Genomic DNA, 288358 nt, shown 5'->3' on the forward strand with positions numbered 1-288358 from the left:
ACAAAGTAAGAAATGGGACTCCTTCCCCATGCCCCTGCAGTGTGGCCTTCCTGACCCCTTTTCTGGCTTTCAAGCAGGCTAATAAAGAGCACAGACCCCGGACTTGAGACAGTCCAGGCTCACTTCCTCCACCTCACTGTTCACTCTTCACTGCATAGGACTTGGACAACTTATTTGAACCCTGTCACACCACAGTTGTCTCGTTCGTAAAATGTGTACTGAATAATCCATGTGGGAATGATCCAAATAAGCAAAACCCCTGCTGACTCACTGCTCACTCGCAAAGGTCTGCAATGAGTCACACCTTCAGGGAATAAGCAGGAAGAACTCCAAATTCCTGAGGAAGCCCTGGGAAGTCCCACTAGAACAGGAACAGGACCCCTCCCACCAGCTGACAGAGCTCGCCTGCCCCCCCCAGTGTGGGAGCTGCCAGGAGGGGTGCGCTTGTGGTTCCGGATGTGGCTGGCTGCCACCCACTTAGCTCTCTGCCCCAAACCCCAGGGAAACACAAGTCATCTTAAAAATGCATATTGTTGCTTCATGCCAAGAGGATTTAAGTCAGCCTGAGAAACTGAGAGATGGAGAGAGCAATCCTAAATACAGACTTGGTGGAACTACACCCAGGAAGCACTTATGAAGCACATTCTGCTGGATGCACATTCTGCCCTTCTCAACAGAGCACCTAGAACTTTCTATTGACAATTTAGGACCAACTGCTTATGAAGTAGAAATGAGGGGGGAAATAAATAATGGTGGTAAAACAATTATTACAATAAAAAGAAGTAGCTGCCAGAGGTCCGAAGAAAATGGAAGATGGGAAAATGAGTAAAAGAAATCATTTCCAGGAAAAAATACACCTATGACTAATGGTTCTGATAGGCTTTTGTCAACTGTAATCCTGAAATTCAGGAAGCAAATGGCAATCTTGACCATAACACAGGGGCACGAAATCAAATGTATTTTTGGTCCAATCAGACTTGGGGGAAGTCAGTTGGTCGGTGTGGTTTCTCATGTAGGTGCAGCTGTGCCTGCCTGTGGTCTTCCTCACGGAGGAAGTGAGAGGCACAACGAGCTGTGTTCACACTGGACTGAGAAAGGCCTGCTCCTAGAGAAGGCGAAACCACACGCCGCTCACAGACCGTCAGTCCCAGCGCCCACCGCCCCTCCTCAGGGGAGAGCCTGCCTGCTGCTGAGGGAGCCCACCTGAAGCCCACCTGGAGCACCCCTTACTCACAGGTGGCCCTGCTCACGACCTTGTGCCCCAACCCCTGGCCATCATACACTGGGCTGGGAGTCGGCACCTGACCTCAGAACAACCAGTCAGAGGGCTGGCTGGCGACCTGTGAGGTGGCCTGGTACCAAAGCTCTGCCCAGAGAGGGACAATCTCCGCCAGCTGCTTGGATTCTCAGTGAAACTCAGAACTGCTCAGATACCAATTACCCACTAGAACAAATGGTTTCTCAACAAAACCGATATACATATGGCAAAACTTTAAAAAAAAGTTTTAGTATGAAATGTGTAAAAAGGCTCAGACTTAAAACAAATGCTGACATGACATGGTCTGTGAGCAGGATTGCTGTGGAGGCCTTTAGTCTTTTATTGCCTTGTCTCCCTCCCTGTGTCAGTTGCCTATTCCCACACAAGTCACCCCAAAACACAGGGGCTGAAAACAGTGGCGAACATTATTAACTCACACAGTTGCTGTGGGTCAGGAATCTAGGAGTGGCTTAGCTGGGTCAGTTCTGGCTCAGGGTCTCGTGAGGCTGCAATCAAGATGTGAACTAGGGCTCTAGGCAGCTGAAGGCCTCACTGGAGTTGGAGGATGTTATTGATAATTGTGTTCCCCAAAAAGATATGTTGAAGTCTTAACCCCCAGTACCTCAGAATGTGACTTATTTGGAAATAGTGTCCTTGTAGATATGATTAAGATAAGGTCATACTAGAGTAGGGTGGCCCCTTAATCCAATGTGACTAGCGTCCTTGTAAGGAGAGAAGACAGAGACACCCTGGGGGAAGACGGCCATGTGATGACAGAAGCGAAGATCAGAGGGAGGCACCCATGAGCCAAGAAACCCCAAGGATTGCCGGCAAATGCCAGGAGCTAGAAGAGTCAAGGAAGGGTTCTCCCCTGCAGATCTCAGGAGCAGCATGGCCCTGTAACACCCTGATATTGGACTTGGAGCCTCCAGAACTGTGACATAGTAAATTTCTGTGTTTTAAGGCATCCAGTTTGTGGTGCTTTTTAAAGGCAACCCTAGCAAACAACTACCCATCAGTTTGGCTCAGTCACATGGCTGGCAGGTTGGTGCTGGCTGCTGGCAGGAGGCTCAGTTCCTGAACACAGGGTCCTTTCTGAAGGGCTATTTGGCTGTCTGACTTGGCAGCTGGCTTCCCCTGGAGCAAGTGATCCCAGGGAGAGCAAGGAGGAAGCCACAGCATCTATTATGCCCCACCCTCAGAAGTCACACGTTATCATTCCCATACTATCCTGTTGGGTTACCCTGATCAGCCTTGCTCATTGAGGAAGGGGACACAGGACATAGGCCAGGAGGGGAGGATCACTGGGCACCTATCTTGGAGCTAGTTACCACACCCGCTTCTCTTCTCACCTCCCCGAAGTTTATAGGCCTACCCAACCCGCCCCCTGCCTGTGCTGAGCCCCATGCTAACCCCTCACTATGAATCCAGCTCCCTGGTCCAGCCATGGCCAAATTCTCTCAACTCCGCAATGTGCTGAGCGTAATCTGGCCTCAGCACTATTGTCTTTGCTTAGAGGAAATGGCCTCTTTTGAAGGGGAAATGCCCTTCCAAGTCCTCTCCATCGCAAGCACCTTGTGACTCTTCTCGCACCGAAGTGGCATTTCCTGTTCCCAGCTCCAGAGCCCTTCCTCCTCAGGCCATCATACTTACCCAGGTCCTCTCTGCCAGAACATGAGCTGCACCGAGAGGGGCTACCCTATAGTAGTGGCAGCTTTGTGCTGGATGTGGCGCATAAACAGCTCCCTTACCCTTCTCCGTGAGCCTTAAAGAAGGCTCGATACGGCCATACTGCAGAGGAGGAAACGCCACAGAGGTGCTAGTGAAGTGCCCACATGCAGATTAGAGCTGGGGCTGGGATTTGGGTCTTCTTCGCCGTGACTATGGGGACCCCCTCTGGGAACAGAGCCAATATGCTACTAATCTTTGTGTCTACAGCTCCTGGCGCAGCCCCTGTGGCTTATAAAATCTGGGCTCAGCACATGTTGACTGTGAATGAATGAGTGAATGACTGGACAGTCACCAAGTGTGCTTATTTCACTTAGGATGGAACAACGAAACAACATTTTCTTTCCCTTTGGAAAGTTTTCTTATTTTAGTTTTCTAGCACTGAAGTAAAAATCTAACAGCCTAACAGTTAAAAGCATAGCTAGATTCAGGAGCTGAAATGGTCTGTGGACAGTGTCTGTGTCTCTCTCTGCACTTGGCATTTTGTTTATCAGCTTCTTTCCCAGACAGACTCCCCATACAGCGGGAGTCACTGGCCATCACCACCCTATGCGCCATCCGATTCTCTCAGCAACCACAAGTAAAGAGCTTTCCACACAGCTCCTTACGAAGTCCCAGATCTGTGTCCCCCGTTATTGGCCAGAGGGCTATGCTATTCTGATTGGCCTGTTGGCCAGCACTGAGTCATCTCGGGCATGGGTCGGACCTGACACTCATGCATAGGAAGTGGGGAGGGCCGGCTCCCCAAAGGAACACTGGGGCGGGGTAGTGGATGAGATATGGTCAGGAAGAAACAGTAAATGTCCACTAGGGCTGCTTCCGCTGAACATAAATTTCTCTCTGGCCCTAGTTAAGTGCTGTTGCAGTCGGGGTCAGCAGGAAGGAGCCTGCACAGGATAGTGCAATATTTGGGGGCTAGCAATAGCAGGAGCCACTAGCCCCCCAGGCCTGAAGGTGTGAAGGGTTCAAGGGTTACAGAATCAGGGGAGGGGAGCTGTATGGAGAGAGTAGCCTGGCAGGAGCCGCAGCCTTCAGAAGAGAGATCCAGGCAGACTACAGTGATCTGACAGGGAAGACACTAGGCAATAAACACCATGTCTTCTCTCTTACCCTCTCATCACCTGCTGCTGCTTCCCATTGGTTGGGCCCTATAGCAAGGCAGAGGGCAAGAAAGTGTAAGTCGGTGCTGTCTACAGAAGTCAGTGTTAGGGTCATAGGAGAGGGGAGTGTGCAGGGAGGAAATTGCAGCACATTCTGGAAGTTCATGAACCAGTTCATTCGAGAAGAGTTAGGGAGTCAGGAGAGAGAAAGCTCTGTGAGCAACTGGGTTTCTTAATGAGCATAACCATGTTAGCTAGCCTCAACATAGCCCCCAGTGATCCTGATCCTGGCACACTCTTGTGTAGTGCCCTCCCACATTATTCCAGCGTTGTTCTATGTGACCACTGGAACATGGCAGACACAATGGCGTGTTACTTCTGAGATTAGGTTATAAAATATTCCGTGTCTTCTGTCTTGGTTGCCTACTTTCTATCTTGGATCACTTGCTTGGGGGAAAGCCAGCTGCCATGTCCCGTGGAGCCCTATGGAAAGGCTAAAGCAAGAAACTGAAACCTCCTCCTATCAGCCCCATAAGTGAGCCGTGTTGCAAGCGGATCCTCCAGTCCCAGTCCAGCCTTCAGATGACTGCCACCCTAGCTGATGTCTTACCGCAACCTCATGAGAGACCCTGAGCCAGAACAACCCAGCTACACCGCTCTCAAATTCCAAACCCTCAGAAACTGTAAGATGATAAATGTTCGTTGTTTTTTAAGCTTCCAGTTTGGGGGTAATTTATTATATACACAGCAATAGATAACTAAGGCAGTAATCTTCCTGACAGCACCTCAATCCCCTGCCAAAATTCAAATCCGTCTGATGCTGTCTTCCAGCTGTCCTGACTGCCCTGGTACAGGTCTCTCTCCTGCTACACATGATACAAGCGCTACTAGTAGTTACTATTTGTTGGACTACACAAGCTCAGAAATAATCTTTCTTTTCTCATGGTTTTGAGGGGTGAAGTGCACCCAGGCAATATTCTTAAACGGAGGGAGAAAACCACACTGAAGGGTCCACACCAAACAGACCTTGGTTGCTTTGAAATTGGAAGTTCTAGAGGAGGCATTCTGAAAGTGGCCAGGAAATCTCCTGTCTCCAGAATTTACCTAACTCACCCCAGCCTGGCATGATGCAGAGTGGTTCTCAAAGGGTGGTCCCAACCCAACGGCACTAGCAGCACGTGGGAATTTGTTAGGAACACAATTTCTTGGGCTCCATCCCAGGCCTGCTGAATCAGAAACTCTGGGGACAGGACCCAACAATCTGTGTTTATAAGCCTTCCGGTGATCCCGATCAAGTGTGAGACCACCATTTTTCAAAGCATGTGTGCAAGCCTTAGTCATCAGCTCCCCACATCAATTCTCTCAAACAGGCAATTTTACACAAGAGGGCACTGAGGCTTGGATGAGAAGTGCACCCATCCAAGACTAAACAGCACCCTAGCATCACAGCTAGAGCCTGGAATCCCCACCCCAGGACCAAGGCATAGTGAGTTTCTACATCACCAGCTCTCCTCCTAAACTCATGCTTTCAACCCATTATTACCCTTTCTGGGGGACTTTTTGAACGCAAATGCATTGCTTTTGTTTGACCAAAGACAAATCAATGGGAAAATATGATCTATAGTTAAGTAATTACCTTTCATCAGGTTCTGTGTAATTTTGAAATTTCACAAAAGATTTCAAGGGAATGCCAGAATCTTGTTGAACCTATTTATCTGCGGATATTCTGAGTATAATCCCTTTATTCAGTTCTACTGGGAGAAAATTGGAATGGGATGTTTTTAAAATCTTTTAATCTGGTGCTTCAACCTTTTGAATACAATATATAAGATGGTTGCTTGTTTTTATGCTTACTGGACAGGTCTACAGTGAACCTCCCATGCGAGTCAGATGATTGGTTTTATCAATACTTTCAGTGTTTAAATTTTTTTTTTAAGATTTTATTTGACAGAGAGAGAGAGAGCGCATGAGCAGGGGTGGGGGGAGGAGTAAGGGGAGAGAGCGAAGCAGATTCCCCGCTGAGCAAGGAGCCTGATGTGGGGCTCGATCCCAGAATCCTGGGATCATGACCTGAACTGAAGGCAGACGCTTAACTGACTGAGTCACCCAGGCATCCCGTGTTTAAATTTTCTGATATATTGTCACCTGATTTGGCAGAATGAAATTCTTGATATTGTGCCTTTTAACTTCAAGACTTGTTTTGTAGTTTATCTTATGAATCCTGAGTTTATTGCCATAGAGTCCTGATGTGATAACTAAAGATACTACTACACTGAAAGTAAAGACACCACCGTTCTCATTTCCACACTCTAAATATTCCTACAGAACATGGACATGGTCGGCATTGTACATTTTCTCCGAGTACTGGAATGTGACAGTTGAAATCCATACCATTGATGGAGAACTGCAGGGTTCTAGAATGATTACTGAATAATCAAATAAAGATAAAAATTACATCCAGTGTGATTTTAAGATAAGATATATTTGGGGGTTCTAAGTCTTCAAAAATTGTTGATCCATATATGGATATCTAGCAGCTGTCATAACATCGGGTATGAAAATTAAGTGTTAGCTTTACGTAAAACACTGTGCTAGAAATCATAGAGTTTATTGTCACATGAGAAAAGACTATTACCTTTAGAGGGAGCTTGCCATCTAGGACTCATTTAAACTAGGATTTACACACACACCCCAAAACAAACCCATGAAAGATATTGTGGCAATCTATTTTCCAAAAATGGCTGCAACCTTTCCAGTCCCACTTGTCTTCCAAAACTTTGCCAGTCCCCATCAAGAGGTGGGGTCTATGTGCCTTCCCTTGACCCTGGGCAGGAGTTTGTGACTGCCTCCATGACCACAGTGTGGCAGATGTGACACTGCATGACTTCCAAAGCTAGGTCATGAATGACGATATGGCTCTTGTCTGGTTCTCTCTCTTGGGGACTTCACTCTTGGAACCCAACCACTCTGAGGAAAAACAGGCCACATGGGGAGGCTTATGTGAAGAGAAACTGAGGTCCCTAACCCTCAGCCGCAGCTGAGCTCCCAGCTGACAGCAGAACCAGCTTCCCAACCATCTGACAGAGTCCTCAGATCCAACAGCCCTCAGAGAACAGCCCCAGTGAGCGGAGCAGAGGCAAGCCTCCTCCCCCTTGCACTGCCCAAATTGCAGATTCATGAGCAAAATTAAGTGGTTATTTTAAGCCATTACATTTTGAGGTGGTTTGTTACCTATGACAGTCAGAATGATTTAAATCAACCATAGAAGTCTGCCAAACTTCAGGGTGTGCAGGCCCTGCTGGCCGTGGCAGGAGTTTGAGTTTCTATGGGAAGCGGTTGGAGGTTTATTGAGGAGAATGGCATGGTCATTTAAATGATTCCTCTGGCTGCTAATGGGGTTTCCTGAAGCTCTACCCCTCCTGAGTCAGTCACACTTCAGGACCAGCCATGAGGACTCACCAAGGGACTATGATAAATGGCAATTTAAAGGAAAAAGTAATTCTTTGGGATTATTCATTTTGATATTTTCTTTCTTTTTAAAGATTTTATTTATTTATTCGACAGAGATAGAGACAGCCAGCGAGAGAGGGAACACAAACAGGGGGAATGGGAGAGGAAAAAGCAGGCTCACAGCGGAGGAGCCTGATGTGGGGCTTGATCCCAGAACGCCGGGATCACGCCCTGAGCCGAAGGCAGACGCTTAACCGCTGTGCCACCCAGGCGCCCCATCATTTTGATATTTTCTAATATAATCCTGCATCGGTTTTTAGAAGACTACTGGATATGTCAAAATAAAGCGGGGAAAAGAAACCCTACATTTGCAGAAAACAGAAAGGCATTTGTTTTCAGTAACATACACATTTTTGAAGAATGGTTGCAGTCCAAATTTTTCAGCAACCATCAGAAAAACTTTGAATCACAATGTGCCGAGCACTGGGGGGGGGGGCGGTGAATCATACAGGGAATGTGACATGTGCAAGGATAATTACAGAATTGATGGAATATGGAGACAAAAAGATATAATAAGCGCCACTATTTTGGCATTACAAATGAATCTGAAAAGGGTAAAGAATTTCATTGTTTTGCAATTAGTACACCACAGTTGGCTCGTATATTCCACAGGTCCTGATAAAATTCTGTTTTGGACCTTTCCTAGGGACACAGGCAATGTATGTTGAATGTATAAAACGGATGTGTGTCACAAAACAGATTTGTCCTTGCAAGGTAGCACAACAAAAATATAAATAAACCAAGAAATAAAATAATATTTTCTAAGTTCTGGCTTAAGAGTGCAGAGTCAGGCCTCCTAACTTGCAGCATGACCTGGGGTACCTTCGCTCCCCTCTTCAGGTCTAAGGTCCTGTCTGTAAAAGGGGGTTAAACGAGATGATTTCAGCTCAAACACTCTTGGAGACTCTTTTTCTTCTGTTCTTTCTAGTAGTAAATAAGGAAATAAACAGTATCCACATATGACAGGGAAGCTCTTATAGAATACTTTGTAAAACAAAAATGAAGACTTAATTTGTAATATGAATCATCTTTGCCCCAGGCTTCTTCCCAACTCACTCATTCATTTATTGTTTAGATTTTCATAATCAGTGTTATTATTAACTATTACTAAGTAATGGAACTACTCTGAAATGTAATGACTTGAAATTACCATCTTAATTTGCTCATGGCTTTGTCTGTCAGGAATTTGGAAAGGGCTCAGGTACACAGCAGTTCGTCTCTCTAGAGTGGATAGGGCTAGAGACCCCACTTCCAAGACAGTCCCTCCACTCACATGTCTGCCGCATGGATGGGGGGCAGCTGGCAGGCTCTGCTGGGCCTCTCCATGTGGTCGTCCAGCGTGGTGGCCTCAGGATAGTCAGACTCTAACAGGACATGTGTTAGAAGAAACAGGAAGGAGGAGTTGTCAGTTTCTGAAGGCTGGGGTAGCAGCTCTTCTACCAAATACTATTGGTAAAGTTGCTATAGAGCCCATCTGCATTCAAGGGGAAAAATACAGATACCACCCATTGGTGCGAAGAGTGTAAAAGAATCTGTGGCTATTCTAAATCTACCTCAAAAGAGGCTGCTATGTTGATATCATTTTTATTTATTGAGTCTTGTCTGGCATAGTGACTCATTTAATCCTTCCCCTAACTCTATATGATAGAGATCTGTATTATCCGAATATCACAGGTGAGGAAACTGAGACAAAGAGGTTAAAGCACTGGCTCAAGGACACTCAGTTGCGTGAGCTAGTTTTTGAACCCAGGCAGTGTACGCATGGTAAATTAATGAATTAACTAGGCTATTTCTTACCACAACTTGATGTAATTATTAACAGAATGATAAAGCATATTGCAAGTGCTATGCAAGAGTGTGGACTTTCCATATTTCACGTAAACACCCCTTCTCAGGTGTGGATGCAGCCTTTTTGCTGAGTCTAGGGGTCCAGATGGTGCCTATGGGTGAGTGAAGGGTTGCTCAAAGCCACCTTCCGCAGCAATCTTTCTTTCCCCACTGTATTATCTTAGTACCCTTATTGAAATCCATTCGCCACAGATGAATGGGTTTATTTCTAGACTCAATTCTATTCCATTGATCTCTGTATCTGTCTATACTTAAGAAAGTACCACATTGTCCTGATAACTGTAGCTTTGTAGTAAATTTAGAAATTAGGAAGTGGAGGGGCGCCTGGGTGGCTCAGTCGGTTAAGCGTCTGCCTTTGGCTCAGGTCATGATCCCAGAGTCTTTTGCAGTCCCTTATGAATTTTAGGGTCAGCTTGTCAGTGTCTGCCAAAAAGGCAATGGAATTTTCATAGGAATTGCAATTAAAATATTGTTAAAATAGCAATGTTTCCTAAGTTGATCTACCATTTTAACAATATTAAGTCTTTCAATTCATGAACACAGGATGTCTTTCCATTTATTTAGGTGTTCTTTACTTTTTCAATGATGCTTTCTACTTTTCAGTGTGCAAGTTTTATACCTTTTTGTTACATTTATTCCCAAATATTTTTTATTTTTCTGGATGTTATTAATGGAATTGTTTTAATTTCATTTTTGGATAGTTCAAGTGTATAAAAATACAATTGATTTTTGTATCCAGCAACCTTGCTGAACTTATCAGCACTAACACTTTTTAGGTGGATTCCTTAGGATTTTCTACATACGAGATCATGTCATCTACAGTTTAACTTCTTCCTTTTCCATATGGATCTTTTTTTTTTTTTCCCTAATTGTTCTGGCCTGAACGTCTAGCACAATGTTGACTACATGTCATGAGAGTGGACATCCTTAACCTGTTCCTGATCTTAGATGGTAACTTTTCAGTTGTTCATCATTAAATATGATGTTGGCGGTGGGTTTTTCATAGATGCTCTTTATCAGGTTGAAAAAATTTGCCCTATTCTTGTTTTTATCATGAGAAAATGTGGGATTTTTGTTAAATGCCTTTTCTCCATCAATGGAGATACTCTAGTGCCCCCTCCCCTTTATTGTATTGATATTATATTGTGTTTTACATTGATTTAATTTTGAATGTTGAAACTATCTTGCATTCCTTGGATAAATCCCACTTGGTCATGGTGTATAATGATTTTTATGGGTTGATGGATTCTGACAGTATGTTTTTGATGATTTTTACATCAGTATTCATAAGGGATATTAATGGTGTACAATACTTTTTAGATAGTGATACTCAGTTTGAATTGTTAAGAATTTTTATGTCTATAATCAGAAAAGATATTGGTCTGTTGTGTTCTTTTCTTGTTATACTTTTGTTTGGTTTTAGTATTAACCACACAGAGTGAGTCAGGAAGTGTTCCTTCCACTTCTTTAAAAAAAAAATGTTCGTGAAAAAAGGCTGGTAATTTTTTTTTTTTTTTTTAAGATTTTATTGGAGAGTGAGTGAGCATGCAGGAGCAGAGGGAGCAGAGGGAGGGGCAAAGGGAGAGGGAGAAACAGACTCCCACTGAGTAGGGAGTAATCCCAGGACCCTGAGATCAGGGCCGGAGCCAAACACAGATGCTTAACTGAGCCACCCAGGGGTGCCTGGGTGGCGCAGTGGTTAAGCATCTGCCTTCAGCTCAGGTCATGATCCCAGGGTCCTGAGATTGAGCCCCGCATGGGGCTTCCTGGCCAGTGGGGAGCCTGCTTCTCCCTCTTTTGCTCCTCCTGCTTGTGTGTGCTGTCAAATAAACAAAATCTTAAACAAAACAAAACAAAACAAAAAAACCCCCTGAGCCACCCAGGTGCCCCTGGTGGCTGGTAATTCTTTAAATATTACGTAGAATTCATCACTGAAGTCCTTTGGTCCTGGGTTTCTCTTTTTGGAGTATTTTTTCAATATCTTTACTTCTTATAGGTCTACTCAGATTTTCTGTATCATCATTTTTTTTTTTTTACTTGAAAGGGAGAGGAGGGGAGAGAGAGAGAGAGAGAGAGAGAGTGCGTGCACGTGCGCACGCCCCCCCCCCACACGAGCAGGGTGGGGGTGGCGGGGAGGGCAGAGAGGGAGGGAGAGGCAGACTCCCTGCTGAGCAGGGGGCCTAGCCTGATGAAGGGCTCCATCCCAGGATCCCGAGAGACTGGGGACTGAGCCACCCAGGTACCCCAGATTTAGTGTATCTTCTTGAAACAGTTTTGATAGTTTGTCTTTCTAAAAATGTGTCCCTTTCATCTAGATTAGCAAATATGTTGGTATATAATTCATATTATTCTAATTCTTTTTATTTCTATGAAGTCAGTAAAATGTCCCCTCTTCATTCGTGACTTCGGTAACACGAGTGTTCTTGTTTTTTCTTGGTTATTCTCACTACAGATTTATCAATTGTGTCCATCTTTTCAAAGGAACTTTGTTTTGTTGATTTTTCTCTAATGTTTTTTTTTTAATCTCTACTTCTGCTCTAATATTTCTTTTCTTTCTTTTGCTTACTTTGGGTTTAGTCTGCACTCCTTTATTCCAGTTTTTAAATGTCAAAGATTAGGTTACAGATTTGAGATCTTTCTTCCTTTTTACTGTTTACAGCTAGATTTCCCAGTAAGCACTGCTTTTATGGCATCTCATAAGCTTTGGAATGTTGTATTTTTGTTTTCATTTATCTTGAAATATTTTCTAACTTCTTTCTTGACCCATTGGTTATTTAGGAATGCAGCCACCACAGCTCTCTTTTGGTTGCTACTTACATGGTATTTACTTTATCATCTTGTTGCTTTCAACTTGTGTTGTTGAATATAAAGCATGTCTCTTGCAGAAAGCATACAATTGGATCATGTTTTATATTCATTTGGTTAATCTCTATCTTGTAATTACAGAGTTTAATCTAGTTACATTTAATGTAATTACTGATAAGGTAGGATTTACACCTGCCATTTTGCTACTCGTTTCCTGTCTGTCTTCTATGTTTCTCTAGTCCTCCATTCCTGGCTTATTTTGTGTTAGATATTTTCTAGGGTACCATTTTAATTCTCGTCTTTTCTTTTGTATTTTATAGTTATTTTCTCAGTGTTTGTCCTGAGGATTTACAACATCTTAATTTTTAACAATCCAGATTATAAAACAAAATATCAGTACCACACAACTCTTTTCTCCTATGTAGCTCTACTTCCTGTACCTTTGAGCTGTTGTCATAAGTTACATTTTTATGCACTGCGTGCCTATCAACATAGATTTATAATTACAGCTTTATGTAGCTATCTTTTAAATAAGAAATAAGAGTTTACAAAAATACATTTATATATTGTCTTAAATTTACTTTGCTGTTACCTTTACTGTTGCTCTTTATTTCTTCATGTGAATTTGAGTCATTGTCCAATGTTCTCTCATGTCAGTCTGAAGGACTCCCTTTAGAATTTCTTGTAGGGCAGGTCTGCTAGTGACAATTTCTGTTTTTGCTTATCTGATAATGTCTGAATTTGTCCTTCATTTTTGAAGGGTAATTGCCCTGGATATAGAATTCTTGATCAACACTATTTTTCTTTCAGCAGCTTTCATACCTACTACCTACTTTAATACTTAATACTTACTACCTTCTGACCTCCATGGACTCTGATGAGAAACTAGCTATTAATCTTATTGAGGATTCTTTATACGTTTTTTTTTTTTTTTTGCTTTGAAGATACTTGTTTTGTTTTCTGATAGTTTCATGATAATGTATGTGGGGTAGATCTCTTTGAATTTATTCTACTTGCTATTGAGCTCTTTGAATTTGTACATTAACATTTTTCAAACTTGGTAAGTTTTCAGTCATATTTCTTCAAATATTCTTTCTGTCCCCCTTTCTTTTCTTCTTCCAGGACTTCCCTTGTGTGTATGCTGGTCTGTTTAATTGTGTCACACAGGTCTCTGAGACTATGATTCTCCCCCCTTCCCAACCTACACATTCCTTAGAGTGAATAGTCACAATTGACATATTTTCAAGCTCACTGATTCTTTCTTCTGCCTCCTCAAATCTAATACTGAGGCCCTCTACTTCAGCTATTGTATTTTTCCAAATCCAGAATTTCCATTTGCTTTTTAAAATATAATTTTTAAAAATATTTATTTGACAGAGAGAGTGAGAGAGCACAAGCAGGGGGAGCAGGAGGAGGAAAGGGAGAAGCAGGCCCCCCACCAAGCAGGGAGCCTGATATAGGGCTCAATCCCAGGACCCTGGGATCATGACCTGAGCCTAAGGCAGACGCTTAACCACCTGAGCCACCCAGGCGCTTGCCCCTAAAATACAATTTTTTAAAAAAGATTTTATCCATTTATTTATGAGAGAGAGAAAGAGAGAGAGAGAGAGAGTATGTGCACAAGTTGGGGGAGACACGGAGGGGAAGGGAGAGGGAGGGGGAAAGAATCTCAAGCAGACTTGATCCCACAACCCAGGGACCACGACCTGAAATGAAACCAAGAGCCAGTCGCTCAACCAACTGAGCCACCCAGGTGACCCTAAAATCTAATTTCTATATTATTTATTGATATTCTCTATTTGGTGAGGCATTTAAGAAATATTTTCATTTAATTTTTTAGACATGGTTTCCTTTAGCTCCTTGAACATAATTTAAGTTCTCTGTTTAGTAAGCCCAATGTCCTTGAAGAAGGACAATTTCTGACTGCTGTTCCTGTGTATAGGCCATCCATTGTTTTGCATATCATAATCTTTTGTTGAAAATTGGACATTTTAAATACTATAACATAGCAATTCTGGAAATCAGATTTATCTCCCTCCCCAAGATTTGTTGTTATTGCTACTTGTTATAGTTGTTTGGTAACTTTTCTGAAAGAATTCTATGAAGTCTGTATACTTTGTTATATGTGGCCGATGAAATTTTTACTCAGCTTAGCAGCCAGCTAATGATCAGAGAGAGTAAACACGTGTAACAACAACAACAACAACAACAACAACAACAACAACAACGGAATCTCCTAGTTTTCACCAAGGGGCTGTGTGTATGTGTGTTAAGGCATGCCGTCAAACCTGAGCCTGGCAGTTGAAAATTGGCTTTCACTTCTTGTTTGTGCAGAGCCTCAAAATTCACCACAGGTGAGAACAGAGGGTGGCTTCAGGTCTTCCACAGGTGGCCACAGCTCTATGTGTGAACATGGGATTCTAGATTCCTAGAACTATGCCACAGCTTTCCAAAGCTCCTATGGATATTGATTCCCCCACTTTTCCTTTTAAACTCTTTGGTTAGTCTATTGCTTGCCTCAGCTCTTATTAATCACCTAAAGCAAGTACAATATTAAAACTCTTGCCTATAATTGTTTCAACAAACACCTCCCCAGGGAGAATACTTTTCATGCTGGGTCCGCTCTGAGTTAGCCCAACTACAGACAGCCTTGTAAGTGAGGCATTATGGGGAACCATCAGGTAGGCCAAATAATGGCAACTCTTTGGGAATGAGGCTTTGAAAGAGCTCTAGCTTTGCTTTATTCTCTCTTGTGACTACTAGGCTGCACCAGGAATATGGTGTCAAGGGTACTGCAGACCTGGAATGAGGAATGCCTCTAGAGCAAATTGAAACGCCACAAAGGTCACTGTTCTTACTGCGACTCAGAAGTTCTTTTCTCAGCCATTTCACTGACATTAGTTGGTAAAAGCTATTTGACCACTTACTGTGTCTGTTCCTATCAGTCGCCTAACTGCAGGCAATCGATGGCCTTTCCCCCCATGCCCCCAAACATTTATTGCTACCTACAGGTGGATAAAGACAAAGCTCTTCTCCAGAAGCCCCTATCCCTTGAATTCTCTTCATTCACATTTTCTTGGATTTTGGCATTTCTTAAAATGAGTATCAGAACCACAAGCAACTCTTCTCTCATGTGTGCTAGGTCCTGCCACCTTTGTGGTGTATGTCAGAGCTCAAAAGCAGGTTACACAAGAGGCAGGTCATCAAGTAAAAAATGCATTTTGATTATTTCTACTAGATCTCAAACAATGTTACAGCACTGCTGTTATCTTGGGTACGAGAAATGAACCAACTTCCCAATTTTGGGGGGAGGGACTTGGCCAACTATTACGTGAGCTTCGCTCAGGTTTTACAGCTTAGTGCTAACCTGTCCAATCCTGAGCCTTGTACCATCTTCATTTCTAGTGGAAGGTCTAGCAAGTTACATGCCATAGACTGGGGATGGCTGACCCAACAGGCATCTAAGAAACACTTTCAATCGATCCAGATCAAATGACAACCTATCCCTATTCAAATGACAACTGATCCCTAGGTTGACCCATGACATGCTTTTGGGTTAGGTGACCTCAGCAGAATCCTCAGGTTTGCTTTTCTGGATTAGCTCACCCTCTCAATCTATTCTTTCCTGCTTTTATTAGTTTGTTACTTCAACATTCTTCCATGTTTTCAGTAAAATCTGTGTCTCACGTCAGAATTTTTGTGTAATCCCCTAGTGCACAAACAGGCAAAGCAGTCTTTATCCTCAAGGACCTCCCCCAAATACCAAAATCTCAAATAGTTATTCAGTTATTCTCACAAATCTTTCTTTGCAGAGTAATCACCATTATCTTTCTTTTGTCCGTCTCCCCAACTAAAACAAAAGCTTCCTGATGGCAGGGACTTTATACCAGGTTCAGTGCTGTATCCCTGGTGTAGTTTCAGTATTTATACACAGCTTGTCACAGGTATGTACTCACAAAGTGTTTGCTAAAGGACTAAATAGGTCTTAAAAGTGAAAATGCAACTTTTCTTAAAGTTTAGAGATGGGTAAAGAGGAAAAAATATTTTAAGATTAAATTACTGGCTTTTCTAATTACGGAAACATTCTACCTTCAGCCTGTTCTTCAATCCCAATTTAAGAGAGAAGATCAATAAAAATCCTAAGAAGGGCAAGAGGAGTAAAAAAAACCACAAAGAAAATGAGGACACAAAAACGAGGAATGAAGTGGAGAGACGGAGACTTCTGCAAGTGCCGGAGCGGGCGCCTGGCGGGCTCAGATGGTAGAGCACGCGACTCTTGATCTTCAGGTTGTGGGTCTGAGTCCCATGTTGGGTGTAGAGATTACTTAAAAATAAAATCTTAAAAACAAACAAACAAACAAGTGCTGGAGAGGGGGAGATGGAGAAATGATCTGGACAGAGTGGAGTGCTTTACGTACCAGCAGTTTTTTGTTTTAAAAGAAGTCACTAGCCAAGCTTTACTTTCTATCTTCCATTACAGTGGGCTCTGGTTTGGAAGGAATGGTCACAGGAAGACACAAGAGGCGACTGGCGCTACATTCTTGTGGAGTTTTAGGTATGGTAAAGCGTTGATTCTTCACCTTTGGAAAAGAGCAAATCTAACACCTATCTCATCGGTTCTGTACTGTCAAAGAACTTTCCATTCAAGATATATTTCTGCTACCCAGTTTTACATCTTCATCACCTACACCAGAAGGGCTATCACAAGATAGGAATGAACAGGCAAAAAGCAAAGACTACCAAGAATGCCTAGGGACAAACTGAAAACAATGACTGGTTGGCTCATCATTTCAGGGCTACGTGAACTGTGGCAACTGAGCTCAAACTATCCTTCCCCAACAGGCAGAGCCAAAATGGCCCCATTTCATGGAGTTTGGGCTTGGCCATATGATTTGCTCTGGCCAGGGGAGTATTAGCAGATGTGATGCATGCAGATGTATAAACTGTGTTTGTGTGATCAGGCTTGCCTTCTTGTGGTTTTGTCATCAAGGAGAACTTCTGGACAACTTCTGCAGTCTAGTCCAAGTCCAAAGAGGAACACAGATGGAGTAGACCCAAGCTCAAATCGTGGCAAGTAGTCAAGCCCAGCCAGATCTCCAGCTTGAAGCAATCGCCCAGCCAAGCCTGTCAGGCAACCTGCAAAAGCATGAGTGAGAACGATTATTTTAAGTTGAGGTTTGGGGCAGCAGTAGCAACTGAAACCTAAGTACACATCTTTCTCTTAGACTCATCCTAAGGGCAAATCTTGTTATCTCTTCCTTCACTGCTACATGTCTAGAACCTAGCACACTTTCTGGTAATTAGCAGATGTTCAATAAACATCTGTTGTGGTTACATTTACGTTTCTTCTAAAATTAGTGACTTAGGAGAATAAAACTGAAAGGAACTTGCATAGTTTAGTTGTAAAGCATGTGGTTGAACTTCAAAATCACCAGTTTCAACAAGGACCAGAAAGCATGTTAGAGATCATTAGGTGGTTAAGAGCATGGACTACGCAAATGACTGCCTGGATTTAAATCTAGGCTTCACGAATTACTGGCCAGGTGATCCTAGGCAAGTTACTTCACCTTTCTGCCTCATTCCTCATCTGTTAAACGGTACTATTAATAGTACCTACCTCACAGGATAGATTTATTTCAAATACTTACAACCTCACCCAGTACATGATAACACTTACAGGCATTTTAAGTTACTATTACCAGCATAAGATGATTTTGAGCAAGGTTATTAAAGTTCCTCTTTGCTTGCTCCTCCAGTCACCTATTTATGTCTTTTTGTTCTCACTTTTGTTATCTCATCTCTGTACATGTGTATAATTAGCTCTTTTGTACGTTTGCATGGTCTTTTTGTGCTCTGGAGTGCTAATGCTGACACCTATTCCACCCTCTCTCTTCCACCAACCCATTTTATAAACTACTGATTTTGTTCTTTTCACCTAGGATAGCATTTGCCCCTTCTCCACCTGCTCAAAGCATAGTTGTTCCTCAATGTCCAGCCTAAATGTCACCTCTCCCAGGAAGCCTGTTCTGATCTTCTTTTCCAAAGTCATCTTTTGTTCTCTGACCTTCCTTAGCAGTTCATCTCTACCTCAATTACAATTTTATACTTTCTATTTTCAGGTATATGTCTTTCCCTGATGAGACTGTAACTCCTAGAGGACACCACAATTTCTAAGCTTACTTTCTGCCCATTTCCACCCTCAAGTATATGGCAGGCAAGCAATAAATATTTGTTGAATGAATGTATTTGAGAAGCCCACTTAGGTTCATCTAAACTCTAATTAAAACAGCTAACTGAGAATTCATCAAGTTTTTAAAGAAGTAAAAACTAGTTGGAATACTAATTAGACATTAAAAGATAAGTTTTGCATGTAAAAAAGAAAGACACTTGATTTATTGCATTAAAAAACTTTATTTCATTTAAAAGGTCCAATATAAGCCAAATTAAACCCCAAATTGACAGCTACACCTAGAGCTCCTGAACTAAATGGCACTGAGTTGAGTGTCTTGTTAAAGGAAGTCATTTGCTATTACCACCATTTCCTCCAAAGTAGTTCTAGAGCAGAAGCTGGTATTACTATAATACACATCAGATATTTCAGACGTCATCTTTCATGCAGAAGTTAAAAAAGCAAACAGGCTTTTCTGTTGTGTTTGAGTATAAAAACCACTACAGAGCAGGGCCTGAATGCTTTTGACATACAAGGTGTAACTATAAAGGAACTTACTGTGCTGCTGTGTTCATTCACTGAAGTTGTCCATGTGTGTACTCCAACAATACTAGGGCTGCTCAGATACTATTTGGACCAGTAGTTTGGGATTTCCCCTCATTGGGTGCAGACCAAAGGAAGTGGCTGATCAAGCTGGGGACAGACTATCACAAAATGCGATCACAAAGCAATGAAACAGATTTCCTAATGGGCAAGCGATTGAAAGAACCACCTCACAAATATTTTCAGTAAGAGCATCATTTACATAAAGTGATGCAGGATCTAAGTTCTGGCATGTGTGAGGATAAGTTAAAAACAGCTTGTTACTTTATAGCTACACCTTGGATTTCATTAGATGGGTAAATCTAACTGTGTTTAATGAGTCCTTCTGGAAATCACTTCAGCAGATAAGTCAAACAGCCTGTAAAAGAGAAGACATGGCAGAGGGCGTGAGATTCATCCTTCCAACGTTCTCGCGTTCTCTCGGAGGACAGACCCGGGCCCAAGGACAGAAGTTACCGGGAGGGAGGCTTCAACTCCATCTAAGGAAGACCTTTCTAACAGTTAGAGCTGCTCAACAACTGAATGGACTGCTTGGTGAGGTAGAGTCACTGGAAGTGTTCAAGGTGGAAAGATCACCCTTGTAGAAGGGACTCCTGCATTTGTTAAGAGGTTAGACTGGGTGAACCTCAGGTCTCTTTCAATTCTGAGATTCTAGAAAATTCCCTCAGGGAATTCAGAAGAGAATTCCTAAAAGGAAAGAGAAAGCACACATACGTATACTTTTAGAATCCTCTTGCGTTTTTTTTTTTTTTTTCCAAAAGGTACAATAGAAAATGTAGTCCACTGTCTTTAAAATGCAAATTCACCTTCCTACCACTAATAATTAGGAAGGGTCCATTATGACTTCTTTATATTATAAAGAAAAGATGGAGGATTACATTTATAATTTCTGTAAATATTTTAGAAAAAAATGCTTAAAATCTAGTAGTCAATGCCCTAGAAACTTTATAGATTTTTAGGTAATATGCACAGATACAAATACATTATTCATTAAATACAACTCACATCTGTGTTTTATTATACTCTAAAATATACAGGAATCTTGATGTACTGAAAGAGTGCAAGTAAATACAGTATTCAAGCAGTCACTATTTCTATGTACATGCTCATTAATTCTTCAAAAACCCCACAAAATTATCAAATAGATCAAAATACTGTTCTGTGTTTTCACACTTTATATTCAGAAAAACCAGCTGAAATTTACAATGTCATAAAGTTTCCAGTTTCACAATACAAAAAGGTAAAATGAAATTGGGTATCATTTTGTGAAAATTTATGGAACTTCACCCAGATCTGTAAGACCCCCTACATATGTGAAATCATTCTTACTGGGAAAGTGACAGTTACAGTAAAAGCAGAACCATATAAATTGTTATTTAAAAGCCTAAACAACAGCCTTTCTCTGTTATTTGAAAGGCAGTCTTCCAATTTGGCAGACAATTGCTTCTTTCCCCAAGTAGTAGCATGTTTGAATCTGAATAGGACCCAATACAGAAATGCCTTCCAAGAGACCCAATGATGTTTACTTATCAATTACAAGGGACTTTTTTTTCTTTTTGATTATTCACTAAACAGTGAAAACAAAAATCCCCCAATCCATTGTGGAGGCACAAAAGTAACATAAGTGATGAAGGTGTACCATCCAAAGTAGCGAGGTCGAAAACTTCATTCCCCAGGACCACTTAACTGCAATAGGGTGAAAATAATCTACTTTTTGATTTCATGAAATTTTCTTCTTCTAGGAAATCTTTACATTTTCAAACAAAAATAGTTCAATTTTAAACCTAAACTATTCAGACCTGGGCAACGACGGCCCGACCCCAATCTATCTCTGTCTACATCACAAGTATTTTCACCCTGACTGCACTCAGCCAGCTGGTTTTTAATTCTAATATTATAAAAGTTGGAATTTTTAAATGTAAAAGAAAAAATGTAAAAATACATCTGCTTTCTCTCATGGTTTAATACAGTATTTGAAGGCTTTCAGATGTTTTCTTTAAAAAAAAATCAACATTTAAAATCAAATCTCAGCTTCATTTTCAGAAATATTAAAGTTTGGTTTAGATAATGTCTCATTTCACCTATTCTGGTTTCCACAAAATGGCATTCTATTAAAAAACTTTTAAGTTACTTGGTCCTTTGGCAATTTGCTGTGCACATAATGCCTACTGTACCAAACTTTTATTGCCCTTAAATTTAGTTGTAGTTTATTGGTGAAATTTAAATCTAGTGTCCTTATCTCTTCTTTTACAATAGTGTTGCTTGTGTAAGCAGATTAGGGAGCACAGTGTCCCAAATTATTCCTGGCACTGCAAAACCAAATTAAACAATTCCACAAAGTAATTTGACATCAAAGTGTTTTCCTCTGGTCAAGTCTATTTCAAGATTCTAGAAGTTCCTTTTGCAAAACTTGCCTTTGAAATCAACTCTTCTTCCTAATGTCATATTTCTCATATCATTCTTCGATCTTTCCTCTTAGGTTGAATCTGTACGTGAATAAGAAAGTGCCTTTTTCCTGAAAAAGCACAATCTGAAGCGTTAGTGTCAGAACTCCTCTCTCAGACCTCTGGGCTCAGCCTCTTAGTAGGTCTCAGAATCAGAGTCATTGAGCTCGTCCACGTCAGTGTATAAGTACTCCTGTTCCCCGCCAATGTTGTTGAAACTGCAATAGGAGCTAGGTTCATTCCTCATGATGGGCAAGGCTTCAAAGCTGACTGTTTTTGAGGTGTTGGTATAACGGTTAATGGCATTGAAAGTCAGGGCTGATAAAGGGCTACTTGATGAGACAGGCATCATGGTGGCCAAAATGAGAGCTAGGCAATCAGCCACATCCTTATTGGGAGCACAGGCCAAAGCTGGGGTATAGCCTAGAATTAAAGATAAAATTTAAATAATTAAACATCCTGAGATAAGGAAATAAGCCTAATGGCCCTTAGTTTTAGACAATTTAAATTACTTGGCTTATAATAAATTGGTTTAATAGAATGATTCATAAATTTCCAATCAGTAGAAAAGAGTAAAGTCCTAGAAATTTAGGGTGGGAGGAGGCCATATATATATGCTATGTTATAGAAGAGTAAACTGAAGCCCAGAGATGGATGATTTCTCCAAGATCTCAAAACTTATCCATAACCACCTAAATTCACAAAAGATATTGAGCTAGAATTAAAACAAACAAAAACCCTCAGATTGATCAAGCTTCCTTCAGAGTGGTGGAAGAATCTTATGCATTAATTTGTAGTTATATTTAGTGCTTACATGCTGTGAAATCTAAATGTGTACAGATTCACAAATGAGGCACTGAGCAGGTGCTCAAAGATGTGTGTTGAATGAATGGAATGACATTTGGCTGTTGATCAACTTTTCTCCTAGGGACACAGAACACTGAAGAAAAACAGGGATAAAGAAGTAAACTTTAAAAACAGGCTAAGCCAAAACCAATGTTTCCTTTTCAACTCTTCCTTTCTTTAGAAGACTGACTTTACCCTTAAGGTACCACAAAGTACCAGCAAACTGAGTAAGGAAACATTTGGTACCCTGGCTGGTACAAGACCCTGTCTTGAGGATGAAGTGAGAGAGAAGACGGTGAGAGCACACCATATAATGCCAAGTTTAGATTATCCCATACGGACCTCTAGCAGCAAATGTTTTAATTTACAGCTTCATTTTCTGCTGCACATGTGGACAGTTTTCCCTATTACTATACATACAAATGCTTTAATTTTCACACTTATATACGTACAGTTGACCCTTGAACAATGTGGGGGGTGGGGGAAGGCTAGGGGCACAAACCCCTGCATAGTAAAAAATCTGTGTACAACTTTTGACTCCCTGAAACTTAACTATTAATATAAGCCTACTGTCAACTGGAAGCCTTACCAATAACATAAAACAGTTGATTAACATACATTTTGTATGTTATATGTATTATACACTGTTTTCTTACAATAAAGTAAGCTAGAGAAAAGAAAGTAATAAGAAAGAGAAAATACATTTATGGTACTGTAAAAAATCTATGCATTAAATGACCTGCGTAGTTCAAACCTGTGTTGTTCAAGGGTTAATTGTATATATATATTTAAATTTATATATTTTATTATTATTTATATATTAATTTATATATTTTATCTATATATTTATTTATATATTTTATAATTTTTTAAATAGTTAAATGATTTATCAAAAAATAAACATTTATGTAACCACTATCCAGATTAAGAAAGAGAGGGGTGTCTGGGTGGCTCAGTCATTAAACGGCTGCCTTTGGCTCAGGTCATGATCCCAGGGTGCTGGGATCGAGCCCCACATCAGGCTCCCTGCTCAGCAGGAAGCCTGCTTCTCCCTCTCCCACTCCTCCTGCTTGTGTTCCCTCTCTCGCTGTCTCTCTCTCTCTGTCAAATAAATAAATAAAATCTTAGAAAAAAAAAAAAAAAGAAAGAATGTTACCAGCATACCAGGAGCCCCACGTGTCCCTTACTAATCACTACCCCTTTCCTCTTCCACAAAGGTAACCACTATCCTGATGTACCTGGTAATCAAAGAACCAAAGGACAGGATATAGATAGGGGAAGCAAAAAGAACAAAAGGACTGAGTCCTAGAGCCTTCCAATATTGAGAAGTTAGGGAGAAACTTCACAAAAGAAACTGAGAAGGAATAACTAGTAACATAGGGTGAAAACCAAAAAAGTGTTAAGTCCTAAAGGCCAAGTAAACAAAGTTTAACAAAGAAAAAAGTATATACCTGAAACTAATCTAATGTTGCATGTTAATTATGCCTCAATTAATAAAAATTAAACAAACTTCAGTTTCAGAGAATTTGGTTACTATTACAAGGTACTATTAACCCTCACCCAGTTATCAATGGAAGGAACCAGGTATTTGTGAATGAAGGCAGACTGGGTTCATCTACAGAAGGAAGGATACTGCAATCAGATCAAATGACTCTCCCTCTTACCCCGACCTAAAGGGATCTGCATCTATTTATCCACGTAACAGTGTGCAGCGTAAAGGAAAATATGGAGATTATTTGGGGAAATATTGCACGCTTGCTACAGCAGACTGCAACCTTCACATCCCCAGTTACTTCCTTATTCCCATATATTTTAAATTCTGTATTAAAACCCTTATACCTATTAAAAAAAAAGAAAAGGAAAGGAAAGGAAAGGAAAGGAAAGGAAAGGAAAGAAAAGAAAAGAAAAGAAAAGAAAAGAAAAGAAAAGAAAAGAAAACTGTGCCAAATTCTGATAGGTCAGGTACAATGAGAACTAAGAACTAAGAACTGACTCAATATTGTGGAGATCACTGGTGATCTTGAGGACAGTGTAGCAGTGTGGCGGGGGAAAAGGTCTGACTCGGGGAGCCTCAGGAGAGAATGAAAGAGGGGAAACACTGGGCACAGCAGGACAGCCAACACTTGAGTAACTGTGCTGCAAAGGGGAAGAAAGAAATATGGCGGCAGTTGCAGGAATAGTTCGATTAGTGGAAGATTTTTTTTTTATTAAAGATTTTATTTATTTGTTTGAGAGAGAGAGAGAGAGCACGAACAAGGGAGAGGGGCAGAGGGAGAAGCAGACTCCCCAATGAGCAGGGAGCTTCATCCCAGGACGTGGAGATCATGACCTGAGCCGACGGCAGATGCTTAACCGACTGAGCCATCCAGGTGCCCCTTGACAGAAGATTTTTTAAGATGAGGGAAATAATGTTTATATACACGTGGGAATAATCTAGGAAGAGTCCTAGAAAAAGTCCTTATTACAGGACATAGTGAAGAACTGTTAAAGTGACAGTCTCAAGTAGGCTTAAGAGGAGAGGATCTAGTGAGTGGTGGGAAGATTAACGTTAGATAAGAAGCTGGCTCTTAAGGGCCTTGATTAAGTATTTGCTGACAGAACAAATTCTTCAAATGCTAAGTTGAATGAAGGTGGTAACACTAAAACAAAGTTAGTGAAATTCAGAAGTTCGTCTGTTATATAGACTTTGCTTATTTTTGCCCTTATTCCCTTTGCCACAAAGTACTATTCAATATTAATTTCAGCTCTCCTCTTCGACCAATACAAAATATCCACATTTACTTCACTTCAAATATGGATTGAAAGATAAAAGCTTCTAGTAAAATATAGGTTAAGGAAAGAAAATACAGAACTACTTACCATTTTCATCTACTGCAAGCACACTTGCTCCTTTCCCCAAAAGTTCCTGAACCACCATTGTCAGCCCATTTCGGGCAGCAACATGCAGAGGTCTGGGAGGGAAAATATATATGTACACACACATAGGTACATGGCCCTGAGTGTAACACACACACACACACACACACACACACACACACTTTCTCTCAATTCTGGTTGTTGAGGGGCATTTTTGCTAAGTTGTGACGACCCAGAAATAAAAATTGGGGTACCCAGTCCTAATAGCAATATAGATGGGAATGGGGGACAACAAAATCAATGTGCGGAGTGTACTGCCAAAGCCTGCAATGTGCATAAGCATAGCATTGCCCCACCCCCAGCAATCCACCTTTAGTTAGTTTGTTTCCTTCTAAGACTCAATGTTTAAGAAGATTTTACTAACTAGACTGCATTCTTAAGTTGTTTTAAGAAATGAGGTAGGCAAATACATATAATAGAATATACAATAAAACCCATTAATTGCAATAGCACAAATTTCAACAGGCTTTGAAAATAATTTAGAGGTTCTGTGACTAGTTTTTGGACCCTGAACAGATCTGACTGATACCTGAATAGGAACCAGTATTACAAAATTGTGGCTTTTTTGTTTGTTTTTAACCAAGACTCAAAGTAGAACAGCAAATGGAAACTGGGAGAGAAAAATGGGAGACTTTGATCTAAGATCTAACCGGTCACTTGAAAGATAGCTGCTCACATTAAGAGCTTGATCTTTCTGAAATCTCCCTAGTCTACAGACACATGTCAAGCTTTTTACCTCATTTATTGCTGGGGTCAAATAACATTATTCCAGTTGATTTTCATAAAACACACAGAATAGTATTATTTTCCTACATAAGATTATGGGTAATTAGATCAAGAAAAAATACAGTATTTTCAATAATAAAGTTTCAGTACAAAACCTTTTCAAATAATACGCCTTTTAATTGTAATGACTTTAGAAATGAGTTTTGTCAATTATAAAAATTGTTCTCTACTTTTTAACTGCTTCTGAGACTGATTCCAATGATCCCGTGTTAGAAAAATAACCTATTAATCATTTTTATAATTATAGGTCACAAGGTTTACACCAGACATGAAAATACTCACGTTTGCAAGGCTGCATTGGTTGCATTGATGAGGTTTCTATCTGTTATCTTTTCCAGTATTAACAAGGCACTAGTTTCATGACCCTAAAATTACAGCAAATAACTCTTAAAAACTTAGATATCATTAAAGATAAATATATAAACTCAATAAACCTCAACTCTTGTCCATACAATATGTACATCACCACATATATGTCATGAATTTTCCTGGCTAATCAAGCCTTGAATATTTGTCCAGGTGTGTTGGTGGAATAGGGTTAGGGGAGAGGACAGGAATATTTAAGACTGGAAAGATTAAGAAAGATAATAATTACATTTAGGCTTACACTCCAAAACTTACTTGGCCCACTGGAGACTTTCATATATCATGGTGCCTAATAGATCAGCATTTTTTTTTCCCTCAAGAAATCTAACGCCAGTGATCAGTAGAGAGGTTCGATCTCTAGCTCTGTTCATTTTAGTGAAGTAGAAAAACTTAACTAAATTTGGGGAAAATGCCACTGTTGATATAAACAATGAAAACATATCCTTAAAATGTGTACCTACCTTGCTGCAAGCCAAATGGAGGGCGGTGTTTTTACTGTTATCTTGTAAAGTCAGATCTGCACTAGCACTGCTAACCAGCATCTCTGGGAGGAAAAATTGCATCAAGTCTTATATTTATGAATACATATCTTAGATTACTAATAAACTCACTGTAGAGAAATAAAGATACAAAGCAACAATATCCCTCTAGTGAAAGCTTAAGAAAAATACTGTAACCTAAAATGTACACACTATATCATCATTTATCCTGTAAGTCACAGACACAATGGCAACTAACATTTATGCTGTGAGAGCTTACTAAATTTCAAATACTGCGTTGAGTGCTCTGGATTCATACTCTCACAATAACCCTACAAAGTAGGCACTGTTACTTTTCTCAACTTTAAAAATGAAAAATTTGAGGTATAAGGTCACTTAATTGGTAGATCTAGGACTCATATGCAGTCCATCTAACTCCAGAGCCAGGGTCTTAACTGCTATCCTACACTGCCTTGCTATAGTAAGACTGTTCAATCTGCAAGGGCAAATGAAAGCATTGTGGCCCTCCATAAAAATGTGGGTGGAAAGCGGGTTAAAGGTTTTAAATCTCAGGAGTGGGGAGGTAATAGTGGCAAATGTGACAGAGTCAGAAGGCTTGGGATCTAAGTTTTCCTTAAGTCAAACACACATAAGCAATATAGCATTACAAAATTAGAATAACGCAAGCCTTAACCAGTGTCTTTACCAACTGTATTTGTCTGTCCATTTTCTGCGGCCATCATGAGAGGTGTCTTCCCAGAAGAGTCTACAGAATTGACTTGAGCATTATGGCTGAGTAGCAGCTGTAAACACTCTACGTGGTCTGTGAAGGCGGCCGCATGGAGAGGGGTTCTGTAATACAAAGAAATGGGAAGACTTCACTAAATCTGTTTGTCGTATATTCTAGAAAAAATTATTCCTGAATTTATGACAAGCAATTTTCAAGGGTCTACATATTAGGCTATAAAATCATTGCCTGGATACAAATAGGCTTAATGGAGTTTACTGATTTCTGCCAGTATTTCTGATAATATAAAAGGCCCTTAACTAAACTAGTGTAACATAAAATTGCTTAAGAAAATTACGTCATTAAAGATATTTTAGAAGAAATAAATCCTGACCCAATATTGCCACCTATTACAACTGGTGAACTCTCCTCCAGCCTTTATTCATATTTAGAAAACTGTTAACTTTATTAACAATAATCTTTGGGTAACAAACATACCTTTAAAAAAGGGGGTGGGTAAAAAACCATCTTACAGGTTTTAAAGAGGAAGACTGACAAAAATCATAATAAAAAAGCCTCTTATAATGAGAACATGATTAAGATTTTATAACAACTTAGACATCCAAATATAAAAATCAACTTTTAGTTAATAATGGGTTCTCTGTTCATTCTTCCACATTAGTCTAATAATTAAGTTTTTTTTTTTCCTGTTGCAAGTCAAGCTATTTCCTATATAGTTGAATTCCTACCTTCCTTTTGAATCTGTGGAGTTCACGATGCTGGCACCTAAAGTATCAATTAACATTTCAGCAGCACCTTCGTTGTCATTTATCCTGTGTAAGGTAACAAAGTGATCACTCTCACAGCAATGGTGTATTTCTTAAATAGTCAAACCAAATCTCATTCATCTGCCTTTACTTACACAGCACAATGCAAAGGACTGAAAGCATTTCCTTCCATTTTCTGGAAAACTTCCTGTTCTAAAAGAAGTTCTACACATGTCTCATGACCTAAATAAGTAAATGAGAATCAGATTTTAAAATCCAAAAAAGATACTGAAGTGCCCAAATATACCCACAGAAAAAACTTCACGTGGATTAAAAATAACTGAGTTCACTGAATGCATTAAATATCACATTTCTAGGAGTTCACCTCAAGGCCTGAAATTCAGAAGCTTCTTGTAATTTTACAGCAGTTTATTACTGACACAATATTTGTTTTGTGGGGAAAAAAACAAGTCTCATTATTCTTTTTCATGATGACCAGTTAAGAGATATTCAGTCATTTTTTAAAAAGTTATATTTATATAGCATAATTAACTTCAAAATGTAAATATTTTCTGATTTTAGTAATGAGCAAATGATAAAATCTCAAATACTACAGTAGTGTCTAGAGGGAAAAAAATCCATGTTTCTGTTGCCATCACCATCTCCAGTTCCACTTTGTAGACTGTAACCACTATTACCTCAAAAGTTCCAGGAAATTTCTAGGCATATAAAACTGCATACACATAAACATGTGTACTACTTCCTTTTAAAATTTTTATGCAAATTTTTAATTCTGCAGCTTGTTTTTCACTTAATAAATTGTATACATCCTTCCATAATAGCATATATAGAAGTCCTGTTCTTGAATCTTTGGAAAAACTTCACAGCATTAAAGTGTATCATAAATGATTTAATTTCTAATTATGTATTTTGAGGTGATTGCTAGTTTGCTTCTGTTATATTACCAAACATGCTGTAATAAAATATTCCACTACTTTATTTTAAAAATTTTTTTAGATTTTATATATTTTTGTGTGCGCGTGAGTTGGGGAGGGGTGGAGCAAGAGGGAGAGGCAGACTCCCCGCTCTGAGCTCGCTGGGATCAGGACCTCAGCCGAAGGCAGACACTTAACCCACTGAGTCACTCAAGTGTCCTCCGGTACTTTTTTTTTTTTTTTAAACAAGTATTTTTGTGGGATAATTCCTAGAAATGATATTGCTGGGTTGAAGGACAAGTACAGATTACTGATAGACATCAGGCACACAGTTATTTATTTATTTATTTTTAGATTTATTTATTTATTTTTAGATTTTATTTATTTGAGATAGAGCACATGCACGCATGTGAGTGGGGGGAGGAGCAGAGGGACGGGGGAGAGAGAACCTCAAGCAGACTCCAGACTGAATGCAGAGCTAGACATGGGGCCTGATCCCACAGCCCTGAGACCATGACTTGAGCTGAAATCAAGAGTCGCTCAACCAACTGAGCCAGTCAGGTTCCCAGGCCCACAGTTTTTGAAGACAGGGAAAAACCTAAACTTCACATTTTCTTTACTTAATTTTCAAAGCCAGGATTTTAGTTAAAATACCCCAACTGCTATACTAATTGCTCCAACTGAAATGTTGCATCATTTATTTCATTAGTCATTTGGAACCTGCTTTAGAAATAAATTAGATTCTTATACAGGCTCTTTACTTCTATGGCTTAATATTTGGCTAACAAAGTGATACCAGATATATTTTCTTTTAAATTACTCTAACATTCTCAAATAATAGCTCAACTTAATCTTTATCCTATAATTGTTTTTACCAGGAAAAGAAAGTAAGTTTTAGGAAACCTGTAATTGTTCCATCTTATGTTAGTTATTTTCTCTAATCCAGTGGTTCCCAACTGGAGCAATTTTGCCTCTCAGGAGAGATTCAGCATGTCTGGAGACATTTTTGCTCATCACAACTGGGCATGGGGTAAGAGAGTGCTATTCTCATTTAGCAGGTAGAAGCTAGGGAAGCTGCTAAACACCTTCAATTCACATAGCAGTGCCTCACAACAAAGAATGTTTGCCACAATGGCAATAGTGCTAAGGTTGAGAAGGCTTAAGTTAATTCTCTCTCTCCAAACGTCAACTCATTACCAAAAAGTAGCTATGGAAAGTTGTCCAGTATAGATTTGTTTCCTATCTTCCTAGAAGAGCAGTTCTTAAGGCGTGGATCTGGGGAACCTTGGCGTGCTATTGCAAACTAGTCTTCTCTTAAACTAGCCAGTAAAGAAATTTGCCACCCTTCTCACTAAAATTGGTTTTTTTGTTGTTGTTTTGAAAAGAAGTTATTTTTAATAAAAATGTTATCTATATTAACATTTAATGGATTTATTACATAAGCAAATTAATATTCTTAAATTTCTCAGTTCTCATTTCCAATACAGCAAATATTGACAGCTCTAACTCCCAGATCTTGACACTGAAAGATTTGAGAATTACTGAGTAGACTGCATACTGCAAAAAGAGAGTTCTGGGCTACGGATTCCCTCCAGCAAGTTTTCAAGGTGAAAATTTATACTTAGCGTCCTACTTTATGAAAGGATGATACAACTGGTCTCTTCTTGTTTCAGAGGGATGTTCTGAGGACACTTAGAGCTTCATAAAAATTTATCACTTTTTAAAAGAAACAAAGCGATAATGTAAGTACTCTTAAGCTCTGTGATTGAATGACTACATAAACTAAAAATCTGTACTTTAAGATTTAGTATGTATAACCAACTCTTTTCTAAAACTTTGTCATCATTTCATTTTAATTTTGAGAGAAAGGTTGTTTTCTGATTTGTTAGAGTGCTTCCAATTTTGTTTCTAGCCATTACTAGTGGAAGTAAAACCATTTTACATATTCTACTCTCAGAATGCCAAATTATAAAATAGACTTTTGACTATAAATATGGTATTAATTTTAGACTGCTTGTATAGTCTCTTATTGCATATAGCCAACACACATCTAATTCCTTTCAGCTCAATTCAGGATCTGCATAAATTTGCTACAGTCTGGAAATTAGACACATCTGTTATGATCTTTAAATGGCAACCAGGCATGTAGTTCATGCACAATTTTGTCTGTTTTGTCTCTTGTACACAACATGCTTAGAGAATCTAAATTTAGCAGTAACAGAGTAGAACTCACTTTAGGGAAACAGTGTTCTTCATAAAGACCTGATAAGAAACGTTATAATAGATAGCAACTCTCCAAAGGGTAGTTAAAACAGCAGTTTATTTACAACTAAATGATCTGCCTGAGGAAAGCTAGCTTATTGTGTGATTTTTCCAACGGTTAATTTTCACTGATATATTAAAACAGAATTAAGTAATGAAAGTCTGCTTCAGAACAGTTTCATTTCTTGGGGTGCCTGGGTGGCTCAGTCAGCTAAGCATCCGACTCTTGATTTTGGCTCAGGTCATAATATCAGGGTTGTGAGATCAATGGCTCTGTGATGGGCGTGGAGCCTGCTTAAGATTCTCTCTCTCCCTCTGCTCCTCCCTACCCCTCACTAAAAACAAAAACAAAAAAGGAACAAAAAAACCCAGTTTCATTTCTTAAATAAAACTCACATCTGTAGGTGTTTTCCTACAATATTAGATGGTTTTGGTTTTCCTTGTACTTGAAAATGTCAAGTTACATCATAAAAGCAAATCAAATTCCAATAGCAAAATACAGTTATCTTCTTAAATTCAGGACTAATCTTTGGCCATTTCACTATATTCATTAAATACCAATTTTACTGAGTAGAAAAGAAAAAAAAGGAAGTTGAAATCCAAAGGTTTTAATCTTCAAAACTGTTCTGGCTTAGGATCTGAGGTAGTAAAATTGAAACGGACTAAATTAAGCTTGTGAATTAGCAATACATTCAACTATTCAAGTCTGATGGTACCATCAGTACTCAGAGATGACGGATGCCCAAAAATAATCACAGAACAATCCTCAGGAAGAGACCAAAACTTCCTCAACAGCAAAAGATCAGAACTCTCAATTCTGGCACAAGGATTAATATGAAAATCAAAATACTGCATCTAGAAAATACTTATGAAAACATTTAATTAAACTGTAATTTTGCAAGATTCAGGTTTCTCCCCTTTCACCGTAACTCAACATTATTTGTCAAGATGGCTCCAGTAAAAGAACCATGAAGCAGCACATTACAAAAAGGTAGAAACCTCAACTCTCTGGTAAGGCAGTCAGCTGGATTTTAGACTAGATACTATACTTATTTTTTTAAGCAAGTCAATATTTGTATCAAGAGGCAATTTATATTTTCTTAGTATTTTGAGGGAAAGTTATTAGAATTGTGAACTAGTTTTTCAGGTATGCTCTCGTAACTAACAGTAATCTAAACGCGACAATGAAATTCAGAATAAATTAATCCCCCCCATATCCCTGCTAAAGCCCTTAGCCCGAACTTTGACAGAGCTGATGTTTATAATATACATAATGTACCCTAGCATTCTCTAACATGATCAAATCTGTGGCTCTACACAAGGAAAAAATAATTATCTTTCAACATGCCTCATCACTTAAATTACCTTAATTAGTGACATTTCAGAAACCAAACTCCACTTTGAACATTTATACCTTAAACAGAGCTTTATACTTCTGTGAGTGACTGTTAGTGAGCCTACCTATAAAAGGACAGACTGGCCGTGAGCTTCTAGGAAGTCAAAGGTCAGTATGTTCTAATCATGCATGAAAGTTAACCACAAAAGTCTCTAAGTTTCTAGTTCTGTGATCTGCTAAGATTTTATCCGCTTAAAATGTTGAGCATACCTGTTACTGTTGATAGAAGGCTCTATCTTGTAATGTGCTCAGAAAACATACACAGATTTCAGTTTAGAATGTGATACATTTTCATTTTTTGCTACCTTTTTTCCCCTAACACAAGTACACTTAGAAAGTAAAAGAACATCATCAAACTATAAGCATACTATATAAAAGACACGGTAAATATTATAAAAGTATGTTAAAAATGCAAATACCTGTTGAAACAAAGATCTAAGAAAAACTTCAAACTTAATGATAGCTTATCTCAAAAGATCTTTGACAAACTAGTGCCTTGGCTTTACCATGACAAGTGACAGGAGTAAGCTTACAACTAAATAGTAGAGTACTTTTATGCTTCCTAGTGAACTTACAGTTGCCTAATAAATATTCATGAATATCAGAATGTGTTACAGTTTGCTGTCTCTGCTTGGTACATTAACAGGCATTTAATGTAGATTTGTATCTGTATACTCAACCGTTGTAGCAGGCCCAGTGAAGTGCCGTATATCCATGATTGTCTGCTATGGCTGGGTTTGCATCCACAGATGCTGCTGACTGCAAAAGGGCTCCAAGAACACCAATGTGTCCACAGGCAGCTGACAAGTGTATAGGTGTCCGGCCCCTGCTATCTCGAAATAAGCACTTAGCACCATGTTGAAGTAATGCATCTACACATTCTTCATGGCCTGTAACTGCCTGGAAGAAAAAGTATTTGAAGGTAGTTGAATATATTATCTTGGGTACTACATGCCAATGAAAAAAAATTTTAAAGTCTGTAGCCCCCATATTTGTCCATTAAATGTCCATCAAGCACTTATCATTTTTTGAGTAATTCAGTGCTTTTGTTGGAATTGGCTTAAAAATTCATGTAAAGCAGTAACTTTGTCAAAATACAAGTATTAAGAAAAACCAGAATTAAGGAACTTACAAATCACTGAAAACAATGAAGGCAAAAAAGGTGAAAGGTTTCAAAGGTGAAAAAGACAAAAATGTGTAAGAAAATAGTTGTAATAATGAGAAAAAGTAAAACTGACATTAATTCTACTCAAGGTCTTAAGAGTTTTCAAATTTTGTTCCAACGTTGCTTCCTAGATTAAGTTGTGTTTTGAAGCTGTTTAAAAATGAGCGTTCAAAAATTATTTGGTAAAAATTTGATGAAGAAAAATAAACATAGCCTAGTTCAGTTTTAGGCAAAATGAGATCTGAAGAAATTTTTGATTAAAAGCAATGGGAATATTTTTGCTTACCCCTCTATGCAATGCTGTCCTTCCCCATTTATCTTTGGCATCTACATTTGCTCCTTTGTTCAGCAGTGAGTAAACACAGTCTGTGTGCCCGTTGAGAACAGACAGCATCAGAGGAGTCCTGAGCAACAAAAGGGATAGGTTCAGTGTTATCACCTAAGACTCCACTCCACGAAAAACAATTAAACAGTGTGATGGCGTGGTTTTCTAAACATGCCTTTTTGTGATGCAACTTTATACTTAAATGAGAAAACTATACTTGATGTTACTCAGTTAACATACTATGACAGAGTTACTAAAATAGGGGCAAAAGTATGAAGATTAACACATATCTTAGAAATAATTTAAAAATTATTAAAACTTACTGTCCATTTCCATCTTGAATGTCTACTGCATTCTGCGGTTCTGCATTTCCTATTAGTAGCCGCAAGCACTCTGAATGACCATTTGTTGCTGTCAAGTGATATTTTAAAATTTTAGTAATTACAATGGTAAAATAGAAAATTTCCATCTTAGGGAACATTTTTCTAGATATTTAACTGTGAGATAGTGTCACTGAATTTAATAGTCAAAGAAAAGATATAGATATAAGCAAAAGGTTTCTATTGCCTTTATTGGTGAAACAAGATACAAATCCGTCATGGTAAATTACGGCCACAGCCATCCTTCACCATCTGCCCTGCTAACAGAATGCTCATTTTATTTGGCGCTCTAGTGGTGGCAGTGTGATCAAGGGAAGGCACCCTGCCTTCAGCCAAGGGATGAAATCGTGAATAGATCAAGTCCATCACAACTCCGTTCTTTGCCAGTGACTGGTTTCTAGATGAGTGCTGGTCCAGTCTGACCACTGAGATGCTAAGAAGTCTGAGGGCTTCTGGGAAATATTTTTATCCCTGATAATGACAAGTCCTTCTTCTTTTCCTGATTTTTGATGTGAATTCTGTAAAGAAGCAGTAGCCATTCTGTGCCATGACTGTAAAGGCAAGAGAATAGAGAACTCTGACACCATGGCTGAATCAATCGATCCCAGAGCTGACTCTGACTCTACCTCTGAACATTTTATGTGAGAGGGTAAACACTTGTCACTTAAGCCACCTTTTGGTTGGGTATTATGAAAGAATTCCAACTGATACATATAAAATAAAAGAAGAAACAATCTAAAGACTGTATTTATATGTCCAAACACATAAAATGGGCAATGGTATAAAACAGAAGTAGCCTGAACAGTAAACTCTTTTTTTAATTAAGGTTTTATTTATTTATTTGAGAGAAGAGAGAGAGACAGAGATGGTGAGAGAGCATGAGTGAGGAGGAGAGGGAGAAGCAGGCTCCCTGATGAGCAGGGAGCCCCGCAGACCCTGGGATCATGACCTGAGACGAAGGCAGATGCTTAACCAACTGAGTCACCCAGGCACCCGAAAACAGTAAGCTTTTAAGGTAAGTTAAATGCTCTGCAAAATTCAGGTCCTTCCCATACTACGATAAAACCTGAAGTTTAAAGTAATATGTAAGTCACATAATAATGCAAAAAGGAGTATCACTGTTCTTCCTAATTAAAAGAAGACAAATGAATGAAAGCAAGCTAGGTGTCCTAATATTCTACAGTACCTTCTAACAACTATATTAAATTCTAAGTTATTAAGATGGTATAAAATCATTCCGCATCTACATGCTATACTCTGCCAGCAGCTCTCATCATAATCAGTAACAGCTGTCACTGAAGCATCTCACTTGGGGACGCATCAAGGAAATTGTTTGGCCCGCCTCTTCTTTAATGGACTCACTTGCACTCAGTACACAGTAGCTCCTGAGGAGTTTTTGTGTTTTGTAAGTTCAATACCTAAAACATCAAGCATAACATCACTGTAGGAGAAAACTGGCTTCCCTTTGGAAAAAAAATTGCAATGTCCTCTTCATGACTTATGAATAAGGTGCTCCCTAACAACTTCAATTTGAAAGCCATCTTCAGAACCAGGTTTGCACTTATTAAATAGGTAGGCACCAATTAATGACCCGTAGCTTTTTCAGTGGAGAGGATGTATAGACTATCTGACATTGGCTAGCCACTTCTGAGGGACTTGCTAGTGTCTTGGTTCAATATTTATCAATTCAGAGTGCAAACCACTCCATGAAAGCTTTAAATCAGCTCTGCAAATGATCTGTGCTTACAACACAATGTTTCAAGATGCAGAATGGCATATAAACTTCATTTTTTTCAGAGTAATAGAAAAGGATGGCATTTTGACTCCTTAATTCTTACGATATAGCAGTTTATATATACATAATTAGGAATTTTAATCCATTTAAAAATTTTTCTGTTTTTGAGCCATGCTTGAATATCTGATAGTTTCTGAAAGGATGCTTAGGAGCAACAGTGGGTGTTACCTAGAGTCTTCAAAAAAGCAAGTTTCCTAAAGGACTGGAAGTAAAGTCCAAGACCCATGTTAAAATGTGCCTTTAAAAATCAATCTATAAAACCAGACTAACTGAAATGAATCTACTCATATAAAGGAAGTCTACTGGGGGGTGAAAAAAAATACTGGGGGGGGAAAAAAATACTTGGGGAGGACTTCTTCCAGTATACCAGTCTTAGCTATTTAAAATGAATACAAGGGCACCTGGGTCGCTTAGTCGTTAAGTGTCTGCCTTCAGCTCAGGTCATGATCCCAGTGTCCTGGGATGGAGCCCTGTGTCAGGCTCCCTGCTCAGTGGGGAGCCTGCTTTTCCCTCTCCAGCTTCCCCTGCTTGTGTTCCCTCTCTCACTGTCTCTGTCAAATAAATAAATAAAATCTTAAATAAAATAAAATAAAATAAAATAAAATAAAATAAAATAAAATACTGACTTGTAGTAATTCCTGTAGAGAGTTGTGAATCTACATCTGCTAGCAGTACACAGCAGTACCAAGTCATACAACGACATGATTACATAATTTTGCAGTTTTACATATTTGCAACATCACAAAATCACACCATGGAGTAGATCTTGTGTAAGGAGGTGCTCTATAACTCCCGTCTGAATATACGTTTAATGCAGCATTCTGATACAATAAGCCAAAATGTTCACCAACAATCCAAAATAACTTCCTTTAGAAAGAAGTAAAAAATATTGCATTGTTGAAGTACTTCAGAAGTTAGACTACTACATACATCCAATTTCCAAGGTAGATAATGTTTTAAATCAATCATAATCTTGCTGTTGGCTTTTCCTTGAAAGAAGAATCATTCAACCTTTTATTTTTTTCAGATTTTATTTATTTGAGAGAGAGAGAGAGAGAGAGAGCGCACACGTGCAAGAGAGGAGGGAGGAAAAGAGGGAGAGGGACAAGCAGACCACGCAGAGCACAGAGGCTGACATAGGGCTTGATCCTAGGACCCTGAGATCATGACCTGAGCTGAAATCAAGAGTCAGCCGCTTAACCGACTGAGCCATCCAGGCACCCCTCATTCGACTGTTTAAAGTCAACATTAAAATAATTACCAGGAGTATAACATACAAAAAATTGAAAAAGAAGAGTATCAGACGGAAAGTGGTAACTAAAATCATGCATAATATTTGACATACCTGCTGCATGTATAGGTGTTCTCTTCAAAATGTAGTCTTTGACTAAAATTGAGGCTCCCTGATTAATGAGTACATCCACACATTCAACATGGCCCTTAAATGCTGCAAGATCTAAGGGTGTTCTTCCACTACTATTTCTCACATCAAGATCTAACAAAGACTGTACCAACACTTCTAGTGCTTGATGGTGACCATGATAGGCCTAGGAATAAATAAAAATATAAATTAAAAAAGTACATATTTAAACTGACTTCTCAGATACCTTAGAAAACATAAAGGAAGTAATGAACAAACTTGCCTTCACATTATTATTATATTTGAGATAGTCTAAAACTTGCATATTGAGAGTTCATAATCAAATAGTAGGCTACAGTGTTACAGAATGGGTATTCAAAGTTCAAATTTCAGGTTATTTTATCACTAGCGTACAACGGTCTGGTTCCTGGCATTCAATAAATGCGTTCAGTTACACCTTTCATTCTAAGTCTATGATTGCAAAACCTGTGCTATTATCAAAGTTCAGTGCTCCACTTAACTCCCTGATAAAATTTTACTACACTTAAATTATAGAGATAGCCAGCAATTGAAGTTCATTAGTATTTGAGTCTTCTGATTTCTCAAATTGAAATGACTATCCTCACTTCATAACATGCTGTAACTAAAAAATAAACATTTCTTTTAGCACAAAAATACTTAACACTGAGCCCGGCTCGAAGAACTGCCATGTGCCAGGTACTAGCTATACAATAGAGGATGAAAATTTAAAGGTTTGTCAGATTGAAGTCCCCTTCTTTACCATAGTCTGATGAAGAGGCTTTCTACGTAATTCATATCAAAAACCAACATGTCAACTGAACATCTATTACTCTCATTGGACTAGATGCTGAGCAAGACATAAAAGCAATTAACAAGACCCAGTTGTGGCATGCAAGGAATGTTCTCTCTAGTTTACTCACATTACCATTTTGTAGCTAAAGGACTTTCATATGTCATTTCTGATACCATTCAGAACTATAGCTTAGCAGTTTGTTATCACATGTGAACTTTTCACTGGGAATTGAAAAATGTAAAATTCTACCATACTTGAGCTAAATCTGAAAAAAGATATACAGCTAGAAGAAGGCCCCACACTGCAGCAAAGGGCTGTAAAGTTATTTCTTGCAGAAAATGTCAGAAAGTACCAGACGTAAAGTTGCTCTGGGTCTTACTCATCTCTTTGGTATTTCTGACTACCTACAGAGATTCTCAACCACCTCAAAGATTAAAGTAATTTGAGATTAAGGAACTCTACTGTCCTAGGATCATATTTAATCTTGTTCCTCAATACCAGGTCAATGAAATTATGCTACTAGCAGAAAGAACTGTGAGAAAGACACTATATGCAGAAGATAGTATATAACAAGAAGAGACAAAACAAGGATGACAAGAAAACATGACGATTTGCCAGAGGTGTTCCCCTTCTGATGTCCCTGTATACGACGGAGACATAGTACACATACTATGTGCAAAGACAAGAACCAAGACCTCAAGCTAGTGTGTTTTCACAGAATTAAGGTGTCCTGGATTGGGAGAGTTGGAAGGGAAAAAAATTACTTCAAGTTAATTTCTGAACACCTCCTACGAACAGATACAAAATGTGAAAAGCGGTGGTATAATCACAGTTCGCTGAGCCTTATTACTAAATTAAAAATTGTTTCTATGTTTCCATTTCAGCTTAAAAACGCTATTCAGCACAGCCATGTTCATATAAAGCACCACAATACGTAATAGCCATGGAGTAAAAAAACCAGTTAAAAAAAAATCAATGTTTTTGAGATAATATATTAAAAAACTTGGCAAAATGCTTAGTCTGGCACCTAGTAAGTGCTCAGGAAATGGCAGTGCTACTGTAAGAATGACGGTGATGATGCAAGAAGAACTGCCTAGTTGTCTGCTCAGACTTCATTTCTCACCACCAACAGCAAAATAGCTATTTTCTCCATGCTTGCTTTGCCCTTTCCGATGACTTATTTATTCTGCAAGTCTGGGAGAGCAGATAGTATTTCAAAGACCCAAAGGGCAAGGAAGCAGGAAGCTGCAGCATATCTCCTTAGTTACTTAGAAAATGGTAGGGAGTACTAGCAGGAAGAAAGGAGCAGAAAATTCAATGCAGATGCATCGGTATTATAAAATAGGCAAAAAGAATATTATAAAAAAATAATAGCATACGTGAGAAGAAATGATTAAAGAGAATCAGTGAACTTGCAGTGATCCTCATGAACTTAGGTACATACCCTTATAAGCATTTTACTATACATAAAACCAGAACTCTCCCAAATAGCTAGTGACTGTATCTGAGTCTGCTGATTCTCAGTCTTCCTCTCACCCCCTACAACTGTTAAAGTGCTCTGTTCCAAAAACAGACTCTTCTTTCAGCACAAAAAGAACAAGATTGGGCCCTGCTTGAAATTTCCTAAAGTAATTCATTCCCGTATCTGATTTAAAGAACTGTTATACTTCACTTACCTTTTCCTCTTAGTGACTGACATTACAAGGAGTAAATCAGAGTCATCTTAAGCTAGAAGGGAACATTACAAATCATAGAGCCAAATTCTATGGCATGAGCAACTGAAGGACCAGTGAACACACACTTAGTGCTCCAAGATCAAAGAGTTGTAGAAATACAGCAGAAAATACAGTTCTGCTCAGCAAGTTAGAAGCCACTCCATTAGGGCAGTGCCATTTTAAAATTCACATCACAAGTATATTCTCTCCCTTAGAGTAGGCTTTGGGAGAAACCCAAAGACCACTGTTTGTTTGTTTTTTAAACGGAACAAAACATAAGTAGTACATTCAAGAAGTCTCTGAATTTAAAAAGTTGTTGAAGATTTAATTTCATGATCATCATACATGGCCCAAAAGTTATTGGGTACTAGTTTGAGTCAAACAATCAGATGGGAGATATTTTCAGAAAACCAGCCATCAAGTTGACTGTAAAGGCAGTACTCACAGCCAAATGTAAAGGGCTTATTGTTGCTCTATTATCTGAATCACTCAGCATGTCTGTCCCAGAGGTTTCCATTAACTGGAAAGAAAAGTATTTGAAATGTCAGAAATCGTATTTTTAGATATATTATAGCAGTTATTCCTGCCCCCTCCCCCAAGTTTAAATCCATTTTAGAGTAAAAATTGATACTTAAATATGAATTTTAAAATCTCAGACCATTATTATGAAAATTCCACTCAGCAAGCTTATACAACAGATCATCATGAAAGGGTGGTGAGGACCACAGAGTAAGAGTTCTGAGGTAGGGCTATAAACTAGCTTGAGGGAAATGCTATTTACTCACCACCAAGTAAGAACCACCTGCCCCAGCCCCATCCCCTAAATACATGATTTCTGCCACTGTCTTTGTTCTCAGGAGTATGTAAAACAGGCTTCAGCTCTAGTGAGAGCAAATAAATTAATTATAATACTCTGAATAGTAGGGGGAAAATTGATTATTACTTACAACATCTAAAGGAGTTTCACTTGCAATCTGAAATAAAATTCAAAATAAGAATATTTAGCTTAGAAAGTATTCATATATTTTAGAGCTAAGTGTTACAGGTCTCTATTTACACATGGCTTTGTTATACCCGCTCTCCCTTGAAGGGAAGCAAAGTTTAATATAATTTATAAGGTAAATCTAAATAAAGAAACTTTTAACTTGAAGCATCCTGTTACACACTTGTCCTTTGCTTTCTCTTGGGTTTGGCAAAGTGGGGTGAATGGTATGTATATTCAAGAATGAGATCACAGTTGAAACAAAGAGTTCCTTTGCAGAAGTACTATCTCCCCTATCAGGATGGACTGTAAAAAGAATGGGCCTTTCAGAAATCTCTAAATATATGGAAAAAACCCTCCTCTCACCGGGACATTTCTCACACAAGATACGATTACAGTTCTTAGACATTTCTAGAAAACATTTATTTAAAGGAAAAGGAAATGTTATATCAACACGGGTAGTATACGGGAAGGACATAAGCAGCCCTCTCCAGAGATCTAATTTTCTTTCTCTTTTTTTTTTGAAAGGGAAAAGGGAATGGGAGATATCTTACTGAGGGCAAGCATGAATTTAAGAGGTATATGTTGGTTCTAAAAATATTAAAAAGCAATAGAGTTGTTTCTTGATTCATTTATTCTCATTTTCATTATGTTATTAGAATATAAAATCACATTAGTCTTTCCACAGTTCACGAATCTTACCAGCTGAAGACACAGACGGTGACCATAAGCAGCTGAATAATGAACTGCATTGTATCCTTGCTTGTCACGGATCCCTGGATTTGCATCATTTCGTAACAAGTATTCCAGGCACCTATATATAGTAATAACATTCAAAATTCTAAATTCTGCATTTTAACCAACGATAAAGACAGCCTGAAACTAAAAACTGACAATTTTTCTTACAATTTCTTGCAATTCTTCTTTTTCTTGAGTAATGTAAAAATTATAACTATATCTACACTATATAAATTTGTCATTTAAATGACTGACTGTAACTATCATAGGAACACAAGCGAAATGTTCGTAAGAGAATTTCCTTCATTCAAAGTGGTATCTCCAAAGTCGGCCAACAAGCGAGGTACACCTGAGGGCTGCCTGTCTTTTACACAGTCACTAGGTATGGCACCACCTACTCCTATCAAACAATATCTGACAGGATTAAACTTAGTGGTGCTGAGCATCCAATGTTGGCAATATTACTGCTGACGTATCTGGAACACATAGTGAGTGTAGGATCTTATTAGGAAGCGGAAGAAAGGATATACAAACAAAATCTCAGGCTAACAAGGTCAGAATTCAATGATCTTGAATCAGAGAACTAAGAAGGGTGTGAACAGTGTAAAGTCGTATGTAGGTAACAAGAGAAATCTTCCCGTGGTAAATTTACTTCATTCCTGTGCTATCAAAACATTAGGAAAATAATTTTAAAAGGTACTATACAGTTCAAGGTTTGCTGTAATTTTCATACATTTTATAGTTAATGTAGCAAGAGCACTGAATTAGAAATTAAAAGTCTGTCTGTAGAACTAGTCTGATACCAGTGATCCTGAGCAAATCAAATCATTTCGCCTTTCTGGTAAAATGGCCTCTTTATTCATTTGATAGATGGGGTGGGGGTAGAAATCCAACTAAGTATGCTAAATTCCATTCATGCTCAAATTTCAATTTTCAAGTCCATAATTATTTGCTGATAGTTTATCTAATATTGTAGTATGTCTAACTAAATATTAATTCAAATACTAGATGGAAAATTTATAATCAAATACTCCTTGTTAAAAATTCAAGTTTCCTGGGGTGCCTGGGTTGCTCAGTCGTTAAGCGTCTGCCTTTGGCCCAGGGCCTGATCCCAGGGTCCTGGGATCCAGCCCTGCATCGGGCTCCCTGCTCTGCTGGGAGCCTGCTTCTTCCCCTCCCACTCCCCCTGCTTGTGTTCCCTCTCTCACTTTGTCAAATAAATAAATAAAATCTAAAAAAAAAAAAAAAAAGTTTCCTTAAGGAGTATACTTGTTGTGATGAGCACTGGGTGATGTATGGAATCGCTGAATCACTATACTGTATACCTGAAGCTCATATTACACTGTATGTTAACTATACTGGAATTAAAAAAAGAAAAGACTGTAAAAAAAAAAAAATTCAAGTTTCCAAAAGCATACTGAAGCTATATAAAAACAAAAAAGAACTCTAAAGCAATGTAACTTATCTTTCAGTAACTGTATCATATATATATATGATGTATTATACATATACATAACTATATCATTTATATATCTAGATGTTGTCTATCATCTATCTACCTATCTACTTATAAGGGCCATTCTTTTCAATGCAAACATTATTTCTTTAATGCTGAATTGCTTAAAATCCTTTAGACCCCTTAGTTCCTCAATGGTAGCAAATCTCTACCCATTTAAGTGGGATTTTGGTATTTATGTACAGCTAAAATTATTAGTCAAACATGGTAAACTGGGTATTACTATGATTTAAAAAAAAACCCCAACAAATCTGACTCTAAAGTAACAAGAATGGTGTTTTTGGTGTTCATAAACTAGCTCTGAGGGCTAGTAGAAAGTGTTCCAGACAGTATATAAACTGTTTGTGTCCAGTTTTCTTTCCTAGGTGTCCAATTCAGAGGTCAGTGCTCACTGGAATGCATAAAAGACCTACAGGGCTGGAGGACAGTCCCATTGCTTTGTATGCACAAACATTTCACCCAAGGACATATCTTTTTATCTTTAATCAAGTTCTCTAGATGAGAGAGATAAAGCAGAAATAGTTCTCCAACTGAGACCTGAGTACAAGGCAGACTCTACCAGTGGAACAAACTATTTTAAGATAACTTGCTGATACATGAGTACTGAAAAAAAAGATTTATTTAAGGAAAGCAAAACTAGTAGGTAAGTTCATGTTTACTTTCTAAAGTAAGAGACCCATCTCAATGCATTTATAATGACTAGTCCAAGTATACAGCATTAAATGGTTTCAAATAATTTAAGTGTTATACATGCAGTTCTTAACAAATCGTATTATTTATTTTTTTACATTCACATTATTCAGATAACTGGTCTCCTATAACAAAACAAAGACTAAGAGTTGCTTTGAAATGATAAAATTCCTTCTATTGGCCTGCCTTTTAGATTTTGCTAAGCAGTATCAACTTTTATAACTACTTTGTGAGATAAAGCATTATCTTCAACAAATGGAAAAAATTACTGACACTCAGGAAAACCAACTCACCTATTCAAAATCTTTTGGCTAGCATATAGCAAAGCAAGGACTAAACCTTAGGTCTTCTCTTCACCCACTGTTCTCTTCATGCTACCACATACTTCAGCACAGGCGTTAATGAGTTAGAGTGATACTTTAACCTTGGAGCTTATAAAACAGTGAACCACAAAATTACTTGATCTTGAATATCTGGACCTCACATCTAATTTGCAAATAAGGTGGAGGGAAGAGGGTCTATTCTTTTTTTCTGATTGTAAGTTAACACACACTGATTTTATAAAAGCCAGAAAATCAAGATAGGAATATTCTCTTTAATCTCTCTCCTTTCCCCTAAACTAAGCTGTATGCAAAATCTGGAAGAATATTCATGGCTAAACAGCTAAATGATAAACTATACTTATTGTTACATACTGTTTATGTGTTAGACAAATTAAGTATCATTCCAATTAAGCACATAAGTTAAGTCAGAGTACATTTCAAACTATTATTAAATTTCACCTACTCTTCCCCTACCACCCATGAGTCCCATGGCTGGTCAGAATTCTGGGTAAGGACCACTCAGCCCAGGACAGGGAATGTGGTAGTGCTGCCAGAGCCCCCTTTTCCTCTACTCTGTCCCATTATGGTGTATAATAGTGTCTGTTCTTACAAAAAAATAGTAATAATAAAAAAATACAGCTAATCCTAATGAGAAGATTATAGGCACTATTCTAAACAATTCAGATATCCTATACCTCATTTGGCTATAGGTCAGACTATTTTCCCCATTTCACAAACAAAAGGGGCACAGAGATGTAAGGTAACTTGCCCAAAGTCTCAGAACAAGGGGCAGAGCCGTTATCAAACACAAAGTTATATACATAATCGAAATGAGTTATAAAAGGCTGCTGTATATACAGTCATATAAAAAAGTCAAATGTATTTCTCTATATCACAACAAAAGGAAATTTAAAGTCAGGTTTATTTTGGCAATAAAAATATTAAGTACTTAGGAATAAATCAAGGATTATAAAACTTCTAAACAAAAACTGTATGGGGATGCCTGGGTGGCTCACTCGGTTAAGCGTCTGCCTTCCGCTCAGGTTACAATCCCAGGGTCCTGGGATGGAGCCCCGAAATCAGGAAGCCTGCTTCTCCCTCTGCCTGCTATTCCCCCTGCTTGTGTGCGCGCGCTCTCTCTCTCTGACAAATAAAATATTTATTTTTAAATATTTTATTTATTTATTTGTCAGAGACAGCATGCGCACAAGTAGGGAGAGTGGCAGGCAGACAGAAGCAGCATCCCTGCTGAGGAAGGAGCCCGATGCAGAACTCGATCCCAAGACCCTGGGATTGTGACCTGAGCCGAAGGCAGACACTTAGCTGACTGAGCCACCCAAGCATCCCTAAATAAAATCTTTAAAAAAAAATAAATAAAAATAATACTTCTTTAAAAACCAACAAACCCCCCCCCAAAAACCCTGTATAATTCCATTTATATCAAATTCAAAGCAGACAAAAATATACAAAGCTATCAGAAGTCAAAATATGATCCCATTTTTGTGGAAAATGCCTACTATCACCATAAAAGTGGATCTCGGTGAAATATATCCATGTACTCATAAACACATTTATATATACAATTATATGAATTGTATGGAAAAGCATATACCAAGTCTTTAACTTTGATTAGACTATGATGGAGAAATAATCTCCATACACATAGAGAAATAGTCATGTTAACAGTGGTTATCTTAGGAGAATAGGCATGAGAAGGATTTCTTTATTATGTATAATCAGAAAAAACAACGCCAGTCTTCTTCTCTTATACACACACATGGGTATGGGGGCGATCCTTAACCATCTTGCTCAAAGCCAGACCTATTTCTTTTGAACTGGCAAAGAAAATTTTATTTATTAATATTTAACACATTAAACATGTTTCTTGTGGCTATGTATTTGAATCATGAATGTCTATGAAGAATGGAGGCACTGGGACACCAGAGTAACGCAGTTAGTTAAGCATCTGACTCTTGGTTTCGGCTCAGGTCATGATCCATGGTCATGAGATGGAGTTCCACGGTGGGCTCCGTGCTCAGCACAGAGTCTGCTTGAGATTCTCTTTCCCTCTCCCTCTGCCCCTCCCGCTCATGCTCTAAAAAGAATAAATTCATTAAAAAAAAAAAAGAAAAAGAATGCAGGCACTAGAATAATGGGAGTGACTAGAAGAATAAGTAGAATGAGTCAGGAAAGATTTCATGTATTTTTCATACATTTACTCAAAGTGAAGACCGAGAACATAGGCAGAAGAGTTGTAATTACTTATGTCACTCTTGAATAGCAGAAAACCAATGTCAGAGTGTCAAAAATTCCAAAATATAAACAACTTTCCCTGGGGATGCTACATGGGATTAGTAAATGATCATTAAAAAAAAAAACAAACCACAAATGCACATTACTGAATTTGAAGTTATGGGGATTTTGTGTCTTTTCTTAGAAAATATTTCACTTTCTTTGCCAGAAGTATGAATTAATCATGCCAGATTATTTTATTATCCAACTTATATACCTGGTCAGTTTAACTCAGAAAAATAAACCAACATTTTTGGTTTTGTTTTTTTGGGGGGGAGGTGCAGAGGGACAGGAGAGAGAGAATCTTAAGCAGGCTCCATGCCCAGCGTGAAGCCCCACACGGGGCTTGATCTCACAACCCTGAGATCATGACTTGAGCCGAAATCAAGAGTCAGATGCTTAACCAAATGAGCCACCCACATGCCCCAACGTTTTATCAATGTTTTAATGCTACTATTTAAGCTTCCAAAACAATCATTTATTGAAAGGATGCCTCTGGTATCCTAAAATGGTTACTATACCTTATAGCTTCCAGAAAGTTCTCAGGGAACAAATCACTGAGTCAATAAATGATGACATTAGACAGGACTGCTGGGATTCTGATACTTTAAAGAAACAGAGGCTCTAAGAAACAGTGCTAGAGGGGCACCTGGGTGGCTCAGTCGGTTAGGCATCCGACTCCTGTTTTCGGCTCAGGTTATGATCTCATCATGAGATCCAACCCTGTGTTGGACTCTGTGTTCAATCTTCTGCTTGAAGATTCTCTCCCTTTGTCCCTTCCCCTTTAATAAATCTTAAAGAAAAAAAAAACAGTGCTAGATTGTTCTGTACACATAATCGCATTTTTTCCCACAATTCTAAGGAGTACGTTTCTTTCTAATTTTACAGATAAAGATTTTGCTTGGCAATTACCTGCTCAGGCTCAAAGGAGTATAATATAGAAACCCCAAGATTTAAACTGGGTCTTTTGGATCCCAAAGCTCATGTTCTTTCTAGTACATCAGGCTGCTTTGTGTAGATACTGAGAATTACATGTTTAAGTAATAAATATCACTAACCTGTTGCTCAAAACAGTTTATATTAGGTGAGAGAACTAATGATTTTTATCACTTCAGTGCTAATACATTTCTACAAAAAAAGTAGGTTGGTTTAAAACAAAACCACAAATCCCAAAAAGTATGGGTTGAGCATCGTTATTCTCTTGATTTTTGCAAAAGAATTCAGGTTTAATGTAATTATCTAAGGGCAGGAGGACCTTGGATAATCTCTATGTGCATGTGTGTGTGTTTGTGTGTGTGACTTCTCAGTGGAATTTGTGTAGATCTAGTTGAGCGACACCTAATAACTAGTGTGTGGGAATAGTGGTAAAGGATTATTGGTGGTGATATACTCATTTTAGGTTTAATCTATTTTAAGAAAATTTATAAATCAAATCCTGAAGTTATAAAATTTATACATCAGAGGATGATCTACTTACCCAAGTATACCAACATTTTTTTAGTAAGATTTTACTTATTTATTTGACACAGAGAGAGAGAGAGCACAAACAGGGGGAGCTGCACAGGCAGAGGGAGAAGCAGGCTCCCTGCTGAGCAGGGATGCAATGCGGGGCTTGATCCCAGGATCCTGGGATCATGACCTGAGTCGAAGGCAGATGCTTAATCAACTGAGCCACCCAAGCACCCCACCAAAATATTTTCTTATTTACAGAGTCTTTACCACAGATTTTCTTTAAAGAGCTACTATCTATAAAAACATACATCACATAATTTAACTTCTCCCCAAAATCTATCTATACCTAACTACTCTGGGTATGTATGAAATTGTACAAAGTGATATATTCTTGTAAACAAAAAGTAGATTTTACTAGTGCTTTTGAGATTAGAGTTTTAGCTATGAATCCAACATAACAAAGTGCTACTGACAGAAATGGCTTTGACATTAGTTACAGAATTTATAATAAATTAACATTTGTGAATAAGACCCTCAAATTTTGCTTTGTATTTTGAGGGTAAAAAGCAAATATTAAAAACCAAAGAAACAGTTCTATGTTAATTAAAACTTCCTTGAAGTATATTTTATAAAATCCTCCCCTACAAACCACTCTTTGTTTTTCCCTAAGGGTATTTTTGCTCTTAGATGACACACAGACACATGGTGAATACCATAGACTGAAGAGCTCTGTCTCCAATAATTTATTTTCTTCCAAGAAAGCTATATATATTAAGGTACTATAAATGGTTCTGATCAACTTTAGATGAATATTAATTATAAAAATAATTTACACATCTCTTATTCTTTTGTTCGTATTTAGGCATTCTTGGCCAATATTCAGTTATTCCATTATCTCATTTACTTATTTAAGCAATATTCAGAACAACTAAGAGCCAGATTTTGCCAGTTTGGTTACTCCCTTTTTGGATACCAATTTATAAGGATCTCTTACAAATATAAACTCTCTACCTCTGATGGACATTGGTATTCCGATCTCTCCCCATCTTCCGTTGGCATTGTCCACATCTCTTCTCTGTCCCTTTCCCTATGATAAGCTCAAAGACTGCTCCCTCTGAGAAGTCAGAGGGAAAAAACATGGAGGTTACATTAAGATGCACTTTTGGCAGGGAGGACAAGAAGAGGCCTTTATCTTTTTTCTACCAGATCACTCAATAAGGCAGGTTGCTGAGTAGAAATAGGCAGTAAACTATGATTTAGGAATAATTATGAAACCAATTTATTTCCCACACTAGAGACTCAGGAAAAGACAACAAAAAGTATAAAAAGAAAATATAAATTTGCAATAAAAACAGCCATCCACATGAAAAATGCTGGTTTACAGAAATAATCCTTCATTCTCTCCGCATGATACTTACTTGCCATCTGTGTCTGATGTGGCTGCATAGTGCAGGGGTGTGCATCCTCTTTCATCAAGGTCATTCACACTTGCTCCTGATCCCACAAGAGCAAACAGGCACTGGTAATTGCAGTTGGCAGCAGCATAGTGCAGCGGAGATCTTTTGTGCCCAAGTTAATGTAAGAAAAATAAAAGCCAGGGACATACACCAGTAAACAAGAGCACAGCTGACTCTTACTCGACCCAGTTACAAATACTGTATTTATAGTGAGCCTGAGATTGATTTCTACCATATACTAAGTCTTTTGGAGGGCTGGACAGAAAGCTAGCAGGAGAAAGTAAGGTGGCAAAGAACTTCTAAGAATAGGAAATTATGATAGAAACACAGATTATTTCATGGTCCCCACAGAAACGAGTCTAGTCTTTTGAGTGAACTACAGACACCTTCATATTCTGCTCAGAAACTTTTGAAAACTTTCATTTTAACAAAGCTTCCCTTGTACTAATAAAAATGTTTCACAGTACAGAGGTAGAAGCTTCTGTTCATGTCTCAGGAGAGGAATGAAGGATAAGAGAAATATAGAAGCATTAAATAGAATGCCCTATTATTCTATCAACCATACAAGTAAAGCTGCATAGTAATATCAGGTTTCTCAAGCAAAAATTGCATAGTTTTGAAGATTGTTCACTATTCAGAAGACCTAGAGTACTGTTTTTAATTTCTAAAGACTGAATATTTGTAGCCAGTTTCTTCCCAGTTACTGAAATGCAACAGACTGTTACTAAAATTAGGAGTCCCTGTCTTTGAATTGCAACTCTATGATGATTCCATGACTTTTCATTTAAAAGAAAAAAAAAAAAAAGGAGAAGGAAAAAAACCAGAAAAGTGAAGGTAAATTCAGTCTAGAGTCTTCAATTTTTTCTAAAACATTTACCTAGTGAAACAATAGTAAAACATAATTTTACTTTACTGGATAACAGCATGGTATAGTAATAGCATTTTAAGAAATACAATTAACCCTGAATTACTTTCAAGCTTCTAAACTCAGAATATGCTTCAGAAGCTCTCTCTGCTATTTGTAGTAAAAATGCTTCAAGTGCTGCAAATTAACTAATATAAGATGGACTAACGTACAACTATAAAAGCCAATTAACTGTAAAAATATTGCACCACAAAGCCAAACAAAGTGACTTTTGATTTTGCAGGTCATTAGTTCCTTTTATTAGTAGGCTTATGAGAACAGTCTATACCTCAAAGTAATTATGGGGTCAGTTTTTTTCTAATATGCATTTCTGATTTCCTACCATACATAATTCTGTTTACTTCTGCACTGACCCCATCACATGCACTGAACATACATCCACGCATTTCCTTCTGACACACACCCTTTGTTATACACTTTGATGTAATTCTCAAACTCGTGACCCACAATTTTGCTCACATTGCCACCTCTATTTTTTTTTTAAACCAATTCAAACTGCCTTCAATCCTTTCCTCTATGGTTTTAGCACATGCTGGGTCAATTCCCACTCTAAGTAACTTAGTAGATACTGGTGGCTTTAAGTACTGCTACCGTAAATGCTAGTCACAGTGAGAATGAGGATTGGCTAAAAGACTACAGAGGGATTCTGTCACTTCACAGGTGTTTTCCTACCAGTCATACGAAGGGGTGTGTGTAGATGTGTTGTTAATGCGTATATGTATTTGTGGGGATTTGAGGAGGGAAGAACTAAAGTTTCATATATTTGTTACCTATTTCCTTCCTATTTCTAGTGCTCTGTAACCAAATATGGGCAGTAGAGTCTCTGACAATGAAATGACTTGGCGGCACGGAGAACTATACTACTGAGTTCTAGGTCTTGTGAGTTTCTTGAAGGAACACAGGTACCATGGGGTTTTACACTTCCATGGTATAATTATGGGAGGAGGAAGAATGATATCAAGAAATACAGAGGTGCTTATAAAGTAAAGCTGTGGCTGGCAGCCTGGGGCTGTGGCAGGGGCCCAAGTGGAAGAAGACTGTGGATAAAAATGAATATTTAGAAGTCACTGACTTATTTGGGCCTCTCAGTGAAACATGATCACAATGCAAAAGATGCTGAACTGTTAATTTTCAGAAGTCATTTAGAAGGTCATACAAGTCATTAAGTGAATAACATTAATTATGTTCCATAGAGGAATGGCATCACAGCCTACCTCCCAAATTTGTCCTTTTTGTTGAAGTCTGCACCAGTATTCAGCAGAAGGTTTAGGCATTCCAAATTCCTATTCAGGGAAAATACAGTTAGAAGACTTAACTGTCAATAATTTCATAACGACATTGGTAGCACGTTTTCAAATGAAGACAAAGTGAATAAAATGACATAATTTAAATTACTTTATAAGAAATAAAACATTAAAATTCATCGTATCTAGAATTTTAAGAAGTTATGTATTTACATATTGGCATGTGGATAGGAAATAACAAATGAATTATGTTGTCACTATTTAAAAGAAAGTTCACACTTGTAAGAGAGTTCCTGAGAGTCGGTTAAGTGGCTGCCTTAGGCTCAGGTCATGATCTCATGGGTCCTGGGATCTAGCCTGAGTCCTTGGGCTCCCTGCTCAGTGGGGAGTCTGCTTCTCCCTCTGCCTTCCCACACCCCCAGTCCCCCTTAATGCTCACGCTCTATCTCAAATAAATAAAATCTTAAAAAAAAAAAAAAAAAAAAAGAGTTCCTGAGAGTTTTTAGGAACCTTTAAAACAAACTTCAAACAACATGCTTTTAACAGAATGGTTTATTTTTATTTTTATTTTTTTAAAGATTTTATTTATTTATTCGACAGAGAGACAGCCAGCGAGAGAGGGAACACAAGCAGGGGGAGTGGGAGAGGAAGAAGCAGGCTCACAGCGGAGAAGCCTGATGTGGGGCTCGATCCCATAACACCGGAATCACGCCCTGAGCCGAAGGCAGACGCTTAACCGCTGTGCCACCCAGGCGCCCCTTAACAGAATGGTTTAAATTTAAATGGTTTTTAATACTAAATTAAAAGAAAATGGGTTAAAAAAAAATCAAACCTGAAAATGTTCCAATTTGCTTTCCCTTATCTTCTCCTATACTATAAATGCTTAGATGTTTCCTTAGTTAAAATTACAGGGGAGTACAGCACATACACAGGTCTTTCTGTACTTTAATTTTCAAAAACCTGAACATCATTACTACATTACACTAGAAACTGTGACTGCCACATAATCGGATAGTTGTATTGTCTTTTGTCCCTCCCTCTGGAGGTCAGTAATATGGAAGCTGGGTTTCAACTGGAAGGTTCTTTGGTGACCTTGTAAGAACAAGATGACCCAGTCACATGTTCACAATCCATCTCTGCATCTGAGACTGGCCTAGTGGTAGTCTTGGTTCAGTGTACTTCTCCTCCGAAACCACTGGCAATATTTAAAGAATGATTATTGTAATAAAATTCTTGCCAATTTTATTTTTGTTAAGTCACCATGAATTAAATGGCTATTTTAGATTTAGGACCTTATTGATCAGAAACATTAGATTAGCAGCATGCTTCAGAGACCAAAGAGTATTAATTGAAGGTAGTTGTCTATTCAAACCAAGAGCCTAGTTTCCCCTAGTAGTAGTATTTAAAACTTAGTCCAAAATTTTTCAATCTCAAAAATTTTCTTTTTCCTATATATTAGCCCTGAGTAGAGGCAAGACATAAACAAGCATCGACATTTTCCCCCCTAAAATTATTATTAAAAAACCCTAAACACCTTTCAAAGAACATTAGTATTACTCAGAACATCCCTAAAGTTTTGTTGCTCTCATTTGAGGACATATATTCATTTATCCAGAAATAATTTTCTCTCATAGAAAGTAATACTTCCTTTTACAGTTTTGTTCCACCTCCCCCACAATACTTCCCTTTACAGTTTTGTTCTATCTCTCCCACTCATAAATTTATAACATAGGTGGAAGAAGATAGAAAAAGCAATTTCTACTAGTCTGGACTTTCTTCTCCCAAACCACTCCTATTATGGTTTGTTTTCTATTTTAAGGCAGCCTAATAAAGAGAAACGAAGATAAGAGAAAAAACTGACATGACGAGCTACCTTCTTCTTAAAAAAGTAAAAATTTGTTAACATACCCTCCAGCTGCAGCTGCGTGTAGACAGGTCCTGCCAAAATCATCTGGGGTATCTATATCAAATCCTGTAAGCATGAATACATCTTGTATAGTATCATAAATAAGTCACTTCACATTAAAGTACTATGTCAAGAAATGTCAAGTATCACATGCCCCCCAATCTCAAACAAAACTGAATTACAAATAAGCACAAAATTATTGAAAATAGATTTATAATGTACAATAATACCAAAAAAAATTGCCTCCAAAGGACTGAGACTAGTTTTAGGATAAGTGCTGGAGTACTTGTTTAAAAGCCATAGGATGCAATGGAATATTATTCAACAATAAAAAGAAATGAAGTACTGATTCATGTTGTAATATGGATGATCCTTGAGAACATTTGGTTAAGTGAAAGAAAAGACCATATCTTGGGTGATTCCATTTCTATGAACTGTCCAGAACAGGCAAATTTAGAGACAGAAAGTAGAGTAATGGCTGCTTAGAGAGGGGAGGGAGGAAACGAGGAAGGGCTGCTAATGGGAGGATGAGAATGCTCTAAATCCGACTGTAGTGGTGCCTGGGTCGTTCAGTTGGGTTAAGCATCCGACTTTGTCTCAGGTCATGATCTCAGGGTCCTAGCATTGAACCCCGTGTCTGGCTCCCTGCTGAGCAGGGAGTCTGCTTGTCCCTCTGCCCCTCCCTGCCACTTGTGCTCTCTTCCTCTCTCAAATAAAAATCTTAAAAAAAAAAAAAAAAGACACAAAAACTGTTTTCAAAAGAAGCCATACATGCTTTACTACCTGTGGATTATTAACACTGAGGAGAAAGTTCAGACTTCTTTCATAGATAAATGGGTTTGTGAATACTTGTGGACATACATACACTTTTAAAAACTTAAAGCAGAAATAACTTAAAAAAAATCATTAAGAAAAAACTCAGAAGTATCTGTCTCACACAATATGTTAATTTTTACCAAAACTTTCCTATAATTCTTTCAGTAATCAAGAGTATTAATATACAAAGTATGTTCAACTTTCTTAACACTCTAAGAAATAGACTATCATTTAAAATCAATTAAATTATATATACTCAGTAATTCTATGCATTTAATAAGGACCACGGTTTTGTAATATTTACAGAAAGCTATAGATCCTGTTTTGTTTCAAACTGACTATGATTATTATATTATAATGCAGTAATCAGATATGGTATAAATAATTTCACAAACCTGGAAGATAATAAAAGAATGGCTATCAGCTCCTGAGAAACATATAAATGAAGATATTCTGTTTCTAGACATAAGGAGATGATCCAAGAAAACTACCATTCAATGAACAGAAACTACTCTAGAAATATTCCATACCCCATTCCCCAACTAACACACTGAAGGAAATCCTGGAAAATTAAAACCTTTCCCAGATGTGAAGATAAAACTGCATCTTAAAATTAAAAAAGACCCAACATCTTCTAAGAGGGTTTAATGAATGATTCACACTTGGACATATCTACGGTTTTGGAAAAGTAGGATAAAGAGATTGCATTAAAATGTGGAGGGCTTTGGGGAAACAAAAAAAGGAGACTCAGTCTACAACGGTTCCACTTACCAGAAGAAAGAAGTTTCCTGCAGCAATCTGAAAAACCACTTAAGGCTGCCAAATGGAGGGGGAACATTCCATGTATGCCACGCCTGAAGCATAAGTAAGACAGTAACCCTCATTATAATACAAGAATAATACAATCATTTAAATAAATTACAAAGAAACTAAAGTGGAAAGATAATTAGATGAGTCAAAACCTTTAACATTTTGAAGAGCAATTTGGCAAAAGGCTGAAGGTGGGCACAGCTTATTTATTATCCAGCAATTCTCTTCCAGGAGCAGAATTTTTCAATCTTGGCACTATTGTCATGATGGACTTTGTTGGGGGTGGGGGTGGGGGGGCTTCCCTCTGCACACAGGATGTTCAGCAGTGCCCCTGGGCTCTATCCAAACTAGATGCCAGTAACACCCTCCTCCCTAAGTATGACAACCAAAAATGTCTCTGGACATTCGCCTAAGGATGTGAAATCCATTACCCCCCCCTGCCCCGCCCCCGGCCAGTGAGAATCATTAACACAACACAAAATGTTCAAGAATGCTCACTGCAGTAATTTTTTTAAAATTGGAAGCAACTTATGTGTGCAAATAAGTAGAATGAATAAACTATGAAATCTTTATACAATAAATTTTATAAAATGAATGAACTACAGGTATTTGTAGCGATGTGAAAAAAAGTCCAAATTTATATCTACATATAAATCTAAATCAAGAGGTTGCAAAAAAGTGTACAGTAGCATCACATTTACAGAAAGTTTAAAAGGTTTAAAACATGTTAATGAATATATATAATAAATGTAATAAAATGTAATAAAAATATAAAGACACACTTAGGAATGATTAACATCAATTTAAGTAGGGTGTTTACTTCTACAGAGCATGCAAGAGAATCCATCTTTCAAACAAAATCTTTACAGAGAAACTTTAATATATAAAATAGACAAAGTGAGCTGTTTTGACCAAAGCAGGGCACAAAAGATCTACAGACAGTATTACCTGAATGAAAAAGGAAAGCATTCAGTATATAAACTTTTTTGGGTCTTTTATTTACTTTTAGATGAAAAATAAATAGATCACAACAATGAAAAGCTCTGACTAAAACTGCATATTATTCATAATCTAGAATTCACTGCGGTAAAAAAAATAAAATAAAAATATACTATGCTGGCTTACCAAATGAAATCACATTAAATATTTATTCTAGCACATTATCCACACAAATAGGAAAAAGCTCAAGCAATTAGTACCATATTGGGCACAAAATCCATGCTTCTACTTGAAATTTCTAGAAAATTGCAATTCCCTTCCATCTGTGTTTCCCTGTCAGCACAGCTATCAACACTGTGGTAAGTACTTACTTTGCAGTGTCAGCACCACTTGTAATAAGAGTGTTGATTAGCAGCTCATGGCCGTACCTTGCTGCTATGTGCAAAGGGGTGTTTCCATTTTTATCCTCACAGTCGATTACCGCTCCTGCAATAAATAATGTACTATCAGATGCTGGACTATATTAAGATCAAGTCAAATCTATTACATGGAAAGTAACATGAAACACTATTCAAGCATAAACTAATGGATATAGTGATTTAACTAGGTTTCATTCATAGGACATTTATTGGCCACACACTGAGGTCACAGATTTTACACTTAAAAACAATTTCGTGAACTAAGCATAAGCTTTTAACAGATTTTAAAATGATAAAGGGTTCTGGGGTCCAGTAAGTTTGGAAACCACTATATTAAAACAAAACTAAACATATTTCTTTAGAGCAAGATTTCAGAGCCTTAACGCACATACTCTGTCCCCAAGATTGTATGCAATGCTTTAGGAATTATTGGATCACGAAAACTACTACTTTCTCCTTGCAAAACCGTAATAACTATTATCTTGAGGACTACTAACAAACAATTCCTTGGAATATGGCTTCGGAAACACTAAAGAAATGTACCTAAGAGTTTTTATTGAAAGGTTTAGCTTGCCTAGTACTAATTCAAACACAAAAGAGTACAAGTTCCAAAAATAAATCAAAGTCCTAAAAATAGTTCAAAATATCCAAAAGGGGAAAAAAGATAAATGCAACAGAGTTTTGTTAATGTACAATACAAATACATACTGTGGTGGTAAGGCAGTTTTCTATTTAGCAATGCTTAAAAAAAGCCCACACCAACTGCTAAAGAAATCGTATTTATAATTCAGGTGAAACAAAACAAAAATAAATGAAAAACAAATTGTGAAAGATACATAATACATGGCATTTTATACTCTTTATTATTTGATTTTCATAAGATCTGAAATCAAATATTAAAAATACATAGACAGCTACAACAATTCCTTAATACCATTCATTTTGTGGATGTTTTTACTACATTTAAGAAAAAAAACAAACAGAAATACTTTTTACCACTCTGGATAATAGTTTGTGATCTGGAGAATCTACCGTGGAGGGCAGTCATGTGCAGTGGGGTTTTCCCATCCTTGCTCTGAAATAATCAAATAAAAGAGATTTAAAATTATTATTATATCTGTCATATGTAACCCTTAGTTTTATTTTGAATATCCTCTTGCATCTTTATCTTGTAAAACCATTATTCAAGCATTAAATTTAGCTCAAGCCTGTGGAGGTAAAATAGCTGTTCAAAATTAGGAACTTTTTTTTTTTTTTAACGTATGGGTATTATAAAGCACAAGTATACCAAAAAAAAAACCCTCAATGCCTACAGTTTACAAAAAGCTCTTCACGGTAGGTACAGTGTAATCTTGGTATCATTCCTAGTACATAGGCGGGAAAACTGCAGCACAAGGATATTAATGATTCAACCAAGTCAGTAGTGGTACAAGTGGCATGTGTTTCCCACCTTTCAAAAATTTCACATTGCTCCAATTCTTTCATTCTAAGAAATGCTGAATCCCTCCTCAACCAAGGAAAAGTGAATGTTAGAATTAACTTCAGCCACTATAAATCACTTTAAAAACTTCATATATTTGTTTATAATTACTTGTAATAAATATTGTTAGCCTTTTTCTCAAATTACTTAAAATAATCATACTGGCTGGGCATGTGTGTATTTAATGTACAAACTCTGAAATTCTAAAGGACTCTGTCAAAACATACAACGTGACCATTACAAAGGAAAGAATCTGTTTTACAATTCCTAATCCCTTAGCAATATTCAGCATATCTTGTGCATATATACTTAAAATTGAAATGTGACAAGTATCCTGAAGTTTACAGTAAAACTGTATAATGCAAATCTCAAGAAATTCTCTTGTCATTATTATAGTGGAGTGTTAGACAAACTTCATAATTACCTATTGATATATTTGATTCTATAACTTTACATTAATTTTTTTCAAGCAAAAAAACTATCCAATTGGCAATTTATCTCAAAGAATTTTCAAACCTTTGGAAGCAATGAGTACACAGGAGGGAAAACAAACCAAACCAAACCAAACCAAACCAAACCAACCCAAGTGAACAAACAAGGTAGGCTCTGGAGTCAGAATGACCTGAGCTGAGTCCCGGTTTTGCCAGTTAGCACAGCAAGAATTAGGAGAAGCGGTCTATCTTCTTGAGCCTTCATTTCTCAACTGGTCTGCTGTATAGAATATACATACTAATCTTTGTAAAACACCCATATGATATATACCAGTGTCTGTTACAGTCTATTACCGTATTTGGTATTTTTATCTAGGTACCAGTTGTACTTTCGACCAGAAAAAAACAAAACAAAAAGCACAAAAGCACTTTAATAAAGGGATTCCAGTTTGTAATGTTTTTTCAAAATGTTCCCTATTTAACATATCTTGATTTTTTAATGTTAATCTTTTACCTTACCAAAAAAAAGTAAAAATAAAAACTAAACTGTAATATAAATTTGATAAATTTCATAAATTTCATAAAATGATGAAATGTGAAATTATAGCTAACATTTATATACATAGTAAGCACTATGTTTCAACCAGTTTTAAAACACTTCATATATATTAGTCATTTGCTTCTCAAAACCCTAAGACATATGTATTATTGACCCTATGTTATAGGCCAAGGGGTTAAGAAATGTAACCAGGTCTCATAGCTAGTAAGTGAAGTCCTGTAAGTGGCTCTGGATTAACATTTTTGCCTTCTACATACTTACTGATTATAAAAAGTATTCCAAATATACTAAAAAAAAAACCCCAAACCCCAAAAGATTCAGAATACCAACTGAAAAGTCCACTTTAAGACATGTTAGAAGGGGGAAGAGCACATTTATTTCTCTCTGAATTGCAGAGAGAATGGCTAGATATTTAAGTCACCTTAATTAATTTTAGATCAAATTAGGAATTTCAAACAAAAAGTAAAGATCCACCAAAATTCTAAGAGTTGGTTTCACAGGTGACCATACATAGCAACAACAAGTAAGCCACGCACATTACTTTTTATGTTTAAATTTTAAATCAAATCATTTGGGGTATTTTATCTGACCAAAATTTATTCTTAAGAAGAATAAGATAAAGTGGGAAAAGACGTGCATTTAAGTGATACAATCAATGCAGCAGGGCTCATGTTAATAAGCAAGGTTATAAAAACCAGACTTTTTAAACTTCATTCACTTTATGTGGTACTTTGTAAGACAGCCAATTTAAAAACCTATAAATAAATAACTGAGTAATTTCAAGCCTAAATTCACATTCCAATTTCTAGTCATCCACAACTTGATCAGGGACAGAAACACCAAAATGGAGAATGACGTAGAAAAAAACATGAAGCAAGGAGAAAGAGATGACTTGATAAGGAGAACATGACGGTTACAAGTATAATTTTTTTTTATGATATAAGGCAAGTGTCAAAGCCTTATTAGCTCCTTAATCAAGCAACAATTTGATAGCCACTGATCTGATAAATATAGGAAATACAGGTGTCAGGAATGAAGATATATTCTTGAGTGACTATATATTCTTACTGGTTAAAAACAGAGTTATTAATAATTTTTATATAATTTCAGAGCTGGAAGGTACCTTAGAAGTCATTAACAGCATGGGAACTGTGTTCCAAAGGAACTTGGCTGTAAGACAATTGGACAACTGCATGTAAATGGGATGTCATACATTCCCAGGCAAGATTAAGGCAACTTTTTAGGAAATCTATTTCTAAACCAACATCATTGGCTTGTTGCTTCAAATCTACTTAGCCACTGCAGTCAGCTATGTAGGCAATCACATATGAATCAAATGATCTATCATCAAATTATATTAAATATTCATGTCTAAATGGCACTGTATAAAATAAATAAAAGCCTAATTTTTACCCCTTAAAGACAGCACTACAGAAACTAAAACATGTGTCACAGCTAGTGATATAGGTAAGCCACGATACTTAATATTTAACACACAATGATGACTTAATTACAGTCACTTGATCATAAACAGGTCTCATAGAAACTAAAAAAAATTGGTTGTGATCTTTTGAGAAATGTTAAGATCTAATCTTCATTAAAAAATATTACTAGGCCTTTGAGGAAACAAGTAACAAATTTCTTTCTGCACAAGAGTTTAGATATTGTTCTACTCCCTGATTATCCAAACAGCAGGAATTCTTTAAATCAAACTGAGGAGTTCAAATTTGTTATCAATAAATTTTTATTAATTATTTAAACTATTAAAAAATAAACTTTAGTAGGTGATCTGACTGAGAACTGGAAGCTTTAAATGTATTTTCTTAGAAAAGGCATTTAAACATAATCATGTAATAGGAGTTCTTTATGATACATCATGTCCTTTCCTTCCTTGGGTGTGATAACTATAAATTCTTCCTGTCGCTGGAAGAAGGCAATTTAAAGCAATGACCTAATCATAAATGGACTCGCTGCTACTAAAGCTATCAGACAGGGTCAGTGGCATCACTAAAGGTCTCTCTAAAGTTTGGACTCCTTTCTCTACCAATCTGAAGACTGGCTCATGATACCCACAAAAGAAACTGAAATCTTAAGATTTAAAGCTCTGAAAAACACATTTTAAGGTTAAATGTTTTTACTGATCCTAAACAATTCAATTTTATTTGTGGTTTTCTTCTCTTTATAACACAAGATATAGACTGGCAAATAAAGAATGAATTGATGAATTAATACAGAAACAATCAGTGAAAGCATCTTGGAAAAATCAAAATGATGATTATACATTATAAAGTAGTATTCAAAACTGTGGCTGCATGTGCTTTTTCACAGAATTATATAGTGAAAGTACATTTATTTTGGTTCCAGAATTTTCACATATTTCTAAAATTCAAATGCTCATTCCTGAAAGTGAATGTAAGCAAAAAAACAAAAAAACAACTATTCCTTATATGTAACACATTGATAGCAGTCTTTCAATTTTTATAAAATTGAAAAAGGCTTTAAAACAGAAAAGTTGGAAGATTACCATGAACACCCATATACATACCATCTGGATTCTATCACTAGCATTATACCATACACACATCATAATGTATCAATCTTTCTATCCAGCCATCCACCCAATTAGTAGATGTTTTTCAAAAGTTGCAGATATGACTACATACTATCTCTAAACATTAGGGTTCAACATCAGTTTGGTTTGTTACCTCCTAAGGGAAAATTTACACGCAATGAAGTGTCAAATCTTAAATGTACCACTTCATGAGTTTTGACAAATGCTTATTTATATAACACAATGCCTGTCAAAATACAGAATATTACCAACACCCCAGAAAGTTCTCCTACATCCCTCCTTTCATCAATCCCTCCTCACAGAGTCAACTGTTTTTTTGTTTAACTACAGAATCTGGAACTCCATAGAAATGGAATTTCATCTGTTCTAGAACCTTATATAAATGAGAATAATATCTATATTCTTGTGTATGGCTTTTTTTTTTTTTAAAGATTTTATTTATTTGACAGAGTGAGAGAGCACAAGCAGAGGGAGTGGCAGCCAGGGGGAGTGGGAGAAGCAGTTTCCCCGCTGAGCAGGGGCTCGATCCCAGGACCCTGGGATCATGACCGAGCCGAAGGCAGACGCTTAACAACTGAGTCAGGCGCCCCATGTAAGGCTTTTTAAGATTCACCTGTGTTCTTATGTCTATCAGTAATTTGTTCCTTTTTACTGCTGAATGGTATTTGTTACTGATACTGTTTGTTTATTTGTTTGTTTATTATTTATTTATTTATTTTTAATTATTTTTATTTTTTATTTTTTTAAAGATTTTATTTATTTATTTGACAGAGAGAGAGCTAGGGAGAGAGGGAACCTAAGCAGGGGGAGTGCGAGAGGAAGAAGCAGGCTCCCAGCAGAGGAGTCTGATGTGGGGCTCGATCCCAGGACTCCGGGATCACGCCCTGAGCTGAAGGCAGAAGCTTAACGACTGAGCCACCCAGGCGCCCCACTGATACTGTTTTAAACAGCACACTCCTAAACACTACAGTATGGATTCTGATTTTATTTCATACCTTCATATTGACATCGGCCCCATTGCCTACCAGAAGCTCTAAACACAATGCTCCATGTGTTGATGCAGCAGCAAAGTGCAAGGGAGTAAATCCTTTTTCATTCTTTTGATTTACATTAGCACCACAGTCTATAAGTTCATTCACTACAACGTCTTGTCCATTATAGCAGGCTACATGAAGAGGTGTATTCCCATAGGCATTTGGTTCATTCATCTATTGGAAGAAAAAAAAAATCTCAATGTTAAAGTAGTCTTGCTACTTGCTATAAGAATGAGAGTTATTTTAGCGATGTTGTGGTTGCAATCAAGCTATTAAAGTGAGAAACAGGGCTAAAGACACAAATAAGGCTTATAATTCTCAAGTTCTTTTAAAATAGTGAACATTAACAACAGCATTTTGGTGTCAAATAGATTTTGTACATTCAGGGAATATAATTTACACATGCAATGTCTACTTCATGACAAAACTGAATGATTCCAAGACAGAAATTTTAAGAAAATGAAAACAAAATTATGTATTTTTAAAGTCTTCAAAGTAAGGTAGCTATAAGAATTAAGAATCATGACAAATGAACACAAACTGAAAATTCTGAGATGTACTGAATAACATCCTTATTTTCAGCCTTTACATTTGCAGTGACAAAATGAAATAAAGGTCAGGATTTTAAAAAAATGAGTGGCAACTTTTTCTATTTCATTTTTCAAAAAAGTTGGGCTCTAGATATTTTCCAGACTTACATGTTAACATTTTACCAAAACGAATGTGCTCTCCATACTGAGAAATAATTCTTGAGCAAGTTTCTCTTTTAATTCTGTTTCTAATAAATAATACGGGTGAATACTTTAAAGTTTACATGACTTTTGCATAAAGAATGTGACCTTTGCCCAAAGAGATGTCTGGCCCTTGCCCTTGTCTTCTGGGGGGTAATATATGGCATATTTGATAGGAGTGTCCTTGTTTAGGGTGGGAGCTGGCTACACTGGATCTTGGAGTAGGACTGGCCATAGCCAATGGTCTGCAGGTAGAATGTGCCAACGCCACATAAACCAACCATGTGATTTAGGGGTGCAGGCTTTGGAGCCCTCAGTTATCAGTGGACTTGGAGACTGAAATCAACCATGTGGGCAAGTGATCAATCAATCAGTCACACCTCTGGGGAGCCTGGGTGGTTCAGTCAGTTAAGCATCTACCTTCGGCTCAGGTCATGATCCCAGGGTCCTGGGATCGAGCCCCACACTAGGCTCACTGGCTCAGTGGGGAGTCTGCTTCTCCCTCTCCCTCTGCCCCTGCTTGTGTTCTCTCTCTCTCTCTCTTGCTCATTCTCTTTCTCAAATAAAATCTTAAAAAATAAATAAAAATTTAAAAAAATAAATTAAAAATAAATCAATCACACCTATGTAAAGGAGCCCCAATACAAACTTTGAAAACAAAGCTCAGATGAGCTTTCTTGTTTGGCAATACTATGTGCATACTGTCACATGCTGATGCTAGGAGAGTAAGGAGTCCTAACTCCATGGGGAGAGAACAATGAATGCTTTCTGTTTAGAATACTCCTGGACTCTGCCCTATGTGTCTCTTCCTTTGGCTGATCTTATTCGTATCTTTTTTGTATAATAAACCATGAGTATAATAGTTGTCAGTGAGGTGTTTTTTTTTTTTTAAAGTAGGCTCCCTGCCCAGCATGGGGACAATGTGGGGCTTTAACTCACAACCTTTGATCAAGACCTGAGCCAAAATAAAGAGTCGGACACTTAACTGACTGAACCACCTAGCGCCCCTTCAGTGAGTTTTTTGAATCCTTCTAGTGACTTATCAAACCTGAAGGTGGTTTTGGGGAATGCCCCAAACTTGTAGTTGATCAGAAGTAAGGGTAGTCTTGTTTGGAGACTGTACCCTCTAACTCTGCAGTTGCCCCAACTTATCACAACTGTATTTAAAATTTTTTTTTTCCTGAAATCCCTGGTAACAGAAATTGGAGAAAGTGAAAAAATAACACTTAATTTTAGTCAAAGTACCTACATTTCATCACGAAAAGCTAGGAGACATGGAAAAGATTCTCCCTCAGAGTCTCCAGAAACTTTGAGAGATTAACTTTGTTGTTTTAAGTCACTCACTTTATAGTAATTTGATATGGAAGCCCCGGGAAACTAATAAGTGCAATTGGAGGCCACATGTCACTAAACGGCTCTAAGTCTGACCACTTATTCCAAAGAACACTCTGTCACCACAGTTTACAAATGTTACTTTACTGTCAACACAAATTTAAAAAACCGCACCAGAATGGATGCGAAACAGTAGTCAAAAAACAAAGATGCCTCATTTATCTAGATCAGGGGTACTGTAAGGCATTATGCTACTCTGGTGAAACAGAGCTAGAGAACTGCTGAGAAATAAAACTTCTATCTATTTGCACTCTACAAGACCCTCCCCAACTACGTGTTTGGATTTTTACAACATCTCACAATCCCGACATTTTCAGTAACTACTTGTTTGCTTTAGGCAAAGTGGGTCATATAATTCTTAAATTAAGAGTTTATTGACCTCTACAATTCCGCCCTACATTCTTTATTCAATCAGGCTACTACCTACCTTTTTGTTTGTTTTTGCAGCTGATCTACAGCCCTCCCTCTAGCAGAGCCTAATCCTCTCTCCTTCTAATTTACTCTTTTTAATCTGTTTTGAAGAACCACATGAGTCTGTCAGAACTGTACCTAAAATAAGAATAAATATACTAAGAGGGGCATAAAAGCACAAGTGCTTAAAGGATGACTTGTGAAAGTGACAGGTATTCTTAGCTATCTCAATTCAGGAATCAAATATAAAGCAGCAACCCTCCTAACCAAACAAATTTATACAGTAAGGAACACTTACAGTTGATGGGCAAGAAGCCTCTGGTTTTCCTGCCTAGCTCTTGCCAATATCCTGCAACGCGAACTGTTATAGTCATTTAAAGTGAGTATTAGATTGAGCAAATAAGACTAACCGTGACCTAGCAACTTAGGAAAAATAACCCAAGTATGTCTGATCAGCTAAAATGGAGCTACAGGGCTTGGATAGTGATAAAGAAGAAAAACTTGTCTCATTCATTCACACTTGAAATATCCTTTACCTCTTAATATATTTTGACTAAATACATGATCAGATATTAGCGCACTATATATTATGTAGAGGACTACAAGTATGTAATTGAAAGGCAAAAATATTATTATATAAAATTATCTTTAAAATTTGAAATAACTTCTGCCAGCAATGAAATCACAAACACATAAAATGCCTCCTTCATTTATACTGCTCAATCTATATACCTACATCAACTCCAAGATCCAGAAGGTACTTGACTACGCTGATCATTCCACTAGAGGCTGCTGCATGAAGGGGGGTGTAAGACTTCTTATCCTTGCATGTCACTTCAGCTCCATGTGCCACAAGTAATTTCACTACTTCAATGTGACCTAAAAATGTGTTTATGAGGGAGAAAAAACAGATGAGTAAAGGAAAATATAAAATATAATCAGGATATCTTTTAAAAAGAGGTAAAAATGCAAATTACCTAAATAATGCATAAGTCACCAATAAATCAATTTATAACCAGAGAAAGGAGAGAAGAAAAAAATAAGAATTCAGGTAATTTTAATAAATGTTGATAGAGGTAACTAACTGAAAACAATATATTTGATTATTTTATCCAGTGATCTTATAGATAACTCTCTTTTCGTCTAGATCTTATTGTTTTCAAGACTGTTTTAATACATTCTCAAGTTCTGAAATTAGCATTTTATATCTAATGTAACACATCAGTTTACATTTATCTGCCTTTGTGGAATCTTCTACTTGAAAATCTGGGAGTGACTGGGACTTGTTTCTTAAAAATGTTAGGTTTTTAGAACATGTGGTTAAAAACTTCTTTTCCCTTATTATTTCCACCAGATGTCCTTAACCAACTTAGTTTGCTATTCACCTTTATATCAATCAGGATAGGGCTATACGTGCTATGGTTAACAATCAATTCCTAAATTTCAGTGGCTTAACTAGCATTTTATTTCTCATCAACACTATGACAGCTTGGCAAGAGGGGTCTGCTAAGTCACTCAAGGACACAACACAGGCTCATACAGCTGACACTATCTTGAATGTGGCCAGTCACTGTGCCAAAAGGAGGAATAGACTATATAGAACCTCAAATCAGCAATTAAATGCTCTGGTCAGAGGTGATGTTGCTTTCAATTCACTAGTCAGAACTAGTCCCAGGCCCCACTATACCATACAAGGACGCCAGGAAGGGGGACATGTATCCAAAAGGTGGGAGAACCACAATTCTCCTTTTATATCTCCTTGGTCTTTATCAGATTATACACTGCTTTCTCCTTCTTCCATAATGCTTCCCGCCTCTGCGCCTTTGTTCATGGGATTCCTTCATTGCGTGGCACATTTTGCTTGGATGTCTCTTTGCAAGCATTGCTCCTAATCCTTCAAGGTCCACATCAGTTCCCATCTTCCCCAATCAAATCTGTCATCTCTCTTTCTTAGAAGTCTTATAAGCCAAAAGCACCATATACCTATCTGATAAGTACGTAATACCTTCTGATGGTTCTTAAACTTGAATCATTATTTAATTGCCCCAAATTGCTTTTATGTATTAACTTCCCAAATACGTATCTTCAAAAGCAAATATATGCTCTTATGTTCTACTTCCTCGTATATTCCACAGGGCTGAGAAGACTGTTATATACAAAATAGGCACCCAATAAGTATTTGTTACATTAAATAAATTGTTTATGACATCATTTTTTAATATCCCTTATAGGGAATGAGTATATAAAGTTAATAACTATAAAAATGAGGCTCTCAAAATAGGCCCCTCTCCCTTAACAAAATTAAGCCAGTATACAAGATACACAAAGAATCAAGTAGATTTTGTTGTTTATATGTAAATTACCAATTAAAGTGGATACTTTCAGCTATTTTTTCCCCATTTCATTAAGAAATATCTATTATATCTTTAGGAAAAAAACCAAAGGAATATGTATCAAATCATTAGGTGCCAAATCACACATAATTACCATGTAAGAGTATTAACTGATACAAAAGATCACTCACTACACATTACTCTCTGATCTATGGCTCTAGAAAGATAGCTACTTGCATTTATTGTAATGCAGTGAAAATCAGTACCCAGGGGGCTCACACATCAATATAGCTTTTCAACTGGGCAATGCATATTATTCACTAATATGTCAAAAAGAAACAAAGTTCTCTTGATGCTTAAGACTAGAAGACTCATAATACAAACTTAATGGAAAAACAGTTCAAAACCAATACATCATTCTAAGTAAATGACACAGATCACATTAATTGTGCGTATAAACTAGTAGATTCCAGGAAGTATGAATTTTTCCTAATACCAATAAAACTTTATTTAGAAAGGGGCTATGCATAGGCAAATTTACAATCTTAAAACTGACAAATATTTATTCAAGCACATTTCAGAAATATGGATTAATTCCTTTATTGGCCCACTGAAAATGAAAAAGGAGGCTTCTACACACCCAGTTTGGGGGTGACTTATTTAAAAGAAAAAAGGGAAGAAAGCTCTAGAATGAAATAAATGATAATGTTCTACCCAGGTGGACCCTGGCCAGAACAAGTATGTGTCTTCCTTGTTAATTTATAGACTGACGTTACCAAGAGGGCTAGATTTCATTTAATTCATCTAGGTGTAGTTTTAGAAAATGACATCCATTAGACATGCATAGCATACATAATTTTACTTGGAAAATTCCCTACCTTTTTTTTTTTCTTCACGAACATGTAAAAAAAAAAAGTAAAATGAGCTGTGTTCAGAATTTGTAAGTTTTTACAAAAAGGAAAGGAGAAAAAAAAATACCATTTCACATTTATTCAAATTAGGCACTGCTTTAAGAAGAAATAACATGAGTTGCTAAATCAAGATAATTAATATTTATTCAGCACCTTCTATGTCAAAGTCATCATGGTAAGGTGACTGGAGGTAGAACTTGGCTGAATATTGCCAAAAGTACTGAAAGCCACAGAAAAGATGAATGTGTAAAAGCGATCTTAACAGAGGTTCATGGTCAGAGCAAACATGGGGTAGGGAGGAGGAAATGATCAACTCTTCGGGGATAGAGGTGTCGCTGTGAACCACTGACAGATAATTCAGTAACAGCATAAGGACAAATGAGCCTATCAGAAAAGTAAGGGGAGCTTCAATCAGGGGACAGAAGGCCAGGGCAAATAAGGAAGTTTGTGAGAAATGAAGTATAAGACTCCATGTAATTTTAATGTCTCTTGCACTAATATTGACAGATTCTCCGAATATAACCTAGAGGGGACAATGACCTGGACTTCTGGCTTGTCTACTGATCAGTCAACTGCTCCCTACTTTTACATGGTTAGCTCTCTTTAATCCTGAATGCTTAGAATAGTGGAACAGTTTTAGAAGCAATGTGTCAATACTGCTCTTTTTCCATGCTGAAAGAGATAAGGAAAGAATTATAAATCCCTCAATGTTCATACTCAAAAATTAAATAAGGTCCAAGAAACACAGAATATCTTTTTTAATCCACAACTGTCCTGAAAAAGCGACACTTAGTGCATCACGAAAAACAAAGCCATCTGAGGAGGGCTTCTGATAAATACACACCTGGCTCTTCCAGGAGCTCAATTAGAAGCAACCCACAAAATCCTCTGGCCTTCAATTTCATGAAAACAGCTGCGTAGTTAAGTCTTAATTCTTTGGAGGTAAAAGGCCTGATGCATTATGTTTCGAGTTTAAACCCTTTAATATAAGGTGTACAGTTTTAAATCATGCAGATCAGCTGCTCCTGAACTGTCTGGAAGGATAAGGTACACTACAATATTCCGAAAAGTCCCCAAGACTTAAAATATGACAAATGTACTGGCTGTGAGGAGGGGACTTTAGGATGCTACAGGAGACATGCTTCTGGATGTTTACCTCCAAGTAACAGAAGAAAATTGCCCATGATATAATTAGAGGCAAAATACTTTGGTGTGAGAGAAACATCAAAAGCCTAAAATGTTCAGCTTTTGGCTTTCAAAACAGGGACATCTGACAAAGATATTAACTTTAAGGAACCTTTATTTTTTATATTCCTTTACACTCATGCTAAAGGTCAGACTTGCAATTCAATATGGATTCTGCTTTTGTTTTTTTCTACTACAGGCAAAAAATTTTCCTGGACCTTGGGTTATCTACATAACTGGTTTGAGTGCATTTATTTTCTCCCACTAGCATATTTTACAATTTTATATAGTTTTAAAAATTAATAATCTTCCATCAAATTTTCCTTTAATCTTTCATTTTTATGTGAGAAACAAGAAAAAGCAAAACTAAGAGCAGGGAGTACTGAGGATAAGTTATGCCTATAAGGGTGGCTAGTTAGATGTCTTTGTAATCACGTAGTACGAGTGGTAAATCAGGGAACGGCTCCAGTATTACACAGGAGAGGTCAGACCATATGCGATTTTTCTCAAGCCAGAGGAGCCAGAATAGCAGAAGCAGGGGAGAAAAAAAAACTCTGAGGCTCCATGGCTGCAAAGGGAGGAATTGTTCTTTCAGTTTTATTTTGAAAAAACTTAAAAAATGAAGGTCTATATGCACGTCTCCCAGAGGTACAACCCTGGCCTTGTAAGACCTGCAAGGTTCATGGCAGGTTGTACTTCCTCCATATGCTTAGAGATACACTTCTACATGCATGGTCTGAGCACAAGCCAGCATTTCTACTCTGCTCTTTTTGTGCACTTAAAAATATCCTGAGGTAAGCTCAAGATCTGCCTGCTCTCTGGCTGTTCAAGTCACCTCAAGAACCAATTAATGTTTTTGTTAGTGCTCTGGTCACAAAGTCACATGGTTTTGGGTGATCTACCCCAAGACTGTTTTCCCATGAGCTCTGTTAGTTTTAGAGTGCAATTTTGCGAATCCTAAGATTTTTCAAGAACATATATATCATGTTATAGCAGAAAAACCTATACTCTAAGCCTTAGTTTCTTTCTGTGAAATTACTGTTGTAGAAATCAAACACAATGATGCCTATTCAACCCAGCGGTGGCCCAAAATAATAGGATTCCTAAAGCATCTTCAAAACTTCTACCTTAATATTCCCATAAAAACAAGGATGGATATAAGAATGGGCTTTAAGTAAACACCAACTTAAATTATGCTTCCCAGACTTGTGTCTAGGGTGTCCCTCCCTTTAAAGGTAAACAGAATTATTTTCAATCAGCTTTTAGGAGAAGAGGACCCAACACACTCCTATTCTGGCAAACCTCTCCCACTACCAGGCTGGTTCCACTTGGGCAGCAAATTTAGATATGGTGTAACTTCCCACTATCCTAAAAAAACAGATGTTATACCAAAAGCAAGAACTAAAACATACAAATCTTCCTGAATATGTAATGTCAGAAAGTGAAATTTAAAATGTACATACCCATATATGCTGCCCAATGAATAGCTCGTCTATCTTTCTTGTCGAAAGCATTAATATTGGCACCTCTAGACAAGAGCAGTTTGACCATCTGTAATAAAAATAAAGTTTCATCAAGATTCAGAAGTAGAACTATTTATGAATATCCCTTATGCTGACTACTCATCTCAATCTCTCTGGCACTGAATTTCTACAACTTTGGAAAGGAAGGAGCTAGACTAAACCCCGAAGACCCTTCAACATAATTTAATAAATAACAGAACAAAATACGAAAAAAGGATTCACAATGGGTGTTACTGAAGTTGGGTATCAGTATCTTTTAAAGATGCTACTTTGTGTCCTGAGACTTTATGAACAATGAGGTGCAAATCTGGAAGGTCTAAAGGAGGAATATTTAACAACAGGTTTCTTTCTTTTAATAGCCCAAGGTGTTTTTAAAATGTAAAGTGCATTCTTATCCCAGAAATGTCTTAAATTTAATTCAAACACAAATGTACTATCTATGATTAGATCTGAAGGTCACTGCACACAGTCTGCTTACATCATAATGTACCAAGAACAGTATTTCTATTCCATCTAACCATAGTTACAATAGTTTCCCCATGGGAAAGGGCCCTCCATGTTTCAAAAAAGGGACACATCTGTGACCTTAACTGCAATGAAGGCAAGGATTCTTTATGTTGCAAAAAACAGAGGAATAGTGAAAACAACACTGCAGCCACTAGCTCTAAGCCATGGAATCTTGGGAATGTCACCTTACGTCTTTGAGTTTCTGTGCCTGCAACAAAAATGAAGGACTGGACAACATGTCCTCAAAGGTTCTTGTGACTCTGTTTTCTTCTTTCCTAAGCCTTCTATGTTCACATAAACCCCACTCTTTGCCATGACAACATCTAACGTTAGGCAATGCTTACTGTATAAGGTAACTAAATATTAATTTTCTTAAATTTTTTTCTTTTGATGGTCTGTTAACCAAAGAATTTTTTACTAAATGTTGATAATAAACTATAAGAAAATCTTTTCCAAACTCTGCCTTCCTTTGTTACTATCTTTCTGGAGCACTATGAAACTGCTCTTTCTGGATTATTTTTTCCACAACAACAGAACATAACTTTTCACATTGTGTATATAGTTGGCAGTGTTCTCCTTTGTCTCCCCAGGTTGACCATGAAATTCCAGTGCATGGGCTATATCTGATAAGTAAACTTCTTAATCTGAGAAATTTATATCATGAATTTTATCATGAAAAGAAGTCTGAGGATTCGCTAAAGGCAAAATTAGACAAAAACAAACAAGAAAGATTTCCTGGGTTTTTTTTTGCTATTACCATGAACTGAATGGCTAAAAAGGGTAAGTTCATTAATAATCAGGGTGGGGAGTGACAGGATGTAAGGAGAGAGAATCACTGTCTAATTGAACACCTACCTCACTATGTCCACTAAAAGCTGCATGATGTAATGCAGTCCTCCCCGCTCTATCAGACACGTTTACATTACTCAGAAGAGGTACCAAAGCTTCAGCGCACTTTACAGCTTTATTAGCAGCAGCTATGTGTAAAGGGGTTTGCCAATTTTTGTCTCGAGCATTAACATCTGCAGAATGCTTCAAAAGTACCTGCACTGCTTCCTGAAACATATGAAGATAAAAGTTAAAAAAGACAAAGGAGTTAACAGTTTTGTTTTTACTTTTTAAAAAGATTTTATTTGTTTGTCAGAGACAGAGAAAAAGAACACAAGCAAGCAGAGGGAGAAGCAGGCTCCCTGCTGAGCAAAGAGCCTGACGTGGGAATTGATCCCAGGACCCTGGGATCATGACCTGAGCTGAAGGCAGATGCTTAACTGACTGAGCCACCCAAGCACCCCGAGTTAACAGTTTTAGAAACTGTATATATATATTTAGGAACTAATATTTCCTGAGGAAATAAAAAGTCTCGTAGAACCTGCTATAAATAGGTAGGAATTTACCCAAGAAAACAAAATATTTTAAACTAAAGGCAGTACTACTCAGAGCCATTACAAGATGCACCAAGATAAAACATTCCCTTTTTCTGTCCTATTAAAGGCATAACAAGATTAAAATGTGCAAGAACAAATACTGACAAATATTCTTTAAAAACACTCATTACAGGGGCGCCTAGGTGGATCATTCGGTTAAGTGTCTGACTCTTGATTTTGGCTCAGGTCATGATCTCAGGGTTGGGAGATGGAGCCCTGTGTCAGGCTCTGCACTCAGCAGGGAGTCTGCTTAAGGATTCTCTCCCTCTCTCTTTCCCTGTGCCCCTCCACCTACCTATGCTCTCTCTAAAAAAAATAAGAAACAAAAAACATTCATTACTTCTCTTGTTCTTCTAGATAACAAGATACGATTAAACTTTCAATAGTTTTAAGGAATAGATTGTTTTGCAATTAAATATATAAAAATGTAAAGCATACAATCTCCCAAATTAGTATACATTATATTCTACAAATTGAAAAATCACTAGTATCTAGTTTATTAGAGACAGAAAGAGAGAAAGACAAACAGAGAAACAGATGCTGTGATGCTAACTGGTGAGAAAGCTGATGTTAACATGGCAATTTAAAAGCTTAGTTTCCAAAGGGATTTGTTTCCCAGAGCATGAGGAAAATTTCACAACACATCTATAAATTGGACTCATGGCTAGATACTAAGGAATCCAGTATGCTATTTACACTAAGCAATACAGTCAGAACTAAACTTAGCAAAAAATTCTCCTTGCAGTGATAAACCTATCTTTGGCAGATGAATGACGAACTACACGTGAAATGAAAAGCACCAGAATCAAAAACTAAGCCTAGTAATATGGACCCTTGGTTTTCTTCCTTCCTTTCTTTCTTTCTTTCTTTCTTTCTTTCTTTCTTTCTTTCTTTCTTTCTTTCTTTCTTTCTCCTTCCTTCCTTTTTCTTTCTTTTTTTTTTAAAGATTTTTATTTATTTGAGAGAGAGACACACACAGAGAGCATGTGCAAGCTAGCAGGAGGAGGGGTAAAGGGAGAGGGAGAGAGAATCCTCAAGGAGACTCCTTGCTGAGCATGGAGACCAGGTGGCTACATCCCAGGACCCTGAGATCATGACCTGAGCCAAAACAAGCGATGGACTCTTAACCAACTAAGCCACCCAGAAACCCCAGTGACCCTTGGTTTTCTTAAAAACAAACAAACAAACAAACATGAAAAGTGTTCAAAAGCACCAAGCAACTATCAATACGTAAAGTAGCAAGGAAGACTAAACAAAATACTATTATCTGTGATTCACACATAGTTTTTTAAGCCTTTTAAATAAATAGTAATCAGAACTGTTTGAAATATGGGAAACAGCATAAGTATTTAACAAGACTGACAAAAGACTAGAGAGATGCCCAGTAATCTATCAACCTGGAAGTCAGCCAGCAAAGAAAAATATATATGGAGACCTACTCTAGACCCCACATTTCTCTCTAGTTATCCCCAGGAGAAATTTAAAAAGACCCACCCACCCAAGAATGTCCATGGTAGCTTTATTCATAACAGCCAAAAAGCAGAAATGCAAACCGTTGTACATCATACAATGAAATACTCCTCATCACTAAAAAGAATAAACAATTAATGTACACAATATGGAGGATTCTCAAAAATATTAAGTTGAACAAAAAATTTAAGACATAAGAGTACATAGTGTATGATTCCATTTTTATAAAGTTCTGGAATAAGGAAAATTATTCCATGGTGGAAGAAATCAGAATGGTGGATGCCTCTGGGGACAAGGAAGACTGCCTGGAAAGGGACATGAGGTAACTTGTTGGAGTGACAGAAATCTTCCATATCTTGATTGGGAAAAAGTTTACATGGGTGGATACATGTGTCAAAACTCAAGACTACACACAATATCTTTGCATTTACTGTAAATTATACTTCAATTTAAAAAAAGGAGTATGGAGAAAAGGATGCAGAGAGGAAGTGGTACAACACATTTTCAGGATTCTCCATATCAAGAAGGGCATATTGTGACTTGGGGGATAAAACTAACACTACACTTGGAAATGTTAGTTGGTGTGTTGATGAATATACTAGAAAATAATTAAAAACAAAATGAATTATTTATAATTGGATAAATTAGGAACAGCATACTATAGATGCCAGGCTTGCCTTATTCATTCCCGCTCTGGAATTCACAGTGCATACATTAAATCTGAAAAGTCTGGAGAATACTTATGTTCCATTAGCAAGAAGTAGAAAAATCAAAACTATTCTTTTGTTTCACTGAAAAGCAAAAATAAATCCAGTTAATGGTAGGTAAGGGAAGGTAAGATGGTCCTAAGAAAGGCTATCAACACAGTTACTAAGATCCTAAAATCAACAGAGAGCAAAGTTTGGAACCATGGGTTCACTGCTATGGACCAATTGTGTTCTCCCGCCATTCACATGTTGAAGCCTAACCTCCCAGTGTAACTGTATTTGGAGATAGTGTCGTTAGGAGGTAAAGTTAAAGGAGATGGGAGGGAGGCGGAGGCAACCTAATCTGATAAGAAGAGGAAGAGAAAGATACCCTCTTTCTCTTTACCATGTGAAGACACAGTGACAAGTAGCAGTTTGCAAGCCCAGAAGAGAGCCCTCAACAGAAAGGGACTCTGCTAGATCTTGATTCAGGACTTCTAGCCTCCAGACTATGAGAAAATAAATTTCTGTTGTTTAATCCAGCCAGTCTATAATATTTTGTTATGGCAACCCAAACTGACTAATATACCCACCATTTATTACTCAGAACAGTATGTCAGATCACAACAGCAGTTATCTTTGAAAATTCAGAAAAAAAAAATCTACAGACAGGAGTCATTAAATGAAATCAAAGAGACGAATTTCTCTCTCTCTCTTTTTAGAGAGAGCATGCAAGAGTTGTGGGGGGGGGGAGGGAGAAGAGAATCTTAAGCACGCTCCATACCCAATGTGGATCCCGACCCAGGGCTCGATCTCACAACCCTGAGATCATGACCTGAGCTGAAATCAAGAGTCAGATACCTAACAGGCTGAGCCACACAGGTGCCCCTAAATAGGCAAATTTCTGGAAATCACAAATCAATGAGCCTGATGCCATAACCTAACAAAATTCTAGATCATATTATCAGCACATTATAAGCATTCAGAAAATGATATAGGGATTAAGGGTACACTATGGTTTTACTAATGCTAAATAATTACCTCAATCCCAATAGTAACCTCAATCCCAATTTTTCCATTAGACGCTATGCATGTGTAAGAAATACTGCACATGTGCCTTGACTTTGAAAAACAGCTAAGAAAATATCCTACAACACTGATTTTAATAGGATTATGAAATATGGGGTGATAATTTTATCTAAAGAGTATTATTTAATCATAGCTCAGGGTCACTTTACATGAGTCTGCAGAGCTCTGGCTGTCTGTGGCTCTGCCTTTTTAGCAAGAACCATTGATTTGAAGTCAGGCAGCGGAAAAAGAAGGGCTAACACATTTGCAAATAAACTTCAATAGCTAGATGGACTGTTAATATCTCATGTGATCATATAAACTCAGTGTGCTGATAGAACTAAAATGTAATTCCGAGAGTTAAGTTAAAAAAGTAAATGTGTATCTTCCAGAGGATCTAGCAGTGTAATGTGGCTTCTTAAAAAAACAAGCAAAGAAAACCAAAACACACAAACACACAAAGCCCTAACACTCAGAAATCAATTTATTCAGAAGAATACTCTGCATTTACAGAGAGCTGATCTGTACACTCCACTAGAATGGAAGTCACAAATCACTGGTGGAGATGAAACAAGTCAGCCAGCCACCATGAGAAGGTGTGTAGAAGCCATGTCACTGAGGGAGAGTGGAGGAGCTCAGGATATATAACCAGAAGCAGCCTTTCTCAGCCTAGGAACAGTAAAAGAATTAGCCCTGAGGCATCCTCTGTGTGATGGACTAACTTCTCCATTATGCTCTACAATGGTGTTAGCTCCAAAGGCCTCGGAGGACTGAGAAAACAGTCACTCTGATCACCCTGTGTAGGGCTTACTTCTCTCATGATATCTCAAAAACATAAACCAAAGCTGCTTAAAATTTTGTCTTTTCCATACCCCTCCGCGGCTATATTTTCTTACTAAACGAAATTAAGTACAACTCTCTTTTGCTCTCAGGATGCAAGAGAAAAAATTAAAAGAACGTGGGTGAAACTGATAATCTTGACTAGGTTTCCTGCAAAAGAGTAATACTACACAGCCCAGTAATTTTTAGCAGACTTAAGAAACTTCTTAAGATCACTGCTTCCTAACCTACCGCTTGCCCTCAAGTTCAGGCTAAGTACACAGTGTTAAAAAATCAGCTCTCAAGTCTTTGGGAAGAACCTGCCATCTTCCTCTAACATTAATTATTTTCTTTAAGAATTTTTGGCCTGTTTCACAATCTCTATAAATATACAAACTGTTCCTTCTTATGACTTAATTTGACAAAACACCAATTTTAATAATCATATTCCTAAGAGTCATACTAAAAAATGGATAGGTCTAACTTACTAATAGGTTCCAAAGACAGTAATGTTTATCTTCCTTAACTGCCCTTGTTTACAGAAACTCTTTACAAGAGGGCTAACCACAAACTTAATTAACATTCCCATGGAATTTCAGAGTTCAAAGTATTTTGGTTAATGTCTTAGTTTTCATGATAATCCCCAGACCCGCCTAAGATCACACAGCTAGAGTAGCCAGTTTCTCCAGATCCAAGTTCCACATTTCAACAGCTAGCTACAGCACACCAAAGACCCAGATCCAAGGTAAGATGTCTGCTCCAGCACACCACCCACGGTTCCATCCCTCCTCCTTCTAACTAGGAGGCTACAGCTAACACTGCCTCTGTCACATCGCAGGGTTTGAAATCCTTCCCAACCACTCTGCCCCTACTTCTCTTCACTTATCCTGGGTTCAAGACATAGTTCATGATGAAGAATATAACGAAGAATGAAGAGACAAGACTTTGGGCACAATGCTTTTCTAAAATGCACCTAATACATTTTAGAAAGAATAAGAAGAGGGTCATTCCATCTCTGCTACTCAAAAGTTGAGTGGTTTCTGGCAAATCATTAACTACAATTTCTTCATATATCCATCCTACAAGGATGTCATGAGGACTGGAAGATATGAAAAACATAAAAATGAATGTTCTCCAAAAATGTCAATTATCTTGAAGAACAAATCATACACAGGGTTATAAATAAGAAGAAACTGTTCTTCCCCATAAGACACCTAACACTTTTAGGTTGTATATTTAGAACTGGTAAAATGTGAGATCATGTCACGTTTTTGAAGCTAATTTCAGTGTAACTAAACAATATTACAATAAACTGTTACATACTGCTGAGATTATTTCTTGATCATGGTTAGCAGAACCTTTGCGGCATGTCCAGGAGAGAAAAGACTGAGGAGGACTTTATAGGGACAGAAAATAATCTCTCCTGTACGACATATATAAGGAGGGTTTTCTATCTATTCTCTGCACTTCAGACTCTCCAAGAGGACTTAGTCACAAAAGAGAAACAGGAACAGTTAACTTGGTCTGTACAAATTCTAAAGTAAAACAACCAGTCTAGGTATTTTCAGTTGCTTTTTCCTTCTTTTGAAAACACAGAATTTGAATATGGGCTCATAGGCAAGCCTACTTAATGCTTTTATATACAATATATTTACTAAGAGAAATTTCATACCTCACTACAAGATGCAACTGCTCTGTGTAAAGGTGTCAACCATTTGCTGTCTTTGGCATTAACTCTAGCTCCTGCAACAAGAAGAAAAAAATAAATTGAAATATTTTGCATAAAATATTTTAAATAAATCTCCTGAAATATTAGTTATATATAGTCCAAATTGGATAAGTAACAATTGAAAAAGTAGTACTTTAGTTTTTATACTTTCTGCTAATAAATTACCACTAAGTTACAAAACAAAGCTATCCAATAAGGTATTAGCTCTTTTTATTAAAAATAAGAGAAACATTATTTTATATATAGGCTAGAAAAGCACCTTTATACAGAGCATATTAAAGTAAAACTAAGACCCCACTTTAGAATGTGTCTTTAAAAACTCACTTAAATAAATAAGAATATTCCTATGTAAAACACAGACCATTACAAAGTCTTCATTACATTTCTTTACTAATGAATGTATCATGTTATAAGGCAATATTATTATATTTCTCCAATGCAGATTAAAATTGCATTAGTACTATAAAGTTACTGTGTAAAATGAATACAGTGGCTATAGACTTACGGAAAAAAATCGAGAAAGAAAGAAACGAACAAACCCATGTGTCTTTCTGGGTTATACCTGAAGGTTTAAAGAATTCTTTAAAAAACCAACTACATACGGTTATTTAAAAATCATTGAGTCAATGGACAAAAATTATCCTTAACAGAATATAAATATATTTAGTAAGACAAAAAAAGTGTATTATGTAATTTGGGGGGGAGGAATCTATTGCCTACATAAAATCCACTGATTTGGTACCTAAACCCCAAACAGAAGCGGCAACCAAACTGTAGGATCAGTATATATCGAAGTAGAGAGAAACAGCCTTGGCTCTTAAAAGTATAGAGAAACTGGTGACGGGTCCGACCCTATAAGCAACCCTAGATTTATATCCAGAAACACAACTAGCTAGTGAGAAGTGGCTTTAGATATCTAGTCCAACCTCCTCAATTTCTAGATGACGAAACATAGGTACAGAGAATAGCTTAACATCAAAGTCCAGTGTAGTAGAAACAAGGCTAGGATTCAGATGTCCTAATGTTTGCATTCCATATTTTGCGTGTGAGGTTCCAGGGAATAATCAAGTACAGTGACTCTAAGTCATGGCTCTAATAGCTACTAGATATGGGTTTCTAACAAGCTGTGTGATCCCTACAAACAAAAGTTTCTTCGTCTATAGAGCAGATTTTCTAATGCCTTGTTACAAAGGTTAACATAATAAACATACAACACAGATAATGTTAGAAGTAGATTTAAAAGTCCTGAACATGAGACAAAATGAAATGAAATACAGGTGTATAAAATTATCACAAATGTAACAGTTGAAATTCTGAGTAAATGAACTCCTGAGCAGCCACAATGAGGACACTGGAAGTATTAAGAACCAATATGAGAGCTTTTGTGATTGCTCAATTAGGCTTCGGGAGAAAGAAAAGGACTCAGGAGAATAAAGAAAGAGCTAGAGAGAATGGTATATTTATGTAATAAACATGAACAACTATCTGCTAGGCTCTTGGGAGACCAAGATGGTTAAAACATGGACTGCAAGACCACAATAAAGTCATCATTTGTTCTGGTAAGAGGTAAACTGTAGATACTGCAAACATTTGTATAGGTTGAAGATTGGAGTCCTCAGAGATGATAAAGGGACAAGATAGAAGCTAGGCTCTGGCTCTTTCATTCTCCCATTTATCTGCTTGGAACTTTAAAGGTTCTCCATAATCCTTGTACCTTTCTACAATTTTTTTTTTTTTAAAGATTTTATTTATTTATTCGACAGAGATAGAGACAGCCAGCGAGAGAGGGAACACAAGCAGGGGGAGTGGGAGAGGAAGAAGCAGGCTCATAGCGGAGGAGCCTGATGTGGGGCTCGATCCCAGAACGCCGGGATCACGCCCTGAGCCGAAGGCAGACGCTTAACCGCTGTGCCACCCAGGCGCCCCTACAATTTTCTGTTTATGTGCATAGTAGAAGGGCAAATCCTGGCATTAAGGCCTGAAAGGTAGTGACTCACTTAGGAAAGATAGGTACTCTGGACAGACAAAGGTGGAAAAAAATGAGGCCTGATAATGGGTCTTAAGCAAACGGGAAGGGTCATTAAGTCTGATTCCAGGTGTTAACTAACAAGGAAATGGAATGTGGCTGTCACAAAAAATGAGAAGAATCTATGTGCTCATAAAGATCTGAGAAATAAAAAGTGAAAAAAGCAGTGAGAACTGGATGAGTAATATTCTTTAATTTTATGTAGAAAATGGGAGAGGAAGTATAAATATCTGTATTCATATTTCCTTTATATGCATAAGGAAACCCTGAAGGAACACTAAAACAATAAAAATGGTTGCCTATGCATTTGTGTAGGTGGTGAGTACAATGAGAACTGGTGACGGAACTTGGGTAGAACGGCAACTTCACTATATACCACATACGTTTAAATACATATATTTTAAGTTTTCTAAATAAAATTGAAATACCACTTATTAAAGAAAGAAAGAAAGAAAGAAAGAAAGAAAGGAAGAAAGAAAGAAAGAAAGAAAGAAAGAAAGAAAGAAAGAAAGAAAGAAAGAAAAGAAAGAAAAGAAAGAAAGAAAGAAAGAAAGAAAGGAAATGAAAGAAGAACGAAAGAATGAATGAAAGAACGAAAAGAAAAGAAAGAAATGGGGCGCCTGGGTGGCACAGCGGTTAAGCGTCTGCCTTCAGCTCATCGGCTCAGGGCATGATGAGCCTGCTTCTTCCTCTCCCACTCCCCCTGCTTGTGTTCCCTCTCTCGCTGGCTGTCTCTATCTCTGTCGAATAAATAAATAAAATCTTTAAAAAAAAGAAAAGAAAAGAAAAGAAAAGAAAGAAATGTATTTAAGGAGCAATAAAAGGAGGGGCCATAAAAAATTCCAAGAATTTGACTTCAAGTGCAAAGAAAAAAATTGGAAAGTAACTAGGTAGAGAGTAAAGATAGTTTTGTCTTTCTTTTGAACACGGGTTATCAGATACACAGTTAAAGAAAGAAAATCTAATTTTGATGCCCATTTGGCAGCCTAAAGTAAAAGACCCTGCTGGTTTCATTCTCCCATTTTAAGTTATGATAATTAATTAATCAGTCTTTCTTCCTCTTCACTTTTAATAACAAATTTTAATAACAAATTCAAAGTTAATTTGTCAAAAAACATGAGTGACTACAACAAAGAATCCACTGATGGTTTACTGAGGATACAAAATACTACTAGCTGGTACCAATGTCACAGAAGATGTGATTAAAAAAAATTTTTTTTTTGGCTTGTGCTTTTTTAGATTCTAAAGATACTTATCCCCAGGAAGATCAGCATCATAGGATTCTAGACATCTGATCATAATCTTTTCCAGAAGGCACTCATCTTAAATTTTGTTAAATCATGTGTTTCTTTTAACAGCACTAATCAAATGTTTTAATTCCTTGGAAATTAAAGGTCAAGTATACAAGCAATGGCTGAACTATTTCTAAGGACACCAAGAGAACAAATGTTTCCCTTGCCTACATCCATTAATTAGTATACACTTTACATATTAACAAACAAATATGGCATAGCAATGTACATTACATTACAAGAGTGGCAGCTGGCTATAAAATGAAAAATGGAGTAAGAGCAACAAACATGGCAGAACACTTCAGATGTCCAGACTCCCAGACCTCATCTCATGTGAATTCTGAAGGTAACCTTCAGACTTTTGTTCTACACAGACAGCTCCAAAATTAGCTGCGTATTCATAAACACAAGCTACAAAGTCATTCCAGTAATGAAAAAGATTTCCAGAGTAAAGTTTATGAGTCTAAGAGCTGAAAACCAGACACAAAGGCTAACAATGAACATGGAGAAAGGGGGGAAAAATCCTATCAACTTAAAACATAAGGTCTTTGAACAGAGAAAATCAAATGTAACAGCTCTGGTGGAAACATCACATACTCTGTAATGGCAGAATATAATATTTGTAGTTTATAAGAATGACTTTAAGTCACCAAGAAAAGATTAATGTCTTTACTATTTCCTAGTCATTAAAAATGAAGAGAATATAAAATAGCAGTTCCATCCCAGTTGTTGAAGTTAGGTGGCTGGGACACCCTCAGGTAAGAGGAAGCACTGCTGAGAAACTGAAGACAATTAAGATAGCAATTTAAGGATGATATCACTGGTAACTACTGCAAATGAACATTTCCAAAAAACCTCTCAAGTGCTAGGAGCACATCTCATTAAATCCAAGATAGTTATGTCCAATTGTGTATCAAATACTTTCTTTTTTTTTTTTTTTAAAGATTTTATTTATTTATTTGACAGAGATAGAGACAGCCAGCGAGAGAGGGAACACAAGCAGGGGGAGTGGGAGAGGAAGAAGCAGGCTCATAGTGGAGGAGCCTGATATGGGGCTCGATCCCACAATGCTGGGATCACGCCCTGAGCCGAAGGCAGACGCTTAACCGCTGTGCCACCCAGGCGCCCCTATCAAATACTTTCTTTACTAGTCTCCCCTCCCCCTCAAATCCACGTAAAAGGGAAATTCATGAGCTCTCCCTTAAGATGATAAATAAGCAGCCAGCACAAATGCCACATCAAATATCTAAATTTAGATTCATCTTCCAGAGTAGAGATGTGATTAGATTTCTGAAATGTTAAAAGCAAAAAGAAAAAAAGCAAGCAAAAACCAACCATAGAGTAACCCAACAGGTTGTACCCATTTGATACCACCATTAGATGATATAGAAAAATTCAGATAACCAGCTTCCTCTCACCCATCTTTTCATTTAATAATTCATACATATAAAAACGTACTCTGACAGCTTTTGAAAGAAAAAAAATTAAGGTTAGATTTCCAGAATTAGGTCAATGTCTAGCTCATGTGAAGATGAACAAGAAAATAATTTTAAAAAATAAAAAATCGGGGGCACCCAGGTGGCACAGTCAGCTAAGCACCTAACTCTTGGTTTCAGTTCAGGTAATGATCTCAGGGTTGTGAGATCAAGCCCCGTGGTCCAGCTCCATGCTCAGTACAGAGTCTGCTTAAAACACACTCTCTCCCCTCTGCACACTCTGTCTCTAAAATAAATAAATAATCTGATTTACTTACATCAGTCTATTCTGGGCTCTAGACAACAATGCAGCTGAAGAGAAGTCTGGACTTGTGAGGAGACAGCCAGGCATTAGGGGAAGGAGCCCAGGAGCAGGACCTATGATCTAATAATGGCTCTGTAACAGCACGCTGTGTGACCTGGGGCTGTTCCCCAGAGCCTAGACCTTCATGTTATAAATCATAACCTCTGCCTCCTACGCCTCGTGTGTGTACATGGAGGAGTGGGGGCAGAGGGTGAGGGAGGACAGGCCCAAGCTGAAACAACACAGGGAGCCCTGTTTCTGCAAAGTGGGTTCCACGAATCAGGAACTCAAACCAGGAGCATCCCATTTAACTCTAGGTCTCAACTCATCTGTTTTCTCCTTAATCTAATCAATCAACAAGATTTGCCAATTCTTTGAGCTTTGAAACTAAATTATCAGTAAAACAACGCTGTGCTAAGTGACCTGTATGATCCATTTCCTATTATAACATTCTATCCTATTTTGAAATAGGTACCCAGAATAAATTATTTCATACTTATTAAATACCTTGCCCTACTTTAATAGTAAGTAGATAAGGTAGCATCTTTATAATCTATACCAGGGTGTCTTCAATTACAGTTCACAGACTGCCAGCCACCTATTTTGTAAATAAAGTTTTAGTGCAATACAGTTACACCTATTCACTGAAAGGGTTAACTATGTAGCTTTCACATTACAGAGGTAGAATTAAGTAGTTGCCGGATGTCTTTCTCGCCCTTTACATAAAATGTCTGTTGACCTCTGATCTAGGCTAAGTACTTGATAGTAGATACTATTAAAGTTATTTCTATTTCCACAGGTGTTTATAATAATTATGAGTAGTCCCACTAATAATTTTCTAAAACTTCTGCTTGCCAAGAATAGTTCTCTTCTCTACTCCTAAGCCTCAGAGGAGACAGTCCATGCCCAATGAGCTGGGCTAAGAGCTAAATACTTTCATTACTCTTCTCAAACTGGCAATAATGCTTTCCTTTGGCTGCCTACCAAAAGTAATGACAAAAGCTTCAGATTCTGTTTTCAGGTTGGGAGTGGAATAAGCAAAAAACTACATTTCTACTTTTCCACCTGCAATGCAGTGGGGGGAACAGATGCTGCATTGTATCATTAAGAAGGTGATCTTATTTGGAAATAGGGTCTTTACAGAGGTAATTAAGTTAAAATGAAGTAATTAAGGTGGGCCCTAATCCAATATGACTGATATTTGTACAAGCAGAAGAAATGTGGACACAGAGAAGTACAGATGAAAGACATAAAAAGAAGTTGGTCATCTACAAAAAAGGAGAGAGGCCAAGAACAACAGATCCTTCCCTCACGGCCCTCAGGAGTTAATGCTGCAACACCTTGATCTTACACTTCTAACCTCTAGAAATGTAAAAAAAAAAAATAAATTTGTTGTTTAAGTCACTCACCTTGTGGTATTTTGTTTTGGCTGTCGTAGCAAACTAATATACCAGCACTTTAAGTTTTCAAGGGTCACATACTTTAGGTCTAATTCCTAATACATAACATTCATATTTCCTTATTAAGGGCTATTATTTTCTATAACAGACTGATCAAATAAATTTTTGACTAATGCCTTACAGAACACAGTCATTTAACCACTTAACCACATACTGGAAACAGTCTGAGGTACTGCTAAATCTATGGTTTTAAATACAAACATTAAATGAATAGCTCCCATAAAAGTATCTATACTTATGTAGCCAGAAAATTCAGTCCTTAAAACATAAGTCCTTCAATAAAAGTAACTGGCTCCCCAAATTCTGCTTAGGGGGGACACGGACAGGGGGAGGGGAGTGTAGAAGGGAGAAAGAGACTCTAGCAGAGTAACTTTTGGCCAGTTATTGAATCTCTAAATTCCTCAGTTCCCCTATCCATAATAATACCTTCAGAGAGTTAAGAGTGAAAAAAGTAAATTTAGCATAGTATTTGAGATACAGTAAGTACTCACAATTTCATTATTTTACCCCAATCAATAATAATCGTGAAATTAATTACATTAGACTCCAGTGTTACTATAGACTCTATGGAAGGATTCACTTGTTTGATTAGATATGTCTCAAATGATACCTCTCACTCAAAAATCCTGGAGCTGCATCATGCATAAACATATGATTTTCAATGAATTTAGTTCTGGACTGCAGGTTAAAGGGAATGAGTAGTTTTACTCTTAAAAAGAAAAAACTCACCAAAATATAAGAGATTGTGAAGAAATACTATCCTCAATACAACAAGAAAACAGCTGTAACTGCAAACCAAGTTATGAAAATTTCTACCAAATACAGTGAAATTTATACCAAAATGAGGAAGGATACCCAATCAAGTGACGCTTCTTCAGATTCTGGGAAGGCTACTGAGTCCTCTAAAAGAGTGTGTTTGTTTGCAAGTCTTTTGCTCTGCTGTGTCCCAGAATCCCTAACAATCTCTTAGACGATCTAGAGCTGTGTGAGTAAACCATAGAACTCTAACTTTATAACACAGAAGAACAAAGTGGGGCAGTGGTAAAGTAAGAACCAACAGGAATCTACTGTTGTTTTTTTTTTTTTTTTTAAGATTTTTTATTTATTCGACAGAGATAGAGACAGCCAGCGAGAGAGGGAACACAAGCAGGGGGAGTGGGAGAGGAAGAAGCAGGCTCATAGCGGAGGAGCCTGATATGGGGCTCGATCCCATAGCCGGGATCACGCCCTGAGCCGAAGGCAGATGCTTAACTACGCTGTGCCACCCAGGCGCCCTGGAATCTACTGTTTTTGACACAGCTGAAGATGGAGGGAAAGGGCCAAACACCAGCGGATCATTACCTAAGACTGTGATCTAAGTAGCTGCCAAGTGACCCCAATTACATACAGTACACCAAGAACTAAAAGAAACTACTCTCCTAGACTGAGAGAAAACCCATTTAGTTTGAGAACTACTGGAACAGACAAACCTAACTGATGGCTCACTTTTTGCCCCTCCCTACTCTATTCATTAGCAAAAAACTGTTCTGGAGAGAAGCAAATTCTTCAAAGATATGTGAGGATCCAGCACAGGACAAGAGGAAAATACCGGGAGCAGAGTAAACTGAGTAAAATACAGTTAATAAGTATATCTGAATGAAATTATCCCAGGAAAGGAGAGGATGAATTTGCATACTACTCTCTATGCACAAATTCAGAGAGCATAAGCACTAAAGAGAGATCTTAAAAGAGTTCCAAGATAGAGGCAAGACAATGCAAAGAGCTGAGAGCTGGCAGAGATCAGGAAAGAACAAAAGGAAAATAAAACAATTACAGATAAAAGCCTAGAAATAACAAAAAGCAGAATAAACACAATTTAAAACACAGCTAAGAATCTGATCTGCAACCTTGACACCTCCTCTACTTCATTTCCTACTGTTCTTTTCACTTGCCTCCAAACGTGCTACCACCTCATGGTGTTTGTTCTTGGATCTCTCAGTTTCCTCCTAATACCTGCCTGGTGTGCAAGGCTTGCTTCCTCAGATACTTCAGTTATTGGCTCAAATGTCAGATATCACTGAACACTTTCCTGATAATCTAATATAAAACTGCAACTGATCCCCACCCAACATATACTCTTTTAATCTTCCCATAGCAATTATCACCACAGGACAAGCTATGTATATTAACTTGTTACATCTCCCCCACTGAAACATAAACTCCACGAAGGCTGGGACTTCCATCTATTTTATTCATTGCTCTACCCACAGCACCTAGAATAGTGTCTGATACACAGATATGCTCATTAAATATCTGATGAATGAACAAAGGACAGGTATAAGGCAATAACCTAAAACTAAATGGAAGAGACAAAACTACAATCAGAGAAAAGCTCACAGAAAAACATATGGTAGAAAAATTTACTGACAGAAAAACATGGAAATAAAATATTCAAAGGTTTAATGGAAAATATACATAAAATAAAAATCCGAATTTCAGAACTAAAAATGCACACTCACACTATGTCCCAGCAAAGATCATCAATAGATTTAGCCTAAGTTAGTAGTGAATTTTAGGGATAAGAATTGAATCCTACAGACACCTAGGCAGAAAAGAAGTGACCATGGTGGTGAAGGGTGGTAAGGGGGGATGGAAATGGTAAGCAGAAAAGAGCCTGATCCAAGACTTCCACTCAATGTTAGAAGACACTGGAGTAACATCTATAAAGTTGAGAGGAAAGAGCATGAATCAAGAATTTTATAACTAGCCAATCTACCCTTCACTTAAATAAAAAAGGCAACAGTCTCAATAAATAAGAATATGACATTCATGATCTCTTACTGAATATTAAGAAAAAACAAAACCCAACCCTCCAAAAAATTGATGATGATGATATCTATTCAACCAAGAGATAAATTAAAAATAAAAAACTTGGGGCTAGAGAAGCTATGAATAAGGACTGGGGTGTGTGTGTGAAAACAGTGGGAATTCTGATTACAAAACAATATAAAGTCATAATTTTTAAGAATGAAAACACAAGACTGGAACACATGGAGAACATAGTTTCCTAATTTCTCACCACAGGAAGTCAGAAAACAATCAAAACCTGAAACATGAACATGGAAGGGCATGACTCTATAGACCGATGTCAACCTTTTTATCTTCTTCGTTTTTCATTTTAGAGAAATATTGTAGCAACAACTGACCTTGCCATTGATACCTAAAGTAGGTTTTATAATACAAAATTACAGTATTTATTGGGTTTTTATTGAAGCATATCAAGACTTTGGTGTAATGCAAGAGCTGAATGGAGATTATTTCATATTGCTTAATTTTCTTAAGATTACACCAGTTAAGGTTAACCTAATTACTACTGTAAAATGTCACTAATAATTAACATGAAAGGCAGGAGCAATCCACCCTGAATTTTCTACACTATCAGTTTTTGCAGCTAGCACAAACAAACTAGCCTAATTTTGTTTCCTCTCCATGTATTTCATTCTCTTCTCAATCTAGACACTTGATCAGGTAAAAAAACTTAGATTAAATTCTAATTTCTAACTAAACTTATTAAAAATTCATTCAATATGATTGTAACGTTAGTAGTGGAGGCAGAATTTGAAATAAGTGTCTAACCTCCTCAACAACCACAGCATTCACACCAAATTTTTGTATAACCCTTGAAGTACCACTACCCAAACTTAAAGTCTACTTTTGTAAACTTAAAGTACACTGTTTGAAGACTACTGCTCCAAATGATACTTATTCTTTTTCTCACCATTTTATTGAGATATAATTGACATAACATTGTATTAGTTTAAAATGTACAACATAATTTCATACACATACATTATAAAAAATTATAAGTTTAGTTAATATCCATCGCCTCACATAGTTAAAATTTTTCTTGTGTGAAAAGAACTCTGATGATCTACTTTCCTAGTAACTTTCAAATAAACAATATTGTTTACTGTAGGTTGCCTTTTCATTTTGTTGGTTTCCTTTGCTGTACTGAACAAGCCTTTTAGTTCAATGTAGTCCTGCTTATTATTTCTACTTCTGGTGTCAAATGCAAAAAATTACTGTAAAGACTGATATCAAGGAGCTTATCCCCTATGTTTTCTTCTAGGAATTTTATGGTTTCAGGTCTTATATTCAAGTCTTTAATCCATTCTGAGTTTATTTTTGTGTATGGTGTAAGATAGTGATCCAATTTCATTTTTTGCACGTGACTGTTCAGTGTTCCCTATACCAATTATTGAAGAGATTGTCCTTAACCCATTGCACATTTTTGGCTTTGTCACAAATTATCATATATACATATGTTTATTTCTGGGCTCTCTCTTTGTTCCATTGATACATGTGTCTGTTTTTATGCCAATACCATGCTGGTATGGTTACTACAGCTTTGTGATGTGGTTTGAAATCAGAAAATGTGATGTTTCTAGCCTGGTTCTTTTTCAAGATTGCTTGGACTATTTGGGGTCTTTGTGGTTCCATACAAATTTCAGCACTGGTTTTTCTACTTCTGTGAAAATGCCATTGGAATTCTGATAAGGACTGAACTGAATCTGTACATTTAACATTAATTCTTCCAATCCATAAGCATGGAATATCTTCCCATTTACTTTTATATTCTTCAATTTCTTTAATTATGTCTTATTAGTTTTCAATGTACAGATCTTTGACCTGCTTAACTAAATTTGTTCCTCACTTTTACTCTTTTTGATGCAACTGTAAATGGGATTGTTTTAATTTCTCTTTCTGATAGTGCATTATCAATGTATAGAAAAAAATGCAACACATTTATGTATATCGATTCTGTATCCTGAAACTTCACTGAATTTATTTATTAGCTCTAACAGTTTTTTGGTGAAGTTTACAGTTTTCTATATACAACATTATGTCATCTACAAATAGAGACAGTTTCACTTCTTTTCAATTTGGATTGCGTTTAAATTCTTTTTCTTGCCTAATTGCTCTGGCTGGGACTTCCAGGGCTAAGTTGAGTAAAACTGATGAGAATTGTATCTACATCTTGCTCCTGTTTTTAGCGGAAAAGTTTTCAGCTCTTCACCATTGAGTATGAAGATAGCTGTGGGCTTGTCAGGTATGGCTTTATTATACTGAGGTATGTTCCCTCTATATGCACTTTGTTGAATGTTTTTATCATGAATGGATGTTGTATTTTGTCAAACGTTTTTTTCTGCATCTACTGAGATGATCATACAATTTTTATCCTTCATTTTGTTAATTGGTGTATCTCACTGCTTTGCAGATGTTGAACCATTCTTGCATCCCTGCAGTAAATACCATTTGAAAATGGTGTATGGGGGCACCTGGGTGGCTCAGTCATTAAGCGTCTGCCTTCGGCTCAGGGCGTGATCTCAGCGTTATGGGCTCGAGCCCCGCATCAGGCTCCTCCGCTAGGAGCCTGCTTCTTCCTCTCCCACTCCCCCTGCTTGTGTTCCCTCTCTCGCTGGCTGTCTCTATCTCTGTCAAACGAATGAATGAATGAATGAATGAATGAATGAATGAATGAAAAAAGAAAATGGTGTATGACCCTTTTAATGTACTCCTGAATTTGGTTTGCTAATATTGTGTTGAGGATTTCTACATCTATGTTCATCAGGAATACTGGCCTATACTTTTCATTTCTTAAAGTATTGTTGTTTGGTTTTTTTATCAGGGCAATACTTGCCTCATTAAAAAAAGAAGTTTGGAAGTGTTCCTTCCACTTCTTTAAAATCTGGTAGAATTCACCAGTGAAGCCATCTGCCCTGACTTGTCTTTGTTGGGAGGTTTTTGATTACTGACTCTATCCCCTTACTAGTAATTGGTCTGTTCAGATTTCCTATTTCTTCATGATGCAATCTTGATAGGTTGTATGTTTCTACAAATTTATCCATTTTTCCTTGGCTGTCCAATTTGTTGGTATATAACAATTCATTGTCTCTTATGATCCTTTGTATTTCTGTATTATTAGCTGGAAGGTCTCCTGATCTTATTTAACTTGAGTACTCTCCTTTTTTCTTGATAAGTCTAGTTAAAGGTTTTATTTTGTTTATGTTTTTAAAAATGAGCTCTTAGTTTCACTGATTTTTCTTTTGTTTTTAAAATTTCACTTATTTCTATTCTGATCTTTGTTATTTTCTTTCTAGTAACTTTGGGCTTGTTTTTCTTTTTCTTGTTCCTGGAGGTGAAAAGCCAGGTTGAGTTCTTTCTTTCTTCTATTAATGCAGGCATTTACTGCTATGAACTTCTCTATCAGAATTGCTTTTGTCATATCCCATTAAGTTTTAGGTATGTTGTATTTCCATTTTCATTTGTCTCAAGATATTTTTTGCTCTTTTATTTCTTTTTTGACCCATTGGTTGTTCAGTAATGTTTAATCCCCACATATTTGTGAATTTTCAGTTTTACTCTTTTAATTGATTTCCAGTTTCAGATCACTGTGGTTGAAAAGATGCTAAATGGGATTTCGATCTTAATTATGAAAAACTGTTTTGTGGCCTCACATGATCCTGGAGAATCTTTCACGTTTGTTTGAGAAGAACATGTATTTTGCTGCTTTTGGATAGAATGTTCTGTAAACATCTGCTAAATCGACCTGCTCTAATGTGTACTTTAAGCCCAATGTGCTCTTATTTATTTACTATCTGGATGATCTTTCTATTGTTGAAAATTCTTTGAATATAATTAGTTTTTTATTAGCTTGTTATTCTGGAAATCTATTTGTAATACTTAGAATTCAGTAGCTAGCTTATACTTGTTGATTTCTAAGTTATCTACTATATCCTCCATAAAACTATTCTAATCAACTTTCAAAGAGCTAATAGGAATTTTAAATTGATATAACATGAATGAATAATTATTTTAAAAATTGTTAATTTTATACAAATCAGCATGAACCTTCAAATACATAAAATTATAGCAAATGTTATAACCCATCAAACTAAAATTCCTTCTGACTCAGGTTTCAGTCTTCAACTACGTAAAGAGGTACTTTTATAAAAGGTCATGACAGTCATCCTATACGGCATCAACTCTAAAAGTTAAGAACACATTTCTGATTACTCCCTATCTTCTGACTTGTTAGAGCTCTATTCTGTGCAAATTATATGAGCCTTCACTCATTATTTGCTGAGCTACTGGGGACTGTGTTCAGTAAGACACTTATGTACTTCTGTATAGTTGTAAAGTCTTTTTTTTTAAATTCTAGAATTTGTTGAGTAAGAATATTCTGTACAGAGTCTATTTTGTTTCATTGTCTCTCTAGACTGTGGAAATAAACTCTTATCTGTATTTCCTCCATAGTTAAATAACTCCTTCTAGTTTATCATTTCAGAATATGACTGGATTTCACAATGTGGAGGAGAAAAGTTTTAGAAGACTGTATCTAAAAATCACACAAAAAAGGTAATTCCTGACATCAGGAATTTATTTATTTGGCAGGACCAAATAAAGTTGAGGAAAGAAAGAAGGGTTGCTTAAAAAAATAGTAACAGCCAAATTTTGAGTATCTATGATGTACCAGGTACTTTTCTAGGTATCTTAACTACATCATCTCATTTGCTTCAAACCTATAAAATTTATAGTATCCCCACTTTTCAGAAAAGGAAGTTAAGGCTGAGAGATTAAATAACTTCCCAAAAGATCACAGAGGTGCTAAGAGGTGGGACCAAGATTTGTACCTAAATCTGTCTGGCTACTATCTGCAGTGCCTCTCATTGCAACACAGAGCCTGGTTTCTCTATTTACTTTTCATTTGTAAGTTGAAAATGGAGGTTCTGGTTTAAGCAGAAACCTAGCCTTGGGGGCGCCTGGGTGGCACAGCGGTTAAGCGTCTGCCTTCGGCTCAGGGCGTGATCCCGGCGTTCTGGGATCGAGCCCCACATCAGGCTCTTCTGCTGGAGGCCTGTTTCTTCCTCTCCCACTCCCCCTGCTTGTGTTCCCTCTCTCGCTGTCTGTCTCTATCTCTGTTGAATGAATAAATAAAATAAAATCTTTAAAAAAAAAAAAAAAAAGAAACCTAGCCTTGGATTTCATTCCAGCTCATTTTATTCCAGATCCAAGTAAGTTTTTATTTATTTTCCTTTTCTTAGAGCCTAGATGGTAGTCTGAGGAGAAACAAAGTCTAAGCAAGAGCTTGATTTGCATCCATAGAAAACAAATCATTTGTCTTCTTTCCTTTTTCACTTATCCAAACTCCTGCAACCCCACATTTCTACCATATTTCCACATCTCCCATTCTCACTTCAACTAAAGACTTGGGAAACTGAGACCAAAATGTTAAGCCTAAACTTATACTGCTGGGGCCTCTGGGTGGCTCAGTCAGTTAAGCATCTGACTCTTGATTTCAGCTCAGGTCATGATCTCAGGGTTGTGGGATGGAGCCGCCTCCCCATCTCTGCTGGGTGAGGAGCCTGCTTAAGATTCTCTCCCTCTCCCCCTCCCACCTGCCTTGGGAGTTTACATTTTAGTAAGGAGAGAATGATAGGAAATGACTAAGTAAAATTTTAAAAGGGTATCAGATAACAATAAGTACTAAGAAAAAAGATAACACAGGAGAGGGAAAGGATGGTGGCTGTGGTGGCAGTGCTCAGGGACAATTTCACCCCGGGGGTAACATTTAAGCAAGGACATAAAAAAGGTGAGTAAAGGCACAAGTCATGTGGCTACCTGAGAAAAGAGAGCTTGAGGCTAAAGAAGGAGCAGTTCAAATACTCAGAGATGGTAAGCCAGTGGCATTAGAGCAGAATGTGCAAAAGGGAGAGTAGTAGAAATTGAAGTCAAAAGAAATTTGGAACAGGGAAATAACACAGTTTGAGACCAATGTAAAAACTTAATTTTACTCTGAAAACTATAAATTAATTTGTGACTTTATTTTTCCACCCAAAAACAGCTACATGAGCTCATGAAACTGATAAAATGCAATATAATACTAAAAGTAGTTCTCAAAGACAAGTTGAAATAGCATTTATACATGTATGGTGGTTAATTTTATACATTATTTCTCTTTGAATTATTTAAAAGAAATTAAGCAATCTCTCAAATGCTTATTTCAAAGCTGATATCTAATATTATCACATTCATAAGGCTCATGTGACTTATCATACTCAAAAAGACCAGGAAGTCAACCTTCTGTAAGTAGCTAAAAATCCTTGATGCAAACATCCACTTTAAAAGGCAGGGAGTAAGTCAAATGCAGCATCTGAAAAGTTTTTCCTAGGTTAAATATTAAAAATGGGAAAAAGAACCCTCCACGTTAAGTCATACAATCTTTATTACAATGAAATGGAAATAAATGAACAGAATTGTGTTAAAATAAAAATGTAGCAGTAGAGTTCTTATCCAATGTCGAAGACATTAAACTAGCTAGAATGTATTGTTTCTAGCATAGCTATGTCTTAAAGAAAAAAGAAACTGTTTTTTAGACAATGTTTGTAAAGAAAATTCCATATATAAACCTATATCCCATCAATTCATATTATTATAGTAGAAGCCTCAATTAAGAGGAAATATGATTTTTTCTCTTGTACCTCCTCAGTTATTTCTAGTAAATTTAAGCTGGTAACTAGTAAGTTAGCATCCACAGAGGAACATATATCCTCAAGGAAATGCAACTATGATGAAGTTACTCATGAAGAAACTAATATGAGACTATCAGCTGGGGAGGACTGAAGCACTGAGTAATGTATATGCTGTACCCCTGAAACTAATACTTCAATTAAAAAAATACTAGCTGGGTCATTATTTAGCTATATTTAATTCTGTATGATCATGCAATTTGTTATAAAACCCAGATTTTAAAAATTTTAATAAATTTATGAAATGGCAAATTCTATTTAGGTCTTTCTTTCTTTCTTTCTTTCTTTCTTTCTTTCTTTCTTTCTCTTTCTTTTTTTTCTAAGAGAGAAAGAAAGAGAGCATAACAGAGGGAGAAGGAAAGAGAATCTCAAGCAGGTTCCATGCCCAGCATGGAGCCTGACACAAGGCTCAATCTCATGACCCTGAGATCATGACCTAAGCCTAAATCAAGAGTAAGACATTTAACTGACTGAGCTACCCAGATACCCCAATATTTAGGCTACTGAATGAGATCTTCACTCAAAAATTCTCTCAGTGCTCCTACTCCCAAATATTAAATGAATTTCTACAATTGCATTATGTGTATATCTACAATCTGGCAACACAAGCACAATTCAAACATGTGCATCCTTTTCCAATAAATGTAATTTACAATAATTTGGCTACAACAAAAATATTTCTAAGCTCTGTTTGACTGCAGGCAGTCTGATCACAATAGGAGCTATTCCATACGAAACAGTTCTACCATACTTCATATTGCAAAGTCTTAATCAGTTTAGGAGAAATTAAAAGATAAGAGTACAGGCTCCTAAAATGTATTTTACAGGCCCTAAAAGAGTTAGATGAAAGCTATTTAAAGACAGACATCTTGCTGGCATCACTTTCAAAATATATCACAATCATACGATTTCTCACTACCTCCACTACTGCACTTGGTCTGAGCCACCTCGCCTCCCCTAACAGAACTGCAACTGTCTCCTAGTTACTCTACAGTTAATCAGGCCTACTACGAATATTCTATATAATGCCTGAGCCTATATATTGTTCATCTCACCCTATTATCCTGACCTACTTTTTCATTTTTCTATAGCACTTAACATCATCTAACATGCTGTAATATTTACTTGTATTTACAGCCCGTGTTTCCTTATTGGAGTATATACCCCTCAAGGGCAGTCATCTTTGTTTTGCTCTCCGACAAACTCTAAGCACTAGAACAGTACCTGGCACATGGTGTAAGATCAGCTGTAGAATGAACGAGCAAGTTTCAGCTTTGAAACAAATACAAAGAAATAGTCAACAGGTCTGATAAATATTAATTATGACAAAAATATGCATGATGTGCTCTTATTAACCAGAGCTTTACCATACCAGATAAAATAAGCAGTTCAATGATTTCTGCATCTCCAAGATAGGCAGCAGCATGCAGTGGAGTTCTCTTTTCATTGTCCTGTAAGAGGAGGAAAGGTGGAACATAAGTTTTAATATAAAATTAAATTCAGTATACTGTAAATGAAGAAAAACCATTAACTACCAACTTACTAGTTCCATAACCCTAGTCTAAGTCAGCAACCCATTAAAAGAGTATTTCCTTGCTAGGAGAAAAAAGGCCTAAAAAAAATATCTTGGCCTTAAAGGAATGGCTTTATTAAGTACAACAAAAAAATCTAAGGTGACTGAGAAATAGCTTCTTAGGCTGTCTTTGAATATGATGCCTATGCTGCTGATATACATATGCAAATTTCCTTTACTTCATCCTATTTTCCCCCCAATATACTTCCACAGTTTTACACAGTTTGGAATTGTTGTCCTAACTAAATAAAACAAACCTTAACGAAACAAAAGGTTTGCCTATCAAAATGTTTCTACAGGTACCCCAAATTTTTTCTCTGGGGATTTAAAGTTATCCCTTTAAACAATCTTAAGATTTTCTTAAAATTCCTGCCAACTTTGTTTGTGGCTTTAAAATATATTCTTATCTTTGTAAATATAAAAAATACAGTCTTCCATTTTGCACAGTGAAGGAAACCATCAACAAAACAAAAAGGCAATCTACTGAATGGGAAGAGATACTTGCAAATGATACATCCCATAAGGGGTTAATATCCAAAATATATCAAGAATCTTTATGACTCAAGACCAAAAAGGCAAACAATCCAATTAAAAAATGGGCAAAGGACCTGAATAGACATTTTTCCAAAGAAGACTTACAGATAGTCAACAGACACATGAAACTAACTAGCATCACTTATCATCAGGAAATGCAAATTAAAACCATAATGAGATATCACTTTATACCTGTCAGAATGGCTAAAATAAAAAAGACAAGAAATAACAAGAGTTTGCAAGGATGTGGAGAAAAAGGAACCCTTGTGCTCTGTTGGTGGGAATGCAAATTGGTGTAGCCACTGTGCAAAACAGTATGAAGGTTCCTCAAAAAATTAAAAATAGAATTACCATTTGATCCAGTAATTCCACTACTATTTACCCAAAGAAAACAAAAACACTAATTCAAAGGGATACACATGCACCTCTATGTTTATTGTAGCATTGTATACAATAGCTAAGCTATGAAAGCAGCCCAAATGTCCATCCACAGGTAACTGGATAAAGAAGATGTGGTACACATACACAATGGACTATTATTTAGCCATAAAAAAGAACAAAATCTTGCCATTTACAACATGGATGGACCTAAAGGGTACCTAAGTGAAATAAGTCAGTCAGAGAAAGACAAATAACCATATGAATTTATGTGGAATTTATGAAACAAAACAAATAAACAAAGAAAAAAAGAGACAACAACAACAACAAAACCACTCTAAAATAGAGAACAAACTGGTGGTTGCCAGAGGGGAGGTGGGTTGAGGGAATGGGTAAAAGAGATAAAGGGGATTCAGAGTACACTTATCTTGATAAGCACTGAGAAATGTATAAAACTGTTGAATCATTACACTGTACATCTGAAACAAATATAATAATAATGTATTTAATTATACTTCAATTAAAAAAATACACACTCTTCAAATTTTTCTTCAAGAAAAGAAGATACATCTAATGTCAGGCTTCATGTACCTCCCCCCATCAAACACCAATGATCTCCAGTTTGAGAAGCAAGATCTTGAGGTAGAGTCACATTCAGGGAGTTTTAATTCATATTTATATCTCATCTAAAGTTACAGAGTGTTTTTTTTTAAGATTTTATTTATTTATTTGAGAGAGAGAGAGAGAGAGAAATAATGAGAGAGAGACAGCAAAACCCAGAGGAGAGGGAGAAGCAGTCTCTCTGCTGAGCAGGGAGCCCGACATGGGGCTCTATTCCAGGACCCTGGGATCATAACCTGAGCTGACTGAACCACTGTGCCACCCAGGCGCCCCGAGAAATTTCTCATGTTTAAAAATTTATTTGTCGGGGGCTCCTGGGCAGCTCAGTCGTTAAGCGTCTGCCTTCGGCTCAGGACGTGATCCCAGAGTCCTGGGATCGAGCCCCACATCGGGCTCCTCTGCTGGGAGCCTGCTTCTTCCTCTCCCACTCCCCGTGCTTGTGTTCCCTCTCTCACTGGGCTGTGTCTCTCTCTCTGTCAAATAAATAAATAAAATCTTTAAAAAAATAAAATAAAATTAAAATAAATAAATAAATAAATAAATAAATAAATAAATAAATAAATTTGTCAGAGAGTGAGAGAGAGCGCACACAAGCCAAGGGAGAGGTAGGCAGAGGGAGAAGCAGGCTCCCCGTTGAGGAAGGAGCCTGATGTGGGACTTGATCCCAGGACTCTGGGATCATGTTCTGAGCGGAAGGCAGACGCTTAGCTGACTGAGCCACCTAGGCGTCCCTAAATTTCTCATTTAAATAGGTATTGTATTTCGGGGCCTTTTACCATATTAGAATATTATAGCTTTCAAGATTTAAGAAAATGAAGAAGTTCATTTCATGTCTAATAATTTTCTAGTTTGGCAATACCCCAATTACTCTAAGAAAGTATAGTTAGACAAGTGAGAATAAATTAGGGAAAAAAGCTGCTAGTCAAAAAAGGAGTTAAAAAAATATTAGTAGGTAATCCAAAAATGGTCTAATAGTAGCATATAAAGGTATTATAAAGATGTGTGTAACACAATTATCACTGGCTCTTCACTGGCTTCTTTATATAATTTTAATATATTTGTGAGATTGTTTTTGTCCTTACAGTAACAGGTACTTCAGTAAAACGACGTTGGTATAGTAACTGTTAATGTTATTTAGTAAGCTAAGAGGTCTTGTCTCTCTAACCACAATTTCTACAAGACCATGTTTTTTTATTCCAATGCATACCTCAGCAAACAGAATGCTTTGCACAAAAATCACTGAATAGTTGTTGAAAAATCTAACATAGAACCACCAAAATCTCAGGCTTTTATTCAAAGCTGAGTCCTAGTTTAGTCATATTAATAAAAGGATCCTTGGTTTAAGGCTTTTCAGTGTTAATCATTAAGACAGCAAACTTCCCTAGAATGTTTAAATATGATCAGACTTACTCAAATTGAGAAATATATCTATTACAAAGGATAAACCACATACACACAGAGCACACACAAAGTGAGTCATTTATGTGTGAGAGATGTCTGGAATTCTGTGACTCAATGCCTTGAATACTATTCGTGTATTTTATGACTCATGAGCATAGTTTTCCTCTCTACAAACTGAACTGAAGGAAAAAGGGAAAACTTTGGTTAATTTTAAAAGAAATAAATTTACCTATCATATTTTACTTTGCTACGCATAAATACTGAAAATTACACAATAAAATATTTATTTAAGGTCTCTTCAGCAAAATTTATTAATACAAAAAAATTACTATCCCCTTGTATGTACTAATCCTATTTCAAGGAATCATTTGAAGATATTCTAATGTATATGCAAACAAAATAATTAAGTATATTTACTGATTATTGTAGGAAGGAAAATGATGAAAACAACTTCAATGCCCACCAAAGGGGAATGGTTAAAATGAAACACAAGAAGTTCTTAACCAACCTTCATTTAACCAACTCACATGATTAATCAATATTCTCTGTTTCCTGAGTAAAACTAAACGTGACTTTGGCACACCATGTATTTTGACTATTCGGCTACCACTAGTAAATCCTTGCACTTTCGTTCCCACCACTGGGCCTCTATTTATCAAGGTAGAACATGTTTGTTACCACAATAGTATGTGCAAATTGTACCTGCAATCATAACTATGTGATTTATTTAAATATTATTTAAACTGATAAAACAGGAATGAAAAAAGAAAACTGTTTCTATGATCACTAGGTTGAACACCACATGAAGACTCAATAAAGGTAGCTACCAAAAAAAGTGCTACTGAATTGGGTGTGGCTAAGAATTGAATCACTAAGGCAAACAGTAAACAAATGGAGATGTTTGATTCTTCAATGTCTAAATTCTCCCATCACTTAAAGAAACCCAAAATGGGTTACAGATAACGCACTGGGGGTAGGGTCTGTACAAGGAAGATAAACAATGAACAATGGTGTCAACAAAAAAGCCTCGGCTCAATTATGAAACAAATGGCAATACACATTGCTTAAAGATCACTTTTCATGGTTCCCTCTGTCAGACTGATTAACTTACTAACTATCAGTTATGGAAGTTATCAGATGAGAGGACTTCTGGTTGTACATCCATAAAACGACACACTATGTAAGGGTTCTACATCCAATCCCATTATGTGGTTTTTTTCCTCTACGCATCTAGGCAGTGCTCCAATACCAGCTGGTCTTACCATTCAACCCAATTCTGACACTATCAACTAGGAGAGAGCATCAGATCCCACAGGCTCTAAGTCCTATAAAATTCTGCTCCACGCGCCCCCTTCAAATGCCAATAGCAAGTCCAGGTTGCGTACACCTATACCTCTTCTAACCCAACAGCTATTAATCAGAGGTTCCCCTGGCTCCCACCTTGCTACGGTGTTCGCAGGGTTCAGGAAACCAGTCTTCTCACTAGATTACCAGTTTATTACAAGGATATTAGAAGATACGAATCAACAGCCAGATGTCAGAGAAACAGAGTGAGATGCTGAACAAAGAACTTCCATCCTGGTAACATCTGGGGTCCAGCACAGTGGTGTGTTTCTGGTTAACCAACCCAGAAGCTCTCCAAACTCCCTCCTTTGGGGTTTTTACGGAGGTTTCATTATGTAGGCACAACTGATTAAACTGACTGGAGTCCACCGGCAACTGAGCTTAATCTCCAGCTCCTTCATTCCCCAGAGGTGAAGGTACTGGGGGGCGGGGGTGTAAGGGGCCCAAAAGTCCCCACCCTTTAATCACAAGGTTGACTCCACAGGCAACTAGCCCCCATTCTAAGCTTTCTAAAAGTTACCTGATTAACATAAAAAAGACATCTTTCATTGCTCTCTCACAGGAAACTTCAAGGGTTTTTAGAAGCTCAGTTCCAGAAATAGGAATGAAGACCAAATATGTACTTTTTATTATAAATCACAATATCACACCATGCTCCCAATTTAAAATAATAAGCAGACCTCAATAAGACCTTGATAAGCAGCTCCTTATCAATGGAAAAGTCTCTAAAGCACAGTGTTAAATGAAAAAAATGAAGACTCAGAACGACGGTATGATAAAAGTAGTTATACACCCACTTAGTCCTGAATATGCATAAAATATCTTTGGAAGGATACTCAAGACACTAATACAGTGATTATCTCTGGGTGAACTGGCAGACTAGGGTTTAAAGTGTGAGAAAGAGTTATTTTTCACTGATTTGTGGCCTTTGGTATTGTTTGGAATTATTACCATGTACATGTTTCAAAAAGTAAAAGAGAAAAAGAAAAAAAATAACATTTAAACCAACTGAAAAGCTATTTATTAAAAATTCTAAAAATAATTTACCATACCAGACATTTCATAAGTATCAGGTACCCATTTCAAAAAGAAAATGTTTCTTAGATATTAAGTCAGTTTTTAAAGAAACTATTGCATCTCAATGTAGTATTCCTAAAATAATCTCAACTAGAATTATTAAATACACACACCAGACTCGAACAACAAATGTTAACTCATTTGATCATATAGTTTTGATCATCTGATCATAGTTTTTGAACTACACTTTTCTTACAGTTCTTAGGTAAGTACTCAGAAAAGATTTTGTGCATAAGATTAGGAAAACAAAAAATTAACTCCCCGCCCTCACCAAATAAAAACAAACAAAAAATAGCTATAACTTTTATAAGCAATTATCCTGAATGATGATGATATACATTAGATGGGTTAGGAAGATCAGTGATTGCTAACCACTTGGGGTTGGGCCACAGGCACATGCTGGGCTGGTACCTTACAGAAGAGCTACACAAGTGACTGGAACATGAAGGAGCTCTGTATGGTGATGTACATGTCCATGTACGGTTCTGTACCTTAAACATGTTGGTGATTATACCAATCTATACATGTCACAAAATGTCATAAAATTATTCACAAGGACATTACCACTACTACCACATCTGGTCCTCCTCCAAATGAGTGAATGCAAAAAACCTGGTGAAATCCAAAAGAAACTGCCACTTTAATTAGTTGTATTGTGCCTAATATTAGTTTCCTGGTTTTGGTAATGTATGGTATGATGTCACCATTTGAAGAATCTCGTTGATGGAAACAAAGGGTCTCTCTGTACCATTTCTGCAATTCTGGTGTATCTATAATTTCTTCCAAACAAAGTTTTAAAAAAAGTATTCAGAAAAATCCTGAATTATATTTTTATTTATATGCTGTGTTACAGTGAGCTCCAGAAACAGTTTACAGAACATAGGCAAACAAGGTTGGATAACCTAGGAAATGAGGCTGTGAGAAAAAGGGAATCCATGGTGGATCCCAAGCACAGGCCAGGAAAAGGGTTAGATGCAAGGGAGGTAACGTAAGTAAAATCTGGGAACTAAAAACTGCACTTGTATATTCTCAATATTTTGTGTAGAAGCTTTAATGTAAAGCAGATTTCAGGATCAGGTTGGAATAAGAGGAAACTATACAGGGTAGGAAAATAGAAAAGTGAAAAGTTAGAAATGATAAAGTGAAAGAAAGTGAAACAGAACATTTGTACAAGGATGGGGCGCCTGGGTGGCACAGTCATTAAGTGTCTGCCTTCAGCTCAGGGCGTGATCCCAGAGTCCTGGGATCGAGCCCCACATCAGGCTCCTCCACTAGGAGCCTGCTTCTTCCTCTCCTACTCCCCCTGCTTGTGTTCCCTCTCTCGCTGACTGTCTCTGTCAAATAAATAAATAAAATCTTAAAAAAAAAAAAAAAAGAACATTTGTACAAGGAGAAATACTTAGAGACTGTGAGAATTCATCCACTTAATATGGATTCAACCAGAACCTTCATAGCAAGGACTCAATTCTGTAATTCTGCCCTTGTCCGGGTACTGAAAGTGTTCATGTATATTAGCTACAATTTAAGAATAGTAATCCTAGCAATCACAACAATTAACACTTATCTAGTGCTTACTTTATGCTAGGACTGCTCTAGGCACTTAACCGTGCAGAGTTTAAGAACTGAATGTGTTTCCTTATTTAACAGAAAAATCAAGGCACAGAAAGGTTTAAAGGAACTTATTAATCAAGATCATATGGCAGTGGCAGAATCAGTATTCAACCACAGGCAGCTGGGCTCCAAAGTATGTGCTGTTTGTTAATTTACCATATAGCTTCTATTTGTAATGCTTCACTATCCATTTAACACAGTCTGCTTAAAACTAATCATTCTCCTTCAAAACATTCTGTGGCTTGACTTCATTTTTTAATCAATTTTTTATCATAATTTTTTTAAAGATTTTATTTATTTATTTGACAGAGAGACAGCCAGCGAGAGAGGGAACACAAGCAGGGGGAGTGGGAGAAGAAAAAGCAGGCTCCCAGAGGAGAAGGGAGCCTGATGTGGGGCTTGATCCTAGGACCCTGGGATCATGACCTGAGCCAAAGGCAGACACTTAACGACTGAGCCACCCAGGCGCCCTTATCATAATTTTCTTAGTAATTTTTTCCCCTTTCTCTTTTATTTGTACTGCTATCAGACTGACACTCCCATATTTAGTACTTGGATATTATCCTCCAATGTTCAGTTTCCAGTCCACAGAGCTCAGTTGGACTTGACCTAGGTCTTATCAGATCCAAACTTCTCTTACCCCTTCATAAATAAGTTATGATGCCTGGTTGTTCTCAAAACTGCACTCAAGGAAGTTCCATGGTGAACCTCAGCCTTGGGGATATGGTTCTGTAGGGTGCTGGTGGATGTCTGTAGCTGCTTCAAGTAAGAGAACTCTAGCTGACTTTGGTATAGAAGTGATGCTTTGTATATTTATAGCTATTTGGAAAAATCCTTAGATTGTGTTTTTAGTTAATTTTATTTTTAAATTCACTACTACCCACCAACCTTATCCTCTCATCCTCAAAGCATATTAGAAATCCAACTGGTTTACCTGCTAACAGATCAAGCTTGGAAGGCAATTTCACATGCATCAAACCATTAGCTACTCTGCTCAATCACCTTTAGTGGTTGTCATCACCATGAATCATCTCCGTTCTACCCCCAAAACTTGATATTCAAAAGCCACTAACCTGTAGCTGGTTAATCTCTACTAACAGTTAATCTCTACTAACAGAATGAGTAATAGCACATTTTCATCTTTCACCTTCGTTCCTTTGCCCAGAATGACTTTCTCCTGCCCAAATTCCTTCTACTCTTCATGGCCCAGTTCTATCTCCTTCACCAAGTGTTCAGGACCATTGTTGGTACACTCAGATCTCTCTATCCTGACATTATCACACAGCTGGCATTTTGGTAACTGCTCAATTTAAGGTTTATGTCATGGCTTCGTAATTAAGTAATAAATATCTAGAGAAAGCAAACTCTAGTTTTATGCCCATAGAGCATCTGGCTCAAAGCTGTGTATCTCACAGGCACTAGAGAGGTTTAAATAAAATAAAATGTTAATGAAGAAAACCTGCTATGAATCATGATATTCTAATGTGTTGGAAGTTGTAGAAGACTTCTATAATTGATTTTGGGGTCCTAGAACAAAGCACATTCTAGAACTGCCTCTAACAGACGGTTATCTGAATTCCTAGGTACAGACAACCCTCCATAAATGAATTAAAAACCAGTTCTAAGATGTATGCTATGATGTCCAAGAAATACTTTGAAAACCTCTACGTAACCTTAAAGTTTCAGATTATAAGATGAAAAATCATCAGCATTTAGCAAAGTAAGTTGAAGTAAAAAGTGTTTTAACTAAGTACATTAAATAGTCTAGTACTCATATTGTCCTTAATAGATACTATTAAATATATACATTAGAGGGGTGCCTGCGTGGCTCAGTCTGTTAAGCGTCTGCCTTCGGCTCAGGTCATACTCCTGGGGTCCTGGGATCAAGCCCTGTGTGGGGTTCCCTGCTCGGTGGGGATCCTGCTTCTCCCTCTCCCTTTGCCACTCTCCCTGCTTGTGCTGTCTTGCTCGCTCTCTCCCATTCTCTCTCAAATAAATAAATAAATAAAATCTTAAAAAAAAATAAATACATATATTAGGTAGCACTACTGGGTGCAAGTGACAGAAATCTAAATTAAACCAGTCAGGCAAAATATATTTATTAAAAGGAGTGAAATAACTCATGGAATTGAGTACCAAACAACCAAAATTTAGATAAGGAAGGGGATGGCTAGGCCACAAGGACAACTAGAATCAAACACTTGAAACATTCAGGACTATCTTTTATCTCTGTTTTTCCATGTATCAGCTGCTGCTGCTTCTTTTTCTTTTCTTTCTTTCTTTCCTTTCTTTCTTTCTTTTCTTTTTCTTTTTTTTTTTTTTTGTCTTCACCAACAACACTTTTCCTCACAGTAGGAAACAAAGCGATCCATCACAGATCCTGAGATTTACTCTTAGAACTTAGGCAGTCCAAACAGAAGTCTTTTAATTCCAAAACCATAAACTAGTATTCTGATTGACTCAATTTTGGTTAGATCCTCACTTGTGTACCAATCAGGTAAGAATAGGTAAAAGAGTTATATTGTATGTACAAATATTGTATCAACATACTGTATCACAGTAACTACATGGAATGGGGAGAATTTCTCAGAAAATGAGGGCAACCCTACAGATCTTTATTTTGTGGCAGGCACTGCATAAAGTACTTGAAATAGCTGTTTTATTTTGCAAAACTACTGTATAGTGTAACATATTTTTAAAGATAAGGAAACAGCCTCCAAACTCATGCTCTTCATAAAAATGCTCTACTGACAACTTCAATTAAATGTAAGCAATCAGTTCAATCCCTATTTATTCAAAGCTAGACCAGCTGTGTCTTCTCTTGAGAATCTTGAGAGCAACAAAACTGCTGCAAGTAAATTGCTCAGCAATTTGGGCTGGAGGCTGAGTTTCCACACACCTTAAGGAAGCTGAAATCCAGCTTATTACTTCTACACATAGAACAGAATTATCACTAGCCTATCAATGATGCATTTCTCTATTCCCTTTCTATGATGGCACAGAATGAGAAAGGAATGGCTAAGGAATAATTAGGTAATAAAGCATGCTATCTTTCCTTCCATCCCTTTAGAAAAGCTGCAATAGTTAGAGATCCAGGATTGTACATACTTAAATACTAGAGACACTGCATAAGTATGTATGTCTAAACTCCTAAGCTTCTGAAAACATGTAGCAAGAATAATTCTACCAGATAACTCACCAATGAATACATAACTTATAATCAGCTATATTTTAAATAATATAATTAATTCTGCTGGTTAAACTAAAAAACAAAAATATTTCATCTCAAATAAGGTATCTTACACATGGCAAGGATGCTTTATAAAACCTACTCTCTTCTCTATAACAAAAGAAGTCCAGAGCAATACAATGGATGCTCAATAAATATTTGTTGGCTCAAATGTATCAAACTCATGGACAAAATTTGTAAGACAGATAAAAATTAAAGTCAAATAGAAGCACAATTCAAAATGTAAAGTAACTAGAAATGTTTAGCTTTTAAGAATAACAATCACTTTGGGGGGCAGCAGACAAAGATTTTCCATACCCCTCAATCATCTCTGTAAAAGAACACAGTAATGAACATATTCTAAGGAAGCTGAGGAAAGGGGGGTGAGAGACAGGGAAGGGGGAAAGAAAGGCAGGAGAGAAAAGTTATTCTCTTAATACGGTATTAATAAGATTTTTAATGCAGCACTATCTTTCAGGACACAAAATTAATGTTTATAGTTAGTCCTTTAATTGTATTCTTTGTAGCTTTCAAATGCAGAATAACACCATTTAAAAGTGTTTTAAAAAATGAAAGATTTACTTTTACATAGGATGGGGACAAAGCTGGTTGATTTAGCAACTCAAAGACCTCATGTAGGTCTCTCTCAAAAATTCTACCTTTCTACTTTTCCAACCGCAACTATATAACCACAGTGTATAGGCTCATCTCAAGCTAGTTCACCCCAAACAATAGTCAGCAGCAGAAGAGAAGCCATCTCTTCATCTCACTCCTATTTTTTATATTAAAATTCTTTTTTCTCAGTTAAGACAGTTTTAGGTTCACAGAAAAATTGAGGGCAAAGCACAGAGACTTCCAACATAGTCCCTACCTCCACACAAGCATAACCCGCCTTCACCATTATCAACAGCCCCTAACAGAGTGACAGATTTGTTACAAATGGTGAAACTATACTGACACCATCATGATCATCCAAAATCCAAAGTTTACCTTGGGTTTTACTCTTGGTGATGTAAATTCTATGGATTTGGATAAATGTATAATGACGTGTATCCATCATTTTGGTATTAGACTATTTTCACTACCCTAAAAATCCTCTGTGTTTCTTATTCATCTCCACCCCCCACCAACCCTTCATTTTTATACTAGTCTCCATAGTTTGGATTTTTCCATAATGTCATCTAGTTGGAATCATAAAGTATGTAGTTTCTTCTGATTGGCTTCTTTCACTCAGCAATATTCATTTAAGGTTTCTGTGTCTTTTTGTGGCTTGATAGTTCATTTCTTTTTAGTGTTAAATAATATTCCATTGTTTGGGTGTACCACAGTATGTTTACCCATTAACCTACTGAAGGATATCTTGGTTCCTTCCAAGTTTGGGAAATTATGTATAAAGTGGCTATATAAACACCTGTGTGCAGGTTTTTGATGGAGATAAGTTTTCAACGCATTTAGATAAATATGATGGCTGGATTATAAAAGTATGTTTAGTTTTTTTAACAAACTGCCAAACTGTTTTCCAGAGTGGCTGTACCATTGTGCATTCCAACCAGCAATGAATAAGTTCCCTGTTTATCTACATCCTGGATACGGTATTGTCAGTATTCCCAATTTTGGCCGTTCTATTCAGTATGCAGTTGTATCTCCCTCTTGTTTAACTTGCATTTCCACGATGACAGATGATGTGGAACAGCTCTTCACATGCTTATTTATCTCTTTATCTTCTTTAGATAAGTGTCTGTTGAGGACTTTGACTCATTTTAAAAATCAGGCTGATTGTCCTATTTTTTAGTTTTAAGAGCCCTTTATATTAGATGGATCTTTGCAAATATATTCTCCCGTTCTGGGGCTTGTTTTCTCACTCTACTGACCTTGCCTTTCCCAGAAGTTTTTTTAATTTTAATGAAGCCCGGCTTATCAATTCTTTCATTGATTGTGCCTTTGCTGTGTATCTAAAAAGACAGTACCATACACAAGATCATTCTCCAATATTATGTGCCAAGAACTTTACAGTTTTGTATATAACATTTAGGTCTGTGATCCATTTTGAGTTAAATTTGTGAATGGTGAAATATTAATCTATTTAGATTATCATTTAGAATATAAATGTTACATTATATATAATATTATTTAGAATATTAACCTAAAAGGATTAATATTTTTCCATGTGGATGACACCTGTTCTAGTACTTTTGTTTATATAGCTACTCCTGCCTTCTCTGGATAAGTGTTAGCATGGTATATTTTCATCACCCATTTACTTTTACTCTTTAAATTTCTTTTTATTTAAAATGGGTTTCTTGAAAACAACATACAATTGGGTCTTTTTGGTTTTTGATCCACTATGACAATCTCTGCCTTTTAACTGGTATATTTAGTGCATTATTGATACAACTGGGTTAATATCTACTATATTTGTTACGGTTTTCTATTTGTTTCCCTCATTTTTTGTTCCTATTTTTATCCTCCACTTTTTCTGCCTTCTGTGGTTTTAACTGAGCATACAGTATGAATCCATCTTCTCTCTATTCTTAGCATACTGTTATACTTTAAAAACAATTTTTTAATGGTTGCCCTAGAGTTTACAATATGTATTTACAACTAATCTAAATCTATTTTCAAATATCACATACCACTTAATAAGTAGTGTTATCTTTTTAACAAATTAATCCTAATTCCCCTTCCTTTCCTTTGTATCACTGCTTTCATTTATTTCACTAACATATAAGTATAAATAAGCACATATATATAAAAGATATATATACACACATACTATATATACATAAGATATAATATATATATAGCACACATAATGGAATACATTGTTACTTTATTTTTTTTAAGATTTTATTTATTTATTTGACAGAGCGTGCACAGAATCAGGGGGAGCTGCAGAGGGAGAAGCAGGCTCCCCGCTCAGCAGAGAGCCCGATGCGATGCAGGGCTTGATCCCGGGACCCTGGGATCATGACCTGAGCCAAAAGCAGATGATTAACCGACTGAGCCACCCAGGTGCCCCTACACTGTTATTTTAAACACGCTTTATATTAGATCAATTAGAAATAAGAAAACTATTTTCATTTTACTTTGACATATTTCTTCTTCAACGCTCTTCCTTATGTAGATCTGAGTTTCTGGTCTCTATTATTCTCCTTCTATGTAAGAACTTCTTTTAACATTTAACCATGAGGGGTTTTCTCCGATATTTACTGTGAGAACCCAGTCCAGTTCCTGAAGGTAAACTTTATAATATTCTGGTAGCCTGTGACTGGGTCCCTTAGTGTTTTTAACTCTGAGAGTTATCCATACTGAACCTCCAACAATTTGTCAACTAAAGTTCAGTTTATTCCTTCCCTAGCACTGATTCCTGGGCAGTTTATGCTAATGAGTCATTGCTCTTCAAGCCTCAGCTTTCTGTGTGCATCTGTGACTCTCCCAATCTTGGGAGTAGTGGTTTGCCCTTGGGTCCTCTCCCTTATGGACCGAGGAAGAACTGTTAATTTTTCAGTCTGTTCAGCTTTGTACTTGTTAGGACAGAGTGGTGACTTCCAAGTTTCTTACATGTGGAACTGGAAACTAGAAGTCTCCTTTGTGCCTATTTATTTGAGAGAGAGAGGGGGGCAGAGAGAGAGGGAGAGAGACAGAAAGCACAAGTGGGGGGGGGGGGCCAGAGGAAAAAGGAGAAACACACTCCCCGCTGAGCAGGGAGTCTATGTGGCATGTAGGGCTCGATCCCAGGACCTTGAGATCACGACCTGAGCCAAAGGCAAATGCTTAACCGACTGAGCTACCCAGGCACCCCCCACCCCCACCATGTCTATTTTTAATCAGTGAGGAAACTGCCCAGAAGGCATTCATATAACCTCCTTTCACTTCTCATTGGCCAGTCTTGGGTCACTTGCTATGCCTAAATCAGCCACGTGATTATGACACCGCTGGAGGTGGGAAAGGGATCATTTTCCAGTGAGATGGGGAATAAAATGCCCAAATAAAACCAAAGTACTGTGCATTAGAGGAAGTTGGGGAATAAATGGACACTAAGTAGCCAAAGTTTCTGCCACTTTGTGATTTTTATATAGCCTCTGATGTGGTAACAGGGAAATAGCAGAATAAGAAGGACACCCAGAGAAAATATTCAGATCAACGTGTTACTACCCACTGAAATGAAAAAGGTAACAGAAGAAAAAGGAATCATTTAGCTGATTCTAAGCTAAAATCTGCTGAAATATTCTCCCTTCTGCTTAATGTGAAATAACCTAAGCTTATGTGATATAATTCATAAAGCAAATACAATGCTTTGCAGAATTGTCAAAGTAATACATTAAGGACAGAAATAGCCTTAGAGATAAAGTTTAGTCACCTCATTTTACAAATGAGAAAAGTGTCTAGCTTGCCTAACTTACAGATCAAGGTCCCTGAGGACCTCTTCACTTCCTTACAGTTTAAGTAAGTTAACAGCAATAGTGATGTAGCAATCATTCTTCACGTGCATGTGTTTATCTCTAAATATCCAGGCATATGTTAAATTCTGGAAAAGAATATATTTTTAAAAATCATATCAGTAACAAGGGATTCCTCACCCTTCTCTAACTGTAGAAGTATGGTCCCACTCTAGAAAATTTTTCCACAATGTGGCAATCTTAATGCTATTTTTTACAGTTCTCTATTTTGGTTAGTTACAAGTAGGTGATACTTAAAAAGTACAAAGTCTGGGAAGAAGAGTGAGAGATTTTCATTTCTTAGAAAAGAATCACAGAAAACAGGTGAACCTATCATAAGACAAATCATTTGAGCATAAAAATATCACATTCTTGTCTACAAGACTATACAAGTAACTTAAAGATTTATACATTTAAACCAATTATTAACAATTTCAGTTTATGGCTAGTAAACAAGGAAGATACATCTAACAAATAATTTCACTACTCATATGTCCTGATCAAGCTTTTTTTGAAACCAAATCAGTACCTTGGAGTGACAGGATAACCCACTCCATTTATAAACAAGGACCTGAACAAGGCTACCCAAACATGCCCTCACTCAACTTTCAGTATTAATCTGCAGCACAAAGTAACATTTTATACAGTAACAACTTGAGAAAAAGAAATCTACAATGTCAAAAATATATGCACATATATTACCCATAGCCATGATATCTGACTGTTAAATTAAGCATATATCCCAAATAAATAAAGGTGATCTGAATATGCAATACTAGAAAATTACGTATTTTAAAAGCCTTAAACTTTAACTTAGAGTAGAACTGACAAGTATCAGATTATAGAGCTACTATCAAGGGGGAAAAAAATCTTAAACTTGAAATATACCAGTTAAATCACTAGCTTTACTAGAAAGATTTTATTTCAATTCTAAAACTCTATGCACAAACTCCAGTATTGTGGGCATATACCAACAAGGCTATCTGTGCTTGGTAGATACCAGTGAAATCAATGTAAATATATAACACAGAGAAACCTTTTTGGAGGGGGGACAGGGAACAAAATGATCCATCTTGCTAAATTACAAAAGTGTTTTAAAATCAAGTCTGTATGTTGACTTCCTATAATTTTGTATTTTCTTGAAGTGATTTATATAATTTATATATATATATAATTTATATGCTGCTTTTAATTTAGCAGCTGAATTAAAAGCAGGTTTTGTCCCCCTTAGTTATCTATCAAACAGAGTTTTCAACACCTTTAAAAAAATTATCTTTTATCCAGGAGGATCTTCAGTATGAAAATTTGTATTTAATACAATACCAACTGGCACAACATCAAAGGTCTTAATACTTATGTCACTGGAGTCCCAGAAGGAGAAGAGAAAGTGCTGCAGAAAAAAATGTTTTGAGGAAATAATTGCTGGAAATTTCCCAAATTGGTAAAAGACATAATACAGATTCAAGAAGTTTAGTGAACCACAAGTAGGATAAACACAAAGAAAATCATGCCAAGACACATAATCAAATTGTTAAAACACAAAGATAAAAATTGTTTTTCTTAGACTGCTTTAAAGACTAGTTACATATAAAAAAAAAAAAAAAAGATTTGAAAGACAATGAATTTCTAATTAGAAACCACGGAGGCCAGAAGACTAAAAAACAAAAACAAAACCCTTGTCAAACAAGAATTCTGCATCACATTAAAACATCCTTTAGAAATGAAGGCAAGCTAGTAAAATTCTCAGATGAAAGCCTACTAAAGAAAATTCATTTCCAGCAATCTTGGTCTAAAAAGAAATGCCAAAGGAAGTTCTTCAAGCTGAAGGGAAATGATACCAGAGGGAAACATACATCTTTAAGTATGAAGGAAGCACAATTTATTGAAAGCAAAAATTTTTAATGTTTTCTGGGAAAGAGTTCAATGTATTACATATATTACATGGCAACTCTAATATAAAGTGGGGAGAATAGGAGCTTTTGGTTTTTTAAAACTTGAAGTGGTACAGATCCTTTGCCTCTTTGGTTAGGTTTATTCCTAGGTATCCTATGGTTTTGGGTGCAATCGTAAATGGAATCGACTCCTTAATTTCTCTTTCTTCTGTCTCACTGTCAGTGTATAGAAATGCAACTGATTTCTGCGCACTGATTTTTTTATCTTGCCACTTTGCTGAATTTCTGTATTAAGTTCTAGCGATTTGGGGGTCTAGTCTTTTGGGTTTTCCACAGAGCATCATGTCATCTGCAAAGAGTGAGAGCTTGACTACTTCTTTGCTGATTCAGATGCCTTTTCTTTTTGTTGTCTGACTGCTGAGGCTAGGACTTCTAGTACTATGTTGAAGAACAGTGGTAATAGTGGACACCCCTGCCATGTTCCTGACCTTAGGGAAAAAGTTCTTAGTTTTTCCCTACTGAGAAAGATATTCACTGTAGGCTTTTTGTATGTTGCTTTCATCATATTGAAGTACTCCCTCTATCCCTACTCTGAAGAGTTTTAATCAATAAAGGATGCTGTACTTTGTCAAATGCTTTTTCTGCATCTATTGAGAGGATCATATGGTTCTTGTCTTTTCTTGTATTTATGTGGTGTATCACACTGATTGATTTGCGGATGTTGAACCACCCGCGCAGCCCAGAGATATATCCCACTTGGTCGTAGTGAATAAGCCTTTTAATGTACTGTTGGATCCTACTGGCTAGTATTTTTGCATCCATGTTTATCAGGGATATTGGTCTGTAATTCTCCTTTTCAGTGGGATCTTTGTCCGGTTTGGGGATCAAGGTAATGCTGGCCTAACAAAAAGAGTTTGGAAATTTTCCTTCCATTTCTGATTTTTGAATCAGCTTCAGAAGAATGAGTATTAATTCTTCTTTAAATGTTTGGTACTCAGAAAATTATAGAGCAATCACGAAAGAAATTGAGGAAGACACACAAAAAATGGAAAAATGTTCCATGCTCATGGATTGGAAGAACAAATATTGTGAAAATGTCAATGCTACCTAGAGCAATCTACACATTCAATGCAGTCCCTATCATAATACCATCAACTTTTTTTCACAGAGCTGGAACAAATAATCCTAAAATTTGAATGGAACCAGAAAGAGCCCCAAATAGGCAGAGGAATGTTGAAAATGAAAAACAAAACTGGTGGCATCACAATTTCGGACTTCAAGCTCTAAAACAAACCTGTAATCATCAAGATAGTATGGTACTGGCATGAAAACAGACACACAGATCAATGGAACAGAATAGAGAACCCAGAAATGGACCTATAACTAGTCAACTAATCTTCAACAAAGCAGAAAAGACTATCCAATGGAAAAAGACAGTCCCTTCAACAAATGGTGTTGGGAAAATTGGACGGCCATGAGCAGAAGAATGAAAGTGGACCATTTCCTTACACCATACACAAAAATATATTCAAAATGGAAGGAAGACCTAACTGTGAAACAAGAATCCATCACAATCCTAGAGGAGAACAAGGAGGCAACCTCTTCAACCTCAACCACAACAACTTCTTGTTAGACACGCCTCCAAAGGCAAAAAGGAACTACTGGTACTTCATCAACATAAAAAGCTTTTGCACAGTCAAGTAAACAGTCAACAAAACCAAAAAACAACCAACAGAATCGGAGAAGATATTTGCAAATGTCTAGTCAGAGAAAGGGCTAGTATCCAAAATCTATAAAGAACTTTTTTTTTTTAAGATTTTATATATTTATGTAACAGAGAGAGAGAGACAGCCAGTGAGAGAGGGAACACAAGCAGGGGCAGTGGGAGAGGAAGAAGCAGGCTCCCAGTGGAGGAACCTGATGTGGGGCTTGATCCCCAAACACCGGGGATCACGCCCTGAGCCTAAGGCAGACGCTTAACGACTGAGCCACCCAGGCGCCCCTATAAAGAACTTATTAAACTCAACATCCAAAGAACAAATAATCCATTCAAGAAATGGGCAGAAGACATGAACAGACATTTCCCCAGAAGAGACATCCAAATGGACAACAGACATATGAAAAAATGCTCAACATCACCTGGCATCAGGGAAATACAAATCAAAACCACAATGAGATACCACCTCACACTAGTCAGAATGGCTAATATGAACAAGTCAGGAAATGACAGATATTGCGAGGATGTGGAGAAAGGGGAACCCTCCACATTTCCACTGTTGGTGGAAATGCAAGAGGGTGCAGCCACTCTGGAAAACAGTATGGAGGTTCCTCAAAAAGTTGAAAATAGAGCTACCTTATGACCCAGCAATTGTACTATGGGTATTTACCCCAAAGATACAAATGCAGTGATCTGAAGGAGAACCTGCACCCCAATGTTTATAGCAGCAATAGCCACAATAGCCAAACTATGGAAAGAGCCCAGATGTCCATCAACACATAAATGGATAAAGAAGATGTGGTGTGTGTGTACACATATACATACATATCTACACATATATATATACACACACACAGAAACACACAAACAATGGAATATTATGCAACCATCAAAAACCTTGCTATTTGCACTGATGTGGATAGAACTAGAGGGTATTATGCTAAGCGAAATAAGTCAATCAGAGAAAGACAATTATCATATGATCTCACTGATATGTGGAATTCAAGAAACAAAACAGAGGATCATAGGGCAAGAGAGGAAAAAATATAACAAAATGAAACCAGAGAGGGAGAAAACCATAAGAGACTCTTAATCTCAGAAAACAAACTGAGGGTTGTGGGTGCAGGGTGGAGGGATAACTAGGTGATAGATATTAAGGAGGGCACATGATGTAATGAGCACTGGGTATAAGACTGATCACAGACCTGTACCTCTGAAACCCATAATACAGTGTATTTTAATAAAAAATACAAAAAAATGAAATGAAAAAGAAAAACTTGAAGTGGTAAAATATGAGCTCTATGTAGACTGTGTAAAGATATATATATATATCATAATCCCTAGATCAACTATTAAAGAAAATAATAAACAGAGATATGGTCAAAATGCCAACGAAGAACATAAAAATAGCTCTAAATAAATCAAAATAATCCAAAAGAAGGAAAGAAAGAGGGGACAGGAACAAAAATTGGAAGGCACAAATAAAAACAGCAGACCTAAATCCAGCCAAAACAATAAACGCATTTAATGTAAAGATCTAAACTCACCCAATTAAAGATACAGATTGTCATTTTGGATATAAATACCTAATTATACACTATTATAAGAAGTCATTTTAAATGTAATGATACAGATATGCTTAACGTTGACAAGATGTTAAAAGATATATCATATAAGCAGTAATGTAGAGACAGCTAATATGGCTATATCAATAATATCACTTAGAATGCAGAATAAAAAAAATTACCAGAGACAAAGAAGGACATTATATAATGGTAAAAGGGTGAATTTATCTAAAAGACATCACAATCTTAACATATATACAACTAATAATGGAGCTTCAGAGTATATGCAAGCAAAAACTGGTAAAAATGATGGGAAAGATAGCTAATCCACAATTATAGGAAACCTCACATGTCTCTCCCAATAACCAACAGAACCAAGTAAATACATAAAATCAGCAAAGACACAGATGACCTGAACAACACTACCAACTAAACCTAATTGATATTTATAGAACACTCTACCTAACAACAAAATAATATACTTTATTTTCAACTGCACTTGAAACATTCATCAAGATAGACCAAATTCTGAGCCCCAGACCACACCTTAACATATTAAAATACATTGAAAACATACAAGTATGTACTATGGCCATAATAGAATTAAATTAGAAATCAGTAACAGAAAGATGCTTGGAAAATCCCTAAGTATTTGGAAATCAAAGTTGATACTCTAATAGTAGAGAAAAAAGAAAACTAATTCTAAATAACTCATGTAAAGAGGAAGTCTCATGAGACATCAGAAAATATTCTGAATTTTACTGAATGAAAATTAAAATATAGTATGTCAAAATTTTAAGGAAAAAGTTATAAGCAGTATTTAGAGGGTAATTTATCTATTAAATGTTTCTATCACAAAACTTCTCAAATTAGTAATTTAAGCTTTAAGAAACTAGAAAAAGAATAAAGTAACCATACAGCAAGCAGAAAGACTAAAGAACAGAAATCAACAAAGGTGAAAACAGAAAAACTACAGAAAATTAATGAATGGAATTCATTTTCCAAAGCTAGTTCTTTGAAAAGATCAGTAAAATTGATAATCCTCTAACCAGAATAACAAAAGAAAAAAAAAGAACCAGCATCAGGAATGAAAGAGGGGATTATTGGTAAAAACCTCAAAGACATTAAAAAGATTAAGGGAATATTATGAACAACGTTAGACATATAAATTCTACAATTTGGATGAAAAGACCAAGTCCTTCAAAGACGCAAATGTTACTCAAGGGGAGAAAAAAAAAAAAAAAGTAACCCAAGTAGTCCTACATCTATTAAAGAAATTAAACTCATAGGTAAAAACATTCCAAGAAAGAAAATTCCACACCCAGATGGTTTCAATGGTCAATTCTATCAAACATTTAAAAAATAATACCAATCTGCATATCTAGAAAGCAGAAGAGGGACTACATCCCACTTTATGAGGCCAACATGTCATAATTCTAATACGAAAACCAGGCATAGATATTACAAGAACACTATAGACCGTATCCTTCATCAACATAGACATCCTTAACTAAATATCAGCAAATTGAATCCAATAATACACGAAAAGAATAATGTTTCACAACCAAGTAGGGTTTATTCTGAGATCATAACTCTAGAATCAACCAATGTAATTAAACATATTAATGGACTAAATGAAAAACATCATCAGTACATTTAACAAAACAATACCATTTCATTATTGGAAACAAAAAACAGAAAACCTCTCACCAGACTAGGAATAGAAGGTAACTCCTTTAACCTGATCAAGGGTATTTATAAAAGTTACAGACAATATCCTATTTAATGGTGAAGATTTCTAAGATCAGAAATAAAGCAAAGATGTCTACTCTTGTCACTCCTATTCATTCTCAGACTGGTAGTCCTAGTCAGTAAAAAGAAAAAGAAACAAAAGGCATACAGATTGGGAAAGAAAACATAAAGCTGTCTCTACTCATAGATGGCATTATTGTTTACCTAGAAAAATCTATTAAAAAAATCCAAGAATGAGTTTAGAAAAGTTGCTGAATGCAAGGTCAATAAACAAAAAGCAACTGTATTTCCACATCTTAGCAATTAATTGGAAATCTGTACATTTACAATACAAAAGAATGGAAGAGAGAAAGTGAAAAAAACAAAACAGAAAAATGTTTGGATATAAACTTAAAAAAAAGTGCAGGATTTGTATGCCGAAAACTACAAGACACTCATGAAGGACTTAAAGAAAATCTACATAAATAGGAATAACATGTTCATGAACTGGAAAACTCATTATTGCTAAAATGTCAATTTTATCTATACATTCAATGTAATCTGAATCAAAATCCCAGCAGGATTCCTTGTATATATTAAGGATCTAAAATTTACATGGAAAGGCAGAGATATTAGAATAGCCAGAGCAATTCTGAGTGAACAGAACATTGTTGGGGATCTCCCACAGAGCGATTTCAAGAATTACTATAAAGCTGCAGCAATCAAGGCAGTGCGATATAAGAAAAACAGACATACCTAGAATAAAGAATCCAGAAATAAACCCATGTAAATTTGATCAATTCATTTTTAACAAAAGTACAAAGGCAATTAAATGGAGCTATAACCTTTCCAACAATTGGTCCTGGATATCCACATGCCAAAAAATGAATGCCAATCTATACTTAACACGAGTACAAAAATTAACTCAAAAAGGATCTTAGATCTAACTGCCAAATCGAAGATTTTTTAACATCTAGAGGAAAAGATAGGAGAAAATGTGTAGGCTGGGCAAAGAGCTCTTGCATAGGACACCAAAAGCACAATCCACAAAGTTGATAAATTAAATTTCATAAAATGAAAAACTTTCGCTCTGAGGAAAACATATTAAGAAGATGAAAGGACAAGGCATACACTGGAAGAAAACATTGGCAAATCATATACCTGACAGAGAACCTGCATGCATAATATACAAAGAACTCTCAAAACTCAAAAAATAAGAAAACGGCTCAACAAAATATGATAATTACACTGTGTTGGGACAACTTAGTACCCATCTGGGAAAGGAAAAAAACAAAAACCCAAAAACCACTACCTCCCATTATATGCCTAATTTAATTGCAAGTATATCATAAAACTAAATGTAAAGAGCAAAATGATAAAGCTCTCAGAAACAAATATAGGATATTATCTTTATCACTCAGGTTAAGGAAAGACTTCTTAAGATATGAAAAGCTCAAAAGCTTTAACCATGAAGGAAAATACTGAAAAATTTGACTACCTTAAGACCTCATGTTCAATGACACAAGAAAGAGTGAAAAGTCAAGTTGGAACGGGAGAAGACACCTGCAACATACAGAACTCACAAAAAGTTCATATCTGGGATATATAAAGAACCGTAAATTAATAAGAGAGAAAATTCAAAAGAAAAATAGGAAAGAGATTTGATAGGCACTTCATAAAAGAGGCTATGTGAATGTCTAATAAACATATAAAAAGGTACTTGACACCGTCATCAAAAAAACTCAAACTTTACAAATGATGAGATACTACTACATAACAAATGGAATGGCTAAATAAAGTCTGACAAAAACCAAAAACCTAGAATGTGTCTGAAAATGTGGTGCGACAAGAAATCTCATACAGTTCTCATGGAAGTATAAATTGTTTAATAATATGGTATTCTCTATTAAGCTGAACATATGCATAGCCTATCTGCCAGAAATTCTATGCCTTAGGTATATACCCTAGAGAAATGCTCATGTGCAACACAGGCATGTTTATGAATAGCTGCATTGTTCATAATAAGCAAAACCTGGAAACAACCCAACTATCCATCAATAGCAGAATATGGATAAACTGTGGTACACGGACCTGGTGGAATATTATGAATAATATTAGATACATATAACACAGGTAAATTTTGGAAATAAGATAGTGTCATGCAAAAGAACCCAGAACCAAAAGAATACATGTTTTAAGATTTAATTTAAAAACATGCAAAATTAAACTATACTGGTTAGAGAGGAATAATTAGGTGGCAAAATTATAAAAGAAAACTGAGAGAGAGAGACTTTCATAAAAGTCAGATTAATGGCCACATTGCAGGGTGGGAGTAAAAAGTTCTGATCATACGATGGGCACCAAGGGCACTTCTGTGGCAATAGCAATGTTCTATTTCCTGATCTGGGTAGAGGTTACATTTAAATAATTCATAGTAGTCTACATTTGTTTTACTATTTTGAGTGTGTTATACTTCACAATTTTTAAAAAGATTAAAAGAAAGAAAAACACTGCACATGAGTGTTCAATCATTCTTCTAAAGTATCAGTTAAAATACAACTGAACTAAAAGGAAAAGCATATAAAAAAATTGGCAGAAGATACAGGCTCTGACATGGTATTTCAACTTAAGAACAAGAACAGTAGCTTCCTTTGTTGGTTTGGCACATTTTGGTCAAAATGAAAATGAAAGAGTCACCTGAAAATTGAAAAAGGAAGTTACTCACCCCTTGCACCCATGCCCTTCCCCCAACCACCAATTTCAGTCTCCAAAGGGATTAAGAATAAAAATAGAAATTATGTTATCAGAAATTTGTGTAAGGCAATCTTAAACACCCTGAAAAATTAATCTAGTAATCTAGTTTCTATGTAAACAAAAACCAAAATACTCACTGTACACATTCATCTTCCAAACTAATGATAAAAGTTTGACATAAAGCATTCAGTAAATCGTATTTTTTCTCATATACAAAAATAAATGTATTCTGAAATGACTAACTTATTATTTATTATTAACTTATTGAGCTCATACAGGAGAACATGCTTTAAATCACTTTGGTAAGTAATATTCTTTTTTTTTTTAGGCTCGTTTATTTATTTGAGAGAGAGAGAAAGAGCATGAGCGAGCACGAGGCAGGGGGGGAGGGACAAGCAGACTCCCTGCTGGGCTGGAAGCCAGCCATGGGGCTCAATCCCAGGACCCTGGGATCATGACCTGAGCCAAAGGCAGACGCTTAACTGACTGAGCCACCCAAGCACCCAGTAAGTAATATCCAAATCCTTAATTGTCTATAAAAACTACCAAAGAAAACAATGGTACATTAGTTTAAAATATTTATGTAATTGGGCACCTGGGTGGCTCAGTCGGTTAAGAGTCTGTCTTTGGCTCAGGTCATGATCCTAGGGTCCTGGGATCAAGTCCCGCATTGGGCTCCCTGCTCAGCAGGGAGTCTGCTTCTCTCTCTCTCTCTCTCTGCTGTGCTCTCTCTCTCTTGTTCTGTGAAATAAACAAATAAAATCTTTAAAATAAGATAAAATATTTATGTAATTTACATGTTTTAGTCAACAAGTAATTCTAACACTGGAAAAAATGTATCTCAAGGTTTTGTCACTGTAATTTTATGAAAAATATTCATTTACTAATTCATCTATTAATTAAATCACTCGTTTTATACTAGATAATTTATAATTACACAATTCAAATAAGTACATTTTCTTTGTGAATACATGATTTGGGGTGTGATGGGACAAGAAGTTCCTTTTCCCAAATCTAACTGGCTATTACAGGTTAACACATAATTACCAATATATTAGCTATTTAGACTTGTTTATAGTTTATATGTGCCACCATTCTGGCAGCATGAAAAGTGAACCCCACATTATCAAAAACTATACACTTGTCTTATTAGGCAGTTCTTAACAATGAATGGCAGCTCCCAGCATGCCCTCTTTGCCTGTGAAGTTTCCATTTTTTCCTTTGTAAATCTGAAAACATCCAGTGGAATGTCAGTCAGTTGTTTCAATCAATAAAATTATTTTCATTTTTTTATTTTTTTTAAAGATTTTATTTATTTATTCGACAGAGATAGAGACAGCCAGAGAGAGAGGGAACACAAGCAGGGGGAGTGGGAGAGGAAGAAGCAGGCTCATAGCGGAGGAGCCTGATATGGGGCTCGATCCCATAGCCGGGATCACGCCCTGAGCTGAAGGCAGACGCTCAACCGCCGTGCCACCCAGGCGCCCCAATAAAATTATTTTTAATGGCTTTTACAGAGCTATGTATATTTTAATAGGCATATTTGCCTGAGTTAAGGAGACAGTGCTGACAGTCTGGGAAGAACACAGGGGCTAGAATTCTCAGGACAGAGTAAGAGAGAGAGGTTGGTACAGCTAGCAAATCCCACAGATCTGTAGATTATCCCCCTTGTGTACTCAGCTAAGTACAAAACAGCACATGTGTATAAAAATACTGAGTCTGGTGAAAAGAAGCATTCAAAGTAATTAAAGCAATGTTTCTCAACCTTTTTCTCCTTATCACCCTGACCCAAGAGGTTTTTTGAGACTTTTTTTTTTCTTCCCTAACTGCCCCATGACATTTTAATACTACTGTGTGCCTAATCTCTACAGTTTGGCCCTTTGGAGGACCATAAATCTTTGTAATAATGTGATCGATCTCTCTTTTTCTCACACATATATACATACCCACAGCAAAAAAATAAATTTTGCCAAGTTGGGGGTGTTATCACCCCCAGTGAGAATAGATGGATTTTGAAGGAACAGTGCTTGGTTGCATACAGGGAAGGGTCCTGTTCCCATCAACTAGGGTGAAAAACTCGTATTTCCTGGAGCACTGGACAGAGTACTCAAGAAAAGCTTAACTCAGTACAGAATATTTAGCATTTTTTGAAATTAAATAAAGTAACATTTATAGTAGCAACAAAATTTATAAAATATAAATTTGACAAAATATAAAAGATATCCACAGTGAAATTATAAAATTTGCTGAGAGAAATTAAAAATGACCTAAATAGAAGGAGAGCTATAACTTGTTCATGGGTCAGAAGACAAATACACTGTTAATTTTTCCCAAGTTGACCTACAGATCATCACACTCCAATTTTGCCCCTAGAAATTGACAAGCTGATTCTAAAATTTATATGAAAACACAAAGGACCGACCCAAAACAGTTTTGAAAAAGGGAAAAGTTGGTGCTCGAGATTTATTATAAAGCTATAGCATCACAACAGTATGGTACTGGCATTCACAACAGACTTTTAATAAAGATATAAAGACAATTCAGTGAAAAAATAGTCTTTTCAACAAATATTTTAATAACTGAATATAGCCACATATTAAAAAAGTGAACTCTGGTATGTATCATGCATAGTATACAAATATTTTTTAAAAGACTTATTTATTTATTTGAGAGAGATAGAGAGCACACAGAGAGAGAGGGAAAAGCAGACTCCCTGCTGAGCAGTGAGCCCAATGCAGGGCTCGATCCCAGAACCCTGGGATCATGACTTGAGCCAAAGGCATACACTTAACGGACTGAGCCACCCAGGCGCCCCTCCATAATATACAAATATTAACTCAAAACAGATTATAGATCTAAATGTGAAATTTAAAACTATAAAACCTCTGGAAGATACAAGAAAACCTATGCAACGCTGAAGTAGGTATCTTTTTAGATACAACACCAAAACCAAGATCCATAAAAAAAATTAATTGATAAACTGGACATCACAAAATTTAAAACTTCTGCTCTTCAAATAAGCTCTTAAGAGAATGAAAACACAGCCACAGACTGAGTATTTATATCCAGAACACATAAAGAACTCTCAAAACTCAACAGCAAGAAAACAATCCAATTAAGAAAAAAACTAGCAGAAACATTTGAAAAGACATTTCACCACCGAGAATATACAGACTGCCAAGAGGCACATGAAAAGATGTTCAATATCATTAGTCATCACAGAAATGAAAATTAAAACCACAATGAGATACACTGTGGGATGGATACAGTGTATCCATTCTATTAGAATTTTTACGATTAGAAAAGACTGATCATACCAAATATTGGTGACAATGTGGAAAAATAGATTTTCATATCTTGTTGGTGGGAACGTATAATGATACAACCAATTTGGAAACAGTTGGCAAATTCTTTTTTTTTTTTTTAAAGATTTTATTTTTATTTATTTGACAGAGAGAGAGAGACAGCGAGAGAGGGAACACAAGCAGGGGGAGTGGGAGAGGAAGAAGCAGGCTCCCAGCAGAGGAGCCTGATGCGGGGCTCGATCCCAGGACTCTGGGATCACGCCCTGAGCCGAAGGCAGACGCTTAACGACTGAGCCACCCAGGCGACCCTAGTTGGCAATTTCTTAAAAAGTTAAACATATACCTACCATATTGGTCTGCCTTACCACTAGATATTTATCCAAGAGAAAGGAAAGACTATCTTCATATAAAGACTTATACAGAAAGGCTCAGAGTAACTTTATTTGTAATAGATGAAAAGGGAAACAACTCAAATGTCTATCAATAGTTCAGTGGATAAACAAATTGTGTTTATAGATACAATGGAATACTACTCACCAACAGAAAAAAATAAACTGTTAGCACATGCAGCATGGATGAAATTCAAAATAATTATGCTGAGTGAAAAAAAAAGCTAGACAAAAGGAGGATATACTGTACCATTTTATTTATATAAACCTCTAGAAAATACAAATTAACCTATAGTGAGACAAAACAGATCAGAGGTTGGGGCAAATGGAATCGTCTGGGAGTGATGGAAATGTTAGCTACCTTAATTAAGGTGATGGTTTTATAGATATATGCATATGCCAAAACTTATGAAATAGTACCATTTAAATATATGCAATTTATTGTATGTTAATTATACCTCACTAAAAGTTTAATTTAAAAAAGCCTGAGGTGCTAGCTGAGACCTCACAGACCAATTAGTAACTTCAGCTCCATCTGAAGTTTAGGACAGAATTTATGACATTTTGCTATACTATATAACTATCATTGTTTATTTATATGTAATAATAAGTTAAAAAATCATGAGCTTTATTGCTGAGTATACGAGTAAAGACATTTCATCTCTATTAAAAATATCATTGTTTATATATACATGTCCAGTAAAATTACTTCAAAGAACTTAGACTACATTTAGTCTATTTGGAAATACAATAATTTGTTTAATAATTCATAATAAATACACTCTAAAATTTCTGCATGTCCACTGAAGCAGAATTTTTGTTTTCTTGGATCCCAATTTATTTCCAATTGGCAAGATTTAAAATAATCCAAATGCTCTCTAAAAGGGCGACTGGTAAAATGAATTACATTAAAAACAATGCAAAACTATGTGGCTATGAAGAAAAATTAGGAAGCTTTCATTACTAATAAGGACTACTAATATACCACATTCCCAATATACATTCCCCAAATATACTGGGGATGAAAAATAGAAGATGCAAAATGTGTATATGCTAAATAAAAAACAACACATGACTGGAATATAAAAATAAGCCACCATCAGTTTCTAGCTGCAAAAACAGCTGGTTTCATTTAGACAATACCTTCTTTGTTTCAGAACCACCCAAAAGCCATTTAGTCACAATGACATTTAGTAGATATACTCATTTATAGATCTTTGGGGAAAACTGAACATTGGTGAAAAAAATTTAAAAATCTGAGGCTGGAATCTAGAAGCACTGGAAAGAATAGAGGAGAAGCCATTTCTAGGCCTGGAGAAACTATAGGGGAATTCTCTCCTGGGTGGTAATTGAGTTGATTCTTCTCTCTTCTTCACTTCCCCCTTTTTACTCCACATCCCATGGAAGCCAGCTGGAAGCTGGGTGGGTACACTTGAGATGGGGCTGAGAGTTACAGGTTCCAATACTAGTAACTGTGAGTAGCTACAGAAGACCATGTACATACATACAGTGTGTACACGTGTACAGTTTTAGGACAGGGAGTACACAGGACCTCAAGTAACTGAGTGAAGAGGTTTTAAGAGCTTAGGAACATCAATAGCTTGGTATACTGGCAGCCACCAGAAGTGACATGTAACCACATGAAAGACTGTATGAAGATTAGAGCACTTCTTGCTAATTTCCAGAAAAGACTAGAGAACACGGTGAAGGGTGGGGGTGCATGGAATTCAGGCAATCTGTGTAAACTTAGGGTTTACTACTTTGTGTTTACTGCCAACAATATTATTACAATAATAATGAAAACTAATGATCTGCTTGTGTGATAGGTATGTGTATGTATGTGTACATGCCGAGCACTTCATCTGACAAAGTAAAATCAACATCATTTCAATGATCCCACAAAGTATTTGTGAAAGCTTAAAAGATGTTAATAATTTGGAAGGCTACACTGGCAAATCAATCCCCAAATATTTTGAATGACAATGCTAAATTCAGAAGCGAATAAAATATACAAATAGCATTTTCAAAAATATTAAGTTATATGATAAATATAGGCAAGATCTACTTATTGATTAGCTCTTAAATCAACTCTTTTGTGTTTAAAAAGGGTCACTCATAATCTAAGCTTTCCTCTGTTTTAAACACTAAAAACAGCACTAGCTAAGATTGTAATTATCCCTAGTTTGATATTACTTTGAATGACATTTTTATCTAGCCAAAAAATTAGGCACCAGGGAGGCTTATGTATTCATTCATCTGCAATGCCGACATTTAATAGCATTTGGTATCATGAAAATTAGGATCACACTTATATTATAGTTTAAAAGGTAGGAATCCATAGAACATGGCCATAGCTTTTAGGGGGAAAAATCCATATTTGAACCATCACTGCTTTATGGCACTATTTGACAAAAGAAAAAATATTTCTCTTTCCCCAATTTACTTTATTTCCCCAGTTACTATAAAGTCTGCCATGGGTTCAAATTCCTGTTCTGCTGTACTTACTGATCCTGGAGATGTTCAACTTTTCTGAGTTTTAGTTTTGTTAACTATTGGTGGAATGGAAATGCTAACCTACAAACTTAACAAGATTGTTGTATGAACTGAATCACGTAACGTAAGAAGGCTTAGGCATATCACTGCCTCTGAAATAAAATTCCTGAATTAACACCAATTTTTATCACTCTGGATAGAAGAAAACTTCTATGTGTAGAAAATAATTTTCTTACAAAGTCAGACCTTTCCTCTGAAATGTGTTATTAGTATTTCAGACTAAATCATTTGGGTTCCACAACATGGAAAAAAATCCTAGGAAAATTAAGTAATAATAATAATTATTATTATTTTGGCTACATTTATTTATTTATAAAGATTTTTATTTACTTATTTGAAAGAGAGAGAGTGAGTGAGAGAGAGAGCATGAGTAGGAGGAGGAGGAGAAGCAGACTCCCCTGCTGAATAGGGAGCCTTATGTGGGACTTGATCCCAGCACTCTGGGATCATGACCTGAGCTGAAGGCAGTTGCTTAACCGACTGAGCCACTCAGGTGCCCTTGGCTACGTATATTTAGAAATACAAATGAAACCATCTGGGCAAAAGCAGGTCATTAGAAGGTCATTCAGAATTTTTAGAGCATCTTAAATTTGGAGTGGAAAAAGCACTGAAGTCCATTACTGTAACCCCATACATTTTACAAAAGAAAAGTGAATCCCAAAGAACTTAAATGGATTGCAAGTAGTATTTATAGGTAATACGGTAAAAAAAATATGAGTACTTAGGTCTAATAACTTATATTCCAATTGTTCTCTACACTATATATACATACCACTCTGCCTTTATAAATTTTTGACTGTGTTTCACCTTTTTGATTAACAGTGCTTCTTCCATGTCCAAGTGACTTTTATTTTTCCAAAAGTTTGCTATTTCAACTGCTTCTAGGCAATCAAAAATCTTCTGTTAGGTCACCTACCCAAACAACTATTTCCCCTTTATGCCTTCCCATGAAAATGCTGATTTTCTCCATATATGGAATGGCAATATAACCAGTGATGGTAGTAAGCCTCTATTCTTGCCCCCGATAAACAATGATTGACTTCTTTTAAGAGGCCATGTATACATTTGTTTAGTAAAACAATGTTTTGTCATATAAAATGACTCTTGATAGGTAATAAAATATATTTAAGCGTCATGTCAGTGTGACAGTAGTGTTTTTCAAAAATAAATTTAATTGAGAATAACATCTTTTTGAAACTTATGGTGTTTGAAGTTATTTTTATAAATTTTTAGAATGGATATACAAATTCAGCAGTTGAAATAGCAAACTTTTGGAAAAATAAAAGTCACTTGGACATGGAAGAAGCACTGTTAATCAAATATGTACATCCTGAATTAGGTGCATGTATCCAATAAACATCAACTTAAAGCCAATTCACTGAGGAAGGTTTAAAATATATATAATGATAGCGTTTTGTTTGGTAACTACCTGATGTTAGAATGAACCATTTTAGCTGAAGATCAAATTTATTTGGATAATCCAACTTTTAAAAGATAAATACTTTTTATATCTACTTAATATTACCACAGTAGTATTATATGAAAGAATGAAGGAAAAGATGAGAGTCTGAGATGAATTTGTAGGCTTTCATAGAATTACCAATCATTTTAGGTCATCTGTTTTTGTGCTGCTATAGCAACTTCATGAATCATGACCTCCTCACCCCAATAATTCAGAGGACTGAATTATGTATGAAAAATGTATTGTCAATGTGTTTCCAGTATTAATAACACACATTAATGAATCTGATCTTATTACAGTAAATTATATATTTTTAGCCTCAATTTAGTAAATTAAAGAAACTACTGGCCACTAGAGAAACACAGAGGATATTATCCATATACCCAAACTTTATAAAGCTGTGTCTCATGTCAGTCCTCAATGTTAAATCCACCATATCTTTCAGTTTGGAGACTTTTCAAATATGTCCTTCTTTACTGAGAGACTCAAACAGATGAGTCTATGTATAATGCTTACAATGCTTATTTACAGAAAACAAATTTGATCTCATAATTAAATTAGATATATTATAAATTTAATAGAAATGTCTTTTAAAGTTCACAAAAAAAGAACCCTCATCTAAAATGCATATAAGTATTTAACAGTGAAGTGTCATGATGTCTACAACTTACTTTCAAATGGGATTCAGCAAAAGAAAAAGAAAAACCATGTGTGTGTATCTATAATATGTGTAAATATAAGAGGGAAAGCAAATGTGGCAAAATGTTATCAGTGCTGGATCTATGTGGAAGGTATATGGGTATTCAGAGTATTTTCAGCTTTTCTGTGGAAAAATTTCCAAGTAAAAAGCTGGGGAAACAAAGGACCCTCACAGGCTCCTAGTTCTCTTGTGTTATAGTTTTTATCCTGAGTATATGTCCAGTCCCTTTCTTTTGAGGCAACTGCCTCAAGACCCTTCTGCACTCATTTAAAACAACTGTTACAGAACTGTGTTATGTCTTTTTAACAAAATCATAACTCCAGGAAACAATTTTTATAAGTAGATTTAAGGCCAGTATCAGTGAATTAATTGTTTTACCTGAAAGTTAACATCTTCTTTCTTAAATATTAGTGCTCGAACTTCATCAGGATCTCCATTAAATATAGCTTGCACCAGTGATGGCTGAAATACAAGAGAACAACAAATATATTAATTACACTGCATGGATGATTCTAAAGATATTTCCATATAACTTTTAAATCTAAAATTTTTTTCCCCTTTAGCAACAATAATCAATTTGGTTTTTGACATAAACCAAAAGTTTCATGAAGTCAAATCATATGAAAGTACAGGATTCCTCCCTGAATAAAAAAGGCCTATTAAAAAAAATCAATTCAGTACAACCAAAATTAGGTAGATAATAAACACAAACTTTGTGTGAGTAGAAATCTTCTGTTTATATATATGTGTATATATATGGTAAAAACAAAGTCTCTTCCAAAATACAGGTGTGACATCTCAACATCTACATAACTTGTCAAACAAGCCATTCTTAGGCCACACTGAGGCCCAAGAAGGTAGGTCTTTTTGAAAAGTTCTGTTTGGGGCATTAAATAACTTGCATGGGTTAGCATTACACATTATACAGACAGAAATCCAAGAAAGAAAATCTGGCAATTGATGAAAATCACTACTATCCAAACACCAAAAAATATCATACACCTGAAAAACATGAAGAGGTAAACATGTGTGTATCTAAATATAACAATTTCTTAACAACACAGCCTCTCTGATAAGGTATCATATTATACTAGTCAAACAAGAAACCAATTGACAACAACATTAAAAGGTTAAGGATGAAGTCTGATTCTTTTTCATATAAAAGTGCTACATGTAAATACATAAAATTCATTACAGAAAAGGCTGTGCCTCGGTATTGCTAGCAGTAGCTTTCCTAAAACATACTGTTCCTCATTCTTGTTATAGCAGTTTTTAAAACCACAAAATGAAAACAGAAACGTGGTTGCTAGAAGTACAATTCTCAATTTAAAAAAAAAAAGTTTTTAAGAGAGTAAAAGATATGAAGTAAAGTCTGAAATGTTATCTAAACATCTAAAGAAGTAAAAATCAGAAACGTGTGCATTTTATAGCCAAGTAATACTGTAGCATATTTATATACCTATATTGCTTTATTTGGGTTTTTAATGAAACTAGTGGAAACCAACTTATGTTTATTTTTAAAAGATAAATTTTACCCTACTAGTTCAGTAGAAGACAGTAAACATAAACTCTCATATCTTACCAATACACTTCCAGAAGGTGGTGAATGCAGGGATTTATTTTCCTGTGGCAATTTAGAAATGAATGCAGGAGATTCATCTTCTACCTCCTCCAAAACAACAATACACACGCGACTCATTCGCTCTTTTAAAATACTAAATCCCAAGCTATGTGATAAAAGTCACAGTTGGAAGAGCACAAGTAGTTTTTCCTCCTCTTCTGTACAACACTTGGGATCATTCTCTGAACAGCGCAGCTGGTTTTTTAAAGTTAATAAGTACTATCAGAAAAACTGAAGTTTAAAATTATGACTACATAACATAACTTCCTAAAAACAAGAAAATTCTATTATTTCCTGTTGGGTTACTATAATACTTGCAAGAAATTTCACATCAACATCTCAATAACTAAAACGGGAGTCCAGTACAAGCTCATTTAAAAATATTTTTCCCCTACCAAAATAGTCATATTGCTCTGTCTCAAAGAAATTTACTTGCATAAACAGATCATTGTTTAGGGTGACAACACTGCACAATACAAAATGAAATGAGAAACAATTACTGTGACAGAGATGATTACAGCTATACCCACTCTTGCCTGCAAGGTCATATAGTTACCAGTAGCTGACTTGCTTATAATTGAAAATAATAATAAAAAAAATCTCACTATTCTGTTTCAACTTCTAACTTGTCTTCATTTCTTCAGCTTCTGGTTTAATGTAGATACTATCCAGAAAAAAAAATATCTAGAGCTCAGCACAAATTCTTAAAATAAAGCTCAGAGGTTGACAATTCTTTCTGTGTTTGGGAAAGAAAGAAAAAAAAAAAACCACTCTGCATTAATAGCAAAGCTGCAGTACATTTACATGCGATGAGTCAGACCACAAGAGACAATGGGACTCTTGGTACTAGAATACAGCTTGATTAATCCAGATATCCCATATAATAGAAGAAACACAGATAGCTTTATTCCCATCGATAGCATAAGCAAGGCAGAGCGTTCATTCTTTCTCCATCAGGCAGTTGTCTGTGGCTGCTCCAGCAAAAGGGCACAGCACCAGGCAGAAATAGTGTTAGCAGAGGATCCTAATGGAACAGGCAGGCTGCGAAGGAATTAGAAGGCATTTGAGCTCAAATAACTGCTTCAGGCTTTTCATTTAAAAAAAGAGAAAAAAGCCCAGTAGTTTATCATTCCAGTGTTTCCTTTGATCTCCACATGAATACAGCTTCCGTTAAATAGTCTTCATTCACAGGAAAAAACAGCAGACTGTGCATCTTCTTTGAGCCAACTACTTTATTCAATCATCTGCTCTGTGCCAATATAGTTTCCTTCCACTGTAAAAACCGCTACAGTTATCCTTTTCAGTAGATTTCAGATGCTTTCCCGTTCCTCAGATGATCTTGCAAAACGCCACTGATACCTCCAATGAGTAGGTCCTTAAAAAATATCTACCGAACCTCAGGATCGGCCCCACAGAAGCATTCCAACTGAGCAACAGTCTGAATAGCAAAGACTGCAGAACCGCAGGATGAAATGCCTAGTAATGCTCACATGTTACACTTACCAGAGATCTGAGCTACTGCTCGGGATGTAACTTCCTCTAGCAGGAGAAAAAAATAGTGCATTTGGACAGCCTTCACAATTAGAAGGTTCATGCCAGTTCTGTGACTAATCCAGATCAAACTGAAAAATTCTATAACTGAAAAATGAGTGCGCTTTTAACATTTTCCACTAAAAGCCACAAGGAAATCTGGTGTACTGCCTCTGCTGACTAACACTGGTTTTAGCAAGTAAACAATTCCAAACAGCTTAACTGCTTTCGTATGTTACAATATAGCAAATGTTTAACCCTATAATGACAGCTGCAGTTAGCCCATAAAAGAGAGATGAAGGAGAAACATTTTAGAATATAAAAACACAAATCTAACTTTTTATTCTTAGTTTTTACCAAGATCATTTTTTAATAAGCTAGATGTATTTATGTTCAAAACTGCAAAGAAGTTCAAACAATGAAATTTAAGATTTACTAAAAATTTCTAGGTTGTTGAATTTAATCTATCAGGTCATATATTTAAAGAGAAAAAACAAAAATTTCACAATGTAAAAGTCCTAGATTGAAACTTCTATGGATCATCTGAATTTCACGGAAGAAATTAATCCCACCTTCCCATGTGGAAATGGAATAAAGCTTTAAACTCTGTTAAATAGCTTCACAAAACTATTGTTTAAAGTCCTTAGCATTAATTTTCTATATGTCAAAAAGGCACAGGGTAACATAAAGAAAGCAAAGACTCTCCTTCCTCTATAAAGTTAATTTCCCCAAAGCTACAAATTAAGTGTCAAAACAACCAATTTATGGTTCGGTTTCCCCTTCTTTATTTACTGAACAAGTCGGATATTTCCCAACAAAAAATTACAAAGAAAATACAGTGGTTTTCCTTCAATCTTTGTTCTTTCACCTATCAACTAGCATTTTTATTCATAAACTAATAGCTATTTTTGAACATTTATGATACGCTAAATGTTGAACATTCTCATTTAATACAATAACCTTGTTATGTTTCCATATAATTAAGAGGAAAAAAACAGAAACAAAAATTAAGTATTTTATCCAAAGGCATATAAATTAGTAAAGTGCCTAATTCCACACACATTGCTCTTTCAAATATATTCTGCTCCCACTGAGTGTACACCGTTGTACACGTACGCCCCACCCTTCCACTCTGTCTCAAGATCTTTGCAACCTGTAATACTAGACTATAAACACTTTTACAGTCTTAAAAGACTGTAACCTATATACACTTATTCAGTCTTAAAAGACCAGTAACCTATAATGGTTATGAAAAGTTTAGGTAACAAAGGAATACATTATTTATTGTCATAAAATTCCTAAGCAAGTTATTTTTAAATGGGTATTTCAGGGCTAGTGTTATCATGTGTGTTTAAGCCAGTTTACTTATCAAAACATTAAAAAAAATAGCATGATATAGATAATGCCAGAATTTAAGACAAAAACCATTAAATGTCAATCTATTAAAAAAAATACCCTGTAATCCTAACGTAACTGTATATCAAGATACTAAAATATGCTAACAATTCACATGGTTGTATTATAAAACACAAAATGGTTTTAAGCCAAATTAAAGATATGCAAATATTTTGACATACAAAATGATGTTAACTATCTCCACATGGCTAAATCAAAAATATCATCTTGATATGTGAAACGTGAAAATGAAACCACTATGGTAACAGTATCCTATATTCTATCTTCAGGGGTTTCTTTTTCCCCCACCCCAAACAAAATCTTTTTTTATACAGACAATTTTAACTTGTTCCTAAGTATCCAGTGTATAAATTCACCTACTTAAACAGGTACATCCTGTCTCTTGTTCTAGGTCAATTTCCATACTTAGGTCTTTCCTGGCTAGAGCACAAGCTCCTTGAAGGCAGGGACTATGTTTTCGTATACACCATGCGTGCACAAACACTCCCCTTCCACTTTCTTCCACTTAACAATGTCATTGAAAAGAATCCCATTATGTCACAAGACTCTGGAATTGAGTGGCAAAATTATAAAAGACAACAGGGAATTCATATGTATATATGAATAATATATATTAAGAGTATATATAGGGGCTCCTGGGAGGTGCAGACAGTTAAGCTTCTGACTCTTGGTTTCAGCTCAGGTCATGATTTCAGGGTCCTGAGATCAAGCCTCATGACAGTTCACACTCAGCCTGGAGTCTGCTTGAGAGTCTCTCTCCCTCTCCCTCTGCCCCTTCCAATTGTGCGTGCTCTCTCGCTCTCTCTAAAATAAATAAATTTAATTTTTTAAAAAAGAGTGTATATATATACACACACACACACACACACTTTAATCAGAAAACACAAGAGGCATTAAAGTTCAGTAAAATGAGTTTTGTACCTCTAGGAGGTAAGCAACTTAACATGCAGAAGTTGACAGGATATAAAACAATGATATAGGATGACAGCTAAAATTAAGGCCTCAGGAGTCAGCCTACCTGGAATTCAAATTCTGATTCCATTATTGATTAGCTGTGCCCTTGGGAAGGTAAATTCCTTGAGCCTAAATTTCTTTACACTTATAAGAATAATAACCTCCAGAGATTTTTATCTAGAAGAAATACAGTAATAGCACCGTGATTGATTGAGAACGTAGGCTTTGTAGCCAACTGCCTGTGTTCTAATCTAGCTTCCCACTAACAAAAGTAACCGTGACCTTGAGCAAGTTACTTAACCTCTCTGTGTCTCATTTCAACATCTATTAAAGTACATTAATAGAATCTAGTTTGAAATAAAATGAAGACAGTCTTATTATTATGGATATTTAGGGTAACAGAATGATATCCCCATCAGGGCAGGAGTACATAGAGGACTACAGATGATTTCTCTCCCTACTGGTGACGTGATTCAGACTGTTGTCTGGAAATTGCAATTCAGTAGCTAAGTACACAAACTGCACCCCACAACCCCACCCTTTTCAGGCCTCTTAAGAGATTGCTAGAAGTTTGTCATAACACTCCAGTAACCACACTAAGCATTAAGAGGGAGGAACCAGTAAACTTAAGCAAGAAGTAGGGCTGGGGGTTTTACCATTCTTCCACATTCACTGTATTTTACAGTCTAAGGGAAGAGAAAGGGTAAAAATTAATGGCCCATGATATCCTATATAATCAAAAACAGATGAAAAAAAAGAGAATTTTTTTAATTTAAGCTATTTTTTCACTATTTTTTTAATTTATTTTTTTATTATTTAAGCTAACAGCACCATATGGAACCATTTTATACCTTCTACTGAATAAGACCGGCCCCTAATCTCAAGGAATACATATCCTAAAGGAAAAGGAGACAGTCAATAACTATTTAAGAAATTAGAAATGTACAAAGTATGTATGATGAAAAATTATTTACAAAGATCGTGCAAACTTAAGTTCAACAATTTTTTTTTCAGCTGAACAATGGCAAAGGGATGTGATTTTTTTTTTCTTGAGGCACTTACTTTTTAGGCCAAATTAGATTAAATTTTTAATAAGCCAACAAATTCAAGGTCTGACAACTTCATAATGCTTCCATTCTTTATGCTACAATGTATCCTATCAACAGCTTACTCCTACTCTTCACAGAATCACGTAACAACAGTAAAGCTGGTTTAAACCTTTAATGAAAAGATATTTAACGTCCTGAAAGACTTTTTTTTTTTTTTAGGTCCCTAATTTGGTTACACCAGAATTTCTTTTTCTGACACAAATGGTTTTTTCTTTCTGTTTAGAAACTCAATCCAAAGCTCATCTTATTTGTGCTCCTCCATATTGACTTGTGACCTCCACACTGATTATCATAGAAAAGGAATTTTACTCAGGGTGTGTAAAGTGGCTACTCTGTACCATGCTAGTCTCTGAGTATTAAAAAATAAAAAGCTTGTGGGAAAAGATGGTAAGGAAGTGGGTTTAAACCATGTTTCAGAAACATTTCTCATAGTTCAAGAATCTTGAACAATCCTCTTGAGCTAGGCTTCATCTGCCCATATACCTTAGAAAAAGTCCTATGAACAGATTTAAAAGAAAACAGGGCAGGAGAGGGACAGAAAAAAAATTTTTAAATAGCCGTTCTTTAGGTTATTGGTCAGATTTCCCTGTTCTTAGTACAGCCATAGAAAAATGACGTCACATATTTAAAAAATAATGAATTCAAAATACTTCTCACACATGCAAATTAATTCTCTGCATGTACTGTATTTATAAACTAGGCTATTTTTTTAAATGTTTACCCACCCATACTTCCAAAATGGCTGACAGCCACTGTAATCCACCGATCTCAAGTGGTTTGATCCCACTGGTATGTTATAATGGTAATAAATTGTTAACACTTCCATTATTAATATTATCATATACCACATATTGTTAACATATAGTAATATTACCTATTATTACTCTGAAGTGTTCTTTACAAAGACCTATCTATATTCTGCATCCATTCTTCCCATCTTCCATTCAACTAGAACATTTAATTTTTAGGTAAGTTCAGAGCCTCACAGAACAAAGTCCATATTTCTCACTCTCCCTTGTAGCTGGGAGCCACAAGACAAATTTCTGACCAGCATTTTAAGTAGAGGCATTATGTGGTTTCCAGAAAACTTCCTATTCCTACAAGAACAAATGGTATAATATCCACCCTGCTTCCTGGAACATAGGTGACTTGCCATCATCTTAAACCAAACAAAGACCAGAATCTAGAGTGGTGGAAAAGTAGGCTAGAGGGGATCTGGGTCCCTTGAGGACTCTGTGGGGCAGAACTGCCATAAAAGCCCTAGACTGCACACTTCCCAATTCTTGTATTACAAAGAAACAGAAATTCTACCTTGTTTAAGTCAATGTGATTTTGAGTCTCTTTTACTCAGAGCTGAAGCTAACACCAAATGATAACCTTACTCTTCCTTCAGTCATCCATCAGTGATCCACATTTTAGTACAGTATACTTAAATTTTCAATAAATAAAATGGATTATAAACATTAACTGCAACAAACTGCAATAGAAACAATAAGCAGAAAACAGCTCAAAGAACAGATCTGCTATATTACCCTGGGTAAGCAAAGAAAAATCAGTGGAGGGAGAAGGAAACAAATATTTATCACAAATGTTCTCACTGTGGGGTGCCTGGGTGGCTCAGTCGGTTAGGCATCTGACTTTTGATTTCGGCTCAGGTCATGATCTCAGGGTCATGGGATTGGGACCTGCATCAGGCTCTGTGCTCAGCATGGAGTCTGCTTGAGATTCTCTCTCCCTCTGCCCCTACTCCTGCTCTCTCTCAATAAATAAATAAAATTTTAAAAAAATATATTCTCACTGAATCCTCATCACTTCTTGTGGGTACTACTACCCAAGTTATATATGGGAAGTGGAGGCTCAGTTAGTACCATCCAGTCAGTCAATGACTCATCCGTTCATCTTTATTTATTCATCATCTACTATGTGCCAGGCTTTCTGTTATGCCAAGGAAACAAAATTATGAATAAACAGTAATTCCTTACTCCAACGGAGCTTACATACAAATAAATACTATATGATTGCAAACTGTGATAAACTGTAGAAGGAAAAAATTTCTTGGAGGGGAAAAAAACTAGAGGAAGGTCCATGCGGCTACAGCAAACAACCATGAGGAACAGTAACAGATGTAGCTGGGAGAAATAGGTAAACTCAAGACTATGAAGGGCTTTGGAAGCCAAGTTATAAAGTTTGTATTTTCTAAGTGATTTGAAAAGTCATTAGAAATTTTGAAGCAAGACAATCATCTTGATTTGCTTTACAAAGATTATGTGGCTTCAGTGTAGAGAACAAATTTGAGGAGAAGAGCCAAAGGACTAGTTTGAAGACTGTTGCAATAATCCAAAGTAGGTAATTTGAACTAGGATGTTGGGCATGTAAATGCAGAGAATGGGATTTACAGGACATGCTGTAGATGGGCCGTAGGGGTGAGGGAGAAGGTGGTGATCACAAACAACTCCCAGGTTTTTTACATAAGCAACTAGTGCTTACAAGAGTTTAAGCAATCTAGGCCTTCTTCAGTTTACAAATTTATTAAAATGAGTAATATGACTTGTTGTATCATATCCAAGGACCCTTCAGGCTCTACGTCAGTTCCAAATCCTAATCCAAAATCTATATCCTGACATCTACTCCCATGATTTAAAAATGAAATGTTAACAATCCCGAACTTGTCTGAGTATAAAAAAGTTTCTAAAGGGTAAGATTTGGTTCCATCCCACTCAAAATTCAGTACACTGAAGTAATCTAAAAACCTTTTGGCAAGAATACCTCATTTTTAAAACATTCAAAATTGTAATAGCAACTGATTCAACAAATATTTCATATTAATATTTCCACTCCACTATAAACACACCAAGAGATTACAAAATGTCATATATCATCTCCACCTTCATCTTATGCAACCTAATGATTTTTTTTGGATATTACACTGAAAGCACAGGCAACAAAGGCAAACAGAAACACGTGGGACTACATCAAACTAAAAAACTTCTGCACAGCAAAGGAAAATATCAACAAAATGAAAAGACAACCTATGGAATGAGAGAAAATATCTGTAATCTATATATACCCAATAACAGATTAATATCCAAAATATATAAGGTACTCATATGACTCAATTGCAAAAAAACAAAAACAAACAAACAAAAAGACACATCCAAACAACCTGATTTTTTAAAATAGGCAAAGGACCTAAATAAATATTTCTCTAGAAAAGACATACAATTGGCCACAGGTAAATGAAAAGGTGCTCTACTCACTAATCATTAGGGAAATGGAAAGCAAAATCACAATGAGTTTTCACCTCACACTTGATAGGACAACTACTATCAAAAAGACAAGAGATAACATGTTGGCAAAGATGTGGAGAAAAGAGAATGGTTGTACGCTCTTAGCTGAATGTAAACTGGGTACAGCCACCATGGAAAACAGTATGAAGGTCACTCAAAATGTTAAATATAAAACTACGGTAGGATCCTGCAATCTCACTTCTGGGTATATATCCAAAGAAAATGAAATCAGTATCTTAAAAAGCCGTCTATACTCCCAAGTTCCCTGCAACATTAACAAAGACAAGAAATAGAAACAAACTGTTTGTCAACAGATGAATGGATTAAAAAACATATGCTATATGTATATACAATGGAGTATTATTCAGTCATTAAAAAAATGAAGGATCCTGCCATCTCCAACAACATGGATGAACCTGGAGGACATTTATGTTAATAAAATAAGCATCAATAAGCCAGACACAAAAAGACAAATACTGTATTATTCCACTTACATGTGGAATCTAAAAAATTGAACTCATAGAAGCAGAATAGAATGGGGGTTGCCAGAGGCAAGGGGGTAAGGGAAATGGGAAGGCTATGGTCAGAGGGTACAAACTTTCAGTTTTAAGAATAGTAACTTTTGGGGATCTATACACACAGCATGATGGCTACAGTTAACAATACTGAACTATACACTTTAAATCTGCCGAGAGTAGATATTATGTTCTTATCACAAAAGAAAAAAAAAAGGTAACTATGAGGGGTGATGGATGTGTTAATTAACACACTTTTTGCTTGATAGCAGTAATCATTTCACAATGGATATGTACATCAAATCATCACATTGTACACCTTTAATAATACGATTTTTACTTATCAATTATACCTCAGTAGAGCAGAGGATAAAAAGACCTTATGCAGCCTAAATGAGGTACACAAGAAAAACTACCTAGTACAAGGTAAGAAAACAAAAGATAGTAAAAGGCAGTATATACAGAAGACGTAAATAAGAGGTACAAGACAAAACTGCCACTAATTAAGTCACTGGTAAGAGTACAGCATATGAATTTATTAATTGTAACTGGTATATAAAGATATCTTCTAATTGTCCATTCTCTTAAAAACTGATGGCTTTTATAAAGCTATCCATAATCTTCACTGTTGCTACTCTTTGCTCTGATTTATTGAAAGAGTACTTTCTCAAACCAATGGTCAACTAGTTCGAACACCTAATTTCAAAACTTCCTCTTGGTGATCACATTTCTGAGAAAATGGTTGAAACTATTTTATTTATTTATTAGGTTTATTTAACATTAAAACTATTTACAATGCCAGAATAATAAGTTTAGTTACAAAGTGTAGACAAGTGCCATACAACAGAAATGAAAAATGAGCCACAGAAGCAATTTAAAATTTTCTAGCAAACACACTTTAAAATGGTGGAACAAACAGGTAAAATTATAACAACATTTTATGTAATCAAATATATCCCAAATATTATTATTTTAGCTTGTAGTCAATATAGAGTTAACAGATATTTTACGTTCTTTTATTGTCTTCAAATTTTGTTTGTATTTTATACTTAAAGCCTATCTCAATGTGAACATTAAATTTTCATTAGAAATAATGGATCTGTATTTACAGCTGAAGAAATTTACAGTTGAGGATGTAAATATATGTGCTTGTGTTGCTGCAAACATATTTTAAAGTTCCAATAACTAAATCAAGTATTTTTAGAATTTAGATTAAACTAAATCAAGAATTCAGTTCCTCAGTTACATTAGCCAGCCATATATATCTGGTTAATGACAATCATTACACAACACTGGTTTAGACCTATAAAGACTAACTTTTTAAAAGTTTAACTGTTCTACAAAGAAACCTAAAACATGCTGCTACCTACCTTACTGTCTTAAGGAAAAGAATATAGTTTAGAGTTTTATGATGGTTCAGAGTCAGTAATATGAATATGCATTGTTAGACTGTTCCATAGTAAATAAGCCACAAGAGGAGCTAGCAGCCTTGGTTGACTCTTCTTAAATATTTCCGTCATAACCTGAATGGCTCACTAGTTCTTTCTTTTACCTTTTGTTTCTTCCCTGAAACACATACACACCTCTCTAATTTAATCACAATATTAACCCTGGTTTGAGGCAACATTATTTTCATATGAAACAAAGCACATCAACTTTATAGGTGCCATTTTCTTCAGTATTTAGAGGCCTCTTCACATACATTAGGGTTCCACACAGAATTCGTAAGTTGAAGTTAATAAAAGTTGACTAGCTGTCAGCATACTTCATTTCTCTTGGCATCTTCATTTTACTGCTGAAGCAAGTGAAAGTGATTAAATGATTTTTACAGTTTTCAGGTCTAGCATTTTATGACTTTATGTCCCTTTTCTGAGAAAAACAGGTTGACTCATGAAAACAAGGTATCAAAAGTAGAGGTAGTGACCATAGATTAGATTTCTTCAATAAATGTGACCCTGAGAAAAAAATAAATTAGGCAATTTTGACCCAAAAAAGGTTACAGAAGAAAAGGCAATGATCAAGATAAACATGTTAAAGGCTAAAGAACTCGATTTTCACAAAAGAACTAACCAATTGAAAGACACAGAATGATGGATTAAAGAAAACAAAAAAACAAGATCCAACTATATGCTGTCTACAAGAGATGCACTTCAAGATTTTTATTTATTTGTCAGAGAGAGAGAGCGCGAGAGCACAAGCAGGGGGAGTGTCAGGCAGAGGGAGAAGCAGGCTCCCCACTGAGCAAGGAGCCCAATGTAGGACTTGATCCCAGGACCCTGGGATCATGACCTGAGCTGAAGGCAGATGCTTAACTGACTGAGCCACCCACTTCAGATTTAAGGGCACATGTAGGCTGGATGTGAAGGGATGGAAAAAATATTCCCTGCAAATGTTAACGAAAAAAGAGCAGGGCAGCTAAACTTGTATCAGACAAAATAGACCTTAAGTCAATAACTGTCCTGTGAGACAAAGAACATTATATAAGGACAAAAATAGGGAAATGTAACAATTATAAATATACACACACCTAACATTAGAACATCTAAATACATGAAGCAAACACTGACAAACTGAAAGAACAACTTGACAGCAATATAATAATAAAAGTAGCAGACTTCAACAGCCCACTTTTAGTAATGGATAGAACATCCAAACAGGTAATCAACAAGGAAACAGTGGGCTTGAACACTATAGAGCAAATAGACCTAAGAGAAAAATACAGAACATTCCACCCAACAGCAGCAGAATACACACTGTCCTCAAGCACACCTAGAACATTCTCCAGGATAGATGACATCTTAGGTCACAAAACAAATTTTAACAAATTTAAGAGTGAAATCATACCAAATATCTTTTCTGACCAAAACAGAATGAAACTAGTAATCCACAGCAAAAGGAATGGAAAAGTGATAAATACATGGAAATTAAGCAACACACTCTTGAACAACCAATAGATCAAAGAAGGAATAAAAAGGAAAGTTGGAAATATCTCAGTATCTTGAGACAAAAACTAAAAGACAACATACCAAAACTTACGGGATGTAGCAAAGGCAGTACTAAGAGGGAAGTTTATTGTGATAAACACCTACCTTAAAAAAGAAAGTTCTCAAATAACCTAACTTTACACCTCAAGGAGTTAGAAAATGAACAAGATAAGCCCGAAATAAGGAAGAAAATAATATAGATTAAAACAGAACTAAAGAAAAGAGAAGAGAAAAAAAATCAACAAAACTGAGTCAGTTGTTTGAAAATATTAAATTGACAAAACTTTAGCTAGACTAAGATAAACAGAGAACTCAAATGAAGTAAAAAATTAAAGAGGAGACATTATAACTGATGTCATGGGGGGGGTGAGAAGGGGAAAGTGGGGAGGACAGGAAACTAAAGTGAACAAATATAATGCCAAGCAACTAAGCAACCTAGAATAAATGGATAAATTTCTAGAAACATACAACCTACCAAAGACTAAATCATGAATAGAAAAAGACTGAATCTATAATCAAAAATCTCCAACAAAGAAAAGCCCAGGACCAGATGGCTTTACTGGTAAATTCCACCAAACATTTAAAAACTTATTGCCAATCCTTCTCAAACTCTTCCAAAAAAGATTGAAGAGGAAGGAACACTTCTGAACTAATTTTATGGGCCAGCATTACCCTGATAACAAAACCAAACAAAGACACTACAAAAAAAATAAAATTACAGGTTAACACAGAATTCCTGATGAACATCATTACAAAAATTGTCAACAAAATACTAGCAAACCAAATTCAACAGTACATTAAAAATATCATACACAGGGTGCATTGGTGGCTCAGTTGGTTATAAGCATCTGCCTTTGGCTCAAGTCAACATCCCTGGGTCCTGGGATCAAAGCCCACAGCAGGCTCCCTGCTCGCTCATGCTCTCTCTCTCAAATAATAAAATCTTAAGAAATAAATAAATAAGTAAAAGGATCATACATCATGGCAAAATGGGACTTATGCCTGACATGCAACCATGGTTCATCACAAAAAAAATCAATGAACGTAACACATGACATTAACAGAACAAAGGAGGGGGGGAACCACACACAACATGATCATCTCAATAGATACAGCAAAAAACATTTGAAAAAATTCAACACCCTTTCATGATAAAAACTTGCAACAAACTACAAATAGAAGGAAATTATACAGGCCATATATGAAAAGCCCAGTAATGAAAAACTGAAAGCTTTTCCTCTAATATCAGGAATATGACCAAGATGTGCACTCTCACTACTTCTATTTAATGAAGTACTAGATTTCCTAGGCAGATAAGGCAAGAAAAAGAAATAAATGACATACAAATCAGAAAGAAAGAAAAGTAAAAAAATGTGAAGACATGATCTTATTATGTACAAAACCCTTAAGATGCCACAAAAATATCTTAGAACTAATTAATTCAGTAAAGGTGCAGGATACAAAAATCAACCAAATCACTTGCATTTCTATACACCAAGAATAAACTATCTATAAAGGAAATTTAAAAATTAACCTCATTTACAAGAGCATCATAAACAATAAAATACTTAGTAATAAATTTAACTAAGGAGGTAAAAGACTTGTACATTAAAAAATTACAAAACATAAATGAAATAAATTAAAATGACATAAATAAATGGAAACATATCCTGTGTTCATGAATTAGAAGCCTTAGTATTGCCAAAAAGGGGTAACTGTGTGTGATGGACATTAAGGAGGGTACACGATGTAAAGAGCACTGGGTGTTATATAAGACTGATGAATCACTGAACTCTACCTCTGAAACAAATAACACATTATATGTCAATTAATTGAACCTAAATTAAAAAATTTAAAAAATAAAATCTAATGCTAAAAACATCTAAAAAAAAAGTTAAAAAAGGGGAATAACTGGAAAAAAAAAAAGAATTGAGGAAGGAAGATCTCACACATGCAGAAAAAAGGGAGTTCTAGTAAGGAGGTGGAAAATTACCCTGAGTTTTGAATAGAAGATCTCTGTCTTCTGAAACAGGAAGGAAGGGTTGATATGGATAAGTAAGTGAAGAGAAAGTATAAAGTTGAAAAGGAGTAAGTGTTGAGTGTGTAGCAGTTGAAAGTAATGGGTCATGGGGTCTAGGCTGGATATAACAAAAATACAGAAGTGACGGTAGTACAAGAAAGAAATTGTGGGATGCGGTTATTGGAGTATGTGGTTAGAGCCAAGTGGAGAGGACTACTGGTGTGGAAGCTGTGACATTGTGAAGTATGATGTCATCTACAAAGAAATGAAATCATGTAGATGACTGATACAACTCTGGTCCAGATGTTAGAACTGGGGAGTGAGATCTGACAGACAATAGCAACAAACAACAAGAAGAGTCACCTAGCCAGATGGCATGTGCCTCAAAAGAAGGAAGATTTTTTTATTGTTAGGTAGACTAGTAACATTTTAAGAGCTATAGCGGATGATTAGAAGAATGCTGACTCGACTCCTCTCCTCTCCTTCCTTCATACACACACACACACACACACACACACACACACACATACACACACACACACACAGGCATTCCCAAGATATGCTGGCTATGAACAAAGGAACAATACAAGAGACCTCTGGAGAAGCATGTACTTATGAAAACACAGAATTCCAGTTAAGATAGGAGATGGAATGGGCTTCCTGGAAAGAGTATAGTTTCAAGAGTTATATATGAGAACTTAAGGTCTAAATCAACACTTAAATGATTGTTTTTAGACTTGAGTCTTAAAAGAAAAAATTATTTCCTTCAAAAAGTATGCAAGCAAAAAAATTAATAAGCCAAATATAACAATATAGGCAGTTTTCTAGAATACATCCAATATGCCAAACTAAGGGGAGGAAAACATTCTGTTGTCAAGTATGTAGTACTACATTTATGCAATATTTTAAAAAGCTGGATTATTTTCTTCATAATTCTGATTACCTCGAAGTAGTCTGAAATTATTTAGGCTGAACTGAAGGCCGGACTGAAGTAGTTATTTAAGCCGTATTACTTTTAAATATCCTATGTGATCTGTCTCTTATTAGTATAATTTTTGGCTGGGATTTATGTTAATTAGCAGAATCTCTGGCATATGACTTATGTCCTGCTAGGCCCAGGATAAATACATTCTCTGAAATATAATTTATATTATTTATGTAATTAAATATCTCTCAGCAACTGCATCAAAGACAACTTAGGTCCAATATTACAAATTAGAATGTAAAATTTTTAAACAGGCTGAACTTCTGCCTTTCTTTAAAAAAAAATGAGGAGAGGTTGTTCACAATTCATTCTGGTTTCTACAGTGTGGTAACACTGGGATAAATGTAATATCAAGTTACCACACTTGAAAAACTGGGGAAAATTTTCAATTTAAAAATAAGTTGCTATGGTTACCCATGTTTACCTTCATAAGCAGTAATTACATGAGACATCCAAGGGAATCCCACAAAGTGCAGTAAAATCAGTAACTGAAGTGTACCCTAGTTACTTCACACACAAATTGGGACCACATACACCACCTCCCTTTCAAAGTAGCTATCACTTGGGAAATACTAAAGAAAATGATTCACATCTTTCTAAACTATAGAAGGGTGGAGATGAAAATACTGAAACTTGTAACTATTTTAAAGTCCAAGTGATGACTCAGATAACAAGAACATTCTTCATATTCTTCAGTTCCCTTTACTAAAGAGTGCTATCTAAAATTTTATAGAACAGCTTCTATTGTTAAAAAAAGGAAAGGGTGTTTCTAATGTGTATCAGGCATGGAATTTTTTTTTTGCATAAATAGATTTTCATGCCCTTGATAAACTTGTAAAAAGCCATGCTTGTAACTTAATGTTACTTCAGAGTAAAACAATGTCAATTCCTTTAGATGTAGTGAATTTTGAACTTCTTAAATGGAAAGAAGGGGCCCCTGTCAGCATTGATAATTAGCTCATTCTTTAACTGGGTAATTAAATCTGCATCAGTTATTGCAGTGCAGAAATGTTTTTGTCTGTTTTGTTCACAATCAGAACATTTAGTATGTGAGAATACCCATGAAGCTTTTGACCTGATTATGATTCTAATGTGACCTTAAAATGATGAGACTCATCATTACATCTTTTTTTTTTTTTTAATTTTATTTATTTATTTAACACAGATAGAGACAGCCAGCGAGAGAGGGAACACAAGCAGGGGGAGTGGGAGAGGAAGAAGCAGGCTCATAGCGGAGGAGCCTGATGTGGGGCTCGATCCCATAACGCTGGGATCACGCCCTGAGCCGAAGGCAGACGCTTAACCGCTGTGCCACCCAGGCGCCCCTCATCATTACATCTTAATGGGCCTCCCACGAAGCGTCTACTGTTCTGTATAGCAGGCTTTCAAATATGTTTGTTTTTTAACATTAGGGCTATCCTAAACTAAAAGAAAACAGCACATTACATTCAATTGGCTTAAACAATAAAGAGACTTACGATAAACAACAAGAAGTGAAATTAAGGTAGCTCTAAGGACCTGACTGACCCTAGGCTCCAGCGGAGTCTTCTCTGTCAGACTCCGTATGGACCTTATGATAATTCCCTTCATAGTCAAAGATACCTGGCATACATCAAGGCATCATATCAGACACATATTGTTGCCCAGCAGAAAGGGAAGTTTCTTGCTGTGTCTCCCTTTTTAGGTACAAAAGGACTTTCCTAGAAGCTACCTAAGCTAACTTTTCCTGACATGTGACCAGTCTTGGCTCTTATGTTCCTTCTTAAACAAATCACAAAGAGGCAGAGTAGGATTACTACACTACTGAGGACTTGTCCAAGTCATGTAGGAGAGGAGTGAGCATCCAAACAAAACTGGGGGCCTGCAAGGAAGGAAGTGGGTAATGACTGGTGAGTAGACAACCAGAAGTATGCTATATATTACACTGAAAAATTGAATATTGACATTTTATTTCAATAATTTACTTTTTCCACCTTTATTAATGGAGCACGACACACTAGCGCTAGATGATACTGGAGGCTCTAGAGATTTATTTTTGAAAGGGGGAAAAAAAATCAGTCATCAGTACCTTATCTTAAAACAGACTAAAGGCAATCATTTTACAAATGCCTTGGCAAAAGAGTACACTTTAGAATATGAAATAGTAAAATTACACTTTAATTTTGACCAATTAAAATGAAAGTTTAATCTCAAAAATGTTTCCTATTAATCTCACTTTTCTCCTCTAGGAAAAGTATGCTATTTCCTGGACATATGTCAAAGCACATCTGAAGTAATGAGACTAGAACATACTCAAAGCCAGGATGATGGTGGATCTAAAAACCATATCATAAGTGTCAATGAAGGACACCTGAGTGTCTCAGTCTGTTAAGCATCTCCCTTCGGCTCAGGTCATGATCCCGGGTCCTGGGACCAAGTCCCACACCGGGCTCCTTGCTCAGTGAGGAACCTGCTTCTCCCTCTGCCTGCCGCTCCCCCTGCTTGTGCTCTCTTTCTGACAAATAAATAAATCTTAAAACAAACAAACAACAACAAAAAAAAACAAGTGTCAATGAAGCTGCAGGTATTTTGTCTGAAAAGGAGTCAGGGAGAATATGACAGCGTTAGAATATCTGAAGTCATTATAAAGAGATACCAAATTGCATAGGTCTAGAGATAAGAAATAGATCAATGAATAATAACAAGTAGCAAGATAAAATCTGGTTCAATATAAGATGCTACTTTTATCTAGCATTATTTTATGTGAAGATGGAACCGGGCTGGGATGAGCATCCCAGGTAATGTGAATACCTATGGTGATTCTATGCACTTTATGAGTACTCGGTTGTAACAACATGCTTGCAAAGTAGTTTCTACTCCCAATTTCATAGATAAAAATCTGAGCTGGAAAAGTTAAACACTGGAAATCACATGGCTGACAAGTGGAGAAAAATGGACTCTAACCCAGGACCATCTGTTTCCAAAACCTAGCTCTTCCTACAAATCACACATCTAAGAGAAGTTAAATTAGCAATTAAGGAAGCAAATGGGATTTCTGAGTTGGTGAGAACCAAACAACATCTGATTTGAAGTCCCTGATTTCAAAATTAAGATGCCAGAAATGAAACGTATTACTCCCTTCTATTTGTATCAGTACTTCCTAGTTTAAGAATGCTTTCACATCTATTCTCACATTGCTTCCTCACAGCTGTGCTTTGAGGTAAGCAAGCTGGGGAGGCACTATTTCTTGGCAGTCTACCTCAGAGAAAAAGAGAACAACAAGAATGATTTCCTCCAACTTCCTTCTGGTTTACCTTTAAACATATTTGTATCTTCAAGTTTCCTCTCCGATCTTTCATTCATATTCAGTAGTCATTTATTAAACACTTCTTACATGCCAGGTACCATACCTCAGTGACTTTGTAGTCATTGGGAAGGGGCTTATAGTCATAGAAGAAACAGTGAGTTTATTTAAAATTATTTCCACCTTTTTATAAACCTTATCAATCCTGATTCCTTTATCACTTTGATTTATCCTCTATTGCTGTCTCCATCCCTCTGTCTTGACCTACACAGAACTTCTCTGCTTCCTTAACAAGCTACCATTCCATTTTCTACTTGTTTCACCCCGCTGCAATGACTTCCATACTCACACTTCAACTGAAATTGGTCTAAGGTCACCAATGGTAATTTATTGCAAAATCTTCATTTTTCTCAAACTACAATACTGAATACCAATAATCTTTATTAAAATTCTCTTCCATAAAATTTTCACCTATATTTCTAAACCTTTTTTGGCCCCTTCTACATGGCTTTTCTTCCACCACCCATACTTAAATACGGGCTTTTCTTCCAGCCCACTCTTCTGTCTACAACCTCTTCCTGGACAATCTCATCTACATCTATAATATCAGCCATCACATGTGGTAACTTCCAAGTCTTTATTTCCAGTCCTAACCTCCAGATACAACTTCCAAATGCACAATGAGCCACTCTCCCTGCATATTCCAGATTATCTCAGATTCAGCATGTCAAAATTTAACTGACCATCTCTATCTAGTCCACTTCCCCAAAGTGTTCTTTTTCTAAACCTCCCAGGTTGATCAGTAGTAATGGCATCACCATACACACAATAGCCCAGAACACAAGGAATTATCTAGAAGCCTACCCTTGCCTCATCTCCCGCTTCTCATTAGTCACCCACTTGCAAGTATTTTACCTAAAATCCTCCTAAACATACTTTCTTCATAGTGATCTATTTCAGACCCACTTCAGTCCTCACCCAAGTTATTAAAACCACTTTTTAATTGGTCTGTCAATTCTTGATTCTCCTCTCACCAGTTCTATCCATCCTTCTAGTAAACACAGATTCTTTCACAAGAATCCCTTCTTTTCGGGAATTCAGCTGGTCCAAAGATATAGGAGACCCAGGACTGGCCAGAGTACCACCTACTCCTAGTCACACGTCTAATTCAGGGATGAACAAACGATCAAAGCTAGACAGGGTCTTCCTAGGATTTTGCTTTCTTACCAAGGCTATCAGGAAAGTTACTTTCTTTTCTGTAAGATTACAAGTAAGGACAATGTAAGCTATACTGCCTGTAGGAGAGAAAAAAAAAGGGACAAAATTTAAAAAGGGTGGGGAGTGGTGGGGAATCTATTGTCACCAAGTCCTAGATCTAGCTCTGCCTAACCACCCTGCTACTGCCTGGCCAATGTATTTCCTTTTGCATTTAAGTCATTTTGAGTTGGGATTTCTGTCATTGTAACCAAGAGTCTTCATTAATAATGCTCTTTATCACCAGTTACTTTCTAAATCATAGATAAAATGCTATATGTCTGCTTTTATTTAGTCAACTAAGTTTTATTAAAGTACACTATATTAAAGACCACCACTACCTTGCCTTTAAGTTTCACATATATAAATGTACTTGTTGCAATTTAAATGTACCATGCCGTTTCCTGCAGCTGTGCCTCTGAATATGATATTTCCCCTGCCTAGAACGTTCCCTTCCTACTTGCTTATCTACAAAATATATAGTAGGGTTGCATTAAAATAAGGCTAGAAAATCAGAGAGGGGCTAAATCATGAAGGGCCTTGAATGCCACATTAAAGTATATACATTTTAACCTGCAGAATGAGGAAACCACTAAAAAATTTTAAGTCAAAGAGTGACATAATCAGATTTGTATCTTAGAAGCCTCACTGTGGATGCAGTGTAAAAGATGGCCTAAAAATAAGGTGATAGTAAAGACAGAAAACAATAGCAGGCTACTGCATGCAATTGTCCAAGCCAGAGACCACGAGGGATGATAAAATGAGTAAACTGGAACTTTTCTGGGGGAAAAAAGTATGCCAACTGCTGTCAATAGCACTCACTAATAAGTCTTTCAAAGTTTTTAAGCTAGTGTTTCTTACAAGATTGTGGACAGAAGGAAAAGTGAGGCCTATAAAACTGCATATCATGATTTTACTGAAGGATCATTAATAACAATACATTAAAAACAACCTAAGTGCTGAACAATAAAATGATTTAAAATATAGCATATATCATACAATAAAATTGAATGATAAAGGTTTTTAAAAATTTATTTGAGAGAGACAGAGAGAGAGCACAAGTGGGGGAGGAGCAGAGGGAGAACAAGCAGCAGACTCCTGGCCTACCAGGGAGCCAGATGCAGGTCTTGATTCCAGGGCCTCGGGACCATGATACAAGCCAAAGGCAGCCGCTTAAACAACTGAGCCACCCAGCGGCCCCAACTGGATATTTAGAAACAAAATTTTTTAAGAATTTCAAAAAAAATGGGAAAAATAATACTTATAAAAGTATTAAGCAAAACCCTACAATATATAAAATAGGATTCTAATTATGTTAAATAATGATCAGAAGGATTTTTTTTTTATTTATTTATTTTTTTTAGCAACAACAGATTTGTTAACTCAGTGGCAGGATTATGGGTACTTTGTTCTCTCCTTCCAATATGCACATACATACTTTTTTCTGAGTAAGACTACCACTTAGTCATGATTCTTATTTGCTAAACTCAATCACTACTTTAGAGGTAAGAAAAATAAGCTCCATGGAGGTTAAATGACAAAAGTTCACATTCTACTAAGTAATAAAATTTATTTTTTTTAAAGATTTTATTTATCTCAGAGAGAGAGAGAACACAAGCAGGGAGGAGGAGCAGAGTGAGAGGGAGAAGTAGATCCCCTGCTGAACAGGGAGCCAGACAAGGGGCCCCATCCCAGGACCCCAGGACCACAACCCCCGCCGAAGGCAGAGGCCCAACCAAATGAGCCACTTAGGTGCCCCAGTAATAAAATTTAGGACCAAAATTTGAACACTGCCTAGGTGAAGATTCACTATTAAGAAGCAAGCCTATGAAGCCAAAGGCATTTAGCAGCTCCATACCCACAGCTCCAGGAACTAGAACAGCTGGGCACTGAATGCAGAGCAAAGCAACTGAGACTTGAAACTTGCTGGGCTATAACTGCCTCCCAATTCATACCTCAAAAGCTATCAAATAGCTACTGGCGAGCAGAATACAAGAAGGGGTAATTTCAGATGCTTGTTTTTATAACTTTGTTTTCATATAAATACTCCTTTAAAGAACAGAAAAGGAAACAACAGACTGAATTGGAGAAAGAAGGTCTCAGAGAAAGGTTTAAAGACACTGATGTTCTAGAGTTCTGCTTACTTTGCTTTTTAAAACATAAGTGAATGCTTTATTACTTAAGATTATTATTTCCTTGAATTGGGATCTCTAAAGCCTTGTTACAATCCCAATAAACTCAAGCTTTGTTTGCTACAATCCTAAAGAAACTCAAATTGCCAAAGCAGGATAACTATCAAAAAAGTCACTTGGCAACTAACAAAAGAGAATTTGAATATAGTATCGTGAAATAAAAGGCTTCAATAGATGGCTACTAGGGAGAAGAAAGATGATTATCAAAAACAATTTTAAAAGCCTGAGCTATCTGTATATATTTTTTAACATTACAAATCAAGAAACAGGTTTACTTAGATGCCATTCAAATTATAGTATTGTCTAAAAAAATCAAAACATCTAAAACGTTTCTAAGGTGGTAGACCGAAGACTATTAGAAAATACGGTTAGGTATAGCTCTTAACTGTTTCACACACAAAAATTTATCTTTTTAAAAATAATTACAGTATATATTATATCGCAAATAATGGTTATGTTTAACTAGTTCTAATCTGTCTGTGTGACCAACTATATCAAATTTTAATTTCATTGTTCTTTATGAATTTTAAAATGTTCCTTATGTAAGTAAATTTAGACAGTCTGCAGAAACCAATGTAAAAGCACCATCCAGTGGTAAAAGATGAAAATTACAATTTATACAATGATCATACAGCAAAAGTAGTTAAATTTGTGACCCTGAATTACCAGGAAAGAAAAAACAAATAAGCCATATGATACTGATGGTGTCTGCTATTTGTTACCATTTTCCCAATTAAATCTTATCCTTACTATCTTAAGTTTGACATTTTTTTCTTTTTCTGCCTTGCATACCCATTATTCAAATCCTTGACTGAATTAGGAGTATTTCAAGACTCATCCAAAGCTTTTACTGAACCAATGGTTAGAAAATTATTTATTTTTATCTTTAATTTTTTTTTGAAGATTTTATTAATTTTTATTTGAAAGAGAGAGGGAGTGCACGCGCGAGCAAGAGTACATGAAGGTGGTGGAGGGGAGACGGAAAAGCAGACTCCCAGGACCCTGAGATCATGACCTCAGCCAAAGTCAGATGCTTACCGACTGTACCACCCAGGCACCCCTAGAAAATGATTTATAAAGAACAGAAATAATGTTGTATAAGGGGATGAATTTCCAGTGGGATTCCAGTCAGCAAAAGCCATAGGATAACAAAAAAGGAGAGGCATCCTATGTGAGTTGTTTTTTTTAAGTGGTAATTTAGTAGACAATTATGAAAGGTCAGGTAAAGAGTCACAACTGGTTAGTTCACAGAAAATTCAAAATTTCTCCAGAGTATGAATCTTTAATGTCACCAAAATTATTCCATTTGGAAGAACAAACCTAATAAATGTTTTCCCAATAACCTGTTCCCCTCCTACCAGAATACAGATGGATAAAATTTTTAAGCTTTCAGCTTAAATAGCATTCTAGTCATCTTCTCTTCTTTAAAAAACAAAAAAAGTTTAATAAATTGTAACAAAACCCACTAAGGGTGATTTTTTTGTTGTTGTAAAACAACTTTGCATCAAGTCTATTTAATATCAAATGATATTACCATTTAGGATTAAAAATATTTAACAAGAAGTACAGCAAGTTGAAACCTGATGATGGTAAAGAAGCCAATTACTGAGCCAGACGTTTTTCCTTTCTACACAACCTTTCAATATGTTTTAATTTCAAATAAGAAGCCTAGCAAACAACGCCAATGGTATCAAACTAGCTTATATTGTCTTCACAAGTGCCTCCAGTCTAACACCCCTAGATTTTATGAGATTTTTAAACTACTTTCACTAAAAACATAGGAATCACTATGTAATTGAGGTTCCCCAGTGATACTGAATGGCTGATGTTTACAGAGTGCACCACAAACATATTACACATAAGAAAATGAGCTATGAGCAAGGTGACGCATACAACTTAGTAAGACAAGAATGAAAACATCTAGTAATTTACTAGTTTAAAAAAAAACAAAGAGAAAAAACTAACCGCAGTACCATAATATTCAACTGTTTCACATTCTCTTCTCCAAACTACAACACAGAGATCACAGAAATAAATCTTCAATTAGATTTTTAAGCACCTCCACTAAAAATCTATTTGAATTAAATTGTTACAATTAAGTTTTCCAGGAATACAGGGACCACCACACATAAACAAAATGTCTACAACAAAGGATTTTGGCTCTCAGGAAGGATTCGCATATAGTTATGTAGAATGGAGAAAAGCTATGCTTAATTTACGAGGAGGCGTAAATACCAACAAACTAATGAATTACAAGAGCTGCCTATATTATCGCAGAGAGACTACTGGAAAATAACCTACCATAATAGGAATTCCCATACTATTTTCCTCTGGTAGAAGCAGTAGTTGTATTGTTTCAATTTCAATCTCAGGCCTGTAGCAGAAAACAGATATCAAATGCAAGAATATGCTGACCCTAGAAATGAAGAGCTAGGTTACAAAAATAACTAGCACCTTAACAAAGCACTGAATTATTAGGTAATATTCAAAATCTTACTAATTCAGAAGTTTTATCCTTCTGTTAAGAAAGAAAATTACTAATCTGTGTAACAAGGCAGAGTTTTTATAAAGCTGTTCTTTAAACATGAACCAATCAGAAGAGACTCAAAAAGTGAAGTCTGAGTCAAAACTGTCTGCAATAAGACATTTCATTATTCAAACAAAAACAAAAACCCAAAAAACAAAACCAAGAAACTGTTCGAATATAAAGAAACTGTTCGAATATATTCACTATAATATAATCAAATGCTTCCAAGGGGATGTGTCTATAAAGCATAAAATATTCAACTACATAATTTCTGAATATTTAAAACATGTTCATTTCAGAAATGTATAAATTTAAGAAATCACAATATCTCCCAAATATAACACTGATAATTATTTTCTGTAAATGTACTTTTTAAAAAACTGTGATAATACACTATTTTGTAACTTACTTCTCCCCATCCCCCTCACTTAACTAATGTAGACCTTTAACCATCTCCTTAAATATTCCTCTATTACACTTTCAATAACTATGTAACATTAAATTAGAAAGTATCATCTTATTGTATTTAACCAATTTTCCTAAGATTGAAAATCTGGGTTGCTTCTATTTTTTTACACTCTTATATAATAATTTTTCCAGGATAATATCCCAATTATTTTAGTAAAATGGCTTATCTTCAAATAAATAAAATTAGGCCTAAAATATTATGGAGCCATCATTCTCAGGTACCATAACCCAGACAGAATAAATGTCAGAATTAAATTCCCTATATAAAAGTATATTGTCAAATACATTTCTTATTAGGTCTGAGTTATCAGTTTTTAATCATCTTTGTCATAGTGATTTCCACTATGTTCTAATGTCTTTTGATAAGTTAAAGAAGATAGAAACCAGCCTATATACTCTGGTAGAAGAGTTCTAAATGAATTAAAATGTTTTTTTCTTCTCTTGTCAAAACTATGAATTAACCTTGTCAGAACAATAGTAAAGGGGCCTTATGTTTAGTATGTCTTTTACAGTATTAACGTAACAGACATAGTAATATTATTAATTGGCCATTTGGTGGCAGTAAATACAAAGAAAGACACTTCTATCTACAACTAACACAAAGGTAGTTTTCTCTGAGTCATGTATTTTAAACAAGAATTTCAAATGAAAAAACTGGTGCTTTAAAGGTTTTAATGTTGTATTTTAATCTTGTTAACAGTCAAGCCCAAAACAATACCATAATCAAATTCGTGAATAACTGATTAAAAATAGTCTTGTTACTATATATTTACCAATACAATTTAATTGCCTCAAAAACTGCCAACTTCTTGATGCTTCTCAAACATGTGATTACAATAACTTTCCTCTGTACTAAAATCAACATTTCATGAAAAAATTACATTTTCTAACTGTAAGCAAATCCAGCTAGTTTAGCCTCCCCCTACCACAAATACTTATTTAATAATTATTTGTTAATAACTATTTATGTGCTAAGTGCAAGGAATATAACAGTGAACAAGAGAAACAGTTTCTGACTTCATGAAGCTTACACAAAGTCCCTCACAGATTCCTTTTCCCAGACTTGCAATATAGAGTAGTGAAAGACCAGCTTGAGAGCCTAAGTATTACACAAATATATATAATACAAAAATATTAGTTTCCTTCCACATATAATTTACAATAAAAAATTACACAAAAAATTGGAGTAGGAAATGCAAGAATTTTTTTTGTATTATGATTTCCTTAATGTCTTTCTTCTTTTAAAATATCAAGTTATTTCAAAACGAAATCTACAAGACACCAAGTGACTGAAAAAATGTCACATCAAAATGAACAATGTACAGAACGTATTTTCACATAAAATTATCACATATAAAAGCATGTCAAACTTCTTAGTAAGTTACAGTAATCACTGCCAAATGTCTTATAGTCCAAGATACCAAGAAGCATACTTCTTGGTAAGAAGTAAGATTACAAGTAATCTTGGTAAGCTAAGATTACAAGTAGATTCCAACTGAGATTAAATTTGTGCATATATTGACAGACCCACCACAGAATTAAACACATCTGAATGTTGTAAAGACCCTGTCTTCCACAGAGAGAGTATCTCCTTCAATGGCAGTGGTTGTATCCCATTTACATCAGTATTTCCAGGCTCCATGCTTATAAGCACACAACAGTGATGAACAATTTCTCATGCACGAACATTTCTCACATTGATAATTCGACAGAAAAAATTAATACTGGCAATTTCACATAGTCCAACCTAACACCAATTATTCACAACATTAGTTCCTTGAGGGCAGGCACCAGTTCTCATTTCCCCCCAAATGCTCATCTTTTATTAAGAGAGAAAGATAAGTAAAAAGTAAACAGCAAAGCAATGCATTAAGTTCTTTGAGGGAAGTTCATGTGTGGGGGGCACAGACATGGTGCACTAGTCAAGGAATGATATCAGGAAAACTGGAAGCCATCTGGAAAATAAATTCTTAGGATTCCTTTGCTAAGTGATCACTATACTGAAATGTTTGTGTTAAAAGAACTATAAAAGTACTCAGAAACCACTGACTGATTTCTCCCTAAGGCGAAACAAGGCAGGGATGTCTGCTCTCACCAAGTCTGATATTCAATATCATATTGGAAGTCCTAGCCACTGCAATAGGGCTACAAGAAGAAATAAAAGGCATAGAATTTAGAAAGAAAGAAAACTGCCTATGTTAGCACACAACACGATTATCTATGTGGAAAATGCCATGGAATCTCTGAAAACATTTTCATATCTAGTAAGGTTTAGCAAAGTCGTGGAATACAATTATATTTGCACATACTAGCAATGAACTCAAAGAATTTAAAAGCATGGCATTTAGGGGCGCCTGGGCAGCTCAGTCATTAAGAGTCTGCCTTCAGCTTGGGTCGTGATCCCAGGGTCCTGGGATCGAGCCCCGCATCGGGCTCCCTGCTCCACAGGAAGCCTGCTTCTCCCACTCCCACTCCCCCTGCTTGTGTTCCCTCTCTCGCTGTCTCTCTTTGTCAAATAAATAAAAATCTTAAAAAAAAACCAAAACACCATAGCATTTGTAGCAGCACCCCAAAACCTAAGGCATAAATTTAACAAAATATATGCAGAATCTGTATGCTAAAAACTAAAACAATGCTGAAGGAAATCAAAGACCTAAATAAATGAAGAAAGATACCACGTTCATGGATTGAAAGATTCAATACTGTTAAGATGTCAATTTTTCCACGTTAAAACTACAGATTCAATGCAATCCCAAAGAACCTTTGGTATTTATAGAAATTAATAAACTGACTCAAAAATTTATGTGGAAAGGCAAAATTTATATAGAAGACCAAAGCAGTATTTAAAAAGAAGAATAAAGTTGGAGGAGTCATACTCCTAGAAAGCTACAATAATCAAGACAGTGTGATACTGCAAGAGAGACACAGAATCTGATGAAATGGAACAGAAGAGTCCAGAAATAGATGCACACATATATGGTCAAGTGATTTTTGACTAAGGCACAAAAGCAAGTCAACAGAGAAAAAATAATCTTCCCCAAAAAATGGTCTGGAACAACTGGAGAAGCCACTGGCAAGGGAAAAAAAAAACACACCTCCAGCTAATATCGAACACAATAAATGACTGAAAATGGGTCACAGATATAAACATACAATCTGAAACTATAAAATTTCTAGGAAAAAGACACAGGATGAAATCTTTGTGGCTTGGAATAGGCAAAGATGTCTTAAAGACAATATCAAAAGTACAATCCAGCGATATAAATATTGATTTATTAAAATTCATCAAAATAAAGAATTTCTGCTCTTTGAAAAAGATCATTAAAAGAATGAAATTTACAAGCCACAGAATGAGAAAATCCTCACAAATCAGATGTATAACAAAGGATTTATATTCAAAATAAAGAACTCATATAACATAGTAACAGAAAAGCCCAATTTTTAAAATGGGCAAAAGATGTAAACAGTTTGACACTTCACAAAAGACAATACACAGACATTAATCACTAAGAAAATGCAAATTAAAGCACAATGAGATCCTATTACACACCTAGTAGAATGACTTTTAAAAGAAATGACAATACTGAATGCTGGAGAGAATGCAGAGCAATTACAATTCTCATACATTACTGGTGGGAATGCAAAATAGTACAGCCAGTTTGGAAGACGATTTGGCAGCTGCTTATAATCATACATATAGTTAACATAATTCAACAATTCTATTCCTAGGTATGAATCCAGTAAAATAAAAATTTATGCTCAGAAAAAATCTTGTACATGAACATTTATATTGGCTTTATTCATAACCTCCAAAACTTGGAAATAACCCAAACATTCCTCAACTAGAGAATGGATAAATAAGCTGTGGTAAATTCATATACTAGAAAATGATTCAGTAATTAAAAAAAGAAGCAATCAATGACTTAAACACACCTACAACATGGGTAAATCTTACATGCATTATGCTAAGTGAAACGCTGTATGCTCAATGATTCAATTTCTTACGACCCTCTCCAAAAGGCAAAACCTTAAGGACAGAGAAGAGATAAGTGGTTGCCAGGACCCGGGAACCTCAGGAGGGGATGAATACAAAAGGGCACAAATCAATTTTTAGGGATAATGGAAGTGTTTTATATCTGGATTCTGGTAGTCATTAAATGCATTTGTAAGATATCACAAAACTGTACACCAAAAAGGATAAATTTTATTATAGCAAAATTACACTTTTTAAAATTTTATTTGAGAGACAGAGCGCGTGTGAGCTTTAAGATTTTAATTCATTTATTTGAGAGAGTGCACATGCACCTAAAGCAACGAGCTGGGGAGAGTGGCAGAGGACAAGGGACAAGCAAGACTCCCTGCTTGAGCCCAGGACCATGGGATCATGACCTAAGATGAAGGCAGATGCTTAACCGACCGAGCCACCCAGGCACCCTGCTAAATTACACCTTAATAAACACAGAGAAAAAGTATAAAAGTACTAGAAAAAGCCACACAACAGTTTTATTAAAATAATCTAATAGGGAAGACACAAAAATTTAGAAAGCCATACAAAATTCATAAATCTATTTAAAAACATTAAATTTCTACACTGAAAAAGATATAACCACAAAGTAAAACAAATGATAAACATAAGAAAAAGAAATAACCATTCCACTAAAAAATAGGCAAAGAATAGAAACAACCAATTCATAGAAAAGGAAGCAAAAATGTGTAAACATATACAGATGCTCAACTTTGTAAGAGAAATTCGTATTAAAACTACATGTATAAACCACTGTTCATCTCTCAAACTGGCAAAGATCAAGAAGTCTGAAACTATTTGGGTTCTAGACTGAAATAATATATTAATATAATCTCTGTGGGAGAGCAATTTGTCAATATCTAACCAAACTGTGAATGCATATTCTACAGACAGATCCCGGATTATGTATTTCCATATTTTTAAATGAAAAAAGCAGGTTACCTTTAGACTCTTACCTTGGAGTCTATTCAGTGCAGACTGTATATAGAGAAAAATATATATTTGCTTTTATTTGCACATAGAAACAGGAAAGGTACAGAGGAAAACATGGTTATTCATCTGGAGTGGGTTGCACAAGTTTTTACTCATCGGACTCCAAGTGGGAGAAAGATTTCTCAAGTATAGCTCTATTGGTTTTGAGTATTAAATCATGTAAAGGTTGGAAAAGAAAGGGGGAGGAGGAAGACAAATTTACCTTTTAGTTGATATATTTGCACATGAACAAAGCAATATATGTAAAGTGTTAATAAAAACTTTGTCTTGTCTTTGTACTGGATACCTGAGAGCTTCTAAAACCTACCAATTTCCTGAGTGATACAAATGTCTTAGTTATTCACAGTGAGCCCCTAGGACCATATCTGGGTTAATGCTAATGAGGCAACTCATGGTAGTCCCCTAGATTGTTACAGATTGAGGTTGGCCATGCTGGAAAGAACAATCATGTGATAAGAGGGTTGAGGCTGTAAGCCATGTTCTATTAACCTGACCATCTGACCCCTAGGGAGAGGAACAGGGCTAAAGATTGAATTTAATCATATAACCAATGATTCAACCTATCATACCTATAAATTAAATCCTTGATAAAAAGTCTTGACACTGAAGTTCAGTTGAGCATCAACATGCTAGGAGGGTGACATGTCCTGAGGACAAAGAAACTTTTGAGTTTGGGGCCCTCTCAGACCTCATCTTATGTGTCTCCCTTTTACAGGTTCAGATCTCTATAAGAAAACTGTAAAATATGTATAGCACTTTCCTGAATTCTGGATCATATGGTTCTTATCCTTTCTTTTATTTATGTAGTGTATCACACTGATTGATTTATGGATGTTGAACCAAACTTACAGCCCAGGAATAAATCCTACTTGGTCATGGTGAATAATCCTTTTAGTGTACTGCTGGATCCTACTGGCTAGTATTTTGGTGAGAATTTTTACATCCATGTTCATCAGGGATATTGCTCTGTAATCCTCCTTTTTGGTGGGGGTCTTTGTCCAGTTTTGGAATCAAGGAAATGCTGATCTCATAGAGTTTGGAAGTTTTCCTTCCATTTCTATTTTTTGAAACAGCTTCAGAAGAACAGATAATATTTCTTCTTTACATAATTGGTAGAATTCCCCTGGGAAGCCATCTGGCCTTGGGCTCTTGTTTGTTGGGAAATTTTTGATTACTGCTTCAACTTCCTTGCTGGTTATGGGGCTGTTCAGGTTTTCTATTTCTTCCTGGTTCAGTTTTGGTAGTTTACACGTTTCTAGGAGTGCATCTATTTCTTCCAGATTGCCTAATTTGCTGGCATATAGAAGTTCATAATACGTTCTTTTTTTTTTTTTTTTAAGACTTTATTTATTTATTTATTTAACAGAGAGAGAGAGAGAGAGAGAGAGACAGACAGCCAGCGAGAGAGGGAACACAAGCAGGGGTGGGAGAGGGAGAAGCAGGCTCCCAGCGGAGGAGCCTGACGCGGGGCTTGATCCCAGAACTCTGGGATCACGCCCTGAGCCAAAGGCAGACGCTTAACGACTGAGCCACCCAGGCACCCCTCATAATACGTTCTTATAATTTTATTTCTTCAGTGTTGGTTGTGATCTCTCCTCTTTCATTCATGATTTATTTATTTGGGTCCTTTCTCTTTCCTTTGGATAAGTCTGGCCAGGGGTTTATCAATCTTACTCTTTCAAAGAACCAGCTCCTAGTTTTGCTGATCTGTTCTACTGTTCTTTTGGTTTCTTATTTCATTGATTTCTGCTCTAATCTTTATTATTTCTCTACTCCTGCTGGGTTTAGGCTTTATGTGCTGTTTTTTCTCCAGCTCCTTTAGGTGTAGGGTTAGGCTGTGTATTTGAGACCTTTTCTGTTTCTTGAGAAAGGCCTGTACTGCTATATACTTCCCTCTTAGGACCGCTTTTGCTGCAACCCAAAGATTTTGAACAGCTGTGTTTTCATTTTCATTTGTTTCCATGAGTTTTTTTAATTCTTTAATTTCCTGGTTGACCCATTCATTCTTCGGTAGGATGCTCTTTAGCCTCTATTGAGGTCTTTCCAAATTTCCTCTTGTGATTGAGTTCAAGTTTCAAAGCATTGTGGTCTAAAAATATGCAGGGAGGGGCGCCTGGGTGGCACAGCGGTTAAGCGTCTGCCTTTGGCTCAGGGTGTGATCCCGGCGTTATGGGATCGAGCCCCACGTCAGGCTCCTCTGCTGTGAGCCTGCTTCTTCCTCTCCCACTCCCCCTGCTTGTGTTCCCTCTCTCGCTGGCTGTCTCTATCTCTGTCAAATAAATAAATAAATAAATAAATAAATAAATAAATAAATAAAATCTTAAAAAAAAAAAATAAAAATATGCAGGGAATGATCCCAATCTTTTGGTACTGAGACCTGATTTGTGACCCAGGATGTGATCTATTCTGAAGAATGTTCCAGATGCACTAGAGAAAAAAGTGTATTCTGTTGCTTTAGGATGGAATGTTCTGAATATATCTGTGAAGTCCATCTGGTCCAGTGTGTCATTCAAAGCCCTTGTTTCCTTGCTGCTCTTCTGCTTAGATGATCTGTCCATTGCAGTGAGGAGGGTATTAAGTCCCCTACTATTATTATATTATTGTTGATGTGTTTCTTTGATTTTGTTATTAACTGGCTTATATAACTGGCTGCTCCCATGTTAGGAGCATAAATATTTATAATTGCTAGACCTTCTTGTTGGATAGACCCTTTACATTATGATAGAGTGTCCTTCCCTTATCTCTTATTAGTCTTTGGTTTAAAATCTAATTTGTCTGATATAAGGATTGCCACCCCAGCTTTCTTTTGATATCCATTAGCATGATAAATGGTTACCCACCCCCTCACTTTCAATCTGGAGGTGTCTTTGGGTGTAAAATGAGCCTCTTGCAGATAGCATATCAATGGACTTTGCTTTTTTATCCAATCTGATAACCCTGTGTCTTTTGATTGGGGCATTTAGCCCATTTACATTCAGAGTAACTACTGAAAGATATAAATTTAGTCCCATTGTACTGCCTGTAAAGTTACTGTGTATTGTCTCTGTTCCTTCCTGGTCTACATTACTTTTGGGCTCTCTCTTTGCTTAGAAGACCCCTGTCAGTATTTCCCATAGTGTTGATTTGGTTATAAAAATTATTTTAGTTTCTGTTTGTCCTGGAAGCTCTTTATCACTCCTTCTATTCTGAATGACATCCGAGCTGGATAAAGTGTTCTTGACTGCGTATTTTTCTCATTTAGCACCCTGAATATATCATGCCAGTCCTTTCCAGCCTGCCAGGTCTCTGTGGATAGGTCTCCTGCCAATCTAATGTTTCTACCCTTGTAGTAACGTTAGACACCTCTTGTCCCAAGCTTCTTTCAGGATTTTCTCTTTGTCTCTGAGATTTGCAGGTTTCAGTATTATATATGCTGGGGTGTTTCCCCCCCCCTTTTTTTTTTAATTTTGGGGGGGGTTCTTTGGCCTCCTAGATTTCGATGACTGTTTCTTTCCCCAGATTAGTAAAGTTCTCCACTATAATTTACTCCAATATACCTTCCACCCCTCTCTCTCTTAACTCTTCTGGGATCCCAATTATTCTAATATTGTTCTGCTTTATGGTATCACTTATCTCTCGAATTCTCCCCTTGTGATCCAGTAGTTGTTTATCTCTTTTTCTCAGCTTCCTTATTCTCCATCATTTGGTCTTCTATATCACTAATTCTCTCTTCTGCCTCATTTATCCTAGCAGTTAGAGCCCCCAGTTTTGATTGCATCTCATTAATAGCCTTTTTGATTTTGACTTGGTTAGATTTTAGTCCTTTTATTTTTCCACAAAGGGATTCTCTAGTGTCTTCTACGCTTTTTTCATGCCCAGCTAGTATCTTTATAATTGTTATTCTGAACTCTAGTTTCAACATCTTACTTATGTCCATACTAATTAGGTCCCTGGCAGTCAGTACTGCCTATTGTTCTCTTTCTTGAGGTGAGTTTTTCCATCGAGTCATTCTTGCAGAAAGTGGCTGCTTTTCTATTTGTAGAGTTGCAGCTATTCTCTTCTTAGCTATCCTGTTGAGTTCACAGGTGTTCAGAATGATTTGATAGCTATCTAGCTGAATTCCTGGGACCAGACGAAACTAAGGTCTCCTACTTCTCCACCATCTTGGACTCCCAACATGCTTTCATGGTAAAATCACTCAACAAACTAAAAGGGAGCTTCCCTGACATAATAAAGGGTGCTTACAAAAAACCCACAGCTAACATCATAGTTAATGCTGAAAGACTCAAAGCTTTCCTCCTAAGATCAGGAAAAAGACAAGGGACACCCACTTTTGCCACTTACATTTAACAGTGTTCTGGAAGGCAAGAAAAAGTAATAAAAGGCATCCAAATTAAAAAGGAAGAAGTAAAGCTATCTCTTACTTGATATGATCTTATATATAGAAAATCCTAAAGAATCTAAAAAAAAAAAAAAAGGCCTGTCAAAACTGATGAACAAATTCAGCAAAGTTACAGAATATAAGATCAACTCACAAAATCAGTTCTTTCCATACACTAGCAATTAACAATCCAAAATTAAAAAACATAATTCCACTTACAATAGCATCAAAAAGAATAAAATACTTTGGAATAAATTTAACCAAGGAGGTGCATGCAAGATTTATACATAGAAAACTATAAAACAGTGCTGAAAGAATAAAGAAATCTTAAATGGGAATTCTTCCTGTGTTTATGGATTGGAAGACTTAATATTGTTAAGATGGAAATATTCCCCAAAGTGATCTACAGATTCAATGCCATTACCATCAAAATCACAACAGCCTTTTTTGGGGGCAGAAATGGAAACGTTGATCTTAAAATTCATATGGAAATAAAAGGGACCCAAAATAGTGCAAACATTCCTGTTAAACAAGAACACAGAAAACTCACACTTCATAGTTTCTTTTCTTTTTTTTTTTTTTAAGATTTTATTTATTTATTTATTTGACAGAGAGAGAGACAGCCAGCGAGAGAGGGAACACAAGCAGGGGGAGTGGGAGAGGAAGTAGCAAGCTCCCAGTGGAGGAGCCTGATGTGGGACTCGATCCCAGAATGCTGGGATCACGCCCTGAGCCGACGGCAGATGCTTAATGACTGAGCCACCCAGGTGTCCCCACACTTCATAGTTTCAAATCTTATTACAAAGCTACAGTAATCAAAACAGTGTGGTACTAACATAAGGACAGATAGATACATAGGTCAACAGACTATAATTCAGAGTCTGAAAATAAACCCATATATCTGTGGTCAATTAGTTTGGATAAGGGTGCTAAGACTACTCAATGGGAAAGAATAGTTTCTTCAAAACTCAGTGCTAGGACAACTGGATATCTACTTGCAAAAGAATGAAACTGGAACCTCACCTCATGACATTCAAAAAAGATCAAAGACCTAAATGTAAGAGCTAACGCTGTAAAACTGAGAAAAAATTTCATTTTTAAAAAATTTTTATTTATTTAAATTCTAGTTAGTTAACATACAGGGCAATATTCGGGTTTTAAGGGTAGAATTCAGTGATTCATCACTTACATACAACACTCAGTACTCATTACAAATGCCCTCCTGAATAACCATCACCCATCTAGCCCATTTCCCACCCACAACCCACCATCAACCTTCCGTTTGTTCCCTATCATTAAGAGTCTCTTATGGTTTGTTTCCCTCTCTCTCATTTTATTGTATTCTCCCCTCTCCATATGTTCATCTGCTTTCTAAATTCCACATGAGTGAGATCATATAGTATTTGTCTTTCTCCGGCTTATTTCACTCAGCAATAATACACTCTAGCTCCATCCACATCACTTCAAATGGCAAGATTTCATTCTTTTTGATGGCTGAGTAATATTCGTGTGTGTGTGTGTGTGTGTGTGTGTGTGTGTGTGTGTGTGTAAACACTTCTTTATCCATTCATCTCTCTTTATAGTTTGGCTATTGTTGATAATGCTACTATAAACATCAGGGTGCATGTACCCCTTTGAATCTGTTTTTTGTTTGTTTGTTTGTTTTTAATCCTTTGGGTAAATACCTAGGAGTACAATTGCTGGATCATAGGGTAGTTCTATTTTCAATTTTTTAAGAACCTACATACTGTTCTCCAGTGCGGCTGCACCAGTTTGCATTCCCATCAACAGTGCAAGAGAGTTCCTTTCTCTGCATCCTCACCAACACCTGTTGTGTCTTGTATTAATTGTAGCCACTGTGACTCATGGGAACTGGTATCTCACTGTGGTTTTGATTTGCATTTCCCTGCTGATGAGTGATGTTGAGCATCTTTTCATGTATCTGTTAGCCATCTGAATATCTTCTTTGGAAAAGTGTCTTTTCATGTCTTCTCCCCCATTTCTTAACTGGATTGTTTTCTGGGTGTTGAGTTTGATAAGTTCTTTATAGATTTTGGATACTAACCCTTTATCAGATATGTCATTTGCAAATCCGTAGGCTGCCTTTTAGTTTTGTTGACTGTTTCCTTCGCTGTGCAGAAGCTTTTTATCTTGATGAAGTCCCAATAGTTCATTTTTGCCTTTGTTTTCCTTGCCTCCGGTGACATGTCTAGTAAGAGGCTGCTACAGCCAAGGTCAAAGAGGTTGCTGCCTTTGTTCTCCTCTAGGATTCTGATGGTTTCCTATTTCACATTTAGGTCTTTCATCCATTTTGAATTTATTTTTGTGTATGGTATAAGAAAGTGGTCCGGTTTCATTCTTCTGCATGTTGCTGTCCAGCAACCATTTGCTGAGGAGACTGCCTTTTTTCCATTGAGTATTCCTTCCTGCTGCATCAAAGATTAGTTGACCACAGAGCTGTGGGTCGATTTCTGGGCTTTCCATTCTGTTTCATTGATCTATGTGTCTATTTTTGTGCCAGCACCACACTGTCTTGATGACTATAGCTTTGTAATATAACTTGAAATCTGGAATTGTGACACCTCCAGTTTTGCTTTTCTTTTTCAGGATTGCTTTGGATACTTGGGATCTTTTGTGGTTCTACACAAATTTTAGGATTGTTCTAGCTCTGTGACAAATGCTGGTGGTATTTGAATAGCCATTCCATTAAATGTGTAGATTGCTTCTGGCAGTAGAGACATCTTAACCATGTTTGTTCTTCCAATCCATGAGCATGGGATGTTTTTTTTTCATTTCTCTGGGTCCTCTTCAATTTCTTTCATAAGTGTTCTATAGTTTTCAGGGTACAGATCTTTTACCTCTTTGGTTAGGCTTATTCCTTGGTATCTTATGGGTTTTGGTGAAATTGCAAATAGGATTGATTCCCTGATTTTTCTGCTGCTTTGTTACTGGTGTATAGAAATGCAACAGATTTCTGTACATTGATTTTACATCCTGCAACTTTGCTGAATTCATGTTATTAGTTCTAGCAATTTTTTGGTGGAGTCTTTCAGGTCTTCTACAGGGCATCATGTCATCTGCAAACAGTGGAAGTTTTACTTCTTCCTTGCTGATTTGGATGTCGTTTATTTCTTTTTGTTGTCTGATTGCTGAGGCTAAGACTTCCAATACTGTATTAAATAGTAATGGTGAAAATGGACATCACTATCTCGTTCCTGATCATAGGGGAAAGGCTCTGTTTTTCCCCATTGAGGATATTAGCTGTGGGTCTTTCATATATGGACTTTACAATGTTGAGGTACGTTCCATCTATCTCTGGTTTGTTGAGGGTTTTTATCAAGAATGGATGCTGCATTTTGTCAAATATTTTTTCTGCATCTATTGAGAGGATCATATGCTTCTTAGCTTTTCTTTTGTCAATGTGGTGTATCATGTTGATTAATTTGCAAATATTGAACCAGCCCTGCAGCCCAGAAATAAATCCCATTTGATTGTGGTGAATAATTCTTTTAATGTACTGTTGAATTCAATTTGCTACTATCTTGTCGAGAATTTTTTGCATCCATGTTCATCAGGGATATTGGCCTGTAATTCTCCCTTTTAGTGGGGTCTGCCATATAGAAATGACTGTTTCTGGTTTGTCTGGTTTTGGAATCAAGGTAATGTTGGCCTCGTGGGAGTATGGAAGTTTTCCTTCCATTTCTAGCTTTTGGAACAGTTTGAGAAGAATAAGTATTACATCTTCTTTAAATGTCTGGTAAAATTCCCCTGGTAAGCCACCTGGCCCTGGACTTTGGTTTGTTGGGAGATTTTTGATTCAATTTCTTTGCTGGTTATGGGTCTGTTCAAATTTTCTATTTCTTCCTCTGTTTCAGTTTTGGTAGTTTGTATGTTTCTAGGAATCTGCCCATTTCCTCCAGACTGCCCAGTTTATTAGCATATAATTTTTCATAATATTCTCTTAGATTGTATTTCTGTAATGTTTCTTGCTTCATTGATCTGTTCTACTGTTTTGTTTGTTTCTATATCATTTATTTCTGCTTTAGTCTTTATTACTTCCCTTCTGCTGGCTTTAGGCTTTATTTGCTATTCCTTTTCTAGCTCCTTTAGGTCTAAGGTTAGGCTGTGTATTTGAAACTTTTCTTGCATCTTGAGGTAGGCCTGTATTGCAATATACCTCCCTCCTAGGACTGCATCCCAAAGGTTTTGGACTGTCGTGTTTTCATTTTCATTGCTTCCATGTACTTTTTAAATTTCTTCTTTAATTTCCCGGTTAACCCATTCATTCTTTTTGTAGAATGTTCTGTAACCTCCATGTATTTGTAGTCTTTCCAAACTTTTTCTAGTGGTTGACTTCAAGTTTCATAGCATTGTGGTCTGAAAATATGCATGGTATATGATTTCAATCTTTTTGTATTTGTTGAGGGCTGATCTGTGACCCAGTATGTGATCTATTCTGGAGAATATTCCACGCGCACTTAGACAAAATTATAGAGTAAATTTCATCACATTGGATTTGGCAAGGTTTCTTAGATATGACACCAAAAGCATAGGCAACAACCCAAAATTGACAAATTGGACTTTACCAAAATTAAAATTTTTGTGCTTTAAAGAACACTATTTTAAAAAGTAGGAAAATGCCCCCCCAAAATTAAAAACTATTTGCAAATTACGAATCTGATAAGAGTCTAGTATCCAGAATATATATAAAGTATTCATACAACTCAACAGCAAAAAGACTAAATGATGGTTTTAATGAGTCATGTTCATATATGTAAAAGCATCTAGCATAAAACACTGTGCTAAATTCAGAAAGGTCATAAAACTGCATATATTCTCTCTTTAGAATTATGTATTATTCATTCCAACAGTTACTGAGTTGTTACTATGTGCTAGGTGCTGCCAACAAAGAAATAGCACAGCATTGTTCTACAGGATTACAGTTTAGTAAAGGAGACAAACACATACCCAATGTGTTTATGATAGAAGGATACACAATCACAACTGAAAAAAGCCCATGCCTATAAAGGGGCACAGAGAAAATGTTTATAATTAATGAAATATGTCATATAATCACAGAGAAAGCACAACTATCCTAATATAGTAGAGTAAGATGAACTGAGTATGTGCACGTGCATGCATACTGTCAGATTATTACTTCTGCCAGGAAGACGTCACAGTTTTTAAACAAAAAGGAGTTTACCAAATGAAGGTAAAACAATATTTTTAATAGGAGAACAGGATGCAGTTAGCCAGGATACAAAACAATAGAAAGTGACACACTATGGATGGAAATATAAACTGATACACCTCAGCAGGGGGCAGCTGACAAAAGCTAGCAAAATTGTAAACGTACATCCCATTGAAAAAGATCTCCAAAACAAATCAGTTGGGGGGTAAAGTACACAACAATCAAGCCCCCTTGTATGTAAAAGAGGGAGGGAAATAAGAACATATTTGTTTATGCCTCCTTGGCTTGTGTACTGCAAAATCTGCATCATCAATACCCACCCCCTTCCATAGTCTACTCTGCATCATGGGGCAGAAGTCTGGAACTACCCTTCCCAGACTCCCTTTCCCCTAAACGATTCAAGGCTAGCATCTGCCAATGAGGAACACTCATACAAGATTTAATGAACAGAAGGAAGAGCTATTATTGTTTGATGGCAACTGTGGGAAAATGCATGGGCAGACAACAGGCATAGGTCTGAGTAGCTGCTGCATAAGAATCATCCACTTTTTTCCAGACTCAGTATTGTACAATGTCAATTTTCCAAATTAAATCCATAATTTCAATGGAATACTAGTTAAACTCAATAATTTTCATGGGAATGTGAAATTTTAAAAAATGTATATAGAAAATCAAAGAGTAAGGAAAAGTCAATTATGGAAAAAAAATTGAATCTCACACCATATACAAAAATAAAATTCCAGGTGGGTCAGAAAACTAAGTGGGTAAAGAAACTGCAAATTTTAAGAAGAAACTGAATACTTTTAGAACCTTGATGGGTTTCTTACACAGGAAAGGAAAGAACATAAAATACTGTAAGTATGATTATGACACAATTTTAAAGTCCTGAACAAGATCCCGTAAATAAAGTGAAAACACTAGCAATATACCCAGATGTTTATATAGCAAAACCAATAAAATTCATAGTGAACACACACAAAAACATGACTGTGAGGTAAGAAAAAAACAAAATGGGCAATTCATACAAAAAATTCCAATTGGTCAAAACATGTGAAAATGTATGCAATCACACTAGGAACCTGGGAAATACAAATTAAAACAAGGTATTACTTTCACACACATCAAACTGTAAAAACCAAAGTCAAATTGAAACAACTATTAACAAGTCTGAGGGGCACTTGGGTGGCTCAGCTGATTAAGTGTCTGCCATCAGCTCAGGTCATGATCCCAGAGCCTGCTTCTCCCTCTACACCACCCCTTGCACCTCCCACCCCCAGCTCAGGCTCACTCACTCTCTCTCAAATAAATAAAATCTTTAAAAAAAAATTTTTTTTTTAAAGTTTGAGAGTAAAGAGACAATGTAACTGGTATAACCACTTGGGAGAAAATAAAAATCACAGAGTAAAGGTGAACATGTATATATGCTATGACCAAGTTAAGTCTACTTCTCCACATCAACCTCAGAGAAACTTTGATATGTACACAAGGAGACATACCAGAACATCTACTGCAGAACTATTTGTAATAGCTCAAAACTGTAAACTACCCAACAGCAGCATTAAGGAAAGAAACTGTTTATGTGCATGAGGAATATAGTAATTATAACAAATATATCAACACAGATAAATTGTTTAAACAGTGTTGCAAAAGACACATGCCATTTGAAAGTTTAGAAAACATAAAAATGATAGCATATATTATTTATGGATATATAAACATGTGTTAAAAAAAACTTTCAAGACAATTACCCAAGGAATGGGGCTCCAGCTGTACATATAACTATGTGTATATAAAACTGTTTTTAAAGAGACACAAAGGAAATATGGTAAAGTATTAATATCTGTTTGCTCCTGGTGGTGGGAATTTAGATTTCTAATGAATTTTATTTTATCCTGTGTGTCTGAAAATTACATTCAAATTTTAAAATACTGTCTAATTTTAAAATCTAATTAAAAAACTATCAAGATGTGGTGGCCCAAGGGGGCACCTGCACCCCAATGTTTGTAGTAGTGATGTCCACAATGGCCGAGCTGTGGGGGGAGCCCAGATGTCCATCGACAGATGAATGGATAAAGAACATGTGGCATATATATCCAATGGAATATTGTGCAGTCATCAAGGATCTTGCCATTTGCGGTGACATGGATAGAACTAGAGGGTATTACGCTAAGCGAAATAAGTCAATCAGAGAAAGACAACTGTCATGTGAACTCACTGATGTGTGGAATTTGAGAGGCAGGGCAGGGGATCATGGAGGAAGAGGGGAAAGGATGGGACGGGAGGAGGCCAGAGGGGGAGATAAACCATTGGAGACTCTTGATCTTGGGAAACAAACTGAGGGTTGCTGGAGGGGAGGGGGGGTGGGATGGATGGGGTGGCTGGGTGATGAACACTGGGGAGGGTATGTGTGGTGGTGAGCGCTGTGTATTGTGTAGGACTGATGAATCACAGACCTGTACCCTCGAAACAAATAATACATTATAGGTTAATAATAAAAAATAAATAAACTATCAAGAAAGATCATTCTCACAGATCAATGAAACCAGGAGCTGGTTTGCTGAAAAGACCAACAAAATGGATAGACCATTATCAGCCAGACACATCAAAAAAAGGGGGGGGGTAGGGACTCAAACAAAATCAGAAATGAAACAACTGACACCACAGAAACATAAAGGATTATAAAATAATATTATGAAAAATTACATGCCAACAAACTGGACAACCTGTAAGAAACGGATAAATTCCTAGAAATATATAACTTCCCAAAACTGAATCAAAAAGAAATAGAAAATTTGAAAATCATTAGCAAAGAAATTGAATCACTAAGAAAAAACTCACAACAAACAAAAGTCTAAGACCAGATGGCTTCACAGGTGAATTCTACCAAACATTTAAAGAAGACTCAATAATACTTATCCTTCTCAAACTTTTCCAAAAATAGAAGAGGAAGAAAAGCTTCCAAACTCATTCTGTGAGGACAGCACTACTCTGATACCAAAACCAGATAGACACTACAAAAAAAAAGAGAACTACAGGCCAATATCTCTGATGAACACAGATGCAAAAATCCTCAATAAAATATTAGCAAACTGAACCCCACAATACATTAAAAAAACCATTCACCACAATTAAGTAGGATTTATTCCTGGAATGAGAGGGTGGTTCAATATTCTCAAATCAATCAATGTGATATATCACATCAACAAGAGAAAGGATAAAAACCATATGATCATTTCAACAGATGCAGAGAAAGCATTTGACAAAGTAAAACATCCATTTATGACAGAAACTCTCAACAAAGTAGGTTTACAGGAAACATATCTCAACATAATAAAGGCCATACACAGAAAACCTCACAGCTAACATCATCCTCAATGGTGAAAAACTGAGAGCTTTTCTCCTAAGATGAAGAATAAGACAAGGATGGCCATTCTCATCACTTCTATTCAACGTAATACTGGAAGTTCTAACCACAGCAATCAGACAACAAAAAGAAACTGAAAGCATCCAAATTGGTAAGGAAGAAGTAAAACTTTCACTATTTGCAGATGACAGGATACTATATGTAGAAAACCCTAAATTTTACCAAGAAACTACCAGAACTCATCAATGAACTCAGTAAAGCTGCAGGACACAAAATCAATATACAGAAATCCATTGCATTCTATACACTAACGATGAAGTAGCAGAAAGAGAAAGAAAACAAAACCATTTACGTTTGCACCAATAAAATACCTAGGAATATCCTTATCCAGGGAGGTGAAAGACCTATACTCTGAAAACTATAAAACAATGATGAAAGAAAATTAAGGCAACACAAACAAATGGAAAGATAGTTCATGCTCATGGACTGGAAGAACAAATACTGCTAAAATGTCCATACGACCCAAAGCAATCTACAGATTTAATGCAATGTTGGTAAAAATACCAGCAGCATTTTTCATAGAACTAAAACTAATAATCCTAAAATTTGTATGGAACCACAAAAGACCCCAAATAGTCGAAGAAATCTTGAAAAAGAAGAACAAAGCTAGAGGTGTCACAATACCAGACTTCAAGACAGACTACAAACCTGTAGTAATCAAAACAGTATGTATGGTACTGCACAGAAATAGACATAGATCAATGGAACAAAACAGAAAGCCCAGAAATAAACCCATAATTATAATGGTCAATTCATCTTCAACAAAGAAGACAAGAATATGCAATGTGAAAAAGACAGTCTCTTCAACAAATGGTGCTGAGAAAACTGGAAAGCTACATGTAAAGGAATGAAACTGGACCACTTTCTTACCCTATACAAAAAATAAACTCAAATGGATTAAGGGCCTAAATGTGAGACTTGAAACCAAAAATTCCTAGAAGAAAGCACAGGCAGTAATCTCTCTGACATTGGCCATAGCAATATTGTTTTAGATGTCTCCTGAGGCAAGGGAAACAAAAGCAAAAATAAACTACTGGGACTACATCAAAATAAAAAGCTTCTGCATAGCAAAGGAAACAATCAAAAAAACTAAAAAGTCACCTACTGAATGGGAGAAGATATTTGCAAATGACATATCCAATAAAGAGTTAGTGTCCAAAATATATAAAGAACTGATGTAATCCCACACCAGAAAACCCTAAATAATCCAATTAAAATATGAGCAGAAGACTTGAAAGAAAACATACAGATGGCCAACAGACAAATCAAGAGATACTCAACATCACTCATCATCAGGGAAATGGAAACCAAAACCACAATGAGATATCACCTCACACCTCTCAGAATGGCTAAAATCAAAAACACAAGAAACAAGTGCTGGTGAGGATGTAGAGAAAAAGGAACCCTCATTCACTGCTGATGGGAATGCAAACTGGTACAGCCACTGTGGAAAACAGTATGGAGGTTCCTCAAAAAATTAAAAATAGAACTACCCTATGACCTAGTGATTGCACTACTGGGTATTTGACCCAAAAATACAAAAACACTAATTCAAAGGAATACACATGCACCCCTATGTTTACTGCAGTATTATTTACAATAGCCAAACTATGGAAGCAGCCTACGTGTCCACTAATAGACAAATGAACAAAGAAGATGTGATATATATATGCATAATGGAATAATATTCAGCCATAAAAAGATTGAAATGATGCCACTTGCAACAACATGGATGGATGAGAGAGTATAATGCTAAGTGAAATACATTAGTCAGAGAAAGACAAATACCATATGATTTCACTCATGTGGAATGTAAGAAACAAAGAAAAAACTGAACTGAAATGGGGGCAAGACTGGAAAAGGGTATACTGGTCAGAGAACTACTACATCAATCCAAATAAGATACGACAGCAGCATGAACTAAGACCATGAACATGAAAAGAGAGGAATCTATATTATATATACATACGAATTAGGACCAGAGAGTTCTTCACACAGTTATGAAACACTGGTATTCCTATGGGTCATTTTCTTGGATCTCCTATATTGTTGAAATGTTTGTGCATATACACTAAACCAAAGTAAAAGAAAAAAAAAAAACAACAGTCCCCTGATGTGAGCTTGATTTTTAGACTGTCTTATAAATTTAAGTTCAGTTACACCACTTTCTAGGTTAGGAACCTAGAAGGAACTTAGGCTGCCTTTCTATAAAACTATTTAGTAAAAATCAAAGCCTGAGGAGCCTCGACCCAGAAGCTCTGCGCTTCTATTATTAAATCTGATACACAGTATTATTATCATGTCTGTATCACTAACACAACGTACCAAAGACACATTCTCGTCAACCTACACCAAATTTGTCACTTTCACTATTTGTGTATCACACAAAAGCGGACAGCTTATAAACAAAAATTCATCATCTCAGGGCGCCTGGGTGGCTCAGTCAGTTGGGTGTCTGCCTTTGGCTCAGGTCATGGTCCTAGTGCCCCTGGATCAAGCCCCACATTGGGCTCCCTGCTCGGCAGGGAGTCTGCTTCTCCCTCCCACTCGTGCTCTCTCTCGCTTGCTCATACTCTCAAATAAATAAATAAATAAATAAAATCTTTAAAAAAAATAAAGTTCATCATCTCTAATCATCACTTGAAAATAATTCCACAGACACAGGCTTCAATAGTCATTAACACTGGATCCAAACAGAATTACAGGCAAAAACATTGCAAATTCCAAAAAGACACATAAGAACACTTAAGATTATGAGTTAACCCCATTGAATAGCAATGTCCTGATACATATAATTTGACAGTACCTTTCATCAAAACTAAGACTTCAGATGGTTTCATCTAGTGTATGTGTTTATGCCTATGCCTTCACACACATTCATGAGAATGTACAGACAGAAGACAACACAAACAGACCCAACTCTGATTAAGAAAGAGAATGCAGCCCAGAGGTCCATCAGGTCACCACTCCAATTCCAATCACAAAGCACTGCAGCAAGACCCTAGGACCCTGAAGAAACACCATATGAAATGTACTGCTCTCAATTACCAAAAATATGTTAAGCTCTAGCAGTCATTTATATATCTATGGATATATAGCCATTTATGTATGTGTATAGATATAGATATGGTTTTTTGTTTGTTTAAATGGTAAGGTAATGCAAGTTTTAGGACTGAACTCTAGTTTCTTTCAACGCTGTCTACTTATCAGCGTAAACTGCCTAAGAGAGACTTTACTAAAAAAAAAAGAGAGAGAGAGAGAAGGGAGGAAGGAAGAAAACAATGTACTTTCTTTACCTTCTGCTCTACTTAATGCTTACACAGAGCTGCTTTTCGGTTTGTAATGCCAAGGTCATTGCCCTTCAGAAACTCCACACGCGTCTTCCGCTTGGAAAAGGAAAACCAATTTGTTCCTGTTAACTCTGAAGTACAGAAAAATTGTCATCTTTTGAGAATCATTCATTTTTAGATGCAAAGATGTCGGTATTATAACTTTGGCTGTTTGGCTGATACAGCATTTTCTTCAGTGGTGTGATGGAGATATATCTTTCTGGGTATCACTTAGCATAATCCAGTTAGTTATTTATATTGACTATCATCATTTTTGTGTTTCTTCTCTTTTTAGTCCTTTATAGAACCATTTTCCCTCTTTTGTTCCTGCTCCTAACTTTTGCCCTGCCTTAGTCTTTTATAAGATTAAGTCAGAAGCAACTAAATCTTTGACTTACATACATAAATGACTGCACAGCTACTCAGTCTCTAGCAGTTACATGAAACGGTCAAGTTTTGAGTTAAAACAGATCTAGGATTAGTGACTTGGTGAAGTCTAAAAACTAAAATGACTTGGTAAAGTCATTTAATCTCTTTGAGTCTGAATCCCCTTAACTGTAATAGGAATAATATCACTTACCTCAAATTCATATAAAGCACTCACTACACTTTAAGTACTTAATAAGCATAAATCCCTTCCCCATCTTCTTCCTCTTTCTTTCTTCCACCAATCCCCAGAATAGCTGCTGTGTCTCTTGTCTTTAAGAAACAATACAGAAAAGCAGACATTGGGGGCGCCTAGATGGCTCAGTCAGTTAAGCGCCTGCCTTTGGCTCAGGTCATGATTTCAAGGTCCTGGGATCGAGCCCCACATCGGGCTCCCTGCTCAGTGGGGAGTTTGCTTCTGCTTCTCCCTCGGCCTCTTATCCCCCTCCTTCCCCTGCTAATGCTCTCGCTCTCTCTCTCCCTCTCAAATAAATAAAGTCTTTAAAAAAGGAAATAAAAGAAAGGAAAGTAGACTTCGGGAGGTTAAAAAAAAATCTTTCTAGATCGTATTAAGGTACCTCAGGTAGTAGCCAAAAAGGGGGCAGAAAAGGGGTAAGAAGAGGCCAGGGCTCCGAACACTATTCAACTAAGAGAGCTTTGCCTTTGTCATAAGATTTCAGTATACTACAGGCTGCATGTGGTTAAATGGATCCAGTGGCTTTTAACAAATTAATTCTGAAAAATCACCATTGTTGACAATCCCACCTTTCCCCAATACATACATATACACAAAAACTGCACCTTCAAGGGCCTCCAATGTGGCTCTCTTCCTCTATGGTTAATTTCTTCCCTGTCAGAGGGTTTCCCCAGCACATCTGTCAAAAGCAACCAGTACTGCTCAAGGCCCTGCTCAATCCTTTCTGCTCCCGCAAAAAGGGGAATTTTTTAAAGCTACTAGGGGACTATCTCACATAGGAGAAGGATGGAATAACTAAACCATGGCAAGGAAAGGAATGCAGACGGGCATCAGGAATAACTGGAGCCACACACTCACAAAGCCAAGACACCAGCTTGTCAGATAGTAGGCATCACTCTCTCAGTGTGGTCCAGCTTCCTTCAAAGAACACTGACATGCGCAGCTCTCAAGTACTGCATCTTTCTGTATCTATCACCACAGAAGGATGATTCTCTCTCCTGGATTAAGTTAAAAACTCCCAGGGAATTCTGACTGGCCTATGTGAAGGGAGGTAGGGGGTGACCAAGTAGTGGAGAACTCTGGGAAGTCCCATTAGAACCATGTGATGAGATAGAGAAAGATGGAGAGATAGAACCCAAGACACAAACATGGCAGATAATACAAAACAATGTAACTATGCAGTGGGACAGTAGAAAAAGCAATTTTGGGAATCAAAGAGATCTCGGTTAAAATTCTTTTTTGATCAACTAGCCAGCAATAAACCTGGGCAAGTTATAATCTCTGAATTAGTTTCCTCATCTATAAAATGAGATTAAATTAAGATTTAGGAAAAAATTCACAAAGTTCCTAGTATAATTCCAGTATATAATAAGGCATAAAGACAGAAGTGTTTTATTAGCTAATTCATTAAATCTTACTTTTTTCACCAGTAAAGTTACAAATACTTACCTAAATGCTTACACACTCACTGTATTAAAGTGTTTATGAAACTTCTTGGTATGTAACATGTATTCTTCTGTCATTAAGCATCATAGAAATTCAATCTGTGGGAATCAATCTGATGCTTGATTATCTCCAGGAAGAAGTATTCTATGCCATCTTTAAACTAGGAAAATTCTTCTTTACACTGAGCTGAAATCTCTTCCTGTAGTTTTCACCTACTAGTTCTTAGTCTGACATATGATAAAAGTTCATTCCTACTTCTGCATGGCAGACCTCCAAATATTTGAGGCAGCCATGATGCCCCCTATCTCCCTGCCTAGGATAATTTTCCCAGCTGTACATTCCTATTTGCCTTATTCATTTCATATATTCAATTTAAAGTGTATTTCCCTTCTGAACGTGTACCTATAGCCAGAAATGTGGTAATTCAGGTGCAGAATATTCAGAACTGAGGCCTCCTTGTCATTTTCCTTGTACAAACCACTACACTTCTTTTTGTCACATGTGTTGATAAGCCAACATGTACCCACCACATTCCACCCTCCATCAACAATATGTTATTGGAATTAGTTTTTGGATGGAAAGACATGATCTTACATTTTTCCCTATTCAATTTCCCTTTGATTCAGCTGATCACATCAGCCTATCAAGATCAATCCTCTTAGTTCCTTAATCTGTCATCAAAAATCTTCATTCAGTCAATATTGATGTTCAGCGATATTTCTGGGTCTCTTCCTTCCAAGTTATGGCAGAATTACACTTCCCTACGACCCAACACCCAAATTGGATGTAGTCATATAGCTTGCTTTGATCAATTAAATGTGAGTTGAAGTGATGCGACAGAAGGCTTTGAGGGCTGAGCAGTAATTCATAAATTCCCTTTCTCCTACCACAAATACGAGCAAGGTTTCAGAAGTTAAAAACTCCAGCCTGGGTTCCTGAATGAGGACAACACAAAGCAGAGTACCCTGCTGACCTGATAATGGACATGTACTATAAGCAATAAATAAATCTCTTTATTTTTAAGCTACTAAGATTTGGGCATTATTACTACAGTAAAATCTAGCCCATCCCTGCAAATGCACTATCCCTCCCATATCCATGCTATCAGCAAATCTGAGGAGTATGCCTTAAATCTCTTGTAATCCATTTAAGATAGCAGGCTTCATACACAAAAAGAGTTGGGCTCCAATGAGGCTAATTCTTAATGATTAGTGCCTCACCTCTCCTGAAAACAAGTAACTTTTTAAATAATTTATTCAAGAATCTCACTTGAAAGTCACATCAAGCTCTATAATTTTCCTTGTTCCCCTTAGTGAAAAATGGAGTAAACTTTCTTTATGCACGTCTCTCCCTAACTCCACAAGACCTGAAAACATTAAGTCAGAAAATTCAATTTTCAAATTCTTACAATCTAATGATATAATTCACGTAAGTCAAGAACAAATACTTGCTATTTTAAGACATTATTCATTTATTTGAGAGACAGAGCACAAGTGGGGGGAGGGGCAGAGGAAGAGGGAGAGGGAGCAGCAGACTCCCCACTGAGCAAGGGAGCCCAACATGGGGCTCGATCCAAGGACCCCTGGGATCATGACCTGAGCAGAAGGCAGATGCTTAACTGACTGAGCCACCCAGGTGCTCCAATACTTGCTATTTTTAATCATCTCCTTGGATTTCAACTCCCTCATTCTGTCATCTCTCACTATTTTGCTTTAACCCCAAGACTGACCTTTGATGGACATGGCCATTCAGAGGAATCCTTTCCTTCCAATGTAATATTCATGTCTTCCCACACTGGGCTGTTTTCACTATCCTGTGCTATTCACTCACTGCTTAAAATCTATTCAACATTTACCAAGTACCTAATATGTATTATGCAGCTGCTGAGTCTGGGACATGATCTCTGCTCTCAAGGAACTTTCAGTGAAAAATGTCAACCAAACACTAGAGAAGTGGTTAAGAATCACAATACAAGGTGTCTTGAATATCCTACTTAAATAGCATAATATGGTGCCTAGGAACATAAACTTTGAAATCAGACAATCCTGAATTTAGGTCCTGGTCTCAGCTTCCTCATCTAGAAAACTGGAATAATTAATAGCAAAGGACTGTTTAAAGAATTAAATCAGACAGCATATTAATGGACTTAGATGTATTTAATGCTAATATTACCCTGAAGATAATGGCTAGTAAATGAAAAACTGATACACTGATATTAATCATATTTATATTTTAGAAACATGCTCTGGATCCAGTAGCCAGAATAAATTAAAGGATGAGGCTAAAGTCCAGAAAAACAGTTAAAGCTGTTGCAGGAATCAAAGGTTCAGGTGGACAGAATGAGAGAAAACTCACCAAAAGGTTTTAGTCTTAGCACTGATAATAACTGTATAATCTTGTGCAAGCTAACATCATCTCCAGGCCTCAGGTTCTCTCGTCTAAGATTTTACCTACATGATTAAAATTTCCAGTGTACCACTTGTCTTTAATGACTTCACTTTATATATCTATAATGTCACTTAGAGGCATCTGTTACACGAGTATCTTTAACAACAACAAAAACTCCAAAGAATAATTAGATGCTAATTAGTTACCTTTAAAAGCAAGCAGAAAAACACAAAAGGTGTGCACAAGGTCAAGGACTGGAAGAAAACTACACCTGTGATTAGGCTTTCTCAGAAACAGCAAAACAAAACAAAAACAAAAACAAACCCTGTTTTAAATCTACAAACTGAGTTAAATCTTCTTTGCAATGTAGGTGGTCTTTATCACTTTGTAAATAAAAGCCCCACAGTTTTCCATGGACATGTAAAATTTTCAAGATACATTTTCCATAGTAAGTCTTTGGGTAAACAAATTTCTAAATCACCTAATACCATTTCCCATTTAATTTCTCTATCAGTTAAAACTAACAGACAAGAAAAAGAAAAGGCATCATCACAACTGGAAAAGAAGAAGTAAAATTAGATCTGTTCATAGACGACACGACCTTACAGGTAGAAAAACCCAAAGATTACACACACACACACACACACACACACACATACAACACACACACACAATATATATATATATTCAACTATACATATAGTTGTATGTATACAGTTATTAGAACTAATAAATGAATTCAGCAAAGTCTCAGGATACAAAAACAACACACAAAAATTAGTTGTTTTTTTATACACTAACAACAAACAATCCAAAAAGGAAATTAAGAAAACAATTCCATTTACAGCAGCATCAAAGAGAATGAAATACTTGGGAATAAACTTAATCAAGGAGGCAAAAGACCTGTACACTGAAAACTACTTTTAACACTGCTGAAAAAAATTAAAGACAATACAAATAAATATAAAAATATTCTGTGTTCATGGACTGGAATACTTAATATTGTTAAAATGTCCTTACCTGAACAGAGCAATCTACAGATTCAATAAAATGCCTATCAAAATTCCAACACTGTTTTTTATAAATTAAAAAAAAAAACAAAAAAAAAAACACCATCCTAAAGTCTACATGGAATCTCAAGGGATTCCAAAAAGCCAAAATAATCTTGGGGGGGGGGGGGAGAGAAAGAACAAATTTGTAGGTTTCACATTTCCTTATTCCAAAACTTACTACAAAGCCACAATAATCAAAACAGTGTGGAACTGGCCATAAAGACAGCCATACAGACCAAAAGAATAGAACAGAGCCCAGAAATAAACCCTTCCATACCTGTGTGATGAAATGATTTTAACTAGGGTGCCAAGACCATTCAATGGGGTCTTTTCATGGGGCGCCTGGGTAGCTCAGTTGTTAAGCGTCTGCCTATGGCTCAGGGCATGATCCCAGAGTTCTGGGATCGAGCCCCGCGTCAGGCTCCTCCGCTGGGAGCCTGCTTCTTCCTCTCCCACTCCCCCTGCTTGTGTTCCCTCTCTCACTGGCTGTCTCTGTCAAATAAATAAATAAATAATCTTAAAAAAAAGGGAGGGGTCTTTTTAACAAACGGTGTTAGGAAAACTGCATTACCACAAGCAAAGAATGAGGGTGGTTCCTTACCTCACACCATACACAAAAATTAATTCAAAATGGATCAAAGACGTAAACACAAGAGTTAAAATTATTTAAAAAAAACCTCTTAGGAAAAAAACAAAGGAAAAACTTCATGACACTGGATTCTGCAATGAGAAATGTACAGGCAACAAAAGAAAGAATAGATAAACTCAATCAAAATTTAAAACTTTCGTGCATGAAAAGACACCAGCAATGGAGTGATAAAGCAACCTACTGAATGGGAGAACATATTTGCAAATCAAGTATCTAATAAGGAGTTAACATCCAGGGGCGCCTGGGTGGCGCAGTCATTTAAGCACCTGCCTTCAGCTCAGGGCGTCTTCCCAGAGTTCTGGGATCGAGCCCCACATCAGGCTCCTCTGCTAGGAGCCTGCTTCTTCCTCTTCCACTCCCCCTGCTTGTGTTCCCTCTCTCGCTGGCTGTCTCTGTCAAATAAATAAAATAAAAATCTTAAAAAAAAAAAAATAAGGAGTTAACATCCAGAATATATAAAGAACTCCTACAACTCAAAAACAGCAACAAAACAATCCAATTAAAAAAATGGGTAAAGTACTTGAACAAACATTTCTCCAAAGACACACAAATGGCAATAAGCACATGAAAAAATGCTCAGTATCACTAATAATTAGGGAAATGCAAATCAAAACCACAAAATACCACTTCATACACATTAGAATTGCAATTATTTTTTTAAAAATTACAAATGTGGGCAAGGATGCAGAGAAACTGAAACTCCTTTGCATAGCTAGTGAGAATGTTAAATGGTAGGGGCACCTGGGTGGCTCAGTCAGTTAAGCAACTGCCTTCAGCTCAGATCATAATCCAGGAGTCCCAGAATGGAGCCCCACATCAGGCTCCCTGCTCAGAGGAAAGCCTGCTTCTCTCTCTGCCCTTCACCCTGCTCATGCTCGCTCGTGCTCTCTCTCAAAGGAAAAAAAAAAAAAAAAAGTTAAATGGTCCAGCCACTAATGCATAGATAATAGTATGGTGTTTCCTCAAATATTAAACAGAATTTCCATATGATCCAGCAATTACAGTCCTGTGGATATACCCAAAAGAACTGAAATCAGGAACTGAAACATCCTCATACACAAGTTTCAACCAGCATTATTCACAAGAACCAAAAGGATACTTGGGAAGCAACCCAAGTGTCCACAGATGTCTTAACTGATTAACAAAATGTGGCACATACATACACTGAAATGTTGTTCACCCTTAAAAAGTAAAGATATTTCGACACATTCTATAACATGGATAGGCCTTGAAGACACTATACTAAGTAAAATAAGACATAGTATATTAAGTAAAATATTATACTAAGTAAAATAAGTCAATCACAAAAGGATGTGGGATTTTTTGACAAAACACTATTTGTGAGGGCTTAGGGGATGAAGGGAATGAAAAGTTAACATTCAATGTGTATGGAGTTTCATTTTGTGAAGATTAAAAAAAGTTGTGGAGATAGATGGTGATGATGGCTGTACAACAATGTGAGTGTATTTAATGTCAATGGATTGTACAAATGTTTAAAATGATAAATTTCATGTATGTACATTTTAACACAATAAAAATTTTTTGTTTTTATGTAAATGAATAATTTAGATCTTATTATTTTATATATATACATATATATACACACACACACATTTTTAGAAGGCGGGGGAGCGCACGTGCACAGGGGAGGGGCAGAGGGAGAGAGAGAATCCCAAGCAGGCTCCATCCCCCCAGCACAGAGCCTGAGGCGGGGCTTAATCCCAGAACCTTGAGACCATGACCTGAGCCTAAATCAAGAGTTGGATGCCCAACTGACTGAGCCACCCAGGCATCCCAGAATAATATATATTTTTGTTTAATTTTGGAATAATTTTTTAACACCTGAGGTAAGATGGTATTCTGATGGATTCTACTGCACACACACAAGATTTATGAAGGCCTGTGACCCTATATATCTCATGTCTCTGTTTAGACAGAATAGGAAATATAAGTATAAATCACTTGATCTAAAATGAGAACAGTGGAGAGTATAAAAGAAAAAAGTTAACATGGAATTTTAAAAGATAACTGTATCTACTTAAATGTTTCCAAAAAAGTACACTGGTGATTAGGAAAAATCCTTTCTCAAGGCAAGATTTTTTTAAAGATAGAACTTCTTCACATTTAACTAGTGAAAAACATCCAAGTATACAAATATCAACGCTAAGTATTATTTGTACTAGGACTTGCAAAAAAAACAAACTATGGTCTTTTCCTAATATTCTAGTTCTTAATCCCTGCTATGAAGTGACTAGGGGTCATACCCACCATGGACTAAAGCTACATATAAAAAATTATATATACAAAATCAGCTTAACAAAAATATTTATATCTAAGGGGGAAAACCGTTGCCTTTAAGTTTTTAACTTGACCCCTGACAAATTTTCCTCCCTGATTTCTTCTGAATCTTCTACAGCTTTGTACACCACACAGTACTTATTCACTGACTTTGCAGATATTTCAAAGCCTTACCTAAACACAAGCCAAACCTACCCTCTACAAAGGTTTAACCAACAACAGGAATCTAAATCCATGTAATCCTGATTAATGTTGTATAGGTTAAAAAATATCTGTGGAAAGTCTCTTTTCCTCTAACTCACTTTTAGTTAAAGTTCTCCTAAATGTTGCCTGAAATTACATCCCTAGTAACTACCAACAATTCACTCAACCCACAGAGCTTATTTTCTGTGTTTACAAAAACAGAAAACCTATTATTTCTTTAGGGTTGGATAAAGCTATAGTGCATGTCAATAATTAAAATGATCCTATCATAACCCCTTTTTATGGGTATGTAAAGTGTTTGCTAACCCTTGTTTCTCTAAGATTCTCATACAATAATGCTTTTTCTACAATCATTTGCCTAGAAACTTTTAGAAAATAATTTATTTACCATTTCCTGCAATTCTTTTTGTCATTCTTCCAGATATAATTCTCCACTCATCTGAACTAGAAATAATACTTTTTTAGCCATACACAGTCAAAATTTATCCACCATAAATTCTGCTATGTATCTTATACATTAAAAATATACTCAGATCGAAATAAAAAGCCAGAACTTTCCATCGAAGCCCAAGGAATTTAAATCTTCCAGCCTAATCCTATGGTAGCTGAATACTATAAGAGACACAAACTTAGGTTCAACAATATCTGTGGGACAGGGGCGCCTGGGTGGCACAGCAGTTAAGCGTCTGCCTTTAGCTCAGGGCGTGATCCCGGCGTTATGGGATCGAGCCCCACATCAGGCTCCTCCGCTATGAGCCTGCTTCTTCCTCTCCCACTCCCCCTGCTTGTGTTCCCTCTCTTGCTGGCTGTCTCTATCTCTGTCAAATAATAAAATAAAATCTTTAAAAAAAAAAAAAAAACAATATCTGTGAGACAAATCTCAGGAAGCCATGTGTTCAAAAAAATTTTGGTCTCAGGGCCCCTTCACACTTTTAAATTGTTGAGGGCCCCAAAGAGTTTTGTTTGTGATGGTTATTTATGTTGATGTCTACTATACTCAAAATTAAAACTGAGACATTGTTAAAACATTTATTTTAATTCACTTAATATATTACATATCAATATAAATTTATGAAAACAAGTTTCAAAAATTAGTGGGAGGAGTGGCACTGTTTTACATTTTTTCAAATCGCTTTAACGACTAAATACAAAACAGCTGGAGTCTCATAGCTGCTTCTGCATTCAATCTGCTATGATAAATTATCCTGATTCAAGTATATGAAAAAAAAACCTGTACTCGTAACTAGACAGAAAATAGCGTACTTTAAAAGCCTTTTCAGATAATTGCGGATATCTTCCTTTGATACTACATCAAAACTTGTCAAGTGGTATCTCTCAAAGACTAGTTAAAATGTGAAATATAAAACTGTATCAATAAACTTTTCATACTTTTTCACATTGAAATCCATGCACTTGGAATGTATTTTTTACCCATGAGTGTTTTTATAACATCATGAATCAGTCCTTAAGAAAATACTGGTTCATGGAGTTATTCAGGTTTTCCAACCCTTGACACATTTCATTATATATAATATCAAAAGAGTCACACTTATTAATATCATTACCAATATTATAGAAGTCTTTTAAGTACTGTGATACTGCTAAGCTCAAGGTAAACAACACAGATTTCCTCAAAATCTGATTTCTTTCTGGAAAGCTCAAATTTTATCAATAGTAACAAATACTGATAGCTGCTTTCCTCAAAATGACAAGTTTGCTTTGTTCCTTTTCAAGAAAATATTTACCAAATATCCAAGAAGTCTGAAAAACCAAAGTTCATCAGTTGCTCTTTCAAGTAAAAAGTTTTTCATGGAAAAAAATGCCTAGTTCAGCTGGCAACTCCATCCCAAAAGTGCTTTTCCTATGCAGTACATACCCATTTTATCATACAGATGCAAGGGTCAGCATAATAAAATTTATACTTAAAAATATTAAAGGACGTGGGCTTTTTTTTTTTTTGAAACTGTGAGTACATGGCAGTAAAGGATACAGACTACTAGAGAGTCTCGTACCACTGGTGAGATTCCTGAGAAGGTATCAGCAGTTTTACTCATCATCACTTTTGTAAAATTAGTGCAAATGTTAACAAAGTAAAGTGGCATATAATATTTTACTGTTCTTATGAGAACAGTTTTGATATCACAGGCTCCCAGGGGTTCATGAAGCACACTTCGAGAACCACTTTGGGTATAAACTATCAATAACAGAACATCCTAAACTAGCCTCTAAGAATCACTCAGATAGCAGTTTCCAAAGAAAGAAAAAAAAAAAAAAAGCAGGCTCAATGCATACAGTAAAGGCTTAACCTTGCAAAGAAAGGTTTGGTTTTTGCCCAGCTTCTAGAAGGTAACTTCCAAGCCCTTGAAATGTCCTGTTTGGCAAAAGTGTCTTTGTTGATCTGGGAACCTAGGGCCACAACAAATAGTCTAATGCAACAAATAGTCTAATAGCCATGCAGTATTAGCTTGACCTCTTAAGGGTTGGAGACTATGTGACTGACACCCAGTAAAATCCCTGGACTTCAAGGCTCAGATGGAGTGGCAATACTCTTAGTTGGCAATACTCCACGTAGGTTGTCATACACTGTTGCTGGGAGAAATAAGCACTGTCCACATAACTCCACTGAGAGAGAACTGCAAGTTTTTATCTGGAATGCTCCTGGACTCGGCTCTATGGGCCCTTCCCCCATTCCTGGTTTTAATCTATATCCTTTCACTGTAATAAACCATTACCATGAATATAAAATCTTTGTGAGTTCTGAGTCCTAGCAAATACTGAACCTGAGAGTGGTCTTACGGACCTCCCAAACTAAGTTAGTTACAATCAAACTACTACATACATAAAAGCCAATTCCACACCTATAGGTTTCTCTACACAAGACACTGAGTTTTGCCCAGGGCCAAAACCTGGTGTGTATGTGTAGGTGTACGCACGTGCAGGCTCCACAGATCTGTCCAAGTTAACTACCAATGCTTTCTCCAAACAGCCTGTTAAGAGAACAGCTTCTCAACCTCTGCAACACTGACATTTCAGAACAGAGGATTCTTTGTTGGGGGTGGAAATCCTGTTCATTGTAGGACATTTAGCAGTACCCTGGCCTCTATCCAATAGATGCCAGTAGTATCCTTTCCCCCTCCCCAGCTGAAATTATCAAAAATGTCTCCAATCATTGTAAAATACCCCCACCAAGCCACTGAGAATCACTGTTTTAGAGAAAAGTCATCTAGGAAACCAGTCCTTGCCTTCTTTTTTCCATTTTTTAAAAAAGGAATAAATTCCGTTTGGCTCTACCTTCTCGCCTTCCTAAACATTTTGATTATGAAAAGCAATTGTCCATTCTGAGTCTTACCTGCAAACAATATTTGGAAAATAGTACTGAACTAAATTCTTCCTTCTAGGGGACTCAGTCACAGGTTTCCAATTTCAAGAGTGAGGAAAGCCTCTAACAATGATCTTTCAGTAAAGATACATATGTATTTTCTGTACCTTATGCACATTACTGCACATCAGGAAAGGAAGATAGGCCACTGTTTCTCAACTTTGGGAATATACTTCAAAATAACTGGAGATGCTTCTCTTTAAAAATACAGGTACCAGCACCCCATTTCAGATACACCTAATCAGCATTTATTATTCATCCAGCAATTATGTGAATGCCCACCAGATGCAAAGTATTATTACAGGTGATGGGGATACCACATTAAAGAAGATATGATTCTTACTTACCCTCTTTGAGCTCACATTCCAGTAGAGAGAGACAGACCATGAAATGTAAACAAATAAAATTACTTCGGAAAGTGCTATAGGGAAATCAAACAGTATAATGGGACCAATTTCCTGCATTCTCATCAATATTAGTAGAGATATTATCAAAGTATTCAATGTGCTAGGTAAAAATGTTACTTTTGCATGCTAGTATTTATAAAGCTTGTGACATAATTATATGCCTAAACTCCTTGTTATGTGATGGTGCTGGGCAAAACTGTGGCCCTTACTCTTTGGGAAATGTTAAGTTCAAGACTAAATAGACAGGTTTCCTCACAGTTTCAATTCTAACTTCCATTAGCAGAGTGAAAACGCTACGTTAAACTCTTGAAAACTGTAGAGTTGAATGATTTTATGAGGAAAATCATTTAATGAGGAAAAAAAAAAAAAGAGCTCCTGCATTCATAAAACCAACTGCAGGAACTTAGTGAGTGTAGTCCAGGAACAAGGTCATCTCCCACAGAAATTACTCAAAGGTGAAAACATTTGACAAGCTGACAATCACATGGACAGTTTCCTGCGGAATCTGACAAGACCGGAGACTGGGACATATTTTTCTTCTCATTTTATACTTCTGTAAAGAACTGGTAGCAAAAACCTAGAATAAATAAGTTTTCTGCTCTTTAATTTTTCCTAACAAGTATAAAAGAAAACCATAAAATATATGTTGTGTCAGTGTGTGTGTGTGTGTGTGTGTGTGTGTGGTTTCACGGTTAAAAAAAAGTTTGTGAGTACCAAACAAGCAAAAGATCAAACACTTCTCTGTCATATCAAAATGAGTAAAAGGTTAAAGGTACAGCTTATATACACCCAGCCTTTAAGAATAAAAGAGAAAAAAAAAGGTCAGATGCCCCAAGATGTTTATGTTTCAATATACACCCCATTCCATACACACAAATGGTAAGCAATCTGTTCACCCTCTAACAGTGGTTCTCAAACTGCTGTTTCACAAACTTCACAAGCCACTGGCATGGTTTCCACTCTATAAACTATGTATCACTCTGTCACAAACCCATAAATATTTTATGCCCGCAAGGAAGTAGCTACTTGGACATAAACAGCTTTTAATTGCTCAAAAGAATGAAGAAGGCATTGCAGAGAAAAAAGCAGGTTTACCTTCCTTTCAGAGCCTGCAGTTTATCACTGCCATCTCTAAAAAAGCATTCAGAACCCAATCTTTACAAAGTCCATTCCTCAAGGCTCAAATCTGATGAAAGAACCTATACAAAAATCTTCCAATGGTTGCTCCCCACAGTTATAAGGTTCAAATCCCATAGCTTAGAACACAAGATACTCTAGGAACTGGCCCCTACAGAATTTCCCCCAGCCCGATCTCCTGCCAATCCTTCTCAATCCTCGCTCAACTAATACCAATGTGTAAGATCATAAGGCATATGAATTCCCAATTGAAAAGATGGGAGGGGGCTCACTAATCCTAACATGTATTCTTTGAAAGATACAGATGTAAGCCAAATATTAAAGGAAGTTACTCAGGATAAAAAGAAGTGATACCAGACAGTAACTGGAATCCATATGAAAAAAATAACATTCACAAAGATAATTATAGATAAGGGAAAAATGAAAATAAAGAGATAATTTTTTACTCTTCCCTTGATTTGAAAAGGTAATTGCATAAAACAATTATAAAATTGTACTGTCAAGCTTATAACATATAAAGATGTAATATATACAACAATAATAGCACAAAAAGGAAAGAGGGAATGAAGCTACACTGGAGGAAGGAAATGATGACACCAGAAGGTAACTCAAATCCCCAAGAAGAAACAGAGATTGGAAATGGTAAACACGTTGGTTAATACAAAAGACTATAAATAACCTTCTCCTTTCTTCTCTTCTTTATTTTTTAAAAAAGATTTTATTTATTCATTTGACAGAGAGAGAGAGCACAAATAAAGGGAGCAGCACGCAGAGGGAGAAGCATCCTCCCTGCTTAGTAGGGAGCCCGATGTGAGGCTCAATCCCAGGACTCGGGATCATGACCTGAGCCGAAGGCAGACGCTTAACTGACTGAGCCACCCAGGCGCCCCTCTTCTCTTCTTTAAAAGACATACATTATTGGGGTGCCTGGGTGGCTCAGTCAATTAAGCATTGACTCTTAATTTAGGCTAAGGTCATGATTTCAGGGTTGTGAGACCAAGCCCCGAGTCGGCTCTGTGCTAGTCATGGAGCCTGCTTAAGATTCTCTCTCTCCCTCTCCCCTTCTCCTTCTGCCTCTTCCTTCCCAACCCCCCTCCTCATGCGTGCACACTCTCTCTCTTAAAAAAAAAAAAAAGATATACATTGTTTAAAAAAAACAAAAAATAAAAGACATACATCGTTTAAAGCAATAATTAAAACACTGTACTGTTGTTTATTACATAAATGAACATAATATATATATAAATAATAGCACAAAGGAGAGAGAAGAAAACGGAGCTCTACTGGAGTATTATCAGTATCAATCTGAAGTAGACCATGATAAATTCTGATGGATACTGTAATCCCTAGAACAAACACTAAGAAATGTATAATTTTAAAGTCAAAAAATCTAAATGGTAAGAAGAAAATACACAAGGTAATAAAAGAGGAACAGAGGAACAAAAAAGACATGATATATACAAAAACCAAATGGGAGATGTAAACCCAACTATTTCAAAAATAATATCAAATAGAGGATTCTTTAGAGTCCATTAAAGAGACAATATTTGGATAAAAAGGCAATACCCTACTATATGCTATCTGCAAGAGACACTTTAAATTCAAAGGCACAAATAGGTTGAAGGGATGGAAAAAGATATAACACGTAAACAATAACATCAAAGAATTGAAGTAGCTCTATAAATATCTGACAAAATAGACTTTAAGTAAAAAAAAAATTACTCAGGACAAAGAGGGGTATTAAAAGCATCAATTCAAAAGGAAGATATAATGAATATAAACATACTCACCTAACAAAACAACCCAAAATAAGGGAAGCAATAAGTGAAAGAAATGAAAGGAAGAGACAAACATTAATAAGAGACTTCAATACCCCACCCTCAGTAATGGATAGAACAAAGTAAACAGGAAATCAGCAACAATACTGAATTTAAACACTATTAACCAACACTATTAAACAACACTATTAACCAACTTGACTTCACTGACACATGTGGAAGACTCTACCCAGCCACAGCAGAATTCACATTCTTTTCAAGCACGCACAGAATATTCTCTACAATACACCATATGCTAAGGCCATAAAACAAATCTCAAATTAAAAGAACTGAAATGAAAACCAAAGCCACAATGAGATATCCTCTCATACCAGTCAGAATGGCTAGTATCAAAAAGACAAGAGACAGCAAGTGTTGGCAAGGATGTGGAAAAAAGGGAACCCTCGTGCACTACCAGTAGAAATGCAAAATGGTACGGCCACTGTGGAAAAGAGGATGAAAGTTCCTCAAAAAATTAAAATAGAAATACATAGGATTCCATTACTGGTTATTTACCCTCCCAAAATGAAAACACTAATCTGAAAAGAAATATGCACCCCGTGTTTACTGCTGCATTATTTATAATAGCCAAGATATGGAAGTAACCTAAGTGTCCACTGACAGAAGAATGGATAAAGAAGATGTGTTATATATACAAAACGGAATATTACTCAGCTATAAAAAGGAATGAGATCTTGTCATTTGCAACAACATGAATTGGACCTAGAGTATGTTATGCTAAATAAGTCAGACAGAGAAAGACAAATACTATAATTTCACTATATGTGGAATCTCAAACAAACAAAAAACAGAAATAGATTCATGAATACAGAGAACTGGTGGATGCCAAAGGCAAAAGGAATGAAGGGAAGGGCAAAATCGGTGAAGAGAATTAAGAGGTACAAACTTGCAGTTATAAAAGAAGTCACAGAGATGAAAAATACAGTATGGGGAATATAGTCATTAACACTGTATTACGTTGTATGGTGACAGATGGTGACCACACTCAACAGGGTGAGCACTGAGTTACGTATAGAACTGTTAAATCACAATGCTGTATACCTGAAACTAGGAAAACACTATAAGTCAACTATATTTCAATAATAAAATTTTTTTTAAATAAAAGTATATAACATATTTACTCATTATTCTGGTGTGGATTTTAATTCAAATAACAATGTTGAATTTCTTGAGTTAAATTGTTATAAAAAATGCAGGGAAGGGGAGCTTAGTAGGTTAAGCATCTGACTGGCTCAGGTCATGATCACCGGGACCTGGGACCCCATGTCAGGCTCCATGCTCAGTGGGGAGTCCGCTGCTTCTTCTCCCTCTGCCCCACCCCCTGCTTGTGTGCTTGCTCCCTCTGTCTCTGTCTCTGTCTGTGTGTGTCTCTCTCTCTCATATAAATAAAATCTTTTTTTAAAAAAATGAGGGAGGGGCACCTGGGTAGCTCAGTCAGTTAAACGTCTGCCTTTGGCTCAAGTCATGATCCCAGGGTCCTGGGATGGAGCCCTAGATCTGGCTTCCTGCTCAGCGGGGAGTCTGCTTCTCCCTCTCCCTCTGACCCACCCCTGCCCTGCTCTGCCCTCACTGGCTCACGTGAGCTCTCTCCTCAAATGAAAAAAAAAAAATCTTGAAAAAAAAAAGTGGGGAAAAAAGATACGAATACAAAAAATGTTCCTCAATCACAATGAAATTAAATTAGAAAAAAAAAAAAGAAATTGGGAAATCCACAAATGTGTGGGTATCAAAGACACTTCTAAATAACCTATGGGTCAAAGACAAAACCTCAAGAGAACTCAGAATAGTCTAAGCTGAATGAAAACAAAAACAAAACACATCAAAACTTATAGGATAGCTAACATAGTGCTTAAAGGGAAATTTATAGCTGCACACAACAGTATTCTAGACCTTGAGTAAGCTTCCATCTTAATTTAGTAAAAAAGCAAACTAAACCCAAAGTAAGCAGAAGGAAATAAACTGTAATTATTAGAGGGGAGTCAATACCATAGAAAAAAGAAAAATAGAGAAAAATCAAAACTAAAAATTGGTTTTTTGAAAAGACCGACAAAATTGACCTAGATTCACCAGGAAAAAAAGAATGAAGACAAATTACCAAAATCAGGAATGAAAAGGGATACATCATTAGCAACCTCAGAGAAAGTAAAAGTTTTGATAAAAGAATACTATGAACATCTTTATACTAACAACTTAGATAAAATGAACAAATTCCCTAAAAGACACAGATTATCAAAACTCAAAAGAAAATAAAAAATCTGAATAGACCTATAACAAGTGAAGAAACTGAATTAGTAATTTAAAAGCTTACCACAAAGAAAAAGTCCTTGTCTACATAGCTTCACGGCTGAATTCTATCAAATATTTAAAGAAGAAATAATACTAATCCTTCACAAACTCTTCTAAAAAAGAGAGAACACTTCTTAATTCACTTTATGATATCAACGTTACCCTCATACCAAAGAATAAAGACATAAAAACTCTCAACAAAATATTAGCAAGCCAAATCCAGCAATACACAATAGGGATTATATAGTTTGACTATTCTTAAAACATTAAACATAAGCTTACAATATGACCAGTAAATTCATTTCTATAAATCTCCCCAAAAGAAATTAAAACATATGTTTATACAAAGATTTATATATGAATAGTCATCACAACTTTATTCCTAATAGGCAGAAATCAGAAACAATTCAAATTTCTAACAACTGGTGAATGGATAAACAAAATATTGTGGTATAGCCATACAAGGGATTATTAGTCAGCAATAAGAATTAATATACATGCTACAACATGGATGAACCCCAAAATGAAAGATGCCAAACAAAAATGAGCTTATGATTCCGTCTATATAAAATGTCTAAAAAAGCTACATCATGGAGACAGATGATGTCATTTATTGCCTGGGGCTGAAGGTGGAAACAGGAGTAACTGCAAAATGGGTATGAGGTATTGAGATACTGTGATTTTTAATAAGAAATATATATTTGGTGTTCATACCCCTTTTCTGGCACAGAGCTCCTAAAATCTTTGGAATGTCCTATGATGTGAGCCATATGTGTCGTTATGTTAATGAGGTCACTTTTGGAAACTGCCTAAAGACAACCAACCAAGATGATCAGAGGGTTGAAACTTTAAGTCCCACCATGACCCCCACCCCTACCCCTGACTTCTGGGGAGGGGAGAGGGGCTGGAAATTGAGTTCAATCATCAATGATTTAATCAACTATGCCTATGTAATCAAGCCTCCACAAAAACCCAAAAGGATGGGTTTTCAGAGAGCTTCTAGGTTGGTGAACACATGAAGATTTGGGGAAAGTGGCACACCCAAAGAGCATGGAGGCTCCATGTCCCATCCTACATACCTTGCCTTATGCATCTCTTCCATTTGGATGTTCCTTAGTTATATCCTTTTGTACTAAATCAGTAATCTAGTTCATAAAATGTTTAAGTTCTGTGAGCCACTCCAGCAAATTATTTGGGAACTTCTGATTCATAACCAATCAGTCAGAAGCACCCGGACCTGAGACTGGTATCTGTACAGAAAGGGAAAGGGGGGCAGTCTTATAATAGGACGAAGCCCTTAACCTATGAGATCTGATGCTATCGCCAGGTCAACAGTGTCAAAATTGAGTTGAATTGTAGGACACCTGTCAGGTGTAGAAGTGTAATGAGAGTGGTACCAGTGTGACAGTAAGGGAGCAACATATAGGAGGAGAACTGAGGTTTTTCCAAAACAGGTATCTTTTTGGGTGATGGAAATGTTCTAAAACTGGAGTGTGGTGCTGAGTGCAAAACTCTTTAAATGTACAAAAATATCTGAACTGTGCTCTTAAAACAGATGAATTTTATAGTATATAAATTATACCTTAATAAACTGTTGAAGAAAAAAAAGGAGCCACTGGTCTAACCAATTGCCAGCTCCCTGAATCCAGCTTGAAAGGTTGATAACCTATACAGGATCCTTATTGTAGATAATACAATGGAAAATGACTGAATTATAGCTGGAGAGAACTGAATTGGGTAAAAAGGAAGATTTTCTGACAGGGTCGACATAGGAATGTGGAACCAATGAGAACTATACAAACTCAGCACATTTTAGAATTAATGTGGTTCAGAGAGAAGGCTACCTGAAGGGTAGGTCAGACTTCTGTCTTCTGGGATAATAATAAAAGAATACACTTTTTAAAAATATCACATATAGGAGGGCCTGGGTGGCTCAATCAGTTAGGCGGCTGCCTTAGGCTCAGGTCATAATCCTGGGGTCCTAGGATCGAGCCCCGCATCAGGCTCCCTGCTCAGTGGGGAGTCTGCTTCTCCCTCTTCCTCTGCCTGTAGCTCCCCCTGCTTGTATTCTGCCAAATAAATAAATGAAATCTTAAAAAAAAATTACGTATACCTAGCCTTAACATAGGACAATGAAAAGGAAAAATGTTTTCACTATTGTAATAAAAAAAATTTAACTCAAATGACCTTGATTTACTACTTTACACTGAAGTAAGCAATATTTTAAAAGTTATATTATAATATATGGCATACCCAAACAGAAATAAGTCTCGTGAGGGTTGAATCCTGCAGTGGGTGTTGCTTACCTGGTTTTGCCCACTCTGAGTATTAGAATCTTGATTAATAGGTAGTGTCCATCCAGACACAAATATATAACAATGTGTGAGAGCAGGGAGATAAGTGAAAAAATATGAAAAAATAAAAATAAGAAATAATACATCCAAATCTCAGATGAAGGTATGATTAGGATTACAACAGAAAAATGCTCTGAGAAAGAAAAAAGTATATTCATTTCTCTCAGTCAAATAAGAAAAAGATAGAGGGGGAAAAAGCAAAGTATAGGTATAAATGATTTGCAATAAGGAAGGAGATCAATAAGAAAGCTTACATGATGGGTGGGTAGACTTCTCTTTTCTTAGTAAATTAGGAGACACAACTACATGTTAAAATGGAGAAGGTAGAGGGGCGCCTGGGTGGCGCAGTCGTTAAGCGTCTGCCTTCAGCTCAGGGCGTGATCCCGGCATTCTGGGATCGAGCCCCACATCGGACTCCTCTGCTAGGAGCCTGCTTCTTCCACTCCCACTCCCCCTGCCTGTGTTCCCTCTCTTGCTGGCTGTCTCTGTCTGTCAAATAAATAAATAAAATCTTTAAAAAAAAATGGAGAAGGTAGAAATTAAATATTAATGCATATAGAAAGGAATGATAAGGATTAAATAGCCTCGAAGGTGCAACTTAAGTTAGACATCAGAAAACTGGAGTATATTCAACTTGGTTTCATTACTTCCTTCACCAATTTTTCAGTGGTCCCAGAGCTGAAACAAGAGAACAAATATTGGAGAAGTAATCCATAGGTTGACTGTTGAAAGTCAAGGGAATACAGGAGTTTAAATTGTTTGAGTAAGTGATCATTTATTGAGCAACTACTACATACTAGACACTTTATCAACATTCTCAAAATTCAATGAAGATATTCCCATGCCCATTTTATTCAGAAAGTAGACACAACCCAATATAGCAACAAAAGAAATGAAGTTCTGATGCATACCTCAGTATGAATGAAACTCTAAAACCTTGTAAATGAAAGAAACCAGTCACTAAAGATTACGTATTTTATGATTCCATTTATATGAAGTGTCCAGAATAAGCAAATGCATAGAAACAGAAAGATTAGTGGTTGCCTAAGGCTGAGGGAAATGTGGGTCAGGGGAGGGGGACTTTAGAGGAATGGGTGACTGTTGGGTACAGGGCTTCTTTCTGAGGTGACAAAAATGTTAAAAAAAAAATTAGACTGTAGTGATGGGTGCACAACCCTGTGAATTTACTTAAAACAACAACACTACTTTGTATATTTCAAATGGGTATATTTTGTGGTATGTCAGTTATATCTCAAGAAAGATGTTAAAACAACCAACCAATCTCAGGCTCAGATTTAGTTTCTTTGCCCAAGGTCACACAGTAAGACAGTGGTAGAGCTGCCCAGATCTCTCAAGCCAAAGTCGTTTTCAGTAAAATAGTAGCTACCATTTAGCAACTGCTAACTATCTATCTCATTTAATTCAGCAAATCTGTGAGACACTATTATCTCCCTTTTTAAGTGAGAAAACTCACCTAAGTAACTGGCCCAAAGTCACAGAAGTGATAAATTAATGAGCCAGAATGAGAAGTACATACTCTACCATTTCAGACATTCAATTAATTATCATAATTGTTTGCTATATCCATATACGGTGACATTCACTACTATTTACTTAACATTTTCCTTTAAATCATTTGCTTCTCTTGCCTGACAAAGCTGCACAGAGAATGGAGCTATAAGCTGAAAGGGTAGTGTTGGGAGTGAAGACAGGAATAGAAAACATAGAGGCTAAGATGTAAGACTGACATAACAGCACTAAGGGAAGGAACTGCAGGGAAAGTTCCCACTGAGAAACAAGGCTTGCTGAGGAAAGGGTCCAGCCCGAGAAGGATGTGGGAGTGGGAAAATGGACAAGTTGCAAGAGGCAGAAGACTAAGATGAAAGGGAAGAGACTGTGTGTAACATAGGAGCTGAGACTCAAGAGGTTGAGTCAAAAGGACTAAAAAAAGGGGCGCCTGGGTGGCTCAGTCATTAAGTGTCTGCCTTTGGCTCAGGGCGTGATCCTGGCAGTCTGGGATCAAGCCCCACATCAGACTCCTCGGCTGGGAGCCCGCTTCTTCCTCTCCCACTCCCCCTGCTTGTGTTCTCTCTCTTGCTGGCTGTCTCTCTCTCTGTGTCAAATAAATAAGTAAAATCTTTAAAAAAAAAAAAAAAGGACTAAAAAAAAAAGCAGGTGGAGGTGGAAAAGAAGACATGAAAGCTGAAAGATGGGTAGGGATGGGTGATAGCTGAGGGGAAGAGGTAGGATGTTGAAGAGGGCAAAATGAAACCTACAGAATGGTTAAGAGGAAAGGCTGCAATGGAATGAGCTGGGAAACTCCTGAATAGGCCAGGGGAAAGTGAGAATGAAGCAGGATACAGGGCTATACTCAGGAGTCTGGACCGGAAGCAAGGAAGTATCAGTCAACATCTGGTAATCAAAGTAGACAAGTCACCCACAAAAAATCTCAAGAAAAGTTGTCCCATGTTTCAGAAAACACTACCCTAACCAGTACTGCTCAAATCAGGAGGTCAAGGCTTCTCAAGAGGCCAGTTTGTGGCCAAAGTGGACCTAGCAGACTAGGTAAAGTAGGTTTCAACACAGCAAAGCTCAGGTTACCTGTGGGTGAGGAAACGGGAGAACCAGTAATGAAAGAAGCTGTGGTCAGAGAAAAGAAATTACATGTTCAAAACTGAAGCTCCAAGATGCTGAAGAACTATAAGATGAGCAGGTAAAAAGTTTATTTGACTTCATAATATAATCTTACAGTCCGACAGAAGTCTTAGAAGGTAGAGACTGCTAGTAAGGAAAAGAAAATAGAAACAGGTTGATTAGTGGCATTTCAAAAGCAATAATCCCATAGCCAAAACATAAGAGCTTCTAAAACCAGTAATGCACCAAGACATCCAAAGTAATCCATGTGTTACTGACCATCTAAATAGTTAAGCAGTCAGTATATCTAAGCTTAAGTGAAGGTGATATATAGAAATTCAACTTTATGGTAAAGGATAAGCTGAAGGATAATTTGTATTACTAATGAATTCTGTATTTAGAACAATTTACCATAAGTTTCATTAAAACAGAGAAGTTGCTCATTGTTAAATGAGAGGATTAACCATTATTTAACGTATACACAATCTTCCAGAACATCTCTACAGTACATCTATACTGTATTTCATTTACACCTCCTGCTTAGTTTCTAAATTGGGATATACTCCAACCAGGTTCCTTCTCACTGTCTCTACTAAGGTATCAAATGAGAAGGTGTGAAAGGTTATAGTCCTTTGAGTCCCTTGGCCTCATCTACTGAAGTCTCTTGATTCCAGATATCTTTACTATATGAATCATTCAAGCTCTCACAGACATGCTAGTTTCTAACTACCTGTCTATACCTTGGATTAGGCTATTTATTGGATCTACCTGACAAACACTACCCTTGCTATTCTGATCTATTCACCTGGTTTCAACTCCAGTGCTCACTCCTGATGCTGCAGTTTGCTTTTACATCCCTTACAAGTCAGCTGTTTTTAACCCTCAGGTTCAACTCCTTTTCTTCAGGATGTGGCTGTCGCTTGCCTAGCTGTTTTTAGTTCTCCCAGGGACTCTCTTCTCACTCTTGGCATGACCCAGTGTGACACTCTGGAACTACACACTGACTAGCATGTAAGCTTTCAAAAAGTGGAGGAAGCCTCTCACCATTCAGAGAACTAGTCAAAATAGAAGGCTCTTGTTTACCTATTTACACACACACACACACACACACAATCTTTCAAAGTCCTGTTTGAATTATCTGACTTTTTCCTAATTTACACTAATAAGAATACAATACTAACAGTAGGTAGGTTCTTTCGGACTATCACATCTAACCAGAAAGTTCCCTCAAAAGGAAAAAAGAGAACATATAATATTTACCTAAAAAACAAAAACAAAAACAAACAAGAACAACAAAAAACCTTAGTTAACAAAAGGAAAAGTTTAACAATATAATCTGCATCAGGACTAAGATCTGCAGTTCTCCTAAATAAAGCATTCTCTTCTTTCTTGGTGGTAGAGATTAAGAAAAAATATACACTCAAACAAAATACCCACATGTAACACAAATCTACCAAAAATGCACTTGTACTTTTTGCTCCTCTAAAACGATATTTTATATAGGCTATATATATGGCTCTTATCCACCGAGGAGGAGGGAGAACAAGATTACATACAAATGAACACGGGTAAATAAAATCCCATTGAAATAAACTGCAAGGACCCCCCAACTTTACCACTGGGTTCAATCAGCCATTTCTCCCTTGATGCTCTCAAAGCACACATAAGATAATTGCCCTTATTTAATTTCATCTTACCCCATACTAGAAGACAGAGACCATGTTTCACACACGTGTATCCCTAGTATCGAGGACCAGCAGGTAGCAGGCATAAAAATGTTTGTTATATAATAATCAGGATGTTAATTATCATTTCCATGAAAATTTTTAAAAAGAAAACACAGTATTAATGTATAAGGCCTGTACGTTAACAGCTGAAGACTAACTTACCATATAAATGAGTTTCAAAATATAAAATAGTATAAACCAAGGGCAATGGATCCCAAAACTGATTTTGGATAATAAGCAAAGGAGTTATATTGATTAAAGTAATAATGGATGTTATAAAAGATAAATCCCAAAGTGTGACATAATAGTTTATTTTTATTTCATGCTTACATGAAGTCCAAAAATCCATGTTAATGATCAGCTGTGGGCATGAAGAGGCTGGAGATGACCCAGGCTGACAGAAGTTCAGCTCTCTTGGACCCATCATTTCCAAAGCTGCTTTGGCAGACAACACCCAGCCAGCAGGAGAGAGGAGAAGAGAGAAGAGAGGATTGTTCAAGGAAGTTTGTATTTGCCAGGACTGAAGAAACACTCAACACTTCTACTTAATTTCCTATGGCCAGATCTCAATCACATGGCCATCCCCAAATGCAAGAGGGGCTGGAAAATATAAGTTAGTTGCGATCCAAGAAAAAAGTAAACAGGCTTGGTGGAGAGCAAATTACTCTTTACCTTAAGAGGTTTTAAAATACAGATTCTGGGACACTACCCCAGGTGATCCTCATTAAGCATGTCTACTAGGACCCCAAAATTCTGTATTAAAGCTGGCCAACTGATTTCGATGTATGCCCAACTTAGGAATTACTGGCTTAGGAAGCAAAGAAATTGGGGCAAATAGGAAAAACATTTCCATGGAAAGTTTATAACAATGTGCTGGATAAAAAGAAAGCTAAAAGGTGATGAAAAAAATTGAGCCTTTGTGCCTTGGAGAACACAAACAATATAGGTAGAACTTGGGAAATTCTTCCCTCCTCTGGCCTGTGCCAGTAGTCTACCCTGGCTCTCTTCCTAACTTTGGTAGCTTCACAGGCTTCCTTTCCTCCACCCATTCCATATTCTCCATTATATTCTCCTTGGCCATGAACTTTTCTCATTAAACGACCTCATTCACCTCAATTACCACTGAAAACACTTTTCTCTGAACCCAGCCTCTCATTTAACTGCCTCCTGTAACTTTTCCAATTAACTGGCAGCTCCTTAAAATTAAGGTTAAATACAGAGTTTCCATATGACCCAACTAGTCCACTCCTAAGTACCCAAGAGAAATGAATACTTAACGTCTACACAAAAACTTTTACACAAATGTTCGTAGCAGTATTATTCATACTAGCCAAAAAGTGAAAATAATCCAAATAGCCTATCAACTGTTGAATGGATAGATAAAATGTGGTATGATTCAATGTAATACATTATTCGGCAATAAAAATATCGATACATGCTACAGTAAAGATGAGCCTTGCAAACACGCTACATAAAATAGGCAAATATATAGAAATATATATATATAGAAACAAAAAGTACATTAGTACTTGTTTAGGGCTAGGAATGATGGGGGTTTGGAAGAATGACAGTTTAAGGGTAAGAGGTTTCTTTTCAGCACTATAAAATGATCTAAAATTGACTAAGATTACTTGTACAGCTCTGTGAATATACTAAAAATTATTGAACTGTACAACTTAAATTGGTGTGTGAATTATATCACAAAAAAGCTGTTTAAAAAAGAAAAAGCTATCAAACTTTTAAATCCAGAAACTGATAAAAGAGAAAAGGCTGCCTCCCCAGACTAATTTATACTTCCTATTATAAGATACAAAGTTGGGGGGGGGGGCGGAGGTTGGTACCTTAAGTAACAAGAAATAAAGTTAAATGTAGTACTGAACTATAGTAACTCATTCTAGGTTCTGGAACAAGTATAGGTTTCATAAGCAACTGCTTCCTGATTTTCCTTTTTAAGTATTTTAACTGTCCCATGCTGTATGTTTTAACATTATCTGTGGCCTCAAATCCTTAAGAGTAGAAAAGATATACTTTTAAGTTTAAAATAAATAAATTTAAATAAGTAAACCATCACCAATTAAGAATCTGAACTTAAATTTACTAGGCAAAACTGAACTTTCCACTGAAGTTGTGGGAGTAGTAATTCTATTCAGACTTAGTTCTGCATGCCAATCAGTATACACACAGAAGAACGCTTTTTTAAAAAACTCAGTATCACATAAGGAAGGTGGATAAATCACTTAACTAAGAACTAGGACTAGGGAGTAGGAGTAGAAATTAAACTTGAAGTACTTGAGAATTTTAATCATTATGTACAATGTACTATTACACTTTGAAACATTATTGGTTAAAGTAACTGAAGATTTCATTAATGTCTGCTTTGAATGAGGAGTACTGTATAACTCTGTGATTCAGTATCACTGTGTGTGTTTAATGTGAACTGTCCATAGAACACATTCTTCAGAACAAAAAGACTTAACCCCAAACTATTGTCTCCAGGCACAAAACTTTCTCCAGGAGCATCTCACTTCAATCCACATAGAGCGCATTCACGGAATATAAATTTTACATTAGACTGGAAAATAAAAAGGAAAAAATAATATGCTGGAAAACCTAATATAACCTAAATCTAACTACTTGAATTACCAATGTTTAATTGTATTTTCATATTTAATTTACCCTAGTGGGACTATGCAGCAAAAAAATGTCAACTGTCATATAAATATAAGACACTCTTAGTTGCACGCTTAAGTGAGCCATTAATATAGCTATGAGGATCCTTTAAAAATGTACTCATTCCCAAACTTATGCTTAGTACTTAATGTACCTGCACTCAAATGTTTTACATATGTTCTGAATTATAGCAGTAGCCCCCTAACCGGTCTCGGGTGTTCCTGTTTGTCTTCTGTAATTTACTCTTCTAAAACCTATAATGTAGTGGTTATTAAACTTTTGGGTATCATGGACTCCTCAAAGGATCTAATGGAAGGTATGAAGCCTCTTAAGTACATGTATGCACATTACTCCAAAAAGCCCTTCATAGACCCTAGATTAAGAAACCCACCTATGACAACTTCCAAACACCTTCCAATCAAGTCCAAACTTCCTAGCCTCACTGTTAATTTAGCTAATCTATCTCCTATCCTTTCCAACTACACATACCAATGAGGTCTATGTCGCACCACCCCAGCACAGATACACCATTCTCTTTTTCTGGCTTGCCTTCTATTCCTCTCTTGTTGCTTTCCTGCACAACTGTTTGCTTTCAACAAATCCTTCCTGTGAACCTCAAATACCTCCCTTGCCATGAAAGTCTCCCTCTGCCTACAATCAGATCATCTATTCCTTTCTGAATTCTGAAGCATGTTATACGCATCTTTTACGTTGTACATCTTTACTTGTTCTACACTGTATTATACAAGGCATCCAAAAAAAATCAGTTAACACAAGACACACTTATTTTTTAACTATGTTAGATACATTTCCAAATACTATGCTCCATATGTTTTTCTTCAACCTCTATAAATCTTTTCAGTGTATCAGTGTATCAGATACTGTGCATTTATGTATCTTTTGTCTTTTCCTAGCCAATAAGATCTTTAAGGACAGAGACAGTGACTACTGTACCCTTGTATGTCCCACAGTCTCCAACACAAAGCAAGGGAACACTTAATATAGAATACTTGAATATCTGAGCATAAATGTTTTTCAGGCATTTCATATTTTCTGTATTCCTAATTGTAAGATTTTTCAAGGATCATCTATTGTTTTTCTACTGAAAAGTCTAATAATGCTCCACCCTTAATGGATACTTGATCAAGTGAGAGCTTACTAACTATCCAAAATAGTGGTCAAATTATTCTCATCCATTCAATATATACTTATTGATATATGCCAAACCTGTTAAAAACAAAAACAAAAACGAACTTCAACATATCAAGAATCCACTAACCCAGAAGAGAACACAAAGATGACTCCTACACAAAAATAGTAATCCAAAAGTAAAAACTATTATCCTCTACTACTGCAAACAAAGTCTAACTCCAGTTTTAAAACCAACTCAGAAAATAGACATCCCAGATTATACATTTCCACACTACAAGAAGCAATAAAACAGTATAAAAGTGTAAGAACTTTCTTTAGAAGAAACTCTTACACATGATATAAACTTTAAGACCAAATGATTAATGCTACATGAATGGATGAACCTTAACAAGATTACACTAAGTGAAAGAAGTCAGACATAAAAAAGTCACATACTGTAGAATTCCATTTATATGGATATCCAGAATAGGGAAATTCATAGAAACAGAGAGGAGATTGGTGCTCGCCAGGGACTTGGGGTGGGGAAGAAATGGGGAGTGATTGTTAAGTGCTTTTTGAAGGGACAGAAATGTTTCAGATTTACATAGTGGTAATGGTTGCACAACTTTGTGAATATACCAAGAACTACTGAATTGCACCCTTCTCTGGAGGTGTTATTTATTGAATATTTTCTTGTTTTTTAATTGAAGTGTAGTTGACACACGTTACATTGGTTTCAGATATACAACATAGCAGTTCAACTCTACTCATTATGATACCATCACAAGTGTAGCTACCATCTGTCACCATACACTGCTATTACAATACCAGTGACTATATTCCTTATGCTGAAACAAAATCCCTGTAATTTATTCATTCCATAACTGGAAGCTTATATCCCCTCCTTCCCTCATCCCTGTTTGCCCATTCCCCACTCCTCTTCCCTCAGGCAACTACCAGTTACTGATGGGACTGTTTCAGCTTTTTTTGGTTTGGTTTGTTGTTTTTTTTAGATTTCACATGTAAATGATACCATATGGTATTTGTCTTTTGCTGACTTATTTTACTTAGCATAATGCCCTCTAAGGTATATCCATGTTGTAGTAAATGGCAAGATAATCTTCTTTTTCATGGCAGACTAATATTCCTGTGTGTGTGTGTGTGTCACATCTTTATCCGTCTACCGATAGACACTTAGGTTGCTTCCAAATCTTGGCTATTGTAAATAATGGTGCCATAAATACAGGGGTGCAAAAGGGTGCACCCTTTTGAATTAACATTTTCATTTTCTTTGGGTAAACATCCAGTAGAATTATGGATGCTATGGGATTTTTTTTTTCATTTTAATTTTTTGAGGAACCTCTATAATGTTTCCCACAGTTGCTGCACCAATTTGCATTCCCACCAACAGTGCACCAGGGCTCCTTTTTCTCCACATCCTCACCAATACCTGTTTTTCTTTTCCTTTTGAGTCTAACCATTCTGACAGGTGTTAGCTGATATCTCACATGTTTTTGATTTGTATTTCCGTGATGGTAAGTGTTGTTGAGCATCTTTTCATGTGTCTGTTGGCCACCTGTTACGTGTTATTTGGAAAAATGTCCTCTGTCCATTTTTTAATTAGATTAGTACCCCCCCCAGTACTGAGTTGTGTAAGTTCTTCATATATTTTAGATATTAACTCCTTACCAGATATGTCACTTAAAAATATCTTCTCCCACTCAGTAGGCTGCCTTTTTGTTTCGTTGATGGTTTCCTTCACTGTGCAAAAGCTTTCTATTTTGGTGTAATCCCAATTGTTTACTTTTGCTTTTGTTTCCCTTGCTTGCAGAGACATATTTAGAAAAACGCAGCCAATGTCAAAGATACTACTGCCTATGTTTTCTTCTAGTTTTATGGTTTCAGGTCTCACATTTAGGTCTTTCATCTATTGAGTTTATTTTGTGTATTGTGTTAGAAAGTGGTCCAGTTTCACTCTTCTGCATGTAGTTTTCTAGTTTTTCCAGCACCATTTATTGAAGAGATTGTCTTTTCCCCACTGTATATTCTTGCTTCCTTTGTCATACATTAATTGACCAAATACGCATACGTTTATTTCTGGGCTCTCTAGTCTACTCCATTAATCTATATGTCTACTTTTGTGCCAGTATCATACTGTTTTGATTATTACAGCTTTGTAGTATATATTGAAATCTGGGATTGTGATACCTCTAGCTTTGTTCTTCTTTCTCAGGTTTGCTTTGGCTTGAATTGTACACTTTAAAAGATGACTTTTATGCCATATAAATTATATCTCAATTTTCTATATCTTAATTTTTTTAAGTTTATGACCACTTTGACTACTTTATCTGAAAGAAAACTGTTCTTTTAAGATAGGAATCTTGGGACACCGGGTGGCTCAGTTGGATAGGCATCTTGATTTCGGCTCAGGATTGTGAGATGGAGCCCTAGGTCGAGCTCAGCAGGGAGTCTGCTTGAGATTCTTTCCCTCTGTGCCTCCCCCTACTGGCGTGTGAGTTCTCTCTCTCGCTCAAATAAATAAATCTCTTTAAAAAAATACAAATCTCACTTTGTAGTTTGTTTTCTGAAGCTGAGCTAAACTCGTGATTACAAACTGGTCCCCTGCCAACCCCTATGTAAAATTACAGCTTCAAATTTTTATCAATGGTAACTACCAACTTGCCAACATTTATACAGAGATTTCTCATAAGTATCGGGATCTCAAACTTCCTAAAGAAAACTGGAGTTCTAAAAATATTAGGCACACCTGCATGGAAACAACGTCCTGGAGCTAAGCAGCAACTAACATACCTGCTCCTATCTGCCATGATCTCCATCACTCCTTACTGCCTTCTAGATACTAAAGCCAAGTACCAGCTGCCATTTAGCTTTCCAGTTTTGAGTCTGTTACCTTACACATCCTAAGCAAATAATCTTCTCTTTCTTATCACGGTATACTATGAAACACTGCTGATAAATTAAAATATAATTATGCAATTGGTCAAAAGGTACAAATTTCCAGCTATAAATAAGCTTCAGGGATCTAATGTACAGCATGGTAACTATAATTAACAATACTGTATTATACATATACACATTTCAAAGTTGTGAAGAAAGTAGACCTTAAATGTTACACACACATACACACAAAGTAATTGTGTGAGGGGACGGTAGTGTCAACTAACCTTTTTTTTTTTTTTTTTAAGATTTTATTTCTTTATTTTAGAGATTGAGAGAGAGCCTGTGCACAGCTGAGCAGGGGGAGAGGAACAAGAAGAATCTGCGCTGAGCATAGAGTCTGACATGGGGCTCAACCCCACGAGTCTGAGATTATGACCTGACCGAAATCAAGAGTCGGAGACTTAACTGACTAAGCCACCCAGGCACCCCTGGCAGTGTCAACTAATCTTATTGTGGTAATCATTTTGCTTTATATACATGTATCAAATCATCACACTATACGCCTTATACATACATATGTTATATGTCAATAATATCTCAATAAAACTAGAAATAGAATTTTTTAAATTTAAATGTAATCATACACAAGTACATTTTTACTAAATGCAAAGATAAAAATCTGCATGTGATACCTACTGAATAAAATCCTGCAACTGTCAGAGATTCATGCTGTATAAATACTTTAATGTGGGGGGAAAATTGAGGGAAAAGTTCATGTTTCTAGTCCTATAAATAGAAAACAAATTATTTTCACCTCATTTACAATTAAAAATTATTTTCATCTATTAACAAAAAATAGTGCACTAGTCCAACCAAGTCTTTGTCCATGTATCCTCAAATTTACAGGTGACATTTCACATATTATCACTACGCTGAGTATTAACAGACTATATAAAACCAGAGAAGCATCACAATTACTTCATAATTGTAATTCATGAATGCAAAGGTGCAATTAGATTTTATGTCCAACTGAAAACTCAATTCTGTTCTTACCCCCATATTAGGTATTGCCACAGAAAGGGGAAAACCTGTCTTATCCAGATTATTTATTGGATATGAAAACAAATTGCTTTATTTATTCACTGATTTTATGTTTAAACCACCTAGAACCACCTGATGCTTACGTGCACAAAGAACAACTCCTACCCATTAACAGGTTCTACATATTAGGCCGTATTTACAGAGCGAAAAGAAAACAGAACACAAGGTGAATATGGCAATAAGAGAAAAAAGAAGCTTGAACTATCTCCTTTTTTTTTTTTTTTTTGAAGATTTTGTTTATATATTTGACAGAGATAGAGACAGCCAGCGAGAGAGGGAACACAAGCAGGGGGAGTGGGAGAGGAAGAAGCAGGTTCATACAGGAAGAGCCTGATGTGGGGCTCGATCCCATAACGCTAGGATCACGCCCTGAGCCGAAGGCAGACGCTTAACCGCTGTGCCACCCAGGCGCCCCTTGAACTATTTCCTACTCCAAGTGTAAATGAGGATTGAGTTAAAAGCTATGTCAAGTACCTTCCAGCCTCAAAATTCTGTGTATTTATCCACATTTTCTCCTCCTTTCCTCCAAATAAAATAATTTACCTAGCTGAACTGCTTTTCCAGTAGATAGAAAGGTTAACATAGTATTTGTATTCCATTTTTTATCATCGTTTCTAAGCCAATAAAATATCAACGTACAAGATGACTTCTAAAAGCAGCTGTTCCCTTTGAAATAGGCAAACCAAACTCATTTCTCAAAGTCTTCCAGGAGAGAGACCAGATGAATCAATTACTTAGTAGTTTACAGGTAAACTTTGATGTTCGTCCCCCCTGAGCCATGCCACTGAACCTGCCCAGGTATCCTTAAGTTTACAGGTGACATTTTACATATCATCACAACCACTGAGTATTAACAGATATTATATAAAATTGGAGGAGCATCACAACTGCTTTATAATTGCAATTCCTAAATACACAAATGCAAAGGTGCAACTGGATTCTATGTCCAACTGAAGCCACAATCTTGTTTCTGCTTAAACTGGTAAGGCTGAATAAAGAGATAAAGAGATAAAGTGGGATAGTCTCCAAAAAGTTCACCAAATTCCTAATGCACATTATGATCCAAACTGCAAAAAGAACTTTTTCAAAAGTGTAGGACTAGAAACAAAAATCAATCATTACCTCAACTATGACTTATGGAAGCACAGTGTCATTAGACTGATAAAGATCAGAGTATGTAGATCTTGAGTTTTACACCTTTAAGAGTATAATGTGAGTTGACCATACAGGAATTAGCAGGAATTAGTTATGTTTTACCTGTTGTTTTTTAACAGTCCTGCCCCATAGAACTTTCTGATGATAAAAATGTTCTGTATTTGTGCTGTCCAATACCATAGTCAATAACCACATGTGGCTACCAAGCATTTGAAATGTGGCTAGCAAGACTAAGTGAACTTTTTATTTAATTATTAAAATTTAAGTTGCCACAAGTAGGCTAGTGGCTATCATATCGAACAATGCGGTTCTATCATCTGAAATACAATGTATAAACTTCACCTAACAGCAGAGTTTTTCAAAGTATCATTCCTGAGGATGTTAACACAAGCTAAAACCTTCCTGATAACTAATGATACACAAGTTAAGCCAAAGGCCTACACATCAAATAAACATAAAATTCATTTATTAAATGAGAATTGATGATACCAAGATTCAGAATTTAAGGCACAATATTCAATGAGACGATATTAAAAAAGACATCTCAAATTTTTCCCCATTGTTTTTACAAAAGGGGTACTCACTTTAAGAATAGTTTCCCAATATATGCAAGTTACTTCCCCATCAAATCTGCCCATTATCTTCTGTTCAAAACAAAAAACGGCCAAAATAAATTCTCAGCACTATTACGTCTACTGCCACTTGGTAAATTTCACACGTTGATTTCCCTTTCCTTAAAGAAAAGATACAAACGTTTGGAAGCCGTTGCATCGCCTGAAAGCCTTGTAATCCATCTTTCCACGTATTCAGATGTACAAATCATTCTGATACAGTTGCGATTTCGTCCCTAGACACAATTATTTTCAGTCCAAAAGAGTCACTACTCTTTTCGGCACTTCAGGTATTCTTTGACTAGCTCTCCCTAAGTCAAGAAAAGTAACCAAGATGGTGCACAAAATGTCAAAAGAAAACAAGTCTAGGAACTTGCAGGTTGAGCAACTAGTCTCGAAGCAGAATCCACCGCCTTTAACCCCGAGAGAGTGTGCCTCGGACTATGCGGCGAAGCAAACAGGCGAGCAAGGTCGTGACCTAAGGTCACGGCCGCCAGCACCGCTCCCGCCCGGCAGCGGGAAGCCACCTGTTAGGCCCGAGCCTCACCTGGCAGGAGAGAGGAGGCGCACACCCGGCAGTGAGCCGGACGCGGACGCCTAGGCTGCCAGCGCAGGACCCGCCCCTCACGCGGCGGCGACCGGAGACGGCGGCGAGCCCCCCAGCTGCACGTGGGCTTCACCCGGCCGGTGCTTCGCTGACAGGCAGGTCGCCCGCGGTGCCCGGCCCGGCTTCCGCGAGCCAGTCCCCGGGGCGGCACCCCGCCTCCCTCGCACCCACCCCGCCGAGTGGGCGCCCAGGCGGCCCACACCACTGGCCCGCCGCCCTCCCTTCCTTCCTCCCCGATCGGCGCGATCCCGCCCCGCCGCTCCTCACCTACCTGGTCACGGAGTTTGAGGAACGCCATGGCGGTCGCCTCCACCGCAGCCCCGGCCCACCGCTTCCGCCCCCGTAGCTTCGGCCGCTCCCCGGGGCCAGCGGGTCGGCGGCCGGCTGCGCTGAAGAGTCCGCGGGCAGGGGGCGGTGCCGCCTCCCGGGCCGCCTGCCGCCGCTACCGAGAGGTGAGGAGCCCGGTCGGTCCCGCCTCCTCCCCTGACTACTCCCCCGCCCTCTTCTTTCCTTTCTTTCTCTTTCTCTCAGCTGCTTTCACACGCTGCCGCTGCCACAGCCGCCGCAGCCGCCGCCTCCTCACGCCCCCTTCCCGAAATACCCTGGCAGCCCCCGCGGCCGCGCCGTTCCAGCCCGCGGCAGCGGCGGCATCCAAACTCCACTCCACAATATTACCACCACCGCCCGCCGCGATTGGCGGCCGCGCGGGGGAGAGGCCAGAGTAAGCCGAGCGCCCATTGGCCACGCCGCCGCGCTCGTTCGTGCCCCTCCCCACCTCCTGGAGAGGGAGGGGGCGGAGAGAAGGAAGCTGCGAGGGGTGGGCTGCGAGCTACAGCGTGCGGGGCGGGGGAGGCGGGAGCGGAGCGGAGCCGAGCAGGGGGAGGGGTGGCCAGGTACTCCTGGGCGCGCGCCCCGGGCGCGGTGGGCGGAGCCCGGGCTGGAGGTGGGGGGGCATCTGGAAGCGGGGTAACGGCTCTATGTTCGCACGTGGAGGTGGAGTGTGGACTCTCCCCAAAGCTAGAGGAGGATGAAGGAACTGGGTGAGGGGCCGGAAGAGGCGTGAGAGGTGGGCAGCTGGGGGCTGCTGCCTTCCTGGGAGCGGCGAGGGGAGAGGGGCGAACCCGACGCGCACGTGGAGGGAGAGTGAGAATGCGCCCCTGAGGTTGGGGAGGATGAAGGAGCCAAGGAGTAGGGGGGAGAGGCGGTCACCGGGAGGCTGGCTGCCCTCCCGGGGGCTGTAGGCAAGGCCAGAAGGTGGGGGCTGTGGGGGAGCGTGAACTGACGGGGTCTCGCGCGTCGGAGGAGAATGAGCGCTCCTCCCCAGCACACGCCCCCCGGACTTGGTTGGACTAGTCACCCCAGGGTGTGAAAGGTGACGCGTGGGGGCTGCTGCCCTCCCGGGGGCAGCAACCGGGCCGGGGGGCCGGGGGCGGGGGAGGGGAGGGGAGCGATGCTGTACTCTGGGCGGAACGGCGGCGTCTTTGCAGCCAAACAGGTTGTGGACGCCGGAGTCTTTCTCTGCCTGTAGTCCCAATCCAAAGCAAGGCTGCGATTCTCCAAAATCCTCCTGCCCGACTTGCATTTTTTTTCCCCTTTCTTCTTTCACATCAGAAGGGTTTTGCCTCCCACTCGAGAGAAATCAATTTAAAAAATAAAAGATGTGCTGGATTTCCAATAAATAGCATCCTTGGATGGAGAAGAAGAAAAATGATTCCCTCACCCTGCCACACACACCCCCATGCCACCCCACAGTTCTGAAACGGCTTTTCTTTCTAAGGCACACTGTTACCATTCCAGGCTTGTGTGGGAGAAGGCTGTTGTGCGCCTGTGTCTGTCCGCCTGGGCGGCTCCAGCCCCTGGTTAATAAAAGGTACAGACGGTTAGAGCACAAATGTGTGACGTCAGGCTCGGTTTAAAAAAGTCCCCCTTTCTCTACATCAATTGTGTCTCTTGGGACAGACTTTATTTAGAGGATCGATTTGAGTCTAATGGCAGGAGAAAAGGGGACCTATGCCAGGGCTGTCAGTTTATTAAAATACTGTGCTTAAAACAAAAAGCTTATCATTTAGCCTCATAAAAAAATGAAAATATCAGAGTGCAAAATGAAAAACACTGCTGATTAACTAATAGTATGATCCTTCCAATATGCCTTTTCATATCAATCCCTTGATTCCATAGAAACAATTTCTTATCTAAAAATAACAATCCTCATCATAAACTATGTTTTCTACTTGAAATGGAAAGATTCTCATAACAGGTACAGTCATGCTGAGGCTAAAAAGGAAGCTGAAGTATTCTTGCTTTGCATTGTCTTCAGTACCTCTCTCCGCTTTACTTCAACAACTTCAGCAGGTATTTGTCATCTTCCTCTCCTTGTCGATTCAGTGAGGGTGAATGAGTTACGTTGTGAAAGCATCTGAGTTCTCCAAAACAAAGGTGTTGTGATAATATTGCTTGAGTATTTTGTGATTACCAGCCACCTTTATAAATAATTACCCTTGTGCTATATCCAGTACAGAGTTCTATCTTAGTCAAGGGGTGCAGGAATTTACCCTCATTTGTATGTCAACCTGTTAAGCACTGGATGTCTAGCCAGGAATTAATACCCCCCCTCCCACTCTACCCCCAATAATATCTTCTCAAGGTTAAAGTTCTAGAGTTTAAAAGCACAACAGGGACTTGATTCAGAACATGGCAAAGATTAACTTTTGGGGAAACACAAATGAATTGGAGAGAATGATTTTAAATTGTGGGTTTGAGTGCATTTTAATAGGTTTTATGCTTGAGCTAATGAAACTTTTCAGGGATCTTCTGAAAATCCTAATTAACAATAATTAAAGAAAATATTTTAGAATGAACCATCTCTGACAACCTTGCAAATAGTAAGCTTTGAGGGAATGCTTAATACCTAGCTCAGTTCTCACCCTTCTCCATCCTAAACAACATGTAACTTGGGTCTTAATTTCGTGATTTGTAAAAACTAAGCTTAACACTACCTGGCCTACTCATCTCACACAATCAAATAAGATAATGATATGAAAGGCTATGGGAACTCTGCAGGACCATTCAAATATAATGTTATTACAGCTACATTTCCATAGCTGGAGAAGGGATAACAATCATTCTGGAAAGGAAGAATAAAAAATCTATGTAATTGAGCAATAAAATGAAGTAAGATTCATGTTCAAATTCTGATAAAATCTTTCAAAATCTTTATTATAAGGTTATTCCTCTCTATTATCAAATACTCAAATATTAAAGGAATCTATAATATTGAAAAGTCCCGTATCATCAAAGCTAGTGAGACCAGGAACCTGAGTGGTATCTGTCATCTCTCTCCCACCCAACCCCCGCCTCCCTGGCCCCTCCACCTTTTCTAAATGTCATTTTCATTCTTTCTTACTACAGCCAGCAGCTCTACTTACATTTTAAGTACTTCGCTGTCATAAAGAAAATCAAATTTTAAGTCTCAAGGAATGACTAAGCAGTTGGGTTAGACTCATCTGACCATCCGCTGGCCAGCCATTACAACCAAAGAAGCAAGGTCTTAGAACTGATAACAGCTTCCACTCAGAATTCATGTCTAAAATGGTAGGAGGAAAGATGTCATACAGATGTGACCACTGGGGAAATTGCTACGAGCTAGGCAACCACACTAAATTTTACTTAGTATGCTGCTATGTGTTGGGCACTTGTCAGCACCTTAAATGCTTCACCTCATTTAAGTTTTTCAGTAATCTCAGTAATCTCTTTGTGTTGGGAAGCTGGGGTCCAGAGAAGTTGTGTGCCCATAGTTACCTAATTAATGTCAGGGCCTGGATGCATGAGAGCCTTGAAAGCCAGGAGAGTAACTAATGTGGTAGGAAATACACTATTGATCACTTTTGAACCAGGTAATCTTTATAAAAATGATTTTTATGAAGAGACTGAAATACACGGAAAATGCATATAATAAACTGCTAAAACAGTAAAGATAAGTTCGGAATCCTGGAGGATAGAAATAGAAGACCCAACGTACATCTAAAAGAGTTTCTAGAGGAGAGAAAATAGAGTATAAAGGAGAGGCAATATCCAAAGAGATAATGTGTGAGAATTTTTCAGACCTAAAGAAAAACGAGTTATCAAATCAAAGGAAAATGCTGAGGCTCAAGCAGAATAAATTTCTTAAAAACTGAGACCTGTACATAGTAGTGAAATTACAGAATACCAAATGCAGTAAGAAAATGCAAAAGTTATCACTGAGAAAAATCCAATTATCCTAAAAGGAATGACAGTCATTTTGACAGGAAATGAGTCATTTTGACAGGCATGACCTGTCAGCAGATTTATAAGCATCAACACTTGACAGAAGACAATGGAAAATATCTTGAAAGTATTGAAAGTCCATAACAAAGAAACTAGAATTCTATACCTAGCTAAACTATCTTTCAGGAGAAAGAACAAAATAAACATTTTTAAATTAAATACTCACAGGTGTTCATTGAAAGACATACTAAAGAATTTGCTCCAATAAGAAAAAAGCTGAACCCAAAAGGAGTAAGTGAGATGGGAGAAGGAAGGATAAACAAATAAATTAGCAATTATCTCAGCTAATCTAAATCAGTAATATTTTTTGTACATACCAGTATTTTGGAAGTTTAAAACCAGGTGAAATTAAAATATTAGTCCCTAATGGGGCACGTGGGTAACTCAGTCAATTGAGCATCTGACTCTTGATTTTGGCTCAGGTCATGATCTCAGAATGGTGAGATTGAGCTCCACTTTGGGCTCCATGCTGGGCATGAAGCCTGCTTAAGATTCTCTGTCTCCCTGTGCCCCTCCTCTCTTTCTCTCTTTCTCCCTCTCTTAAACATAAAATATTAACCCTTAAAAATATGGTAAATGACGGCAGAAGGGAGTTCTGAATTAAAGACTTGATTTACTCAGAAGGAGTGAAATGTATCTTAAGTTTAGATTTTGACAAGTTATTATATTGGTTAAAATTCCTTGTGGCAAACAACAAACTCCAAACAAGGATTTCTTAAATTGACGTTCAGCTCCAGGGCCATTGGGTATGCTAAACAAATGAACAAACAAACAAGCTTGGGTTAAGGTGCTAGGAAAAGTTGCCCTAAGACATGCAACAGAACTGACATGATAAAGAAACTGCTGCTATTTCCATCAAGCACCAAATGCCGTGAGCTCAGCGTTTCTTTGTCTCTTCCTGCTATCAGCCAATTCTGTGTCATAACAGTGTCAATTCTGTGTTAGAACTTTGATCTTGCAACCACTGCCACCTTTACAGACTGGATGCCTCTATCTTTACCTGCATCAGGAAAATGGAAAATGTGTGCAGAGCTTGTATCCTCCTAATCTTCACATTTCCACAGGTGCTTCTGGTTATCAGAGCCTATGTCATAGGTCTGCATCCTGGTTGCAGTGGAGGCAGGAAATCTGAGTTCTGAATTTTATACCAGGAAGGTGAGATTTATAACCAGGGAATTATCCTAAATATAGAAGGGCTATATACAAGATTATGGCAGCCTTGAAAATGACAGAGTCTGTTACTGATATACATATTAAAATTAGAGAAATAGAATGCCTGACTTCCAAATTGATAGAGGGGAAAAAATGATCTAGAGAAAACTTAGTTACTGGATTAGCAGGCAAAAAAGAAGAAAAAGAAAAGCAAATTAAAAGTATAAATAGGAAACAAGATTCTAGAGAGAAGTCCAAGTGTTATTAGTCACAATAAATATAAATGGTTTATATTATTTAAAAACAATGACACACAAAAAAAACCACATTTAGATTGGGTTTTTAAAAAAGAAACCAGGGTGCCTGGGTGGCACAGCGGTTAAGCGTCTGCCTTCGGCTCAGGGTGTGATCCCGGCATTATGGGATCGAGCCCCACATCAGGCTCCTCCGCTATAAGCCTGCTTCTTCCTCTCCCACTCCCCCTGCTTGTGCTCCCTCTCTCGCTGGCTGTCTCTATCTCTGTCGAATAAATAAAAAAAAATAAATAAAATCTTAAAAAAATAAATAAATAAAAATAAAAAAGAAACCAAACCATGTGCTATTTGCAACTATATGGTTAGAATATATCACCAAAACATTCGGAGAAAGGCAATTTTTTTTTAACTACCAAGAAAATACTAACCAAAAAATCTAATAACATTAATATCCAACATAACAAATTTAAACAAGAAGGATTGATAAAAAGTTGACATGTAGTAATTATGAAAGGAACTATCTACCAGGATGACCTACAGGTGTGATACAATCATGAACCTATGTGCACTTACCAAATAGAGCAAAGTTTGATGGAACTACGTAGAGAAATTGACAAGTGCCTCGTCAAAAACTAGTAAAGTAGATAAAATATTAGAATGCCAAGGAATCAATAAGCTCAATATCATGTGAGATTATGTGTACACACACATGCAACCCATAATCAAGAGTAAAAAATTGATACCTTTCCGCCAAGAAACTTAGTCCAGCCATTTTACAGGTGAGTTTTACCAAGTGTACAGAAGAAAATGCCTTTCCTTTGTTTTGTGTCACAAAGTAGAAAGCTAAAAAACAAGTGTATAACCAAGACTGTTGATGCACCAGGTGCTTCTCAGATACCTTTCAGTCTTCCAAACCAATCCTCTGACATATCCAGTTTTTGACAAGTGTGATTATTTCAGTAGGGCCATCCAGAACCATTTCATTTGGTCAAAAGCTCTTCCAAAGGGATCTCTGCATAACTGCTTCAAATATCTCTCTGTTGGTGATGGCTGCTCTGTGGCTAAAATACATAGGAAATGCATATGATAGACTGCATAAGCTAAAGATATACAATTGTATGCATAATGTGATATAAACTATGTAACAAAAACAAGCAAAAATCTGAATAGAAAAGTTTAAAAGACTGGGAAAAATATGCCACAATATTAAATAAAGTTATGTTTGAATGATAGAAGTATGAGTCGTTTCTTCTATTTTTCTATACTCCACATTTTTTGTTTAGTGAGAAATTGTTTAAGTCATTTCCAAATATATTAGTGCTTCGTGATTCCATTATTTCACTGAAATAAAAAAAGATATGAGACACATCGGGGCATCTGGATGGCTCAGTTAGTTGAGCAACCAACTCTTGGCTTCACCTTAGGTCATGATCTCAGGGTCATGAGATGGAGCCCCAAGTTGGGCTCTGCACTGGGTGTGGAGCCTGCTTAAGATTCTCTCTCTCCCTCTCCCTCTACCCTTCCTTCCCGAACTCATGCATGCTCACAGTCTCTCTAAAAAAAAAAAAAAAAAAAAAAAATTATGAGACATATAGAAAATAACTATCAAACTAGCAAAAGAAATTCTGAGCATATCAATAAGTACATTAAATATGATTGGACTAAACATGCTGCTCAAAAGGCAGATACCATCAGACAGAATAAAACCGCAAGACCTAACTCTGTGTTGCAGGCCTACAAGAGACACACCTGAGTTCAAAGATATGAGTAGGTTGAAAGCAAAGAATGTAAAATGTACAGCATGTAAACAGTAATAATAAGAGGCCTAGAGTGGCTATGTTAATATCAGACAAACTTTAAGACATATTACTGGACACATTTTTGGTAAGTGGTCAACACATCTAGAAGATAGAATAGTTATATATACATCAAAGAACCAACTCCCAAAAACGTATGACACAAAAACTGGCAAAAATGAAAGAAGAACTAGACAATATTAGAAATTTCAATATCCCACTTTCAAGAGTTGATAGAACAACTATAGTAGACTTTAAGAACACTATCAACCAACTTGTCTTAACTAATATTTATAAAACACTCCACCCAAAAACTGTAGAATACACATTTCTTTTGAAGTGCATATGGAACATTCTCCAGGGTAAACCATATACTATAGCCCAAAACAAGTCCCAATAAAATACAGAAGATTGAATATTGAAATTACACAAAGTATGTCCTGTGACCGTAATGGAATTAGCTATAACAGAAAGACCTGAGAAAACACCCAATAGTAGGAAATTAAGCAACACACTTCTAAATAAGTGATGAGTCAAAGAAGAAATCACAATTGAAATTAAGCAAAATTCATGGCATGCATCTAGAGCAGTGCTTACAGGTTCCTGGGTGGCTCAGTCAGTTGCACAACTGACTCCTGGTTTGCACAACAGGAGTTCCACTGGGGTCCTGATCTCATGAGCTGTGGGATCAAGCCCAAGTGGGGCTCCACACTCAGCAAGGAGTCTGCATGAAGATTCTCTCCCTCTGCCCCTCCCCCCACTTGCACACACATAAACGCACTCTATCTCTTAAAAAAATAAAAAAGCAGTGCTTAGAAATGTATAACTTGAGATGCCTATATAAGAAGATTTTGAAAGATCAAAAACCTAAGATTCCACATTAAGAAACTAGAAAGCAAAGAGCAAGATAAACACACAGCAGACAGAAGGAATGAAATAATAAATATTATAGCAGAAAAACAATAGAGAAAACTTTTTTAAAAGTTGATTCTTTGAGAAGATCAATAAAATTGACAAACCTTTAACTAGACTGACCAAGAAAATAAGAGAAAAGACACTAATTACTAAAATCATGAAAGAAAGGATATCACTACCAACTCTACAGAAATTAAAAGGATTATAAGGGAATATTATTAACAGTTGAATGCCAATAAACTAAACAACTTAGATAAAATGGAATGATTTCTAGAAGTACACAACCAAAACTGACTCAAGAAGAAACAATCTATCTGTGTAAACCTTTGACAAGTAAAGATACTGAATTAGTAATTTTTTTTCTTAAGGATTTTTATTTATTTGACACAGAGAGAGAGCAAGAGAGAGAGCATAAGCAGGAGGAGCAGCAGGGGGAGAAGCAGCCTCCCCGCTGAGCAGGGAGTGGGACATGGGACTCTATCTCAGGACCCTGGGATCAGGACCTGAGCCGAAAGCAGATGCTCAACTGACTGAGCCACCCAGGCGTCCTTGAATTAGTAATTTAAAATCTCACTAACAGGGACACCAGGGTGGCTCAGTGGGTTGACTGTCTGCCTTTGGCTCGGGTCGTGATCCCAGGGTCCTGGGCTCAAGTCCCACATGGGGCTCCCTGCTCAGCGGGGAGCCTGCTTTTCTCTCTGCCTCTGCCTGCCGCTCTCCCTGGTTGTGCTCTCTCTCTCTCTGACAAATGAATAAAATCTTAAAAAAAAAGAAGTAATAATAAAATCTCACTAACAAAAGCCAGGCCCAGATGGTGTCCTTGGTGAATTCTATCAAATGTTTAAAGAAGAAATAAGACCAATCCTTCACAAATTCTTTGAGAAAAGAAACATGTCCCAACTTATTTTATGAGGCCAGTACTACCCTGATACCAAAGCCAAGACATCACAAGAAAAGACTGCAGACCAATATCCCATGTGAACAAAGATGCAAAAATCCTTAACAAAATATTACCAAATCGAATTAAGAAACTTAATAAAAAAAGAATAATATATCATTCCCGAGTTGGATTTATTCCAGGAATGCAAAGTTAGTTTAACATCTGAAAATCAATTAGTGTATTACATTAATGGAATAAGGGACAAAACCTACATAATCTTTTCTGTAGAGTAGGAAGAGCCAGCAGAGGATATTGCATGGAATAAGAAAAACCAGAAACCGAGAATATATTTCAAGAAAGAAAGAGTGGTCAACTGGTTGATTGCTGCTAAGTCCAATAAAAGGAGAAATTGGATTTTTTAGGACCATTGGATTAAACCACATGGAGGTTGCTGACAACTTTCAGAAGGGTTTCAGAAAAATGGTATAACTAAAGATTTGATAGGAATGAGTTAGAAGAGAGTGAAAAGTGAAGAGGTGGAGAAACGGAATAAAGACAACTTTTTCAAGGAGTCTTATTTTAAAACGTAGCAGAGAAATGGAGCAGCAGATGAAGAGAAATGAGAAGCCTAAGGGGAGCTGTTTTTGTCTTTTAAGGTGGTAGGTGTTACATCACCTGTATAGGCTGGGGAGTGATACAGTCAAAAGGGAAAAATTGGCAATGAAAAGAGAGAGCAGAAACCTGTAGGAGCAAAGTCCTTGAAAATGCAAGAGGAAATGAGATGCAATTCAGAAGTAGAAAGTGTCAAGAACTCTGAAATGCCTGAGATTTTATCCAACTTGCATGCTAACAAGTTAGCCTGTCATAATTTCATGGATGCTGGCAGAAAACATAAGACTCCTGGGTCAAAGACAAAGGATTTCATTTCTCACAGTAACAGCAGTAGCCAGAGATCAGAGTTTTATTGCATCAATTTCCTGAACTTCAATTCCCGCCGAGCAACGTAGGAGGAAGGCCAGGTAATGCCTGTAACATGGAGTGGGTTGCATTACAAGTAAGGAAATCTGAGTTCAGTGAACCTGAATCTTTTACACTGGGCAGTAAACATGCCTGTCCTTTGCTCCAGAGCAAGGCATTACTTTTATTATACTGGACAGTAAGCATCTCTACTGTTTGCTCCAAAGGAAGACACTATCTCTATCTTCCAAGGCTATTAGTCTGCATCAAAACAAATGTGAAAGACACATGGAGAACTATCTCTCAGCAGAGAGTTTAGCCTTAATAGCGTGGACACATCATTCATTTTAGGGCATGGAGGTTGGGGAAGTGGAGAAGATAAGATTATTAGAAAAGAGCCAGTTGCTCTCTTTTGCTTAATTTTATTTTTTCCCCAGTGTATCAATGGGTGAGAGTATCAGTTAAGACTGAGGACTGGGCATTGAGAGTGTGGGATTTAAATAAACATAAAGTCTAGAAGAATGAGAAAGGATTAACTAAGGAAATGAGGAATTACTGGGCACTGCTGAGGGCCCTCTTCTAATTCATAATCCTAAATTCAAATAGCACAAGTTATGACTGTCTTAACCAGGTTTGTTCCACTGCTTGGGTATAGGGACAAGACAGGTAGAGAGTTGACTTTAAACAGGATTGGAGTTTTTTCAGGCAAGTGATGGAGAAAGAAAGTGGCAATGGAGTTGTGGATGTGCACAAAGGACTGATCACAGTGGTGGACCAGGGATTCTAGGCTGGATGAAGAAGAAAGAGAGTGAGGAGAGGAAGAACTGTGAAACATGGATAGAGCCAAAGGATCAGCGTTCCTGAGGGGGTTGAAGCATGGTTGGAGTCGGGGTATTTCAATAAGTGAACTAGAAGATGAGAGGCAGTAGTCAAACAATGGAATGCTTAAAGATTTAGATTTACAACACCTGAGCATGAGAATGGATAGCTGAGGTGGGGTAGAGACAAATCTCATTAGAGGTGAGGAGTTCAGTAAACTAAGTGGTCAGAGTGTCATATAGTTCATTTATGAGCTTGTTGAAATCACCAAGAATAACTGCAGTCGCATGGAAAGAACGACAGCAAGCCAGGTGCTAAAATTTTCAATGAATGAGGGGAAGCAACTGGAAAGTTACAGATGATTATGACAGGGAGGGGTGGCAGGTGCTATGAACAGACTATTCCTTTTTTAATAGATATTTTTATGTGACCAAGTAAGCACTGTGAGAGAAACAAGTTATCATGATCCTAAAGAATTGTGTAAGCTAACTTGAAGATAATACACCCAGGAAAAGCTAAACAGCAGACATTGCAGTATGGCAAGGCAAAACAAAACAAAAAACACTGGTCTGAGTCAGAAGGTCTGAGTTCTAGTTCCAGCCATGCCAGTAGTTAGTGTGAGCTTAGATAAATCACTTAGTGTGAAGCCTCAGCAGGCTTCAGTTTCCACATCTGGATATGGATTAGATGGTTCCCAAGATACCTGAAGGCCTAACATTCTGTAATTCTATGATAGAGAACAATGCACATTTCACAAGGAAGTTAGGAAGAATAAGCACTATTATCCAGATGTTACAGAAAGAGGAAATGGAGCCATGAATGACTACATAATTTGTCCAGCATCAAGACTATTAAGTCAGGTTCATTGTTGTTGTGTTAGATCTTACAGGGTACAAAGTAGATACCCTAATCTGTGTTTGTTTCCCTTCACTTACACAAAGTTGTGTTTGTCTTTCCATTATCGCTATTTGATTCTGGCTAGGTCATGATTGTATATGTCAAAGAACAAAGAAAGGACTATGAGAAACCATAACTGGAGCACCAACGTCTAACACAGCCCTGAAATAACACATTTTTACAGGAAGCAAGGAGGTATGTTGCCCTCTAGGAAATATATGTCACTCTGGAGTAATTAGGCTGACACGCATTTCCCTGGTGGCAAATGTAATGCATGGGTCCAAAAACCCTTCACATCAGCATAATGTTGGGGTGGGATTGGAAGTCAAGATTTAGAAGGATATAATTGGAATAAAGGGCATATAAACAGTTTTTCCTCTGTAACAAATTCTTCCTTTGTAACTGTAATGTTGCTTCTACAATTTTTAATATATGCAAACACATTCAGTCATGCAGTTAGCAAGTATTCGTAGAGATCCACTATATGGTAAGCACCTACTGTGGATAGCAAGACAGCTAAGGGCCCTGTCCTATCTCCCTTTGCTAAGGTATACTGAACGGAGTGAGGGATGGACATAAATAGGAAGACGAATAAGATATATTTCAGAGTATGATCGATGCTACGGAGAATATAAAACAGGGTAACAATATATCCCTTAGCATGTTCTGCATTCTCTCCCTTTAGAATGTAAGTTTCACAAGTGCTAGTGATTTGTCTGTTATTCATCACTGTGCCCTCTGTGCCTTGATTAGTGAATTTTAACTGTGGGCTCCTTTACATAGGAGAGGTGTCTCTAAGGAGGTGCCATCTGAACCGAGACCTAAAAAATGAAGCGCTTTCAGCCATGCAAAAAGAGGGCAGGGAAACAGCAGTGTAAAGTTCCCAAGAAAGCCACAAGTTCAGCATGTTTAAGAAACATAAAGAAGGCCATTGTGGCTGTAAAGCCGTAAGGGTGGGACAGTGTAACAGAAGGTGAGGCTGAAGCAAGAGTCAGGGCCAGAATAATATAGGGCCTTGTAAGCCAAGGCTAGGAGTTTGAATTTTAATTTAGTTGCTGCGGTAAGCCATTGGAGGGTTTTAATCAGAGATATTATATGACCTTACTTTTACTTTTGAAAGTTTGCTCTGGGATCTGTGTGGGTACTAGACTGAAGGGAGCATGAGAGGAGGCAAGAGATGGGTAAAGACATGAGACGTGATGGTGGCTTGGTGTTGGAGAAGAGGTATAGAGTAGTTGAATTTGAGATCCATTCTGAAGGTAGAACCGCAGGACAAGGTGATGAGTTCGATGTGGAGTGTTAGAAAAAGAGAGAAGGCAAGACAGACTCCAGTGTTTCGGCTTAAGTAACTTGGTCCTGGTGGTGCCACTAACTGATAGGGAAACTGGGGGAGAAGCCGAGTTTTTCCAGGGAAAAATCAAGCATTCCATTTTGGCCATGTGAAGCTTATCAGACTTCCAAATGAGTATGTAGATTAAATGGTTGATACGTGAGTACGGCAAGATGTCAGAGCTGAAGATATCCTTCTGTGAGTCATTGGCATTTAGATACTATGTAAAGCCACGTAGCCGAGTGAGATCACCAAGGGAGAACATGCAGATCCGAGAGCCGAAGACTACGCCTGGAACATCTGTCATAGGACTCCAGTTTTGGCCTTTGAATAATGTGATATTTTATAGAGAACTGCGTTACCTACCAGATCAATCAGTTTTAAAACCCCGTTTTGCCTTCCTCTTAGCAAGTAGTAGGAGGCGGTCTTGGAGGGAAGCCATCTTGACTAGAACCTTTAATCACACAGCAACCCCTGGGACTTGCCAGTATGTCATCAGGTGCACAGAAGAGGGCTCTGGCCCCCGCCATGCCTCCCTCCCATTATGCAGTGTTCCCTGACCTCCCCACACCACAGTGATCCCTCCTTTCCCCAGTTTCCTCTGAACCCCTCCTTTCCTCAGAACGGTCTGTACCTGGGCGGTCAGTCCCGCTGGTATTGTAGCTATTTATGCAGAGCAGTTGCTCTGTGTCCGTTTCCCTCCACTTATACAAAGTCGTGTTTGTCTTTCCATTATCTCTGTTTGGTTCTAGCTAGGTCACGATTACTTATCATCCCCACTTTCAACTACTGTAAACCGTAACTTCTTCAAGGGCAGGATATTCTCATATATATCTTTCCATCCCTTACCCTGTTATGCATTTCCCCATCTAGAAAGTTAGGTACTACAAGAGCTAGGACCTTGTCTGTTAGGTTCAGCACTGCACTCTTTGAGCCTGGAACAGTGTTCTCGAATAAACACAAACAAAATGAATGAATACAGTAGCTATTGACAGATTTATGTTCTAGATAAGTGATCAGACACCTCAAAGCAAGACTTTCTCCCTCTTCCCTGATAGATCTTATCTCTCCTTTGGGTCCCTTGAGCTTTACCATCACCCACACTTCACACTGCAGCATAAAGAGGTGTTTCACTTCTCACCACCTTTTTGGACTCTTTCCACAGATTCTGCTGATGCTGAAGTAGATAAGAATAGGGCATGTGTTTTTGGCTTATATAATGCACATATGCAGTTGGGATCTGTGGTAGATTGCCTGAAAGATGGCCATTAACAATTGCTTTCATCTCTGCATATGCTTGTTGTTCCTCCAGCAGGATATGGGGTTTGTTTCCCTTCCCTTTGAATCTGGTTGGCCATGAGACTTGCTTTGGCCTGTAGATTGCAGAAGTAATATCATACGAATCTGGGCCTACACCTTAAGAGACTTTGCCATTTCCAGTTTTACCATCTTGGGATTTAGACACCATGCTTAAGAAGCTTGGAATTCTGGGACTCTGGATAATGTGAGACATGGAGAGAGAGAAGCCCAGCTAGTGTCCAACAGTCCCAGTCACTACAGCTGAGGCACAAAACATGAATAAAATCACATGGATTCTCCAGCGCCAGCCATGCTGTCCCAGCCAACCAAATGGAGCAGAGATAAACTATCCCTGAGGAGCCCCACCCAAACTGCACAATCATGAGAAATAATAAATGCTGTTGTTTTAAGCCACTACTTGTGGGGGTTATTTGTTATGTAGAAATAGATAACTAAAACAGGATCTGTTTCAGGATCCATTTGATAACCAAACTTCTAGAAACACATTGCATTTAAAAGCAGAGCTTCTGCAATTTCTAGAAAATTACAGGTACAGTTATTCTTTGTGTCACCAGTTTCCCTTCTGGGAGTCTATTCCAAAGATACCCTGGCAACAATACAAAGAGAGGTATTTATTGCGGCACTATTTGTAGCAGCAACAAACTTCAAACAGATCCATTGTCTAGTAGTAGGGGACTGGTCAAATAAGCTATGTAACATCCACTTGGTGGAGTAATATGCAACTATAAAAACAGGAATGAGGGATTCCTACAGAAACTATGGTGGAGTGATCACTGGCATATGACACTGAGTGAAAAAAAAGCAAGGCAGAGAAAAAGTGTGTCAGGTATGCTACTTTTTAACTATTTTTTTAATGAAAGGATAAAATATAAAATTTTCAAAATAAATTATTACCTACAGAGGAGAGAAGGCCTAAAGTAAATGATACAATAGGAATATAATCTGCAAACTGCAGACTGTGGGAAACCTTATAGAGCAACCAACCCAGTTTCTTCAACCAAAAATTTTTTTTAAAAAAACCCAAAAGGGAAAGAATGAGAACCTAGCAATTAAAAAGAGGGACTTAAGTGCATATCAACCAATGGCAATTTACGAACCTATTTGTATTCTGAATACAGCAATACAACTTGACTACAAGTTGTTTGAGTAAACAAACTGAAAAAGTTTATGAGACAATGGGAAAATTGGAACACTGGTTAAATAATTGGTGCTGTTAAGGATTTATTATTTAAATGTGGTAATGATGGTGTTGCTATGTTCTTCAAATAATCTTCGTATGTTAGAGACGCACACTGAAACTTTTCATGTATGAACTGATATGATTCTGGGAGTCGCTTCAAAGGAACTACATGTATTGTTGAAGTGGGTAAAGTTATGGATTAAACAAGATTGGCCAAAACTTGATCGTTATTGAATCTAGACGATTGGTTCATGAGGGTTCATTGTATTGTCCTCTTTACCTTTATAAATATTTGAAATTTTCCAAAATAAAAAGTTAAGAAAGTAAGAAGAAAGAAAGAAAGAAAAGAAAGAAAGAAAGAAAGAAAGAAAGAAAGAAAGAAAGAAAGAAAGGAAGGAAAAGAAAGAAAGTCCTCTGAGACCCAATGTTCAAGGGCACTGAATACATTTTCTTTAAAATAACACACCTTAGGTCCATCACTCCAGGTAACAGCGTCTATGTCAAGTGTTGGTTGTGTCTGTAAAACCATGGTAGGTATTTAGAACTGTGTGTGATTGACACCATGTAAGTGATATTAAAGTCATAATGAGTTCTCAGGAGGTCCAAGTGTTTCTGTTGTTCTAGTTTGAGTTTTTAACAGTTCCTTGTGTCATTGTTATCTCTAGTACTTCGGAGGAAAGTTTTAACTAACATGTGACTAGTTCTCTTCTTGTTTTCCAAACATGTATCCTTCAGTCACTCAGTCATTCAATACTCTTTGGCCGAGAGAGTTTTATGAGAGTTCCTGGTGTTAGGGAGAGCGTGCTGCTAGTCAAAAGAAGTCTCCAGCCCTGCTGCTCATGACTGTCAGCAAGCATGCCCAGATGCTGACCACACCAGGAAACAATAGAGGGCTGTAACAGAGGTCTGTGAAAGGCAGAGGCCGGGTGCTTTGCCTCCAGCGGGAGACTGGGGGAGAAATCTCGAAACTAGAGGTGTTAGGGCATGCTAAGATGCTGCTTCAGGGAAACAGTAACAACAGAATTGGAGTTGACTTATTATGTCTTATAACCTGATGCTTTGCACTTTGCAAAATTCTTTCACTTTCAAATACCCAAAGCTGCTCAGCTCCTTCCTCCACTGACATGAAAGATACAGATGAATGGTTCTCAAAGTGTGGCTCCTGGACCAGCTGCATTGCCATCCCCTGGGGAACTTTTAGCAATGCAAATGCTCCAGCCCCACCTCAGACCTACTGAATCTGAAACTCGAGCTGGGCCAGTAATTTAACAAACCCTCCTGGTGATGCTGAGGCTAACTCAAGTACGGGAGCCGCTGGTTTAGAGAAAAGTAGTAAGGGTTCCAGAAACGCCGCTTAAAGAAGGAAAAGGAGCCTGCTCTTTTCTCCAAGTTAAAAAAATATATGTATGATTACAGGAGAAATTTTGAAAGAATCCAAGGTAGAAAAATTGTTTAGCTTGGCTGCGGGCCTGACACTGGTGGCTGTGGAGAGACCAGCGCTCCACAAAGACAACCAACCACCAGGTTGGGCAGCTGCTGTCTACCACCCAGCAGTAAGTAGGAGCTAGAGCGGTCTAAGGCTCAGGGGCACCAGGCCTCCAGTCTCCTCTAAGATACCAATCCTTGGCCAGAGATGTCACAATACCTAAATATAAAAACTACCCTCCGAAAGTGAGGGCGTGCAGCACAAAGTATATGGGTCATAAAACTGGTAGAATTTTTGTAAAAATTGTGTTAGTTTCTCTCCACCTTTTTCATGTAGCTATTAGAAAATCAAAATAAACTATGGAGTTCACACTGATGGCTTGCATTATATTTCTATCAGTCAGTACTGGGTCTATAAGGTGTATATAAAATGGAGGATAGATATGTGACCATTTTTTCTCCAGCTCTGAGCAGGAGAGTGGGTGTCCAGAACCACACGCTGTCATTTCTTATTTATGTGTCATTTGTGTTTATACTGTGGGGATAGCTTAGTGATACGAGCCATACAAATCATGTAGCAAACATCTTTTATACCCCTGTTCACAAAGCAGTTTTTCGATTCTAGAAAATAGACTTTCTTATTGGGAGAGCATGTATTCATTGTCAAAAACTAGAACATACAATAATATACACCAGTAATAGCCACTCCCACTTTCCCCATCTTGACTGTTTCAGACCTAGTCAATTAACCAGGACATTTTTTTCCTACTGATTCCAGACACAGCATCAATGTCCTTATCGACAGAATGCTATAAAGGAGCTACGTAGCTACTAAGAATTGCAGCCATGGTGCAAAACTAGTCTGCGTAACTCCAAAGGTCAAGTTCCTTCATTATACCGTTCAAGTTCCCATTTAATAACAGGCGCACATTCATGATTGTCTTTCTAAATCTAGTCAATAAACGGTCTTTCTGATTTATACATCAGTTTCTTATGAATTTGGTTGGCACAAGTCCCTCCCTGAGGTATCAAATACATTTTCATATGCTGGCAAACTTGAATATCTGACCTCACTAAGAGGCAGCCCCTAGATTAGAAATAGCCTGTACAGAGCACGTGCCCTCAACCCTCTTCTCCCTTAACCGTGATAGACATTGCTAATCAATTGCAATACTCTTTTCTGTGAGCCTAGACCCAGTCTCAAAGTCCCTTTTAACACAGTGATCCAGGCAGGTACTGCCACTTGACCCATAGCACTCTAATGATTGCTAGCCTGCATGGATAATGACTTCACAAAACGAATTTCCTTGGTGTCCAGCTGGCTCTCCTCGGGTAAAAACTGGACTTTAACCCTTCTTTTCTTTTTCCCAGAAGAGTAGATAGATTCTAACCAAAACAATTCCTTGTGGTGCGCAAGGGGGCCCTGGGAAAGAACAACAGCATTTTAGGAAGTCAACACTCAATAGGATGGGAGAATTCATAGGACATATTTTTGTTTGCTTGTTTTTTGCTTTTCCAGAGGCAAACTCCCAAGGTTTATAGACAGTTCTCTTCAAGTTCTACTACTATCACTGATTTAGATCTCACCAGGAAGTTTCCGTATGGAATTCACAACAGTAACAGTAATAATAGTTCCTAGATCACAATTATTTGGGTTGCAAATAACATATATTTCTATAGTGAGCACTTTGATACTGCAGCTGTTCAAGAAACAGGTATGCAGCTAGAAGGCAAGTTTATCATTAATGAGGGACGTGACAAAAAGGAGGGTGTCTCAGAGGAAGTGACAGTGGCAACATTTTCATATTAAAGGAACTCTGAAGGGTATTTCACCATAAGAAATGGGTAAAATGTTAGATGCAGATCCAAAGTTAGAACAGATATGACAATTTGCCAAAGCAGAGAAAAGACGCTCTGAAGGTAAGCACTGTTCAAACTACTCTTGATAGAATTTTTCAAAGAAATAAAACATTTAATAAATGTTTCTAATGTTTTAAGTAACACTCTATTAAATAAATGTAACTTACTATTTTTTAAATATCCCTATACGTTTGTAAATGAAAGTAAGTTTTTAATATTTTGGAAAAAAATATTTTATGGAGCAGTTGTAATTTTTCCTGTTAATTATTAAGATTGCTTTGTACAGTTTCAGCTTGCCTGGTCATTTTCATGCTCCTGCACTACCATGCAAAGTGAGGACTGCCTGTCTACGGGTAAAACAAGAAGAAATTCAAAATGATAGGATTGTACTCATGCCTTGGTAACGTAAGTCTATTTTAAAGTATCATTGGAGTTTGGGGAAAAAATAAAAGGTACAATAATATTGTAGACACATCTGCCAATGCAAATCAATAATTCACATAGGTATTTCAAAGGTGTGTGATGCATTTGAGACAGAGATCACCTGGGTACTCATTTGCCTGGTGTGGAGGAAGACTTTAAGACGAAAAGGATGGAGAACAGGTGTGAATCACCATATAATGTCTCATCCTCAGAAAACATGGCAGCTGCTGTCAAACTGTCTTAACATTTGCTTCCTTAAAGAAGTCTGCACCAATTAGAAGGCCATTGGCTGCAGGTGCATCAGGACTTCAGCTCCTCTTGCTGGGCCTTTCTCTTGGCTCTCCTTTTACTTGCATATTGGCTCTATTTCAGGCTGGCAGCAAATGGTGACAGCTGTACCAGGCATCACGTCCAAATGCCAAGCTGTCCAGAGGCAAATAAGGGCTGTCTCTCCTACAGTCTACTTCTCAGGAGGAAACAAAAGCCCTCCAGCCTGTTGGCCACAGCTGGACCCCTGGCCACAGTCAGGGTTCAGGATGGAAAACTAAAGCCGCTCTATGTATTCTGGATCGAAGGGGTTTAACATAGAATTGGGGGCATACACATCTCCTGGGAGAGCCAGGGGAGCAGACTTCAGAAACTCTATCCTTAAAGATCAGAGGAGCTGACCCTGAACAACCTTAACCTCAAACACCTAAGTGTGTAACTCCTCGAATTTGTGCCAGGAAGCTCCAGCGACTCTCTCATCTGCCCACCTATACAGCTACGACCATCTCTAGAGGAATAACACCAGCCTCTTTGCAAATCCTGACCTGAATTCCTCTTGTGTGCAATGGCCTGAAACAGGACGGAGATGGTGATTCTGGACAGCATGGATCCTAGACTTAAAAGGGAATTGTGGTCCACGCTGGCAGCAGACAGTCCAGCATACCCGCCCTTAAAGTAGCTCCAGCAAAGGGGACTGGGCCACTGGGATTGGTTGAGGCCCATTAGGCTTTTCCTTTGATCCTGGGGGTAAGGTAAAGTCACTCTCAACATGTCACTTGGGGGAGGATTGAAACCCAGCCGCCTCCCTCTCAAATCAGTGCTCGACTAGCAAGGAAAGTAAGGAAAAACTGTTGGTTAGACAACCAGCAGTGCCTGCTCCATGCTGTGTCGCAACATAATCATAATTTTCTTTGCAAAGAAATATATTTGTTACCAAAGTAGCTCGCTGTATATTTTAAAGAAGTATGCTATATAACATTCACCATACATACCTATTATTACCCACAAGGTACAATCTTCTGCAAGCAGTTCAAATTCCAGACTAAATTGTAAAATTATAGTCAGCTGATTGATAATGTATAGTGTTACTGCATTCAGTAAAAAGTTAAAGCTCCTTTTAGAAAATCCTCCATTAGCTCTCTCCTTCAGATAACTGGCCAGATTTATTTGTCTGTGGCCTCTTTATATGCCTTACCGGCAGCACCCTGAGCACATCCTAGATTTAATGAACGTATTTGCATGGTTCAAATTTACAAGATCGGCCATCCCCCCCCTTTCCTCCTGCCCTCCCTCCTAATTCCCATTTGGCTGTTGCTTTACATCCTAGTTAAAGCCATTCCAGTTTCCTCAGAGACTGTGGGACCCATTTTCCCCTGGGAAAAGGGAAGCTGATGGCTGTGAATCCATTTGGGGGCCCGAGGAAAGAATGCAAATGTCAAGGATGCTAATTTCTGGTCTTCTCACCAGGGTGGTTTACAGTAAATCCTTTCTATAAGAAAGCCCTAAAGATGAGCTTTTGTGGGGTGTGGTGGGGGGGAGGGAGGTATCAGGAAAGTTATGTTTGTGCAGGCGCCAGGGAGTGGCTTCTGTTCTAGAAGGGCCCCACAGCTCAGCGTTTCCTCCCACATGCCTCCTCGAATATGCAAGCTGCATATGTATTTATAACTCTGCAGTAAAAAAGTGAACTTTATTAGCAGAGATAACTGTCATAATTCAAGCAACTGCACTCTGCAGGGCAACCAGAGACTATAGGCACCAGGATTATATATGTTCAGACAAATCATGTGCAAGTGCAGGGGAACTATGAGTCACTGGGCATAAACCAGGAAGGAGGAAGGGCTAGAATTGACTGTCCCTGTAGGGGACTTGGGGGGTCCAGAGAACATGTCCAAAAAGCTTCTTCTAGGGAATTGTTATATCCGGGGGTTTAGTGACTCTATCATGCATTTTAGCATCTACCCATTCTAGCAGCAGCCCTCAATAAATATTTGTTGACTGAGCGAGTGAATGAAATGTTGACCCTGGCAATGTGCTCCTGAATTGTTCTATGTGTGTGTAAATCTTCTCCCCTTCCCAGTCAAACATTTATTCTAAACCAGTGGAGCCACAGCTGTGCAATTGAAGAGCTGCCTCCACGATCACTATTAGCCAAGCGAGGCTCTAAGCCAGTGGTTCTCAGGCTCGGCTGCACGTTAGAATCACTTGGGGGATGCTTGAAAAGTCCAGCGCTCAGGCCTAACGTCAGATCAGTTAAAATCAGAATCTCTGGAGCTGAGGCCTGGGCATCAGAACTCTGAGCCCGAGCACCCCTGCTCGAAAGGCAGCATAGAAACAGCTCTGGCTTAGGAATCAGGAGACCGAGAAGCTGCCCCTCAACATAAAAAGGGGCCAGTGCCACTGTCACTGGGGCCCAAAGTGCAGATAGGGAAGAAATAATATTCTGATGCAACTTAGGAATTTGTTTTTATACTCATGTGGAATTTGAGGAGGGGAGGGTGCGTCACATGTCTTGGGAATACATAACACTTCAAACAAAATGATGCCACGCTGGGAAGTGAGATGGGAAGCTATTGGATGGTTCCTCCCCGCCCCGGTTAGTGACCCTTCTCCAGCCTTCACATAAGCTCTGGAGCTGTCTGCATGCCGCCCAGGGGTCCCAGAGTCCTCTCTGGCCAGCTCATCCGGGTCTTCGGAGAGGTTGAGGAGAGGTGGGTAACTGCTGTTTGGGTTCGTAAACTCGTTGGGGGAGGGGCGGCTGAGCTGGCACCCGGGGTAGAGGAGCTGTGACTCAGGGGAAATTCTAAGTTGCTACAAGCTGTGGAAGTGTGTGTCAGTGGGAGGTGAGAAAGGCAAACAGAGGGCTGAAAACCGTGCCAGGAACCTGCCTAGTGGATAATCAAAACTTGACTATAAATAACTAATGAAACGATGATCGCGTTGGGGAAGTTATTTTGTAAGGCAGCAGACAGGCAAGATGAGCGCGGCCCTTGAGCAGATCCTCGAGCTGTTCAGAAGGCCGAGTGAAAATGAAGACCGCCTGTCTGGTGGTGCCTCTACGTAAACAATGTTTTCAGATAACTGAATGCTACCCTCACGGACGTCAAAAAGCCCCCCAACATCTTAATTGTGTGAGGGAAGTTTTTCTAAAATGGATTATATTCTCCCCAGAGATGGTGAACAGAGTGTGTAGTCATATATTGGCTTTCGGTGGCCCAGGAAGCAGAGCCCAGATTTCCTTCTAAATAGTTATTTATTTATTTATTTATTTATTTATTTATTTATTTATTTATCTATTTACTTATTTGAGAGAGAGAGAGAGCGTGCATGCGCAGGGGGAGGAGCAGAGGGAGAGAGAGAGGGAGAGGGAGAATCCTCAAGCAGACTCCCCACTGAGCACAGAGCCTGACCCCAGGACTCGATCCCAGGACCCAGAGATCATGACCTGAGCTGAAATCAAGAGTCCGAAGCTTCACAGACTGAGCCCCCCAGGCGCCCCCCAGAGTTCCTTCTGAACCACCCTTCTCATGCGCCCTCAGTCTGGGCTGCAGGAGTAGAGCATGAGACCAAGGCTTAAGGCCATCAGAGTGTCTTGTTTCTCCTGGCTACAGGTCAGGGCTCTAGTGCATGGGCTTTGTGACAACTATTCCCTTTGCTTTGAGCCCTTCTGGCTCTCAGGCCCTCAGCTATGTTTTGAATAGATCCAATTACTGCAAGTCTGGCCCCTATATAAGTAGAGAATATGGCAATGAATGTATTATTATTTCTTTTAGTATTCTTAGAATTCACTTTGGTTTTTGAATATTTTCAAAAGATTTGTAAAACTGTTACTATCCCATGACCTGAAAATACACTATGGAAAAAGAGCTCAGGAAAGTCATTTAAAATAATCCACACCTAGTTTCGGTCTCATTTCTCGAAATATTTTGGGCACAGCCCTGTCCTGCCTTCGTACCCTAAGCATGGCGATACTGACGTATCCAGAGTGGCACAGTTACAGTAGAATGAAACCGTATACCATTTATCCCTCAATCAGCTTTCATGAGACTCACGTCATTACAGACCTTTAAGAGGAAAACTGTGTATTGTGGAAAATTTTATATAAAACCCCGTGTACCTGACTCAGTTGTGAAACTCCCCCAGGCCTAATGGTTTAGAATCGTGGGTGAATTTAGGCTCACGAATGGATCAAGTTCCTGTACTTGGTTCATTGCTGAGCTAGTGAAGGGAGGTGGGATGCTGTCAGAAGCCACCACATCAAGATGTGACAAGGCGAGAGGAAACAGCCAAATCACTCCCAGCTGTAGAGACATTAAGTGTGGGGAAGACAGCCCTGGAAGCCTCACTAGGCCCTGTTCTGAGGGCCTCATTATTACTACCCAGAATGACAACTGAGGTTCACACTTTGTGCTATTAAGAAAAGTCTACAATTATGGCCACACGGCTTTTTTCCAAGGCAGGGAAGTGTGCAGTACACCTCAGGAAGCTTTACATCAAAGACTGGTTGGTATGGACATTTCAAATGGCAAATTTGAATTATCTGAGAAAATTTTATGCAGATTCCTCAATTAAAAGGAATAGGATGGAAACATTTAAAAGATAGAGGAGAGCAAGCTTTCCGTTCCAGTTGTGTTATTAACTGGCTATGTGGTCTGGGAGCTCAGTTTCCTTATTTTTAAACTACACTGCCTAATATGACAGCCACTTGCTATTTATAGCTATTTAAATTTAAATAAAAAATAAATAAAATGGAAAACTGAGTTCCTCAGACACATTTCAAATATTCAACAGCGCGCAGTGTGGTGAGTGGCTATCGCATCTGAGAGCACGGAAATAGAACGTGTCCATTATCAACAAACGTTCTGTTAGTCCACCCTGAGCTAGACCCTAAGAAGAAAATATGTTTCATTTAGATGCCACTGCCTGTTGATTGATAATAGTAAAGGAATGCATCTCTGAGCTTCTGCTCAGGATGTGAGCCATCGCTGCCCTCTCTGAGAGCGGCTCCCCATTCCACAAGAGCGGGCACCAGGTGGCCATTTTGAGTGCTGTCATTTCCCTTTAGATTAGGGCTTATGGGACCAGGGGGGTTCACCTGACCCCAGCACAGTCAGAGTTTCTCCCTCGGGAATTTGATGCCGAGATTCAGACACAGTCACTATCAGAGGCTGTACCTGGAATAAGTAAACATGGGTGCTGGGAGTGGCCACATGGCCTCAAGCAGATTGGAGATGCAAAGAAAGCCAGACTGCAGAGAGCAAAAGTGAAACAAGCAGGCAGAAACACGCAGAGGTAAGGGACAGAGTTCTGCTGGCTTTCTGGTTCCTGGTTCCTGAGGCCTAGCTGCATTCTTTTCCTTGACTATTTTATGACAGCCTTGTACGCTTCTGTGAATTTCCTCCTTATTTGCTCAAGGTGGCTCGAGTTGGTTTCTATTACTTGTAACTAAAGAGCCTTATCTAAAGCAGTAGTAGTTTCCGAGAACAGAGAACTCTGAAGCTCTATTCAGACTTGGCAGAAGAATGTAGTGATGGATTGATGATGTCTGCCACAGGCACCAGCCGGGTAAGTTGAGGCATACATGCTAAATGTTTGCCATTCCTGATTAGTCAGTCTCTGAAATGATCTTCAGTTCTCAAATTCCTTTGTTTCTCTGGGGATTCTTAGTTTTGTTTTTTTTTTCTGATAATGCTTGATGAATAACATGTTTTTGTTTCATTCCCTGACGTTTACTATTAACTGTTTTCATTGGTGAAATAAAGTATCATGACATTTTAAGACCTTAGATAATAAATTGGAACTATGAAGCATCAAAGTCTTGAAGTTTTACATAAAATGTGAACTCTAAATTCAGCAAGCTTTCAGCAAATTGTGACTTTTAGTAATGCTGGCCAAATTCCCTAAAGCTGGTGTCCTTTAGACATTCTTTGGAAATTACTACAAGGCTAAACTGAAAATCTAAATAATGTCAAATTTATCAAGGTAGTCAAGTACAGTTCACCTAAAATAGCTTCTTCTTAACTGAAGAAATTTAACCAAGATTTGCTTATTTAATAATTATAATGTACTTTGTTTGATCCAGTGAGCTATAGTTTTTCCCCATGTGACAGTTCTGATCAAATATATGAAAACTGAGGCAGGAAATGAACTGAAAAAAGACTGTTAGGTGTGGGACCACAGGCAACAGCTGTAAGAATACAGAGATAGGGCTATGTAACTAGCCAGGGAGAACTCGAAACTGAAACAGTGGTCCAGAGACACCAGTTGAAAATGTGTTTTCAAAATGCACACAGATATGAGAGGTCAAAAAGCAAGGGAATAGAGCAATATCACTTAGGGTCTGCACAGGAAAGACCTTGTTTGCTTGCTTAAGACCAGGTTGGTATGAATGGAAGAATTAGAAATGTAGCAATGCTTTCTCCTACACAGCAAGGCTTTACCAAGATGCCTCCAATTAAACATCCTCCCTCCATAACCATTGTCATGGATAGATCCTAGTATGGTTCCATTTTTATGCCCTGTTATAATCTCCTCCCTTTGAGTGCGGGTGGGACTAGGAACTCACCCTAGAATATGGCAAGCGTGTCACTCTTATGATTATATTATTATATGTCACTCTCACGATTATGTTATTATGTACATATATAGCTCTGTCTTGCTAGCACACATTGGAGAGACTCCAATAGGCCTCGGAGGAGTAAGATGCCATGCCACAAGAGGGCCTAGGAAAAGGCCCACGTGGCAAGAAATTTTGAGTGGCCCATATTTGCTGACAGGAGCCCCCACTGACAGTAAGAATACAGGCCCTAGTGCTACAACTACAAGGAGATTAATTCTGCCAGTGGCCTGAAGGAGCCTGGAAGCAGATCTTTCCCCAGTCGAGCCTCTGATGAGACCACAGCCTTTGCCAACACCTGGATGGCAGCCTTATGAGACTCTGAGCTTAGCTGTGCCTGGACTTCTGACCTATAGAGACTGTGAGAAAAAAAAATGTATATTATTTTAAGCTTCTGAGTTTTTGGTAATTTGTTATGTAGTGATAAAAAACTAATACACTTATTTTGACCATGGTCTATCACAGTAGTTCTCAAGGCTTTCTTTTAGCTGCAGAGACCTACAGTTAAGCAGAAGCACACTTGGAAGCCCAAGACATAAAACAAATAAAAGTGGAATTGCTTCATTTTTAGCAGGGTAGAGGGTATGGAGCCCTTACCAGCTGGGCTCTCCTGGCTTGATGGTGACCCAAGAGGAAACTCTGTAGAGAACATTCTGAAAACCAGAAGGTAAATTGAAGAGAGAGCATAAGGTTGCTGATCCAGCTACATTCTTCAGGCTGCCAGGAAGAGATGTATGCAGGTGACCTTCCATGATGGAATACAGTGGACATTGTTGATGCACTCCCCAGAATCCTCACATTTCTTTACTGTTTCTGGTCACTCCTTCCCTGGCTTCAGTGTACATTGCCTTCAATAGTCTATACCTGTAACTCTTTTTCCTAGAACTCTCTTTGGGCAACTAGAGCTGCCTAGTATCACAAGCAGGACATACCCAGGAGTTTAGGTCCCCTGCTGAGGAGGCCTTACACAAAGGACTGATTGGTAGGGGGCTATGAAAACCAGCCTCCCTCACCTTGAGTTGGGGCAACCTCTGAAGTATAACTTATACTCCAGAATTTGCCATCTGGATTAGGCTGAAGGTAGCCTCTGGAGGACTGCTGAAATCACACATGCTGAGCTTTCCCTGCATCCCTATCCTGTCCTCCAGTTCCTACCAGCTTCTCCTGGGAGCACTTTCTTAATAATTGCTTTGCACATTAATCCTCATTTCAATGTCTGTTTCTGGGGAACCCCACTTGAGACGTGGGAGTTTCCTGAGAGGCTATATGAGCAACTGAGATATCTTAACATCTCTGGGGCTCGGCATTTATAAGTCCCTGGTTGGTTACGTTCCAATCTGGGCTCCAGAACCCTGTCCGGTCCTCACATTAATTCTTATTACATGTGTACTTGGTGCGTATTCTTCTTATGTATGTCATTTAACATTTTTAGTAGCCATATTTTGAAAATTAAGTTTAATAACATTTTATTTAACAAAGTAAATATTATTTTAACATGTAACCAGCATTAAAAATACTAATAATATTTTTTATGTTGTCTTTTAATACTAGATCTTTGGAACCCGGTATACATTTTTTATGCATACAGCACCTCTCAATTTGGATGCTAGATTTTCATTGGAATTCTAGATTTCAAAAAATTTACAACTTGAGAAAATGTAGATTTACATACCCAAGTTGTTACAAACATGCTTAATAGTTTTCTAATAATTGAAGTAAGTATCAATTTTTTAAATTAAAATTAAGTGACATTAACTATTCAGTTTTTCATTTGCATGAGTTATATTTCAAGTGTTCAGCAGTCTCGTGTAGCTAGGGGCTGCTGTTTTGGACAATACAGCCCTAGGCCCTCATCCCTCTACCTTAGACTTGGCTCTGGGGCCTCCGTGGGCTGATGGGAGTGGGGAGGAGATGCCAGTGTAAGTCATGTTGGACTGGTGTCGAGATGGTGTTTGGTGACCACTCAGGATCCTGAACACAGAAACCTTGTCCTGCCACTCACCCACGGAGCACTGTTTTAGGTCTGTTTTCCAAGAAGCAGAGCCTGAAAAAGAGTTTTGGGTGTACGCAGTTTATTGAGGAATGCCCTGGAAAGAAACTTGTAAGAGAGTGAGGGAAGCATGATAGCAAAGGAATGAGCCAATCAGGGATGTGGTCTCAGGTAAATTCCTGCCTTGGCCTGTGCTGTGGGGACTCTGCAATGTAAACCGCATTACAGAGTTATCCCACCTTGATGCAGGGGGACAGGGCTTTATACCCCTGTATCCATCAGTCACTGGTTGCTTGGGGTGAGAGTGAGGATGACACCTCCCCAAATTTTCTAGGTGAGATGGCTCATCCAATAGCAATTGTCCAAAGAAGGTCACAGGTAGAAGCTTCCGGCCCTCACACTTGCAGAAGCCAGGAGATGGGTGTACTGGCTGGTGAGGGAGATTGAGACAGGACTCCGATAACCCATAGCCACTTAAATACAGAGGGCCAGGCTAGGACCAGACACTATTACCTTCTGGTCTGAAGCCCCAGTGTGGAATCGTAGTGAGGTGTGTGTCTGCCTCCTGGGTGTGCGCAGGGAGGTGTGCTGTTCCGAGGAGAGGAGTGGTCCATTCTGGATGGTTGGGGAAGTGGGGGACTCTTCTAGCGGGTTCTCCTGGGGTGATTTACTCACTTCAGTGCATCTGATCCAGTGTACTTTAGTCATTGTTCCTACCTGGCTTAATGATCAGTGAATTTGGATAATATATTGTGCTAGAAATTCCTTTTCAGGAGGTACTTTTAAGCTGTTAGTCTCAAAATGAAACGAAATCCACTTCTCAGAAGTTTTCTTAACCTTTTTTTTTTGTAAGTAGTTTTTTTGTAAGTAGTTTTTTTTTTTATCTAAGACCTTCTCATGGGCCTTATTATTAAATTTACTTCTCCATCTCATTACGGATAATGGTGTGAAGACTTATTGGAACATTTCTTAGGGGCCCTCGTTAGTTTTTTAATTGTGATAATATATTGTGGGGCCACAAGGGCTTCCTTGGATAGAGAATTGAGGTCTAGAATCCAAGCAAGTCAGGCATGCTCATCCGCCCTTTTTTCCTGGGTCAACGTTAAATCTCATCTAGACTTCTGCGTCACACGTTTTGGATGGCAAAGAAAAGTGAAAAAAAGGAAAAGCAAAGAGACTGGATCCCCCAAAGGAGATATAAACCCAAACGCGGTGGCCCAGTATGAAGACTTGTTCTTCATTCATTCCCCTAAGGAACATTTAGTTAGTGCCTCTGCTGGGCCAGGTGTCGTGTGAGGTTGTGAAGGCAAATTCCAAGGAGCAGTTCCAAGGCCATTTTGAGTAATGGCAACATGACTAAAATAAGTGCTGCTGTGGGGTTTTTGGTATCCAAATGTAGGGACAGGCCAAGAGAGGTGGGGCTTGGGGAGGGCAAGGATGAGTCTAGAACAGTCTAGGTCAGCAGGGAGTGCCGAGAACTATAGCAACGGGCCCCAGCGAGTCTGCCAGGGACTCCAAGGAAAGAGTTGAGGTCAGTCTGGGGCACTGGCCCAGCGGCAGAGTCTGAGTAAGCAAGTTAAGGTCAGCTTTCAGAAGCCCAGGCCAAGGAGAAGGGCTCAGGCTGACGGAGCTGGGCACACAGGCATGACAGTGCCAGGTGCCAGGTACAGATGATAATGTAGTTAGCACCTAGGACTTGCCAGGCACATTGAATACATTTCCTCCTCACAACAACCTTGCAAGGTAAGTATGAGGTTCAGAAAGACTAAAACAGTGCTTCTCAAACTTCAATGAGCCTATGAATCATCTGAGGAACGTGTTAAAATGCAGATTCTGATTCAACAGGTCTGGGGTGGGGCCCAACGTTGAACATTTCTTTTTTCTTTTTTTTTTTAATTTTATTTATACAGGGAGAGAGAGAGCGCGCGCACAAGCAGGGAGAGCAGCAGGCAGAGGGAGAGGGAGAGGCAGGCTCTCCGCCAAGCAGAAAGCCTGACGGTCCCAGGACGCTGAGATCATGATCTGAGCCGAGGGCAGATGCTTAACGGACTGAGCCATCCAGGCGCCCCTCAAGATTGAACATTTCTAACAAGTTCCAGGTAATGCTGATACTGTTGGTCCACACGCCATACTTTGAGTATCGAGATGTTAAAACCCTTACCACAAAGTCAATGCTTTTATTATTATGAAGGGAAAGGCAGACGATGAAAGGCAGGGAAACGAAAGTGGTCTAGTTCGAGAGTCTAATTTTCCATAAACACGGTCATGGCCCTGGCCCGTGGCTGTCTGCCTCCTGGGTGTGCGCAGGGAGGTGTGCTGTCCCGAGGAGAGGAGTGGTCCATTCTGGACGGTTGGGGAAGTGGGGGACTCTTCTAGGGGTTCTCCTGGGGTGATTTACTCACTTCAGTGCATCTGATCCAGTGTACTTTAGTCATTGTTCCTACCTGGCTTAATGATCAGTGAATTTGGATAATATATTGTGCTAGAAATTCCTTTTCAGGAGGTACTTTTAAGCTGTTAGTCTCAAAATGAAACGAAATCCACTTCTCAGAAGTTTTCTTAACCTTTTTTTTTTTTGTAAGTAGTTTTTTTGTACGTAGTTTTTTTTTTTTTTTTTTTTTTTTTGTTTTTTTTTTTTTTATCTAAGACCTTCTCATGGGCCTTATTATTAAATTTACTTCTCCAGGGGCGCCTGGGTGGCACAGCGGTTAAGCGCCTGCCTTCGGCTCAGGGCGTGATCCCGGCGTTATGGGATCGAGCCCCACATCAGGCTCCTCCGCTGTGAGCCTGCTTCTTCCTCTCCCACTCCCCCCGCTTGTGTTCCCTCTCTCGCTGGCTGTCTCTATCTCTGTTAAATAAATAAATAAAATCTTTAAAAAAAAAAATTTACTTCTCCATCTCATTACGGATAATGGTGTGAAGACTTATTGGAAGATTTCTTAGGGGCCCTCGTTAGTTTTTTAATTGTGATAATAATCATTATATATATATATATATATATTTAAAAGACCTTGCATTCATAAGATGCTTTATAGTTTCTAGAATGCTTTCATTGACATTTTCTTCATTTTGATCTCCTTACACCTCAGGAGGTCTGTGTTACTAATTCCAGTTTATAGAGGAGAAAACAGAGGCACAGAAAGGTGAAGTGAACTGCTCAGGGTCACGTAGCTACATAAATGGTGGAGATAATAATATTTTTTGAGGCTTTTCTGGTGTCAGGCACTGTGCTAAGAGTTTTATATGTAGTAGGTCATTTAGTCCTTGCCCCAAACCCATTATTATCCCCATTTTACAGATGAGAACATGGAGGCCCAGAGGGCTTATCTATTTATTCAAGGTCACATGGCTAACAAGGGGGTAGAGCCAAGGTCTGAACTGAGGCAGAGGAACATCTAACTTCGACACTAGAAAGGGCATGTTGCAATGTTTGCAAAAACAAAAGCAAAGCATGTAAAGCTCCGTTCTAGAGTCATGGTGCCCTGGCTGGCCACAGAGAAGACCATAAAGGGCTTGGGTTATCATTCTCATATGGAAGAAAGGGCTTTGCCCCACTACCCAAATGGGTGGATGGTAAATAAGTCCTCTTAAAATCACCTGCTGGGGAATGCCTGGGTGGCTCAGTCGGTTAAGCATCTGCCGTCAGCTCAGGTCATGATCCCAGGGTGCTGCAATCGAGTACTACATCGGGCTCCCTGCTCAGCGGGGAGCCTGCTTCTCCCTCTCACTCTGCCTATCGCTCCCCCTGCTTGTGCTCTCTCTCTCTCTCTGTCAAATAAATAAATAAAATCTTTAAAAAAAAAAATCACCTGCTGGGCCCAGCCAGCACTATGTCTGAGGGTATCTGACATTTACCCTTTGGTGCAGGGCCAGCTCCCCAAACACTCCCACCCCAGTCTGCCCTTTCTTGTTCTTCTGACTCACCCTTGCTCAGCCCATGTGCACACTTGGGTGCCTGAATCAAAGTTCCAGCATGAAATCAACTTCACCCGGATGGTACAACTGAAAAGATTTTAAGGAGGGAACTGCTTATAGAGGTGTGATTCAGGTCAAGGGAACAAACAGGGTGTCGAGGCAAACCTAGAGACTAGCTGGAAGCTGTTGCCACCCTTTTAGGCTTGCAAGGGGCAAGGGAAAAGGGTCTTGCCAGAGGTTGTGTGGCCGGAGCTATTGAGGAGGTGTGGCTGTGGAAGGGCACAGCCAAGGCCACACAAGGCCACGGATAGGGTGCAAAGCTGAATCTTCTCTCCTCCCACTTTCCAGTCTCCTGAGAGTGCCTCTCATTACCGAGCCCAATCAGAAGCCAGCTGGAGAGGGAGCCCGGCTGATACAGTCCCCTGGGATCAGCTTCCCTGAGTAAGCAGGACAGAGGAAGGTGGAGAAGGGACTCAGGAGTGTGGGGGCAGTCAGAGAATAGCTAGCACATGACCACGTCGGTTCTTTCCTTCATACCCTGAACACTAGGCAGACTCCTCCCTCCTCTCTGCTTCAGTTCCACGTGCTGGGCTGCACTTTCCCATCATGCATCATCCACTCCCTTGACTCTGGGTTTTCTGACCCAAAGTTCTTTTCCCAAGAGGCTTCCCTGCTATGAGGAAAATGGAAGACTGGCTGGGAGGGTCCTGTCGTGCTTGAGAGTGAATTTACTGGATGTGTAAGCTGGTTTTCAGGAATTTGAATTGCTCCGGTGTGAAACTGAGCATATGCCATGTCTGGCTGACAGAGAACAAGAAGTTACAGACTGAGAGAGGCAGTCGTGGGCCAGATATTGCATCATGACACCTGTGGCATCATGGCGCCCTAACGAACAATGGTCTGTGAGGGCCACACCTTTGACATCTGAATGTTAAAGAAGGCTCTGAGTTCACGTAAAGCCTCTGACCTTGTGAGAACAGACCCTGGAGCCAGATTGCTTGGATCCAAATCTAAATGCCACCACTCACCGGCTGGGTGACCTCGGACAAGTTACTTCATTTCTCTGACCCCCGTTTTTCTCCTCTATAAAATAGGAATGATAAAAATACCTACCTGATAGGGTTGTTGTGAAGACTGACTGAGTTAATCCACAAAGTGGATTATAGAACCCCATATACAATAATCCTCTTATAAAAACAAAATTAAACAACTCTGCAGGGCTAGTGTCCAACCAAATAAGGGTTTTTAATAAAAAATTGGTGAAAATGTGTAAACACAGCAAGAAGCACAGGTAGTGAGAATTCAAACAAATGACAGGAAATATAATGAGGTTGAGGGGAGTGTATTCATCTACATGAATTTTCCATTTTAGTCTCACCATGGATTGAGCCACTGTGGTGAAACTCGATATCACTAACTCGGTGAATATTAGTACGCAGCCTATTCTAGACTTCCCAGGGAGAACTCTCATAAGTTAATGCCTCACCCAATCCCGTCTAAAGCTTTTTCAAAAGCTAATTCAAGTCACTTGGTGTTTGACCAAATTTTTGAGAAAATGTTTTAAAAAGCCAGTTTAAGAAGATTTCCTAAAATCTTATTTTCTCTATTGGCAAAAGCAAGAAACAATATTCCCACATAACAAGATTGTTCTGAAGAGTGGAGGCAAAGTGTCTGTCACATAGTATTTATTAAATATTAGCTCTCTTTATTGACTTTTATCACTTTAGCTTTGAAAAATTTGATAGGGTTAAACAAGAAAATATACTCTGTATCTTGACTTCTTTGAGGAATTGAATTCCATTTTTGGATAATTAAACTATAAGCCTATTAATAAGCATGGATTTCATTTATATAAACTAGTATTATAAATGGAGGTATACAGTACCAATATGAAATCGTCTTATCAAAAGTACAGAATATTGGGGTGCCTGGATGGCTGTCAGTTGTCTGCCTTCAGCTCAAGTCATGATCCCTGGGTCCTGGGATTAAGTCCCACGTCAGGCTCATGGCTTGGTAGGGAGTCTGCTTCTCCCTCTCCGTCTCTCCCTCTGCTCATGCTCTCCCCCCCCCCAAAAGAGATACAGAAAATACAGAGGACATAAGAACATGTTAAATGACACCATGGGGATGCAATCAACCAAATCCAGACTGCAGGTATTTTAAACTGAATTACGTTCCTCTTACCCCTCAAACTCATATATTGAAGTTCTAACCCCAAATGTGCCTATATTGGGGGATAAGGCATATAAGGAGGTAATTAAGGTGAAATGAGATCATAAGGGTGGGGCCCTAATCCAATAACACGGAATCCTTATAAGAAAAGAAAGAGACGGGGGCGCCTGGGTGGCACAGCGGTTAAGCGCCTGCCTTCGGCTCAGGGCGTGATCCCGGCGTTATGGGATCGAGCCCCACATCAGGCTCCTCTGCTATGAGCCTGCTTCTTCCTCTCCCACTCCCCCTGCTTGTGTTCCCTCTCTCGCTGGCTGTCTCTATCTCTGTCAAATAAATAAATAAAATCTTTAAAAAAAAAGAAAAAGAAAAGAAAGAGACATCAGAGATCCCTCTCTTTCTCCAAGTACACACAAGGAGAGCGAAAAACCATATGAGGAGACAGAGAAAAGGTGGCTGCCTACAGGTCAGGAAAAGATGCCCCACCAGAAACCAACCCTGCCAACACCTTAATCTTGGACTGGTAGCCTCCAGAATTGTCAGAAAATAAATTTCTGTTGCTTAAGCCACTTAGTGCAGGCTGTTTTGTTATGGCAGCCAAGAAGACGAATACAATAGGAAACTCTGGAGGACACCCACCCCAGTTTCTTCAACAAATAAATTGCAGTAAAAGAAAGAGAGAGAGAGGCAGACAGACAGAGAAACAGAGAGACAGAGGTAGAAGGGGACTGTAAAGATTAAAGAGACTTAAAAGACACATCCACCAAGCATATGTGTGGGCCTTATTTGGATCCTGTTTTAAACAAACTGGAAAGAAGAAAAAGAGAGAGAGACACAGAGAGATAACCACCCAATTTATGACATTTATGAGACAATTGGAAATTTGAACACTGACTGGATATTTCATGATGTTAGGTAATTTTTAGGTGTGACCAGCTTATTGCGGTTATGTTTTTTTCTTTAAAAAAAAGACTATTCAGATACATACCGAACTATTTACAGATGAAATGATGTGCTATCTAGAATCTGCTTCAAATTAATATGGAGGGTAGTGGGAGATAGAATAAATGCAACAGAATTGGCTATCTGTTGCTCTTTGTTGAAGCTGGTGATGGAATTTGCATGGGTACATTTAACTATTTTCTTTATTTTTGTGTGTGTTTGAAATTGTCTATAATAAAAAGTTAAAAGTTAATACTGGGGCACCTGGGTGGCTCAGTCATTAAGCGTCTGCCTTTGGCTCAGGGCATGATCCCAGAGTCTTGGGATTGAGCCCCACATCAGGCTCCTCCGCTGGGAGCCTGCTTCTTCCTCTCCTACTCCCCCTGCTTGTGTTCCCTCTCTCGCTGGCTGTCTCTCTCTCTGTCAAATAAATAAATAAAATCTTTTTTTTAAAAAAGTTAATACTGGTTTTATAAAAGCTAGAAAATTCTTTTTCTTCTAGACTCGGTAGTATCTAGAAATACAATCTATTTATAGTGTTTGACAGTCATAGGACTTTACGAGCAAGGGAAATCTTGGCAAGAAGGTTCTGGTGGATATGTGAAAGCTTCCTGCATTCTACATACAGGTGCAAGAATAGTTCTTGGATTAAGAACCGTAAATGTCTATCAAGCACCTACTATGAGTAAGGCACACTCCTGGGTGCTACCAGCAAGATGGGATCTAGTCCCTGACCTCTTGTAGCTTACATCTGGGGCTGATTGACTAAGAGCAAGTAGGTCAATTGGGTAGACTTTTAAAATGTTTTTGGAACTAAGATAAGCGCTATCACAAAAATAAGGACTGAGATACTGGGATTCGTGTTTAGAGGGTAACTCAGAAAAACTCAGGGTGACTCAAAGCTGAGAGAGACCGATTAAGAGGAGCAAAAAGAACCACCCCTGGGAACAGTGCGGAAAGAACATTCAGGTAAGAAACAGGGAGGGCAAAGACTCTGCAGTGGAAGTTTGGTCTGTTGGAGGAACTGAAAGAAGACAGTGGGGTTGGGAGTGGTGGGAGAGAAAGCGTGGGGGAGAGTCCTTGAGATGAGGTCACACCCTTATGGAGGGGCTAAATCGTTCAAAGGAATAAGAAGTTTGGATTTTACTCTGGGAGCCATGAAACCCATTGGGGATTCTAAAAACAGAATGTGACTTTGCATAGGACCAGTGAAGGTTGGAGGAGGGGTGACAGGGCAAAGAGGGTTATGAAGAAGTAGGGAGATAGGGCTGTCTTCAGTCTGGTGCTCTGGAGCTGACTTGGGACTCATAGGACAACAGTAGGACCTCCCAAGGTGTGTCCTGTGCCAACAGCCTCAAGAAATGGTGTCTTCCTGGCTTTCCCAGTGCCCAGTGAGCTAGCGGTTCGGTAGTAGGGTACTCTTGTTATCTGTTGCTATATAACCACCATCCCCACAATTACTAATTACTAATGCAGCAGGAATTTCTCAGGAATCTGCAGTTTGGGCAGAGTTTGTCTCTGCTGCATGCCACATCTGGGCCCTCAGCTGGAGTGACTCAGATAGCTGGGGCTGGAGCAGCTGAGGGCTGGCTGGGCGTTTCATTCTCTTCTAACACAGTCCCAAGCCTCTCTATGAGATTTCCCCTGTGGTACTTTCAGCTTGTGGCCTCGGGATAGTTGGACATCTCGCAGGCAGGTCAAAGCACTAGGAGCAGGTATTCTGGAAGAATAAAGCAGAGGTTTCATGGCCATTTTAATTTGGGTGGGAGGGGACTCCCTAAGAGCGTGATCACTGAGCAGAGAGCAGCGTGGAGGTTGGCTAATAGGAGCTCATACGTCTGTGTAGACTGAGCGTGCAAGAGGGATGTTCTGGGGCCCCCAGAGAACTTGCTCAGGAGACATAGGTGATTGTGTTTGGCTGGCTCTTAGAGTTCCATTTTGTAGAGTGAAGTATTACAACTGGGAAGACCCAAAGTCCTTGGGGGCAGCAAACAGGGCTTTAGGGGCTGTTTGGGGAAGGCAGCAGGGAGTGGCCAGGAGTTCCTGGAAGAGGATTCTGAAGGGAAGTAAGATACCCCTTAGGAACTGAAGAAGTCTTTCCTCGGGGGTGTGTGAGGCCAACCCCCTCTCCCTTCCCTCCACCAAATCTTTAATAAATTCTCTTCTGTGAGGGCATTGTGGGTCTGTTTTGAGGGACACATCAAATGCTGAGTTCTGTTTCAAGGAGGGCTCAGGGTGAGAGCAGATCCTGCCAAGGCAGCCTGGCCACACTAGGAACACGAAAGAAGAAAGGAAAAGCTAAGCAAACAACTGAGTGAATGAGGGAATTCTGGAACTCCCGTGATCCTCAACCAAATCACAATCCCTGGCAAGGCCTACAATCCCCTCAGTCCAGTCTCTAGCCAACGCCATGTTCCATTTCTTTCTATCCGAACTTCTCTTCCGCTTTCTTTTGCTTCACATTGTGGGTCTGGGGAAAGAACTGATTTCTGTAGCATGAACTCTCAGTTTATTCATTCTTCATTTCTCTGATGTGTGTTGAATGTTGTGTGAGGCGTGGTGCCATGTGTAGTGGAGAATTCTGAGAAAAGATGGAATTCAGTCAGCAAGAGAGAGAAGACTGGGCTATTCTAAAAGGCAGGAAGAAGCCGCTGCCCCAGAAGAGGCAAGAATAAAATGCTGTAACTGTTCACAGGGTTGGGGTGGGGGGCATTTGATAGAGACAGCGGACGGTAAAGGGCCAAGAAAGGCTTCACACACATGATGGCATCTAAGCCAAGCTTTAAATTAAGGGTGACATTTGGATATGAAGAAATAAGGATTTGGGGGTTAGAGATTGGCTGGGGGGATCATTTCTGACATGCCCACTTTGCCATCCACACCAAAGTGATGCTGACCTGTGTCCAGGCCCCTCCAGATCCTTCCTCAGTGCCTTCCTGGCCCAGAAGGGAGCTGCACTGACGTGTTAATAAAAAGAAATCGGCCCCAGTCTTCTACACCTACTCCTCAAGAAACCAAGGGTTCCTTTTCAACTGTGACCTTCTGGAACCAGTCAGAGAAGGGGAGAGCTAGTGTCAAAAAGAGAGTTCTACCAGATAGTACTACCAGAGGCTTGGGACGTGGGGAGGGAAATGGAGGCCCAGAGAAAGAACGTTGATACTGTATTCCCTTAAATAAATGCCCCACTTTGACCACGAGCTCCTCAAGTGCATGAGATGAGTCTCGCCTATCTTGGGGTCCCCAGCACAGAGCCTGGCACATCGTAGGGGTTTTATATATGGTAGCTGAACTAACATTCTAGGGCTAGGGCAGTGATGCTCAATGTATGGTCCCAAACCTGTAGTGTTAGCATCGGTTTGGGACTTGTTGGAAATATAAATTCTTGGGGCCTCATCCTAGACCTACTGAATCAGAAACTCTGGAGGTGGAGTCCAGTAATCTGTTTTAACAAACCCTCCAGGAGATTCTGATGCAGTTAAAGTTTAAGAACCATTGTTGTTGAATATTTGAGCCTAGAAGATTTGCTCTGGCTTTGGGACATCAAGAACTCAGATGCTTTTTATCTGTAACGGACACTTCTTTATAGGCTTCTATCACCACCCACCACCTTTGAAAAAAATATAGGAAAGAAAGAAAAGAACAGAAAAAAGAAAAGAAACACCACAAAGATATTATCAGTGACCGGGAAGAAATAAATCAGTAATAGCAGGTTGTTATCCTTCCTGAAAAAACAGAAACTTTGCCTATAAAAAAAAATATATTCAACGATTGCAAAAACAGACTTCTTATAGCATAGGAAAGAGCAAAGAAACATGTCAAAAAATTGAGTTGTGGTTTATGTGAAAGTACTGCTCCTTTCAGACAAAACCACCTGCTCGTCTTCTTTGTCAATCTCCATTGTCATCCCTGCTAATTCCGAGGAGCTGCCACCAGCAGCTTCTGGAGTGAAGGGTCCTGTAAAATTCATTATTTTCTTGATCACTGACAATGCTTCAGTACTTACAGGACAGGCAGAATTGACAGGATCTTCTTTCCAGCATGGGCTTGTACCTGGCAGATAAGAACAACGAGGAAGACTTACATATATCCATATAAAACCAATCCTTGCCAGGCAATCTTGGTCCTCACCGTGTGGGCAGTATCTGCTGGCTTTATACAGAACGACTTTGTTCCTACCCTCAAGGAACCCACCACCTAACAGGACGGTGTGATAAATACACACAGAATGAATGACAGCCTTTGGATTAAAGCTGTTGACTTAACAAAATGTTTTCACAGATACAGTTTCATTTGATCCTTACAACAGATCCTGGGAGCGCCAGGTAGTGGCTCTAGCAAGGTAACTCCCAAACTTGGAGCTACAAAATGAGCTACTGATAAACGAGAAGGAAATCTCCCTGACTTAAGAATCACCATTGGGTGGCTAAATAGTGAGTATATTCTCGGGTAGGCAAGAGAGGGTTGTGACTGTATCTAAGAGAGCATAGATCCCACCAGGTATAGAAGCCATAAACTGATGTGCTCTTTTCTCTGTAAGACATACTGATGAATGCCCGCATCTCATTGAAAACTTCCGGCTGGAAGTCCCGTCTGTTGTATGTCAACCAATTATGTTATAGGCTTTCCTAGAGTCAGTTGGGTTTGTTCTCGAACCTGTTTATGTCAGTTGTGCCTTTTGTAATTGTACAGTTAAAGAAAATACTTTATCAATTGATGAAATAATGAGTGCAAAATATGATGGGTTCTTGTTTTGATGAAAATTAAGTTAGATGCTGTGAAAAACGTGATGAAGGTGTTTTTAGTAAAGTTGCCATTTTTAAAAAAAGATTATTTTCTTATTTATTTGAGATAGAGAGCATGAGCGAGGGGATGGGCAGAGGGAGAGGGAGAGGCAGTTTCCCCACTGAGCAGGGAGCCTGACACGGGGCTCCATCCTAGGACCCCGGGGTCATGACCTGAACGGAAGGCAGATACTTAGCTGACTGAACCACCCAGACGCCCATTAAAGTTGCCATTGAGTGATATGTAAAGGAGACAACTTCGGGTTGAAATTGTAAAAATCTAGGATTCTGCTCTCAAATTGTTTCATAGGGATCTTTATGTTCTTGCTCCACTTTTAAGAAATCTAAAAGGAAATTGTAGATGACGTCTTACAGATGGCCGTTGTGCAAGGGAAATGAGGTAAAAATGAAAGAACAGGCGTTAGCCCTAGATCAAAAAGATTGGCACATAAAGATACGTTTAAATGTTTTGGAATAAAATGTTAAATGCATTCTTTTTTAAAATTATTTCCTCATTTTGTCCCAGTAAACTTGTTTCCAATTTACTTTTAAAAGACATTCTACTAACACACAACACTTATCAATTTTATTAATAGGAGGACTGGAACTGAACGACATCTGCATGGAGCCTAACAAAAGAAGGAGAATCAAGGGTACAAAAGAATTACAAGTTGATGCTGTTCTCCAGGGCTGTCCATTAGAGAGAGAAGACTCAGGCAACCACCCCTTGGAGCTCTCTCCTAGTGGAGGACATGGCTGGTTGAGCTCATTATAGATTGATATCACTGGCCATTGGGATTGTTGAACATGCCCCTGGTTCTGAATTTCTCTTCACCAACAAATCCTTTGTCTACAATCTGGCCATCCATGTGCATTTCCTCCTAGAAGAGAATGTGCTGATGAGAGAAGACTTGAGTTCTGATTCCTAAAATTGCCGATGCTTTTCATTGTAAATTAGTGAATTATTAACACAGTGTTTAATTTGTAGGTGACAACACCTACTGCCTCTTCTGACACTTCTAGTGAAAATGTACCTCCTAGAGGGTGGAAGTCATCCAACAGTGTTAATATATCTGCCAGTATTTAAATGTTGGCAACAGGTTCAAAGTCTTTCAATACCTCATGTGATCCAAATGAAACTACCAGTTTGTAATCCACGCGCTAGAATCCGTGATGAAGAAAGATACTTTTTTTTTTTTTTAAGTTTTGCTATCTAACTTAGGGTCTGGGTCTCTTTGGATCAGCAAAAGTGTTTATTTGCTATGGATTGAGGACCTACTATGCACAATTCACTCTCCCATGTATGACTCATACGTTCAGATAATCATTATAATTTAGCAAGTAAGTTTTACTGTGTTCGCTTTATACATGAAGAAGCAGAAACTCAGAAAAGTTACTTAACTAACCCCATGCACAGCTAGGTGGAGCTGATATTAGAGGTCAGTTTTCTCTTGCTTCAACATTCTTTTTCACTAAGAATATGACATTGTTAAATTAATCAATATTCCCTTTTTCTGCAATTAAAATTCTTGTGCCACTCTAACTATAATTTTGTTCCTTCATTTGGTAAACATTACCACAAAAGAAGAATTTCAGGAGAAACAAATACTCCGTATTATTAAGAGGCATTCCGAAAGAAGACAGGGTAAGCCCTACGGCCAAATAAAATGGGGTGGCATTGATGGGCTCCATACTTACGCAGGTCCCTGGATTGCAGAGGTGCTAATATCAGCTAACACAGCAAGCAGCTGCCCCAGAGAGAGTTAAACTGTGATACTTCAATAGCCAACACGATGCAAATTATTGATTGTTAGCTGTTGACCTTGTGCCAGGTTCTGTACTAAGCATTTGAAACACATTTAATCTCGCAGTAAATCTAAGAAGACATGGAGGTGCAGAGATGTGAGCTAACGTACCCAAGGGCACATAACTAGAAAGTTGAAGGGACCAGCTTCAAATTCAGGTTGAGTCTGGCTCCAAAGTCCATGCCCTTAACCACTTTGAGAGTCTACCTCCCAGTTTATAGTAACCATTTGTTGAGTGAATATTTTGTGTCTGCCACTGTGCTAAGCACTTCACATATATACATGCATTAATGTATATAATTATATTTCATGAAGTAAGTGCAGGAGGTATCACTAGGTACACTATATCACTTGGTACGTCTCTTGGTTATAGCTCATTCTTTGTTGGTTAGAATAGGGTGGTGGTGATGCAAGGATTTGATCTTGGCCTATGTTTTTTATAAGGTACCAAGTTTTAGAGAGATGATGTGATATAAGGCAAAGATGTAGTGTTTGTAGCGAGGCTGTTCTGTTCACATCTTGACTTTGCCACTTTCTGTCCTAGTAGTCCATAAACTGTGTTATAAATTGTGTACAGCCTCAGTCTCCTGATCTGCAAGAATGAAGATGATAGCATTTGCCCTGCAGAGTTCTTATGGAAATAAGAAAATGGTATTTGTAAGGACTTGGAACAATATAGGAACTCAACAAAACAAGATTTTAAATGTATGAATACACTGCCTGGCTCATCAGGAGCATTCGAGAAATGGTAACCATTATGACTGACACTTGCATCGTAATCATTTGCTGATTCTCTCCCCCTCTCAGCTGATCGGTTGATTCATTCAATAAATAGTTACTGAGCGTCCACTCTAGGCAGGCAGAGAACTAGGCTGGTCATAAAAGAGTGTGATCTAGATAAACATGGTTTTTGCCTTCAAGGAATTTACATTCCAGTGGGGAAGACAGAAAATAAGCAAATATATTAGTTCATGAAATTGTGATAATTGCTTTAAGGAAACCCTTAATGTGCTGTGAGACAGAAAGATGGGTGGAGTAAGGAGGAAGGCAACTGAGAGTGTGTTCTGGAAAGTTTCCCTTGAGGAGATGATATTTAAGCTGATATCTGAAGTGTGGGAAGAGCAGGAAGAAGGGGGTCCTATAGGACCGAGGACTGGAGAAGTGGCCTGTGTGGCTGAAGAATGAGGCCAATGGGAAAGTAAGAGGGATCGGGGCAGACAAAGACTAGACTTTGTGGGGTTTTGCCTGCTGTGATGAAGGGATTGGATATTATTCTGAGTGCCATCGAAAGCTGTTGGTGGATATTAACAGATGAATGGCATAATTAAAACGGTATTTTAACAAGATTGTTTTGGTTACGTGGAAAACAGAGGGAGCAGGGCAGGAATACACTAAGGCAACCAGACAGGGAAGGCTATTTGTGGAGGTCTTGGTGAGTCAGGAGGGTGCCTTGGCGTAGGGTGTGCCACAGAGGTGGACAGAAGCACACAGCTTTTAGGTATATTTTGGGATTGTGTACAACTCAAGAGCTGGGACTGGCCCAGATTTAATGTGGGATCACATGGGTAACAAGATTCCTACACTGTGGGTATTCAATAAGTGTTCATGAAATCAGATAGTAGAAATTAGATATTCTATAATAAGACTGACTATGGTATCATAGGAGATTCCAGTATAACATAAATTTTAAGGGTATGGTCTCTGGAGTTGGGCAGACCCCCCCCCCCCCGGCCACTTACTGGTTATGTAACTCTGAGCTATAGTTTCTTCATCTGTAAAATGGAGCTATTCAATGATAAAGATGAAGACACATGATGTACTTAAAATGCTGTCCTTCATCTTAATCTTTCTGCCTCCTTAAAATAAGCAAAAAGACACATGATATACTTAAAATGCTGTCCTTCATCTTAATCTTTCTGCCTCCTTAAAATAAGCAAACTAACAAATGAAGAGTACCTCTTCTAATTTTGAGCAAATATCACTGGACTGTGGAAACCTCTATCCACCCTGGTCATTGTCAGGATCCACACTTCAAGTCAGATCCTCACATCCATCACTGTCTTCTCCATTTCAGCTTCTTATTCTTTATTTTTTAATTTTTAAATTAGTTGTTCATTTTTATTTTGTATTTATTAATTTATATTTATTTTAAAATGTATTTTTATCAGCTCCTCTTTCTTGTGGAGGACCCATGTATTAGTTATTTATTGCTGCATAATAGATTAACTGAAAATTTAGTGGTTTAAAACAACTAACATTTATTACCTCACAGTTTCTGGGGCTTAGAAATTTGGAAGCAACTTAGCTGAGTGGTTCTGGCTCAAGATCTCTCATGAGGTTGCAGTCAAGATTTTGCTAGGGCTGCAGTCATCTGAAGGCTTGACTGGGGATGGATGATCTGTTGCCAAGATGGCTCCCTCACATGGCTTTTGGAGAAAGTCTCAGTTCCTCACCACAAGGACCTCTCCTGTGGATTACCTGAGTGTCCTCACAGCACACCACTTGGCTTCCTGCAGTATAAATGATTCAAAAGAGAACAAGAAGGAAGCCATACACCTTGGAAAGTCACATAAACATCACTTCCACCACAATCTATTAGTGAGCAGGAGTAAGCCAGTAAGTGTAGCCCACACTGGAGGGGAGGAGAATTAGGCTCCACTTTTTGAGAAGAGCAATGATAAGGAATTTGTGGACATATTGTAATACCATCACAACCCATAAGATGCCTTAACATTTAGCATAGGTTAAAATAAGTGATTTTATCCCGAATAACCAAAATGCCTGGCTACATAGCCTGGAATGTGTCCTTGTAGGCATGGATCCATCCATCCTTCATTTGCCCTTCAGCTCTGAAGGCTGAAAGCTAAGGCTAAGAAGCTGCTGGAGATAACAAGAAGAGTTAGAGGTAATCACACTATAGGATGATGGTGTGAGGTTGAAATTGGGTCTCGGGCAGGTCACAAGTGGTTTGCTCTGCCTGCCTGAGAGTTCAGAGAGGCCTGCAACACAGACAAGATGACTCTGTGTCATGATAAGCCTTACTATGCCTTGAAGGTCAGAGGAAAAGTTTTCAGGATCTGGTTTTCAAACTTTCTGATTGTTTTGCTATGAACTTCTTAAAGAAAATATGAAAAGCTATGTACCACTCATAATTTTTGTTTACATTAAAAATTTTTTTAATCATAAGTAGTTGGAAAGAATGTGATAATCTGTTTATTATGAATGCCGACATTTTAAAACAAACCTCTGACACAATTTAAAAATGTTTCCAATGTAATTTGATATATAATATCCAATAAGAACAGACAAGAACAAACTCTTAAAGTATTGACATTTAAAATAAGACTTTTATATAATTTTTAAAAATGCTTCCGATGGAATATATACACTGTAAGGATTTGATATCAGCATTCTTTTAGAAATAGAAGAACAAGCTTTTTTTGTTTTTTTCTTTGTTTTTAAGATTTTATTTATTTATTTGACCAAGAGAGAGAAATCCAGCACAGGCAGGAGGAACAAAAGAGGGGGAGAGAGAAGCAGGTTCTCCACTGAGCAGGGAGCCCAACACGGGGCTCAATCCCAGGACCCTGGGATCATGACCTGAGCAGAAGGCAGGTGTTTAACTGACTGAGCCCCCCAGACATCACCAGAAGAACAAGTTCTTAAATGTTGCATTGTTCTTTCTTCTCTTTAATTGATCTTTCCGTTCCTTTACCTTTACCTTACCTCATATTTTTCTATAACAAAACAATATATATAAACTCAGAGTCCATAAGTCTCTAAGTGTTAAAACATTTCTTCTGTATTGAGTCCTACAGTAATTACTGGTACACAATTGATGAAAATAACATGAATGTGTTTTGGTAATTATTGTTTTTAAACAAAATGTTTATTGGAAACGGATCTCTTCATGACATAGATATTTTTCTTTACATTGCTCTGCTTTTTAAAAGCAATTAAGTAATATACCCATGATGACTACTACTTTTGTTAAAAGGGAACAGAATTCAGCATCAATACTCACCCTATTTTTTCTTTTTTTTTTCCTTTAGATGTGAATGCTGAGACATTTTGTTCATATTTAAGCAGTGGGATTGGAAATTTTGTTACAGAAATGTCATTTAATTCTTTGAATTCTTTTTGAGTTAAATGCTCAAAATCACTTAATGATTTTTTTATCTCAAAATTATTTTAAAATAACTCAGATAATTCACATCTCCTTCAATTCTGTTGTGAGCAATGAATCAATGCCATTTGACTTGTGAAAATATCTGTAACCAGTTATTAGAGTTAGTCACTTTCTCAGCAATAACAAAGATGTTTGTTTCACACTGCTGCTTTACTAGGGACCCTGGTGGGTTTTGCACCCTGAGGCAACGGACCCCCTCAGATCTGAGATGGGAGAGAGGAGGGCCTTTGCTCTGTAAAGTGGGAAGAAGTCCATTTCAAAAGGGGAACATACAACTTTGACCTCACTTTTTTTTAAGTAGCTTTTAGAGAAGGTTAAAATGGGCTTTGAGGATCTGCAAATTGATTCCTGTACGAGAACTCAAGACTCAACATGGAAAGTTCTCTAGACTCTTGCAATGGGAGGGTGGTCTGTGCGTGGGCAGCATGGGCATCAGCTAGGAGCTGGTAGAAATGCAGAATCTCAGGCCCACGCCAGACCTACTGAATCAGAATCAGCATTTAACAGAATCTCAGGGTGATTCGTAAGCACATGCAAGTTTGAGAAACACTGGGCTGGACCGCAGCCCCTCCCCTCCCAGCAAAACCTGGCTTCATAGCCTGGAATCTGCCCAGGGCCCCCGTGTGGGCTGCTTCCCAGGGTAGGCTATCAATTAAGTAACTCTTCCGCGTCTGCTGCTCGTGCTCCTGGCTTCAATTCTCCAAGAAGTCCCCTGATTCAGTTTCTAGCAGCTTATGGGACTGGCCGAGCTGGGCTTACTGATCACAAATAATTTGAAGACTGCTTATGTAAGACTAGCTGGCCCCTGAGGGACCCTTGGTAAGTGGTAGCTGATAGCTCTTCCTTCCTTCTCATTAATGTTCAGATTTGGGAAGATCTGTTTCCCTCCCCGTGTGTCACTCCAGCCTGTGATTTTGCCTTACTTGATGTTAAGATTGGCAAGATCCGCCTGTGTCACAGAGAGGTTTCCTCTTATCCCTGTGAACCTTGTCATTAAGAGAGCTGCAAATAGAACAGTCTTTTTTTTTTTTTTTTAAGGAAAATAAAAGCCCATTCAAATCTAGGGTCAAAAGCTACTGGCTCTAGCAAGAAGAAAATGGCCGTGGTTGTATTTTTGAAATGTTTTTGCCTTTCCCTGTATTTTTGCTGTGTTGACAGTTGTGCCATCCGGGCTTGGCCTAGCCCTCCACCCTCCCTCTTGGCCCCACATTCACTTTCCATGTGTGTGGGATTCCAGATCTATAAACAAGGGGGCCTGGCGCCAAAGCCTCCCTCTTGGGTGCAAACACCCAAGCGGCAGTGGTGTTTGGAAGCATAAGTCCGTGGGAAGAAGCATTTCCCCGACATCATTCTCACTTTGCCTCTGCAGCAGAAAAGCCTGCAGTGTGCTGGACAGAGCAAGGACCGCTCAGAGTTCAAAATCTACTCCCTTACTCATTAGCTGGGTGATGCAGACAGGTTACTTAAACTGTCTGAATTTCCATGTCTCTGTCTCTAAGATGGCCATCAAACTCAAATAGCTACAGGAGAATTAAATGAGACTCCGTACATATGTAGATAAATGGACATATATAAAAGTGATTTTCCTCCTCCTTCCAAAACAAATGGACCGTGCTTCTTAAAATCATTGCTTCATAAAATCATGGGACTCTAGGCTGGGGCGAGTTCTTAATAATCATCTCATTCCGTCGTGAAAATACTGGAAGAGAAAATAATCTACACTGATGAGTCAAATTTCAGATTTTACAATAGCACAATGTGCCAATAGTAATTTAAGATGATGGTGGCCAAGAAGGGACACATGTTTCTACAGCCGATCACCCACAGATCCATGCTATGGGTTATGTGAACGAAGTCAGAATGTGGGTAGACAAGAGAGATCGTACAGTAGAGCAGAAGAAGCACCGCACTGACAGTCCTCAAATGCATCGCATTTGCTGCTTTGCACAGCATTTTGAATGGTGAAATTATGTAGCCCTATCAGTGGTTCTCAAAGTGGGGTCCCTAATCATCAGCAGCAGCATCACCTGGGAAATTGTTAGAAATGCAAACAGTGCAGTTCTGGCCCAGGCCTAGTGAATCAGAAACCCTGGGGATGGGACCAACAATCAGTGTTTTAGCAAAGCTTACATGTGATTCAGATCCACACTAGGGGTTGCGAGTTACTGGTTTACAGTAGAACAGCTTACAACCATCTTTTCCAACATAAAGTAGAATGATGTGGTAAATGTCTTAGCATTTTAATTTCCTCCCCTCCTTGAGGTATACCGTATAGATTCCCAGATACGACTGTCCGCTGATTCTTGCGGAGATACGCCTGAGCACAGTCACCAGATAGAACTTTCTTTACCGCCCTGGGTGGGTTTGTTTCATCATAAGGCACTCATAAGGAGAATGATCTTGAAAACCAAGCACACGAATCTGATCTCACTTTTGTTCTCTAGAGATACCTTTCCTCTAGAGTTACAACGTATTTATAACTTTACTACAAATTATACAGACCACTAGGTTTTCATTTCCGCACCTGAACAATCCCATCTCTAGATGCAGTTACAGTGAAGCCCTGTGCTGTCTGGAACGTGGCCACCTCTGTGATGATGTCCTGGTGTCCCACGAGCAGAGGTTCCGGGCCCCTCTGAGGGGTGTCATCCCTCAGTTCCACCTTCTGCTTACTCTAATTTACCACTTCATGGTCAAAAGTCAAGGAGAAAGTCAGAGGTTAAAAGCCTGTACCACATTCTGCCTCTCATTCCTATTCCCTTACCATTGGCTATTTGTGTGTCTGCCACAATCCCCCAGATCAGGGGTCCTCCAAGGGCAAGAGTCATCTGTTTAATCCCCCATTTACAAGGTAGTCAGGAAATAGATATTCATGGAAGTAACTGAAACGGAAGCCCAGCGAGGCCGAGAAGCTTGCTGAAGGCTGTGAACTCTTCTGAGCGCACCTGGCCGTCCTCTATTGGTTCCTTTGTTGCACCGTCTCTGTTTATTGTGTGGGTTTTATTACTTACTTTATTTCCACGTGGCAGTCTCTAGAGACTTTGTAAATGATTGACTGTGTTCATCCCCCCAACTCTGCAGAGATCAGGCTTTGTAAATAGAGTGGAAAACAGGAGACCCGCAGCTAAAAGCTTCCTAATGAGGACAACTCGAACATGTTATTTTCAACATTCAACTCCCAAGTTTGAATAATTCATGAAAAAAAAATCTATTGAACCAGAAGTGACTGGGCTATTTTATGAAAGTAGAGATTTGGGATGTTTCAGAGCTGGAGAGGATGTGAGGGAACTGCAAGCTGGGAGAAGTGACCAGCCCGGCACAGCGTTAGCTCAGGTCTTCTCCGGTCAGTACCCCCATCCTCCAATGTCACGCCGTGGCTAGCGCTCATTCCCAAACCAGACCTTGAGATGCGTGTGTGCAGCTCTCTCCACTGAGCCACACAGCCTGCCACAGACACCAGAGGGGGGTCCAGCCCAATGTCCTTCTCTCTTGCATGGCTGGGCCATAGAAGACACAGCAGATCGGATTTCCCCTTCTGTCTTCAGTCTAGCTCAGTCGGTCTGAGCCAGCTGCACATTAGAACCCCTTGGGGAGCTTTTTAAAAATCTGGATGCCCAGAACCCATCCCAGACCAGTTAACTAAGTCTCTGGGGGTGGGGCCCATGCCTCAGTCTTTTTAAAGCTCCCTAGGTGATCCCAACCTGTGGCCAAGTTTGAGAAACATCAAGTCTAGCCCGCCTCCATCTTGTTTCTCCTATTCCCGTAAAGGCCAGAAGACTTCTCTTGCTGCTTCTGTTTTCTTTTGTTAATCCTCAGGTTTTAACACTGTAGGTGCACAGTTTACCTTACGGGTGCTGCCATTCCGAACCATTCAAAACATTTGCAAAAACTTAGCCCTTGAGTCCCCTCCTTATCTACTTGTCTCTCTGTTGGCTTGGTCTCGGTGTCCCTCCTCCTGGCCTCCACCAGCTCACCCCCAGGACCTCACTCTCCCACGAGGGGCTGCCATTTGTAGCCCTTCCCGGCACCTCCTCTCAACACCACCTCCTCTTGAGCTTCTGCGGATGGCAGCTGGGGGGCTGGACCAGAGGGACCGCCCCCCCCCCCCCCAGGTGGATGAAGCTTCAGGGAGGGCTGCTCCTGTGTTGATTGGTCCCAGAGGGAATAATCCTTGCAGCAGCTCTTCTCTTCTTCTTGCTGGCTAAGTGCGTGGGTGTGCAGCAGGCATTTGCTAGGGAACGTCGGCAAAAAATAAAACTTTTCAAGCTTCAATTCTGCAGACAGATTGAGAGGCCCCCCAGCAGTTCAGAATTGCCGAATCTGGCTCCATCCACCCACTTACGCCCCAGGAAGTGGTAGGTCGAGTTAGATGCGTTTGGATTTGTTAACAGTGGCCTAGCTTATGGGAGTTTAAGTCATAAGGGTGATAGTGTAAGATAAACCAGTAACAGGTAATTACTGGACACCCACTGCATGCAGGGCACTGTGCGACGCTCTGAGAAAACCAAGTGGGAGGTCACCCCTGCTGAAGGTACTTAATGGGCAGGGGAAAGGAAGGAAGAGAGATTTGGGGGAGGCTAGAATCCATCTGACGTTCAAGAAGAGCAGAGGGCTGAAATTCAGTCCCCAGGCAAGGGTAAGAAGGAACAGTGAAGAGCCATAAAAGGGGCAGGTGGTGGGGTGAGTGACGCGGCGTGTTTCACTTCCTAGGATTTATAGTCCAGGCACCACTTGCCCAGCCCATGCTCAACAACTATATTGCAGCCTCTGTATTGTTTTAATCTTGCCATTTTGACCCTCAAGACATCCAGACCCCTCGGAGAGCCTTGCAAACACTATCTCTAGATAGCTGCTGCTTCTGTCTCAATCTGTCTCCATCTTCCCTGTACGTGTCTCTTTTCCTCATTTTCTGACTCCTACACTTTATCTCCCTTGCTATGTCTTAGATACATAATGTTTTTTCATGGAAAAGTAAAGAAATAAATCTAGCTCTCAGTCTATTATCAGAGTAATAATGAATATCCCTGATGGAAATAACCAACACAAAATAAGAGTAACAGCAGCTAAAACTACACACAGGGGGAAAAAATGATTATTGATGAAAAATGGTGGGAAGAATCAAATCTTGGCAAAAACGTAGACCTCCAAATCTGAATGGGAAAAAATTGGATTTGGCAGAAATAAAGGCCACAAAATGAAACTCACAAAGGCAGATGTTATAATTGGTAAAATTTGACATGGACGGAAACCTGACAATGAATCAGATCTTGTTGTATCATTTAAATGGAAAAAGAATTAATGCTAATGAAAATAATTCCCATAAACTACAATAAAAGTGGTAAAACGGAAACAAATTATACTCTAGGGGAAATTGATCAATGAATTTTATTACTTAATGACACTTGTTCTGGAAACCCTCATGCACAGTTCGTAGGAAGGTAGGTTGGTGCAGCCACTATGGAGAACAGTATGAGGTCACTCAAAAAGTTAAAAATGGAAATACCACATGATCCTATAATTATACTTCTGGATATTTACCCAAAGAAAATGAAAACACATATATTAAAAAGATCTATGCACCCCTATGTTTATTGCTGTGTTATTTACAATAGGCAAACTATGGAAGCAGCCCAAGTGTCCACTGACAGATGAATGAATAAAGATATCATATATGTGTATATAAAATGGAATATTACTCAGCCATAAAAAAGAAAAGAAATCTTGCCATTTGTGACAACGTGGATGAACCTAGAGGATAGTATGGTAAGTGAAATAAGTCCAACAGAGAAAGACAAATACCATACGATTTCACTCATATGTGGAATTTAAGAAACAAAACAAATGGGGCGCCTGGGTGGCACAGCGGTTAAGCGTCTGCCTTCGGCTCAGGGCGTGATCCTGGCGTTATGGGATCGAGCCCCAAATCAGGCTCCTCCGCTATGAGCCTGCTTCTTCCTCTCCCACTCCCCCTGCTTGTGTTCCCTCTCTCGCTGGCTGTCTCTATCTCTGTCAAATAAACAAATAAAATCTTTAAAAAAAAAAAAAATAAGAAACAAAACAAATGAGTAAACAAAAACGCAGAAACAGACTCATAATTACACAGAACAAACTGGGTAGTTGTCAGAGAGGGAAGAGGTTGAGGAGTGGTAAACTAGGTGGAGGGGTTTAAGAAAAAATAAATAAGTCACAAGAATGAAAAGTACAGCATTGGGAATATGGTCAATCCATTGCAATAACATTGTTGGGTGACAGATGGGGACAACACGTACGGTGTGGAGTGTTGTGTACTGTATCTAATTGTGGATCACCACGTTGTATGTCTGAAACCAATATGATATTGCATGTCAACTATACTTCAATAAAAAAAGACACTTATTCTAGAAATCACCTTCTGGATGGCATAATTTTGATTAAAATATTTATGGTCATACTTCCATTGGGGTAAAATAACAGTAAAAAATTATCATGATGCCACAGAGGCTGCCTTCTTTTTTTTTTTTTTTTTTTTAAAGATTATATTTATTTATTTGACAGAGAGACAGCCAGTGAGAGTGGGAACACAGCAGGGGGAGTGTGAGAGGAAGAAGCAGGCTCCTAGCAGAGGAGCCTGATGTGGGGCTCGATCCCGGAACGCCAGGATCACGCCCTGAGCCGAAGGCAGACGCCTAACGACTGTGCCACCCAGGCGCCCCCCAGAGGCTGCCTTCTGAAGAGGCAACAGGAGGAAGCTAAATCACAACTCCGGGCTAGGACCCGGGAATCTGTATTTCTAAAACAATATGCCACCCTCTTTTTTTTTTAATATTTTATTTATTTATTTGTCAGTGAGAGAGAATGAGGGAGCGGCGGACAGAGGGAGAAGCAGGCTCTTGCTGAACAAGGAGCCCAATGTGGGACAATCCCAGGATCCTGAGATCATGACCCGAACCTAAGGCAGATGCTTAACCGACTGAGCCACCCAGGCATCCCCCACCTTTTGAACCTTAATTTATACAAACCAACCATTGTGCTTGCTTTGGCAGCCCATATACTCAACAAACCAACTATTAAAACAATGTTTTGGGGGCAACTAGGAAAGTTTGAACATGGACAGGATATTAGATAATAGTAAGCAATTATTATTTTTTAGGTATAATAATGATGTTACAATCATGTTTTTTAAAAGTCTTGTTATGGACTGAATTGTGTTCCCCGCAAAATTTAAATGTTGAAGCCCTAACCCCCAATGCAACTATATTTGGAGGCAGGGCCTTTAAGGAAATAATGGAGATTAAATGAGATCATAAGGGTAGGGCTCCAATCCAATAGGCCTGGTGTTCTTATAAGAAGAGGAAAGACACCATGAGTGCATGGGCACAGAGGAAAGGCCATGTGGGCTTATAGCAGAAAGGTGGCCATCTGTATGTAAGCCAAGGAGATTGGAAAAACCTAATCTGCTGACGCCTTGATCTTGGACTTCTAGATTCTGGAACTGTTAGAAACTAAATTTCTGTTGTTTAAGCCACTGAATCTGTGGTATTTTGTTATGGCGGCCCTAGCCAACTAAGACTAGTCTTTACATAGTAGAGCTCTTTACTAAATTATCTATGAGTAGAACAACATGATGTCTGAGATTTGCTTTAATGGTAGGGAAAGGAGTCAAAATGCCAAGTGCAAGCAGCAGAACTGTGGGCAAGGGACAAGCAGGCAAGGAAGAAGGACCAGCATTTACTGAGTGCCTAAGACATGCTTTGTAAACATTACCTTTGGATGCTCACACAGGTCTATGAAATAGACTTTTTAAAGTTTTAATCTTTTTCAAAAGTTTTAATATGAGGAAATTCTGGCCCACAGAGTATGAATGAATTCCCAAGATCCCACACTAGGAAGTGGCTGGGATTTGAATCCCAACTGACTGCCTCCAAAGCTTGAATTCCTTTCCCTATCCATCACCTCCTCCCTTGATATTTCCAAATTCCAGACTACAAAGGGCAGAGGAACTTTGAGGAGGATGGGATCATGGAGACATGGGGCCAATGAGGACTAACAAAGGACTACGAAGGAGTTGAGCATGGATGTAGATCCTGGAGGTGGAGTAAAGGACGTGGGAGCATCCCAAGAGTGGGGAAGGATGGCAAGAAGCAGAAACAGTAGCAGATAGAGAATGAGATGAGAATGAGAGGCGTTGTGCACTCCTGGGAAGATACGGCGAGGGCGTGATTGGGTGATGGGCAGTGGAATTGAAAAAGGAGGTGTCCCAGGACTTGGACCTGGACAAGGTTGCTTAAGATAACAGATTTCAAACCTAGGTAGGAAAATGATGCCTCCATCAACAGGTGAGGACAGCCAGGAGGAAGTTGTTTCAGGTGGGGAGGGGAGAATGGGATAAATTCGGCTTAAAGATGTAGAATTGGAGATGATAGTGGAACATTCTAGTGGAGAAGCCCAGATGGTAGGTGGGTTGACAGAATTTTAGATTTGAAAAATCATCAGGTCTACCACTTCATTCAAGAATATGAATCCAGGGGTGCCTGAGTGGCACAGCGGTTAAGCGTCTGCCTTCGGCTCAGAGCGTGATCCCGGCGTTACGGGATCGAGCCCCACATCAGGCTCCTCCGCTATGAGCCTGCTTCTTCCTCTCCCACTCCCCCTGCTTGTGTTCCCTCTCTCGCTAGCTGTCTCTATCTCTGTCAAATAAATAAATAAAATCTTAAAAAAAAAAAAAAAGAATATGAATCCAAGAAGTAACCAGCGAGAGCCCGGGGAATACAAAGAGGTGAGTCCTCAAGTCTAACTTACACTGTTAGACAGAATGTAGGCATTTCACTCTTTGTCTGACTACTACGTTCCAGGCACTGTTCTGGGTGTTGGGGATACAACAGTCCTAGCGGTAGATAGATCCTGGGTTATTCTAAAGGCCTTTTCATTGTTCTCCTTGCTTCCACCCTGGCATCTCCTTCATTTGTACTCAGCCAGGAGCCATTACAGTTGCTGTATTTCACATATGGTCTACGTACATGGACTAAATGTAAAAGGAACCCCCTCGTCAGTGCTGTGGACGGTCCACCCCGTGTGGCTATACGTGCCAGCCTGGGGAAAGGGATCCTGTTACAAGTCAGCTCATCTTACCCTTCTGCACAAAATGCTCCAGGAGCTCTTTTTTCTCTTCCCTAAATGCGTAAGCCATACTCTAGCCTCAGAACCTTGGCGCTGACACTTCCCTCTACCTAGAAATACCCATCCAAATCTCCCTCAAGGCTTTACTCAACTGTCACCATTTCATCGAGGCCTTCCTTGGCCACCTGTTCTAAATTGCAACTACCTCCACCTCCCTCTGCTGCATTCCCAATCTCCTATACCTGGCTCTCGCTCACGCTCTTGCCTTTTCTTTTTCTTTTTTTTTTTTTTTTACCTACTTGTTTCTTTCTTCGTATTATGTTCACTTTTTAAGTCATCCATCTACCTTCATTAGAATAGCAGCTAGACAGGGCCGGGCTTTCTGTCCCGTTGTTCGCTGCTCTAACCTCAAGGATTAAGCACAGTGCCTGGCACACAGGAGGTGCTCAATGAGTGAATGAGTTCATCGCGTCATGAATGAATTACAGCGTAACAGGGCAACTGATAGAATAGGGATGTGGACAAAGCACCAAGGAATGAAAAAGGGGTGCCAAGTCAGTCTACTTGAGACTGTCAGGGAAAGTTTCACAGAAGAGGTGACGCTCGATCTGGGACTTGAAAGAGAGGGAGGTGGGTCAAGGCAGATGTGGTAGGTAGAATAATGGCCCCCAAAGATATCCAGGCCCTTATTCCTGGAGCCTGCGAATGTCCCCTTATATGGGGAAAGAGACTTACGGTGTGAGTAGGTATCTTGAGGTGGGAGAGATTCTCCTGTATGACCTGGTAGACCCCCATCTGCAATCACAAGGACCCTTGTAGGAGGGCAACACAGGCAGAGGTAACAGCAGCAGAAGAGCAGGTGACAAGGAAGCAAGGTATTTGCATGATACTCGGCTGCTGGCTTTGAAGACAGAGGAAGGAACGGCCAGCCAAGGAATGCGAAGAATGCAGCTCCAGAGGCTGGAAGAGACAGTTGGATTCTTCCAGGGAGCTTTCTGAGGGAGCACGGCCCTGCTGACATCCTTCATTTCGGCTTCGTGGAACTGAGATCAGACTCCTGACCTCCAGGACTGAGGAAATAAATGTGTGTTCTCTTAAGGCACTTCGTTTGTGGTAATTTGTTACAGCTGCCAGAGGAGACTAACACAGCAGGGAAGGGCATCCTGGTAAGAGGGAAGCGTATGCGCAAATCACGAAAGTGGCAGCACATTGAAGAATCCCCTGAGAAGCTGAATGTATCTGGGTTAGCCAATAGGGAGTGGAGGAAGACGGGACTGGAGATGGGAGCAAGGGCTAGATTGCCAAGGGCCTTGCAGGTCAGGCAAAGGAGTGGAGTATATTCTGCGGGTGTAGGGCAGAGCGGTGACACTGTGTCGTGTTGCCCAGATCCCCTTTCAGTTCGGAAGGGCTTATTCTGTGGGCTTCATGGCATGCTGCTAGCAGATGGCCCTTCCTCTCAGTCCTCTTGCACTCTTTCCTCAAGGTAGCCCCCTTGCCCAAGCTCACGCCAGCTTCCTGGAGCAGCCTACATTCAGTGACTGGTCTACATAGGAGTCGAAAGACACAATCTTACCCCAATTCAGGAGAACTCTGAAGGCCATCCCAGAATCAAAAGTCCCCCTGGGGATTAGTTGAAGCTTTGTTGCGATGACTTCTCCATGTGTCTGTCCAATCCTGCCCCCTTTCCTCCCTAACTCAGGTGTTAATTTCAAGAGCTCTTCTGAGTAGACACCAGACCTGCTAGCCTCTGTCTCATTCTGCTTCCCTGGGAACTCAGCCTGCCAACGTGAGCTAAGACGTCTTTAAACAAGAGAGTGAAAAGTAAGACTGGCTTGGGTGGCGGTAGTGATAGATAAGTGTGAGGATGATCTAGGTTGCGGAGGGACTGGAGGAGGGATCAGTTAGGAAAATGGGGCAAAACTGCCGGTGAGAGATAATGAAGTCCTTGTAGAGACAGGGTAGAGGCAAAAGGAACTCCGTGTGTGGTCATGAGCTTTTCTGTAAACAAGGTCACAGAGAGAAGGTCATCATTCCCACAGAAGCTTTGTTCACTGCCCGGACTAAAAAGAAATCCTTCCTCATCATGGCCCAAATCATTGCATTTTTGTCCTTCATTTCTAGCCTGGTTTTGTAGAACAAGTCAACATTCTTACAAAAAATATGTTCTCTGTTTCCCCAGTGAAAAATCAGCTTTGGGAAGTAGCAGATCTGACCAACCACTCTTCTTAGAATAAGAAGCCTACCAAATCATGAAGCCTCCAATGGGAAGTGTTCTTTCAATTTCTCCTTGAATACCCCCAGTATCAGGGAGCTCATTATCTTTTTGCAAAGCAATGTAGTCTCACCCTTGGCAGAGATCCTTATTTTAAACCTGAAACTACCCACAGCTTTTCACTTGGTTAGTTCTAAGTGAGGCTTGATCATCAGCATGGAACAAAGTTTTTAGTAGACCTGGCTTTGGAGTCGGACAGAACTGGGTTTAAACCCAGACTGTGCTCCCTACAGTGACCTCAGTCTATTTATCTAGTTTACTCAATGCAAAAGGGGGATAAAAATACAATACACCTTATTACTGTTGTTTAAAAAATATCTTTAAAGCATGATAGTTGGCCCATGGTAAATGCTTAATAAATGGTAAATATGATTATAGATGTTAGACGTCAGTTGAATAGATCGCCTCCAAAGTATTGCATTTTGATATGTGTCCTCTTCAGAGGAGAGAGAGACACACACAGAGGGATAGAGAGAGTACCTGTGTGTGCTGTCTCTCCATTGAATTGTGAGTGGATATGCACCTGGCCTTTCGAATTAAATGTATGTTAAGCACAGATAGGGTGTGTAGACTCTCATTCAGGACATGCAGAGGGTATAATCAAGGTGTCTCCCAGGGCTGTCTTTTTGCCCACTTAGAAGGAGAAAGAATTTGCTTTCCATTTACCAAACAGCAGGCCTGCATAATAAGAAAGGATTGATTTTCTCAGCATTCCATTAGCTCCTGGTCTTTAAAGAGAGCCTAATGCACTCCAGTGGGGAGATGAATTGCATCATCTGGGAGCTGGAAAGAGACCTGGAGAGGAATCAGGCTGAAGTCTTAGCTTTCAAAGGGAATAATCCTACTCTCCTCCACATTTACCATATATGTTTTTTAAAAAATTCCTTAAAGTCTGGCAGTTTATACCCACATTTCTGATCCAGACACACGTTTCATAACCAGCTCAGCTGCCGACCCAGTTAAATAATAATGAGTGATTTTTATAAATCTAAACTTTTCCTCTCTTAAGAAGCCAGCAGAAGAGGCTGCAGAGTGGTGGCTGGGGGAGGAGTCATCATTAGTGGTGATGCTGAAACCCATTTGATTGACGGCACTAAACACTAGCTGTCTGCACACCATCAAACCGCTGGTGGGAGAGAAAGAACTCACTGAATCCACTGTTTTGTCCACCTGCAATCCACACAAGTAAAAGATAGCAACTGAAAGAAGAAAAGGCTGCTTTCTCAGAGAATTCAGGGATGTTTTTCCCCCACTGAAGGAAGGTTGCCTATTGGAGGCTGTTGTAGGAAATACAGAATAACCAGTGGTAAGAAGGCAGATGTTTAACAACAGACTGGGGGGAGGGAGTCCTGAGTCGTAGAACGTGCTTGTTCCTGTGGTGCAAATCTTCTCACCATAGTCTGTTCCAAGCTACCAACCTGATGTCCCTGAATGTGGTGGTGGGAAGAAGTCGCCAGTAGCACGCCATGTTATAGTGTTTCCACCATTCACATACAATAGAAGTGGTAAACTCAAGAGCACGAAGATAATAAAATGTAGTGAAATAATGTGATGTGAAGATTTTTGGGTATTTATCACCTTTGTTTATAATGTATTTATTTGGGTATAAGCCTGCATGATATAGTTTTTAAAAAAGATTTCATTTATTTATTTGTCAGAGAAACAGCGAGCGAGCAAGCACAAGCAGGGGGAGGGCAGAGGGAGAGGGAGAAGCAGGCTCCCCACTGAGCAGGGAGCCCAATGTGGGGCTCGATCCCAGGACCCTGGGATCATGACCTGAGCCGAAGGCAGATGCTTAACTGACTGAGCCACCCAGGCGACCCTGCACAATATAGTTTTTAATTATGGCCATTTTTAACAACAGGCTCTCAGAATTCCTGAAAATGTAACAATTCATGTGAGCCAATCTAAGAGGCTCCCATTTTCCTCGGATTTTGGGGGTGGGAAGCATATAAACTACTCTCAGGTCCAGTCCCCTCCCTTGACCATTTACTCATTCATTCATCTTTTGTTTTGTCAATAACCATTTATTGAGCATATGCTGAGCACTAGAAGCAGTGAAATGACCAAGAGGAGAGCCTGAGATAGATTACAGGAGAGTGTAATGAGACACGTGACAGAGATAGAGGTGGGCAAGGTGAGGGTGAGGAAGGAAGGGTGGCCTCTTGGACTGGGGTCGGGGGATGCTCCCTGGCCACTCAGCCTTCAGGCTGCCTCACTAAAGTCTTGATCTCCAAGATCTTCTTGATAATGCAGATCTTTTCCCTATTAATACACTCTCTTCAGTCATTCTCCAGGCCACCACCCTCCTCCTACCTTGGTAGCTGCTCCTGTTCAGTCTCTTTTGCCAGTTCCTCCTTGCCTTCACGACCTCCTAATGTTGCAGTGTCCCAGATCCCTGCCCTTGGACCGCTTCTCTTTCTTCCTCCCTCACCCAGTTGGGTAGTTATCCAGCGCCATGGCTGTAGCTCGTCCACCTCCAGCACTGACCCTTCCTCTGAACTCTAGACTCAGGTATCCAATTGCCCATTTGAAAACTCTACTGGACAGCTGGTAGATGTCTCACACTTAACACACTGAACACCTGACTTCTGTCCTTTGAAACTTGCTTCTCCTCCATCTTCCCCATCTCAGGAAAGGGCAACTCTATCCTTCTAGCTATTCAGGGGCTCAAATCTCTAAGGCATATTTGATTCCCCTTTTTCTCTAACACCTCAAATCCAATCTATTGGCAAAGACTGTGGGCTCTGTCTTCAAAATATCCAAAATGCAACCATGTCTTACCACTCCCACTACCTTGAGTGTGGACCGAGCCCTCGTCATCTCTCATCAAGCCCCCCTGCTTCCATTCTGAGCACACCCCCTTCCTCCCTTCACCTCCATCGCTCCTCAGCATAGAAACCAGAATGGTCCTGTTAGGAAAAAAAAAAGAAAGTTTGACCATCCCATTACAGTGCCTGACATATGACAAACATTCTGTTATTGTTGCTTTTAAATTCACAGAAAATTTATTCTACTAGGTGATACCATGATTTCTAATGCCGGATTTTGTTGGTTCTCAAAGACAAACAGCTTGTGCTTACACAGGGCACCCACGATCACACGGGCATCTGAGTAGGTCTTGAGTCTCAGGGCAGAGGAGACGCTGGCCTGAGAGGCAAACAGTGCCACCAAAGAGCTATTTGAATAGCTGAGACTAATGCGGTTTTATTTAGAGAGTGAAACTTTCCAATTTAGCAAAAAGAAAAAGGAAGCCTTCCTGACTCTCTTTTTCCCTTCGCAAAGATTCACCTGTGCCTACCCCTGTGTTCATTTAAAAGAGATTGAGGTGTCATTTACTTATAGTGTAATTCACCACTTTTGGTGTGGAGTTCTTGGAGTTTTGACAAATGTATGCAATCGGGTAACAACCGCCACCAACTGATTGATAGAGTTTACATTTTCTCTGGAATAAAATAGGGATTTCTGGGTATACCTGGGCTATTGAAAAGCCTGTATTTTAGAATATTCCTGAATAAATGCAGACCTCTTACTCTCAAATCCCTGACAAACATCGATGAAAATGGTAAAAATCACTCTTCCCTTTGGAGGATCCCCTGTGTCTCAATCAATAAGAGGAGTGATTTGTAAATTAGCAAAGTCATTGGTTGGTCAAGTGGCTCTATTCAAAATAATTCTACAAGTACTCAGAAATAGTTCATAGCTTTCCTTCTTACGAATACTAAACATTTCCCTTGTTTATATATTGATTTGTCTTACAAGCATTTTTCCCCACTGAGAGTGCAAAAAAGTCTAGCCTGCTGGAACATCCTGATTGCCTCGTGGTGGGTGAGGTCTCGCCCTGCCACTGAATTGGGCTCGGAACCTTCATCCAGGTCAAGGCGCTACCTGCTTGTTTGATTTTCATTTTTTCTTAAACAAGATGGTTCTTTATGGATGCAGAGAATACACTGAATTAACAATAACAATGGGAAAAGACACAGACACTGATGTTCAACACCCCGGCGTAAATAAAACCTGCCCTTTCACTGGGATGGTTATTATTGTTGTTGTTTTCATTATGCAATGGTCCTCAACCTTGGCTGCATACAATAATCACAGAGAAGCCTTAAAAACAAATAAGCCAAAATGATGCCAGGACCCATCGCGGAACAAGTCTGAATTAAAATCTGAGTGGGACCCAGGAATCAGAAATAATGGAGGCTCCCTGAGGATATTCTAATGTGCCACCCAGATTGAGAACCAACTGTTCTAACACTTTTCTTTGACTTTTAGCCTAGGGCATCTACAAATTTGGATGCGTTCACTTGGGTGACCTAAAAATATGTGTGTTGGTTGGGGAGGATAGTGTTAAGGTGTACAATTAGCCATGCCCCCTAGGGGTGATTTGTATTTTATTTTAAATTTCAAATAATGTGAAAGGAGGGCTTGTGACTGGGACATGCAGAGTTAGCTCCTCCTGACTGGTGAGAGCCAGTTGTTAACTTTTCAGGAATTGGGTGATACAGGCATCATTAAAAATTAAATTGTATAAACTTAGGATTAAATAAATTCTATTTAAAAATGGAGGTAACAAATACTCAAAATTCTTCACCTCCCAATTATTTTACTACATTTTACTATTCTCATGTTCTCGAGGTTACTTAGGTCTATCGTATAGAAACACTAGGGGCGCCTGGGTAGCGCAGTCGTTAAGCGTCTGCCTCCTCCGCTATGAGCCTGCTTCTTCCTCTCCCACTCCCCCTGCTTGTGCTCCCTCTCTCGCTGGCTGTCTCTCTGTCACATAAGTAAATAAAATCTTAAAAACAACCAAAAAAAAAGAAACACTAAACAACGGTGTGCTGCTGAGCATTTGTTCCCAACCACATTCGCTGGTATCGCAAGGTAGCTGGAAATCAGCGTCGGTAGGTGTATGTATACCATGGAAATTGGCAAGTGCCGCAAATTACGGTTTCGCCACTTGGAGATCCAGTTGTTAAACATTTGCCAATATGCCTACTGGCTCGGGTTCACTAATGAGTTGAGAGAGATGGTACCCGTGATTTCCTCTTGCCCGGTAGTGGAGCAAGCTTCATGTAGTGAAGAGAGCTCTGGGCCGACTAGTTCTGCTACTCGTTTTAAGAATATCATCTCTGTCCCTCAATTTCCCTCATCTCTAAAGCAGGCAAAAGTGTAATGCTTGCCTTTGTCATCCCATAAGATCGTTGTGAAAGAAAAATTTATTTTAACTGTTAAAAATAGTTCTGTGGTTTATGATTTGCGGTTTAACCAAAGGGCTGTAGAAAAGTGAATACCTTGTATAAACATGGGGTAATGTTACGGAGGATCACAAGGTCTCCAGGGAACAGTCAACAGATATGAAAGCATATTTTTATATTTAACTGGCTGGATGCAAGGAGTGATGGAATAAAGGCATCAGTGCCCAACTCTGGAATCGGTGCCCTGCTGGGGGAACCTTGACACACCGAAGCAGTTCTTCAGGTGGCAATTTTGGTTACGCTGAGATAGTTGAGTGGCTAAATTAACTCATGGCTCAAACTAAGTGTTATTAATAACTCAGATTTTTATGTGAAGATTATTCATTTGTAGGCTTTTTTTTTTTCACAGAAAAATATGTGTGAACAAAATGTAAAAGGATTAATTTAGCACCAAGTCCTGTGATTTCAATGTGGGGCAGTTTGGTAAGGTGTCACTGTACGTCCTTCCTCAATTCTCACACTCGATCTGCAGTTGTGAACTGAGTTTGGGCCAGAGATGGACAACGTCACTCTCATTCTTGACCCACCGTGGCCATTAGACACAATCTTGAGCGGTCTCCACCCAGCTCTGGACTACAGAGCCTTGGGGAAGTGTAAAATCATGGCTAGGAATCTCTGAGTCCACTTCAACCCTCAAAGTTTTTTGTTTTTTGTTGTTGTTGTTGTTTTTTTTTTTTTTTTTTGGTCTCTTCTGTAAAATAAATAGTGACTATTTTTCAAATCCATCCAGACACCGTTACTATGAGCCAAACACAATTTTATTTCAAAGCTTTACTGAATCCATAGTCTTTGGGTCATTGGGGCTTCCCTATGGTAACATGGGTGGTCCCCTAGCCCAAAGTGCCCAGCTGAGGGGGCTCATAGAAGGGTTGAAACCAGCCCCAATTCCCTTCCACCAGCCGTTTGTCCTACTTTGGGGCTGAGTCATCTCCGAGTGACACCATTTTTTAATTGATCCCTCTGGAAAGCCCTCTTTTACCTCAATTTCATAAATTCATGTAAGTACCGGCAAGGGCTCTGTGGGTATTCTATACGTTCTCAGTCAATAGATAGATATTAATAAACACTACCAGAATACCGGTGTCCAAGTGTTTTGCCATCAGAAAAAGATATCTTGGGGCGCCTGGGTGGCTCAGTCGGTTAAGCGTCTGCCTTCGGCTCAGATCATGATCCCGGGGTCCTGGGATAGAGCCCCAAGTCAGGCTCCCTGCTCAGCGGGGAGCCTGCTTCTCCCTCTCCCTCTGCTGCTCCCCCTGCTTGTGCTTGCTCTCTCTCTCCCTCTGTCAAATAAATAAATAAAATCTTAAAAAAGAAAAAGAAAAAGAAATGTTTGTGCTTCATAGGGTCGGAAAATCCTGTGTGAGGTCTTCATTCTGTTTGAACCCACATTTCCAATTCTCTGAGTCGTGTGTGTGTGTGTGTGTGTGTGTGTGTGTGTGGTATATGAATGAAGTTGGAAGTTCACCCCCCAAATAGAGACCAGATAACTGGATATGATCAATCTCCATTCTTCCCCAGACTCTGCTGAAGATTCTACTCGTATCATCCCTGTCATGGACCCATTCACACTCTACCAGTTAACTTTTGCTGCACAAGACAGCCCAAGTCTTATGTTAAAACAATACACATTTATTATTTCCTATGATTCTATGGGTCATTTAGACCAGCTGAGCTGGGGCTGGATGACCTAGAATGGCCTCACTTACATGTCTGGTGGTTGGCTCTGTGACAGCTGGGGCAGTAGGGAAACTTGACCATGTATCTTTGGTCATTCAGCAGGCTAGCTGGGGTTTATTCACTCAGCTGTGAGGTTCCCAAGAGCGCAAGAGTGTTAGCCTCTGACAGCCTCTGCTTGCATCCTGTTTGCTCAAGTCACCACGGCACAGCAAGTAGCAAGTCCAGCCCAGAGTCTGAGTAGGAGGACACGGCCAGATGGCATTGATAGAAATCGTGGCCGTGTTTGCAAATTAGCACACTCACTGATTTTAAAGATATTAGGGAACAGCAGTCTAGTTACCATTTCTTTCTTTTTTTTTTTTTTAAGATGTATTTATTTGAAAGAGAGAGACAGAGAGAGAGAGTCAGGAGGGGCAGAGGGAGAAGGAGAGAGAGAATCTTAAGCAGGATCCACACCCAGGGCAGAGCCTGATGCGGGCTTGATCTTGTGACCCTGAGATCATGACCTGAGCCAAAATCAGGAGTTGGGGGCTTAACCGACCGTGCCACCCAGGTGCCCCACCTAATTCCAGTTTCTACTAGAGAAAAAGAACCGTTTCTTGCTTTGCCTAACATTATAACTATGTAATTTTAAATTTTCTAGTAGCTACATTCAAAAAAGTAAAAAGAAACAGATAAAATGAATTTCCGCAATGTATTTTATTTAACCCAATATATCTGATGTCATCATTTCAGCATATAATCAATATAAAAATTACGAGATATTTTTCTTCCTTTTACTTTTTCATACTGAATTTTCCAAATCCGGGGTACATTTCACGCTTAGAGTACATTTGAATTTGGACTAGCTGCATCTCAAGGGCAGCGGCTTCGGGCTTACGTCTACCACAGTAGACAGCACCCTTTAGAACGCAGACTTCGTTTCTTTATTTACATGAGAAAACTGAGGCTCAGAGAGACTAAGCGGCTTTCCCAAGGTCACATGGCTGGTAAGTGGTTGAGCCAGGATTCAACCCGAGGTTAGCTGGACACCAAAGGCTTTGCTCTTTCCACTACACCACATTGGCTGTTAAAACACTCATGATTTTTGGGGTGGGGAGGAAGCACTGTATCACAGCCTTGCTTTTGAGATGCAAACTATTCTCTTTTCCTTAGCCCGCAGGTTTAAATCTTTGTCTGACTTCCAAGCCTTCCACAATTGAGCCTCTACTGTTCGTTCCGACTGCTCTGCGCTCATGCCAGTCTCCCTTCCCACCCTGCATACATACATGTTAACCTGGGGCTTGGAAGACATATTTCGCCCCTGTACTACCTACCCTTCGGGTGTCAGCTCACCAATTCTTTGAAAGAAGATGGGCTCTTCTTTCTATTCTGGTGATGCTCTGTCTCCAGAAAGTTTACAAGGGTTTCAGGAACAAGAGCTATGCCGTGATTTCTCATTATCTTCCCAATACAGCCTTTGCACTGCTCTTTCTTGGTAGTGGGACCCCGGGAAGTCAGTGACCCATCTGAGCTGGCATCAGAGGAAGGATCAGGGCACTCAAAAGAAGGGCATTGGATGATGGCCTCTGAAGCACCCTCTTCCTCTGAAAGGGAAGGAAGGCAGCTGGCTGAGCACGTGACGAGGCAGCAGGCACGGGGCAGCCGGGTACGTCAGAGGCCCTCAATGGAGGTTTTGTGGGAAGAATGGATCAACTGTACTTCTAAGTCAATTTGAGCCCAGAGCAGGGTGGGATTGACAGACTGCTCACCACGCCCACAAAACTGCAAACATAGTATCTTGCAGATATTATGTAAATGCTGAGTGGAAACTTGGTGGCAGAGTGAAAAATGGATATTAATGATTGACAACTAAAAACCGCTCAGTCTCTGATTGATCTTTTCCAACATTCTATTTTTCTATCCAAAAAGAATATATTTCCCAATGTCTTCTACGTTCCCTGGTGAAAAAAACCCAGCAATTAAAGACTATTTCATTCTTGATTGATCCTTTCCAACATTTTACCTGTTTTTCTGTTTGAAGAAAACGTATTTGTCAGCTTTTTTGGTTTTCCTCTGATGGAACATTGGAGCAGTTTTGGTTCTTTGAGTTGTTTTTTTTTTTTTTTCCATGTAATTAAGCTGATTAGTATCCCATATGGAGTGGAAACAATTGGTTTCACATATGCTGGTGTACGGTTACCCACAGAACTGTAATTGTTTACATGTTTCCCATTTCCTTGTGGAAATTTTTAGACTTTGTTAGATAAAGATCTGGCAGACTTGAACTCTGTGAACATTACAGCCTCTGGTTATCAGACGTGCCTGTATCCTGTTCAGCGGTATGAGATGAAATAGACATTTTACAACTTTGTACAGAAGGAACTTCGAAGATGCTTGCCCAGCATCCATTTCCTTTTGCCTGTTTCTGGCAGCCTCCTGGTTTTTGTTCAGGGAATTTTGTTCGGGCCCATGCAGGCCTGAGGTGTAGGGAGCCGTCTCCGGTTGCAGTGTGGGCTTGATTGGTCTGCGAAATCCTGCCCCCTTGCCGCAGAGATTAATTAGACTAAGAATCCAGACCTGAGACAATTAGTGTGTGGCGTTCCTCAGGCCGAGGGGCATGGTTCAGGAGTGGGCATCTGACCAAATTCTGGCCAATGAGATGAAATGGAAGGTTTGGCAGGGTAAGAGGATCTCACTCTCAAGAGTGGTGTTACTGAGCCAAGTGGTCCCTCTTCCTGTGGACATTGTTACAGCCAGACTGAAAAGCCAGGAGAAGCTAGGGTCAGCTTGCTGTTGGCCTGAGTATGTTGCCAACCCAGAAAAGAGGGACGGACCAAGCAAATGATTGAGAGGAAGCTTGGAGGCTGATGGAACCACACTTGATGGCCACTCGACATCTGGACTCTTCTAGTTACATGGGCCAGTAAATCCGCCTTAGGGTATGAGCCAATTGAAATGGAGTTTCTGTCACTTTCAGCCAAAAACATCACTACTGATACAGACAATTTTACCAAAGAAATGTGATTTGAAAAATGAGAAATCAGATTAACATAAATGTGTGGGTGCATATAGGAAATACAACAGAAAGCAGGCCTCGGTGTCGTCTAGTGTCCCTCCACCCCCACCTTCTATCTTCCAAATGAAGAAATGAGTTCCTAGAGCTCCGACAAAGCTTTGAAGGGACACAGCCCTAGCATTCCTGCTAGGTTTATAAACCCGAGATAGCCACAAAAAGCTCTACTTTGACAACTTCCTTTAGAGAAGTCCTATGGGCAACTTGGTACAAGACCCTAACTTCACCTAATCTTAGCAGCTAAGCCCAAGGCCTCCTACTTTTTTGCTGTAGTTCTTATAAAATATTTGAACAGAAAATAATTTGGTGTGTCTCCTGGTTTTTGACACAAGGTTCTATCTTGATAACCTTGCCATTTTTCTTGAAGTGCTTTGTTTTTTCTTTATGAGGAAATGCTTCAAAGATAAGTCCTTCCCTTCGCTAGACATGAGCATGGCACCCTGATAAAAATAGCGTAGTCAAATTCTGTCTGCACCTCACTCTCTATCCCTAAGCAATTTGTCAAGATATTTTCCTAAACATCTTAGAGTTCTTCTGCCAAGAATTCTGGTGGCAGTTGTCAGGCCATAAAATTGCAATCTCCTGATTACCAGTAAATGAACAAATGAATGGTCTCTCCACTGATGGATGACATCATATTGCATAGATTTACTGTTCCTCTTTTGAAGAATATATTGCTGTCCTGGTTTAGAGTGCTACTACCTTTATTTATTTATTTGTTTATTCTAAGAGAGGGAGAGAGAGGTATGGGGAAGGGCAGAGGGAGAGAGAGAAGTTTAAGAAGGCTCCACGCCCAGTGCAGAGCCCAACGCAGGGCTCGATCCCACAACCCTGAGATCATGACCTGAGCCGAAATCAAGAGTTGGATGCTTAACCAACTGAGGCACCCAGGTGCCCCTTCCTTTATCTTTTAAAAGGGCTCTGAACTTTCTGAAGTTTAATAATTAGAATGCAATATTTTACAAACTTTCCTCAATATTCACCGGTGGGTATTGTGTCATTATTCACCGTGCAACTATTATTTTGACACATTGTGAAGCACGGGTAATATGGCCATTGCAGAGTTACACTTGCCTCATTATTTAACCCTGAAGTTTCTTTTCAAAAGGAATGGTGTGGACAAAGGGTATAAAGCATATTTCAGGGAACAGTGAATTGACCAGTCTGGCCAAAGCAGAGAATAATGGAGAATCCTCTTCATAAGGTAATGTAGAAAATCTTAAAACCCAAAACAAAAAGTTTGGATTTTTCTCCCATAGGTGTATGGGCCTAGGTAGGGGAGGAATGAGGACTGCAGGCCTTAAGAAGGTACATCCGGTTGCAGGGCACACAACCCTGAGGTCGCGGCCCATTTCAGATGATATGAAGTGGTCCATGTGCCCCTGGAACAGCGTGACTGCAAGTGTGGCAAGAAGAGTGGGAACAATGAGCTGGACTGGAAGATGTTAGGAAGACAAAGAACTGACTTCCCTCGGGGACCAACTGGATAAGGAAGGCATCAGAGAGGGCATCAAAAGTGATCCTAAGTTTCAAAGCCTCCATAGTGGGTGGATGAAATCACCACCAGAAAAGTCAGGAAATGCAAAAAGGGGAGACAGTGTGAGGGGATAAGAACAGTAATCTGTTTCCTGAATGGCTGAGTTTGAGGTGACGGTAGGACAGGGAGGAAGCACTGCCCATTCGGTAGTTGGAAAGATGTAACTAGGGGTGAGAAGAACAGTCAGGACTGGAAACAAGATCTGGGAGCTGTTGCCTCCCCCATTTCTCTTCCCTTCTGAGTTGAATCCCCGCTGTGTTTGGGTTACAATGGCCCAGATGAAGAGGATAAGTCATGACTGGCAAAAGTCCAAATATGATAACTTATTTCCCTTTGATTGGTCGAGGGGTGAGCTTGTGATCCAGTTCTGGCCAATGGCCAAGGGGCTTCTAGGAAGGCGTTTCTTCCTGATAAAACAGACCTCCATGAGAAGGCCGATTCGCTTCCATCTCTTTCCTTCCTGTTTGTGACCCTGTCATGGGATTGTTGGAGAGATGTGGCTTGGCATGCTGAGAGCTATGGCTGACACACAGATGACGACAAAGCAGAAAGATGGTAGGAAGCTTTGGTCACTGGTGTCCTTGTTGGTCGGCGGCACAAAGTCTGGAATTGCCTACGTCCAGCCTTCTTGTTACACATAAGTTTATTAAATGTCTTCGTTACTTATGTTACTGCTAGTTGGTATTTTATTACCTTCCCCTGAACATATCTTCACTGAAACGGATGTAATTACTAATGCCCTTGAGAATGGAGGTGACCTGAGAGGGAGGGAGTTAGAGAAAGACGAAGCCTGGAGATGCACCCATATTAGGGAGGTGGAAGCTTTTCACTAATTAAACTTTGAGATTTTTAATAAAAAAACTACATAGGAAACTTGTTGTGATTATGAAAACATACCACACACAAACACACATGCCTACAACCTCCCTTCTGGAGCCACGCATTCCAGAGAGTGTACGTTCCAAATGAAAGGGCAAAGAGGAGATGGGTTTCAGTTTGGAGCTACGGGAGGGCAATTACCTCTCTAATGTGATTTGCTTCCTGTAGCTAAAATGGAGTCCCTTCAAATGAGATTGTTTGCTAAGCGAGGCGACTCCTTCCTTTTTCACCCTTGGATGAATTAGGGAGCAAGAGGAATCAGTCAAGTTTCGTCACGGTGAGGGCTGAGGAGTTCTGTGTATTCCCTGTGGATAGTGGTCTGCCACTGGAGAGGCCACAGGCTGGAGCGAGGAGCTGACTCATAGGGTAGGGAGAAAACGGCCTGGATCTTTCACAGAGGTAAGCAGTGTCCGATTGCACTGTGGGAGGGGGGAGGAGGGAGAGGTTGTGACAAAGAAAGCCCTATCTATTCCACTGAGCAATTAATGCCATTATTTTTCTTCAAAAAGCGTTTTCTCTTCAGCCATTGAGGATAATTTAGCCCCCATCTTGACAGAATGTACTAATGACTGCTAATGGATACATTCTTTTAATAAATGAAGAGGCACAGGAAAATTACCCGATATTAAACAGAGTCCCACGTGTCTTATCTGAACCTATAATGGCCCTATCAAGTGACCTAAGTGAAAGAAATATGACTCTTCAGGGGTTAAAGGAGTCTATTTTTCCTTAGTGCAATATAAATTCACTGCTAGGAGGAATAGTAATTCATTGGTCTATCCTAAGAAATGTGTAAAAGGGGGGCCATATCTCAAGTTAAATGATGCATTGCCTATTGGTAGCAAAGAAAATATGAAATAGAGCCTCTGTGCACTGTGGATTCATATAAACAGCCTCTTATCTGGCAAAGGAGCCTGAAACCCCTTCGGGTCTCTGATCCTTGACATTTTAGCCCCCAGTCAAAGAGCCTGGCAATTTGTTGTTAATCTTGTCCATTCTTTTTCTCAAGACATTCCAGGGTGGTTTTTGTGGGTGGGTTTGGTTTAGTGATTTTAAACTCTATTCTTAGAAATGTTTCTCAAGATTCAAGTAATCCCTAGTACTCTACTTTTGGGGGACACTTCTTAAAATTTACAAAGAAGTCCAACAAATCAATAAGAAAAAGACAAACAACCCAAATGAAAAGTGGACAAAAGAAACGAACCAGAAAATCAAAGAAGAAAAGGTCAATAATCATATGAAAAAAAATGAATGATCTGTATTCCAGTCTTCTGCAACTTGAGGTTTTCAGTTGCAACACTGTGACTCCAAGCTTCATCCATTCATGTTTTGTGTGTGGCAACATTCATTTTCACTGTTGTAATAATAGTTCATCGGGTGAGTATTCTACAATTCTATGCTCCCCAAAATACATGTAAGCATGAGTCTGTATTTATGATGCTCAAAACAGCTGGAAATCACATAATAGATTGCAAAAACCACTTGATAGAGCTATTTTTAAAAAGCGAAGTAATGATAAGAACAAATTGCAAGAGAATATTTCCTTGGGGAAGGGGGAGATTGACACTGAGGATGGGATGAGAGAATCTATCTGTTATCTATTGCTGCATAACGAACCACACCAAAACGTAGTGGCTTAAAACAAAAATCAATTGCTCATGATTCTCTGAGTCAACACTTCAGGCAGGTTCAGCAGGGCTGGCTTGTCTCTGTTCCACAGAGAACCATCTGGCTCTCTCATGTGACTGCATTCAGCTGGGCTGGGCTGGAGGGTCAAGATGGCTTCACTCGCATGGCTGCCATGCCTCAGACCTTTTCCTCTTGGCCTCTCCATGTGGTGTCTCCTCCTCCAGGTCCTTTTTCCACGTGGTCTCTCCCTCCAGCGTGGTAGCCTAGAGTTCTTTACAAGGAGAAAGCTCCCACAAAATACTTGTGTAATTAAAACTTGATGGCAATTAAAATATATTACCAAATGAAGGAGTACGCTGTGGCCAAATGCTTTTTGGAAATGCTGTCTGTATACAGCACCCCCTCTTAGAGAGTCATAATGGGGGAAAAAAAAGCAAGCTTGTTGAAGCTTTGAGACGTCTTGCAATGAGCAAAGAAGAAAAGACCTTTGGTGAAAGGAGCTGGTAAGAAAAGGCAGAAGCGCTCCAACTTCTCTGTCCTCAGGAACACAGCAAGGTAGGGCTGGTTTAGAGAGAGCTAGAAGTCTTGGGCCTGCCTTAGCAGAGCCTCCTCTCATCGGAACTCGGCTATTCCTGCCCCTTTCCGGGTCCAGTGTAACCATGGGTGGCTCTTTCTGACTGCCCAGGCCGGCCGCACACACGTAAAGCCTGCAGGAAGTGGCATCGAGGTCAGAGAGTCAACGATGCTGCTCCTGGAACCAGGTCACCCAGGTCTCTGCTCCTCCCCACTGCCCTGCCATGACCTGGTCTTCAGTGAGCTCATCTTCTTGACTCCTATCTCTCATCTGCTTTAATCCCTCTGACCTGCTTTGATCAATGATCCTGACCTCTTTGTATTTGTGGACCTTCCGTTTGTCCCTTCTGCCTGGTGACCATAAGTTCCTAGGACTTGATTTTCTCTCTTCCTTTCCTTTTATTTAATCTGAAAGTGAATCCATGCCAGTTTCAACAAACTCAAATAATACCCCAAAATGAAAGCCTCCCCTTGTCTGTTCCCATCTCATTGTCCCACTGTCAACACCTGCGTTTCCTTCCAGATGATTTTCTGTTTCCATAAACACATATGCGTGCGTGTGTGTAAATTTGAACAAAATGGGCATGAACTTCCATAATCTCCCTTTCCATTTACTATTATATCGTGTACATACAGTCTTTCCAAGTCGGTACGTAAAGACTCACATAACTTTTTGTAACAGCTGCAGGACTCCAAGGTGCAGAGCCTCCTTGATTTATTTAACCATTTCCCTCTTGATCAACATTTATGTTGCTCCTTATTTTCTGCCATCGTAACCAGCGTGGCAGTGGCCCCCCTTGTACATGAATCTTTGCACATTCGTGCGAGGGCCCTGAGGAACAAGTTTCCGGAAGAAGTAGTGCCGGATCTCGGTATGCCTCGCCTTCCCTGTCCCATTGCCCTTCAGACCCTGATGTCCTAGAGACCTCGGCTGTCACCCACCTGTGTGCCCGGACCGCTCTATAGTTCACCCATTCCGGGACCTGTCTTCCCTGCCCCTCCTTGGAGAGCCAGTCCCTCATGGCCTGTTCTCTGCAGCTTTGCCCTGGCAGCCTGAGTTGTTCTCGTCGGTTGACAGCTATGCCTCAATTCCTGCACTTGCCGCGTTGTGTTATCGCGATTTTCCTACTTGTCTCATTTCCCCACAAGCCCAGAAATTTCCAAAGGCCTCATCAGTGTCTGGCAGGGGGCTTGGCACTCACGAAAATGAACGACTGAATTCATTAGTCAGTTTAACTGAACTCACACTGTGCTGAACCGCTATGAACAAAACCAAGTTCCCTGTTCTTGAGTGGGCGGAGACACAAACACGTAACTGAATCATTGGTCAGATGACACGTGCCATACAGAAAGGTGAGGAGGATCTGCACTGGAGAAAGCTATGATTCACAGGTGGATGGCTTGTGAGCAGAGACCTAAAGGAGGTGAAGGACTGAGGCTGCTGATTGTCTGGGAAGAACATTCCAGCCATGGATGCATGAGTGACCAAAGGGGGCCCAGAGAGGGCTCCTCACTCCCTGGTCTGACAGGCGGATTCCCCAAAGGCCAAAAGGATCAAAACAAAGTTAACTCCGTTTTGGAGCCTAACATGAATGTTCCAGCGTGGGTTCCCAGGAAGAAGCCTCTGGAGACTAGTGTGTAGGGCGTTTATGAGGCAAAAGGAAGGGACTTGTGAGGAAAGAAAGATAGCGAGATTGGACAGAGGGAGCAGTCTCAGAGGGGGTGTCCATCAACCCTTGGGAGTTCTGAAGCCGGATGACCCTTCAGAATGGTCCCGAATCAGGGTGAGGGGGCCTGACCTTTTTGCCTCACTTCAGTCAGTCATTAGGTGTCGGCCACCACAGGAAGGGTGCAGCCTTGGGTGCAGTGGTGCTTTTTAGCCTTTGCCAGCCCCAAAGACGGTTGCAGCTGAAGGGCTGGCAGCTGGCAGCACTCCCAGCAGCTGAGGGGGTGAATCCTTTGCTCCCGAAGAAGGTGCTAGGTGGGCCAGCACAGTGCTTATCACGGGTGAGATAGGTGGCCTTTGGAGAGAAAGTAAGAGGAAAAGCCGATTTCCTGGGCCTCTTTGCTTGCAGAGCCCTTTCCCTTCCCCAGCTCCGCTCAAGGGTGCTGACACCTGCAGGCGGGGTGCTCAAGCTTCTGTAGGAGCTCCTCAAGCTCCCGGTTAGCTGTTTCTGGCCAGGCCAGCAGGAGCCACAGACATGAGCAGGAGGAGGACGGAGGAGGGCAGGTGTTTCTTTCCTCCCCCTCTGCCTTGGGCAGGATCTCCGGCAGCAGCTCTGCCTCCCCTTGTTCAGGCCCAGTGTGTTTCCTGCCTCCAGCCGGGAACCTGAGCCCCTGGGCTCTGGTGAAAGTACTGTGGTAAACACCAAATGCTCAAATCTCCTTCAAGGAAGGACTTGCTGCCCCACAGCAGGGGATGCCGCCAGCAGCTGGCTTCCAGCCGTCAGCTCCTGCAGCGTCAGCCTGGCTGGAGGTCATGCCTTTCCAAAGCAGCCCACAGCTGGTGACGGAGGGGAATGGGGTAGTAAATGTCTCGCCATGTTGGCTTGATGCGGGACACTCGAGTGGGCAACCCCCGGACTTGGCTGAACTTTAGTCTCAAAGCAGTGCACCTTCTTCCTCTGGCAGCTGCTGCTTCTCCTTTCCCTTCCCAGGGGTTGACCCCTAGTAAGTGTCTTACTCCCCAAACCGTGCTTAGGTCTGCTTTTGGAGAACCCAACCTACAATACCACTTTTCCCCCCTGTCCTTCCTGCCTTGAAGGCTAGTGGCTTCCTGTGGTGTTAATCTTTGGGGGGGCCCCACCATGCCCTGTTCGGATGCCCAGAATTTCCATTGCCTGTGTAACCAATTCACTGCATTACATCCCTGACTGCTTAGATACTTAGATCGAGTTTGGTTTTTCCGGTTAGACTCTGCCTGGTATACTGTGTTTCACATGTAATTTCAAGTTCATATTCTGGCGTCCTCTCTTTAGCAATTGTGTTTGAAAGGGCCCCTAACTTTACACAAAAATATTTAAAAATACAGTCCTTTCCTTGGCCTCAGGGCCACCTGTCACTTGGAGACTTGTGACATTGGGCCCTTCGAGAGAAAGGACAGAGCCAACTATGCAGGTGTAGCACACGCAAGTAAAACCAGCCACCAGCAGGTGAACCAGAGCCCCACATGGTGCTCAGACCCAGTGGCCCGGCACTGCTCCTCATAACCACCTGTTCTTGCCTGTCATCCGGGACTCCAGCTGAGTTTAGACATACAGATCTCCCTCATGCTATGATAGGGTTATGTCCTGATAATATTGTAAATTGAAAATGCATCTAACACAGGTAACCTCATAGCTTAGCCCAGCCCAATTTAAACATGCTCGGAACACTTGATCAGCCATAGTTGGGCAAAATCATGTAACGCAAAGCCTATTTGATAACAAAGTGTTAAATATCTCATGGAATTTGTTGAATTTTATTGCGAGTGAAAACAAGAGTGGTTGTAAGTGTATCGGTTGTTTACCCTCGTGATCACGTGGCTGCACGGAGATCAAACTTCAAAATTCAAAGTGCTGTTTCTACTGAACGCATATTGCTTTTGCACCATCATAAAATTGAAAGATCTAAGTCAATCCATCGTAAGTCAGGGACCACCTGTATGAGGCACCAGTGATCCCTGAGCTGGGCGCTGGCCCCTTTGTACTGACCTCTCTCCTCCTCCCTGACTGTCGCTGTGTCTGGTTCCAGGGTTGGCTGGGGTCTCTGGTCCACACTTCCTGGCTCTCTCCTATAGGCCAGGCTGGGACTGGGGTGAAGCCAGCAGGAGCCTAGGGCACACAACTTCTGGAAGAGTCCCTGGTAGCCTTGTGCACCTGCAAGGTCTCTTTGGAGCAGTAAGATGGGAAGCTGGTCAGAGGCTAGGAGTAGAGGGGGAGACCCCGTATCAGCCAGAGCACAATCGGGAGACAGGAATTAAACTCGTTGGTTTTTATAAAAGAGAACTTGATTGACATCATTGTTAGGTAGTTGAAAAGGCAAGCTAAGATATCATGGAGGTAGCAACTACAGGAAGTAGCCACCGCTCCTCGGGCTGGGCTGGGGGGCTTGCAGAAGAGATTGACATTATTAATCTGGGGACTGGGACCCCAACCTCTGAGAAGTGGGTGCCACTCAGCGCATGCTGGTGTCTCTGAGGGGCGCCCGAGGCTGTGTTGAAGGAATCGCAAAGTGTATTCAGCTGCAGCCACAGGACCTGCTACAGCTGGGGCGATGCTTGTAGGACCTGGAACTCGAGGGGAAGCAAACTTGAGGGAACAAGCCTTTGAGTGTTCCTTCAGCCTCGCAAACGCTCCCTAGCGCCGCCTATTGGCAGAACCTGGCAAGGAGCGGCTGACCGCAGGAATTTAGTGTGTGGAGTCCCAGGCCCCCAGGGTCACAAGGCTGAGTACAGAAGGGTAGGTTTGAAGTGAAGAGACA

At 38.4% G+C, this 288358-nt stretch overlaps 1 protein-coding gene and 1 long non-coding RNA gene across 14 annotated transcripts; one reads left to right on the plus strand and one right to left on the minus strand.

The window, feature by feature from the left end:
- Positions 1-20011: 20011 nt before the first annotated feature.
- On the minus strand, positions 20012-212394 carry ANKRD28 (ankyrin repeat domain 28). 11 transcript variants are annotated; one of them, XM_048216106.2, is made up of 30 exons: positions 212009-212394; positions 201892-201996; positions 155126-155198; positions 130053-130136; positions 96772-96850; positions 79217-79287; positions 72933-73133; positions 71511-71598; positions 66355-66497; positions 63046-63258; positions 58005-58083; positions 56961-57075; positions 55612-55694; positions 54027-54090; positions 52089-52157; positions 49911-50051; positions 42184-42295; positions 41447-41473; positions 40945-41019; positions 37956-38157; positions 34759-34846; positions 34397-34514; positions 33626-33845; positions 28508-28595; positions 28335-28418; positions 27565-27710; positions 26841-26923; positions 26296-26378; positions 25171-25262; positions 20012-21888 (listed from the first exon to the last, which is right to left on the minus strand). In XM_048216106.2, coding segments are annotated over exons 2-30 (3210 nt in total). In that variant the 5' UTR covers positions 201894-201996; positions 212009-212394; the 3' UTR covers positions 20012-21601. The 11 variants fall into 11 exon arrangements, with proteins under 11 accessions (XP_048072063.1, XP_044239316.1, XP_026352748.1 ...); XM_044383381.3 differs by lacking the exons at positions 155126-155198; positions 201892-201996; positions 212009-212394 and adding exons at positions 131257-131490; positions 131901-132792; XM_026496963.4 differs by lacking the exons at positions 155126-155198; positions 201892-201996.
- A 21654-nt stretch (positions 212395-234048) lies between these two features.
- Positions 234049-253457, plus strand: LOC130544411 (uncharacterized). 3 transcript variants are annotated; one of them, XR_008960670.1, is made up of 3 exons: positions 234049-234225; positions 242031-242219; positions 252524-253457. It is a non-coding gene; the product is annotated as an uncharacterized LOC130544411 (long non-coding RNA). The 3 variants fall into 3 exon arrangements; XR_008960669.1 differs by lacking the exon at positions 252524-253457 and adding an exon at positions 242807-242965; XR_008960671.1 differs by lacking the exons at positions 234049-234225; positions 252524-253457 and adding exons at positions 239889-241863; positions 242807-242971.
- Positions 253458-288358: the final 34901 nt, after the last annotated feature.

The sequence above is a fragment of the Ursus arctos genome, unplaced genomic scaffold (genome assembly GCF_023065955.2).
Source record: "Ursus arctos isolate Adak ecotype North America unplaced genomic scaffold, UrsArc2.0 scaffold_20, whole genome shotgun sequence".
NCBI classification, from domain to species: domain Eukaryota; kingdom Metazoa; phylum Chordata; class Mammalia; order Carnivora; family Ursidae; genus Ursus; species Ursus arctos.

Coding starts and splice junctions, on each gene's coding strand:
- ANKRD28 (XM_026496962.4), bottom strand. CDS start 131,373: ATGAGTCGCGTGTGTATTGTTGTTTTGGAGGAGGTAGAAGATGAATCT. Junction 57,076..58,004: donor ACAAACTATTATCCAGAGTG/GTAAAAAGTATT, acceptor TATTTATTGCAG/GAGCGGTAATCGACTGTGAG. Junction 26,379..26,840: donor TCCATTTGGCTTGCAGCAAG/GTAGGTACACAT, acceptor CTGTAATTTTAG/GGTCATGAAACTAGTGCCTT.